This window comes from Rhinolophus ferrumequinum, chromosome 23 (genome assembly GCF_004115265.2).
Source record: "Rhinolophus ferrumequinum isolate MPI-CBG mRhiFer1 chromosome 23, mRhiFer1_v1.p, whole genome shotgun sequence".
In the NCBI taxonomy this organism is placed as follows: Eukaryota; Metazoa; Chordata; class Mammalia; order Chiroptera; family Rhinolophidae; genus Rhinolophus; species Rhinolophus ferrumequinum.
The window spans coordinates 753,223-1,028,868 of record NC_046306.1 but is presented as its reverse complement, the minus strand read 5'-3'; the positions used below and the strand labels follow the sequence as shown (position 1 = coordinate 1,028,868).

At 57.5% G+C, this 275,646-nt stretch overlaps 10 protein-coding genes across 17 annotated transcripts; 7 read left to right on the top strand and 3 right to left on the bottom strand.

The window, feature by feature from the left end:
- Positions 1 to 15,827: 15,827 nt before the first annotated feature.
- SLCO4A1 (solute carrier organic anion transporter family member 4A1) lies at positions 15,828 to 37,959 on the top strand. Of its 2 annotated transcripts, none has more exons than XM_033094254.1 (12): positions 15,828 to 16,123; positions 24,188 to 25,065; positions 25,977 to 26,067; positions 27,276 to 27,397; positions 27,765 to 27,876; positions 30,970 to 31,124; positions 32,409 to 32,604; positions 33,572 to 33,737; positions 33,839 to 34,011; positions 34,271 to 34,335; positions 34,756 to 34,904; positions 36,827 to 37,959. In XM_033094254.1, exons 1-12 carry the CDS (start codon positions 16,050 to 16,052, stop codon positions 36,989 to 36,991), a joined length of 2,346 nt encoding a protein of 781 aa, XP_032950145.1. In that variant the 5' UTR covers positions 15,828 to 16,049; the 3' UTR covers positions 36,992 to 37,959. The 2 variants fall into 2 exon arrangements, with proteins under 2 accessions (XP_032950145.1, XP_032950146.1); XM_033094255.1 differs by lacking the exon at positions 15,828 to 16,123 and adding an exon at positions 16,514 to 16,913.
- Positions 37,960 to 53,625: 15,666 nt separating this feature from the next.
- NTSR1 (neurotensin receptor 1) lies at positions 53,626 to 83,159 on the top strand. Its single transcript, XM_033094416.1, has 4 exons — positions 53,626 to 54,330; positions 79,750 to 79,951; positions 81,410 to 81,500; positions 82,870 to 83,159. Exons 1-4 carry the CDS (start codon positions 53,626 to 53,628, stop codon positions 83,114 to 83,116), a joined length of 1,245 nt encoding a protein of 414 aa, XP_032950307.1. The 3' UTR covers positions 83,117 to 83,159.
- A 13,510-nt stretch (positions 83,160 to 96,669) lies between these two features.
- Positions 96,670 to 100,553, top strand: MRGBP (MRG domain binding protein). The gene is made up of 5 exons (XM_033094203.1): positions 96,670 to 96,885; positions 97,181 to 97,302; positions 98,656 to 98,737; positions 98,964 to 99,038; positions 99,596 to 100,553. The coding sequence occupies exons 1-5, from the start codon at positions 96,738 to 96,740 to the stop codon at positions 99,781 to 99,783; spliced, it is 615 nt and encodes a 204-aa protein (XP_032950094.1). The 5' UTR covers positions 96,670 to 96,737; the 3' UTR covers positions 99,784 to 100,553.
- Positions 100,554 to 104,213: 3,660 nt separating this feature from the next.
- Positions 104,214 to 111,990, top strand: OGFR (opioid growth factor receptor). Of its 2 annotated transcripts, none has more exons than XM_033094295.1 (7): positions 104,214 to 104,429; positions 107,016 to 107,084; positions 107,591 to 107,669; positions 108,586 to 108,664; positions 109,540 to 109,606; positions 110,117 to 110,265; positions 110,675 to 111,990. In XM_033094295.1, the coding sequence occupies exons 1-7, from the start codon at positions 104,271 to 104,273 to the stop codon at positions 111,702 to 111,704; spliced, it is 1,632 nt and encodes a 543-aa protein (XP_032950186.1). In that variant the 5' UTR covers positions 104,214 to 104,270; the 3' UTR covers positions 111,705 to 111,990. The 2 variants fall into 2 exon arrangements, with proteins under 2 accessions (XP_032950186.1, XP_032950187.1); XM_033094296.1 differs by having other exon boundaries at positions 104,306 to 104,429; positions 107,021 to 107,084.
- Positions 111,991 to 113,046: 1,056 nt separating this feature from the next.
- COL9A3 (collagen type IX alpha 3 chain) lies at positions 113,047 to 133,841 on the top strand. 3 transcript variants are annotated; one of them, XM_033094292.1, is made up of 34 exons: positions 113,047 to 113,338; positions 113,429 to 113,668; positions 114,103 to 114,280; positions 114,859 to 114,927; positions 116,115 to 116,150; positions 116,796 to 116,867; positions 117,557 to 117,610; positions 118,550 to 118,585; positions 118,847 to 118,870; positions 119,092 to 119,145; positions 119,520 to 119,573; positions 119,911 to 119,952; positions 121,034 to 121,090; positions 121,443 to 121,496; positions 122,101 to 122,154; positions 122,433 to 122,486; positions 122,895 to 122,948; positions 123,511 to 123,564; positions 124,350 to 124,403; positions 125,285 to 125,338; positions 125,430 to 125,483; positions 125,641 to 125,685; positions 125,771 to 125,824; positions 125,909 to 125,962; positions 126,454 to 126,507; positions 126,594 to 126,665; positions 127,836 to 127,871; positions 128,439 to 128,483; positions 129,428 to 129,460; positions 129,671 to 129,817; positions 129,921 to 129,975; positions 130,426 to 130,608; positions 132,477 to 132,554; positions 133,018 to 133,841. In XM_033094292.1, the coding sequence occupies exons 3-34, from the start codon at positions 114,209 to 114,211 to the stop codon at positions 133,206 to 133,208; spliced, it is 2,049 nt and encodes a 682-aa protein (XP_032950183.1). In that variant the 5' UTR covers positions 113,047 to 113,338; positions 113,429 to 113,668; positions 114,103 to 114,208; the 3' UTR covers positions 133,209 to 133,841. The 3 variants fall into 3 exon arrangements, with proteins under 3 accessions (XP_032950183.1, XP_032950184.1, XP_032950182.1); XM_033094293.1 differs by lacking the exon at positions 113,429 to 113,668 and having other exon boundaries at positions 113,047 to 113,428; XM_033094291.1 differs by lacking the exons at positions 113,047 to 113,338; positions 113,429 to 113,668 and having other exon boundaries at positions 113,699 to 114,280.
- A 6-nt stretch (positions 133,842 to 133,847) lies between these two features.
- Positions 133,848 to 145,255, bottom strand: TCFL5 (transcription factor like 5). Of its 3 annotated transcripts, XR_004421770.1 has the most exons (7): positions 144,600 to 145,255; positions 143,260 to 143,443; positions 142,821 to 142,983; positions 141,124 to 141,364; positions 138,922 to 139,063; positions 136,107 to 136,861; positions 133,848 to 134,629 (listed from the first exon to the last, which is right to left on the bottom strand). XR_004421770.1 is itself a non-coding variant. In XM_033094297.1 (6 exons), the coding sequence occupies exons 1-6, from the start codon at positions 145,253 to 145,255 to the stop codon at positions 134,507 to 134,509; spliced, it is 1,512 nt and encodes a 503-aa protein (XP_032950188.1). In that variant the 3' UTR covers positions 133,848 to 134,506. The 3 variants fall into 3 exon arrangements, 2 of the variants coding, with proteins under 2 accessions (XP_032950188.1, XP_032950189.1); XM_033094297.1 differs by lacking the exon at positions 136,107 to 136,861 and having other exon boundaries at positions 141,124 to 141,367; XM_033094298.1 differs by lacking the exon at positions 136,107 to 136,861.
- A 5,634-nt stretch (positions 145,256 to 150,889) lies between these two features.
- Positions 150,890 to 192,944, bottom strand: DIDO1 (death inducer-obliterator 1). Its single transcript, XM_033094547.1, has 17 exons — positions 192,811 to 192,944; positions 182,312 to 182,492; positions 181,215 to 181,327; positions 179,522 to 180,344; positions 178,530 to 178,860; positions 176,528 to 176,740; positions 175,327 to 175,540; positions 166,354 to 166,825; positions 166,096 to 166,255; positions 165,010 to 165,126; positions 164,782 to 164,886; positions 164,452 to 164,584; positions 163,667 to 164,192; positions 163,110 to 163,263; positions 162,281 to 162,370; positions 161,299 to 161,494; positions 150,890 to 154,282 (listed from the first exon to the last, which is right to left on the bottom strand). The coding sequence occupies exons 4-17, from the start codon at positions 180,340 to 180,342 to the stop codon at positions 151,128 to 151,130; spliced, it is 6,687 nt and encodes a 2,228-aa protein (XP_032950438.1). The 5' UTR covers positions 180,343 to 180,344; positions 181,215 to 181,327; positions 182,312 to 182,492; positions 192,811 to 192,944; the 3' UTR covers positions 150,890 to 151,127.
- A 7,370-nt stretch (positions 192,945 to 200,314) lies between these two features.
- Positions 200,315 to 206,549, top strand: GID8 (GID complex subunit 8 homolog). Its single transcript, XM_033094546.1, has 5 exons — positions 200,315 to 200,461; positions 203,066 to 203,195; positions 204,203 to 204,399; positions 204,628 to 204,825; positions 205,716 to 206,549. Exons 2-5 carry the CDS (start codon positions 203,078 to 203,080, stop codon positions 205,887 to 205,889), a joined length of 687 nt encoding a protein of 228 aa, XP_032950437.1. The 5' UTR covers positions 200,315 to 200,461; positions 203,066 to 203,077; the 3' UTR covers positions 205,890 to 206,549.
- Positions 206,550 to 213,325: 6,776 nt separating this feature from the next.
- Positions 213,326 to 226,869, top strand: SLC17A9 (solute carrier family 17 member 9). Of its 2 annotated transcripts, none has more exons than XM_033095567.1 (13): positions 213,326 to 213,533; positions 218,246 to 218,443; positions 218,834 to 218,973; positions 220,666 to 220,765; positions 222,026 to 222,156; positions 222,623 to 222,719; positions 222,894 to 222,990; positions 223,456 to 223,543; positions 224,334 to 224,368; positions 224,785 to 224,900; positions 225,275 to 225,330; positions 225,499 to 225,528; positions 226,066 to 226,869. In XM_033095567.1, the coding sequence occupies exons 1-13, from the start codon at positions 213,475 to 213,477 to the stop codon at positions 226,227 to 226,229; spliced, it is 1,311 nt and encodes a 436-aa protein (XP_032951458.1). In that variant the 5' UTR covers positions 213,326 to 213,474; the 3' UTR covers positions 226,230 to 226,869. The 2 variants fall into 2 exon arrangements, with proteins under 2 accessions (XP_032951458.1, XP_032951459.1); XM_033095568.1 differs by lacking the exon at positions 213,326 to 213,533 and adding an exon at positions 213,578 to 213,831.
- An 18,876-nt stretch (positions 226,870 to 245,745) lies between these two features.
- On the bottom strand, positions 245,746 to 246,587 carry BHLHE23 (basic helix-loop-helix family member e23). The gene has a single exon (XM_033094381.1). The coding sequence runs from the start codon at positions 246,483 to 246,485 to the stop codon at positions 245,772 to 245,774; it is 714 nt and encodes a 237-aa protein (XP_032950272.1). The 5' UTR covers positions 246,486 to 246,587; the 3' UTR covers positions 245,746 to 245,771.
- Positions 246,588 to 275,646: the final 29,059 nt, after the last annotated feature.

Below are 275,646 nucleotides of genomic sequence, written 5' to 3'. Positions count from 1 at the left end.
AAGGGGGAGAAAGAAATCAGGAGAAAAACGAAAGGAAGTGCCCTCACCGGCACTTTCACCCACTTGTCCCCCCACCCACTCAGCCCTCCTGTGGTCCCGGCTTGGGGAGAGTCCCGCACCCCCCCAGTGGCACTCACTGTAGCTCCTCCATGTCGTTCTGCCTCAGGCTGTGCTTTTCCGCTGTGGCCTCGCCTCTAGGGGAGGGGCTAGGAAATGGGGCGGATGCCCTGACATTTCCCGTCCAGCCTTTTTGGTCAGGCCTTGCGCCCTCCGTGCTGTGTACAGCCTGGGGGTGACGCGGCTCTGCGCCAGCCCTCCTTTCCCCCCACCCCCTCAGTCTCCATCAGCCCTTAGCCACCCAGGGAGCCGGAGGGAATGCTGGGTCCACTTCACAGATGGGCAGACAAAGGGCAGAGCACCCTCCACACCCCCACCTGCTGCCGAGAACCTCACGGCCCACACAAGACCAAGTTTCCGAAAGAAAGAATTATGTCTTGTCAAACATTTCCACTCAAGCCCCTGATGACGGGTCACTGTGAAACCCAGTGACACCCGCCTGACCTGACATTTCCTGAGCACGGAAGTGCAAGCTCTGAGTAATTCTGGGACACAGTTTCCCAGGAAGTGGCCTTGATGTGATAGTAATGAGACCAAGAGCAGTTTGGAGCCAGTGAAGCCTGGCCCCCACGAGGACCTCCGAGTCCCTTGGAAATGCCCCCGCTCGGCGGTCTGCCTCCTGCAGGCAGACGGCCCCTCACGCACACTGGCTCTCCTGCCCAACCCCTCAGGAACACACGGACACCCCCCTCACACTCAGATGCACACCCGCACACTTGCAAATATGTCCATCGAGCAGAGGCTCTCTCAGTAACTGAAGTGCAGGCAGAGCCACCCTTTCAAAGTTTCCACCAGGGGGTGAATTACAACTTCAGGTTTTGCTAAAGTTTTGTGTGTCTGGATAGCACCATCCAGTAAAAATATAATGGAGCTATGGAGGTACTTTTACATGAAACAGGTGAAATTAATTTTAATAATATCTTTTCATTTAATCCACTATTGCAAAAATGATCGTTTTAACATGTAAGGATATCAAGAACTATAAATGAAATATCTTTCCTTTTTTCTACTAAGTCTTCAAAATCCGTTGTGTATTTCATGCTTAAAGCACATCTCAATTCAGATACTAAATTTTTATCAGAAATTATTCATTGTACTTACATTTCATAAAAGTTATCGTCAAAGAAGGACTTTCATTTACCTAAGTTGTTCCAAACATGCTTGCTTTTCAATAACTGAATTGGGTTTCGTTTGAAATTTTCCACTTAACTTAAAGGGGCGTGAAAGTGCTGAATGGCTGCTGCATGCGCCTGGGGTTGCCAAGGCCATGTTGCCAGCGCCCCCTGCAGGCAGCGCACCTGGGTTAACAGCCACGGGGGGAGCTTATCAGCATTGCGAGGGACCAGCAAGGACTCTGAGGCTGGAAGGGCTGGGGCACCCGCGGGCAACCACCCTCAGAGATCCATACTAAAGGGGCAGCCAAAGGACTGAGAAGTCCTGCAGGGAGGCGCCTGGCTCCCCAAACTCACCTGTCCCCAAATCTCTCTTCCCAGGGAGCCCTAGTGATAGCTCAGGAAGCCGAAGTCCTGCTCTTCTTCCATCACCTCCTCTTCTATGTCTACCACAGAACCAGCTGTGAGGGCAACAGCCGGACTCCGCGTCTCCCAACCCCCAGGCCCAGGCTTAGACCCTCTGCCACTGGTGGGTCAGGCCCGTCCACGGCCTAGGGCGTTGGGGGAGGAGCAGGGGCGCCCTGCACACTGCAGGTCCGATCCCCTCTCCCACACTCCCCCTGCTCTAAGATAACAGCTGGGGCAGGGGGCTCTGTGTGCCCTGACCCTGGCACAGACCCCTCTCCTGGGTGCCAGCCTTCCCTCATTCCCAGCTCCTTCCAGCCACAAGGCTTTTGCACAGGCTACTGCTTACCTTCATCCTCAGACCCGGGTGCTCTAGATAAGTATTGGGAGGTCACTCAGAGCCGGGAGGCTCTGGAGGCAAAGGGAAAGTGACAGTCTAATCCGTGTTCCCTAAATATGAACACTTGGTGGGACGGCAGCCGGGGGCCAGCCCTTACTGACAGCTCACACTGCCTTGGGCACCTGTGACATTGTCTCTTTAACTCTCCCTCCTGCCCTGCGGGTTCCCTCATCTCAGAGATGGACAGCCTGAGGCCCAGAGTGGTGCCGAGAAGGCGGCAGCATGGGCGTCATGTTCGGCCACCTGGGGAGAAGGGGCACTAAGGGGACAGCTGTGTGGCATGGCTGAGCCTGGGCAGTGCCCCCTCCCAGTCTCCGCACTAATGGGTGGCAAGGACCAGGGCCTGTTTCCAGTCTTTGTGCTCTTAGGAATCCCTGATCTGATGAAACCAGAGGACCACCACGCCACATATTTCTATGCCTTTGTCAATGCCGTTTAGTATCAAACGTGGCCTTGAATCCCCCCCTTGGGAAGCCCAGTCAGGCTGCTAGGGTGTCCTTGGGTCCGTCAGTCAGCTTTACGTGGCCCGTCCAGAGCGGAGCCGTGTGGAACTGCCAAGTGCCTTCTCTGGAGCTCGGGGGCCTGCACTGGGACTGTCAGAGTTTAACTGTGTGTGCTGCTGTGACCCCACCAAGCAGGCACGACAAATGCCCCAACCAGCCACAGAGAGGAGGAGGGGAGAGACAGATGTTCAGATCAGTGCTGTCTACAGACTTGAGTGACTTACCTGCGCAGGTGGGGAGCTCAGTGAGTTCTGGGCCCGCCCCCCAGGCTGGCGGGCAATGTGTTTTCTGCTCTAATGATTTAACTGACACTTGGCCCATGCTCGGTATTTACCTGACTTCCAGGGGCATTGAAAAGGAGCTTACCTAAGGACGGCTGGGCGGTGACAGGGCACCTGTTCACATATTGGTCACTTCAGGCAGTTGAGGGGTCCCGTGCTTTCTGGAAGCAGCCCGTGTTTCTGAACACACAGCTTAAGGTCTGTACCTGTCACGAAGGGCTGTGCCCACAGGGACACTCTGGAACACAGCCCCCTGGCTGGCAGAGAGCAGGAAAGTGGTCTAATCAAGGTTACCGACCAGGAGCCAATGTCACTGGCTGAGACCCGCCCATGAAATGTCTCTCAGAACTGTCAAGGCCAGGAACTTCCCCTGCTTTCTGGCCTGGTGATTTTCCAGAGCAGAAACTTTCCTCTCAGGGCAGAAAGGACATTCAGCCACAAACAGTTCAACCAGAAACTGTTGTGCCTGACCAGAAGTCACAGTGCCGGAGCAGGATGGGATGTGACTCAGCAGGCAAGGGACACAGGCAGAGCCCAGCAGAGCGGTGACGGGTAGGAGCAGCACAGCTGCATCTGGAGCCAAGCTGGGGTGCTGAGTGGTCGGCCATCCCCCACCTTTCAGACCACATGCATCTCTGGCCACACACGAGTGGCGTTGCCCACAGAACATTAGGAGGAAGGAGGCCCTAGTGGGGGAGCACCAGGTCCTGGCCAAGGTGGGAGAGAGGGCTGCAGAGGTAACTTGAGGCTGGTTCCCATGCGGTGGGAACATCTGGGGAGAGAGAAGCCTCAGGTGGTGGCAGTCCGTCAGCCCTGAGATCTCCGGGCTCCGACTCACTGCACACGTGACAGTGGCTGTGCTGCTCAAGTCTGTCCAGCCTCCCCAAAATGACCCGAACAAAACGGGGCTCAAGTGTTATGCTGAGCCAATGTCACTAGACCTTCTCCACCCTCAGGGCCCACGGCAGGAAGTCACCTCCCTGCCTGAGGTCCCACGTGGAAAGTGACAGGAAATGACGTGTCTCCCATTCAGGTGGGAGCCGTCAGGGCCCGCTCCTTCCCCTGACCCGGCAGCTGACACCCTCAGGCTCCACCGGAAGCCCCAGGACCTGGACCTGCTCCTGACAGTGACAGGCTGTCTGTGTGACTGACACTCCTTGGGCCCAGGCTCAGCTCAGAAGTGACCATATCAGAGCGGAGCCCCCCGCCGTCTAAGTAACTTCCGGGCAATTCTATATTTAGCTATTTTTAAGGGAAGTTCTTTTTTATTATTACCCGAATATGTCACTGCCAAGAAGGGAAATGTCTACCTAAACCACAGTGCTACTGATCCCCAGACAGGGCGGTTCTGCAGAACCCAGAGCGTGAGGCACAGCACGGCCTGCAGTCCAGAGGGGAGGAGCGAGGTCCTGCGTCCCCAGGGGACAGCACGCTGCTGTCTCTGGCCACGAGTCTTTTGCAAGGGACACCAAAAATGGGGACAATGCAGATGTCCCCGCGTCCTCATGTCCCCGTGTCCCCAAGTCCCCAGTTCCAGCATCCCTACCAGCCACCGAAAGTTACAGATGGGTCTAAATAGAAGTTCACTGTGTCCACGCAGGTCAGCAGTGCTCAGCACGAGCTTCCAGAAGCTCCCTGCATAGGCCCTAGCCTTTGTTTTCCTCCCCAGAAATGAGGGTCACTTCAGACAGAGCCCCAGAGAGCAGTTTCCAGGCTCTCGGCCTCATGTGGGAAGGTGCTGGCTCGGGTAGTAGATGGCCGTCAGCTGTTACCGGTCAGCCATTAGCCACTGATGTCACTGCCGCGGCTACGCTAGCAAGAGGGGATTGCAGTTAGCAAGTGAGGTTGGTTGGTTGGCAGAAAAGTGGATGGCGGATTGCGGATCGTGTGGATCCTACTTCCTGTGTCTTGTCCGGCTGCCAGCGAGACTGGGGTGCAGGAAGACCCCCTGTTGGGGTACTGGCGGATGTTTGCTTTTGTGTCTTGACCAGCCGCCGGAGGGAATATAGTGGTATGACTCCCCTATCTATGGCTCCGTTGGTGTTTCTTTTTGGCCTCACCGTGTCCTGCGTTCTTGTACGGGGAGCAGGACCAGAGACCCTGCATGATAGAGGGACAAAGAAATGGACATGCTCATCCCTGTTTCCTGAGCTGGGTTCTCACTAAAGACTGTCTGTGTCCCCATTTCCTGGTGGTGAATTTGCCTGTGACCAGTGTCGCAGGCAGAGGTCAGAGCTTCAGCCACATGACCACAACAGAGGAGGCCGTGTCTGGGACGGGGAGGGACAGCAGGCCCATCCCTGCCCCCGTCCCATGGACCAGTGACCAGGATTGTCACCCTCATAGGAACTCCGCTCTCATAGGAACGCCACGCACACTGAAATCCCCAGTTTTTCATCCTTCGGTTTACATTAATGCCACCCCAAACCCCGACAGGACAAAGCACAGCATCGTGAAGCCCACCCAGACTCCCTCCGTTTGTGGCTGCAGCTGCAGGAATGCAATTCCTGGTGGGCCGGGTCCTGCCCAGAGTGTCCGCACTAGAAAGCAGGGCTGAGGAGGGAGGAGAGGCCCCGCCCGCCAAGGCCCTGGGTGGCCAGGGGCAGTTGGGCTTGAGACACCGGTTGTGACAGGGAAGTCAGGATGGGAAGGATGGGTCTTGTGAAGGGGCTTCGCGCAGGAAGCAGCTGAGCCAAATTTGGGACACGCGGGGGCTGCTCAGAGGTGGCCCCAGGGTATGCACTGTCTTCAGAGTGAGGAGCTGGGGGGAGGACGGCTGGCTGGCGGTGACGCAGTGAACAGCAGGGCGGCGCCTCCTCCCCCGCGGCCAGGCCCTTTCCGGGTTGGTGTCCTTCCTCATGGCCCACTGAGGCCTCAGACCAGGGTGGGGGTCCTGCAGAGCCGCAGGTGTATCTGGGGGGGTGGGAGCCAGCTGGCGGGTGAGGTAATGGCCCATCCCTGTGTCCTCCACAGCTACTCTGCCTGTCTGCCTTAATTCATTGAGGTTCCGCAAAAGAGTCCGGCTCTGTCGCTTTACAAATGGGGAAACTGAGGCTCTGAGGAGGCTTGTGAGCTGCCCAGGGCCTCTCAGGACTCCTGATGAAGAGCAGGGACTGGCACCCTCGCAGTCTGACCTTTAGGTGTCTTCCTAAGTGACCTGCCAGCTGGTGCCATCAGACCTGCTCCCAGACTCCAGCCTGGCCCCTGGCCCCAGTCCTGGTGCAGGGTACACCATGCCCCCTTTGCCCTCACGCGTCCTCCCAGGCTGCCCTCAGGCTTGATGGGACCCAGGGCTTCCTCCTGACTCTGGCATGAGCTGGCCTGTAGCTTAACCTCCCCGGTAGAAGGGCAGCCTTCCCTGGGGCTCCTCGGGTGCTACTGGCAGCTGCCAGAGTCTCGGGAAACGTGCTGACACTCCCTCCCCTCTCCATGTCCCAGCCACCCTCTCCTTCAGCCCCCACTCAGAGAGCCCCAGCCTTGGTCCCAGATAAATGCCACCTGATTGCCACAGGTGACATGCCACATCTCACCTCCAGGCCTGAATGTCCCTGAAACCCAGAGTTGTATGTCCAACTGCTGACTCACTGTCACCTCTGCGTGTCCAGCAGGCATCTCAGAGCTGCCTAACTGGGGAGATAGACTTCCCCCCAGATTTGCTGTCTCCGTCGTCCCCTCAGGGAGGACCCTCTGTCGCTCATGTCTGTCCCAAGAGCGAGTCCTGGCCCCCCCTCTCGTGTCTGCTGCCTTATCTCCACGACTCCAGCCCCGTCACCTCTTGCCTGACCTCCGTTCTCATGCTCTGTCCCCACCAGTCTCACGCCATACCACTACCTCTCCTAAGAACACACTTGGAGTCATGTCGCAATGCGTTAAAGCATCTCAGTGACTCTCCATCACGCCTCAGATAAAGTTCAAGCTCCTCGCCATGGGCTGGGAGGGGGGCTGGCATGAGGGAGACCTCCGTGTCACCATCACCACCATCACCATCACCATCACCATCATCATCATAGTTTGCCTACAAAGCAAGGGAATACTAGAAGTGGGACCCAGGAGGCAAGCACACCCCAGACAGTGCTTCTGTCACTGTGAGTGAGACCTGGACAAAAGGAAATGAACACCTCCCCGGCCATGGAGAAACAAAGAAGGTTATGAGGAAACGTTTATTAATACTCGGGGTTTTTCCATTTCCCTGATCTGAGGCAACTGGCTGAGTCACTCATCACTAGAAGTTGAGTTACCCCAGGCGGGGCAGCCCCCACTTCACTCAACCAAGTGTGAAGCCCTCCGTCTGGGACTCCTCCCTGCACAATGGCCCCACGCCGGCGACTCCAGGAGCCTGAATTGTATCCCACAGACACACACCTTCTACTTACCCATTCAACCCTCAGCGGGCATTCGGGTTCCTCTATCTCTTAGCTGTTGTGACTAATGCTGGTATGAACATGGGTGTGCAAATATCTTTTCAAGTATCTGCTTTCAATTTGAGGGGATAGAGACAGCAGTGGGACTGCTGGGTCCTAAGGCAGCTCTGGTGTTAGTTTTCTGCAGGACCTCCACACTGCTCTCCATAGCGGCTGCACGATTGGCATTCCCACCAACAGTGCATGCAGGCGTGCTTTTAAGAAGTCCCCAGAGGGCAGAGGAGGGTATGGGAGTCCCCGCTAAGCCTGGGCCTCCCCAGCCTCTCAGGCCCTCTCAGAAGCCTGATTCTCTGTTACCTGCTAACACGGACAGGATATTAGGCAAGGGTAGGAGGATCCCACCTGGGCGGGAGGGGGTCCAGGTGAAGGGCTGACTACTGGGCAGGGGACCACAGGGCACCCCTGGGCTCTCTTGCCTGACTTCCCCCAGCAGCCCTTCCAGTGGCCTCAGCCAGGCAGCTCCCTACGCACAGCCAGGGAGCTTGGAGAGGACCAGGCTGCTCACTCTGACCCAAGCGTGGCTCTTTGGGGACACACACCCCCTTGGGCAAAGTCCCAACGTCTCATACTGGACTCAGCCAGGAGAAGCCAAGCCCAGGAGGGTGTCCAGCCCAGGCCCGGGACATCTGGTGGGCAGCCTCTCTGTCCTCTCACCCTGAGAGATACAGCTCCTGGGGCATCAGATTGAGTCTGTCTCTCTCAAACTGCTCTCTGGGTTGCTTGGCTGGGCTGCCCCGTCTGCCTGGGGCACCCCCCCTCCTGGCAGTTGTACCCCCACCCATCCAGAAGCTGCCAGGGCCTCCCAGAGGGGATGGGGTAGGATGGGGGCACTTTCTCCGGGGTGTTCCAGGACTGGGACTCGGAGGGGATGGAACATCCTCCTGGGATAAGTGGAGCCTGGCTTGGAGCTGGGGAGAGGCAGGAGCATGTTGGAGGCTGTGGTCACAGGAAGTGAGGAGACCTGAACTAGGATGGGGGGGGGGGGCAGAGGGAGGGGAGGGAGCCAGACCACACCCCGTAGAGCCTCCATGACAGGCTGGATGGTGATACCACTGAGGAGGGTCGGGGTGAGGGAGGAAGTGGGGGAGACAGAACAGGGGGAGGGAGGGAGAGAGGGGCTGCAGGATTCAGGAGGAAGGGCTGGAAAGAGGGAGCCCAGCCCCTGCCCTGGGTGGGAGTGCTGACTGAGGGCCATGCTGGGAGATGGCCAGGGCCCGAGGCTGGCCTGGCTCAGGATGGTGATGAACGTGGGAGGTGATTGTGGGGCTAACTGCTGGGTGCAAGAGACCCCCCAGGGAGCTGGCACCTGTGGAGAAATAGCCCCCTGCCTCAGAACGGGAGCCCATTTCAGAACCGCCCTGTCCCGGGCCCAGGCTGGACACCCTCCTGGGCTCAGCGGTTCACAGAGAAGCTCCCTTCTCCTGGCTACTTCCAGTGTGCTAAGCTGGGGCACTTGGCTTCTGGGGGTGCCTAGGCCCCCTCTGAGGAGCCAGCCTTGCACCCCCAATGGATTGCTTCAGACAAAGAAATACATGCCAGGGAAGGAGGCAGGGTGTGGCTGAAGGCCTCGGTGTGGCAGGGCCTGCAGACGTGGCCACCCTCAGGCTCCCAAAGCCAGAGCCACACCACTTCCTGCGACAGCACCAGCCATCTGGGCTCCGGAAATTGCACCAGCTCCCAAATCCCCTCTGGGGCTCTATGTTCCTGGGGTTAGTAGAACATTCAGGCCTCCCGCTGACCCAGAAAGTCGCATTTGTCCCCTAGGGTGGAAATGAAAAAGTCTGCTAATTGGGAGAGCGCTCAGCAACCCTGCCGGGAATGGGAACAGGCTGCAGACCACGTGATGACAGCTTTGAAAAGGTTTCCGCACCCTGGAGTGCACTTAGTGCTGTCACTCACCGCTGAGGGCTCACCTGGCCTGCCTGACACACTGGGGCAGAATGTCCGGGTCAGAGCAACTTGGCACAAGCGGGACAGCGTCTTGGTGGCCATCAGGGCTTCTGGCCTTGCAGACAGCAGACATTTCTCAGAAGGAATTGCGGGGACCACAGGGCACCCCTGGGCTCTCTTGCCTGACTTCCCCCAGCAGCCCTTCCAGTGGCCTCAGCCAGGCAGCTCCCTACGCACAGCCAGGGAGCTTGGAGAGGGCCAGGCTGCTCACTCTGACCCAAGCGTGGCTCTTTGGGGACACACACCCCCTTGGGCAAAGTCCCAACGTCTCAGCTTGTCCCACGTGGGTGGCCCTGAGCCCTCAGGGTCTTCTCCCTGCCCGCAGTGTCGGCTGTCCGTGCGCGCGCCTGACAAGCTCCTCAGTCCTCCAGACTCAGCGGTCCCCCCAAGGAGACAGGACCCTGTTGTGTGCTTGCAGCCCCTTGTGGACAGCACCCACCGATTCTCACGACAGCTGCGTGGTGGTCAGCGGCCCAGCTCTCCTTTCCCGCGGCTGCAGCACCACCTCACAACTCAAGACCACAGACACACAGGACTTGTCCAGACCCTGGGGTAGTGGCCTCCCAGATGTGGCCCCCCCCACCCTCAACCTCCCAGCGCTTCCTGAGAACCGCAGGAGGGATGCCGGCCACTGCCTTGTGGAAGCTCTACCTCTGAGTTGGAAGCTCCCGGAAGTCGGTTCCCCGGGAATTTGTGTCTCATTTTCCAGGAAGGCAGGTGGCCTAGCAGCTTGCCTCAGGGGAGGGGGGCCCAGGCCCTGCAGCTCCTCAGGGATCAGGTGGAGCGGGATTGTCCAGGACACCTGCCAAGCCTGCTCCTCAAAGGTGGGGAGGCAGGTGGACCATCCAACCCGGCTCAGCCAGACTGGTGCCCTGCTGACTCGCCAGCAGGAGCAGCAGGGAGGGGCCGTCCCAGGTAGCAGTGCTGGGACAACGATAAGGCCATTCTGAGCAGAGTGGACACTGGGGGCTGACTCCAGGCTGTGGACGTCCAGGACGTTTCCCAGGACTGGGGAAACTGAGGTAGCCCCTTGAGATCATGTCTCGTGAGCGTGCTTCCGCTTCCTCCCACTCCTGGTGCTTTACCCAGGGATAGATGGACGAGCAGGTTCTCCATGCAGCGTGGCCCAGGCCAGGGAGAGCTCTACACCTGCGAGACAGTGAAGAGCTACAGAGAGCCCAGCTATTCGGCTTCCAGGAGTGCAGGAGACGAGAGAGGACACATGGTTCTGGAGGACTCCCCGAAGGAGGCAGGATTCAGATTTGCATAGTTGGCAAAGGAAGAAATTTTAAGAACATTGCAAGTGCAAAGGCACAGGGGTGGGGGAACAACTTATGGGGTGTTTGGGTGCAAGGAACATCCTGGCTGGAGTGGCAGGGCGCGCTTAGGCCTGCCAGACAAAGAGCCAGGCGGGGCAGGCAGGGGTTGAGCTCCAGTCCCAGGCCAGTGGGAGACCCAGGAAAAGGACACTGAACAAGGGTGGGTCAGGGCCAGAGGGGCATGGGGGACCTGGAGGGCGAGTGCAGGTCAGATCACACCGCTCCATGCTCCACGCTCCACACTCCACGGGAGAAGCAGAGGCCATGCCTCCCTGGGCCTCTGTCTGTCCCTGCCAGGGGCCTTGTGTTTGTTTGTATCGGTTGTCATGAGTAGCAGCTGGGGCATCTGGCTCCTGGGAGTTGGCAGCTTGGGGACAAAGGTGCCCGCAAAAGTTCCCACCAAAGTAAGACACGAAGAAATGCTTACAGTAACTGTGGATGACTTGAATGTTTGTGCTTAATGTTTTTAACACAAAACACTCTCAATGTAACATCACCTGACTAGTCACAAGGCAATTACAGGATTTACAAATTCCATTATGCATTGCAGGTGGGTGGGCCGGGCACGGGAGCCAGGAGGAAGGCCTGACCGGGCCTGTCTCTCGGCCTTGCCAGTGGGTCCTGCAGCTGGCCGTGCCTAACTGTGTTTGAAGCTACTGTAAGGACTCACCTGGTGGGAGGTCCTCCGGGAATGTGAGGTGGTGCCAAGTGGGCCTTCCGATCCCACGTCCACCCCAGACCGGCAGGGCAGGCCGGGGCAGTCTGGAAGCCCTCTGGCTGGAAGAGACATTTGCCTCTTTGTAGATGTGATGCACGGGACTGCATGAGAGGACCCATGGTGACGTTCAAATGCTGCTCACAGGGCAGAGCTGGGTCTGGACAGGGTGGGCTCTGCAGGCACTGGGCCAGGCACATGTCTTCCCGTAGCTCCTGGATGCCTGTGCCACGGGGCCACCTACACGGAGGGGGCCTTCTCCCCACTCTGCCAGGTCTGCCTTTCCTGGAACGTAGGGCGTCCCAGGTGTCCTTGGATGGTCCTCAGAGCTCAGAACTGTTCGTCCGGGCAGAGAAGTCCAGACTCCATCTTTATCTACCCCAAACCGAATGTGTAACACCAGGTTCTCCAAGCAATGACCAGTTTGTTGGTGGCCTCTAACACGTATCGCCTCTGCCTGTCCAGACCCTGAAGCCAGAGCCTTCCCCGGTGGAAGAAGCCCCAAATGCTTGTGAATGCGGCTGCTATCCCAGGCCCAAAACTCCATCACTGCCGCCGAGCAGGGCCGCCTGACATGGCGTGTCGAACGCGTGGTACCCCGTATGAGTTATCTTGGCACCTGTCACCCCAGGATAGTCTCCCCAGCCCACCAGCACATGGAAGAACGCCGGGACGCGTGCAGTGGAGTCAGATTCCCGGTAACTGCTTCTCAAGGCAGCAGACACTCTGAAAAAGACAAAAAGGGAATTGAAAGCCCGGTGCCCGAGAGCCACTTTGCTGCGGGAGACAAAGCAGGAACAGAAGGGACCTTTGTGGCCCAGAGGCAGCTCCTCACCCTTAGCAGTTCATTGTCACCCAGGCCTTTGTGCAGAGCTGGCCAGGGTCCCAGCCCAGGGAGGCCGCCGTCTCAGTTCACATCCCAGGTTAGCAAATCAGTGTGGCATGAACTACGATCGCTGCTGAGGATGATGATGGCTCACATGGCTTATGCATGTGTGTGCCCGGCATGGAGCTGTGTGCTGTGAGAAGGGGGAAACTGAGGCCCAGAGAAGCGAATGAAATGCCCCAGGCAACAGTCAGTGAGTGGCCATGGAGGGCTCCAGAGCCACACCCTACTCTAAAGGGGCTCTCCCCTCCGGGGCTGGAATTGTGACTTTGAGGACAAACATGCTTTTTACCATCTGTGGATTCTTGCTACCAAAGACCCTTCCAGTGGCCCAAGCCCTCCCCTGTCCTGACAATCTTAATTCCCCATGAAGCTCCACCTTCCAGGAAGTTTGGGCTCCCAGTTGAGTCTCTTCCTGGGACCACTCCGACCTCATGTTTCTCTTCTTTGTGAAGCCATGTACCTGCGGTCAGCCCACACCTGGACTGCAATGATAATAATTGCTTACCTGAATGTAGCATCTAATAGATGACAACAGCTCACACACCTTCTCTCTAACTGAGCATGGGAAGCTGTGTTTCGCCGTAAGCTCCATCCGTTGCTCATATCCTTCAGAAAAACCCTCTTTCTCATGCAAGACAGCAAGAGCCTAACTTTAAGGGTTTTGTTTGTTTTTGTTTTTAATGTCTCCAGAAATTCCACCGTGGTTGCAGCCTCGACTTTGCTCCCAACATGTGCTCCTCATTTCTGAGACTTGGTGTCAATTATCACTACGTTGAAACGGCCATCTTGAGGAGTCGAAAGGAAAAACATTGGCCGTTCCCAACAATTCAACTAACAGATTAAGCAAAACTCACCAAAATAGAAATGACCCCAGGACAGCACATCAACACAGGGTTAAGTGTTCTTCAAATACAGCCTTGCCAGCAGACAGGACATTTTTGGATGCCATGCCTGGTGTCCTGTTTGTCGTGCCAGACCCCCAGTCTAGGGCATAGGGTGTCGGGGGCACTTCTAGCTTGGCCATTGACTTGTCCCAGGAACGGGAAAAAGTTTCTCTCTCCACTTCTCTTCTGACCTTAGGAGGACACACACTTTGCCCCGAGGTGAGTTGTCCAAGAAGCCAGCCAGAGTCTGCAGAGAGAAGGGTGTGTCAGTACAGCTTGCACACTTCAGTTTATTGGGGTGCCTCCAAAGATAATGTCAGAGAACAGTGATGGACCGTGAAATGAAAGCACTGGTTCTGAGCCTCCCGGGGTGCCCTGACGGGCAGCAGTGTGTCCCCCAGAGGGCCACAGGGGAGCCACTGGAACTTGGGTTCTTTTCCTTCTAATTGTTCCTGTCCAGACAGCACTTATTGAGTTCAGAATGTTCCAGGGCACTTTATCAGGCTGCCTGATTCTCAAAGGCTGCCGCGGCTGTGGGTGACCTTTTAGGCCTCCTCCCTGGCCCTCCTAATTCCTCTACCACAAGAGGAAGAGTCAGCTGTGGAGAGAAGACCCAGCCTGACCCACAGTATCGGTCAGTGCCTGGAGTCATCCCCCTGGGTACCCCAAGTCTCAACCCTGCCCCTGCGGGCAGGCTGCACAGGGTGGGGTCTCCTGGCACAGGCACTCCCAGGGCTGGGATGTTGGCTTCCGATCTACCCTTCAGATTGTGCCTGTGGATGAGTCTCGCACGAGGATCCCAGGTGGGGTGACCCTTGAACGAGAGGACAGGTTTGGTGGAGCCAATGGGAAAGGGCCATGAGCCCAGGCTCCTTGGGTGGCCCGGGGCCAGTGTTTCCGAGAGGTTGAAAGCCCCCGTGACATGTGGGCAGGAGAGGCAATGTCCAAACAAGACTGCAAACAGCGATGAATCACAGAGCGAGAGCTGCTTCTTCCTCCCTTCTCATTCCACTGTGCTGACCACATCCAGGGGACGGCTCTGCTCCCCACAGCCACCCTCACACCTGGCTGGCACCAGCCACTGTCCTTTTCAACCGGGAGGAAGTGGGTCTGAGGCTCAGCACTCTAAGCAGGCTAGAATTTAAGACCGCTTTCTATTTTCTTTTATCTATTTTTATGGTAACCTCTCTATGGTCATGATACAGATTTACTTTTTTTAAAAATGAGCTTACCCTTTTAGTAAAATACATGAATTGTTCAAAGGAAAAGCATGGTGTAAATAACAGTTTCAAGGAATCAAATCTAAAACGAAGTTTGGAAACACTGAGTCCAATCCTGCTCTGACATTTGAAATGCTTTCAGAGCACCCCCATTAGAAGATTGGCTAGCCCCGTTCACACGCCTCCCCGATGGGGAGCTCACTCCCTATGGAAAGCATCTCCCGTGGGCTGGAAAATGCTGCTCCCAGCAGGTTCCACACCCGAGGCCAGGGCTGCAGAGTGTCTCAGTTCCCTTTCCTCGTGGGGGAGTTGGGGGGCAGCCTGTGCTCCTTCCACCCCCAGCAGGTCTTTATCCTCTCAGAGGCACCTTCTCTACCCCCAGTTACAGCTGGTTGTCTTTTTCTCTTAAAGGGCAGTTCCAGGAATGGAGGCCAGTACTCTAGGTGCAGCTGGACCTCGCCCCAGCTTCCAGGAGTAGACTCACATGGAGACAGCCTGGGGCTGGACATCAGCAGGCACTGCCCAGGACAGAGGGAATGGGCATAAGCCCCACCCTCTGAGTAACGGGAATGTGGACAGTTTCCATAAGGCCCAGCACCTCCTCCTCTCCTCTGACTCTCCTCCCCTCCCCCAGCCCCACAGGAAGAGGCCCGCCCCCTACACCTCCTCTGTGGTCTGAAGCGCCTAGCTCTGTGTGTTCCCTTACAAGCCTAAGGTCACACGTTGGTAATCTCCTCCTTACCCAATTTATCTCAGGATCCAAACACAGACACACACACACACACACACACACACACACACGGTTGACTTTTGCAGACTTCTTTTAAAATAAACTCATTTTACAGAAAGAAAAAATTGTGCAGTGCTATTGTGATCAGCTGTTAATACGTTTACTTGGCAAGCCCTGTGAGCTCCTCTATGCACGGACCTCAGCCCATTTTTCAATGGCCATTCAATGACGCACTATCAGTAGTGCCATTTTACAGATGAAGAAACTGAGGCTCAGAGAGATGCAGTGTGTTCAAGGTCACACAGCAAGAAAAGTGGTAGTTCAGCCTCCTGTTGCCGGCCCTGTGCCTAGTACTCCCTGTGGTCTGACATCAGCCTTGACGTCAAGAGGAGGATCGTTTTACCCAAAGGGCAACAGGCGGGGAAACACTGCATTCCCCAGGTGGCCCACGCCCACGCGTAGGCGTAGGCAAGCCTAAGGAGGCTCGCACCGGTGGGCATCCCAGGCTGGGCCTGGGAGCCAGACCAAAGCCCACAGTGACTGCGACCCCTGCGCCTCCGTCCCGGCCCCCTCCGTCTTTCCAAAGTGTTAGGGCGGGAAACTTCACTCCCTCCCACGGCCTCTCCCACCACCTAGGCCCCACAAGCCAGGGCTCAAAGTGAGAGTCAGTTCGGAATTGAGTCGCCGCGCGGCCTGGGGAGCAGGCTTCCCCTCTCGGCGTCCGGTTCCCAGCTTTACGCCGGGTTGCCCCATCTGTGGGGTTGCGGAGGGACTGGTCAGCGGAAGACGCGAGGGCGCCTTTGGTCGGTTCCGAGGTCGGTGGGCTCCTGGGCGATGGCTACCTGGGAATGGAGAGGCGTCGCCATCCGGGGCCCCGCTCCGGCCCCCGCCCCTCACTCCTCCAGTCTCCAGCTGCCCCCCCTCTGTGGCAGCCGGGGCCCCGTCCCGCGCCCCTCCTACTCAGCCCGCTCCGCACCCGCCGCGTGCTCCAGCAGCTGTCACTTCAGTGGGAGGGCCGGACCACCCCGCCAGGCGCAGCCATTGGAGGGAGTAGGTGAGCGCAGGAGGCCGCCTCTCCACGGCGGGGGCGGGCCCGAGAGCGGATGAATGAAGCGCGAGTGAGCTGCTGGCGGCCGCCAGAGCGTGGTGCGCAGAGCGGCGGCCAGGACCTGGGACGGTGAGTACTCGCGGGAGCGCAGGCAGTGCAGGGTTGGGGGGAGTGGAGGCGCCACCCAGGTGAGCCGGCCCCGGCCTGCTGACGTCAGGAGCGCGGCAGGTGCCCCCTGCCCTTGGGCTGGGGCTAGCGGGATGGAGGTGGCGCGGGCGCGGCGCGGGATCCGGGCGGGGCGAGGGCCCAGGGTCTGCAGTGCGCCCCGAGACCCTCCGCGGGCCGAAGGGTGGGACAGAGCGCGGACCAACACCCCACAACCCGGCTGCCTCCGCGGGATCCGATGGAAAATGCACGCCTTCTCGCCGCCAGCTCCCCAGGCGGGAAACCTTTGAGGAGGAGGGCGGAGGGGAAGGGGATGGGTGGATGGGTGGTGGGTGGTAGGGGCTCAGGCGCGGATGGATGGAGCGGCCAGGGCGGGTGGCCGGGCGCGCACGCAGGCGCAGGCCACGTGGGTCGGGCCAGGACAGATGCGCTTCCCGGAGCTGCCTGGTTGCGGCAGGCCCCCCACCTGCGGTGGATGCCGCCACTGCTGAGTCAAGGAGGAAACCGTCAAGGCACAGAACTTTCTCGCGGGCGGCCGGGCTTCGTTAGCGCCACCCGCGCTCCAGACACCTCCGCGAGCGGAGCGCGGGCGGAGGCGTCCCCCTGGGCCGGGCTGCCCGGCGGGCGTGGGGGTCTGGTCCCCAGCTACAGCGACGCCGGCCGCGCCCCTATTCCCGCCCCATCACGCGAGGTCCCACGCCGAGCCCAGAGCGGCCCGGGTGCAGGCGGAGAGCGGGGAAGGATGGAGACAATGGTGCGGACCCACCCTCGGGGCCGGGTGGGCGCACTGGGCCCCAGACGGGGAACCCAGACTCCGGTACCTGCACTCGGTGGAGGCAGCTTCGGCCGGACGGAACGGGGTGGGGGAGCCCGCTGGGGCAGTGGGGTCAGTGCGGGGGGGTGAGGGGAGAAGGGGGAAGGATTGGCGGGGGGAGGCCGGCTGGCCCTGGACCCCCAGGCTTCCCAACCCAGAGTGCCTGGCGCTCCCTCGTGCAGCGGTGGTACTTGGCGTCCTCGGAGCCTGTAGGACCCTCAGTAGTTTTCCACAGGCAAGAAGCCAGCTTCCAGTCTGGGCTCCTCCCCCCTGCTGTTTAGAACTTGGGTTTCCTCTGTCTAATCAGAAACTTACTGGGGAGCAGGCTGGGACACGGTGAACTGTGAGCGGTGGTGCTGTGGGTTTTACTCTGTGCAGGGCAGAGCAAGTGGACCTCAGGACAGAAAGCACCTGGTTTTAGCTAGCTCCTTCTATGAACCTACAACAGCAATAATAAGACAACAGCAGCTGTCTACTGAGCACTTAGAATGTGCCAGGCCCTGCGTTAAGGGCTTTGAGCAGCATCTAACAACCAACCGCCAGAGGCAGCCACCATGGCTCCCATTTTACAGATGAGTAAACTGAGGCATGAGTGGTTAAGTGACCTGCCCACAGTCACACTGCTAGTCCAAGGTGGAGAGGTTTGAATCCAGGTTTGTGTGACTCCATACGTTTACAGCTGTGTTCCTGGGGCGGTGTGGGAGCAGGCCTGACAAAGAAGTGTCCCAAAAGGTGGGCCCCAAGCTAAACAGACAAGAGCCTTTGGCCATTGGAAGCAGAGAGGACGCCTATCAGAGAGCGAGCCAGCACAGCCAGGCTTCCCATGTGCTGCTGGAGGGATGCAGGAGGGGCACTTTTGTCAGACCCCACACTCCTGCCCGCCCTGCATGGGGACCCTGTCCTGCTTTCCTGCTGGGCAGGGCCACAGGTGCTACCTGGAAATTCTTCATGGGGCTGCTTCTCTCCCAGGTGTCTATGATCTACTCTGTGGTTCCTTCAGTGTGGCTCCTGAAACAGGTGCCAGGCAGGTCCCAACCAAGTCCCTCCCTATTGCCACTGTGAGGGGCTGGGCACCTGGAGTCAGGCAGGATAATGGCGGGGGCGGGGGGGGGGGGGTCTTGGGGCTGACCTGTTCCTGTCAGAGCACCTGATCCGCAGGGACTCAACTCCCAGAGCCCGGCTCTCCTGGCCTTGGTGGATCCTGGACTCGACAAACCCACCGTGCAGGGTGGGTTCTCAGCTAGGCTGTGTACCTCTGGTTTGAAACAGCTAAGGTTTATTTTGCTCGTTGTGAAATCTAGTTCACTTATTGGGCTTAGCACGGTCTCTACAATGCTCTCCAGCTGGAAGTCTCCATGAGTGTCCATTCCCCAGGTCAGCATGGCTGAGCAGTCATGGCTTCATGGACGCATGTGCCCAGGAGGAGTAGCTGTTAGTGGTTGAGTCCCTCAGGCCCTCCTATGGGCGGACGAGAGCTTACTGCTGGCACATAGGAGGGACTGGGCCGGGCCAGCTGGCCCCTCTAGGGACCCAGGGACTCAGGGGCCATTCTCCTGCTTTCTCATTGCTTTGTCCCACTGAGATGTGGACAGAGACCATGAAAATGTCCCCTCTCTCCAGTCATGTGGCATGGCAAAGAGCCCAGTGCCTGCTTTTGGAAGGGGATGTTCAGTAATCCTTAGAACCTCGCGGCTGCTTTTGTTCTGGGACGTTCAGCTACTCATGTGGCCTGGTGCGGTCATGGTGGGTGTGAGGGCTGACTGGGACAGGACCCGGTCTCCACCATGGTAGGTGATCTGACAGGCCCGCAGGAATTCCACCGGGTATGAGGGCACCAGCTCAGGCCTCAGGTGAGCAGGGCCCTGCTGGAGGCGGCCAAGGAAACCGGCCTGGCTGCCTGCACACTGGACCCCTCGTGCGCTGGTGGTGAGGACTCTTCCTGCTGCTGGCCCTGGCTCCGCCCTCAGCCTGCTGTCCTCATTTCCCCTCTGCGGCCACGGTGCTGCCCTGTTCCCACCCTGTTCCCACCAGCATTACACAGAATTAGCCTCTTGGACCACCTTTCTGAGGGCAGGTGGGCGCTTTCACAAACCATGTGTCTTTTGTAAAAGCCACTCACGGTGTGGCCAGGCAAGGCCCACCAAAGACCAAGCATAGGGCGGGGCTTACTGACCAAGGTCCAGCTGGTTCTACTTATGGGTGTCCAGAGAGTCGTGGGCTCCTAGGGGGTGGGGCTTCAAACAGGTCTTCTCCTTCATGTGAGCCAGGCTCCATGTGAGACCCTCACCCAGGGGAGCTGCCTTTTCTGCGTGGCTTTCTTATGCAGCAAACCTTGGAGGTACCTCAAGCATCGCCGCTCGGCCTGACCCCCGGAGGGCTTGGGACCTGCTGGGCTGCAGGGAGCACCTATCCCCGCCCTGGGCTTGTCTGGGGTTTATGCGTTTTGTGTTGGCAGGTACTAGAGGCCTAGGAGGTCACCTGGAAATGCCCGAGCCCAGCCTGTGCCTGGGCAAGCCTGTTGTGTAGACAGAGCCTGCTTCCCCCAGCACCCCCAAATCCCATGAAGGCCTTCTGTAAGTCTGTGTTTCTCACGAGCTTCAAGTGGTGCCCGGACCCATTTTGAATAGAGGGGCCGGTTCTTCACCTCTGGGGCTCCTCCCCATGACATCACAACCATTCCAGTGGGGAAACTGAGGTCAGAGAGGCCAGAGGCCTGGCCGAAGTGGGAGTACCTGCCTGGCTCCAAGGTAGCCTCTCTGAATCCCCTCTCTGCCTCCCTGTTGTCCTGGAGTGGCACAGGACAGCTTGTTTGTTTTCACTTCCACGGATCAAACATTATGAGTGGGAAAGACAGTAAGCTGGCACAGGCCCCCCTCCCAGCTCATCCCCCCCCTCCGTCCTCCCCATGCTGGGAGGACAAGGGACAAGGGACAAGGGTGGGAGCAGGGCTGTCCTTGCTGAGACAGCAGGACACTCCCTGAGGGCCTTTCCGGCTGTCTCCCAGACAATCCTCTATTGTTGACCTCCATGCAAAGCAGCTCTGTGGTCACCAGGTATGCAGATTAGGGTGGACTGGGCACTGCTGTGGCAGCACCAGCTCCTGCCACACCATGTCACATCTGCTCTGTAAACAGCTTTGAGCCTCAACTTCAAGTGAAAACCCCTCCAGTCACCCACTCAGGAAGAGACACCAGGGTGGGTCTAGAAGGGGAGAGAAGACGGCCGCCTGGAGAGTCCCATGGGAATGGGGGTGGGGACAGCCAAGGAGAGCCAGGGGCAGGGGCTGCCGTGTCTGCGTGGGACATGTCACAGTGGTACAGATGGTGGCTGCCGCCAGCCTCAGAGCCACCAGGTGCAGCAAGGAGGGAATTTGCTAGTTGGTACTTAAAAAAAAAAGGAGAAACGAAACCTGTGTGTCTCCCCTGAAGCCAAGTTCCCAGCAGGGTTCAGGATGGAGCCTGGAGTACTGGTAAGTGAAGGGCACTGCTCGCCCCGCCCCAGACCCAGGCCTCCCGGGGAGGCTTAAAATAGCCCTCCCAGGAACCCTTGTTTCCTACCTGCTCCACTTTGCAGACAGCCTCCGACGAGGAGATGGAGTGATGCCCGCATTAGGGCCTGCACAAGCACCTAAGGAAATCAGTGAGGCTGTGAAAACCACTTCAGTCCTTTACTGAAGCTGAGAGCCCAGTTCTCACAGGCTGGGCTATGGCGAGCCACCCCCAGGGGCTACTGACTTCTCAGAGTGCAGCTGGGGGCCTTGTGAGGAGGAGGGTGGAGGAGGGGAAGGGGAAGTGTGGGGGAGGGGAGGAGTGCGGGCCTGGATTTCTTCACAGCAGGCCGCAGACCCCTCAAGGTGCAGCTGATGGGCCAGGGCAGTGTGTGGACTTCGGAAGAGATCTGTGGTCTCCTCCTAAGACAGCTTGCGTCCCTGAGCACATATGCACGCACACACAGCCTCGCCCACCCCACGAAGCCCCAGGTTCAGAGTCCACGTCACCCGCCCTGCTCACTGTCCTCACCTGGGAGACTGGCTTCCCGCCTGACACCTGATGCCTGAGTGGGATAGGACTGGCTGGGGGATGTGACTGACCCCCCAGTGGGCTCCCCAGCTTGCAGTGCTGCTCTCTGCAGCTGGAGGAGGGAGATCTCCCCTTCACAAAGGAGGGCATTCTGCTCGCTAAGCCAGCTGAGGCTTCATGAGGGCTTCCTCCACCTTCCGACTGCTGTCCTCCCTGGAGGATGAAGGCAGCAGAATGGCAAGGAGAGGATAGGCCGGTGCCCCTGGGGCACCAGGCGGAGCCACCAGCTCTGGGATCCCGTAGCCAGAGCCCCCGCAAACTTTGTCTCCACAGGGTTGTGGGGAGCATGCGTCCGGATGGGCCTATAAGGTGGGGGCAAAGGACCCCGTCCCCAGACGGTCTGTGTGTACGTGGGACAGGCTCAGCTGGTGCCCAAACGGGCCACGTGTGTGAGAGCAGGAATTTCCCCACGGTGCTCAGGAACGAGGGCCCCTCCTTGTGGCTGGAGATTCCTGGTCACACAGCCCTGCGCTCCACAGGATCCCATGGTTGGGCATGTTTCCTTCTGAGCACCCCTTGCACCTCAGCTCCTGAGTCACCGAGGGCCCCACGCCCCCTTTCTGATCCAGACACACTGATAAGGCCCCAAACCTTTTAGAGAAAGGACTCCACCTTCAGACGGGAACAGACCTCAGAGCACGGCAGCATAGCTGCAGGCTGAGGGAAGGCTGACTGGGTTGGGGGAAGCGGGGTCACAGATGAGGTGGGAGCCAAGGCACACCCCCGCTGCAGGGGGTCTTACTATTTAAAATAGGATCTTCAATTTGCTGGTTTACAGGTCTGTGATGTGTGTGATTTTAGGATGAGCTTTATCTGTGTATGTCAGAGACTCAGCTTTCAGTTCAGGTAAAGCTTTATGGCTGACTTGGAGCTGTTGGGTGCTGTATTGCTTTGCAGTGGCTTTGATTTCAAATAGAAAGTTCTGTTTCTTTGTGGCCATTCCTAATGATGAAAGCTAGCAATCTGGTGGCCTCCTGAGCCCAGTGGAAGGGCTGGTCCTCTGTAACCAGGCCTCTGTCCCTGTGCGAGCCACGCCCAGAGCTGTGAGGGTGTGCAGAGGGGGGTGTGTGCGGGTGTGTGCGGCTGTGGGCGGCCAGCATCTTGGTCCTGGGTTTGCAGATCACTTACTGGGGACGCCCCTGCCCCACCAATAATTCCTGAGGTCCCAGTACTGACCCCTAAACCCCACAGGCCACTGGGTGGCCCCTCTGAGTGCCCGCTGGCCTTCAGCCTGGCCGGGGCTCCTTCCCTGGGTACACTCCAGCGTCCTGTGGTTTGTGTGTGCACGTGTGGATGGTCATGTGTGTATGCACATGATTGATATATTGATGTGCGTGTGTGCATGTGTGTACACGCATTGAGGAAAAATTCTAGGGGGGAGCACACCTCCTCATTTCCACAGAGTGGCCTCTGGGCCTGGGAACTTCCAGTAGCGTCACACCCTCCGCGTATTTCTCCATGTTTCTGCTTCAGCAGCCCATCGAGTTTCGGGGCAGGGGCATGGCACCGTCGTCCTGTCCCAGGGCTCGAGCCTGTCACTTTCCATGCCGTCCACAGCCGTCCCAGTGCTTGCATCCAGTGTGTGTGCTGGATGTCGTCTGAGTGACAGCCAGTTTGGGCAGCTCTCTGCTGTGTGAGGACATGCAACAGCATCCCTCCAGGAAGCTTTGACTCCTCTCCTCGGGCCTGTCTTCCTAGCTCTCTCATAGCCCATCCTGGAGTGCCAGCTCACAGAGGCGGTGGCACTATAAATAAAATGCTGGCACCAGGAACAGGCCCTAGGGAATGGCTGGTGGTTTCTGCTGTCTACCCACAGCTTCCAGACACGGCTGCTGATAGCGGGGCAGTACGAGTTTCCAAAGTAAACAGCCAGCCCTGTGTGTAAATGCCACACCATGGGTCACGGTTCTGTCAATAAAATGACGGCAAGGACAGTTGTGATACACACACGGGTCTGAAGCCAGACTGTGTGGGCTGAGTCCTCTTTGCCACTGGCTGACAGTGTGGCCCTGGTCAAATTGCTGACCCCTCTAGGTCCACTTCCCTTACCTGGAAGATGGGCAATGTCCAGGTGTACACGAGTGACACGCACAGAGGGCCTGGGACTGTGTGATGTCACCGTAAGGACGGTGCCCAGACACAGCGGTGAAATGGGGTGCTCCCCGCCCACTGGCATTTACACCCACTGCCTGTCCCTGGGGAAGGCCAGAGAGGAGCCTGGGTGAGGCTTAACTTAGCTAAGAGGGCACAGTCGTCCAGTGCTCAGAGGAGCATGGTGGTGGCCACTTGCCTGATGCCTGTGGTCTCGGTGACATGACTGCTCGGGCAGGGCTGAAGAGCAGAGGAGGGTCATGATGGAAGGATCCGGAGCCCGGCCTCTGAGGCTCAGTCCACAGGGTGTGGTGGTCACTGTGCCACCTCAGGAGGGGGCCAGGGGCAGGCAGGGTCTCCAAATGCAACACTGACTCCTGGACCTGGGTGAGGTCCCACCTGGGCTTCTGCTCCCATTGCTGTTGGCGGGTTCCCAGTTTGTCTGCAAAGAACCCCACCAGGTCTGGTCCCAGAGCTGCTATGCTCCCGGGGAACAGGCCCTGCCACTTCCGCCCTTCCTCATTACCCACCCCCTCCAAGCTCGGGACTCAGACGAATTTCTTTTTCACACTGAAGGGCTCAGAAACCTAGCAGGTTGTGAGTTTGAGGGAGGAGTCAGGCAGAGCTGTGTGGACAGAGTGCCTGCACAGGGTCCTCTCTCAGGCACCGTCAGCTGCAATGGCAGAACGCACAGCTCAGCCAACAAGGCAGGGGTGGTGGGATTGGTGCCGTCAGGGTGATCCAGAGGCTCGCGTGGCCTCTGACCCCATCCTGCCACCTCTGCTCTGCTGTGAGGCCTCCTTCAGGAGAGGACGTGCCCAACCCCCGGCCAAGCTGTTGGCTGGGGATGTGCTTCCCTGAATGTGTGGGTCCAGGTGGGACCCTGGATTCGGGGAGAGGGCTGGTCAGGGAGGGTTCAACCCCACCAGACGGGGTACCAGGCAGCCAGAGCCATCGACTGCCCCTAAGGGACTGGGCGGGACTGCAGGCGTATTCTCGCTGAGATATTAATCCAAGTTCGCTCACCAGAAATTCTTCTTGCAGAACAAACCGGCCACTGGAATACCGTTTGGCAAATTCCGTTGCTGTCAGTGTCACGCCCTGGGTGGCCATGCCCCAGCACACGATGGGGGATAAGCCCCTTGCCTCGATGCCACAGCTGGTTTTCTCCAGCCCACCCTTGGCCCTGGAGGACGGATGTGGCCTTACCCCCCCCAGCAGGCGGGCGTCTCTGGGCTCGCCCCTGGGCCACCTGCATCCAGCAGCCCACAACCCCCTGGACTCCAGCAGCCAGCTTCTGTGTGAGCCACCGGCTGAGAAGCGCGGCCCCCGGGCAGCCCGCGAGGTGCGCTATGTGTCAGCAGGACCACAGAGCATGGAGTGTGGCTGGTGGACTTTCGCCCCCAAATGCCTGCAGGCCTTCAACACGCCGTGGGGCTTCCTGCTGTTCCTGAGCGCGGCCTCCTTCCTGCAGGGCATGACGGTGAATGGCTTCACCAACACAGTCATCACCTCCATCGAGCGACGGTTCGACCTGCACAGCTACCAGAGTGGCCTCATCGCCAGCAGCTACGACCTGGCCGCCTGCCTCTGCCTCACCTTCGTCAGCTACTTTGGGGGCAGTGGACACAAGCCCCGCTGGCTGGGCTGGGGCGTGCTGGTCATGGGGGCGGGCTCCTTGGTGTTCGCCTTGCCCCACTTCACCGCTGGCTCCTACCAGGTGGAGCTGGACCAGGGCATCGGGACATGCCCGTCCAACCGCAGTGTGGCGTGTGGGGACAGCACCTCGGGCCTGTCCAGCTACCGGCTGGTCTTCATGCTGGGCCAGTTCCTGCACGGTGTGGGTGCCACGCCGCTCTACACGCTGGGCGTCACCTACCTGGACGAGAACGTCAAGTCCAGCTACTCACCCGTCTACATCGGTGAGTGGGGCCGGCGGGACGGGGCAGCGTGATGATGGCCGACACTGGCCTGGCCCCGTCTGAGCCCTTATGGGTACTTCCCCATTGGCCACACATGGACACATGTGGCCCCAGGTGAGGTGGCAAGTGAGCGCTGGCCTGCGTTTGGCCTGGAGCATCTCAGGTGAGGGCGGTGGTGCTGGCTGACCTCAGCCCGACTCCCAGGTGCATCCTGAGGGTCCCTGAGTGCACGGAGTAACTAGTCACAAGGCCGCTCCTGCCATGTCAGCCTGGCTGCCCACAGCGGCTCATTCAGAGCCTTCTGCCTTCACCCCCAGGCCCGCATTGCTACCTGGGGACGAGATTTCCAAGGTTTTAGCCTCATGCTGCCCGCTTCCCCCGTCCGTCCGGTGAGGCCAGGCGAGGGTCTCGCTCAGGGACTGGCTGGTATCCCAGCGGCCCGGCCACACTGTTAGCTGACCTTTAGCTTCTTTACTTCCATCTCGTACTCTGTTCGTCTAAGTCACTTAGCAGTTGCCATCCTGGGACGAAGGGGGCATTGGGGCGACACGGCTCCAGTGAGGAGATGTCCCACCGGCCAGCCTCCCAGGGCCCTTGCCACACAGGCAGCCCCGTTTCCCTGGAGGCTGAGGGAGGTGGGTCCATGGTGCCCTCGTCCTGCACTGCGAGGGTCTCCGCACCTTTGCTCTTCCAAGGGCAGAGTTCCAATGGCACCTGCTGCTGGCTATAAGGGAAATTTTTTAAAATCCCCTTAAAAATTTGACACGAGTCGGATGTCAGATTCAGTGCACAGATGAAAACCCTGATTTAAAGGGGTCTCTCCCCAGTGAGGGGCAGACAGGTGCAGATTCTGAGTGTCCCACACAGGGAGCAGGCATGGCCCCCCCCCAACAGTTCTGCTTCCCTTCCAGCCATCTTTTACACAGCGGCCATCCTCGGCCCCGCGGCTGGCTACCTGATCGGAGGCGCCCTGCTGAACATTTACACGGAAATAGGCCGACGGTGAGTGACCTGGGCCCGGTCCTGCCCTCACAGAGAAGCTGCCACGCTATCCAGGCAGGAGGACCCCTGTGCCCACGGAGCGGGATCCTCAGCGGCCGAGGGCCGTGGCCCCAGCAGGAGGACATCCAGAGCTGACCTTGCTCTAGCAGACCTGCGGGGTCTGTGGGTGTCTTTGAGCGCAGGCTTAGGGAAGGGGACAATGTGGCTGGATGGCTTGAACTGAGAATGGATTTTCCTGCTGCCAATGTCAGATTCTTTTGTATGCATTTTTCCACACTAAGCAATTCCCCAGTTCTCCCTGGACACCAGCTGGTGTCCCAAATTCAATCCAGCATCAGCACAGACCCCACAGGATAAGGGCTCAGTCCCACTGACTGCCCCCACTAAAGATGCCAGCCACAAGTTGTGGGTCCCCAGTGCCAACCCCCGGAGACTTTCACCACCCAGAACCTCTCTGAATCCCTTTTATGGAGGCCTCATTCCATAGGTGTGATTAATTAAATCATTGGACATCAGTGGCCAACAACCTCCCTGGAGGCCCGGCAGTGGGGCTGAAAGTTCCAACTCGCTAATGTCACGGTCAGTCTTTCTGGCGGCATTAGAACAGAAGACGCTCCTATCACCCAGGAAATCGCAAGGAATTGCGGAGCTCTGTGCCAAGAACCGTGGCAGAGACCAAATCTGTATTTCTTATTCTGTCATGTTGTGTTTCTTCCATTTCCTTGTATCTCTTGTTTGTGATACTAGTTTTTGTAAATTTGAGCAGGAGAGAGAGACAGAGATAGAGACAGAGAGGCTGAGAGGGAGGGAAGAAGGAAGGAAGTGTGGCCTCCCGGCCGAGCGGGGCTCGGAGGCTGGCCCCTGCTCCACGGGCGTCACCCATCAGGGATGGTTTCCCTAAGGTCTGCTGAGACGCGTGGTGGGCACTGCTAGCTACACCTTGGACTCTCTCTGCAGATGGCCCGTCTCTCATCGAGGTTTCTAGTGCTCTCACCTGGTATAAATGCCACCTCTGGCCTCAGGTTGACTAAATTGGGTGTCAAATGTGCATGTTCTGTGCAAAGAGTGCAGGAGGTAGGTGGGGCTTGTGCCCTCACTCTCTACACCCTCCCCCGGGCCTGCCTGGGCCAGCAGGCAGAGGGACGCCCTGCTCATGTGTCCTGGATGTGTGTGATTAGGACACTGAATCTGGGCGCCTGTCCCCACAGGACGGAGCTGACCACCGAGAGCCCGCTGTGGGTTGGCGCCTGGTGGGTGGGCTTCCTGGGTGCTGGTGCTGCCGCCTCTCTCATCGCGGTCCCCATCCTCGGCTACCCACGGCAGCTGCCAGGTGAGTGCACCCCGCCCCAAGTGTGCCAAGCCCTCCTCCCCCTCCCTCCTTCCCAGTCATTTGGGACACTGAGGGACACAGGAGAGTCCAGGTCTCATCCAGCGGTGCAGCCCCACCCACTCAGGGGCCACAGAAGACGCCCATTTCAGCAGGGGGAGGGAAGCACCCCTTTCTTTTCCCTCTGGTCCCACGTTGTGCCACTGGCTCTGTCCCACCTCCTGTTCCCTGCCAGCCGGCCACCGTGGTGCATGCCCACTGGATATCTGCTCCACACCCTCTTCCCGCTGGACGTCTGCAGACCCGGGAAGGGCAGGGCCTTGGGGGCGCCTTTGGTCCCGGCCTCTCGCCGACACTTCTGTCCTTCCAGGCTCCCAGCGCTACGTGGTCATGAGAGCATCTGAAACACACCAGTTGAAGGACAGCAGCCACACAGCGGCCAGCAACCCCGACTTTGGGAAAACCATCAGAGACTTACCTCTGTAAGGACGTTGGGGGGTCGCGTGCCGTGTGCCTCTTATCTGCGCCTATGTGTCCTGTAGACCTTTCGGGGGCCCCACACATGCTGAGTCTTGGCCCCAAACGAGGAGCATCCACATGACCCTCCAGGGCCACAATGTGAACTCATGGCTCCTAAACCCCCTTCAAGACCCCCGGTTCCCAGGGACATGTGTCTGACCCCAGACCATTGCCCGAGCTGCCCCTACCCAGTCTCAGCCCCTCGCTCTGACCATTTCAGTAGGTGTCACCTGCTCACAGCCCTCTGGGCTCCAGGCGGTGCTGCCCTCCCTGCCTCGGGGTCTCTGAGGACCACGCGGGAGCAGGCCCATGCCCGGAGTCCACCCTCTGGGCACGTTCTTCCCTCCGTTTCCTCCTCCTTATTGTGGAGGACATGGCCTTGCATTGCTGTCCTCCTTCAGTGTCGGGACAAAAAGAGCCCTGGACTGCCGGGGTCTCAGAGGGACGTGGGGCCTGGGGCTCCTGGCTGCCCGGTGACCTCTTCACAGGACCGGGCCTTCCATGGGCTCTCCCTCCCGTCTAGTCCTCGGCGTTACGCAGTGTCCACCGGCCCCTGCGGCACCCTGAGCCGGCGAATGGCAGCGTCTAACCCTAACCCAGTAGGACCCTGTTTTTGAGTTGGGGACGTTTGGACACAGACACATACAGGGACAATGCCCTGTGAAGATGGGGGCAGAGACTGGACTGGAGCATCTACAAGCCAGGACACCACAGATCGCCAGCAGAGCCCCGGAACCCAGGGGACAGGCCTGGAGCCGGGTCAGGAAGTTTATGCCCAGGCTTCATTCCCCAAACCAGTTGCTGGTAATAAAAAAAAACTCCCGGAACACGTGTCCTCTGTTAAGGTCATGACTAGTTCTCTGAGCAAATTCAACAGAATTTCAGCCAAGCAACCTGCAGGCTGAGAAGAAGAAATGAGGAAGTTTGCATGCCACTGGGGAGAGTCACGTCCCTGTGTTGCCAAGGCTCCAACGCCTGGGCAGGTCTGGGCAGGGCCAGGAAGGGACCGGCCGCACCCAGGGCACCTGTCTTGACAGACACGCACACAGGACCCGAGAGCTGTGCCGGCCGGAGAAGATGCTGGAGAGTCCCGTTGCCTCAGCCCCGCAGCCACACCCACTCTCATTTCCTCCACGGCCGTCTTCTATCCTTCACGGGCGTGGGACCCAAGGAGTTGACCTGAAGAAGCCTTTCCAGCACTCAAGTTAGAAAGTCAGTTTTTCAGGACTCGACTCCCCCATTGGAATCAAGATGGGGAGCGAGGCCTTGTGAGCCCGCTCTGAAGTTAACCAGAAAGAGTCCCCTGTCTGAAAAGCCGAGAGGGCATGTCCCTCGCTAGTCACCTCGCGCCAGGCCTCCTGTTCTGAGGGACAGGCTCAGAGGCCGATATGGCTCCATGCCACGCTCCTCCTTCTTAGAATCCAATTTATTGTTGGCCTGTGTCCTCAAAACGAGGAGCTTTGAGTGTCACGGTGTTCGAAGTTGCCTTGACAAGTGCTGAGAGGTCCAGCACTGATCTCTGACCTAAGCGGGGGCCCCTTCTGGTGTGAGGGTGACGGACGGGTCTGTGGAAGCCGGGTCTCAAGGGAAGAGGCCAACGAGGACAGGTACAGCCCTCAGCTGCCACGGTGGCGACACCGAGACTGTAAGTTCAGCAGAGCCACATCAGAACTGCTCCGACCGTCTCCAGACGATAGTCATTTATTACGGGATCTGCTGTGTGGTGCTCAGAGCGAGGCTGTCCAGTACCCAACCCACGTCCCTCAGCACTTCTGGGCACAGGGACATAACCCCATCAGCAAATACCTGCGCGGGGCCTGGCACCTAACGCCTTGTGGCTGAGAGGGACGAGGACAGAGTAAAGCCGTGTGCGTGCTGGGCACCTGGCTGCCCTCGGAGGCCAAGCCTCTTATTTCCAGACCCCCAGGGGCCGTGACTTCTGTGTTTCCCATTTTGAGCTCTGCCTCCTGCACTGTCAGGAGGGCTTTGTCGGTTTTGTGTCACACATGACATCTTCGTACTCTAAGAGCATCTTCCACATTTAAACAGCGTGGTCAGGCACAAGCACGGCTCCAACGCCTAACAGAGGGCAGGCCCCCAGGCCCCCCGAGTGACTGGCCCTCAAGAGCCTTTGTGCTCATACCACAAGCTGACCGTGGCGTGGGGCCGAGCCTCGCCCTCTGTGACACTGATGGAGCAGTGTCAAGGCCACCTCCCCAGCGAAGCTGCAGGGTGTGACGTGGACACCTCCAGGCTCACAGCCCACATCCAGCCCTCCCGAAAACCATTCTGCAGAGTCGGCCATCTCTAGTGAACACCTTCTCTCTCTGGGCCCTGCAGCCAGACCCGAGGCCACATGCCCGGGCCGTCCAGGGCTCCGAGCCCACCCAGTCCTCAGAAGAGGGTCCAGGACGGTCCACCAAGGAATCAGCAGGCCAGGTCCAAGCGGCCAATGCCAAGACCCTTCCTCAGGCTGCTGGCATCAGCCCCACCCCCGTGCACAGCAAGCGAAGCTGGGGAGACAGCCATGCCCACCAGGGCTCCTGGGAGGCGCCTCTCAGTCCAAATCTGCAGGCTTCCTGTTCCCCTTCCCCAGGCTGTTGGTTGAGGAGGGGCTCACCCCTCAGTGCCCCATTCCCCTTTCCCAGGGGCCTGTCCAGTCTGGGACTTGGTGACAGCTGTCCCCAGAGGTGATTAAACAGTGTCACTGGTCACTCAAGTTCTCTCGTCATGCTGAAGCCAAAACTCTGGACAAGGTGGTTTTTCCATAATCAGTGACAGCAGTTTTTACAACAAGGCACAGCCTTGGAATCCTGGTGCCAGTTTTTTACCTGCCACGGCCCAGCCTTGCACACCCTCTTGGTTTCTGTGGAATGAATGTGGGGTGTCCCCCTCCCAGCTCACTGGCACCCCACTTAGCTCTTCTCTCGGAACCGGGGCTCCTTATACTCAGGTGGGAGGGGCGATGGCCTCAGGCACTGCGGCTCGCTCAGGCCCTGGCTCTGGTCCACTCTGACCCTCTGTCTCTTCTCTCTGGTCTCCTCGCCCCCATCCAGCTCCATCTGGCTCCTCCTGAAGAATCCCACCTTCGTCCTGCTCTGCCTGGCTGGGGCCACCGAGGCCACCCTCATCGCCGGCATGTCTACCTTTGGCCCCAAGTTCCTTGAGTCCCAGTTCAGCCTGAGTGCCTCAGAAGCGGCCACCTTGTTTGGTGAGAAAACTCCCGAGCCTGGGGGTCCTCTCTTCTTGTTAGTTCTCAGGCGAGAGGGGGTCCTTGAGGGTATCTTCTGGAAAGGCCTAGGCAGCACTGCTCCACGTGTGGTCCAGCCCAGGCGGGAGAGCGAATGTCGGCTTTTATACAAACGATGTCACTCGCGGACCTGATCGTGTTTACAAGAGTGGGCTGTCTTTTTCCTGCACGGCATGCTGACCGGTCTCTCTGAGGATCCTCCAAGTGGGATCCCGCTCTAGCTTGGTGGGGTGAGCCGGGGGTGGGCTCCAGCTCACCTGTGCCACCGGCTCACCACCGAGGGCCTCGGCCTGCGTCACCCCTGGCTTACTGCAGGAAGGGTTTGGGTGGCAGCACCCCAGTGGACACTCAGACCCTTCGGCCTGGCCGTCGCTGTGCGCCAGGGTCTCTCAGGACCATGAGGCTGGAGGCCCTGGACCTGCCTGGCTGCAGGCATTCTGTGGCGAGGAGGTTGGCCCTCCCAGAAGACTGAGGGCCCTCTCAGACCCTTCCATCTGCCACTGCTCACAGGGCAGCCATAGCCTCGCCGAGAACACGCCTGGCAAGAGGTGGGGGCGTCGTCACAGGGCAGGGGGTCAATGCCCTGTGTGGAAGATGGGGTGTGTCTGAGCAGCACCCAGGCCAATCCAGCTGTGCCCACCCCTCAGGGCTCCATTTCCTGCACAGGAGGCCCCACCCTCCTTCTCTGACAAATGGCCCTGGACACCCCCCCTTGCCTGGCCTCTCAGCTGACCCCACGTGCCCAGAACCCGACCCACAAACCTGCCTTCCCTCCCCTGCAGCAGCCCCTTCTCCCTGCAGCAATGCCCCCCTCCGGGAACAGCCACATCCCCTGGATTCCCCCCTCTTCTGCCCCCAAGGCTGGCTTTGGTCACTGCTGGGGAGATGGTCCCACTGCGCCTTGGAGCCTCTACTCCCGTCCTGGGATCCCTGTGCCAACTGGTCTCCACTTCATAGTACAATGGCCATGGCTGTCGGCTTCAGGTGTCCCCCCACAGCTGGGCTGGGCAGAGGCTGTGGGCCAGGCAGGGTGCGGGTGACCTCTGCTCCTCCTGGCCCTGCCCGGGCCCTGGGCCAAGGCTCTGCCGCAGCAGAGTGGTGGCTGAGAGCTCCGGTCAGGGCCTCGGGCAGGGACGGGGGTCGGGCTGTCTGTGCCTCAGTTTCCCATCTGTGAAGTGGGGATCATAAGACATGATGGGTTAAGACACTTCCGAGCCCTTCCCTGAGCCCCGCCCTCTCCCACAGGATACTTGGTGGTACCGGCGGGCGGCGGTGGCACCTTCCTGGGCGGCTTTTTTGTGAATAAGTTCAAGCTCCGTGGCTCGGGCATCATCAAGTTCTGCCTGCTCTGCACCCTGACCAGCCTGCTGGCCATTTTGGTCTTCTTCACACACTGCCCCAACGTGCCCATGGCGGGTGTGACAGCCAGCTACAGCGGGAGGTAAGGCCCCCAACACCCCTGTTGGGCACAGTGGTCCGTGGGGGTCGGGGAGGCCACTGTGTGCAGCAAGGATAGTACCCTCAGTGGGGCGCACATCACACCAATTAACAGTCACTCATAAAGGGCCCCTGGGCTGTGGCCTGGCTCTGAGCCTCAGTTTTCCACCTGTAAAATGGGATAACAATAGCCCAGCCTGTATGTATGTGTTAACCTGGAAAGTGGCTAAGGATCAGCCCCATGCGTCACTGTGTCCTGGGAATGTGAGAGGAACAGCCCGTCGGGTGTTGATTTGGGATAATCTGAAATGGAAGCAGGGGACCTGCCCCAGGGCCCAGCAGGTCCTCTCCCAGGAATTCCTGGTGGAGGTGATGGCGAGACTGCAGAACAGAGGTCGTGGTAACTGTCAGGGAACCACGGTCGGGAGAAGCTAAGTCGGCGGAGAGTGGACTGGCTGAACGGCCAGCGTCCCCACACGCAGGGCTCTGCCACCACCAAAGGGAGGACTGTGGTTCTTGGGCCACCTCCAAGACACAGTGTTGAGCGGGGAAAAGAAGGAGCAGGGCAGTGTGTACAGTGTGATCGGTCTGAGTAAAAAGAGAAAGCGTGTGTGTCTGTGATCACTGACGTGTGCACGGATCAGCGATCTGCACATGTGCGGCCGGGGCCAGTGTCGTGTGGGACTTCTTGTAGTCTCATTTTGAGCCGTGTGGATCTATTGCCTGTCCAAAAAACAAGCCAGCTGGGGTGTGCGTTGCACATGTGGTTGGAAAGCAATGCGGAGCTGGGTGCGCTCTGCTGTGAAAATTCCCAAGGATCCTGGGAGCAAGAGGCAATGTATGAGGCTCCACTCCCTGTAAACCCACAGACCTGGGCCGGTGGGGACGAGACCCGAGGCTGTCCCTGTGCCCATGGGCACCCCGCCTGGCTCTGGCCCGCGCCCCCACCGCCCAAATCTCCCCTTCTGCAGCCTCCTGCCCGAGGGCCACCTGGACCTGATGGCTCCCTGCAACGTCGCCTGTGGCTGCCGGCCAGAACACTACAGCCCCGTGTGTGGCTCCGATGGCCTCGTGTACTACTCACCCTGCCACGCGGGCTGCTCTGAGGCGGCCGTGGCTGGCCCGGGCGGCCAGAAGGTGAGTGCGGGCGCTGCCCACGTCCCGGCCATTGCGCCCCGGACCCTGGGAGGGCCCCTGCTTCTTCCTTCTGTAATCGGCACTGTTGTTGCGGTCCTCAGGTGTACCGAGACTGTAGCTGTGTCCCTCAGAATTTTTCCTCTGGTTTTGGCAGTGCTACTGCAGGGAAATGCACTTCAACTTGTCAAAGAAAGCCCCTCCTTCTGGTTTTCATATTCGTTGTAATTATCTTTACATTCCTCAGCAGCATTCCTGCGCTAACGGCAACTTTACGGTAAGCCTTGGGCCTGGGTTTCACTGTGGTCCAGAACCTTCCCTTGCAGCGTGCTAAGGTGGAGCTCTGCAGATCCTGCGGGGTGCCTGCCAGGCCCCCGACAGCAGTGGCAGGAAAGAACCGTGCCTCTGTGAGGTGCTTGCCACCTGGGGAGGCGGCGATGCAGCCTGGGGCTCATGAGGACGTGGCCTGTGGCTTGGGGGTGTGAGTTGGTGAGCAGCCACACTTCCCTGGGTGTGACACTGTTTCCCCATTTCAGGTGCGTCTGTGACCAGCAGAGATCCTTCGCGCTGGGAATCCAGTGGATTGTGGTTAGAACTCTAGGTACGGTGCAGTGTGAGGGAGTCCTGTATAGTTGTGCAGTGTGTTCACTGCACAAGGGCACCTGGCAGGTGTCTCCTCGCCAAACCAGTGTGCATCCCTGCACGAGGGAGGCTGTGCCCACCGGGGGAAGGATGCCATTCCCTAACAGTCCACTAGAGGGACCTGTGGCCGGTTCTTTGCCCAGAGGGTGCCTTTTTCTCATTAACACAAAGGCTCTGTGGGGGTCAGAGGTCATGGGGAATCACCCAGCCAGATGCCAAGTCCCCAGAGAAGGCACATTTAAGTCCCCCCTGCACCCCCAGAGAATGCCAATGGCCGAGATCACCTTTCTGAGAGCCCGGGCATTCCAGGTCTCTGGCACTGCCCGCCACACCCTTCTGCCCTGGGCTGCTGGGGTTCTGAGTGGGCTTCTCTCTGCAGGTGGCATCCCAGGGCCCATCGCCTTTGGCTGGGTGATCGACAAGGCGTGCCTGCTCTGGCAGGACCAGTGCGGCCGGCAAGGCTCCTGCTTCGTGTACCAGAACGCGGCCATGAGCTGGTATATGCTCGTCGCCGGGCTGGTGTATAAGGTGAGTGGAAGAGGTCCGCGGTCTCCTTCCACTGGCTGGGGGTCTGCGCGCTCCACCGGGACCTTCCAACAGTTAAGTCCCCCAATCCCAGGGGCCGAAGGCACCACTCCTGCTGCCTTGTGTGCAGAAGTGGCGTCCTTCCATGTTTAGAGCTGCTGTTGGGACCCTGGTGATGTGATGACAGCAGAGCGGGCAGGAGGAGAGCAGCCCAGGGTCATGAGTACCTACAGCTCGCAGCTCTGGGCCTGGGGAGCAGCCCCCTCCCCTGCCTGCCAGCCTGGTGGTTTGCCCAGTGGCTCTGGGCACCTAAGGCTTTGGAGAAATAACACGCGGTCCGCTGCATAGAGCAGCCTGGCAGCCCTGCACACATTGGGCCAGGTCAGCATGATGTGTCTGTGAACAACAGAACTCTAATGTGCCTTGGGCACCGTCCCGTTTCTAGCCTGAGCCTCTGTTTCAAGCTGTGTAGAGAAACTTCAAGTGTAACTCTTGGCAGATGCCCCTGGGCTGAGGCACAGAATTTGTTTTGAATTCTGCCCCCCCACTGGAAGAGAAGGAACAACACCTTCCAAATAAAATGAAATCCCAGGGCCAGAGTGTCTCCACTTTTTTCCTTGGGCGGAGGGCAGACTCAGGAATGGCCCCCTGGCAGGAGCCTTTTCATGAGGGGCCTCAGAGACAGGAGTCTCCGCTGAGCCGGGTTTATCTCCCTGCACGTCAGGTAAAAATAGCCGAGTGTGACAAGGGGTTGTGAGACTCTGCAGAGCAGCCCTGGGTCAGTTTTAAAGAGGCAGGCCTTCCTGGGAAGCTGGCCCTTGCTTTTCCTGTTTGTGTTGTATGGCCCCTGCCCAAAGCAGCAGGCTGGTGCCGGGGTGTCTGCCTGCCCAGGGAATCACCTGTGACCTCGGCACAGCTAACCAGGACCACAGTGGTTAGGATGGGCCGTACAGCGTGGGCTAATCCTAGTCGGGGGGCAGACAGGTGCACCCCTAAATACTGTCCCAGGAATTCGATCACTTTGCAGAGTGGAGACAGTCTCACCCATTAATGCAGCTTCAGGCCCGTCAGCCCCAAGATGCTCCAGGAAGCACAGTGGGTGTTTCTGCTAACACCAGCATTTACGTATTAAATGTGGCACATGGATACGGAGGCCAGCACGCGTGCTCCCATAATCCTTCGCAAGCCCGTATGTGATCCCCGTCATGACCAGTGACGCCGGAGCGATGGTGCCGACCACCTCTGAGCTAGGTTCCCGGGGCCACTGTGACAAAGGACCACAAACCAGGTGGCTTAAAACCAGGCATTGATTGTCTTAGTTCTGGAGGCAGGAGTCTCAGATCAACGTGTCACAGGGTTGCTTCCTTCTGGGAGGGACTCTCAGGGAGGACCCATCCCAAGCCTCTGCCCCGGCGTCAGGGCGCGGCTGGCAGCCCGTGGCTTGTAGACACATCGCCCCGTCTCTGCCGCCATGTACATGTGGCCCCCGCCGTCCGTATTTGTGTCAAATCGGTCTCTTCCGTGTAAGGACACCCGCCATGGGACTGGGGGCCCACCCTCGTCCAGTGACCTCATCTCGAGATCCTTAACTCAGTCTTATCTACAAAGACCCGACTTCCAAGTAAAGGTCCCGTTCACAGGTTCTGGGGGTCAGGACTCGGACATGTCGTTTAGGGGGACACTGTTCAGCCCACAACAAGCCCCCCCTTCAGTGCCTCTGGTTTTAGTCAAAAGGCTGATTTCCATTCCCTCATGAACAGTATCGGTGCCCAGACTGGGGCCTGGCTAAGCAGGGAAGGCGGGTCTTCTCGCCAGAGCAGGCGTCCTCAGGACCTCAAGAGGAGCCCAGGTCAGGTGGGGGCCCAGAGCTGCGAGTGTTGGGGCCTCCGGGTGGGCAGCTCCTCCAGCAGCTCCTTTCTCCCCAGGTGCTGGGTTTCCTTTTCTTTGCCATTGCCTGCTTCCTGTACAAGCGCCCCTCGGGGGCTTCCCACGGCCTGGAAGCTTCTCTGCCCAGCCAGTCCTCAGCTTCCGACAACCCCACAGACCTCCAGGATGCCTCCTCAGCCGTCCAGCTCCAGAGTGACGTCTGATGGCCCATCTGCCACTCCAGGTCTGGGCCAAAACACCGTCCAATTTCTCCCCAGAAGGGCTGAGCCCTCACCAATGGCTCGCCCAGCACTGAGGACCCCCTGAAAATCTCCCATTGAATTCTGGGAGACCCAACCCAGGGGTCACACATGTCTGAGCCTCAAAGGAAGCAAGGAGAAAGAATGCGAGACACATCCAAAATGCACACAGCAGGGAGCGGGCTGACCGACTGGCTCGGAAGGAGCAGGGCCAGCGGTGCCACCCGCCACTCGACCCCGTCCCTGAGGGACATGGCGCTGCCTCGCTACCCTCCCCTTCCTTCCCCTCCCCTCCTTCTTCCCAGCCATTTCACACTCTGGATTTTCCCCAGTGGACGTAGCCAAACAGCGTTGATGGAACTCAGGAGCCCTGGACACATGGGCCGAGCTTTTAAAAACCTGTGCAGTCTTGACTTAACTCCGTTGGAAGCTATAAAATGTGCACAGACCGAGCTGAGCCGCACCCCATCTCCCTCAACTCTTCGTAAATGGCTGCTGTGGGAGGCTGGCGGTGCCACAGTTTATCAGTTGTGCTATGAGGTTGGTGCACACCGGGCTTGCACACGTTCTCACTGATTGTGCAGACACTGGTGGTGCCACTCGGTGGAAAGTACAGAGCACTGTCGCCCACCGTGGGGTGCTGGTGGCCCGGTGCTGCCTCTGACGGAGCCCACAGCTTTGCAGCTGCGGCCCTTGACTTCCTGTGTTTGTCCTGATGGAGGGAAAGCTGGCGTGAGACCATTTCCTGTGATCCACATGGAGCCTTCAAAACCTGCTGTCACCGCCTGTCCTGGCATGGGAGCAACTTGCATAAGCATATCTTTATGGACCCATATTTTGCATAAATACTTATTTATAGAACTTGTTTTTTACCTGATCGTGTGGTGGGCAGAGGGCACGTGCAGCAGGCACCTGGAGGGCATCGGCGGGCTTTTCTGGGATGTTTGCTCCTGGATGTCCTCAGTTAAAATTGTGTGTAAATATATTTTAATATTTAAAGCATCTCCCAGTGTGCTTTATTCTATGCGTATGCAAACTTTGGTAGTTCTGCACATACTTCATGTGAGTTTTTGTGAGTGTACGTCAGGCTGCGTCAATAAGCCCTCGCTTGGCCCAGGGCCTCTTGATGGGTGTCCCCTCCCCCACTACTGACCCCCTCCCCGTTGTGACCAAGAGTCTCCTCCCTCCAGGGTCTAGCGCCCACCTGGGTCCTCAATGTGGGGTCCCATTTCCCTTTTGTAAATGACCTGGACTCCATCTGGGAGCATGGGACTTAGGACAGGGGGCCAAACACTGCCACTGGCACATGAAGAGTGTGTGTGTGTGTGTCTGTGTGTGTGCATGTGTTTCAAGAAACAGGACAAAAGGAGCCCGGTACTGGGTTACTCTTCGGACACGTCCAGTTCTGATGGTGCGATCACCAGGCGGGGCGATGACCGACCCCACGTCCACTGCGTCGATGTATGTGCTCGGGAGCTCGCTGTCAACACAATGTCACGTGGAGGAGTAGGGGCGGGGGTGGGTTCTGCCCCCAGGAGGCTCCTCACCGCCTCACCCCACCCAGGCAAGCAGGTGAGAGACTAATGGTGGAGTCCCCGGAGCTCCATCCTGGCCTCCCCTCCTGGCATCTCGTGTTCCCACCATCGCACACACACCTGTGGTTGGGCTGCCCCAGGGCCAGGGCATCTCACCCCAGCCTCTCCCAGGAGCACCTCCTCCCTCACGCCCTCTGCCTCCTCACCTGCTCCTTGTGACACCTCTGCCTTCGCCACGCTGGGTCCTTGTTCCCCTGTTTCACCCCAAAGCTCCTCTTAAATAGCTCCTCCCCCCAGCCCGGGGCACACACCACCGCAGGACCTGCCCAGTGGTCCAGCTGCCACACCCCTGGCTCCCATGTCACCATCTTGCTCCAACCAGGACATGCGTGGAGCCCTCAAGTGAGGCCACAGCCCCTGGGCTCCACACCTTCCCTCCCACCCACGAACCATCTGTCTGGACCACACCTTCTGTCCTCTGTCCCCCACACCCTCAGAGGCCCGGGTCAGAGTCAGTCTTTGGAGGTGTTTTCCTCCCCAGGCCCCAGGTCCCACTTGGCCCTGAGCAGGGCCCAGCTCTCCAGGGGGTCCTCTCTCCTATGGCTCCTTTGAGGGGAGTCTGTCAGCTTCTTCTCCTGGAGGGTAAGGATGTGACTGTGCTCAGCAGACCATTCTTAGAAGAAGCGAAATCTAAGCAAAACAAAAGACCTTGTTTGGGGCACCGCCAGCTGGAGGCATCTCAAGGCTTCGGCAACGCCTGGTACCCTTCACTACGATGGCAAAGGCAGGGGCCTCATTCCCCCGCCCCCCCCAGTGAGTTCGGGTGTCCAGGGCTGGTGTCCTGTGTGAATGGCCCCCTATTTCATTGCACCCCTGCCCCTTTGTCCTCTGGGGACAGTGAAAGCGGGGGACCATGGCCTCAGGGATCCAGGTGCACCCTGCCTTCCCCAGTGCAGGGCAGGGCAGAGTCGGCTGGTTGTGCTCTGATTCTGCCCCGGACCTGGGCTCCCCAGGCACCACCTCTGGTGGTGTGAGCTCTGAGCTCAGCACCTCAGCTCTGCCCTCTCCTCCGCGATGCCAGGAGGCTCAGAGGGCCTGCAGTTACAGCCACTCGGCACCAGGGGGCAGCATAGACAGGTCCTGGGTGTCAGGCTCCCCGGAAGCCGGAACCCAGCCCACTGTCCCTGTGGGCAGGGCCCAGGTCCCCACCCCCAGCTGTCCTCCCTCCTCCACGAACACAAGCCACAGCTGGCTCTCTTCTTTCCACTCCTCTGGGTGACACTTCTGTGACTGAGCTGCCCACGCCTCCTGATCCAGCCACCTCCATTTGACAGGAACTGGGCAGGGTGTGGGGTTGAGCAGAGATCCAGGAACTGACAGGCTCCCGGGCCTGTGGATGATATTCGAGAACTAATGGAGTGCCTGTCTGGGCCCAGAACTGAGACACAGGGAACCTGGGCCAGCGGGAGGGCGGCGGGGACCTGGGACAGAAACTCGGCAGGTCGCTGGGACTGACCCACAGACGGTGCCTGGGGACCCTCTTAGCTCCTGGATACCCTCTCCCTGATGGAAGACCCCCGGCCCCCTTCATGGTGTGGGACCCCAGAACCTGACAGAAGCCAGTGCTTCTGGATTTCTCCTCTCCTGGCGTTGCTGTTGAACAGGGTGCAGGCTGGGATGAGTGCTTATTTAAAGCTCACATTTTGTTCAAACTGCATTATTGCAACATAGCTCACACGCCGTGTACCTCACCTGGTAGTGTGTGCAGTCAGTGGGTTTGAGTGCCTTCAGAGTTGGGTGACGGCCACCACCGTCAGCTAGAGTGTTTTCATCACGGCAGAAAGAACACCCGCCCCTGCCCCCCACCCTGGCGACCACCTATCCACCTCCTGTCTCTGGATCTTTCCTATAAATGGGATCACACTCCACGTGGCCTTCGTCTCTGGCTGTGCTCGCTGAGCATCCTGTTCTGAGGCTCATTCACATGGTCGCAGGTGTGAGCACAGGTGAGGGTGAGCAGATGCGTCTGTGCAGAGCTCTGAGGACGCCTAGGAACCACGGTGCTGACTGCCGTCCTCGGGCTGTCCCAGGACCCCGAGGTGGCCCCTGTCTGGTCTGAGGCTGGAGGCCTGTGGTCCCTAACGGGTCAGCTGGGCTGGCGGGTGAGACTTCCGGGCTCGAGGCACTTCCTCTCTATACAGCTCCTTGGGGACACAGAGATGAACTGTGGGGAGCAATTGCTCCGAGTGATAATTGCTTAGATTTAGTCTAGTCGGCAGCACATTAGAAAGGCGCACGTGGTGACCGTTTAATGACTGTTGTGTGTATAATGCATTTGACTCTCAGCTGGCTCCCACAGTAATTACATTCCGTTGTGTTTAATTCATAACTTGATCATTTATTCCAAGTGGTGCTGGACACCGCAGGCTCTGGGGAGCTGCCGCTGCAGGGGCCCAGCCCTCCGCTCTGGCCGTACATGGAGGGCCCGGGCCCAGACTTCTCGTGGGGGCTCCCGGCAGGTGGTCCCTGACTCAGTGAGCACAGAAGCCAGCTGAGGAGGCTGCCGGGCGGTGAGAACAGTAACTAGCACTAGATGGGAAAGCAGAGACTGATACAATATCAGATACATTGTAGCTATCGTTTAATAAATCAGCGTGCGATGTGTGCCCACACCTGCAAGGCAGGGGACCAGCAGCGCAGCATGACTTTCAGGCCTGGGGCAGACCGTGTGGTCCTGGGCGTTTTACTTAAGCTTTCTGTGCCTCAGCTTCCCCGCCTCCAAAATGGGGAGGATACCACAGAGCGAACTTCACTGGGGTTTATGGACTCTGGATGAGTCCCTGGGCTACAGTCAATGCACTATAGGTGTTCCTTAAATTATTAAAATAATCATCATCCTTGCTTGATAGGTAAGGAAACTGAGGCACAGAGAGCTGAGTAACAAGCCTGTATCGACTGGGGTTGTCACACAGGGCGGCCTGCAGGGTCTCAGCTCCCACTCCCCACATAAGAACGCAGGACATGGTGAGGCCAAACAGGAACACCCACGGAGCCATAGGCAGGGGAGTCACACCACTATACTCTCACTGGCGGCTGGGTTGGAGACACAGGAACCAGGAGCCACACAGTTCTCACCCCTCACTGTGCCGCTTGCAGGCTCAGCCCCCATCTTCTTGCTAGCTCCCCATTTGCTGCTAGCCTAGCCACAGCAGTTATATTAGTGCCCAATGGCTCACTGGTTACAGCTGACGGCCAACTAGCCACAGCTGATGGCCATTTGATCACAGTTGATGGCCATTTACTACCTGAGCCAGCACCTTTCTATGTGAGGCCGAGAGCCTGGAAACTGCTTTTTGGGGCTCTGTCCCCTCAGGGGTTCTCCAGAGAAACAACCCATAGGGCGTGTGTGTCTGTGTGTGTGTGTCTGTGGGCACGTGTGTCCACGTGTGTGCAGCACCCTAACTGCCTCCGGCCTCCGCTGCTCACCCCAAAGGCCCAAAGAACTTGGTTTGCAGCTAACGACTGTGTCTTCGCACAGCAAGAATGACAACTGCTTTGTGTATTTACTCTCGCTTTCGCCAGAAAATGTCCGAGTGACCGGGTCAGCGGTGGTCAGGCCAGGCACACGAGGTCGGGCTGTGCATGACCATACTTGTGTCTAAGATCATCAAACGGGGGGTGGGAGTGTCGCCAAGGACGGACGTGTGGGGATGGTGGATCGTCTGAGGGAGAAAGAGAGCGAGCCCAGAAAGCCTGAGACTCAGCCTGTCCCCAGGGGAGGTCACCCAGGCCACGACGGTGTCCCGTGCCAACTCCAAGTCCACTTTCTCTGGAGGATGAACTGCCTGCCTTCTCCTCTGGAAAGGATAGCATGTGTTTCCGACACCCAACGTACAGAGGGGCCAGATACAGACAGTGACAGTGGAGGTTAAAGCTTCATCCTGGGGAACACCAGGCACATTTGTTTAACATCAGGTTTTATAAAACACGTGCCGATTAGCCTGTTCCATTATAAGAGGATAATGGCTTGGCCTTCCTTAGCCAACCTTGGCAGCTTAGCCGGGAAGGAGGGCTTGTGGGAGGGCTTCTCCAGGTTTCCTGCTCCTAGAAGCCTGTGCCCCCCCCCACACTCCCCTCCCCTGTGGGGGACGGAGTCCTTCTGGGCAGGTGGGTGTCATGCAGGGAGTCTCCTGTCCCGCTCCCCACATAAGAACGCAGGATAGGGTGAGGCCAAAAGGGAACCCCCACGGAGCCAAAGATAGGGCAGTCAGACCACTATATTCTCTCTGGTGGCTGGTTGGAGACACAGGAAGCAGGAGCCTCACTGTCCGCAACCCACGGTCCTAACTGCAATCCACACTTGCCAGCCACCATCTCCTTGCTAGCCCCCCATTTGCTGCTAGTGTAGCCACGGCAGTTATATTAGTGGCCAGTGGCTCACTGGTTATAGCTGACGGCCAACTAGCCACAGCTGATGGCCATCCAATCACAATTGATGGCCATTTACTACCGCAGTGAGCACCTTTCCACGTGAGGGCAAGAGCCTGGAAACTGCGCTCCTGGCTCTGTCCCCACAGTGGGCTTCCGGGCTTGAGAGTGGTGTGGTAATCCCAGTGATGTCTGCCTGGGCAGAGCGATTTGTGCGTGGGGAGAGAGTGCCTGCGTTGTTTCTGGGAAATGCACTGAGTGTCTCTGTGAATGAAGCCCCAGGAGGAGTTTCCCGGCTCGGGATGACAGAGCTGTCTAACGCTCTGCAAAGCACCAGCCTGAATGAGGCTTTTCTCCCACCCCCTCCAGCTGAGAAGTGCGGTTGCCGCCTCCTGCTGTCTACCGAGCACAACAGTGGAGGCGCGGAGTCTATTACTCGTCTCATGTCCCAGCTGTGACTGAATGTCATGTTCCACAGCTCAGGAACGAAGAAAACAGCTCCACCGCGGGTGGAGGCGAGAGGCGGTGGGAGACTCCGTGCAGCCTTCACAGCTGTAGGAGGGGCCGGCCACTCGCTGCCTGAAAAGGCAGCACCATTTCTGAGCCCTCAGGAGCTCTGGCCCCGACACACTGTCCCCACCAGCTGGCCACCATTCCACACTCACATTTTTCTATTCTATTATAATTTTTAAAAGAATCCTTTGTAGTCAGATATAAAGAAAAAGGCAGCAGTCATTGACCGTTTAGTCTGAACTAGTGTCACTATTTCACCAGGGGGATGATGTGGGGGAGGGGGCCCGAGTACACAGGGCCACAGAGAACAGGCAGCTGAACAGGGCACCACCTGCAAGAAAAGACCCCCAAACAGGTGCTAGGAACCTCTGAAGACAATGTCTTCATTTCACTTCCTAATTTGGAGCAGCCTCTGGCTCACCTCGCAGGGCCCCTGAGCTCCGAGGTCCCTGGAGGTGGCAGAAGGCCAGGTAGCCACATGAGACTACGGGCTTAGTGCACTTGGTCACTCAACAAACAGCTGCCGAGCGTCTTCGAGGCCAGGCCCTGTGCTGCTGCCAGGGACAGAGCCACCAGCAGAGGTCCCCACCTCAGTGGTCCACGACCTGCCCCAGGGTGTATGCCCACACCTACCAAGTGAGCGGGGCTGAGGAGGAGAAGCTCCGTGGGGGCAGTGCTGTGATGTGTGACACCTGACACCTGGGGAGGGGGCACAGGCAAAGGGGGAGCAAAGGAACGTTCAGGGCCAGGACCGTGAGGGACACTTAGGGAACTGCAGACAAAGGCCCGTGTGGTGGGCGGGAGGTGACAAGGGAGTACTTACTACGCCCCAGGAAGGGGCAGGTGAGGAGGCAGCCCCCAGAACCCGGGTGACCTTGGAGAAAGGAGGCCCCTCTCCCGCCCTCTGCCGAGGTGGGGGCCACAGGTCCCGAGACCCCCCTCCACTGTGCCCAGGCTCATCTCATCAGCCACCTCCCCGCCTGACCTCCCCTGTGTGCCCCCAGAGCTGCATGCACGTGACTCCCTGTCCCGAGACTGTTTGGGGGAGACCCCCAGAGACACAGATGGCAACAGCACGGCTCCCAGGGCGCCAGGCAGGTTGAGGATGGGCAGCAATGTCAGCTAGGTTCCCACAAGTCTTACTGGAAAGGAGATCCTCAGGAGAGCTGCCAGCCCCGCACACCTCCCAGTGCTGGGTGACAAGCCTGGGATCTGGGGATGGAGGGGCGGCTCTGAGCTCTGAGCTCCGAGCTCCGAGCTCCCAGGCACAGCCCAGCATGGGGCGGGGGGGGGGGGGGGCGGTTCTGCTGTGTTTCTAAGGAAGCAGCACTAGGGCCTGCAGTTGTTTTCTCAAACAATTGTTTTTGGAAGACACTTGGCTTATAGGCGAGTCAGCTGGAGCCTGCGATGTGCTGCAGAGAGGCTGATGGCTGGCTGTCACAGGAAGCAGCAAATCATCTCCACGCAGGTCCCACCAGACCCAAACACCTCAGGACCTACTGTCATCAGCATCGAACCTTGAAATTTCAAAGACAAGAACCTGTTCGTGTGTGACACCATTTCCGTTTTCCAGCTGGTTACAGAAAAATGGAACCATGGACTCACCCTCAATGCTTTTCTGCCATTTCTCCATCTACATATAAAGGACTTAGGGACCAAGCAGCATTAAACCTCACAGGTGATCATGGCACTTGGGTGCAGCCGATGGAAACTCAGATCAAAGCAGACTTCTGACGGAGAGCAGTGTGGCTGGTGGAAGCTTCAGGTACCAGGGGTTAAAGCCATGTCATCTGGGCTCTGTGCCTCTTCCCATCCTCACCTCTGCCTAGAACCAGCTTAGCAGCCAGTGGGAGGGGCTGGCCCTTCCCCACAAATAGGAAGGACTCTGAGTGTCCACCTTGGATGACACATATATCCTTGGACCCATCCCCAGGCTGTGGGAATGGTGGCTCTGATGACCGGGGGCAGGACAGGTGAGGCCAGCCTTCCCCGGGCCACGCAGGTTGGTCTCAGGAACAGAGACCCACGTGGCCCAGCAGAAGGGGCAGGCCTGGGGCGTGAGGGTGGGGGCACCTTTGACATGGACAAGCAAAACCAACAGATGTCCCCTCCAGGGTCTGCCAGCTGTCCCGGCAGACCCGTCGTGAAGACTAACGAAGGAGCCACAGATTTCCCAGCCAGAGGACAGGCTGTTAAACAAAAGTGGCATTTGGAAAAGATTGCAGAAGCCAGACTCTGAGATGAGCGGGCCGCTCAGGATATCGACAGCAAAATTATTCACTTGGCGACATCCAGCGGCCTCGGCTCTTTTAAAAAGAAAAGCAGAAAAACATACCATATCTCCTAGCCATCACACCCATTGTATGTGGGTGTGTATTTCACATGCAATCTGTGCCGGAGTGTACATGTGTGCATGTGTGTGCACATATGTGCACGGCTGTAGAGAGACAGAGGGAGCATGTGGATTCCAGGAGCCCCCGCGTGTAAGAGCACCCAGAACAAGGCCAGCACAGGGGCTCCTATGGTGACGGTAGGCAAGGGGCCGTGTGTTTACGTACACGGGCAGAGCGTGCGGTCTCCACAGACCCTGCTGGCAGGCTCGCATAACCTGATTATAACGCTCGTTTGTGCCAGAGCACATTTCCCCGAGCGTGCTAGTACTGCTCCTCCTTCCCCAGTGAAGATACGTTAACACCCGATTGCCGAGACGCTGCTCCCGCGTGTGGAGTGGGATTTCCGAGGAGAACACAACCAGACACCCTCCATGTACTGACGTCACGGTGCCCACGCTCACACCACGGGGTGGACTGTGTGTCTGCACAGCCCCCGGCCCTGCCCCAGGTGAGGGCTTTCCCAGGTCTGGGCCTGAAGCAAGGTCCACACTCATCCACACCAAGTGCCCTCAGGGCCACCCGTGACCAGGGACTGGCGTGGCTGTGTGGCACCTCTGCAGGGGTGTTGTGCCCCCAGAGCAAGAGGTAGCTTTACAAACACCTTGCATTCAGACTGAGAGGATGCGTCCCCTGGGCTCTGGTCACTGGTTCCGGCAGCCCCTGGGCACTCACAAGGCCGAAACCAGGAACTCTCCAAGAATCGGAAGGTCCAGAGCAGCCCCTCGGAGCCCTGCTGGGCCGGACGCTGGCTGGCTTTGCCCGCCCCACCCCTCCACGACTCTGAGTACATGGAAGGTATATGTCTGCTTTGGGGTCTGTCTCGGCTGGGGGTCCCGGCTCTTCAGACATTTTGATTCAGTCCAACCAACCAGTGAAGTCCCCCCACCCTATGTGACCATCCTGCTGTCACCCCAATGCCCAGAGTGCTCTTCACCCCCCCTGAGTGAGGCTGCAGACAACTTCCCATTGTGGCTGTCGAGCTCCCATCCCCCAGAAGCAGACCCCATATGCAAGTGGGGTGCCAGTGAGGGGCCACGCCCCTGAGCCCCCGGGGAGCTCAGTGTGCCCATCTTGGAGTTCCGCCACCATGAAGACCTGTCAGGCTGTGGCAGCCAGAGGAGGACCTGGGCCTTCTGGAGTGGGTGCCCCTTCTCTGCACACCTCCTGGCCAGGGCTCCCGTGCCGGCAGGGGAGGCCAGGAGATGGACTCTGGCTGTGTCAACATCTGAGACTCAGGTGAAAGTGAGAGAGGACCCAGGAGACCAGCTGAGCCCCCTCGGCCCGGCCATCACTCGCCAGAGTCCCAGACTTGCGGGGGGACGGGACAGCACCTGGATATTCACAGTCCACCTGGCCAACTGGGGCACCTCTGAGGGACCGTGCGTCCTGCTGCAGGGGTGCCCTGGTCTCCTGCCCTCGGCCCGTCTGGCGCCTGGCTTTGTTTCGCCTGTGGGTGTCGCCTAGAACAACAGAGCTCCAAGGCAAGAATGAGAAAAAAGGCACCGATTCAGGTTTTATTTTGGGGACTCATATGAAGTCACTATAAGATGAGAGACCTTTTTCTTATTTAAATATTTCTAGGCAACTAGAGCTTTTGATTGCAGGCAAAGGGGGCAGTGCTGGAACCGTCAGAAGTCACATTGTGCAAACTCCAGCTCCCTCCTTACCCTCCCCAGCAGGGGAGGGGTTGGAAGGGCAGAGGACAGATGCTGACACACAGCTGCCCCTTTCTGCCTGGCAAAGCAGCAAGGAAAAGGTCCCAGGTGGGGAGGGCCCCTCTCCTGGCCCTCACAGACCCACTCCGGCTGTTGGGACCTTCCCACCCTCCGCCCAGCTGTCGAACACGGCCATCCTATTGTCTGCATGGCTCCTGACAGTGCGCGGAAGAGGGATGTTAGCCAAATACGACCCTTTAGCTTTCCGAACCTAGTGTGTTCACGAGCATGCCTGGGAAATCTAATCGTCAATTGGTAAATTTATAAGAGGCAAAAACTGTCAGCTTCCCAGGGTGAGAGCTGACAAAATACTGCTTTTCTTCACAAACTGAACAGATGGACTTTTTGTCCTTCTGCGTTGCGTGTGCTGTTTGTGTGTTTGTCATTTGTTCAAGAGCAAATTTCCAAAAGCAAATGCCTTCCTCGGGGGCGGGCACTTCGGGATCCTCTTTCCAGCATGACCCGGGTGGGGGAACCAGAAGGCCATGGCCTGGGGGGGGCACTCTATCAGTTTCCAACGTGGTGCAGAGAAGTCCCTGTGCCACTTCAAAGGAAATTCTGACAAGCATCTTTGTGCTGATCAGCCAGAAATGAATGTCGCAGCACAACCTCCTCCAGAATAAGTGAGAGGAAAGGGGGCTGCACTGAAACATGTTTTGGAAGTCGGATTTTCTATTTCCTTAGGAAATGCCCTGTCTGGTTGCCCGTTTCCTCCAAGACACCATTCCCTTGCGTGTCTCTGCTGGATCTCCAGGGCCTCCGTGGAGGTCACCTGTGCAGGCTGCCCAGCCTGTCACCAGCCTCTTTCTGCTGCGAGTGCCAGTGGCTGCCATCTTACTATACTCAGAAGTGCTCTGCTCAACCAGTCTTCTGCAAAAGTGCTCGGCAAGATGGCTTCGATGGTTAGGAGAAAGGGTAGTGCTTCTGTGGGGGAAGCAAGGATGACTATGGCCATGGCGTCCCTGTGGTCTGTCCCTCCTCCCAGACACCTCACTAACTGCTTTGGAGAACAGCGGTCCCAGAGAGCCAGCCCTTCCCCTGCAGCCTGGAGCTCAGCCTGCTACACACGTCGTCCTCCGCACAGGCCCTGCGACACACGAGAATAAAACCCACGCCTTCACGCACCAGGGTCCCAAGGAGCTGAGCCCCTCTGGCCATCTGTGCTCTTCCCAGACTGCCCCCCGCCCCCATGTCTGCCGGGGCCCCCAGCCCTCCTCCTGCCACACCCGTGCTCTCCGTCCTGAAAGGAGCTCCACGTGGTGACTGTGAGCTCAGCAGGCAGAGCTGCAGCACCTGGCCCTGAGCACGCGCAGTGATGTTGGGCAGGGAGGACGCCCTGAGCAGGGGCAGGGCCTGCGTCCCTGGGTGTTCAGTGGGGGAGAGTAGTCTTCACTGCGGCTCACAGTCCAGGCTGGGGAGGGACCTGGAACCTCAGGGCACCTTTTCTCCCTCCTGCACCTCCTTCTCTCACCCCACGTCTCTGTTTAATGCCTCCAGGTGTCAAACAGCTGCAGCCACCAGGACCTCGGCCCTCTCGTCCGGTCCCAGGCTGGCCGGTCGCCCGAGACCTCCCTCTGGCCTCATTCCCACGGGAACCTCAGGACAAGAAGAGGGTGCTTCTCAGCCGCCCAGGGGACCCACTCGGAGCTCACCCACAGTTCTGGAGCTTTGCCCTGGAAACAAAGGTGGGATCCCTCTGCCTGCAGTGGACAGGGGGCTGGGTGGGCCTAAGCCTCTCACTGTGGCCTCCGCTCAGCCCAGAAGAGAGAGGTCTGCTGCTTGGCGACTCCGTAATGGCACACGCCACACACAGACTCCAGTGCTGCCCTCTCATCTTATCAGCCCTGCCCTGTGCCATCATTCATTCATTCATTCATTCATTCACTCAGCAAATACCCACTGAGCATTGTCTTGTTCCCCCACACAGCCGGCCAGGCCTTCTGACCCTACTTCTGAACAAAGAGCCTCCGGCCAATGGAAACTCAGTCTCTTCTTCAGTGTTTGTCCCCAGAGACGCAGGGGTGACCAGCCCTGGGAGCCTGGGCAGTGCCCCTTTGTGAAGGCACCCACAGTTGTTTTTTTTTTAAACTTTTATTTATTTAAGTGTATTTTTCCAGGACCCATCAGCTCCAAGTCAAGCAGTTGTTTCAATCTAGCTGTGGAGGGCGCAGTTCACACTGGCCCATGCGGGGATTGAACCGGCAACCCTGTTGCTCAGAGCACGTGCTCTAACCAACTGAGCCATCCAGCCGCCCCCACAGTTGTTCTAATGGACAGTTAGCGGAGAAGCAGCCCAGTTGGGAGCCCGCACACCTGTGCCGGGGCAGTGGGGAACACTGGACACGTGCACCTGCACTCCAGACCCCACGGTAGCAGGCTGCACTCTCAGCAGCCACGCCCTGTCCCTCTTCTGGTTCTTCCTTGGGACCAAGGGCCGAGGGGGTCCCTGGAAATGTGAGGGAGGGGGGCCGGGCCTCGGGGGCACCAACAGCCCAAGTTGCCGTGAGCCCAGGAGGACCCAGGCTAGAAGGAGGCCCTGCCACCTCCCTCCAGCCGCTGGTCCTCGCACTTTGCTTACATGTGTACGTGTGTTGTTCTATTTTTAAATCCTCCTGAGGATACTGCACATTCTGGGACACGGGCAATTTGCATTATGCGGGTGGGAAAATGTACAGCTAAATGCTACAAATTATGCGTATTACATCTCCTTACTGTCTGTAAATAGACCTACAGTGCCCTTTCCTACCTATAGCCTTGTAGGAAACAACATGGTGATAATAACAACGTCTGTCATTTTGACCGACTCAGTTTGGGGTATTTTGTTATGCAGCAATAGATAAATAGATGAGGGATACGGGCATTGTTGTGACATTTTTTTAAACTTAGGAAAAAGCCTTCTTGCTAGCAAGAGTTGCCCAACCGTGACACAGGGACCAGAGGAAAGAAAGGGACCTCCAAGGTGGAAGGGACCCGCTGGCACTGTGATTCCAAGGCCTGAATTCGCGTAGCCAGAGAAATAAAGTCCTCATCACAACCACTGCTCGTCGTCCTGGCCAGCCACGCCTCCCACAGCTGCGGGCCTGGGGGCAGCATGGGTGGCACGCGGCCACCTGTCTCAGGCCTCTCGGCACTACCTGTGGAAGCAGCGACCGAGGCATTGCACATTCCTGCCACACAATCCATTGTCTTCTCTCTTCTACTACCTCAGCAAACACCCACGCACTAGGCAGCATCCAGGGAACAAAGTAGCCAGCAAACAAGGACCCGGCGCTGGCTGTGGCCATCCAGGCATCTTTCCTTTGGCAGCTCTGGGACTTGATCTCCACCCCAGGACACAGGTGATTCCCCTGCTCAGCAGACAGGCCCCCACATGGCCTGCATCGCACAGGGACTCAAGGAAACCTGGAGCCATCCTGGCCATCCCCTGTGCCTGCTGCCCTCTCAGCCAAAACTCCTGCTTTGCCCCAAAACGCAGACATCTCAGCCCTCGCTGCACACGGGCCGGGCCAGCTCCTGTCACACGCAGCAGTTGGAGGGCTGGGCAGCAGATCCCCAAGACTCAGCAGCAGCCCTGGAGCAGCGCAGGCCACAGAGCTGCAGGGGGCAGACCCGCCTGAAGCCCTCCAAGTGCCAAGGGTATGCCAGTCACCAACAGACACACCCCATCTGGTGCCTGGCCCTCCCGAGTGACCACCAACTCTTTCTTTAAAGGGCCCCGGCTGTTTAGGAAACATTCATGTCGGGGGATCAGGAGAGAGAGGGCCAGCCCCCGAGGAGTTGGCAGCTGCCGCTGCAACGTCCAGACTCCTGGGCGCACAGAAGGGCAGTTTCCAGCCGGCTGCCAGGGAGCCGGACCAGGCCTGCCGCACACTTTGTAGGACAAGGCCTCCAAGTGACATTTCCCTGGTGGTTTTAAGCAAATGCCTTGTCATAATATTTGTTCTAGGTTGCCTTTTATGATTTCCCAAGCTTCCAGGCTGGCTCAAAGAGAAATCTTTGAAAAGAAGCCCAGCTTAGCAGAAAGGTCAGGGGTTTGAAAACCAAACAAGGAGCTTAAGCGGCCAGGTGGGACCACGTTGTCATTGCCATCGTCCTGAGCAGCTACGGCTACTGGCTGGCAAAGGGACAGGCCCCAGTGGCCACTGGCAGGTGCCTTTCCCTCAGGGGGCTCCCAACAGAGGTGGGCAGGGGGCACCATTCCTGGTCAGACCTAGCATTACCATGGGTGCTGAGACGTCCGTGAGCACACATGGGTCTGACACAGTCCGGCACCATCACTTCCTTTGGTGACATGGACAGAGGTCCCAATGCCAAGATGTGTTTACTTAACTGGTGGACGTATCGTCTCCCAGAGAACAAACCTGGTCTAATCTGGTAGGTTTGAAGCAACTTCTGTTGGCCTGGGCACTTCACCCTCCACCCTCGGAAGGTGCTGCCCAGAGCGTCCCACAGCGTTCACTGCACAGCTGCTCACTGAGGGCCTACTGTGTGCCAGCCCTGGCCACATCAGTAACAGCTTTGGCCCACAAGCATCCGTCTGTTCAGCCACTATTCCCACTCAACTGGGGACTAAGTGAGGCACCGAGAAGCTAACGCTCACACCCAGCTGCTAAGGAGCAATGCCTAGTGGAAGCCACGAGTTGCCCAGAGCCTGCTGTGCTGGTTTCCAGCAGAGCGGTGCTAGTGTTTGCTTTCAAGGCTAAATTTTTAAGCATGAAATTTCACACCGTAGGACTCCCTGGTGACAATAAAGTTTTGGTGGGACAGGCAAGCCCAAAGAAAGCTGACAACAGAGGAATAAATATGGACCCACGCTGGCCATCAGCTCATGAGCCTAAACTTCTCCCCCAGCTGGGTGGGGCTGGGCCCTGGGCTGAGCAGGTCTTCTTCAGCCTCACCCTCTTCCCTCAGCACCCCTCGGCCCCTCAGTCCTGCTCTGTCTAACTCCCAGCACAGCAGGTGCAGCCAGCCAGGTCCAGGCCCTGAGGTGTGACTCCAGGCTGCCCCTCCCAAACCTTGCTGGCACTGGCTCTGAGGGTGACTTCTGATGACCAAATCCAGGCTGCCCGCTTACACCCACAGCAGCACAAGTCCACCCCAGGGAGCTGGGTGCAGGTACCCAGCCTTCACAGAGAGGGGCTGCTTTGTTCCCTGCTTTCTGCCCCCCTCATTCACCTCAGCCACCTGTGCTAGAGCTCCTGGGGGCCCAGCTTCTGGCACCACGTGGGCACCCCAGGAGGGGCGGCTCAGCCATCCCAGCGGGAAGTCCCGCATTGCCCCCTCTCCCCCGCTGAGCGAGCTGGTGTAGCAGAGGGAGAGGAGAGGCAGCTCCCTTCCTGGGGGCGGGAAAGTTAAGAATACAAGGAAAAGAGGGCGTGCTGCCTGGGGAAGGGCGCCTGGAAAGGGCCAATATCCCGGGCGCACCTGCTGGAACTCCAGTTTCCTGGGGCGCTCACCCCAGCCCGGATTGCCTCGGAGCATGCGGGGGCGACCGCCAGCCCTGCACCCGGGCGGGGCGGGGACATTGGCTGGGGCCGCCTCCTCCCCCCTCCATCGCCCCCCACGGCTGGGCACGCCCGCCGCTAGCTCAGCATAGGCGCGGAGCCCCGGAGGGCGCGGGCGTGGGGGGAGGTGTGCCGGGCGGGAGTGCGCGGAGAGCGCGAGGGTGAGAGTGAGCGCGCCGGGCAGCTGTGCGTGCGCTCCGCTGGCGCCACAGGCTGGTCCGGTAGCCACAGCCGGCCGGAGGGGCCAGGAACCACGAGGTGTGGAGATCCGAGGAAGCCGGGGCCATCGCGGAGCCCAGAGCCCCGAGTCCGGAGCAGGAGGAAACCGCGAGCCCCAGACGAGCACAAGCCCGGAGCGCTCCCGGGTGGCGCGGTCTGGGTCGGGCCCTTCGTGCTGAAAGGCGCGCCCCCTCCCCTCGCTCTCTCGCGCCCTCCCCTCGGGTTCCTTCCACCGGGCTTCCTGCCTCAGAGGCGCTGGACAGACCGCGGACCTGCACAAGCGCGCTCACCATGAGCCTAAATAGCTCAGCGCGCGCTCCCCAGGGCGCCCACGTCGTCCCGCTACCCCCATCAGGGCTGGAGGCGGCTCTCCTGGCCCCCGGCTTCCGCAACGGCTCAGGCAACGCATCCGAGCCCGTCTCCACTGCGCCCAGCAGTGACCTGGACGTGAACACGGACATCTACTCCAAGGCGCTGGTGACAGCCATGTACCTGGCACTGTTCGTGGTGGGCACGGTGGGCAACGCGGTGACGGCGTTCACGCTAGCGCGCAAGAAGTCGCTGCAGCAGCTGCAGAGCACGGTGCACTACCACCTGGGCAGCCTGGCGCTGTCCGACCTGCTCATCCTGCTGCTCGCCATGCCGGTGGAGCTGTACAACTTCATCTGGGTGCATCACCCCTGGGCCTTCGGCGACGCCGCCTGCCGAGGCTACTACTTCCTCCGCGACGCCTGCACCTACGCCACCGCCCTCAACGTGGCCAGCCTGAGCGTGGAGCGCTACCTGGCCATCTGCCACCCCTTCAAGGCCAAGACCCTCATGTCTCGCAGCCGCACCAAGAAGTTCATCGGTGCCATTTGGCTCGCCGCCGGCCTGCTGGCGGTGCCCATGCTGTTCACCATGGGCCAGCAGAACCGCAGCGCCGACGGCCAGCATCCCGGCGGCCTGGTGTGCACACCCGTTGTGGGCACTGCCACCATCAAGATCGTCATCCAGGTGAGCAGCCGCAGCCGGGGCAGAGGGCTGCGGAGAAACGGGGGTCTCACCTGGGGGCAAGGTTGGCAGGCACACCCTCAGGAAAGCCCGAGCAAGTCTGTCTCCTTCACCCTAAAAGTGGTTCCCCATCTGTGTACCCTCGGGGTACAGGGAGCAGGAGAAACGCCAACAAGAAATTTTACTCCTGGGAAGCTGGGGAGAGGGTCGGGGGATGGGACGGAGCCTGGGGAGCAGCCTGACCCCCCCTCTTCCCACCTTGCCAGGTCTCAGCCCCCGTATCTCGTCCCCCCCTTCTATCAATGGGGGCGGGACCCTCAGATCATGACCTCCCTGGGGGCCATGGATGGGCCTCAGCTGTGTGTGTCCAGATTCCCTGAGACATCAGGTAACTTGCGTGCTGCTACTGGCCTCTTCCTAGAAAGAGTCCCTTTCATCAGCTTTTCAGAAAGCATTGTGTCCCCACAAGACCAGGTTTGCCTCCTCGGCAGCAGGTGCCCCCAGACTGCTCCCCAGTGCGTCCTGGCTGCCCTGCCCTCCCCCACACTTGGCAGATGGAGCTGAGTCCGATGCTTGGCTCAGCCTTGGTTTCCCCATCTGTGACATGGGGCAATCATAGCCCCGACCTCAACAGACAGAAGCTTCCAGAGAGAGCTGTGGGGAGCGCTGGCCTGGTTCCTGGTGCCGAGGAGAGCTCGGTGGCACTGTCATTGGTGGTGGTGACAGTGTTGTTTCTGCTGCAAGACCCTGCGATGTTGGGCGTGGTGGCAGCTGGGAGCCTGTGTGTGGTGGACGACACGGGCCGAATGGCCAGCTGCCTCTGCGGGTCTGAGTGAAGCACCAGGAGAGCCCAGGCAGGAGCCCACCCTGGGAGCTGGTTTGGAGGAGGCAGCCTGGCCGGGTGGAGAATCCGGCCCTGGGCAGAAGGCTTGTCAGGCAGGGGCCACCAGACAGGGGCATCCACAGGGGGAGTTCTGACAGAAATGTCATTTTTGTTGTTGTTATTTAAATTATTTCTTTTTCAGTTACAATTGACATTCAGTGTTATTTTATATTAGTTTCAGGTGTACAGCCTGGTGGTTAGTCTTATATAATGTATGCAGAAGTGCCACTTTGAATGGCATCGTGGCCCTAGGACGTGGGTAGCCATGGCAGGGCAGGGCGGCATAGGGAAGGCCAGGGACAGAGGGCCTGGGGGGTGGGAGGAGGGGCCAGAGCAGCCGCTGTCCCTGTCTGGCTGCCCCCTCACTGCCGAGCCACAGCAACCTGCCAGCAGAACCGTCCCCTATGGCTGCATCAGAAGCCCAGTGGGACAGTGTGCAGGGCAGGGAGTCCGCAGAGTATGGGTCTGCACGTGCATCCCTGGGCTGTGGCAATGTGGGCAGAATCAAGCTGTGGGCCCCCCTCACCTGCACTGAGCACTGTGGCTACAGGTGCCCCTGCGCGGAGAGCCACCCCTTTCCGAGCAGCCACACGTAGTGGGGAGATGCGTCACAGGCATGGCTGCCACCGCGGCCATCTGCCCTGAGCTAGAGGCAGACAGAGCCGTGAACAGCGGGAGTCACCTTTCCGCTTCCTTCTCTTCCCCAATTGCCTGTCTCCAACCAGCTCTGCCCAGGGGCCTCTCCTGGCCCACATTGGGGAGTTGGGAGGCAGCAGCCATGTCACCTGCCTTCAAAGGTATGACGTGGCAGGTTCAGGTCTGCAGCTCGCTGCCTACACAGGAGACGCCTCCACTCAGGCCCCCGAGGGCGTGGCCAGATGCCGTCTGGGTTTGCGATCAGCAAAAACAACAGAGCAGGGGGAGCGCAGCCTCGCCCCCCAAAGCGCCCTCTCTCAGTCCCGTGGCCCTCGGTTGGTCCCACGGAATGGACATGTGATCCTCATACCTCCACCTCCCAAAGAGCCGTTCCTCTGAGTCCTCATGCTGGAGGCTGTGGCACCCACAGCCTGGGGCGGTCCTGGCCGGCCGTCCACTCAGCGATGGTTAGTTGAATGTGGACTGCGGGCTGGTCCAGCCTCGGCACCTGTGTTTGCCACATACGTGCAGGCTGCCCGATGCCCTCAGAGAACGGAGCTTCCATTTTTCTGTGAAGGCCTCGTCTGTGTGCTTGGGAGCGAGTGATGGGCTGATTATAAGAGACGCTCGTCCATGTGGTGCCCCCAGGGGCCCCTGGGGTCCCACACAGCACATTCCTCACAGGGACATGGCCTTGGCCCGCCCCTTCCTGGCTTCTGCTCGGCCAGCTGCCATCGCAGGAGAGATTTCCCAGGGGTTATGCTCCCCACTCAGGCTTCCTGGCAACGTGGCAGGTCTGGGCAAATGTCCACTGTTTTTAAAGTGACATCTGGCCGGAGAGGGGCTAGAAGCCTGTGTCCCTGTGTCTCTGTCTTGTCCGCCGCGTTTGGAGGTGTTGGCCAATCAAAATGGCCCCTTTCCCCCACAGGCCCTCTCCCAGCCTCCACGTCTGTGAGAGCCCGTTCTGGGCACTTGCAGACAGTTCGTTCATGTTTAGAAATGAGGTGGTTTGGTGATAAGATTTCTGAGCAACTTTGATTACTCACTATGTATATAGGCAGGGGCCAGGGGGGCCAACAACAGGCTGAGCAGAGCTCTGGGGAGGGCAGGGTCGTCTCTAGGCCAGCAACGTCCCGGACCCTGGGCCGGTCTGTCCTCTAACCCCAGTCCTCCCAAACAGATAGTCGGTCACAGGGACGACTTCAGGAGTGGAAGACACAGGTAGGAGCCCCTCTGAGAAGCAGCATGCCTCCACCATCACTCAGGCGGCTCCCTGAGGTGGCAGCTGACCACACGTGACCCTGCCTGCGTGGGCTGACGTTGAGCCGTGCTTGGTCTCCTGCAGTTCAGGCCGTGCCCCTGTTCTTGGGTGTGAGGCGGGTCCTGCTGTCACAGGCTGGGCGTCGCTGGCTTCAGGTGGGGCAGGGCCTGTGTCTCAGTGACTGTCCACTGAGCGCTGCGTGCAGCAGGCAGCTGGGAGAGCAGGGAGCTGAGACCCACAGAGAAAGAGGCCTGGGGAGAGTTAGCATCCCCTCAGAACGGACTGGGCCAAGCGCTAGTCCAGGCTCCTTTCATCCCAGGGCGCCCCCCTCAGACCCCCCCAGGACTCAGCCCCAGACTGGCTGCCTGCCCCACCCTCATGAGACCCCGGCTGAGGGCTCTTTGTATCAGCACTTTGTTATTGCCATTTTTCAGGACAGGGGTTCTCACAGCAGGTCTCTCCTGGGGGCTCCCTGCCTCTTCGTTTGCTTTAGAAGAAAACCTCTTTCATGTTTAATGCAAACAGAAGTGCTCCTGGCTGCGGGGGGCCAGTGGGGTGGGGGTGCCCCCTCCCCGGGGCAGCTGCAGCCGCAGGAGGAGTACATGTCAGCCCAAGGCGGCATCGTGAACACCAGGCCGTCAAAGGCTGATGTGATTCCACAGAGACAGAGGCAGCCAAGACCTGTCTCCACAAAGTGGGAGAAAACTGGTTCCCATGAAAGCAGACCATCGATCTTTCTCTCAGCGTTTCTGTCCTGTGCCACTTGCTGTGGCCAGAGGCGCCCTCCCCGTCCCTGCATCCACTCCTTCACCTGCCCGTGACCCAGGGGCTCCAGAATCGCAGCCCCTGAGCCTCGGTGATGCTGTCCTTCATGGTGAAGTTTGACGAGTCACAGGGTCCCCACAGAAGTAACATGATATTGGGGATATGTGGCGACACCAAAGTGAACACCCCCAAACCGGTGCCGTCACTCCAGGCACTGAGAGCACAGCACCCCGCCCAGAACGTGGACCGTCTATCCCATCCCTTAGTCCCCTAATTGAGGGACGTTCTAAAATCAGCTGGCCTGCACTCACCACGTGCCCAGGCCAGGAGGGGCCGAGACAGGCTGTACTGAAGGGGACCAGGAGACGCGGCCACTGCTCACAGTGCCTGCTCACGATCGGTCCCTGGAGCGGAAGGGAATTGCTGTAAAGACTGTTGCTGCCACAGTCGCTGAACTCTGACGCGGTCCGTGGTGAGATGATGATGCTGGATCAGAGTTAAGTCTGGTTTCTGGGTTTTGAGAACTGCACTGGAGTTAGAGAAGAGCACGCCCTGTCCAAGGCTCGGGCGGCGCCCAGGGCAGTGAGTGGCCCAGCGACCCCGTGAGGGGTTCATTCCCAGGAGACGCTCATGAGCTCGGGGACAGCAGCCCAGAGCTGTTTTCATCACAGAGCTCAGTCTCAGCTCTGGGATAGGACTCCGGCTGATGGGTTGTGGCCGGCTCGGGAAGCCCAGGCCGGGTGGGGCCTGTGAGGGGACGTCAGACCCGTGCACACCTGGGGCGGGGCTCGTTCTCTCCACCAGAGAAAATGGAGCCAAACTTCCCCCCTGGTACCTAGTGGTTTGTGTTAGGAGGGGGAAAGGAGTCTCTACCTTTCTTTCTTCTATTGTGGCAAAATATGGTAACATGAAATTTACTGTCTTTAAGTGTGACCTGCACCACCATCCATCTCTAGGGCTTTCCATCATCACCAGAGGGGAGGCAGGGCGGAGCTGGAGTCGTCCGTTCTACGTCCTCAGTTCACTTTTCTCGACATGCCCCTTTGTGTTTGTTCTTGTAATGGCTACTCTCAGCTGTCAGCTTGTACCCTTACGTTATCGAAGTCCTGTGAGAGCTCGTGCAGTTCTTGGTCACACCTGAGTGAGAAGGCTTCCCGCTTCTCACTGTTCACTCAGATGTCTCTTCACTGACTGCTTTCTTCCTTATCAAGGGGTCCCATTTTCCTATTGCTTTGCATCTAGTAATCTTTTACTGGACATTGTACGTGACACATTGAAGAAACTGTGGATTCTGGTTACCTTCCTTCAAAGAGTGTTGACTCTTGTTTCAGCAGTTGCAGACTTGAACTTGTGCACACTCGCCTTTGTGCCTCATTAGTGCAGCTCTGTGGAAAGCCCGGCCCTTGTAACTTGGGAGGACTCCAATCCACACTCAGTCTCCTCGGCAGGTTTCATCAGTTTGTCCTGGGCTTACTTAGGGCGAGTCTAGAGTAAGCTTTCCCCCAGGGCATGGTCCTCATCCTAAGGTGTGGGCTTGCTGGCATCTCAGGGGGATCCTCGATGTGAATGGGGCCTCTTCCCCTCCAGCTCTGCCTGACTGCCAGCCACCCCCTCCATAAGCCTTTCAAGGGTTCGGTCTGTGCACACACCCCTGCCAGCCCAGAACCCATAGGAGAGCCCCTCACACGCTTCTGAAGACCCCCCACCATGCAGGCCTTACTCTGCAGATTCAAGCCCCTTCTGTAGCCCATTCTCTGGTTTCTACCTCCTCAGCTGGAATAGCCACGCTCTGCCAAGACCCCAGCTCTTACCATCACCATCAGGAAAATGTCCCCAAGAAGAGAAGTGGGGCTCACCTCATGAGTTTTCCCTGCTCTCAGGGACCACAGTCTTGCACTGCGACTTGTCCAGTGTCTATAAATAGTCACCTGATACACTCTGTACAATTTTATGGTTGTTCCTGACAGAAGAGCTAGTCCAGTACCCCCAGTGGAGGTCCTCCTCGGAGTTTAAACACTGCCTACTTTCAAAACTATCTGAGGCAGTTTATGATAGAAGACTTTGGTTCAAAGGAATTGTTAAAACAATGTTGCAAAAGAAAACATAACAAGAAACGTAGTCATCCCAGAAACAAAGTTGAAGGTAGCCATTGTATTTGAGTAAATCTTACAAAGGCTTATGAAAAAGAGCAACATTATTTGTACTTAAACATTTTTAGCTCATTGTCTGTTAAAAGGTGAACTTATTGTAAATTTCAATAACTCTCCCTTGACATATTTAAAGGTTAAGAGCATTCTTCAGAGTTTTGTGGTCTTACAACTCCTGAATGGTTCTTCTATTTAAAAAACACTCCACTTCCAGCCTCCTGGGTTTCGGGGCTGTGTGGGAATAATCCCAGTTTAGGAATTATTCAATTGTAACTGCTCACAGCAGGCGCGGGGTGCTGTTATCCGGGGCAGAATCTCCCAGTTGTTTGGCAGGACCGCGAAGCCTCCAGCTCCTGAGGGTCAGGAGGGAGTGAAAAGGCATCGGGGTTGTGTCATCTGGGAGCCCCAAGGGTCGGACCATCCAGCACATGCTGGTCTGGAGCCAAAATCAAGGTTGTGCTCGGTGTAAGTCAGTGCGCTCTGGCCCTTCGCCCAGCAGGATGTGTACAGTCGGAAGCGCCTGTCGAGGGTCACGATTTATTCCCCGGGATGAGGGAGAAGCAATCACATTGGCACTGACCCCAGACCTGGGCTCACCTGCCATTCCTGTGGCCACCGGCCGCTCCTGAGAACCCTTCCATGGAGGGAGCACCAAGTGGGGGCAGGGTCTTTCCAGCCCAGGGACCCTCTTGGACACACAGCCTGGAGACCTCCCTCTGGATTGTCCTCAGTGTGGGGAGCCCCGTGACATTGCCCCTTTATTTCCCCCTTCAGCAATGCACCTGGGGGAGTCAGGGCCAAGCCACGGAGAAGCCCTTGGACTTCTGAGGAACGTTCTCTGGTGGCCTCCAGGTGGCCTGTCCGTCTCCCCATGACAGCAGCTCAGGAGCACAGGCACCAGTGTCCAGGGCAAGAGGCAGGAAAGGAGAACCCGTGAGCAAAGGCTCAAGTCATTGTCCCCCCCACCCCCGCCCCTCAAACTCGCCTGCAGACCAGACGCAATGATTACACAGCTTGTTTAAAGACGCCCATCTAATGTATTAAAAATACCTGCATTTGTATCAGATCTGTGATCTCCTGAGAAGATTTCTTTCTGAGAAGACACTCAGAAAGCTTCTGTTTAAAACCACGGGGGCGAGTGCTCATGTTTTGAAAACGCTGGGACCTGAAACACCTTTTGTGCTTCTGCCTGTCATGAAGGCCACAGAAAGGCTACAGGTCTCCCGAGCCGGTGGATGTACAAGTGTCCTAGGGCCACCAGAACAAAGGGCCACACCGGCTGCGCCAAATAAGAGAAATCTATTCTTGCACAAATCTGAACACCAGAAGTCCAAGACAAAGGCTTCGCAGGGCTGCGCTCCCTTCAGAGGCTCCAGGGGAGGCTCCTTCCTGCCCCTTCCAGCTTCTGGTGGCCCCAGGCGTCTGTTGGCTTGTGGCTGCGTCACTCCAACCTCTCCCTCCGTCTTCACATGTTCTTCCTCTCTGTGTCTGAGTCCCTCCTCTTCTGTCTCTTCTAGGGACACCAGACATTGGATTTACACCCCCCCCCCGCCCCAATCCAGGATGATCTCATCGTGAGATCCTTAATTACATCCACAAACACTTCTGTCCAACTGAGAGGGCGCAGGGCAGCAAAGCCAGGCCAAGGATTGCCCGTGTGCTCAGCCCACCGTGGGGTTCCTGTGGGCTCAGCACCGGAGGGCGCCTGGTGGCTCTGCCCGGAGCCCTGAAATCCCTCTCCACCCACCGCCTGGCCCCAGCGCGTCCCAAAGGGCCCGAGATCTTCCGCCCTGTCCCAGGCCCAGGGCTTCACCTGAGGGGCCTCAGGGCCTCTGGCCTGGGACCTGCCGCATCCCACCCCCACCGAGACTTGCCAGGTCAGCCGCCCAGGAGCTGCAATCACAGGCAACCCGCCCCCAGCCCGAAGGGCAGTGTGCGCGGTTGGCGTTGAAAGCGTTTAGAGCCAGAACGATTCCACCCCTTGCCGAGTTTCGGTGGGATCCTCCCCCGACTTTTTAAACTAATTCAGAAAACAGATGGATCAACTCTCCCCCTCCCCATGTGCTCCCTGAAATGGCGTTCTGGGGTCACGCAGTGAGGGAGCCGCAATTAAACCCAAGCACCAACGTGCCAGGAATCAGACACAGACAGATCTCCAGGGAGGCTCCAGTTTCCAGTGACCAGAAGCTGGGGCCACAGCTGTCTGGGAACTTCCGCAGCCGCTGCCAATAAATTAAAGTCGCTGTCGTTTCTCCTGCCCTGGAGAGACGGCTGCTGTGAACGAGTGGAGCCCAGGAAACGAGCAGTGCCAGAAGACAGGCCCTGTGGGACCCCTCCCCCTCCCGGGGACCCGAACGCTCTGAATGGGGCTGGCGCACAGTCCAGTGCTTCACAGACAGGGATGGTTGTCTTCACCACTCTGCTGATCTGCGCTCAAGCTGTGCCATTGTCCACAAACAGCGGGCGCCTGAGGCACAAAACCAGGATGTCGGCTCGGCCCTCAAGGCTGACGGTGGCTGCAGGTGCGAGGAGCTGCTCCTGACCCACGTGTCCCTGCCAGCACTGGAATGTCACACGGTGCAGAGTGGGGCTGCTTGTAAGCCCCGTGGCTGTGCCTGCATTCGTCCCTCTGCGTCTGGACGGGGAACTGGCTACGCTGATGGGCTGGGGGTGGCTGTGGTGCTGGCAAGAGCAACTGCAAGAAGGAGAGGGCTGAGCCTCACCTGTGATCACTGATCCTACAGGCTCCAGGTGCTTCTGGAATCCGGAGACCATCTCATCCGAGCAGGAAACGTTCCCTCTGTGAAACCGGCTCAGTCACACCAGTGCCCAGTCAGGTGCAGGGCCTCTGCCTGCTCCCCATGGCCCCAGATTGTCACTGTGGGCAGCCAGTGCGTGTGGTGGGCTCTTTGCAGTGACCCTGCCTCTCCCCAGCCAGCTCGGCACAGCCCCCACCCCCATCCCCATACAGGGGGAGCAGCAGGGGAGGTGGGGAGACAGGGTCCTGTAAGGCCCAACACAGAGTTTGCCGGGGAACAGGTGGTCCAAGTGCTGGAGTGCAACGTGGCGTGAACAGCTTGTCTCTGCCATTGAAAATAAACAAGGCTGTCAGCGCCTTGAACCGCGTCTTCCCTTGGAGACAGAGCCCATCCAGCAGGCGAGTCTGGAGCCAACTTCTGTGCTCTGCGAGGCTGCTGACGTGCACAGAAGTGGCTCTGCTGAGTGTCCCTGAGATGGCCATTGGGCAGTGGCTCTAACCCCCCGGCGGGCAGCACAGACCGGACAGCTGGACGTGGGTGTCCACAGAACATGTGTCCAGGGTGGCTGGAGAGAGAGTCTCGGGTCGGAAGTAGTGGACCCTGGACCAGTCGTTGTCTCCGGCTCTGAAAGCTATTATGGCAAATGGCCCCTGGGCCTTGGGAATCCATGCAAACAGCCCAGGACGGGCAACGTCCTGGTCAGCCTGTGCCCCGCAGTCCGGGGCGGGACCTCAGTCTGCAGGAGGCTCCTGAGGGCCAGTGTGGAGCTGAGAGGCGCTGCCCAAAGGCAGGTGGGCGTGGGAGCCCAAGAAGCCACCCTGAGTGACTCCCATGGCACTGGAGCCTTCCCGGGGCTCAGAGGAGAGAGATGTCCTCTCAGACAGGCCAGGTCTGGCTATGGGTGAGGGCCAGCAAAATGGGCCAAGAGCCAGAGCAGCTATGTTCTGTGTGCCTGGCGGGGGGGCACGCTCACCTGGGGGTGGAGAATGGGCAGCCGTCACGAGTGCACAGAGCGCCTGTCTCCAGCACCACCCTCCCTCTTGTGGGTTTTTACTGCTTGGTTTCTAAAAATGGCAGAGAATTCATTTCTCAATATCCCCTCTGCAAAGCTCTGCCCATTTCAGTAAAAATTGAAGCCGTTTGTGGCTTTAACCACCCGCCTGCCCCAGGACCCCATTTCTTCTCGGGCTGGACAAGTGTCCTACAGAAGATAACGTGTGCACGATGCAAGTGTGTTTCTGTGTGTGGTCTTGCTCAGAAAGAGAAAGGAAAGGAAAGAATATCTGTGAATGGTGAGCTGATCTGAGAGGCTGTGCTTCATCTGCCGAGCAGATTGCAAGGCAGTTGCATCTGTGGGTCACACCTGCTCCGCGTTACACATGGAGGGGTGTCCACCAGGCCCTCTTGGACACACCGGCCAGGGGCTCGCCAGGACCCTCGGCATGGCCCTGACGCAGCCGCCATCCACACTGGGCTCTGGATGGAGGCGCCTCAGGCAGGAAACGGTCTTGGTGGTTTTTATTCCGGAGATGCTGAGTCAGAGAGGGACCCCAAAGCCATCTGCTGTCCCCACCCCGCCCCTTTTAACAACAGAGAAAGCGGGTTGCAGGAGCCCAGGAGAGGTGAATCCGGCCTCTGTCTGTCCACACCTGGGTGGCTCTTGGCCGGCCAGAAGTCAACACCGAGATGCAGTTGTGCCCAGACATACACTCACCGCTCCTCCTTGGCCCGTCCTCTGACCGAGTGGGGTTCTGTGCTGTGTCTGCAGCCCCAAGAGGAGCCCTGGCAGGAGACCCGGGGACGGGGCCGGGTCGGGGGCACAGTGGCTTCCTGCAGCAGTGGGGTAGCCAGTCAGGTTATTCATTGTTGATTCAATCGCTTTATTAGATATTGGCATGTTCAGATTATATATTTCTAGTTGTGTGAGTTTTGGTATGTGAGTTTTAGTATGTGTTTTTCAAGGAACTGGTCCATTTCAACTTGGTTATCAAATTTGTGGGCAGACAGTTGTTCTTTTATTGTCCTTTTAATGTCCACAGGACCTGTCATGATGGCCCCTCTTTCATTTCCAATGTTACTAATCTGTTCCCCCGAAAATAAGCCCTAGACGGACAATTGGCTCTAATGCGTCTTTTGGAGCAAAAATTAATATAAGACCCAGTATGATATGATATGATATTATAAAGACCCGGTATTATAGTGTAGTAAAATAAGACCAGGTCTTATATTAATTTTTGCTCCGAAAGACACATTAGAGCTGATGGTCTGACTAGGTCTTATTTTCGGGGAAACGCGGTCGTTTGTGTCTTCTCTCTTTTTTCTTGATTAGCCTGGCTAGAGGTGTATCGATTTTATTGATCTTTTGAAAGAACCTGCTTTTGGTTTCGTTGATTTTTCTCTTTTGATTTCCTGTTTCCAGTTTCAAGTTAACAAGCCATCCAGGTGGCCATAGATGGGGCAGGATGGGAAACAGCGCGGCTGCTGGCCCGCCCCTCACTGCAGTGACCACACTGTTCCAGAGGGACACGGCCTGGTCCCTGGATGCTCACCCTAGGGGACAAGACGGGGTCGTCCCTTGTTAAACAGGAGGTTGGGACGGTGGCACTTCCTGAGCAGGTGTGATGTGCTGGGCCCATCTGCCTCTGCCCCAGGGGTCCTGACCCAGGGCTGCCCGCAGGGCCTGGTCTTAAGTCCTGTTTCCCACAGGCCGTTTGGAGGACGCCTGGGTGCTGAATGTGGCCTGCCATCCACCAGAGGGAGTGCCCTCGTCACGTACGGACCACCCCCCCTCACCCCACTGCGGGCCTGGGGATTCTCCCAGGTGCCATTGCACCTGGCACCACGGGCTCTGGGGAATCAGGAGCAAGTGGCCGGGCCTGGGGCTGGTGTGTCAGCTGCGTCTTGTGAGCACGCATGGGCAGAGGGACAAGTGCTTCCCGGATCAGACGGCAGCCTGGCACCTTGGCGATCCCTGAGCAGAGACACTAATGAGGCTTGAGGAATAGCAGAGGGAGCCGAACTGCTCAGCCATCGCGGATGTAGGGACACAAGAGCGTCTTTCTCAGAAAGCCTTTTGCACTTTGAGCCGGCATGGGGAGGGGCCTCTTGGTGGCCGGGTCCCTGTGTCACAGGAGGACATGGGCCACGTGGAGTCCACTCCTGATCCAGTTCTGTCCTATGGGGGCACCTGGCCGAGGCCTCGGGGGGAGTCTCCTTGGGACCTGGCGACTGACCCCAGTCTGACCAGAGACTGAACGTGGGCCAGTGCCACGTGACAGGTGGCTGGAGTGGGGCGTCCTGTGGCTGCTTGCACTCATGGGGTCCGAGATGGGCCACACAGGCTAGTGCACATGGGAAGCTCAGCGGTTATGGGGTGGTTCTTGGGGTCTCCTCCCCACCCCACTCCAGCTCATAAAGGTGGCTGGTTAAGTGGCAGAGTGGGGCTGCCATGGGGCCCATCACAGGACGGGTCAGCTGAGGGTCAGCTGGGGGCTGGCCAGGCCATGCAGCTGTGGCAGAAAGTTAGGCGTTTCTCCCTCAGACTGCCCAGCACTCACAGACAGGCCGCCATGGCCACGGGCAGAGGACCCCTGCTGCTCCCCATCGTTCTGGGTGTGGTTTGTGGGTGTGGTGTGTCCTCAGGGAGCCCACAGCCTCATCTCCCTCCCAGGGGACGTCCCAGAGCCAGATAAGGGAGCCCTGGGGCTGTGTCTGAGCCCACTCAGCCACCTGGGGTTAAAACAAGCAGGCCGAGCAAAGGGAAGGTGTGAGTGGCCCACTCCCTCCTCCCCACGTCCACCCTGTGTTCCCTGACCCAGCTCCTCTCCTGCCCTTCCTCAGCCTCTGTCCTGGCCGGTTGAGGTCACAGTAGGGTGGCCCAGGCTGACATCTGGGTGACGGGCCTCTGGCAGCTGGCAGTTTTCAGGTTCCAGAAGGTTCCGTGAGAAGCTACCATGCACATTGGTCAGAACTGTCACATCACTGCCCAGAGGCCTGGCACCCCAGTCGGGCTGTGTGTGTCCTGGGAGCCACAGAAAGAGCCCCAGCTGAGTATCACGCACCATGAATATTCATGTTAGCATTGGACTTGCAAATTCAAGTGATTTAAATGTCGTAAACTCTGCGAAGGACTTTTTCAGGAGATTTGTCAGAGAAAATGAATCTTGATTACCAGTCCTAACACAGAAGCAGCCTCCTCAGTCCTGGCAAGGCCCTCCCGAGGCCCCAAGTCACAGCTCTGGGGGGACAAAAACTAGCACTAAGTGGGGGGGGGGCGTTGATCCCTCCTGAAGCAGTTGAGTGACCTGCACACCTTCCTCCTCTCTGGGCTGTAAGCACTTCCTGGTGCAGGGACCCTGCTGGTGGCCCCCCCACGTGGAGTCAGTCCCACATCTCTTCCAGCTTTCTAGGTCGAGAAGAGAAGTTCCAGAAAGCTCGGCTGCAATTGACTTGCTCAAAGCTGCCCCACCTGACATGCAGGGTGGACAGCCTCAAGGGGCAGGGTGTGCTGGTCTGGCTTCTGGGCACGGAGAGAGACGGCAGGGAGCGGGAGGACGTCACCCACACAAGGAGCCATTACAGTGAGGAGCTGTGCGATTAATATATTAACTCAGTGAAGCGTTGTGACAGCTGACGTGATTGCTCAGCCGCTGACTGTGACCCTCACAGCCCCCCTCTGGGCTCAGGTCCCCATTTATGGATGAGGAGACAAGGCTCTGAGGCTGCGGTTGGAGAGGCCCCTGCTCAGCCTGGGGGCCGTGGGACCCGGTCTGTGGACATCGAGTCTGTACCACCCCCTGCCCAGCCTCCTGTCCTGAGCCTCAGCTCCCTGGGTGACTCTGGTCCATTTTAGACGCTTGGCGGGTGATGGGGGCAAGAGAAGAGGGTGCCTTCCCTGGAGCGCGCGGAGGCCCTCGCACCCATGAAGCCTTCGGTTTACTCTGCTCACTCCCGCTCTGGTGCAGGTGGGTGCTTCACAGGGGCACAGAGAAGCCCAGGTGCAGTTTCTGGAAGGCATGGCCCCAGACGGAGGCTGTCCTGGGGGCCCCTGACGTCCTCACCACGTCCCCAGGGGGCCTTCCTGCCCCACCATTCTTACAGAGGGGCTCCATCTTCAACACAACTATTTTCTTGGGTTGTTTCAATTGAATAAGTCGTCCTTGACCTTGTGCAAATTCTGGGTGTGACCTGGGGGCCGGGAGCTGCCCCTCTCTCCTCTGCTGACCAGAGGTGGGACCAGGGGAGTGCCGGTGCCAATGTGCCCACCTAGTGCCACCCGCGTGGGGCCGTGGGGTGGACGCCACCTGGAAGCCGCCAGGACCACTCTGTCCAGGGCGGTGGCCAGCCTGAATCGTGAGAGGCTTTCGGGTGAAATGCCCGTGATGCCAGAGCGGCCATGTGAAAGGCAGAATGGGCAACATCTCGCTGAAACTTCCATACGGCTTGCATGTTGAAATGACGGTATTTTGAATATAGTGAGTTAAAGAAAATCTATTATTGAAATTATTATCACCGTTTTGGACTTTTGTAATGTAGCTGCTGGAAATCTTTAGATCCCGTGAACGGCTGGCGCGCTATTTCCATTGGGTTGTACTGGCCTGGACTCCGCCTCCAGGGGAAGAGGGTGGGTGCCCGTCTGACCCGTGGAATTCCATGCGTGCTTTGCGCCGTCTCCCAGAGCCTGTCCAGGCTTCGCCGGGTCGGGGCACCCCCATGTTGGGTCAGCCCAGCCTTCCCTTTGCCAGCTGTTGTGGTCTGAATGTCGGTGTCCCCCCAAATGCATATGTTGGAACCTAACCCCCACGTGATGCTGGTAGGAAGTGGGGCCTTTGGGAGGTGACGAGCTTAGGAGGGTGGAGTCCTGGGCCCTCTTTCAATCCTGTGAGGACCCAAGCAGGTGGCCGTGTGAAACGGGAAGAGGCCCCCCAGAATCTGTCCCCACAGGCACGCAGCCTCCAGAGCTGTGAGCATTGGTTTCCTGTTATTTGTAGTCCCCTCCAGCCATGGCACTTTGTTACATCAGCCCGAGGGAACACCGCAGCCATTCCTTCATTTGTTCACTCAGGCAGCATTTGAGTGACAGTGGGGTGCAGGCTCTGTCCCCAGACAGCGAACTGTGAGTGGGGGTGGGGGCAGCAACCAGGAGAACAAACGTACCTGTCCTAAACGGCCATGTGCCAACTGAAGGAAAAGTGGGGGCCCTGCTCCACCCTCTCCCTGGCGCTCAGCTGACACCTGGCCCGCTGGGCCCACACCTGGCCTGCTGGGCCCAGGCAGAGGGCAGCACTGGACACTCAGGGGGGCCGCATGCCTGCCTCATCTGCACCAGAGAGGTCAGCCAGTCCCCACGCAGTCCGTGTCCACCTATCCACCTGGTGCTCCCAACAGGCCCAGCTCCCCGGCCAGCCCCAGGCAGTTTTCAAATTGCCATAATTGCAGCAGACGGAAGAGGTGGGGCCCTGGCAGGGAGGGAATGAGTGCCTCATTTGCTTCCCTCAAAGGCGAGTGGCAGTTCAGCTAGATTACCGCTGTCATCAACAAAACCTCCACAAAACCCCAACGTTCTAGGCTTGAAGCACTCCGCGTCTAACAAACGAACCAATTATGTCTTTGTGACAAACTATTATTATGAGGGAGCTTAAATCCCTTCCGTGGGTGGGGGAATGGTGCAGACAATGTAGCCTGGGACAGGCGAAATGCCTGGCCTCGGGAAGCGGCCTCCACGCGCCATGGGGACATGGGGACGAGGCAACCCGCTCCCTCAGGCACAGTAGGGACAGAGTCCCAGAGAGCAGTGTCTAGGCTCTCGGCCTCATGTGGAAAGGTGCTGGCTCGGTTACTAGATGGCCGTCAGCTGTGACCAGTTAGCCATTAGCCACTAACATAACTGCTGTGGCTACGCTAGGGGCTGGGTTGGTGGGTTGGCAGAGAAGCAGATTGCGGCTAGCAAGTGCAGTTCGCAGGAGGATTATATTGCGGATCGTGTGGATCCTACTTCCTGTGTCTCACCTGGCCACCAGTGAGACTGGGGTGCAGGAAGACCCCTTGTTGGGATACTGGCGGATGTTTGCTTTTGTGTCTCCACCAGCTGCCGTCGAGAATGTAGCAGTATGACTCCCCTATCCATAGCTCTGTGGGTGTTCCTTTTTGGCTTCACCAGATCCTGCGTTCTTGTGCGAGGAGTGGGAGCTAGTTCCTGCATGACAGTGCACAGCCACTGGGAGCCACCTCTGTCCCTTGGCAGCTCTGACAACTCCAGACTGGGGCTCACAAACACTAGACAGGCCTTTCTCAGTTCCAGAGGCCGGACGGCCAAGAGCAGGGTACCAGCAGCTCCCTGGTCACTGCAGGCGTCTTCTCAGGTGGGCAATGGCGCAGGGCGCTCTCTGGGGTCTCTGTTAGGAGGACACTGATCCCATCAAGGGGGTCCATCCTCGTGACCTAATCACCTCCCAGAGGCCCTGCCTCCTGACGCTGTCACACGGGGAGTTAGGATTCAGCATAGAAATTCTGGGACCCAGACATTCAGTCCATAGCAGAATCACTCCCCTCCGTCTCATGTGAGGAGTGGCTGCCTCCTAAGGTAACACAGAAAATAAGCAGGTGAGAGAGAGCGTCCAGGGACATTGGCTGTTTTTCTCTGTCTCAGCCTGAGAGGGAGGGTGCAGCCCCCACCTGGAGACCAAGGCCTAGAGCAGCTTCAAGGGGCCGTTTCAAAGTCAGCAGACAAAGCCAGGTCACCATGAGTGGGGACAGTGGGTGGGCACAGCGGGAGGCCGCCCTCAGTGAGCCTGGGTGATGCAGCCAGGCTGCTCGCTCCTGCAACAGAGCTTCCAGGGGCTGCAGGGAGCCCTGGGCAACATGTGACAGCAACAGAGGACAAATGGGCCTCTGTGTGGCCTCAGCCTGTCAGGCGTGCAGCGCCCACCTCCATGGCAAATGGAGGCAGTGGGTTCTCGTGCTGTCCCCCCACGACGCCCACATCTGTGCGGAGAGATGGCACTTGTCCAGACGTGGCAGGGAGGACGCCCGCGCTGCAGTGCGCTCCAAAAGTCCAGGGAAGTGCAATGTGTCACTTTCCATTAACGCTGTGCCCTTAACCGTGAGTGCTTATGGGGGTGGGGGTGCCAGCTGGGGCAGCTCAGAGGAAATTGTGGAAATTAGGGTGCAGGTGCCTCCAAGGAGATGGACATGGACCATAGGGGAAAGCGTCTCTGCTCAGGACGTTTCCATGGGAAAGAGACCCACATTGTCGGAGGAAAGAGATAAGGAGGGACCTCAGACCTGGGGGGTCATTAGCTCATAAGCAGCAAAGACTCCTGTTGGAGGTTTATCTTAACAGGAGTTGGCGTCTCGGTGATGGGCTCACAGGGCACCAACCACCATGCACGGCTCCGGGGCCCTGCGAGCCTGGGAGCCAGCTGGGGTCGTCCTCGGGCGTCACTCTCGCCGCACGTCCACCGACCCCAGCTCTGCCCCAGCCCCCCACTCCCTCCTGACCCTCCACTGTGCCCACTCTGCCCGGCCCGTGGGCACCACCCTGATGCAGGCTGCCATCCCCTGCTTCACCCCGTCCTCCTGCTTCCACCACCTGGCCCTGCCTGGCCGGCCCCCACTCCTGAGGTGTCATGTGCTCCCCTCCTGTCTCCAGCCCATGGGGGCCTCTTCTACCTCGGCTCTCTGCCCAGAGGTCCGTCCTACAGAAGATGGCTCCTTGTCCCCACAGCCTGCGTCTCCTGCCCACCTCTGGATCGTACGTGTTTACGTGTCCTCCACACTCAGCTTGGTCTACGTGCGGAGGCCTCACATACAGCAGGTGCTCAATAAAGGCTTGTGAAGTTTCGACAAGGGGAGCCTGGGTGCATGGTGCATTCCGAGAATGGAGGATGGGCCCGCAGGCCCAGGACAGGTGGGAAGACAGAAGAGAGGCTGCAGCCAGTAAGAGCTGGGAACTTTCCAAGAAGAGATGCACAGTCTTCCTGCTCAATCCTGTGGCTCCCAGGCTGGGAAGAAGCCAGCTGCCCCTGGGCCATCTCCAGGGCCTGAATCCTGGGGACGGGGGTCGGGGTGGGAGGGGACGACAGCCTGGTTCCCTGAGTTCTAAGGGAACTAAGGGAACAAGAGCTAAGACGCGTTAGTGAGGCTCAGTGACTGGAGAAACGTCAAACATTTTGGCAGTCTCTGGGAGCCATCTCGAGAGGGCAGGCTCCCCTCAAAGCCAGTCAGCCCACTACTGGCTCCCACAGGCTCCAAATGTCAGCATTGCCAGGCACCCAGGCCCACACGGCCTGAGTCTGCCCAGGGTCCTGTGGCAAGAGGGGCAAAAACCAGAGCCAGGAGCACGTCCAGCCTGGTCCTCGTGCACAGAGGCTGCCTGCCTCCCGAGGGGCAGGGTCTTCAAGGTGGACCAGCTCACCCTTTACAGGCAGGAAACAGGCCCAGTGTGAGAAAGTGACGTGCTCTGGTCGCTTGGCAAGACCCAAATGCTGGCCTGCTTTGTCCTTCACTCCAGGTCTAGAAATCCAGGCCCTTCACCCACAGTGACTCGTCTGCCCCATGCATGTGTGTGCGTGGGCAACAGCGGCCTGCAGTCCACTGGGTCCATCGCAAAGAGGCGTCCTGTAAAGGAGAAAAGCCACGTGGAACCGGCCCCTCGGGAAGGAGAGAAGATTGATATGGTGGGGGGTGGGGGGACGTGTTTTGGGACAATGCCAGTCCCTCTTGCTTTGTTGATTGACTTTGTCCTAAGAGAGAACTGCCAGCCAGGCTCACATGCACAGTGGGAGCTGAGTCGGGGGAGGGGGGACACAGGGCACTGCATCGTTCCTATGGCTGAGCTTGCTTCTAATCACAGCCGTTGTGGGGAGGAAGTCCCAGGAGGGGACCTCGTTAAAGGAGCACAAAATGTCACTTCCTGGGGGTTAAGCCCAGAGCACAAGGTCCCCTCCAAGCCCAGGGGCTGGTCAGGTTAGGAAGAAACAGCCAAATGCTGGCTGAGCTGGGATGTGAGCCTCCATTGGGGCCCTGGGGGGCGTGGGGCTGCTCCCAGCCCTCCTCCCTCACGTCAGCCTCTGGGCTCTGGATCCATCATAATCAGGTTTCACCAAAAGCGGGGACAGAGCGCTAATTCTATTGAAGGGAGCCGAGACGCGGGCTGCAGAGCCAGACGTCCACGTCCCGGGAGCACGGGGACCAGCTCTGCCAGCGGATGGTAATTCGCCATAGGGAAGGAGCAGGACATTTGCTAAACTGCCCATGCAATTACATGGCAGGAAAACACTGAAATTGTGGGGCTGGAAATTCAGCTGCCAGCGATGGTGGGAACATGGAGGACACACACAGCAGCCTGCCAGGCCTAAGGAGAACCTGTGCCCAGGCCGAGCGTGGCTTTGGCTGCAGCTGGGAGCAGGGCTCTTTTCCAAACACGCTTTCTGAAACAGCATCAGTGCCTGCTTGGAACTCTCACCCACCAGCACAGTGTGTCCCAGACTTGCAAGAGTTCACCGTCCCACAGCTGAGGGATTTGCACAACTCCCCAGAAATCTGCTCCCAGCACCTGCGTGGCCCCTAAAGGTCCTGATCAGGACCAGGTCCTCAAGTTTTCCTGGCGTGGAGCAGAGAACGTTCTTTCATGGCTTGACTGCTCTCAAGGGCACATGTGAAGCCTCCGGAACACTCTGTGCTGAGTGAGTTGGCACCACTTTTAATCCCTCGGAGTCAAATTTGTGCCCTGCACCTTAGAAAAACGCAAACAAAAGGCTTAGCGAACGCGATCGAGTCGGCTCATTTGCGTAGTGGGGTGAGTAGCAGCCAGTTCTCACACACTGGGAGCCACCTGCGAGACAGACTTTGTCACGAGCAAGAAATGAGCACTGTCACAGTGTGAGGTGTGAGTGGGACCAGAGTTGGGACATCTCATGTGGGCTTGGGTCTCTGTAAGTTAGGTGACCACTAAGGCGTCTTCCTGCCCAAATCCTGTCGGGCACAGAGGTGGGGGCCGTGCCCCGGGGTCAGACCTCCACCCACATGCTCTCTGCTCTGCCACCTGTCCTTGTCAAGGGTTTTTAAAGCCCCGTTGGTTTCTACTTAGCATACGTCCCACTGATTTGAACATTCTCGTGGGCTTTTTAGCCAACAGATACTTGAAAACAGGCCTCAGCCCACACTCTGGCTGCCTGCTGCACGCTGCCGACGGTTTCGACGCAGTTTTGAGATGTGCAGCATGACCGAAAAGGAGCTCACCACCCGGCTGCTGAGCCTGGAGCAGCTAGCAAGACCCCCACCCAAACTCATGGTCAAGGCCAGGCCCCAGGGCCTGTCCTGTGTGCTGCCAAGGGGCGGGGTCCCCTCCAGCCCCTCCACAAGGATACTTCCCCCGGCTCAGGTGGAGGAGGCAGGCATGTTGGGAAGGCCATTTCCCTAATCTGATTGAGGGTCTCCCAGCAGCCTGGCTGGTGCCAGCCCTGCAGCACAGCCCGGAGTAGACAGGATGTGGCTCCAGAGGGGCTTCTGTTCCTCCAAGTGCACTCTGACTGTGGCCTCTGTGGCTCCAGGCCCCAGAAGGGAAAGGCTCCCTCATACAGGGCCTGGGTGGTGGTGGGGGGGTGGCTCCTGCACATGTTACAGGCTGTCCACCTGACCCTCATCAGAGGACAGGAAAAGTCTAGGGACGGGGTGGAGAGTTCCTGATGGCCCCTGCCCCTGAATGGCTTGGGGGGGCCCACCCCAGGTCCCTGCCCTCCTCAGGTTTGTCCTACCAGGTCCTTCCTCACTCGAGACCCACCCCACCAAGGCGCCCAGTCAGCTTCACTGGTCACTGTCCGTGGTGCTGAACCCCAAGACTGGTGGGGTCTGAGTACTCTACTGAGTTTCCTGAGACTGGTTCAGCCTCCCCCAGAGATCCAAACCAGAGGAACAGGGGTGCCAGGGCAGAACGGAGGAGAGAACAAAGCAAGGAGATAGACAGAGGTTCAGCCCTGAGAGGCCACCGAGGAGCCGTGGCTTCTGAACTAGAAGTTATTCTCAAAAATCGGCAGTTGCCCCCAAAAAGTGTTCCCTCTGGGAAGCTAGCGGTGGGCACGAGCCCCGAGAAGCTTTGCGGATGATGACAAGGTCCTTGCCCTTGTCTGGCTCTCGCCTGTGCTCTGTGCACACTCCTTTGTTCTTCTGCTTTCTGCCAGTAGACCGGCCCTGTGACATTTGAAATGAGCGCTCCGCTGTGGGTCAGACTGGGCCTGAGCTCCTGGCTGGGTCTGTGAGTTTTCTTATATGAAGTGAGGACGCCAACAGCTTCTACCTCGTAGAGTAAACGTGTGTATTCAATGAAGTGACACGCATGGCGTCTGGCTCACGGAAAGCACTCTGTTAACAGCTAGAGGCTGTGCACCAACTAGAAAGTGGGAGTTAGAGGCACTCAACTGTCCTTTTTTATAATTGAGCCAAAATCTGTGTATTAGAGCTGCCTGGTAGTGGGCCGGACTGTTGGTAAGGGCTGAGACCTGTGGCCAGGTGCAGCCCAGCTCAGCCCTGACCTGCACACCATCCATCGAGCGAGCACCCCCCCTCCGTGGTGGCCTTTCAGGCACTAAAGAAGCCCCACATGTCCCCTCCAGGTCACATACCTCGTCCTGTCTCCTGGTCCTCCGTGTGCAGCTCAGCAACACTGGCAGTTCTGGGGAGGTGTGCAGGTCCCCTCCGAGCCACACACTGGACTTCTCAGACATTCGGGTCTGTGGTCAGAGCTCACCCACAGAGCAGCATGCTGCTCAGAGCTGGTCTGTCCTGTTGTCCACACATTTGTCCACTGTGGACTGTGTGTGTTCTGCTGGGTGGCAGACCTGTGAATTCTGGGTCCCAGCAGCATCTAGTGCTGGTCATCTGCTGGGGGAATCCCTTGCCAGGCCAGCTGAGGGGCTCCCAGCAGTCGCTACACGGGAGGGTTTGTACCGGAAGCTGTTTATCTCAGATGCTGTTTTACGAAGCCACTGGGTTTTACAAACACCCTGAGTGGTATTTTGTACCTTCTCACTCACCGCGGGCGGGTTGTGGAGCTGGGAAGTTATGGGAGTCCGGGGGGTGTCTCTTTACCTAAACACAACGGGATTAATTAGAGAAGAATGGCCCGGGCACAAAACCAGCGATTGTTCTTCAGAAGAAAGGTAGAACGGGGCAGCAATCCCCTGGCTGGCTGGAGGCCCAGGGGCGCGGCCAGGCTGTGTCCCGAGGTCAGCCCGTCACCTGCCAGGCCCACCACACCTGTTTGCAGGCGTGGCGTAGTGTCCGGGCTCAGCCCTCCCTTTCAGGCAGAGCTGCTGCCCATCCAGCTGCCTCTAAACACTGTCTTATTATTTAATCATTTCATTTCGTCTTCTTCACAAGAGACCTGGGGGCGGGCGGGCGTGGTCATAGGGACATTTGGAGGGCAAGACAGGAATTTCTCCCAGGGCTGAAAGAATTTATTTTCCATCACTACATTTTATAGCAAAATTTTACAGCAATACCTGAACTACGTGTTTTTTTTTAAATCCCAACAGTGTAATACATACACTGAAAAGTCAAACTTCCGTGATTTCTTCTAGTAGTCTTTTCTTTTTCTTTTTTTAACTTATTTATTTTAAGTGTGTTTTTCCAGGACCCATCAGCTCCAAGTCAAGTAGTAGCTGTCTCAGTCTAGTTGTGGAGGGCGCAGCTCACAGCGGCCCATGTGGGGATCTAACCGGCGACCCTGCTGTTACGAGCATCGCGCTCTAACCACTAAGCGAACCGGTCATCCTCTTCTAGTCGCCTTATGGCTTTTGTTTCTATGTTTTCATCTTTGTTCTATCTGAATATTTTTGGTGTGAGATCTCTGTGAGTTAGGGTACAAGTTCCAGGAATTAATTCAGGTTGTCGTAAGGAGAAAAAAGGAATATTTATTTTGCTCAAGAAAAACTAAGGTCAGGAGTGGTAGCTGCAGGCATAACTAGATCCAGGAGCCAAAACAATGTCATGGTACATTGGACGAACGCGATTGGTGCAGGATGACATGTGGGGCCTACGTTTGTCCAATGAGGGCCCACCCGGACCTTTTCAAATGTGCTGATTGGCCAGGTCTGGAGAGGAGATGGGTGGAGAGGTGGGCGGTTCCCAGGAGGCACAGGGGAGGTCTCTGGATGCTGGACAGCAGAGACAGAGGGTTGAGGGTCACCACCTTCTCCCCTGGTTTAGGTGCCATCTTTACCACTTATAAAGGCATTTCTGGACTCTCTCCCATCAAACTGCTCTCATTAAAGTCTCTCTTCAGGCACTCCAGTAGCTGCTAAGGCTGATGTCTCCTTGTCCCCATACTGGCCTGTCACTCTGCCTTTCCAGAACTTCCCTGGCTATTCCTGGATTAGTGTTTTTCCATTTGAATTTTAGAATCAGTCGGTCTATTCCCGAGTCGCTCCATGTTTTATTGGGACAAACGCATAGACCAGGCACAGCCTCTCCGAGTCTGGGCTCTCTGTCTCGGGGGCGCTGGCTTCCTCTCCACCAAGCCTCTTCCCTCCTGGGGTCACATTAGCAGGACTTCCCAGAAATGTTGCACATGGCTCATCGGATGTATTCCTTTTTGCTTGTTGCCAGCATGGAGGATGGGCTGCTTCCCTGTTCCTAGAGTCAGGGGGTAGAGTACAGGAAAAGGGGTGCAGGCTGAGCTGTGAGCCTTGTCAAGAGAAGGTGACCCCGAGAGTCAGCCGGGCACCCCCAGGACCCACCCAATCCAGGCTGTGTCTCGGTCTCCAGGCTGGGGGGCTGGGGGGAGTCGGGGGGAGGCACCTCCCCCTCTGGAAGCCAGCACTGGCCGGAGCCTTGTCTCTAGGCCCAGGGTTCCAGTGTCTGGGCAGGCAGGCCTGCAGGGCTGGGGCCCCCTCTGCCTGCACCCAGGACCTCAGGATCAAGGATCTGGATTTTTTCTAGCTGGGGGAGCCACTGGGGTCCTTGGGCAGACCTCACAGCCCCGCAGGCCGGGCTCTGGCCCATGGCTTGCGGCCCCTGCCCGGCCCCCAGAAGTAGCTATTTTTGCTGCCTGCACTCAGCGAGGTGTGGTATTTTAAATGTTTTGACATTTAAAATCTGTGTTGGATACATTCGTTCTGTTTAAATAATACCTGGTTGTGGTGACTCACAGGGAATCAGTTTGTGTTCTGGGTCCAGGCCCGGTGTCCCCCGGCGCCCCCACCCAGCCCCCAGTCTGGCGGGAGCCCCAGGAACCTTCCCAGGCCTGCCCCTCAGCCACACCAGCACCTCACTGTCCTGCGGAAGGGGGACTCCGATGGAAGCAAAGAAGGGGGACGGCCCCCAGCCTCTGGACCTGTACCCTAGCCTGGCAGGCGCAGGATATAGGGTGCCTGGCAGGGGTGGCTCCCAGGAACCACGAGGGTGGGCAATGAGAGATGGGCCCTGGGGCCAGCCAGCGAGCAAAAGCCCATCCTCCCAAGGGACTGGGTGGCCCTCTCTGGTGTTTCTCCTCTAGTTTATCAGAACCTTGTTCTAATGGAGCTAGAGACGAGCTGAAGCCGTGCCTCCTGGAAGGACTCGAGTCCTCCCGAGTGGGGCCGGGTGCACCATGGCAGTGGGCAGGACACACGCTCCACTGGGAACAGGCCCTGGAGTGACCCCACCGTTCCAGAAGCTTTGGCACTGCTGGGTGGCTGTCTGGTGTCGGTGGCCACTGCCCGCATTCACAGCACAGAGCTATGGTTGTCCTCACCTGGTGACAGCGTCACGGCCACGGCCTCAACACAGGACCCTCGGCTTTGCTCTCGGGGCTGTGGGAAAATCCGGAAGAGGAGGCAGCAGGAGGGGTGGCCTGGAGCCCGGGAGACCCCAAGTGCAGACACCCTGGGACGGCCCAGGCTGTAGGCAGTGCAGACAATCTCTCCAGGTGCGACCAAAAGCTGCCCCGAATCTGAAGTTCAAAATGAGCATTAAGAGCAGCTGAGCGGGGACCAGGCGGACCAGCGGCCCCATCCCCATCCCTGGGGCGAGAGCTGCAGGTGCTGACAAGCGAGGGCGCCAGCACACGCCTTGATGAGGAGAGCGGTTAAGAAAGAATGAACAATCACTGTGTCTGTGACCCACTCAAGGTGGTTGTTCCACAGCCCAAGACGTGATGCTGGTCGTACGAGCAGCCACGTGGGAGTTGGATCAGGGCCACGTGCAACCTGGCTGGTTCCCGCGGGCCCATGTCTGCTCACCACTCAGCCATCCACCGACGCAGTTCTGTTCCCGTCATGAGCCGTGCCGTCCCCAGGACGAGGCCTGGCCGCCCCTTCCAGAAGCACACTCAGCTGCTGGGCTGAGCAGGAGCAAAGGCTGGTGTCAGCCTGGTGCCATCGGAGCTCAAGTCCAGCTGCAGCCACTTCTGAGCTGGTGACTTCGGCAAGCCCCTCGGCCTCTCCGAGACTCGGTTTCCCCAGATGCAGAATAATGTGGAATGAGAGGGGCAAATACGAAACACCTTTCAATGCTTCAAGACACAATTGGGGGGGGGGCGAGGGGGAATGGTCTTCCGTTTGTTTCCAAATGTGAACTCACTGCAAACAGAGTGAGGGATGCAGGGCTCAGCCATCCTAGAGAGAGGTCGTGGGGGTGGCCATGCGTTCAAGGGCCGCATCCATGGACGCTCTGTATCCAGGCCTGGGAACAGAGAGCCTGGCTGCCAGCCACAGGCAGTCACCTCAGACTCTGCTGCCTACACAGCGTCTACAGGCTGGACCCTGTGCAGACGGCTCCCCAAGGTGCCGGAGAGTCTTCCAACCTCATCCGAGCAGGGCCAGGGCAGCAGATGTTGATTCAAGTCTGGAGATGGGGGCCTGTGTCTGCCGGCCACCGCTATAGACCGAGCGCCTCCTGCACTCTGGGCCCTGGGCCCCCAGCCAGCGGGGCAGGAGCCCGACGGTGTCCCCTGCACACGGGGCTGATTAGCGGCCCTTCTCCGTGTCTCCACAGATCAATACCTTCATGTCGTTCGTGTTTCCCATGGTGGTCATCTCCATCCTGAACACCATCATCGCCAACAAGCTGACCGTCATGGTCCGCCAGGCGGCCGAGCAGGGCCAGGTGTGCACCGTTGGGGACCAGCACAGCTCGTTCAGTATGTCCATCGAGCCTGGCAGGGTCCAGGCCCTGCGTCACGGAGTCCGGGTTTTACGTACGTAACTGCTGGGCCCTCTGAGGGGAGGAGGGCGGCCAGGGGCCAGCAAAGCAGAGAGCCCTGCTGCATTCATTCCTCCATTCCTTCATTCACCCATCCATCCTCGCATGCGCTCACTCGTTCACTCATCTATTCCTTCACTTACTCGCTCATCCATACACTCACCCACCCCACTAGTCTCCTGAGCACCGGCTCTGGCTCAGACAGCTTGCTCGCAGCGCCAGAAGCAGCAGAGCTAGGATCACCCCGACCTCCCACTGGGAGCATAGGCTCCACCAAAGGGAGCAAACGCACATCACACACATTCAGACATGGATGCGCATGAAGAAGAACATAAAGCCATGTGACTAGATCTGGCAACGGCCATACTGTTTTCCACAGCGGCTGCACCACTTTACGTTCCCACCCACAGTGTAAAAAGGTGCTGATTTCTCCCCATCCTCGTCGGGTGCTTGTTGTTTGTTTCTCTGGATAGCAGCCGTCCTGGTGGGTGTGAGGTGGGAACTTTGTAGTTTTGATCTGCATTTCCCTGGTGATCAGTGATGGTGAACGTCTTTTCATGGGTTTAACGGCCATTCGTGTGTCTTCTTTGGTGAAATGTCTATTCGAGTCCTTTGTTGCCTGTGTTTGAAGTGGGATTTTTGTTTTGTTGTTGAGTTTTAGTTCTCCATATATTCTGGATATTAATCCATTAGCTGGTATGTGATTTTCAAATATTTTCTCCCATTCTGTGCGTTGCCTTTTTATTCTGGTGAGTGTGTTATTGATGCACAAATTTTAAAAATTTTCATAAAGTCCTGTTTGTCTGATTTTTTCTTTTATTGCCTGTGCCTTTGGTAACATATCTAAGAGGTGATTGCCAAATCCAGTGACATGAAGCTGTTGTCCTGTTTTCTTCTAAGTTTATAGTATTAGATCTTACATTTAGGTGCTTGATCGATTTTAGTTAATTTTGGCATATTTTTTATAATTTTTGTATACCGGAAGGGTCCAACTTCATTTGCATGTGGATGTCCAGTTGTCCCTGCACCATTTGTTGAAAAGACTGTCCTTTCCCCATTGAATGGTCTTGGCACCTGGTCAAAACCATCTGACTGTGTATGAGAGGGTAGATTTTTGCGTCCTCTATTCTGTTCCATTGATCTGTGTGACTGTCTTTCTGCCAGCATCATGCTGTTTTGATTAGCTTTGTAGTAAGTTTTGAAATCAGGAAGTTGAGTCCTCCAGCTTTGTTCTTCTTTCTCAAGATTGTTTTGGCTATTCCAGGTCTCTTGAGGTTCCATACGAATTTTAGGATGGGGTTTTTTACCAAAAAATGCCATCGGGATTCTGATAGGAAGTGCATTGAATGTGTGGGTCCCGTTGGGTGGAACCGACATCTTAACAGCGTTAAGTCTTCCAGTCACGGCCACGGGACGTCTCCCCTCCCTCCTGAGACCTGTGTCTCTGTGCCAGGCGCTGTGGTGATTGCCTTCGTGGTGTGCTGGCTGCCCTACCACGTGCGGCGCCTCATGTTCTGCTACATTTCAGACGAGCAATGGACCCCGTGAGTACTGGGGGGCTGGCATGGAGGGCGCGAGGCTCCTACGGTGCTGGGGCTGCTCCTCAAAACAGGTGGGCGTGGGAGGCGGGAGCCCGGAGAGGGGCAGCCCAGGGCAGGGCTGTGTGCAGGTCAGGTGTCCCCCAGAGGGCCCTCAGGGGCAGCTGTGACTGGCCTGGGAAACCAGGAGTCCCTGTAGGAGCAGACACTGGAAAGCCGCTCGGCAGGGGACAGGTGGCGGCAGGAAAGGAAAGCAGGGCCTAGGAGAGCCCATGCTGACACAGGTTAGAGACGTCCAGAGATCAACGAGGAAGGCCTGGCTCTGCTGGATATGGGAGGAGAGGTGGCAGCTGGAGGGTCCCCTAGACCACCCTGGGCTGGAGGAGTAGCTAGGAGGACGCCCAGGACTTAGAGAGAGTCACACCCATGCGGTGACGATTGCACTGAAAGGACACACCCCAAAATCCTAAAAGGGAGAAGCGTGCAGAGGAGTCCGGGAGACCAGGCGCGAGCTTCCTGAACCCTCCCCGCTAACTCCCCCAGAACGCTGCACCCCGGGAAGCTTGCCTGAGACCCGGCACCCAGGCTTTTTCTCCTGGGGGCCAGTCACGTGGGCGCCCCTCCCTGGCAGGCACCCAGTTCCAGACTCCTACAGGGAAGCAGGCACTCAGCACAAACCACGTTGTTTGTAGGCAGTTTAGGCCCAGGGAGCCCCTCCTCCCAGGGGGTGGTGGGGACCCCCGAAATCCACGTTCCCAGATGGGTGAGGCAGCCTCAGGCCCACCGTGTGAGCTCTTCCTCACTTCAGGGCTGCCAGCTCCAAGGGTCACGGGTTCTCAAAGTGATGAGGAAAGTTGAGGACAAATCTAGGACAGATGAGAAGTTATAGAGAGCCGAGCACAGCCCCAGATACAGGGTTGCTGAGACTCTGGGCTGCCTGGTGCTGATGTGAGCTGCCTGAGAGGGGTGAGATCCCTGTGGGTGGCGGCAAACAAGCCAGGGCAAGATGCACAGCTGTCCTGCATGCTTGGTGGGGGACCTGGCTGTTCAGTTGAGGCCAGGGACTAGCCAAGCCCTGCAGCCCTGGGGGCTGGGATTCTGCTCACGGAAGGGCAAGCCGCGTGCTTCAGGGAGACGTGAGGATGGGGGAGGGGGCAGGGGGGCCATGCCCTGCCAGGAGGGCGGCCCCTTGTAACTCAGCCCTGCTGACCGGAGCCAGACAGGATTCCCAACTTCTCAAGAGAAGCCAGAACCTGGCATTTGTGACGAAATGTCTTTGGGTCCAAAATGTATGAGTAGTTTGTAAAGTGTTGTCCCAAGCCAGCATGTGTGCTGGCGGCTGTGGGCACGGTCTGAGCGCCCTGTCCTGCCCCAGGTTCCTCTACGACTTCTACCACTACTTCTACATGCTGACCAACGCCCTCTTCTACGTGAGTTCCACCATCAACCCCATTCTGTACAACCTCGTGTCTGCCAATTTCCGCCAGGTCTTCCTGTCCACCCTGGCCTGTCTCTGTCCCCTGTGGGGGCGCAGGAGGCACAGGCCCGCCTTGTCGAGGAAAAGCAACAGCATGTCCAGCAACCACACCTCCAGCAATGTCACCAAAGAGACACTGTATTAGGGCTGGGCTGGGCAGGGGACTGCAGTGCCAGGGAGGGGGCCAGAGGGGGAGGAGGATGGGTGGAGGCTGGGAGGGGGCAGGGGGAGCTGGGAGGGATAAGGGGAGGCTGGGAGGGGCAGGGGGAGGCTGAGAGAGGCAGGGAGAAGGCTGGGAGGGGCAGGGAGGGGCTGGGAGGGGGCAGGGGGAGGCTGGGAGGGGCAGGGAGGAGGCTGGGAGGGGCAGGGAGGAGGCTGGGAGGGTCAGGGGGAGGCTGGGAGGGGCAGGGAGGAGGCTGGCCTGCTGCTTGGCCTCCATCCCCCCTCCCCACTACCTGGGAGCTGGAATGGGGGTCAGTTGGAGGCCTGCACTGGGACATCTGAGGCCTAGGACGTGGCACCTACACCCTAGAGGCCCCATTTCTTTCTGCTCCTCCTCCTTCACCCTTCCCCTCCCTTCCCCTCCCCTCCATCCCCATCCCTCTCTATCCCTCCCTTCTCTTCTCTTTGAAAGTCAGAGAGAGTATTCTTCTCCCAGACCCAAAAAGGGCCTTTAATGAGGAACAGTTAGCATTGGGTGAAAGGCAGCCTCATTCCTAGACTAATGGATGTTCAGAGAGAGGAGAAATGAAAGGTTCGGGTCGGAGCTGGGCCCTTGGGAGGAGACTCCCGGGATGGGTGCTGGGAGGATCCAGGCTGGAGGACACCAAGCAAAGGAGAAGACCTGTGTCGCTGCTGCCTCTGGCCCCGCTCAGGAGCGAGACCCCCCTGTGCATCAGGCACTGGGAGCCCCACCTCTCCGAGGGTCAGTCCTGCAAAGCTTGGACGAGCCCTGAGGACAATGACGGTCAGCCTGGCATCCCGGGGACCGAGCCCCCCTGGCCAAGACAGCCAGGCTCTGCGGGGACACTGAGGGCTCGGCCTCCAGTCCTGCATCCTGGCCTCTCAGGCTCCATCCACAGGGCCTGGCCTCCCCGTGCCCAGGTGGCCCAGGCTGGCATCAGGCCGTGCTCTCACTCCCGCTGTGCAGGTGAGCTCCCAGTCTCGGGACTCAGTCGGCCACAGGTGAGGAGGAGCAGCTGTGGGTCCAGACCGCCCGCTGGCCGGCAGCCAGGGTGATTCCCAGACTAGTTTGTCACCATCTGGCAGACAGCGGCCCCAGCCCCAGGCTCCAGGCTCTCAGAAAGGCAGGCGCCTCCTTGGTCTGTAGGAGGCGGTTTCCAAACAGGACAGGACAGCCTGGCCCCAAGAAGGTCCCCAGAGCCAGGGAGAGGTGGGTCCCGAGGGAGCTACCCTGGACCAGCTGGGGCCTCAAGGGGTAGAAAGGGCCCAGAAAGCATGATGCAGGCCTGTGCAGTAGGTTCTCCCGGGGAATGGGGTTCCCGTGCACAGAAGGGAGACAGCCTGATGGGCAGCCAGGACTCAGTGCTCAGGCCCCCGTCGTAGCCCGGGGCCCAGACTCAGTCTCCCCTCCGTAAACACAGTGAGTCGGATGCTACAGAGTCCTCTGTCACTTCGGATCTGGCCACTCTGCTGGCATTGTGTCACCTGAACCCCACCATGTCCTTCTCTGAGCCACAGCACCATTCCGTCCACCGAGAACGGGGCCTGTGGAGTCAGGTCCCCGAGCCGGTCCTCGGCCAGAGCTGGATGTGACTGTCCTGGAGGATCCCGAGGCGGGGCAGAGTGGACGCAGGATGGAGACGCCCCACCTCCCCAGACCCTGCTGGACGCAGCCGGGGTGCGTCGATAGCTGCACCCCAAGTCCACTTCACTGTTGTCATCGCACATAGGGACGCATGTCCGTGTGCCGTGTCCACCCCTCCTTGTGCCACCTCAGCTCCTGGCCTCGTCACATTGTTGCTCCAGAAGCCAGCTCTGCATGCTGTGTGCACGGGTCCGGTGTTGGAGTCCAGTGTCCTGTGTGACTGGTCACTAGGATGGCTAAACGCCATCATGCTGTTTCCCACGTTGCTTCCCACCCCACCACGATGTACGGCTAGGACAACGACGAACCTCCTGAATCTCTCCATAAAGGAGACTCTGGACCCCCATGGCTGGACTCTTGTGTTGAGGGGCCAGCGGGCCTGTGTGTACCCACTCTTCACTCCCCCAGCCTTTCGCACACCCCGCCATTCACTCGCCTCCCATTCAACACAATTCACTGGCACTGTAGACAGCCCTCCACTGGGGCCCTGGAACCAAAAGCACATGGGCTTAGGTTACGTCCCCCAGAGCTGGTGAGCTGGGGGCCATGACGCCCCCACTCAGGTCCTGTCCACCCCTCCAGAGCTTCAAGCAGCAGCAGAGGAGGGAGCAGCTTGTGCAGGACCCTGTGAACCAGGGGTTCCCTTCAAGGCCTGGAGCTGGGGAGCTCTGGGCCCACACTGGGCCTTCCTGAGACAGTTTCCTCATCTGTGGTCTGGGCACAGAGGAGAGCTGATGAACCGGGGTGTGGGATCCCATGACCATTGACTCTGGTCTCCACCAACCCAGGGAACTGAGGGAACAAAGCTGGCTTTCCCTACGGGTCAGCAGGTGGGGGCCTGGGGACGGATGGAGCACTAACCCTGTCCCCTCACACAGCCGCCCGCCAGCACACCCTCACAGGAAGTGCCTTCTGAATAGGGGTGTCCCCACCTCCTCTCCTTTCCCACTCCCCCTGCTCCGAGGCCCTGACCTGGGGGAACCTGACCTGGGGGAACAAAAAGAAAAGCATCTTTCCAGACTACAGGGCCCCAGGAGAGCCCTCTGACTTCCCCCTCAAGACTCCTGGCAGCCTGGGCTCTGCTGGGGGCTGGCAGGCACCAGAACCACCAGCAGAGCTGGTACAGACGGGCTTTCCACGCCTCCGCCTGCCCTGCGTGAGCAGAAGCTTCGGTGGCCCTGGAACCTGCACCCTTGACAATGTGTGCGGCAACTTGCAGGCCCGGTGAAGTGCAGGAACCCCCACCCCATACCCTCTCACCTTCCCCTCCACCCAGCTGTTCACCTGTCAGGAGCTCCTCAGGGTCTGGCTTCCTCAAATCTGACACGGGCCCCACTCTGATTGGCACAGGGAGGAGGCGCAAGGGTCCACATGCTCCCAACCTCTGTTCTTTTGAGTCACCACCCCCGCCTCCACCCCATCAGCAGGGAAATCTCAGGACTCGCATTCACTCCAAAGTGTAAGGGAGTCACTGCAAGCTCCAATAGGTGCACTGACATTTTACAAAAATATCCAAAGGAATGAAGCTCTAATGGTGGAATTTTAAGCCAGTCATGAAGAAAGACATTTGGGGACAGTGATAAGGCAGTTCTGAACACTAGCCACAGCTCAATGCCACGGTGCCATGAGGCCAGAGACCCTTCACTCCTCCTGCAGGTTTTCTGAGGTCAGGAGAGGAATCACCGCTCAAAAGGGAGGGCACCTCTGATTCCATTGCTGTCGCTAGGCAACAGGAGGAGGACTTGGAGGACAATTCTATACATTTGACAATACATTTGAAGGAATAAAAGGAAAAACAGCTTTTGGCTGGCTGCAGGATCCTGAGTACAGGAAAAGCTCCCTCCCCACCTCCTCCCTTCCCCCACTCCCTTTCTCCCACTCCCCCTCCTCCTACCTCCTCCCTGCTCCCACTGCCCCACTCTACTCCCCACAATTATGATTTGAATTCCAATTTTTATCAAAACACCATGGGAGCCATGTCCAGGCTGAATTTATGAAAGGAATGGAGTCTGCATGGAGAGAATGGAGCCGCAAGCCTGGGCAGCTCTGGCACGCACGCGTGCGCACACACACCCAGCCTGCTCTGGCCTCCCACCCCAATGGGCCTCATGGCTGGGCTCTGAGAGGTTGCTGGTTCTCATCCTGTGGTCCAGCTCAGGAGGTGGTCAACAGATCACTGGTGCCTGGACACCACCCTCCTGACTGTCCGGGGCTCTCCAGTCTCACCTCCCTGGTCCTTTTGGGATGAAGGGAGACATGGGGGGCTGGGAACCCCCAGCTGGACCCAGAACCAAGGCCAGTCCCCAGGGCCTGGAGCATGCTCCCCAGCTCAGTCTCTGCCCCCCTCAGGGGGCCAGGCCTCACTCAGCACGCACAAGGTCCCTGGGGGTCAGTGGCTGGCTCTAGAACCTGCTGGATGGAGGCCGCCAGTGCCAGCCACAAGGCATCCCATCCAGTTCCCCAGACAGGGCTCTCGCTCCCATGGCTCAGGCGGGTGTTGAACAGGAGACATTGGGGACATCTTCATGGGGTCAGTGTGTCAGGGGACATGTGAAAATGCAAGTCCCCATCCGAACAGAGGGAGAGCAGATGTCAGAGCCAGAGTCCCCTGGAGGCAGGTGACCATGCATGGAACCTTTTGGTGAGCATTCCTGGGAGGAGCCGAGGCTGTCACAGGAACGCCCTGGTGCCCGGCCCCCGCACTGGGCTTTCCAGCAGGGCAGAGACTATGTCGTCTCAGTGCTGCGCTGGACGACGAGCTTCTTGCCAGGTGCACCCCCTGCTGCACGCCCACTGGTCCACACACCTCCCTGCCTGCTCTTTACTCTTCCAGGAACGTGAGCTCAGGCTCTGGGTCGCGGAGCAGAATGTGAGAGGGGGTGACTGTGGCCAGGCAGCAGGGGGCCTGGATCTGGCCCCCGCCCGCTGCCCCGGCCTGTTCAAAACACTGTGCGCACATCACCTTTCAAGATGCAACTCCTTTTCCTTTTATTATAAAAGCGATTCATTCTCTAGTGAAGTTTTAAATAACGTGAAAGAGCGTAGGTACAGAGTGAAGTCCCCACGTAGCCCCGCCAGAGACGATCATGCCGGCAGATGGATGGGCATCCAGCCTGGCGCTGTGGGCTCTGCCCGCTGCTGCTGTACAGAGACACCCATCCCCCCCACACACACAGAGACACACATGTTCACAGACACACACAGACACATGCACAGAGAAACACAGAGACATAGAGACACACACACATATGCACATAAGCACAGAGACAAAGACACACAGAGATACATATTCACAGACACACAAATAGACACATGCAAAGAGAAACAGACACACAGACACGCACACATGTGCACACACGTGCACACACGTACACACGTACATGCACACGCATGCACGTGCGCACAGTACACATGCACACGCGCACACGTACACACATGCACACACATGCGCATATGGTGCTCCTCCATCCTTTATGTGCGCACTCCCAAAGCCATTTTTTTAGACAAAAAATTAAATAAATTCCTGACATTCAGATGTTTCCTAAAGCAAAATGGCCTGTCCTGTGCAGTCTCAAGGCCTCCATCCCTGGAGTGTCCACGCAGAAGACATGCCATGTCTGCACAGGCCTCAGCTGACCCCCTGGGAGCTCAGGGATGGGACAGCCCTTCAGGGGGGTTTTGGGGGCCTCGGATGGGGGGCCAGGCATTTATGCCCCTCCCCCATTTCCCTATCAAGCCATCACTAGAGGCTGCCCAGGTGAGCCTGACAGGCCCAGCAGGGAGGGGACAGGAACAGAGCAGGGGGAGAGTGACGTGGGAACAGCTAGAAAAGGGTGAGGACATCAGGGAAGGCACATGCTAACCTCTGCTGCCCTCTTGTGAGTTTTGTGACCTCCAATAGTCAGTGGGCCCTCCATGCCTCAGTTTCCTTGTGTGTTAGAAAGGGAAGGGGATGGTTTCTTTCACGGATAAAGAAACTGCGACATGGAGGGGAGGCCCTGCCCGTGTCCTCGAGGTCAGTGGCAGAGCAGAAAGCACTCTGGGTCTCCCAACTCCCGTGCAGGCTCTCTACCAGGGCCCCCATGCAGGGATCACCTTACTGTCCCTTATTCCTCCCGATAAGCTTTTCCCTGGACTACTAATGAACACATGCATTTCCAGCTCTCGTGCCCGAAATCATGGAGGAGCCTGGTGGAGACATGAAAACCCTCTTTCAAAATTGGTTGCATCACATTTGGCGCCTCATAGGGAGCAGAGAAGGGGAGGGAAGCCCGAGAAAGCATCAAATCCCCACCCCACTGCCCCGTCATGGCCTTCTGCCCACACCCCCCCCCCCAAAGTGGGCCCCTACAGGGGATGGAGCCTCCAGCTCCGTTAGGAAGCAGACCCTCCACTCACCCCCAGGGCAGCGGTGCCTCGAATCCCGGGAGGCTGCTTGGAGGAGGCAAGGAGGGGTGGACTCAGCCTCCTTCCCCCAGAGCCTGTAGAGCAGGTGGATTCTGACGGTCAGATTTCCCTGAGTCCCTGTGAGTGCCGGACCCTGTTGTGTGGGGACCGTGGGGAGCAGGGCAGAGCCCTGGGGCTCCCATGGCTGCGGAGAGGGGGTGGGGGGAGGAAGGGGAATCAGGAGAAAAGACAAGGAGATGAGGCAGTCATGGGTGAGAGATCAGAGCAGAGGGAGCGGCTGGGAGGGGCATGGTTCCGTCAGCAGTGGCTGCAGTGGGATAGCGAGGGCAGTGGGGGGACAGGTGGACCCAGCTGGACCAGGGGGCCTGGCAGGATGACGCGGTTGTGGTCTCACGCCGAGCTCCTTGGGGATACGGTGTTGACATTGCAGGCCCCCAAGAGCCACTGCACCCCAGGGGCGGCCCAGCCCTGGGGACGGGACGCTGGCACCCGACAGCTGGCTCAGCATGGCGGCCGTGCTGGGACTCTGTTTGGCCACATCAATCACCTCTCTTGGGCCCAAATTACCCTTAATCACTTAGTTCCTTCTAGTTCCTTCCCCTGGCAGCAGGCAGGCTCTTCTGCGCAGCCCCATCATTCGTCTACATTAGCGAGTGACGCCTACAATGGCCTCAGAGAGGACACTGACCAGTAATGCCCCCACAGCATGAGCTCCCTGACAGCAGGGCAGAGTCCCCCGTCCTGTCCTACAGGCTGGACCCCAGAGCTGAAGCAGGCCGGGCGCCACCCTCCAGGTCCCCTGCACCCACAAAGTGCCCCCATATCTGACTGCAGTCCCCTGGGGTCTCCACAACTGTCCCCATCTAGTGTGTGTGCCAAGCCAGGGAGGGAGCAACATGGGGTGGGGGGGGCCTTGGCGGCCTCAGTTCAGCACCCCCGCCCCCATCCGCCCAGAAAGCCAGCCCCACACACTCAGGGAACAGCTCCGACAGCCTCACTGCCGGCGTCCTGCAAACACCAGGCTGAGCTCGAGGTTCTTCAAAGTCAAGTGCCCGTGAGTGACTGTAAACAACTCTCTATTAATTACTTGCCAAGGAGCCCAAAACAGCTGCCCAGTCCACAGCTGTGTGTGAGCCCAGACTTGATTCTAAATCTTGTCTTTTCATTTTCTGTGCTTTGAAAACATATCATTTTCAAATATATGTACCCATAATTTCCAAATGGATAATGTATGCACATGGCACAACACAAAAGAGGTACAAAGCTGATGCGGAGAAATGTCACCGTCCCTGCTCTACCCCTCAGGTCCTCCCACAGGCAGCCCCAGGAGGCCATCTCTTGTCCTGGGCAGGGACATGGGTGAGTAGCACCGAGCCCTCCGCCTCCAAGGGCAGCTCTGGGTCCTTCCAGGCAGGTTCACAGGGCCACCGCCCCGTTCTCAGGAAGGTGGCAGACGTCCACACCCCAACTCCCAGGGCCTGGAATATGTGTCGTGTTATGTGACAGGGCAAAGGGACTTTGCAGATGTGATTAAGGCCACAAACACTGTGGGGCAGAGTGTCCTGGGTTACCAGGTGGCCCCACGGAGTCACATGAACCATTTCCCAGGCATCTCTGGAGCAGGAGGTAAAGTCAGGGAGACTCAGAGTGTAAGAAGGACCCCACCTGCCTTCACTGGCTTCCCTGGGCCGGAGAAGAAGGGGACAGCTGGGGGCCACAGCCAGCCAGGACAGACCCTCAGTCCTATAGCTGCAAGGAACTGGATCCTGCGCATAGCTGGGGTGAGCGGGCAGCGGCTTCTTCCAGAAATGCCCAATAGGCACTCACCTGTGACACCTCGATTTCAGCGTGTGAGACTCTGAGCGGAGACCCAACCACACCAGCATGAGACAGTGAGCCGGTGCGCTTCGGCACTGCTACATTTGTGGTCATTTGTTGCAGCGGCTATAGGAAATCGATCCAGTGTCTGCTGGACTGACGACTTCGCCACAGCTTGGTACCCGTGGGCTTTTCAGTCTTTTGATAGCTTTGTGCTACTATCCCTGCACATTTTTCTGTGTGCAGAGGACAATCCACACGTGAGCCCTGAGCTCGGCCTCTCCTGTGGCCCAGTGAGTGACACACGGTCACCACCCACAGGACAGGGGAGCTGGCTCATCCAGCGCTAGGAACACGCAGGACCCATTCTGCAGATGCCATCGGATGCTGGGAGTTCTGTGGCTGTCCCCTGTGTCGTCCTGAGAAGCCTGCGTCCTGGATCTGAGTTGGGGGCCACGGGTGAGGCAGGGTGGGGCCACTGGTCACCTCTCTGCAAGGAGTGGACAGCTCCGAGCGCCTGCATCAGCTGTCCCCACTCCTCATGGTGTTCCAAGCGCTGCTCACGAGGAAAAAGATGCCGTGGGCAGGACTGGCCTGGGCCAGCGTGGCCAGCAGTGAGGGGACACAAGAGGCAGGACACAGGGACACACACTCCAGTGCAGTGTGGCCCCCAGCCGGGACCCGTGCCTTGCCAGCCCCTTCCTTCTGCTGCTGTGAGCTGTGAGTGCTGCCCACTAGTGCTCACCTCCTCTGGTGACCAGCCCTGCCAAGCATTTGGCTTTCCCAGGAAGGACCTTATAAGCCCCAGGGCCCGGCTGGGACACAGGCCCAGGTTTGTGCTCAGATGGGCTGAAATGTTCTGGGTCCATGTCTTACTCAAGCTCGAGAGAAAGCATTTGCTTTGCAGGAAGACGTTCCAGGCACTTTCTCAATACACAGAGCCTCCTCTGGCGGATACGCGGGGACCCCAAGTTCTGAAATGGAGCAGCTGGTGTCAAAGGGCAAACGAAGTAGCCCGGGGGTCCACTACAACATGAGGTCAGAGTCCTCCCTCCTCAGTCAAGGTTTCCTGGGCTTGCTGCACAGAGACCTGCCCAATTTGGCTGTTGGTGGAGCCCCAGACCCCACAGAGGCGCACGGGCCCAACTCCACAAGCCAGCGGCAGTAGGAAAGAAAGGACTGTGGGAAACTCAAGCGTCGGTTTTTACAGGAAACAGAGTTCTCAATGGCCGAGAGTCGGGTGGTTGAGGAAACCACGGCACACAGATGGGGGATCCTTAGCACCATTTGTGTGACTGCGGTGAGGTGGGCAGACCGGGTCGACCTAGACGGTACAGTTCTAAGGGAGAGAAGCAGCCCTCTCCCTCATGCAGAAAGACGAGTGCGGCAACAGACTAAAGAAAACGGCAGGTGAGCACCTGTGGCCTCTAGGCAACCGACCCCACCCGCCTTGGCCCTGTCTGCTTTCCTCCACTATCAGAGCAGTAGCTGTGCTCTTCTCATCTGTCTCCCTTGTCTCCAACACAGCAGCCGTGCTGTGTTCCCACGTCGGTGCCTGGCACATAGCTAGTGGGTGCCCGGCAAACGTCTGTAGGATGCATGGATAGATGGATGGATGACGGATGGAGAAGGAGACGTACAGCACACTGCACATGGTACAGAGCCTGGCTCAGGAGAAGTGCAGGGCAAAAGGAATTTTATTTCAGAATGACTTTTCCTGCCTATAAGAAAAATACTCCCTTTCACAAAGAGAGCATTAGCCATTCTCCACACTGACCCAAAGAACCATTTCCTTTTGTTGCATGTGCACAAGAAAGCAGAACTGGCCTTTGGAAGCTGAATTAATGGGGAAAGATTCCATCTTTTTAAAATAAGTTCAGCCCCTTGTTGGTGCCCTTGAAACTGACTTGAGAGCTGACATGGATGAATAACCCAGGCACAACTGCTGTGGCATGTGGCAACTGTCACATCACCGTCCTGCAGCATTTTGAAGTCATAATTGTCCCAGGTTTCTAAGAGACCCAAGGAGATGAGAATAACAGTGGGAAATGACGCATGGCACCCGCCATCATGTGACCGCGTAAAAGGCTTCATCTTAAAATAAATAGAACGGGGCAGGGGACGGGGTGAGGGGAGCGGGTCTATGGGGCAGGGGCATTGCTGGAGTTGCCTTTGAGTCATCTTGGGGACAGGGGTCTTCAAAGCCAAGTTCAATAAAACACTAGCCTCTGGAGATCAAGGGTCCCCTCCTTGCCGTGCGGGACGGGGCTGCATTGAGCCAAGAAGCTGAGATTGTCTCCCGATTGTCCCCATCGCCCCCATCGTCCCCATGGCCCACGTGCTCTCTCTTGCTGCAGCAGGGCCCCTCATTGGGTGGGTTCCCGCACTTCACCCAGCTCTACACCGGCCTCAGCATTGACACCCCTCCTAAAGAAGGGGCTTCCTGCAAACTGGGGGCCACAGGAGGGGAGGGAGGAAGGGCTGGAACAGTCAGTCCCAGCAAGGAAAAACGAGTGGTGACCCACGGGACCCCATTCTCAGAAAAGGCAAAAGAGTGGGGGTTGGTGCTCTGGGGTCACACGGGCAGAGTGCAAAGCTTGGCCCCTATCTGGCATAGTGGACCTGTTACCCAGCATTCCCGTGCCTCAGTTTTCCCAACACAAAGAGGATAATAACAGCCAGTGGCACAGAATAAGCAGGAGACCCTCTTATTTCCTGATAGCTTGGTCCCTGCAGGTGAAGATGAGGCCATAAGCTTTCACAGCCACCATTTGCCAGCTGGACAAAGGTCCTTCCTGCAGGGCCTGGCTCTAATGACAAAAAGGCTGTGACCAAGGATTTGGAGGACCACACGTCCCACAGCAGGCTGGGATCCCCCCAAGGAACTGGAAAATGAAAAGACGATAAAAAGCAGCTCAGCCTGGCCTCCCTGCCCGTTGCAAGGCAACGTGGGAAAGCGTTGGAGGTAGTTGGGCGGCCCCTCCCTCCGTGGGCTGTACCTCGAGACCCCTGGAGGACTGCTGCCCGCCCCCAAACTGACTCAGCAGAGCGGTGCTGTGTGTGCGTGCTGACATGTGCATGCACACACGTGCAGATGTGTGCCTGGGAGAACGTGCAGTTCTGACCCACGCCCGACTGGTGTGTGAGAGCTGGCCACACTCAGGCGGAGAGGCCCAGGCCTAGCAGAGCTTGCACCCTTCTCCTCCACCTGGCCCATCCCACCCCCCGGCACCGGAGGCACACGTGACGACAGGCTTCCAGCACAAATGCACAAACACTGTCCATCAAGGCAGGGGGTGGTGAAGTCAAGGCACCCTGACCTGGGGTCCTTGACACCCACAAAACCAGCCCTGGGGAGCCAGGGCCTGGGGTCTCCCCTCGGCCATCACAGCCGAGCTGCTCACTCCCTCTACAAATCCCGATAGTGCCAAGCAGTGACAGGGCCACCCTGTCCCTCACTCACACAGCTCACCCCACTGAGGTAAGTGGGGTACTATGGACCTGGTGGCCCCCACGCTTTGGGACAAATCCAGCTGCCGACCAGAAGGCACTTCAGGCAAATTCAGGAGTACGACTATCAGATAAAATACAAGATGCCCGGTTCAATCCTAACTTTACATAATGAATACTTTTTTTATATAAGTGTATCCCATGTAATTTGGGGGACATACTTATATTGCAAAATTATTCACTGTTTATCTGAAATTCAAATTTAACTGACCATCCTCTATTTTTATATGTTAACTCTGGCAACCCCCCAAAATAAGCCACCCCCCAAAAAAAACACCAGTCAGGAATGACCAGCAACTGAGCCTGGCATCCCAGGGCTCCCCACAGCCCCTGGGCCCAGCTTAGCTCTACAGGTGACGTGGTGGGGACAGTAATACCTAGTACCAGGACAGAGTGCTGTGAGGATAAAGGGAGCTGACCACAGATCTGATGCCCCATCCCCACCCCCACCCCCAGGGCGGGACACACATCCTGGGGGTCATCACAGGGATTCCTCATATGCCCCTCCGGAAGAATTGGACTTCCTTTTCAACATGCTGTGACTGGCGACCTCTGGGTGGGCCAGGTGCCAGGAGAACAAGCCTTCACTTGGTTCCTGCCTGCACATGTTTGACTCAGAAGCTCTGGTTTGGGTCCCAACAGTGGGTGGGAGGCGCCCCCTAGAGGTGAGATGTGTGGGCTACAAGCCCTGGCTAGTGCTGGAGCACAAATCTCACCACCCAAGCTGGCAGTGCTTGGTGGGTCCCCAGGAACCTGGGGGGAAGAGGCTCTCCACTGGGAGAAGGCAGGGATGGGGTGGGGGAGAGCAGAGAGTGAGCCTGGCAGACGAACTGGGCCCCCGAGGTGTCCAGGGCACAGTAAGGAGATTAATAATGAGGAGGCCCTCCCCTTGAGCTTTTACTGCGGGAGCAGCCTGTGTCAAGTGGCTGTGGGCCGAGCTTCCTCCCCGCCACCTCGCGGCTCACATGACAGCTAGTGGCCCTGGGCCATTGCAGAATCCTCCCTGGGCCACGTCTCCCACCTGGCACTGTGGAGACTAGCGTTGCCAGCAGCCTCCTGCACAGATGGAAAGCCGAGATTCAGGCCCCGACCAGTTGACCCAGCTTTGAGTCCACCAGGCTGTCCCGGGCGATGAGGCTGCACCGCCAAGGGACAGCGCCCAGCAGCGTGCCTCCAGCTCTTTACGACGAAGCCTGAGCTGTGTCGGGCCACACAGCAGACGGCTGGCAGGGTGGCCCACCCTCATCAATAATACACCTGGGAACTGCGCCCTTGTGGGTCCCATCGCACGCAGGAGGAAGCTGAGACCTAAAGAAGCCCAGCGCGCTGCTCGACTCGCAAGCTGGCAGGCCCCAGAGGAAGGGACCCGGAAGCCCCAGCGAGAGTCTACACCACTGGCAGGCGAAGAGCGCCCTGCGCAGCAGCGTTCTCCGCCGGGGCACGGCGGGGGCGTGGCTTTGCGGGCCCGGGGCTGGGACAGGAGGGCTGGGGGCGGAGCCGGGGGCCCCGGCGGGCCTTGATTGGGTGCTGCCTTGAATTCGTCACTGGGCTGCCCCAAGTTAGCGGCACGGTCCCGGCCCCGCCCCCGGTGCCGACCAGCCATTAACACGCACTCGGGCCCCACCCCTGCCCCCGCCCAAACCGCTCCGCCGCCCGGGGTAACCCCAGTCATTCAGCCCGGAGGCCGGCGGTCACAGCGGCGGGGCCCTTTCGGCCCCTGCCCCGGTGCGCAGGAGCCCGTCCGTGCAGCGCTCAGGCCAGAGGCCAGACAGACGCAGTCGAAGCCCTTTTAACTCGCAGAACTGACAGTTGCCTGTTCTTTTTTTTCTTTCCCGCTTTATGGGGTATAATTTGCAATTCCGCCATTTACAGTCAGTGGGCTTTACCCAGACTTGTGCAGCCCGAGCGCCACAGCCTAAGATAGAGCGTTTCCATCCCTCACCTCAAATCCACTCCATTTCCGGAGGTCCGCGGGGTCGGACGGTACTGCGCTTCAGGGTCGGGCCGCCAGGGGGCGCCGCGCCGCAAGGGGACACGGCGGGCGCCCGCCGGGACCGAGCCTCCGCTGCGCCTGCGCCGGCGCCGGCGCCGCGGGCGAGCCCGAGCGCGAGCCCGCCGAGCGCGCTCCCCCCGCGAGTGCGCCTGCGCGGAGCCCGTGGCCGCGCCCGCTCCCACCCGGGGCTCGTCGCTGGGCTGCCGGGCTATGGGGGAGGCTGAGGTGGGCGGCGGCGGCGCGGCGGGCGACAAGGGTCCGGGGGAGGCGGCCACCAGCCCAGCCGAGGAGACGGTGGTGTGGAGCCCCGAGGTGGAGGTGTGCCTCTTCCACGCCATGCTGGGCCACAAGCCCGTCGGTGAGCGGAGCGCCGCGGACCTGCGTGGGGGCGGGGCGGGCAGGGCAACGGCCGGGGGCGCGCGCAGGGCGGGGCCCTCCCACCCCCTCGCCCCCTCCCCCCGCTGACCCTGCGCCTTCCTGCACCTCCCACTGTGCACCCGTGGGCCCAGGCCCCTCCCACACCCCCGTGACGCCTCTCCCCTTCTGCACCCACCCAGCACCCCCTGCTCCACCCCCCGCCCCCTGCCCCCCCCTCTCTCCTCACTCCCACCCCGTCGCCTCCCCCACGCTGACCCCTGCCTCCTCTCCCGTAGGTGTGAACCGCCACTTCCACATGATCTGTATCAGGGACAAGTTCAGCCAGAACATCGGCCGGCAGGTGCCGTCCAAGGTCATCTGGGACCACCTGAGCACCATGTACGACATGCAGGCGCTGGTGAGCTGGCCCCCGCCCCCCCAGTTCCCGAGGCCAGAGACCCGCCTTCCCTCAGACGCAGCGGCGGCGGGGTCCCCCCCAGGCCCTGTCCTCAGAGAACCTGCCATGCCGCTGGGGACGTGTCATTAAACGAGGTGGTTCCAAGGGTCCTACAAGCAGCACAGACCCCAGTGATGGAAGCTGGGCCCCCGGACACAGCCCCTTTTAGGTGGGGGGTCAGTGGAGGGCTCTTCAGGAAGAGAGCCGGGAGCCCCGGCCACCGTGGCTCTTACGGGCGGCCCCCGAGTGCTCTGGGCCGGAAGGTGACCGGATTCCAGCCAGGCTCAGATGAGCACCAGGCAGGCAGGGTCCCAGGCCCCATGGAATTCCCAGCTCGCCCGGTTACCTAGTGACCAGGACGGTCAGCAGGGACAGGTGGGTGTTCCTGGCAGAGAAACAGCAGGTGTCAGGCCGGGCGGCAGCACTTGGGGGCCGAGGAGCGGGCCTGGGCTGGGTTAGGGACGGCTCTGCCTCCCTGCTGGGCTCTGGGCCACGCCAGCCGTCCATCCTAGACGTGCGTGCGCATCACAGATGGAGAGCGTCCGGATCCCGTGCGCCCCTCGCTTCCTGTTGGCCTTGGACAAGTCGTTTGAGTCATTTGGGTCTCCTTGCCGTAGGCAGATGGGATAAAGGTGATGCTGTGCCCTGGACCCCACCCGCAGGGCGACCAGCGGGGCACCCAGCATCCTGTGGGGTTTCGCAGCTCCCAGAGCTGGCTGCCTGGTTTAACACGGCCGCTGAGAGTGGCAGGGTGGCATCGCCTCCCACCAGCTCACCTGCCTTCCTCGGGCGCTCCCTGTGTCCGAGGCGCTCCGCCTTCTGGCATGCGTGCCCTGCAGGACAGGTGGAACCTGACAGGCTGGCTGTGGTGCCCGGCGCCCTCTGCTCTCCTTACCTGCTGTCTGCAGGTGGCTTTCCCGGCCGACACCCTCAGTGTCTTCAGACTGCTCCCACATAGACAACCTCAGGGCTGTCCCTGCCTTCTGAAGGCGACAGCTGCTGCCCGCTTCTGCTCCTGAGGGCCTGTGTCCCTGAGGGCCTGAGTGTCGTCTCAGGTGACACTAAACCGTCTTTCGTCCCCCTCCTGACTCCTGCCAGTGTTGGCAATGTACTTGCGTCTTCTCTGGGCCCATCGATTGTGCCAGCAGAAGAACGAGCGGTCTTCACCCCTTCATGCGTACCTCAGCAGCCCCCCAAGATGGCTCTGTGCGTCCCCGGGGTGCTCCTGAATTGGCTCATACGCAGTTTTACTCACTTGCCAAAATCATCTTTTCTTTTTTGTTTCTAAAAATAAAATGCCTTATTTGCCACCAGCATGAGTCTGAGATTCTTCCATTCCCGAACCCAGAGAGGAACTTCGTCCTCCCAGAAGAAATCATCCAGGAAGTCCGGGAAGGTGAGACTCAGGCGAGGTCAGCTTTGGGAGCTCGAAAGGCAGGCTGTGGTATCAGGGTGAAGGTCACGAGCCTTGGGGAGGAGTTAGGGTGACTGGCATTGAGGCTCGGCCCGCCACGGTGGAGGAGGATTTCTTCAAGAGCCGTCGGCTTCTCTAGAAGGGGCCGGGCAGCCTGAGCCCCCCACCAGTGTGGGCCTTTGGGAAATGGCAGCCATCTCCCTCACAGGAAAGGTGATCATTGAAGAGGAAATGAAGGAGGAAATGAAGGAAGATGTGGACCCCCACAACGGGGCCGACGATGGTAAGTACGGAACACACCCCGTCCCTTCCCTGGGGTCCCCGAGGGACATGGCACCCCACCCCTGGCCGGGCCTCCCCACAGAATGTAGCCACAGATCCTGGCCTGGATTTCTGGTCCCTGGCAGCCAGAGCTGCTCTGCCTGGTCCCACAGTTGAGAAGTACTTTCCATGTACTCAGGCAGGAGCCTGGCCCTGTGGACAGCACGTGTGTGGCCGACACCATGAATGCACCGCGGCGGCCTCGGGCACTGAGGCCCAGTCAGGCAGACCCAGTATGCAGGGCAGGCGGTCCACGTGAAAGTGTGTGGGTCGTCTCAGTACAGGGCAGACCGAGTGTCAGCCGGTTCCCCCGGGCGGGACAGGGTCCTACAGCCTGAGCCAGTGCTGCCCAAGGCACGTCCTCAGGAGGACCGGGCCCTTGTCAGGACCGCCCGCAGCTCAGGAGAGGCTTGTGGGTTCAGAGTGTTGAGTTTGTGGATATAGAATGTTTTAACTGAACAGGAAGATGAAATAAAATTCTGGATATTCTGTTTTCAGCTAAATGATTTTGTCTCCCAGTTTTCTCATCTTCAGGAAGCTTGGGGAAAGCAACCGAAAGGTCTGGCAAAGACAAAGAGAAGAACGCCTCCGACTTGGGGGCCAAGGAAGGGGCGGACAAGCGCAAGCGCAGCCGGGTCACCGACAAGGTCCTGACCGCCAACAGCAACCCCTCCAGCCCCAGTGCCGCTAAGCGGCGCCGAACGTAGACACTTGCACGGGTGCAGGCGGGCGGTCACAGCCGTGGTCACCCCCCTGGGGGCCAATGCTCTGGCCTCTGCTGCCTGCCCTGGGGCCCGGGGGCTCCACTCACCATCTGGGGCTCAGGTGGACCCCAAAGACCAGGACCTCCCCGCCCAGGCCTCAAGAGCTTTGTGACCCAGGCTCATCTGCGTAGCTCGTCTGCACGTCCCAGAGGCCACACACGGGCTGAGGGTCCAGGGTGTGGGCAGCAGAGAAGGCCTAGAACAGCAAGCAATAAAACCCCACCTCCCAGGGCTGCGAGTCTTCCCAGGGTCCGTCTCTCCGTCTGTGCGCCGCTCTTGCTCAACTGACTGCGACCTCAGGAGAAAGTCAGGCCATCGAGCCACACACGGCGGCCTCTCCGTCACCGCCAGAGAAACTGGGGACTGGATGTGTTGGCTCATTCACTTGTACTGTAATGATGTATATAATTTGGTTGCTATTTCACTATTTAATTTTTAAGAAGCCTATTTTACTAGTGTTTTATATGAAAAACATACTGCAGAAGTGAAAAACCTGTGTTGTATTTTTTTGAGATGTTTTCTTTTAAGGTAACGACCACTGAGATCCTTTTGCTCAGTTTTTATATGCCAGATACAGAGAATTTGTAGTGGTTATTTTTGTATCACCGAGTAACTTGCACACCGAGCAGTGAGTGAGTGGAGGGAGGGCCAGGCACCTGCTGGGCTGACAGGAATACACTCCGATTGCCGAACATTAAAGCAACAGAAAGTAACCCAGAGTCGTGTGATTGTGGTGCCAAAATCAGTCACTTTGCCTCCAGTAAGGGGATTTTTTTTTTCCGAGATTTTATAACTGACGCGTACACTTAGATTAACTGCCTGACTCACTTGATACAAAGCAGACACAGCAAGTCACAGCTGCGGATGTGACAGGCCCTCGAATAAGAACCGGTGAGGAGCACCGAGCCAGGGCTGGCACCACCTTCCGGTGGGCCGTCCCCATGGGCCCGGAGCCCAGGCCCAGCTGTGCCCAGTGAGCCAAGAAGTGGGCGCACTCCCTCCTGGCCGGTCACCACACCCGCTCTCTTCATCTGGACAAACCCTGAGAACAGTGAGTTCCTGTCCGCCTGGGAGCAGCAGTGGGACGTCCCTCGTCGCAGTCAGGCAGCAAATCTTCAAGGGAAGAGAACGGAGGGTCGCAGACAGGCAGCAAATCTTCAAGGGAAGAGAGCAGAGGTTTGCCTAATAGAGATTTCTAGAACAAACTGGGCGGGAGGGGTACATATCCTTTCACTGCCAGTGTCCACCAGGCCTCACGCAGCGCCCACTCTTTGCCAGGTCCTGTTGCTGGAGTTGTGATATATGAGAGAAACCTGGGGAGTCCACCAGACTGGCAGAGAAATGGGCAGAGAGCACTAAGCTAGCACCTGGAGTCGGAACGGGGCAGAACGGGGCTCACTGGTAAACCCCCTCTGAAAGTGTCTTCAGGGACCTCAGAGCATGCTGGAAAGCCTCGTCAATAACACAAGCCTGCCTACTTTCAATTAACACTTTACTGCACTTCGAGGAGAAGGGCAGCCAGGTGAGCAGGTGGCCCCAGCCCTGGGCATCTCCGGCGTCCTGGTCAGCCCGTCTCCCATGCCCTGGTACCCTCGGGGCTTCAGTCCTCAGCAGGGGCGAGGCCGACTGAGCATCCCTGCCTGGGAGAACACAGACGCCCACGGCCTCCCCGGCTCCTCAACCTGACCGGCTTATAGGATCTCCGCTTCCCTTCGGGTGGGTCCAGCTCCCACCTGTGTTGGTCTGTGCAGGCCAAGTTCACAGGCACTTGTGGCATGTAACCGCTCCTGGTGGCGTAGGGATCCAACCTGTGACGAGGGGGTCTTATGTGCACCCACCACATAACATAGAAGGCGCCAGTGGAAACCACCCGAATGAGAAAACAGCTTGGATGGGACTGGAAGGGTGGAGATGGAGACTCAAAGGCCTGCAGCTGCAGAACAAGAAGAAACGTGGTCCTATGCAGTTCAGACTGTTGCTATAAGACTAGAAACCCCTGCAGAGGCTCTTTATGCCAAGGGCACTGAAACCCGAGCCCCTGTGCTGCATCGCTGCACGTGGGAACCAGGTCACCAGGTGGCTGTGGCCTCAGCACTCCCTGCTTCACATGGGGGAGGCAGAGTGGGCTCCTCAGTATTACCAAGCAGCAACAGGCCCCCCACGTGGCTGGCTGAGCGGGGGTGGGCAGACTGTGTGCAAATAACGTCACCACAACTATTTTTGCCCGAGGAGAGTGTTCAGGCGGGTCTAACCGGAGCCCGCCTCAGCCAGGCTCCTACCAGACCCTGGCAGGACAACGCTGCCGCTGGGCGCACCAGTGACTGCTGGGCAGGAGGAAGGCCCTTCCCTGCGTGGCCACGCATGCATGGCGGTGTGTGCGAGGGTCGGCGCTGCGTTCCTGGCCCCCTGGCCCAGCCTAGGCAGCAAGCCCCTCAAATGCTGAGTTCACAGTGGCCATCCCAGCACTCAAGCTTATTCCCGCTGCAGAATCTGGGATCCCTGGGTTAACACCCCTTCTGAGATGAGCTCTGTGCAAACTGTGCACAAAAGCAACTAAAGGTGCGGTTGGGTGTGACTATCACTTGTAAGGCAGAAGTTGGGCAGTGTCTTAAGGACAACGCCGGGGAGAGCCGTCTGCAGCCCCGGCCCTGGCAGGACGGTCACAGATGGGCTGGGTGGTGAAGCCGGGAGACTCCCCCCCCCACAACATGATGTCTCCTGAGAGAAGGGGTGGAGCCTGCCAACAACCCTAGTGCTCTCAGATCAGCCGAACCCTGAAGACCCCATCAACGCCTCCATCTACCTGGATATCACAGCCAGGGGCTCCAGGCAAGTGCCAATCACCTAATGAGAAGGTCAGGCTGTGGCTGCCGTGGGTTGGCCTCACCAGGTGCCCAGCAGCTGCTCCCGGGAAGTCTCCTGTGGCCATTGGTGACAGACGACTTGCAGAAATGCCTAAAGGGAGTCACCACTGTGCTTTTAGAAAGGGAGATAGCATGTACGCAGGTTCCAGCCAGGTCACACCGAGCCCTGATTAATGAAGATCTGCCCCAGCACCCAGGGAAGCCGTGCGCTGTGCTAAGGGCCAAGACTGGAAGACTGTCCAGCTGTCACCAACGGCACAATGCAAGCCATGTCGCCATCCCCAGGCACAGGCTGGCGGGGCAGGAGGAGTGAGCGCCCGTCAGGGCTGGGCTGTGGCCTCCTGTTTGACCCCTCACCCCATAGGCCACCCTCCCAGAGCTCTCCTCATAGCCGAGTGGAAAACCCAGACTTGGGTTTTAGCTAATTGCTTTGAAATGATAAATGGTATAGTAGCTACAAAAGATGAATTTTACCTGGGTGGCCACCCCCAACCTCCATGTCAAGAGTGAGTCACCAACTTTGCCGGAGGTCCTGTGTCGCCCAGCAAATGTCAGAGGCAGAGGTTAAGGAGGGGACCCACAGGCACCGGGAAATGTGAAGCTGCTGCTGATTTTCAGCTGTCTGGAATCTGCCAATGCGTGTAAAGGGACAGCCACCACCATCCCTTCCCAGCCCCCAGAGAGGCCCCTAAGGGGGGCGTAACTGATGTGGGCCTGTGGGAACAGCCCCCAGGGTGACCCCCTGGCGCCCAGGCCTTTGTGCAGTCGGCACCTCCTCAGGGCTGCTGGCTCCTGTGTTGGCCTCATCATCCTCAGAATTCAGCAAAAGTGATGGGAGGTCAGGCCCAAGGGGGTGACCATCAGCACGCTGGAGAGAGTCTCCTGCTGGTCTTGAAGAAGCAAAATGCCCAGTGTGAGCGGCCTGTGGAGGGGACACAGGGGTCTTTGTCTTGGAGCCCCAAGATGAATTCTGCCAACAATCTGACGGAGCTTGGAGACAGATCGCTCCTCACACAAGCCTCTCTGATGAGACTGCAGTCCGGGTGACACTGGGAAGTCTCCCAAAGGAGGTGTCCTGGGGGAACTTCCTGGGAGGGTCACCTTCTGGGGGACAGTCACCTGGGGCACAGCTTCCAGGCAGTACCCTCCTTGGGGTATCCTCCAAGGAAATTCTCAGGGGAGAGGGGGAGGGACGTTTTCAAGGGGTCACCATCCTCTGGGGAGAGCATCCGCCAGGGTGGGGGATCCTCGGAGGGAAGGACCTTGAGGGAAATCCACGGGGTTGGGGGGTGACCTGGGAGAGGTTCTGGGGCAGATACTCTTTGGACAACCTCCAAGGGCATCCTTGAGGGGAATTCTCCCTGACCAGCATTTTTGGGTGGGCGCATCCTCTAGCGGGGACCTTCTTCCACGAGAAGGGATCCTGTGGGTGTCCGCAGCTCGGGGACGCCGGGCGGCCGCCCCCAGGCCCGCCCCCAGGCCCGCCCCCTGGCCCGCCCCCGCGCTTCCTTCCTCTTTCACTTTCGCTTCCGCCGCCGGAGCGCGGTTCCTCGCCGCCGCCCGAGCATGGACGACCCGGACTGCGACTCGACCTGGGAGGAGGACGAGGAGGAGGACGACGAGGTCCCGAGCGCCAGGGGCGATGAAAATGGCGAGGCCGACGCCCCGGGGGACGCGGACGCGGCCGCGGAGGACGAGGAGGAGGCGCGGCCCAGCGCGCTGCAGGTGCAGCCCCCGCGCGCCCTCCGCGCCCCTGGGGAGGCCTGCCCGGCCGCCGCGGAATGGGTGAAGCAGCCCCACTCCGGGGAACACTGTCCCCTTCACTGTACCCCCAGCCCTCGGGACCGGGGGCGGAGGCACCTCTTGGAGACTCGGCCCAACTCTCCCTGTCCAGCTCTTGCCCTTTTCCCGACCCCCGTCCTTCTCGTGCTCCCCTCATGAACCCCTGGACACCCCAAGATCTGCCCCTACTTGGGCTCAGCCAGGGGACCTTGCATGGAGATCCAGGGCCACCCTAAGACCGGTGGCCCCAGGACTGAATTTGCGTAATGACATTTCCTCCAGAGGATGCCCGGCACATCCTAGACCTCCCTCTCTCTGTCATCCTCCTCCAGGCCTGTGCCTCTGTCCTCTTCGCTGGCCACCTCCACTGCCTCTGCCAGCCTCTCAGCCTCCCCATGCCCCTCAGGGAGCTCCTTGCCCTGCTCCCCGCCCACTCGAGACTCCCCTGCACGCTCAGGCCCCAGCCCCCAGTCTGCCCCACCCCTGATGTTCCTCACTGGGTGCAGCACCCACCTTCTTGGGCTGGGGCTGACGACCTGCCCTCTTGGAGGTGGCCTTGGAAGCTGCATTTCCGAGCCATGCCCAGTGGTTACTTGTGATTACCAGTGGTTACCATTGGTTTTTCATCATTACCATCACTTTCATTACCACTGGTTACTTTTGTTTTCACCAGTTACTTTTGTTGCCACCAGTTACTTATGGGTACCAGTGGTTACTTTTGTTGCCACTGGTTACTTGTCCTTAGCAGCAAAGCCGATCCTTGTTCACAGGGACTGGGGTGTGCGTGCCTTTGTTCCAGCTGGGGTTCCAGGAGTCATGGAGGGCCCAGAATGGTAGCACTGCCCTGTGTCACAGTTGTTTTTGGATGAAGGCATCTTGGCACTGTGTGTGGAGAGTCTCAAACCCCAGTCTGTGGTCTCTGGGTTGGATTCTCCTGGTAGCAGATGAGAGCGCTGGTTTGCAGGTTTCTCTCGCTCTGTCTTGAGGGGTCAGTGGGAGGGAGCCCGAGAGGCTCCTGTGCTTGCCTGCAACAGCAGCGGCCTCTGCACATCCAGTGTGTGGGGTGGGTGCCAGTGCCCTGGGCAGTGGGCAGGGTCGGGGGCTTGGAGTCACAGGTCAGGAATCTGGTTCTGTCTCCCAGCAGATACCCACAGCTGTGGCAAGGATTAGGTGAGAGGACAGTTGTCCCGTAGTTCCACAGGCCACGCTCCTGGAGGTGTACTCTGCTGCCTTGACCACCCTGTGAGATGCACACGATCATTTGACCTCCCCCTACCCCGTATCCCCCATCTCCCTCCTGCCGCGGTTTCTGTCCCTCCACAAAGTCCCAACCCTCCCCCCAAAGATCCCCATGACACTCCCCAGCTGCCCTGCCCTGGGTCCTGGCACAGTTGTTGCCATGTCCTGGGCTGTCATGTGTGTACCTGTGGGGCTGAGCCAGTGTCTAGTCAGGCCCCATGCTTAGGAGGAGCAGATGGGAGGCCTCCGGCTGGGATGGCCCAGTGAGCAGAAATAGAAACTGGGGCAGACCTCTGCTGAGTTTCAGTTTTGTTTACTGGCCCTTGGCTGACAGGCGAGAACCTCAGCAGCTGGCCCTGGTTTAGGAGTCAGGCAGAAAGGCAGCTCCAGACCCTGGCTGGGCTCAGAACCATGGAAGGGTCTTGGGGGTTCGGGATGGGATCTCGCCAGGGTACACAGTGGCAGGCCTGGCCTTCACTCCTCGGATCCTAGGACCCAGGTGTTTCCCCAGGATGAGTTGTTCCCTCCTGTCATGCCCAGGGTCTGTGTCTGCCCTGCTTCCCCCCCACCCCCCCGCCCATCACCCAGCCTCAGTCAGACAGCTGGGCTCAGCTACCCTTGTAAGAAGGTGGGGCAGTCTGTGTCTACCTAGCATCCTGGTCACCAGTTACCTCCCGTCCTTCCAGGCCTGTGGAGAGAGGGCTGCAGGGGTCAGGAGGGCAGCAAGGAGCCTCTGACTTCTTGCCGAGAAACCCTCCACCTCCACCCTCGATGGGGTTGGTGGCCAGGAGATAAGGGGTCTGGTCAATGAGCAGTGGGGTTGGGCGGGATGGAACTGGTCATTCTTTCCTTCATCAGACTGCGACAGGTGTTTGGGGCCCCTCCTAGTGCTGTAGGTGGCAGGCCACTGCCCTTGGGGATACGTGCCTGGTGACAACTTAGAGCACAGTGCAAGGAGAGAGCACTAGGGAAGGTGGAGTTTCCTTGGGGGGAGGTAACAGCTGTGGCCCAAATAGGGGCAGCCAGCAAACATGGGAAGAGGAAGTGAAGCTGGAGCTTGGAGGGCTGCACCCCAAGAATGTGCATGTTGGCCTGTGGGTGGCAGGGGCTGAGAAGGGGGCAGGCCTGGCTCCTGCCACTCCAGGCCCCTCTGGTTTTGTTGACATCTGACCCAGGTCCTTGCTGCCCTCACCAGGATGGGGGCTCCTGGGGGTGGGTCCTGCCTGCTAGGGGGCTTCAGGGAGTGGGGAGGGGCTCCCATGGGGGTCTCATCCTGTTGTCTCTTCCCAGTCTAGGATGACAGAGTCCCGAAACTGGCGAGCCATGCGGGACACACGCCGGTACCGGCACCACTACCCGGTAAGTAGCTGCCAACAGCGCCCTCCACCCTCAGCAGCCCTGGGTCCAAACCCTCCACCTTCCACCTGGAGGAGGCCAGCGGGACGATGTGGCCCTCGGCCCCCGCCTCCTGGAGCCTCAGTGCCGTGTCTGTATAACGTGGTCACGGTGCATGCACGTGAGGCCCTGCCCCGCTGGCCACTGTGTCGGTCTCACCCTCAGCCCCTGCCCTCTGCACCACGAGTCTCAGGCAACCCTTAGGCCGCCTTGGGGTACAGATGAAGGGGGTGTCCCAGCCCTGGCCCACACTGGTGAGGAGGCGAAGGACGTGGTCGGAAGCGGGTGCTGACCCCGCTGTGGGTGAGGGGCCCAGGCTGGGTGCTAGGGGTCTTTTCCGGCCTCCAGGATATCTGGAGGGTTTCTGGCCCACAGCAGACACCCCCTCCTCCAGGAACACCGGTCTGAGGGACCCTGGGGGGCAGCCTGTTTCAGTGATGTCCTCACTGGCACTTCCTGTGGCCCTTCAGGGTTTGGTGGAAGGAGATAGCAACGGTGACATGCTAAACCTGAATTTCTACAGAAACAAGATCCGGTTCCTGCCTAACGGTGCGTGCCCACTCATTGCAGGCAGTTCCATCCTGCTGGCGTGTCCCCTCTGCCATCTGCTGGGACCTGGTTTGGGAGGGCTGCGTGTTGGGCCCTTGGCTTTCAGGTAGCCCCACAGTGCCCCCTGGAGGCTGCTGAGGGGACACCAGGGCCCCAACCTGTGGCTTGGAGCCGGGCAGCAAACTTGCTGTGTAAGGGGCTGGACAGTAAATATTGGTGGCATTGCAGGACCCAAGGTCTCTGTCACATCTACTTGGCTCTTCTGCCACAGTGGGAAAGCTGTTTATGTCAACTAACGAGTAAGGGGGGATCTTTACATTTTTAAATGGTTGGGAAATTTTAAGGTACAATTATATTTTGTGACGTGAAAATTATATGAAATTCAAATTTCAGTGTCCATGAGTGACGTTTTATTGGAACCCCCACGCCCGTCCGTTTGTGCATGGTCTGTGGCTGCCTTCCCCGCGACACAGCATAACTGCAGCCGAGGCCGTGGGGCCACAGAGCCTTCAATATTCAGTGTCCGGCCCTTTGCAGAAACAGTGGCCGCCCTCCTGTGGGAGACCAGGCGATGAGTGGGGTTCAGCTGCAGGTTCTGTGTGGGGACAGAGTGCCGGCTAACCGGCTGTCGTTTTGGGAGGCAGTGAGGCCCCCCTTCTGCAAAGACAGGTGCAAGCCTGGGACCACTTGTCCTTTTGCTGGGGCCTCTGGGCCCTCTCAGGGGTGGGGTCTTCTCTCTCCTGTGTGTCTTCAATCAGCAATGGGGTTCTCCTTTTCAGATGGCAAAGGGGCTGAGAAATTTGGGGGGTTAAAATCACATGAGATGTACAGAAGCTGCAGAGCCCCAAGGTCCTCAAGCAAGAGGGGGTGGGGCTTTGAATGAGTCCACGCTGACTCCTCCCCATGGGGCTCCTAGGCTGTTGCATTGAGGACTTGCTTCAGAACTGGAGGGAAGACTACGACCTCCTGGAGGACAATCATTCCTACATCCAGTGGTGAGTGGGAGGGCCTGGAGGCCGCTGGGGCTCTGGGAGGAGGGGCTTGGAAAGGGGCGGGGTTAGGGCTGCAGCGGGGAGGGGCTCCAGGCAGAGCGGGCAGGGCTGGGACAAGGGCATGCAGGGACTCCCGGGAGGTTCTCCAGAGCAGGGGCAGGCGGAGCCCGGGCCTCTTTCTCCAGTCCGTGCTTAGGGAGCAGGCACACTGGGTCCTTTCCCAAGCTGCCCTTTGCTCTCACTGCTGGGCACTGCAGGCTGGTGGCCACTGAGGGAAGACCCCGCTGTCCCGCAGTCTGTGGGTTCTTTAGCTGTAACGGCCTCTGTGGCTGGCTGGGAGCTGACGCTGGACGTCGGGGGCAGGAAGAGCAGCAGACACACTGGCTTTCTAGGGGACCGTGTGGGCCGAGGGTGCCTGGTGCTGGCCTCTCCCACGGAGCCACTCTGACACATGTGGTGGCAGGGTTCTGATGGGCTTGAGGTGACCCTTGACGTATTTACACAGCGTGTCTTTGAGGACGCTTGCAAAGTCCTCTCCTTGGCACAGGGTATCGCGGGAATAGTTCTGCGGCATCAGTGACGGGAGGGAAAGAAGAAGAAAGAATAAAAAGGAGAGCCGGCAGCCCTGGGTGGCGTGGCTGACTGGTCCACCCTTGCTGCTGAGCACGCACACGCCCGCTCTCTGCCCTGGCCTGTGACACCCTCCCTGGAGCTCTCCTAACCTCATCCCTTAGCTTTATTGTGACAGCCTGTGGCGTGTGTTGGTCTTTGGGTTGAATGGTGAGCCCAAAGAGGGCAGTGAGCCACCCCAGGCTGCCCAGCTGGCTGGGGGACTGAGTCTGCCACTGATGGGAACTGTGTCATGCCTTCTCCCACAGGCTGTTTCCCCTCCGGGAGCCAGGAGTGAACTGGAATGCCAAGCCACTCACAAAGCGGGAGATCGAGGTGAGCTCTTGGGCTTCCCCTGGCCAGGGAGGGGCCACGTCTGGCCACAGGCATTTGTGTGCCCTTAGGGAGCCACTTGGAGTGCAGGAGCCAGAAGACCCCCTCCTAATTATCTTCCCTCTACAGGGGTCCTCACCTCTTCCCCCGGCGCTCCTCACAGGCCTCTAGAGAAATCAGACTGCAGCAGGGTGTGCAGGGTGGGGCTAGCCTTTGTGCCCCCTGGTTGGGGCTGGAGCTGGTGAAACAGGTGCTCTGATGAGATGGTGGGCCTTTCCTGCCACACGCCCAGCTCTGGGAACCTCATGGGCTCCTCCCAGCAGCTCAAGGGATTCCCCTCAGGGCTGAAGCACACGCAGCAGCCAGGTGTGTGTTCGGCTCCTTCACCTGTCACTTCGCCTTCAGTCTGAGTCCAGGCCTCTAGATGAATCGGGCTGAGGGGGCACCAGGCAGCCCAACATCTGTGCCAGCGATGTCCCCTGAGCTCCCTGCTCTCCTCCGGGTGCTTCCCAGGCATTTAAAAGCTGCAAGGAGGTCGGGGAGCGGTTTGTTCAGGCCTACGAGCTCATGCTGGGGTTCTACGGGATCCAGCTTGAGAACCGAGACACCGGCAAGGTGTGCCGAGCACCGAACTATGAGAAGCGCTTCCAGAACCTCAACCGGTGAGGGCTGCCCCACCCCAGTAGCTAGCACAGCTTGGTCTCTGGTTGAGGGGAAGGGGCTGTGCTAGGTTTCAGGCAGGTGTCGGGGGAGCATTTCTGGGAAGGAAGGACAAGTGACTAAGGCTCTGAGCACCCTCCTTTCTGCTGGCAGGGTGGGGGTTGCCCCTGCCTGGGAGGCTGAGGACCTAAAGGAAGTCCTGCCCCACCAAGCCGCCTCCAGCCATAGTGGGGGAGCGGGGTTCCACGGGACCAAGGGGTAGTAACCCTTCTAGAGGATGGAGGATGCATCACAACCCCCCCACACCAGGCTCCTGGAGGTGGGGGCGGAGCCGGGTGGGAGGAGGAGGGCAGGCCTTGGTTGAGAGCCGCCCACCAGCGTCCCCTCTCCTCTCTGTTCACCTGCCCTCAGTCACAGCCACAACAACCTGCGCATTACTCGCATCCTGAAGTCGCTGGGCGAGCTGGGCCTGGAGCACTACCAGGCGCCGCTGGTCCGCTTCTTCCTGGAGGAGACGCTGGTGCACCAGGAGCTGCCGAATGTGCGGCAGAGCGTCCTGGACTACTTCGTGTTCACCGTGCGCTGCCGGCGCCAGCGCCGCGCACTGCTGCGCTACGCCTGGGAGCACTTCCGGCCCCGCAGCAAGTTTGTCTGGGGGCCCCACGACAAGCTGCGGAGGCTCCGGCTGCAGTCTCCGCCCCGCCCGCCCCTGCCGGCGGGCCCCAAGCTGACCGAGGGCCAGGACAGTCCTGAGGACCCCCTCGAGGCCGAGGCCGGTGCCCAGGGACGGACCTGCGGACTGGGGAGGGAGGGGGGCGGGGACACTGTGGCTGAGGGTCCCCAGCCGTCTAGCGCGGAGACCCAGGAGGTGGGAGCCCTGGAGAGGGACCCGGGAGAGGTGGCCGCTGGGATCCAGGGAGAGGAGAGCCCAGAGCCTTCCAGTCCCAAGGAGAGCAAGAAGAGGAAGCTGGAGGTGAACCGGCGGGAGCAGGCCCCCCCGGAGCCTGGTCCCCAGAGTCCCTCGGAGGTGGAGAAGATTGCCCTGAACCTGGAGGGCTGCGCTCTCAGCCAGGGGAGCCTCAGTGCGGAGACCCAGGAAATGGGCAGCCAGGAACATGGGGAAACTGAGGAGCCCTGTCCCCCGGCCCCAGGGGCCAAGGTGGCCAACGACGACGAGGTGAGGAAGCGAAGGAAGGTGGACCCCTGTTCGGGCGAGGACGCAGTTGTGGCAGATGGTGGTGGGAACCAGACAGCCCCCACCGCGCCCCCTGCCCCCTCAGGGTGCTCTGAGGACGGAGCAGGCGAGAATGGGGTCGAGGAGGAGGCAGGAGGCGAAGGGGGGCCGGAGCAGGGGGCGCCCAGGAGTCCAGCCCCTGCTGGACCCGAGGAGAGGGCGGAGTCTGTGGAGGCGGGGCCACCTGCCAGACCCCAAACGCCTTAGGCAATAGGCAGTGGGTGCCAGGGGATAGCCTGGTGGGGCAACAAGGCTGCCAGCTGTCTTGGCGCCCTGCGGGCTGGCCTCTCCCTGGTGGCCACTACAGCTGCTGTGAGCACAGGCTCCACCCTGGGAAGGCCAAGGACTCCAGACCCTAACCTGACCTCATTTCCTGCCTCCCTCCTCCCTGCTACCGCCCCATCTTTGTAAATTGGCCCTTAAGGGTGTGGGTGGGAGTGGAGGCTCACTTTCTTAGTCTGGCCTTTTTCAGAATAAACTCACTTGACTTTGAGTGTTGGAGTGTGGACGCTGGTCCTGCCGTGGTTGGGTGGGGGTGGGGCTGGTTTCCTGATGCTGCCCTCTGGACTCTGGCCGGGCCTTGGCACCACTTTGCCCAAGTAACGAGTGGGCATGCAGTGGGGCTGCAGCCCTTCTGGGCACACTCCCCGTCCAACACACCCTGACCACATGGCTTCCCAGAGCCTTGGTCCCTTGGCTGCGTTTTGTCACCGTTTTAAGAGTAGGCCTGGGGACTCATGCACAGTTCCCTCAAGTGAACTGAGGGGTGCAGTGCCAGGGAGCAGACCATGCCTTTGCCTGCCCTGGTTCTGGGTAGAGTGATGTGTCTTGGGGAGCGAATGCAGCTGTCCGTGCCCTGCCAGCCACAGCCCCCCACCCTTCACCCTCCCACACCAACGCGCACCTTCCCCAGGACCCCTGGGCAGGGCCAACGTGGGCTGGGCACAGTGTGCTTCCAGCCTATGCATAGGCCTGGCTTCCTGACCATGGCAGAGGGGACTTTGCACAAGAGAAGTGATGAGGTCACAGCTCCAGGGGGAGGAGCTGGGAGCAGAGTGGATTCTGAGAGCTGCCTTGTTTCCTGGAAAGTAAGACCTAGCCGGACAACCAGCTCTAATGTGTCTTTTATTTTTGGGGAAACATGGTAACAGCGTGGCCTGGGTTCCTTTCCGTGAAAAGCTCACTCCTGGTCTGTTGGGGGGTGGCAGACAAACTGGAAGTCATTTGGGAGGGAGAGACCCTGAGTTAACACCCACACTGTCCTTTGCGTTTCCATCCTGAAGGAACCTAGCACTGAGGTGAGTGTCGTCACAACGGCGTTGTAATGGTCAAACCCCCGAGTGTCTTCAGCAGTTCGGAGCATTACGGGGCTCAACGCGAGAAGGAAACCCCATTGGAGTTGCCCTGGGTTGGGACGGGGGGTCTGTGCCCAGCAGTGGGGACCTAGCAACGGGCAGAGCTTCCTCTGAGGGGCGCAGGAATTGAGCCATGGGGCCAGGCAGGAGGCACTGAGGAGAGCTGGTGGGGGGACCAGGGTGGCTGCCCCTGCCCCTGCCCCCTGCCCCTGTGGACGTCCTAGGATTGCTCAGACTGCTGGAGGGCAGGAGCTTCCAGCTTCTCTTGGCCCTTCCGTATTTAATTCACGGGCCCTCCCATTTGAGGTGTGGCCGGGCCTGTAGGAGCAGACTTGGTCTGACCAATAGTGAAGCGAGGCTCTTAAGGGCGCCCGGTGCTTCTTGTGGCTCCTCCCCGGCGCTTCCACCCCTCCCGTGAGAACCCACGCCATCTCAGAAATCCTGACTCCCCGCCACCTGCGGAAATGGAGCCTGCACAGCGCACTGGTACCCCTAAGGGTTCAGCTCCCTAGGTGTGGCCCCGGGGTTTGAGAGGCCCCAGGTGCTGCCTCAGCCCTGCACTCCCTGCCCTCCCAGGTGACGCAGAGTCTCCCAAATCCGGAGACCTTGAGGTGCCCCAGGCCAGTGAGAACCGGGAAAGGCTGACACAAGCCTGACAGCTCCTGTTCATCCGTCACAGTTGCACTCAGGCCCCAGGACCCTCTCTGCCAGGGCCACCCCTTGGCCCTCTGGGGTGGGGAGGGGAGTGTGGGTGAGGCTGGCCTTTGCCAGTCCTGGCTGCTGGCGACAGACCACTCAGGATAGTTAAAGTTTGGGGTAAGGGTCCTGGGGGTGGGAGGTGCTCACGGGGCCCCATAGCAGGAACCAGGGCTGTGCGGAGGCCCCTCTGGGCCCTAGTACAGGGCATTCACCCTCTTGGGGGTCTTCCTGGTTCCCACTGGGCCTGGGGAGGGGGAGGTGGCCTCTGCACTTCGGTTCTCAGAGGAGGACTGCCCGCTCCCCAGGGGACCCCTTTAGTGTGGACGCCACACCCAGGGTGAGGAGAAAGGGGAGGAAAGCGTGTCTTTCTTTTCTGCTAAAAGGTGTATGTGTGTAACTCACTGGTCCAGGATAATTTTAACTCAGAGGCTGGCCAAAATTGCCACTGTGCTGCTTTTTTGCCCCTGGCTGGCTGGGCAGGGACAGGCGGGCAATGCGGAAGCCCCCGCCTGCCCAGGTGGGCCCCTGCTGAATGGGGGGCTTGTGCGCAGCCAGCGGCGGGGCGGGAACTGGCAACCTGCCCACCCCCTGCCCCGCCCGCCGAGCCCCGAGCCCCAGCCCCGCGCCACCAGCGACACTCAGAGCGAGAGTGCAGCCATGGCTGGAGCCCCCACCCTGGCCCTGCTCCTGCTCGGGCAGCTGCTGGTCGTGACCGTGACCGAGGCTCAGGTGAGCACGGCCGCAGGCGAGCTCTGCTCCCACCGGCAAATGGAGGACCTGAGGGTGGAGTGGGGTGGGGGATTCAGGGCTCCGATGTTTGACCTCGAGGAGCAGCGTAGCCAGGAGACCAGGGGACAACCCCACACCCCACACCCCACACCCTGGGCTTATGAGCAAGCCTGGGACTTGGACAGCCGGCGTAGCCTTGCCACAGCCATGGGGGCTGAGCCCCCATGGACACCGGGACTTCTTGATGAGCCCAGGGGGCCGCCTCGTCCTCCCCAGGCCCTGGTCCAGCCACTGCCAGGGCTGCCACGGCCACCAGAGAGACACAATGTCGCCTTTGTTCCCTGAGGCTCCCTGTGGAGCTGGGCAAAGCCTCTCCTGGCTGAAGGAATGAAGCAGCGGATATTGGGGGTCTCTGAAGCTGGCCAGGATCATGTGACAGCCCCCCCTGCCCCCGTGCTGCTTCAGACCCGGGAAGAGGGATCTCTCCGTCAGGCTGACCCGAGGGCCCACCAGGGGACCCCCCAATGCAGGAGAGGGGTGGAAGTTCTCAGCTGCCTAATAACATTTCTCCATTTCAGAAAGTGGGACCTCGAGGCCCCCCTGGCCCCCAAGGGTCACCTGGGAAGCCGGGCAAGGATGGCATTGATGTGAGTTTGGGGTGTGGGAAGGGCAGGGGAGTGTTCTGGGGGGCTCTAGCTTGGGCCCCACCTGCACCGAAACCCCAGGCTTTATGGAGAGAAAACTGAGTTTCACTTGCCAGGGCTGGGTGAAGTCGGGGTGATAAGCCAGCACCCCGCACGTGATGTGAAATGGGACAGAGATGATCCTCTTCCCTGTATGGGGCACACCGCTCGGGGGTTGCATCTCCACAGCAAACGGTGGGGGCTGCATGGCAGTCTCTGGACTGGAAATGTGGGCACTGAGGTGTGTGTGTCTGGGTCCCTGGAAGGGCTGTATTCCTGTATTCTGGGGGTGCAGGGCAGGGCCTGACCCTCTGGGTGAGTCTTGTTGGGCTGCTGGGGGCTGGAGCCAGCCTTGGGGGGGATTGGGGGCCTGCTCTGCCCCAGAGATGGCATCCCCAGGCCAGCAATATGGGAAGGCAGCTGAAATCCTGCGGCCTGCCCCCACCCAGGGCCGACTGTGGTGAGTCTCCTGCCATCCAGCCATCCCATGAAAGGCGGGGGCCCCTCCAGGGCCTCTCCTCACCCATTCGATCCCCAGGTGGTCAGTCCTCAGCCTACCTCTGAATCCCCAAGGCCCTGCCTGACCCTAAGACCCTGAGCCTCCCCCTGAACCCTGACCCCTGCAGGGCGCAGCCTCCCCACACTCGTCCCACTGGGCTTGCACACCTGGCGCCAGGGCTCCCAGGCCAAGCCAATCTTTCGTCTGGGATGCTTCCACCTAAGACCTGGCCTAGAAGCCTCAGATACAGGGTTTTAGGCCCAGTGGTCGTGGGCATGAGTGAGCCCTGGGCTGCCTTCCTGGGCCTCTAGTGTCTGGGGGCTGCCCGCTCTGGCCAGGTGGAGGCGGGGTGCCTCTCAGCTGTCTGTAGCCCACTTTCTGAAGGGATAGGGCTTCATGACATTTCCTGCGTTTCTGGGGGTCCTGTCCCCAGCTCACAAAGTGGTCCCCAAAACTGTGTGGGCCATGCAGTGGCTGAGTCCGTGTGTCCAGCTCACCCTTCTCCCCAGGGCCTGCCTTTGTGTCTGGCCCTACAGGGAAGGTGCCTCTAGGTGTGGACGAGTGGGTGAGGGGCTCTGGGGCCCAGCTCTACTCCCCTGGGGCAGGGTTTTCAGGGGACCTTGGTCACATATGGGTGTGTTCTCCTCTGCAGGGAGAAGCTGGTCCTCCAGGTCTGCCTGGGCCCCCGGTGAGTGACCTGCTGTGGTGGGGGGGGATGACCCTTCCCAATCTGAAGGGGAGGATGAGCCCAGAAGAGAGGGGGCATTGACACCCCTCCCACCACCCTGGGCCTGGGTCACCTAAGAGGAGGCCTCAGAGTGCTCAGAGCAGAGGCTAAGCCAGGAAGGGGGTGGGAGGGAGTGTGTGGGATCCCCGTGTGCCTGCCCAGGCTCTGGCTTTGAAGCTTTCTTTGGACCAGTGCCCAGGCAGGCATGGAGGTGGGGGCTGGGAGTCAATACAGCCCTGCAGTGTAGCTGGTCACGGGTCTGACAAATACGACCTCACAGAGCTGCTCAGGCCCAGGGCTCACTGAGGGTCCCACAGCAGGAGCTGCGGCCCTTGCTGGGCAGGCTGAAGTGTCCAGGGGACTGTCGTACAGATATGACTAAGTAAGGGGGCAGCTGGAGAGGGCGGCCCTCCTGGGGTGAGCGAAGGCTGGGCAGGTGCGCTACCCCAGCTGGGGCGGGTGTGCAGGACTGCAGGCGGGCTGGGCCTCGGTGGAGAGGGGCCATCTTGGATTGCTGGGCCGTGCCCCTGCCTGGAAAACACTTTTCTTTTTGGTGAAGGCCAGCACTCCCAGCTGGCCCTTCCCTCATGCCTCTGCCCACCACAGGGACCAAAAGGGGCTGCAGGAAAGCCAGGGAAACCAGGAGAAGCCGGGCTGCCGGGACTGCCTGGCGTGGACGTGAGTGTGCCCTCGCCTCCCCATGGCTCCTCCTTGCCCCATCCCGTGAGCCCCCCTCCCCTCCAGGCCTGGAGGGGCTCTTTCCGAGTACCAGGAGACAGGGTTAGTAGCTGCTCTCCAGCTGGGCCTTCTCAAGCAGGAAAGCCAGTCTGATGTCCCCAGCGGGTGTCCCTTGGCCTTTATCCCAGAGCCAGGGTCCTTAGTCTGGCCAAGGCAGGGGGGTGGGCAGGCGGCAGAGGACAGAGCCAGCCCACTGAAAAGGTGAAAGTCCCACCAGCTCTTGCTTATCTGGGAACAAAGGTCTACTACCCAGAACCCTCCAAGCCGCAGGCCAGTACGTCAGTCTTCAGGGGCTCGAGGCCTGGCCCCAGAATCGCTGGAGGGGTGAGGAGGGGGTCTGAGAAGTGGACTCTCCTGCCTGCTGGGCTCACCAGATCCAGCACGAGCTCCAGGCGCTGGCTTCCCACTGGCCCCCACCTCCCCCAAGAGCCTCTGGACACAGCAGGTGGGCAGTGGACGGGCCGGGAGAGGAAGGTACCAGGCCCAAGGGTCTTCTTGGCCTCTCGGGACTCGGTCTAGTTAGGGAAGGGCCCAGGGCCCATGGCTTGTTCTCCTGCTACACACGGGGGTGGGGAGTAAGGCAGCTCCTTTCCATGTGACACTCAAGCCTTCCTCCGCCCCCTCCCTAGGGTCTGACCGGGAGGGATGGACCCCCTGGGCCCAAGGGCGCCCCTGGAGAACGGGTAAGTGCCTGTAGCGCTTGGAGCAGCTTCAGTTCAGCAGCGAGGACGGAGCCAGGGTGGCTGGGCCGTGCACCCTCCATGCACAGGGCTGCGGGGCTGGCAGCTCGGAGGGCAGCTGCCATTACTGGGATGGTTGGGCTCCACCCTGCAGGGGGGTGGAGGGGGCAGGTCAGGTGGGCACAGGGTAGCGAGTGGCGCCCCGTGGTGCCCGCCCGTCCCACACCCACCTTGGTCAGAGTTGTCTTGGCAACAGCCATGTTGAGGAGGTTGGTATGGTTGGGGGGTGACAGGCCCCACATGCCCCCATCCTCCCCTGGGAAGCCACCACTCACTCCTCTGTCTGCGCCCACTCACGAGGCCCACGGTCACCTAGACAGTGCCCTGAGACTGACCATCATCCACTGAAACCCGCTTCCTGACTGACCAGTGGCTCCCCAGGGTGCAAAGGGCGGAGAGGCCGTGGGGGACACAAGCACACAGCACTGCCTTTGGGGACAGCTGTAGGAGTGCTCGGACTCAGAGATAAGGGAGTGGCTGCTGTGGCCAGGCCAGCGGGTCCTTGGTGCCCTGGATGGTGGAGGGCGGGAGTAGACAAACCCCAGCTTTCTTCAGGGAGCCTTGGGCAGATGTGGCTGGAGCCCTCTGCGCGGTTCAGGTGGTGCCCACCTTCCTGGTGGCCCATCCGGCCTTCACAGCCCTTCTTTCCGAGTCTATTTCCAGCGACCTCTGGCTAATCCTGCCATGTTGGCTGGCAAAGGACTGGTTTCACGCCACTGGGGCATCAGAGGCTCCCCCCACTGCTGGGGCGTCGGGCTGCTGTAAAATGGGTCCTTCCTCGGAGGAACTGTAGGATGGACTGGGGCGGGAGGAGAACGGGTTTGCAAACAGAGGTGGGTACCTTGGCCCAGCCCACCGCTGACACCTAGTTTCCTTCTGCAGGGAAGTCTGGGACCCGCGGGGCCACCTGGGCTGGGGGTGAGTACCATCTCTCCTGGTGGAAGTTTGAGGTGCCAGAGCGTCTGCCCAGGGTGGGGTCCTGCAGGAGCCCCAAGAGGCTACCAGCCCTGTGCAGCCTCTCCTGGGACCTGGGTCTCTCTGGGGGTGGCTGTCCTGCAGCAGACGCTCGTACTCTGGGGTGCTCTTCCGTACACGCACCTGACCAACTAAGGAAGGGGAGGGCTGGTGGGCATCCCCGTGTTGTTCCAAGCAGGCTCTAACCCACACTTGGCTTTGCAGGGCAAAGGCCTCCCCGGACCCCCTGTGAGTACCGACAGCCCTCATGCTCCCACCACACCCAGAGCCAACCTGGCTGCTAGGTCCCAACCAGGGCTGGGGGCGGGGCTTCTGGGGAGGACAGAGACCTGACCCGCTACCTGGAGTCTGCCCCTTCGGAGAGGGCAAGCTGGCCCTGCATGGGGGTCCAGGAGGCCAGGGGAGCTCCTTGGGTGCAGACCCCCATCTCTCACGTCTTTACCCCCCAGGGAGAGCCAGGAGTGAGTGGACTCCCAGGTGGATTCGGCCTCCGGGGCCCCCCGGTGAGTAGCTGCCCCAGAAGTTCCCCCCACAGCTGGAAGCGGGCGCCCTGCCTGCCAGGAGCTCTGAATTCAACTGCAGGAGCTGCTTCACCTTCTCTCTTCCCAGTCTCTCCCCGCCCCCTCTTCCACTCCCCCTTTCCTTTCTTGGTGGGCTTTGATGGAAGCCCTGGCTGACATCCAGGGAGAGGGACAGACAGACCAAACCTCATGACCACAGAGGCCATGAGCACAGGCCAGGCTGGGGGAGGTGGGTGGAGCTGGGAGCATCCCCATCAGGGCGCAGTGGAGTGAGGCTTCTCTCTGGAAGTAGCTGGTCACCTCACGTCAGCTGGGGGCTGGTTCTGCTCCATCTAAATCATAACCCAACCCCCCAGGGACCCTCTGGACTCCCCGGCCTACCTGGACCCCCAGGACCTCCTGGACCCCCTGTAAGTACTGGGCAGGGGGCTGCAGGATGGGTGAGCCCCCACGCTGGGGTCCATGCCCACGTGGGCTCCCGGCCACTCCCCAAACACAGCCGGCTGAGTCCAGGGCTGAAGCAGTGACCCACGGATAGTCAGGGCTCAGGCCTGGTGGCCACCCCCAACCCCAGGGCAGGTGGTTTTTGTCATTGTCACATGCCCTGCTGGTGGAACAGCAGTACCCAGCATAGACCCTGTGGGGGATAAAGGGCTGCTGTCCCCAGGGGGTCTCCCAGTGGTGGGTGTGGGGCAGGAGGGGAAGGGCTGCTGGGTGGTGTCACATTCAGCCTTCTCTGTGTTCTAGGGTCACCCAGGGGTCCTCCCCGAAGGCGCTGCTGACCTTCAGGTGGGCACCGGCAGCCATTCGTGAAGGGGGCTGGGGGTGCCTGTCGTGGTGGGAGAAGCTGTGGCCTGATCCACCACCTGGGGTACTGTCTGGAGAGCCGCTGGCTCCCTCCCTGCAGGAAAGCTCAGTGCAGGCCCACCAGCTGTGACACAGTTTCCCGTGCTCTCCCAGACTGCACTGGCCACGTGCAGCCATGGGAATCCAAATTAAGCAAAGTCAGATTAAACAGGCCAGCACCCCTGGGCTCAGCCACACTTCAAGTGCTCTCGGCCACATGTGGCCAGGGTTGGCTGTCCTGGGCAGTGCAGACAGAATATTCCCCATCGCAGAAGGTTCCAGACTAAAGTCTGGGACTCGCTTTGAGCTTTGCACTCATGTGGAAAGGAAAGCCGTGGTTTGGTACCTGGACCTGTTTCTCTACACTGTGCAGCTGGTCTGGGCATCCGGCCTCCCCTCCACGGAGGGGCTGCATTGTTGAAAGAAGAGCGGCTGGTCTGGCTCCAGCTGGTGCTGCCTGCCCGCTCTGCTCAACCCACGCCTGTCCCAGAGGGGGGTTTAGGGATCATCCAGAATGGGGACAACGGCTGGGCCCCTGATAGGCAGGCGAGCGGCTGATGGCACCGGCTGTGTGCCAGATCAGCCGTGGAATGATCTAGAATCCTCATGCCCTCCCCCTGACCCCCCCACCCCCCCATATGGAGCATCCAGTCTGTGCCTGAGGGACACACGTTTCTTCCTGAAGCACGTCTGTGCACTGAGAGCCCAGCCTGAAGTTCACTGCAGGGAGCCGGGCCTGATGAAGGCCGCTTTGTGAAGCTGGCAGACGCTGGCTGAATAGCTGCCTTGAGCGGCTGTGCACTGAGGCTGAGACACTGGAGCCGGCGGGAGGGGGCGGCCGGGGGGGCCTGGCAGCCATCTGGCTCCCACAACCTCACCACACCCTGCAATCCGCACTGAATGAGGCCCTGTCTGGGCTCCCCGGGAAGCCCGGTGGGCCCCAGGTCCCTTTCACCCGTGCGGAATGGCCCATCTCAGGGCCTCTGTTGTCTGGGAGGGGTCTGACCACTCAGTTTTCCAACAGTGCCCGGCCATCTGCCCGCCAGGTCCCCCTGGGCCCCCGGGAATGCCAGGGTTCAAGGTGAGTGGTGGCTGCGTGGTGACTCAGACCTGAGCCCACCTCCATGCCCTGCAGGAGGCAGCCTGGTCCCATGGGGGCTGAGGTGGGAGGGAGCAATGGGGGTGCAGAAAGGCGTCTGGCCTCCCACCCCACCTGGGGTTCTTGCTCTGTCCCTTCCCCACTTCAACCCTGCTCATCTGCTGCAGGCTGGTGTGGCCGCAGGGAGAGCTGGCTTCAGGCTCCCAACCCCTTCGGCCCAGCCATTCCCCTCCCACTGAGCCTGTCTCCCCACCTGGCTGGGGGGCCTTGGGGCCCCGGTTCAGGGCTGCTTGGGGGGTCAGGCTGTGACTTGTCACCCACCACTGGCTTTCAGGGACCCACCGGCTACAAAGGGGATCAAGGAGAAGTTGGCAAAGACGGGGAGAAGGTACTGAGGGTGCCAGCGGGGCTGGCGGGGCTGGCGGGGCTGGCGGGGCTGCCAGCTCAGGCGGTGGAAGCTGCAGGGAGGGCACTGGGGTGTGGCTAGGACTCCGGCCAGTGGCAGTGAGTGAGCAGGTGCTGGCTGTATGGTGACACACCCCTACTGAGTGGCTGCTGTGCCACCTCCCCAGCAGCTTGGCTGGTCAGAGACCCCTGATCTCTGGGCAAACCCCCACCCCAACCAGCTCAGGTGGGCCCCCCTGATGACCAGAGGTTGGCTTCAGCTCGAAGTGTCCCCCAGGAGTCCTGCCACCTTCCCCCCATAGCCGCTGCCCGTGGAGTGTGTCTTCCGTCCTCACCACAGGCTGGGGGTGAGGCTGGGTGCCCTACGAAAGGGTGAGAGTGGCCAGACTGCCATGTGGGTGGCAGAGGACCCCACCCCCTGGGAGGAAGCATGGGGAATGGCTGGGGACCTCTCTGGAGGACCAGTGCCCCCTTGGCCTTGGAGATTCCGCTGTGAAGTGGGGGCAGGGGACTGGCGGGCATGGAAAGGTGCTGACAGAGCTCGGGGCCGACCCTGCTCACGACCATTTTCTCTGCCTCCGTTGCAGGGTGAGCCCGGCCCCCCCGGGTCTGCTGGCATCCCAGGCACCGTGGGGCTGCAGGTAGGTGGGGGGAGGGGCTGGACAGGGGTGAAGATGCAGGATGGGGGCCCTTTGGACGGCTCGGGGATGCAGGGGTGCTCTACAACACCCACAGCGGGAATCGGGCTGGGTCCTGCCTCTGCCACGCTGCTGATCCCAGGGCACTGGCCCTGCCCCCTCCCGGGCCTGAGTGAGGTGGAGGGCTTCAGGGAAGAACCGGGCCCCTCAGTGGCTCCCAGGGGTGTGCAGGCCTGGGTGCTGTGAGCCCAGACCCTGCATCTCCAGCTCTCTCCCCACAGGGCCCTCGGGGGCTCCGAGGACTACCAGGGCCGCTTGGGCCCCCAGGGGACCGGGTAAGTCTGCCCGCCCCTACCCGCCCGCACCTTGGGGGGCTGTGACCTGCCCTGGGTCAGTCCAGATGGCTAGGGGTCACCTCCAGATGTCAGATGGGCCCTGTGAGCACTGGTCCTCACAGCAGCCCTCGATGGGCCGTGTGACTTGGCAAAGCTGTCTCTGGACCTCCCTTCCCTCGTACGCCCCTTAGCTGGGGGCTCTGGAAGCTTCTGTGCTCAGGGCCAAGAATGGGGAGAGGAGGGGAGGCCTTGGCAAATGTGGGAGGGGGGCTTGGGGACCACTAGGAAGGGCCTGCTGGGGGCGCTCGGGTGGGGATGCTCTGGCCTCTCCAGACGGTACGGGGTTCTCTGGGGATACTGGCCAGGCTTCAGAAGAGGTAGCCCCAGATGCACCCCTCTCTTCCACAGGGTCCCATTGGGTTCCGAGGGCCCCCTGGTGTTCCAGGACCCCCTGGGAAAGCGGTACGTGTGAGTCTGGGGGTGGAGGGCAGCCCTCGCTGGCCCAGGCTTTCTGTTCCCTTCCCTCGTCCTCACTCAGATGTCTCCCCCAGCCCTACTGGGCTGCGCTGAGCCATCCCATAGGCACGCCTAGGCAGGAACCCGTGGGCACACCTGGGCAGGTACCCGTGGGCACATCTGGGCAGGTACCCGTGGGCACACCTAGGCAGGAACCTGTGGGCGGGCACACCTGGGCAGGTACCCGTGGGCACACCTGGGCAGGTACCCGTGGACACACCTGGGCAGGTACCTGTGGGCGGGCACACCTGGGCAGGTACCTGTGGCACACCTGGAGGGTGAGTTTCCCAAAGGAGTCTGTCTGTCCTCCATGGGAGATGTGTGTTCTTTCTCTTTCTGGACGTGAAGTGAGGTGTGATTAGCGTCCCTCTGGCTTCTGCCGCCCTCAGCAGCATCAGCGCTGCCACCTCTGACCACTTCTGGGGCTGACCCCGGCCAGTCACACCTGTCTGGCTCTCCCACCTTCTTAAGTTGTTAACTCTGTCCATGTCCCCTCTTGTCATTTCAGGGTGACAGAGGCGAGAGGGGCCCAGAGGGATTCCGTGGCCCCAAGGGTGACCTTGTAAGTGAGAGAACCTTGCTTCTCTAGGTCCTTCCTTGGAAGAACCCGCTCTACGGGGATGGGAAGACACACGGTCCCAACTGCAGTGGCTTGCACATGCGGGGGGACGTGGAATGGCTGCCCTTTCCTGCGGGTGGGTGGGGGTGAGCCACTGGACATGTGTGGGACCTGGCCAGGAGGGCCCATCGCACGTTCCTGGCCTCAGGCAGTTCTCCCAGCCTGAGTGGGGACCCTCCGCCCCCATTTCCCCAGTGGCTCCTTGTCATCTGACATGCTCCCCTCTGGAGCAGCCAGGCAGGGGCCATAGGACCAGACTCCTGGGTGCAAATTCTGGCCACTGAGGCACACTTGTCTGTTGAGAGGCCCTGGGCGGTAGTGCCTGACCTTGGTCCAAGGTCGCCCAGCTGTGCACTGAATAACAGAGACAATGACTCCAGTTAAGCAAGCGAACACAAGTAAAGCTGAGAGGTGACTAAGCAACTGCAATGATTGTCCTCAAACTGGCATTTACCTGCGGACGCCTCCAAACCAACCAGTCCTTCCCCTGAACTGAGCCCAGTGGCCAGAGGCCCACGCGGTGGCCACGCAGTCCACCGGATCTGAAGATAAGGTCCCCGGCGGTTGGGATCGGGCGACGCAGCTGTCACCCCTCCTGAGCACAACACCTGGTGTCCAGAAGGGTGGGCACGGTGTGCCTAGGCCCCTGGCCTGAGCCTGCCCGGGCTAGTGAAGTAGTCTGGAACATTCCTCACCATCACAGCTGCAGTGGCTTGCGTGTCTTTTAGGGCAAACCTGGTCCCAAAGGAGTCCCCGGAGTAGCTGGGCCAGATGGAGAACCGGTGAGTCTCTGGGGCAGATGCTGGGGTGGCAGCTGCTGGGGTGGCCGACCCACTGCGGCCTGCATCCCCCGGAGAGCTGCTCTCCTCCCAGGGTCCCGGGATTCAAAGCTGGTGGTCCTCACTCATGTAACCTCTGCAGCCCCTGCATTTGCACTTTCATGGGGCCACAACTTCTGTGGCCCTCACAACCAACTGTGTAAGGTTGGGGGTCTTTGGTTGAGCTCACCTGTATTCTGGGGGCACGAGAGCCATGGGGTGGGCAGGACTGGTGGGCACAGGTGTGGGGCACCCACCCTGTGCCCCCTTGTCCCTGCTATGTGCCAGGCTCAGCCCCGACCCTCTGACCCTCCCACCTTGGTCCTAGAGGACAAGGTGTCCCCTGGGAGTGGGGAGGCAGGGCTGAAGGCAGGGAAGAGGGGAGGCTCTGCTGTCCTGCCCCCCCTGCCCCCCCCAGGACTCAGCAGTGTCCTCAGTTCCAAATTAGCTTTGAGAGTGGGGTTAGATGAGCCTGTGCCCAAATCCTGGTTCCCAAGCATCAGCTTCCGCTCCTGTAAAACAGAAGTCCCATGGGGAACAGTCTGGGCAGAGGGGGGGGCCATGTGTGGTCCCACAGAGCAGTCCTCACACCCCTTGCCCTGTGTCCATGCCCCCTCACCTGCCCACATCTTCTCACCTGCGTGGTCTGAGGGCATCATAGGTTACCCTGTGGCTACTGAGCTGTGAGGCCAGTTCAGCCTCTGCTGACTCTGGAGGCCCCGAGCAGTGAGGGACGATGGGGAAGGGAGCTGCTCAGAGTGGGTGGTCTAGACGGTGACAGGACTGGGAAGAAAGGGGAGTGGGGGCACGTTGCCCTCGGGCCTCACACAGCCCCCTGTCCCCAGGGCATGCCGGGCAAGGACGGCATGGACGGTGTGCCAGGATTCGATGGCGAGAAGGTTTGTACACGGCTGGTAGCCTGCAGGGGAGGGGTCCGTGGGGAGTTCAGCCTCCCGCGCCTCAAACCCTATCACCCTGAATCTCCTGCAGGGAGAGCCTGGTCGCAATGGTGCCCCAGGAGAGAAGGGACCCAATGGGCCACCGGTGAGTGCATGGGGCATCCCACGGTGGTCCCAGGGACTGAGCCAGGGCAGGGTCGTCTCCTGGGGTCCCTGAGTGGGGCCCTGTACATCGAGGCCAGGGAAGCTGTCAGAGCCCCTGGCCCTTTCACGTGCTCTGACCCCTGACCTCTGTCCTGTAGGGTCTCCCAGGACGAGCAGGGTCCAAGGGCGAGAAGGGAGAACTGGTAGGTGGCTTCTTTGCCATGGGGGAGGGGAGACCAGCGCCAGGTCCTGGATGGGCAGGCGCTCAGGACTCTCCCTTCTGTGTAGGGCAGAGCTGGAGAGCTGGGCGAAGCCGGCCCCTCAGGAGAGCCGGGTGTCCCCGTGAGTACCCACAGCCCTTACCCCCACCACCCGAGTGCACAGAACCTGCTGACACCCTCCCTCTCTCCCTTGCCCTGTGTGTAGGGAGATGTTGGCATGCCCGGGGAGCGTGGCGAGGCTGGCCAGAGGGGCTCAGCGGTGAGTGGGGGACGCGTGTGGGGCGGGTACAGGCCTGGCGCCACCACCATGTGACCCAGTTTCTGTGTGGGTGGGGGTGGTGTTTTGGACGCAGCAGTGGGCCGAGCCCGTGAAAGCCGGGAGGTGGTGAGGGCCGGGCCTGAGCTATCCTGCCCTTGAGATGTTTGTGCTCAGGGAACAGAGCCACGGCCCCTGGCGGAGGGAGCGGCCCGGCCCTGGGCCCCGGGAGGCACTCTGGAAGCTCCCCAAGCCCGGGGTCCCCACAGATGGAGATAATGACAAAGCCAGCCACAGTGCCTAGACGCCCTGGGCACTGGTTCCTGCCACCTAGTCTGGCTGATGCATGAGGTGTCAGGGTATGCCTGACCTCACCTTTGGGACCACCCCACTACCCCCTAGGACACCCTCCCACCTCCGTCTGGGCCAGCTCCTGTGTCCACCTGCCCCTGGTGCTGGCAGAGCTGGGCTCAAACTTTCCTTCTGACTTTCAGGGGGCTCTGGGCCCTCAAGGCCCTCCCGGGGCTCCTGGCGTCCGAGGCTTCCAGGTGGGTTTGCACCCAGTGAGCCGGGGTGGAGGAGGGGTCCCTGCTGTGTTCTGTGGTGGGCGTTGACCAGCTGCTCCTGTCTGCAGGGCCGGAAAGGCAGCATAGGGGAGCCTGGCCTGCCAGGCCCCCAAGGTCTCCGAGGCGTCATGGGCGACCGGGTAAGTGGCTGTCCCAGCAGGTTCCTGCCCCTGCACCTGCCTGTCTGCAGCCCCATGGGACACACAGACAGAGGCCCCGCAGAGTTGGTGCCCAGCTGCTGGGCTCCGGGCTCTGCTGGGGCCCGTGGTCCGAGAAGAGAGGCAGCGGCTTTAGCTGTTGGGTTTCTGGGCATAGGGTCATGTTGCTTTAAAATAAGGGTAGAAACCATCGCTCTCAACTTCTGTAACTGTCACGGTGTCTAACTTTTCGAGACTTTCCTAGTGGTCTTGTGAGAGCTGGTAGGTTTGCTGTGGGGGTCCCTGTCATCCTGTGACAGTCAGGGCGCAGAGGGCCCCAGGCTGGGTGATGGTTAGCAGGTGACCAGGCGCCCAGGGGCCTCTGGCTATGCCACACCAGGTCCTTGGGGACGTTGAGAGCCTTCCTTGGCTGTCTGTGCCCGCCTCGCCCTGCCCTGCTGGGCAGCGACAGAGAACCTCTTCAGATGTGCACACATGATGGGTGGTCCTGCCAAGGCCACAGACATCCCACAGGCGGGGCGGCCCGAGAGCAGGCATTCCAGACGCTCCTTCTTCCTGGCCCAGGGAGGTGACCATGGAAGACACTGGCCTGTGGCAGGACAGTGGACCCTTCATTGGTCTCCAGGCAGGAAATTGAGGGGTCAGTCGGGACATGCCAACAACGCCAGGGTCTCCGAAAGGATGGAGAGAGAGGCCATTGTCCCTGGGGTGATGGGGTGGTCACTGAACTTCCCGTGCCCTCTCCTGCAGTTCCAGTCAGGCAGTGTCACACTGTGTGCCCTTTGGGCAGGTTCTCACGCATGCTGCTACTGGATCAAACGACATTTGTATTTTAATGTCTTAGGGGTGAGCCCAGCAACTCCCCGACAGGTCCGTAATCTCACGTCTGTGGCATGATGACAAACAGGAGCTTCTGGCTCCTTGATTCAGCAACCCCACCTGTGGAATTGTCCTAGGATTGCATGTGTGAAGGTCTCCCCAATTCCTGGTGTTAGAAACAAGAGCAAATTTAGAGACGACTGTTAAACAGCCTGGTGACGTGGGCGGTGCCATGGGACACGCACGGAGGGGTTGGGAGCTGAGTGTCTGGGGGGAGCATGCAGCTTCGGGGTTCCAGAAATCCTTCTAATGCTGACCCTTCTCTCCACGCAGGGCCCGGGAGGAGCCACAGGGCCGAAGGGAGAGCCGGTGAGTGGGCTGGTTGCCAGGCCAAGTGTGGGGCTGCCCCGCTTGCTGGGCTGTCACCTCATTTCTCATCTCTCATCACTCGCTCGCTCCCTCCTTCCTTCCCTCCCTCCCAGCGGTGACAACAGCTCTGGTCACTCAGCCCCACAGCCGGGACTGGGGACAGGGCAGCCAGCCCCATGTCATCGCCACTGGCTCCTGGGGAACAGTAGCTAGCTCTGGCCTGGGCAGCTCCTGTGGGACCCTCCCAAGGGAGGGCGTGCTCCCTGCTGACGTTTTGGGACAGTGACCATGGGAAGGGGCGGAGTCTCACTTTTCTCTGGAGGCTGGGGTGGGCGGGGCCTGTGTCCCAGCGACTCTGCCTCTGACCTCTAGGCAGCACAGGCCTTTTATGTTGGTTGAGGACCCAGGACGATGTAAACCCACCTGAGGGTCTGCTTGGAAGAAAAGCCTCATCATGCCACCACTGCTGATGGCCGGGGCCTGGCTCTCGGGGCCCAGCTCCCCGGAGGTTTGGGGGCAGCCTCAGGCGTGAACAGGTCTTTTAACTCTGGGGTGTTTTGTTTTCAGGGTATCGCGGGTTCCGATGGCCTTCCTGGGGATAAAGGTGAACTGGTAAGTGTGAGTATGTCACCCTCACTGTCATTGACAATGGGGAACGGACTGGCCAGTGTGGGGACCCACCAGTGGAGAAGGTCAGCACCCTTAGGTGGAAGGGCGGGCCTGCGCTGTCCTGTGGGAGGAGCGGACATAGGCCTGGCTGTGGGGTGCTGTCTTCTCTTCCTGCAAAGTCATTCCATCTGTGGCCTTTGGTGTGAATTAGTCACAGCTAAGTTTTAACTCAAGAAAAACCGCTTCTGCAGTCCTAAGACACAGGTTAAGTCTAAAACAAAACCCTTGATTGAGTTGGACAGATTCACGTTTCTCTTGGAGGTAACTGAACTGGAGCAGTCGTGCAGTTTGCGGGGAGGGTCTCCCTGGCTCCGGAGTGGCCAGTTCTGTCAGCCTTTCTTCGTGTCTGGGGCAGATGGAAGTGTCTCGGCCACAAGCAGACTAGGCTCCGGCAGACCTTGTAGCCTGGAGCCTCACTGTGGCCTCGACGGGGCAGTCGGCTCTTGGGCCTGAGCAGAGCGTGTGTCCAGGCTGTCACCCAGACAGCCACACAGACGCGTCGATCCTGGCCCATTCGCTGTCTGGTTAGAACCATGTCCCTGAGGACACAGCTGGAGAAGGAGAACTTGAGGCACAGAGCCCTGAACAGTATGGGTGACAATAAAAACAGTGGAAACGAATAAGCACATATGTGAAAAAGTACCACATAGCTACTAAAAAACCTTTAGGGAAAATAAGTTCAGAAACATCAGTAGCTACAACAGGCTCAGTGATATGAAAACTGTGCCTAGAAGAATGAGAGTGACACTTCGTTATACTCAACAGCGGTTTCGAGCATGACCTGACTTATTTCATCTCCAACTAATAATGTGCGAGGTTGGTTCCATAGCAACTGTTTCCCACTCACCTAACAACACGTGTCATGAAAATGCACTTCTCTTTTGCAGGGTCCCAGTGGCCCCGTTGGACCCAAAGGAGAGGTGGGTGGCAGGCAGAGGTCCAATGACCATCTCTGAAGGAGCCCACTGGTATCTCGGGCCACCGCTGGGCCACCAGGCCGGCCTGCAGATCCTAAGTGCTCAGTCCGTTGCCAGCCGTGAGGCAGCCGCGTGGGGTGGCAGCCGCGTGGGGTGGCAGCTGCAGGATGTGGCTGGCCTCCCACCCACCCTCATCCTGCTCTCTCCCCACAGTCTGGCATTCGAGGGGAGCTGGGCCCGAAAGGCATCCAGGGGCCCAACGGCACCAGCGGTGTGGAGGGCGTCCCGGGCCCCCCTGGGCCCGTGGGCTTGCAGGGTGTACAAGGCATGCCTGGCATCACAGGGAAACCCGGGATCCCGGTATGTACCCCCTGCCCTGCTGCAGGCCAGTGCGCGCCAGTGTGACAGTGGGGGTGCCAGGGTGACCCCAAGCATGCTGACTGACTTTTGGGGTAAATTTCAGGGGAAAGAAGCCACTGAGCAGCACATCAGAGAGCTGTGTGGGGGGATGGTCAGCGGTAAGTGCTCGCTTCCCGCGGGGCCTGCACCTGTGGTCTCTGGGGGTCGGTGTCTGAGCTGGAAGAGGCCCCTCCACAGGGTCTAACAGTGCCTGGCACACGGGCCGTGTTCCAAGTATCCACTGAATGAAACAGTGACAAGGGACAAAGAATTGGGCGCTTTCGGCTTTGATAGACCAAGTGGAATCTTGTGGCCACACCAATTCCCGGGGTTTTTACGGAGGACCCAAAACACGAGGCCCCTTTCTGTGCTAGTTCAGTGCACACGAGGTTTCACTCGTTGGCGGCGGAGGGCATCTGACCACATTTACCACGTAGCCCAGAGCAGCTCAAGGCAGTCTCAGTCGATAAACGACACTTCCTCTGAAACGCAGTATATCCTTGATGCTCCACATGAAAGCCTTCGATAATCCTCTTTGAGTGACTGCTGGCATCTTTGTTTCCCAAAAGAACAAATTGCACAGTTAGCTGCTCACCTGAGGAAGCCTTTAACACCGGGATCCATTGGTCGGCCCGGACCAGCTGGCCCCCCCGGTCCTCCGGGGCCCCCAGGCTCCACTGGTCACCCCGGTGCTCGAGGGCCCCCTGGATACCGTGGTCCCACTGGAGAGCTGGGCGATCCCGGACCCAGAGGTGAGTGCAGCCGGCCCTACCACAGCCTCTCGGCCACGTGCTGGAACCCCAGGCATTCCCGTCATGAAGCCTGCTCCCCTCTACGCGGAGATGTCCCCACTGTGGGGACGAGGGAGGGAAGGGAACTGAGGGAAAAGTAGGACCCAAAGTCACCCGGACGTGAGCCAGTGGGCACGCTGGCCTTGCCTGGCCTCATGCAGCTCCGCAGCAGACACCCCACCCGTCCCCTTCCTCTCGCTCCGCACGGCTGCCCGATGCGGTGAAAGGCGGAGCCCGCCAGACGTGGCCTCGGGAAGAGGCCAGCTGGGCGCTCTGTGCTTTCGGGGCTCTTTCGGAGCCCAGCACAGTAAGCTCCTTGTTCCACCTGCAGGGACCATGACATTTTCCAAAAATCTCACAGTCCACCACCGCGGGTGGCCTGCCTCCGTCAGGTCGCCTTGTGGCCCCAAATCAAGGATTTGAAGCTCACGATTCCAATTCGTTCCAATTTGTGGACCAAATGATTTCATTTCTGAAAGACAGTTTAAGGAAAATGTTTCCAAGGGAAACTGAACTCTGTCTTTCTCCGTCCGTGAGGTTAAATTGAAATACTTTAGCCGGTGGAAGTATTCATCGGCAGTGGTCCTGTTTCACTTCTTTTTTTAAGATACTCAGAATTCTGTTGAACAATCTCAACACTAGAGGGCAAACGTGTAGGGTTCATCTCATCCCCAACAGGAGAATGGGCCCCGGCTTAAGCACCCAACAGCTCCGTGTTTTGGGGAGACTTAGTCTGGGGCGTCTGTGCTAGTTCAGTGCACATTAGGTACTGTCTTCAAAAAAGACCAAACGGGGCTTTCTTCACACAGGGATCTGAATGCCTGGGATCTGAATGCCTTTAAGAATTTTGAAAATAAGATTCAAAAATAGCATTAGTCGCCTTTCCTGGTTCTCTCAGCACGACAATGTTGACCGGAAGGCCACCACACAGACGTGTGGGTCACCGGCTGCTCTTTGGGATCTGTGTCCTGTGGCCTCCTGCCTGAGGACGGATGGCCTCACCTCCTAGCGCCCAGTCCCTGGGGAAAGCAGGATGGGGATTAACTGAGAATATGCCCTGTAGGTCCTCAGGCAGAAGCCACTGTCCCCGGGGACACAACAGGCCAGGGACAGCGCATCGGATCCAACATGCCCACGGAAGGATGTCCCGCCAGTGGCCGTGTGTAGTGACGGTCCAGCACTGACCGCCCCAGGGCCTTGTGCCGCTCCCCAGGGTGCTGGTCAGCTGTGGAGGTGACAGGACCGACAGACAGACTGACAAACACCCACCGAGAATGCGGGCGTCGGTCCTGTCAGCGTGACGGGCAGACGGACTGCCTCACACGCCGTCTACTGACGAGTGGCACCGTCTCGACAAAAGGTTCCATTTAGGGAACCTAATTCCAGAATAACTTGTATGTGTCCAATGTCACACAAAGCACAGGCTGACCCACAGGACACACACACCTCTGAGTGTGTCTTCACAGGCTAGAGACCAAACCAGCGGCAGGCGGAAGACAGGAACACAATTACAGGAGCACTTCCAAGCACCTTTAGATAACTCGTGGGCCAAAAACCACGTGCAAAACAGGAACACAAATTAAACTCAGCTGTTGAACAGGCAGCGGTATGTCTGAACAAAACTAAAACACCAACAAAAGTGGCTGCCGACCAGTGGGTCACACGGCCAGCTCTCTGTCAGATCCCACGAGCCCTGTGCATGTGCTGTGTCCTCGTCCGAACGCATCCCGCTTCACTGAAAAGTGGGCTCCCCGTGCCATGTGGCCATGACGCTGCACCACAAGTTTTTCATAGTCTAAACACGCACTTATATCAAATCCCTCTGACAGGAAACCAGGGGGACCGAGGAGACAAAGGCTCGACTGGCGTGGGCCTGGACGGGCCTGACGGAGACCAGGGGCTCCGAGGTACGAGCATATTGTCACTAGCAGCTTGTGTTCCTTGGCTCTTTCCCAAAATTCCAAACCTTCATGACTTTGTGCGGGGCAGTGTTGGGGTACGAACACGTCTCATTTCTAAAGGAACGCTTCCTTTCTCTTGACAAAGCATCTTAGAGGCAAGGTTAGGAATTGTTTTAATAACCACTTCAATATGTAAACATTTCATCAGTAAAAACGCCGTCCTATTTTAGTTAAGTGGATTCGGTTAAATTCTATGTAACGAAAGCCATCCGGTGTCTATTTGGGTTTAATTCTAACAGAATTTTCTCTTAGTTGACCCACATGTATCCTGAACGTTTACATTTTTAATGCCGAATATAAGTGCTTTGTCAAGAGCTATCCCCAGCAAGGCCAGCCCCGCCGTGTCCCATGTGGACTCCCACAATGCTGTCCTATGGCTTCTGCACTCACCTTCCTGTTCTGTCTCCAGGACCGCAGGGCGTGCCTGGCGTTGGCAAGGACGGCCAAGACGGGGCCCACGGCGAGCCCGGCCTCCCCGGCGACCCTGGCCTTCCTGGGACTGTTGGTGCTCAGGGGACCCCGGGCATCTGCGACACGTCGGCCTGCCAAGGAGCCGTGATGGAAGGAGGCGGGGAAAAGTCAGGTGCTAGAAGCTCCTAAAACACAACTTAAGGAGATGAGAAAGTGACGCCAATTTAAGCAGTGGGCTCCGGAGGGACACGCCAGGGATTGGCCACGTTCTGTTCTAAGGACAGGACTCCACGCCACACTGTGACGTCCAGCCAGGCTTTCCTGGCCTGCCCCTCCGCGTCCTCAGTGGCAGCAACTGGATACTGGGCCCCTGAGCGCAGACTCCATTGAGCTGCTGTCACTACGTGTATTGACAACAGTCCATCCAGCTGTCACGTCGTCCCTCAGACCCAGGCCCTGGTGGAAGAGCTGTCACCCCACCATCTGCGAGGGACACAGGGTGTACATACACAAAGTTTTGTACAATTCCATGAGCTGCAAAACATTCAGCAACTTGTTTACATAGCACTTGTGTAAAGACTAAGGTATAATCCCAATAAAACGATAGATTGAATCTTCAGATTAATGACTGGCCACAGCGAAACAAAAAAATAAAGAACTTAATGCATGGTACCCCTGCCCACTAAGGTCTAGTCTGACTCACCTGCTTCTTTCGTGTACAAACTTTTAACTGTCGGACGAACAGTATTTATTGAAGGTGACTTTGTACTGCACTAAAGTCTATCGGTATTATCTGTTGTAATAAATAAAGCCACTCATGTGAAAAACTCTGTTCCAAACACTACAGTTTATTCCACAAAAGGTAATGACTCTCAATATGGAAGCGAGGGCACCAAGCAACTACTGTGACAATATTTCATTTATGGACAAAAGTAGGGACATCCCAGAAAGGACATCGCTGGCAAATTTCTAGCAAAAAGGTTTGAGCAGGACTGCATTTTGCAATACAGGACTACGCGACCGGAAGTCGTTACAAGGGGAGTTGATAAACGAATGAAACAAATTTCCAAACTGCTTCTAGTGAAGAACAATTTAACTTGTTCCAGTTGCTAAGGGGCATATTTAAAATGTAAATAGAATAAGTACAAAGTAATGTACCTTGTATGACTAAAGCAATTACAAGGGATGTTAATTTTTTAAGTTATCATGTTAAGAAAACATGATGGAATCAGACAGATAATTGAAAAATTACTTACTAATTGTCAAGATGTCTTCATCCTCAATGGTCTAAGAGGACATTAATGGATAAGTATTTTGTTCTAAATGTTTTTACAAAATGTGCTTTCAAAGTCCCCAATGGAGTCCCATCAACTTGAGTCATGTCCCTTTAGAGTGAGACTGTCAGAGCAGAGCCCCAGGGCTGTGGAAATGTTTCTGGGCTGGAAGGAATGACCATCTGCTTCCCAGGAATCAGGATTCAGTTCTGGTCACTTCATCTCCATGGCTGGGCTGCTCTGTAGACTCTCCTGTGTGGGGCACGTCACCAAGGAGTCTGGTCTGGTCAACTTTAGACGTCTGCCAGTTTTACCGCAAAATACACTCTCAAATTCCTAAAGTCGAGAAATGATCATTAATGTCGAATTCAGACACAAAAACTGCTGTCTTCAAAAACACAAAAGGTGGAAATTAAGAGCTGAACTACTTCCAGAATATATAGCAAAATCAGGGGCCATTCACATACTTATGTCACATCTTTTAAGGGGATATATATATATATACACACATACATATACATAATATATATATATATATATGATAAAAATAGGGATTCAAACATTTTTTCATAGTTACATTTGCACATATTTTTATTCACTTTTCTAACAGATTGTCCAAATGCCTGATTATATGGTAAAGCTGTCTTACATTTTAAAAAGCAGCCATATTTACATTTGTTACTTTTATTGTGGTAAAATATACATCCCATTTGTGAGTGTGAAATTCAGACACATTAGGCAGTCACTGTGGACACCCATCAGCACTGTCCATCTCCAGAACGTTCCACCACTCCACAGACTCTGTAGCCATTACGTGCCCCACAGTGGACATTTGCTTTCCACGCACACTGGTGAGTGCTGTGGCAGGCGTGGCCCAGGGGCTGGGCTCTGACCCCAGGCGCTCTGCTGGCGGCTCCCTGTTCGCGCTGGTCCGCCTCCATCCACGTTTTAAAAGGCCTCAATTTTAACGGCTAAGTGCTCGGTCAGCCTTGGCCTCCCAGAAGGAGAAGCCAGTGGAAGTAGACAACCCGATTCTCGGCAGCCTCTAGGAGACGAAGGTCACGGGCATGCAGGATGCAGAGGGTGAGGGACCCCCCTCCCGGACAACGTCCTCCGACTCATCATTAAATAAATGGCAAGGAGGAACGGAAGGGGGCACATTCCAGACTCAACGGTACGTAAGAGCTACTAACCAAATGCAGTGCTTGGGTCCTGGCTCAGGTGGGTCAGCTGGGAGCCACCTGGAGAGGCTGGCCCCTCCATGCCCACCCAGGTCTCTGCCTTGCGGCTCCCCAGACCTGGGCTCTGCTCCCCTCGGCACAGGAATGGGTGGCGGGCAGTGACGCTGGGCCTGTGGTCAGGCTTCTCAACAGCCCTTTTCTTCTCAGGACACATTCGGGAAGGAAGAGCTGAGCGGTCCAGGTCCACCCTGCTCTGAAAGAACTCAGCGAGGGTGGGGGCTGGGGTGGTGTGACGGAACAGAAGTGTGCCTGACGCCGTGACAGGGACATGGGAGGTCACTGTGACAGTCTGTCCATTTTGTGCACCTAAATTTCCATGCTTTTTTGGTAAAACATAGCATTCTTATACAATCAAATCTAGGCTCATATATTTTTTATTATGGTAAAATACTTATTAACATAAAATTTGCCATGTGAACTGTTTGTGAGTTAATTCACTGGCATTAGGCACATTCACTGCTGCGTAGCCATCACCACTCTCTACTTGCGAAGCTTTTTCATCTTGTAAAACTGACACTCTGTCCACATTAAACACTAAGTCCCCATGCCTCTCCCCAGCCCCTGGCACCTACCATCTACTTTGTCTCTACGAGTCTGACGACTCTAAGGACCTCACATGAGTGGGTCGCACAGGATTTGTCCTTTGTGACGGGTCTCTTTCCCTTAGCAGTGTCCTCCAGGACGTCTGTACTGGAGCGCGTGCCGGAACACCACTTGTTTCTCAGGCTGCGTACTGTGTGCCCTTGTCTGTATGTCCGTTTTGCTTGTCCATCGTCTGTCAATGCACACGGGTCGCTTCCACCTCGGGCTGTCGTGAATCATACTGCTGGAACATTCTGGTACAAGGATCCATTGGTTTTCAATTCTCTGGCTAAGTACCCAGAAGTGGAAAAGCAGGATCATGTGGCAGTTCTGTGCTGAACTTTCTGAGGAGCCCAGACTGTTTTCCATGTGGCCGCACCATTTTCCACCCCCACCAGCAGTCCCAAGGGTTCCAATTTCTGTGCATCCTCCCAACACCTGTTTTTCTGGTTTTCGTAGCCACAACTAATGGGTGTGGGGTGGCATCACTGTGGATTTCATCTGCATCTCCCTGCTGATCAGCATCTTTTCATGGGCTTGTGGGCCATTCGCCTATCTTCTCTGGAGAAATGTCTATTCGAGTCCTTTGCCCAGTTTTGAATCAGGTTGTTTGCTTTTTTGTTGCTGAGCTGTAGCAGGTTTATATTTAATTCATGTCCAGGAAGGTCAGTGTAAGTACTCTGCTGTCACTGGTCTAACTCCTGAATCGTCTGGGGTAGTGGGAGCACTCCACCCGTCCACGGAACTTTAAAAAATTGACCACATAAGAAGTCACAATGGAAGCCTCAATAAACTTTTAAAAACTGCTTTTTTATACAGATAGACCATCTTCACTGATCACAATGCAATAAATAAATGTGAGAAACAGACAAAAAGCTGTCCTTAAAAGGACACAAAGAAGCCCCCACATCTGTGGAAAATTAAGAACCGACTTCCACAGAATTCCTATGTTGAAGAGGCAACAAAGGCGATTAAAGACATTTCGAGACAATGAAGCTTTACATCCCAACCTGTGGGATGTTTTCAAAGGAGCACCAAGACAGCCATCAGCTTTAAATGCACTGACCAGAAAACAAGAAAGACTGAAAATAAGTACGTAAACTTCCAACTCAAGACACCAGAAAAACCCTAAGACGCCGCTCTGCAGGCAGGGACCGCATAGCAGCGTCTCCTTCTCCAGATGCCGCCCGCAGGCCACCCGTGTCTCTGGCTTATTCAAAGTACCCCCACATCCTGAATGAGCAGAAGCCTGGTGAGAGTAGGAAAGACTTGTGGAATAAAATGTGTCCTAAAATAACAGGAAAAGCACTTCAGACTCTCGTGTACTGTAGCTTAAGAACAAAAATATTCATGCAAGTAAGAGGAGGAAAAGTTGCTAAGGAAAACTGCAGAGTATACACATGTTTAAGCTGTTTACTTTATAATTCCCCCAAACAAATGGCTAGTTGGTATCACTTCAGCCTGTTTCTTGGTGGGTCCTAAAATCTGACATAGAAACAATCTACAAATTCAATGTAATTAAATTTCAGAAATATCCAGGGAGCATAATATACATAAAATATAATATCCATAAGTTTTTAATCTATTTCATCTTTGCATATACATATATATAGTTACCAAGGTGTTTTTGTTCTTGTAATGTCTTCATTGTAGTTAAATGAATTACATCAATAATTGACTAATAGGTACACGGAGCCAAACACTCAATCGTTTAAAAAATATAAAAGCTTTATTTTATTAAAATAACCCAATAGTCTACCTCTAACAAATAGAGTTAAAGAGTAACTATATTATAAATAACTATAAATGATCCAATTATAACAAATCTGGCATAAGTATTGCTTGAAAATGCAATTCAAATACAAGGAAAGTAATGAGATTATGTAACTCACAAGATGTAACTGTCATGTGACACAGACAGGGGAAAAGGACAAACTCTAAGCACACAGCCCGAGAATCGGCCGACGGGGGACAAGTTCTCTCAGCCATCCAGGATCGAGACACAGGAGGCTCTTTTAAAAAAGGTCCCACATTTATCAGGCCAACCTCCGCTCAGTTCTCTAATCAGACTCGTGCTGTAGGCGCACAAGAGCTGAGACAAAAAACACCGTCCAGCGCTCAGGCCTCCCTCACTGAGGCCTCATGGCATGAGCACGAGTTCTGAGGCCAGTACCTGGGACTGAGGCCCCCCGCCAGAGCGCAGAAGCCAGCGCAACCGCCACCAAAGGGGCGGACGGGACTGTCACCCTGAGCTCTCGGCCCTGCGGAAGGAAGAGCACTCGTTGGGCACAGGTCAGACAGGGTCCAAGCCATGTGGCTGCAGAGGAACTGAGGTGCTCGGGCCCCAAGCCCCGGGTTGTCCCCAATCAGCCAGCCCATGCAAGCGTCTCTCTTCTCTGCCTTCTGAGTACGCTGAAGCCCAGACTACTGGAAATTTATCTGCCTATTTTTATTTTTTGCTATTCTTGCTTCATCTCTTTCACAAAGTTTTCTGAGGGCAAAAAAAAATCACATCACATCCTCTGAGACCCCTTCAAACCCCAGTATAACCCACTGCATACAGCAGGCGCTCAATCTGTTATGACACTGGGTACTCGAGTCATGTCTATGCTGTAGTTTAGTGAATAAATCCAGGCTATGTTTGACACTCTTTTAATAAGTGTCAATTACACCATTAATGAGTAGAGAGCTTTGTTCATACTGGACCAGTGAGTGACATCAGATTTCATGAAACAAAGGACAATTTGGTATATCTTTGGGAAAAAAATGACATATGAGAACACTGAGAAGTTGATAAATACTAACCTTCTTAAGAGAGTCTCCGTGTCTTTCCTGAATGTATTTCAGGAATGCTGTGGTCCACTGGAGAGTTGTCGCCTTATCAGTCTCGGCATTGCAGAACGGGACTAAAAGGTTCAGCTCATCACAACAAATGCGGATTCTGCGCCTACAGTCAAAATCCAAAGCAATGACATGGAGAAGCTGAAGCAAGGCAGGAGCAGAGCAAGAGTTCGTGCCACTCGAAGGATCAGAACTCGGGTCTGGCCACCAAGTGCCTGCGAAGGGCCCCCCTCCTCTCAGAACCTCTGTGTCCAGTCCTGCCACCCTCCCTGGGGAGTGTTCCCTAGTTTCTTCTCATGGGCCAGGAGCAAGGCCAGGGTCACGTGTCCAGGGCAAGGATGGATCCAAGACCCTGAAATCAGAAGCCCAATTCGATGTGTGTGCTTTTTCTGGGCAGGTCCTTGTTTCAGTCAACAGTTATAAACCTGCCCTCCGTGTGCCCAGGACTCAGTCACCGCTAGGATTCCCAGCTTTGATTCTCCCAGGGGCCCTGGTTCAAAGGGAATCACAGTCTACCAGCCTGATGCTATCCGGAAACCTGGTCTTGTTCAGTATCATTTAAAACACACCTGGAGTCTTATGATTTGACCATTTTAACTTCCACACACTACACCCAGTAGCACGCAAAGTCCTGTGCAGCTGACACTGGACACCTTACACAAGGTGGTCCTTGCCCCTCATCTTCCCCAGTGAACACTCGGAATTCTTTGGGGACTTGGTTTAGGAAATAGCTGGCATTACCAGATGCTCTCTACCGTCCAGGCCTGGCGCCATATCAGCGCGTCTAATTCTACTCCAGTCTACATGGTAGAGAATATCTCTATTTTATAGACAGAAACTTGAGGCGAGATGGGAAGAATTTGCAGAAGTTTGTTAAACCAGGAAATGGCAGAGTAAGAAGTGAAACTTTTACTGTAAACATACAGGATAGGGTTTTCACGTAGCAGGTATTCAGTAAATATTTATTACTGTGTTTCCCCAAAAATGAGACTGGGTGTTATTAGATTAAGTTTTGCTCCAAAAGACTCATTAGGGCTTATGTTCAGGGGATGTCCTCCGGAAAAATCATGCTGGGGCTTATTTTCCAGTTAGGTCTTATTTTCAGGGAAACACAGTAAATAAATGTCAGTAGAAACAACACCCTCTGAAACTCCCACTGCGTTCAGGGAGGCCCTTCAGTTAGATCAAGTGTGTGGATCACATATTTAATGGTATCCCGCTGGCTACCAACTTTAATGTATCCCTTTAACAAGAAATAAACTGCCTTAGCTCAACACTGGGGCTTCAGAGTGGAATGACTTGTTTTGCTCCACGTTGTACTTCCTGAGCCTATAACAGAAACTGGTACAAAGTACTCAATAAATGACTAAGTTAATTCATTGTACATTAGGGAAAATCATATAAAAACCCAGTTGTAAGAGAAAAATCAAACACCTTTTAGCTCTACATAGAGTAGCACCAATAAAATCTACAGATGAAACGACTTAACTAACAGTTTTAACCTCCTCCTTCCCCAACATTCTTAAAAGAACCAAGCGAGTGACCTGGGGTGCAGGGCACGTAGCCCGGCAAGTGCATCCTCTTCCCAGGAAGGCCTGCTGAGAGGCTGGCCCGACTGGCATCTGGGAATGTGCATTTCTGGAGGGCTCCCCCACCATTGGCTAAGAGGGGCTCCCTGGGCCCAAACTGTGCAAATAGTGTTAAACACCAGCTTTCCGTCTGGGGTCCGGAACTGGCTGCGTGCCCACACGATCAGCCCCAACAAACTCTTGGGACACTGAGTCTGTGCCAGCAGTGTTTCTGTGGCTCAGAACTCAGAGCGGGGAGTTAGATGCTCCCGCGTCACCTCCAGGAGGCCAGTGTGGGCCTGCACCTGGTCGCCCTGGCTTCTCCCCACACACCTTTCAGATTTTGCCGTGTGCTTTCTCTGTAATAAACCAAAGACCGAGTTCTCCTAATGAGCCAGCAAACCTGGGGGCTCGGGGATCCCGATCCACCTAGCAAAACACAGTCAGTGTTTATGCTTACCACTTTTCCTCTCTCTGAACACAGAAACGATCCACGACTGTTTTAGACAACAACCCGCCCGGCACCACTGACACCTGAACAGACCTGCGTGCCCGAGAGCACCGTCTGCAGGGGCCTGGACAGTGTGCCGCACGTTACCTTCTGTCTCTCTCCATGCGGTTGTGCCTCTCCCTGCGCTGAGACCTGCCCCCAGGGGGCCCACTCTGAGCCTGCTCCCCGAGGTGTGCCGGCGCAGACTCCGAGGGCTGCCAGGTGCCCTGGGCGGCGGTGCCCTCGCCCACATTCTGAATCTCTCCCAGGGCTCTTCGCTCTCCACTCGTGTCCAATGGACGCATTCTGCCCCGATTCCTCTTATTTATCGCTTGCTTGCAGAGCGCTTCTTCTTTGCAAAAGAAGAAAACAGCAGTATTTCAACTTTTTATTCTTCTTATCCCCATTAATGCTGAATATATTTTATGGCATCTTCAACACAAGATACAAACACGGGCGGGTCAGGAGCACAGAGCACGGAAGAGGAAGAGCTGTCCACCACAGCAATTCCGTGAGCGCGGTTAGCACAGCTCCAAGTGTCACGACAAACTAGACACAAATCCCTAACTCAATTAAAACACTGAAGGTTAGGTAATCAGTACACCCGTCATGCCCTTTCATTAACCAACAGGCATTAACTGTCATCTACGAACAGACAGACCCAAAAGTTGTTTGATTTTTCTGATACTCAGACTGCAAAAAAACCCTGAAAAATATTCTACTACGACAACTGATGTTTTAACCGCAATTCTCAGAAGAGGACAAAACCTAAGTGGTTTAGGACTGAAAATGCCCTCACTTTCCAAGTGATTCTCCCCACAGAAGGAGTAATCACATCATAGCTTCTGTTGATGCTACAGAAATAAGTCAAATTTCCACCAAATACAGAACAGCAGGCACCTAACTGGCATGTGTGGTGGCGTGCATCCCCAAGAAGCCACACAAAGCCAAGTTCTCTAGAGCCAAAGAATCACCCAGCACATTTCAGAATGGTGATAACTTTTCAAGGGAGACACAGAGGGGAGTTCACAAGCATTGGTAGTACTTTATTCCTCAAGCTGAGTGCTCAGTACAGTGACTATTTTAATATTAACCTTTATACCTGACAAATATTAACATATGCTTTTGCATAAAATGTCACAAAAACAAGGAGAAAATGAATTATTGCCACAGGAGAAAGCAGCAGCCCCCGCCCATCCTGTGGCTCATTAGCTCTGGAAAAGCTCCGGGAGCTGTTATTTTGTTGGACTACTTGAAAAATACTTTGCTTCCAGGGAGGGAGGGACTGCGAGTTAACTTTCAAGGTAAGCAAAGCTTGCCTTCAGCAGTTTCTTTATTTCTAAAACTTTCTGAATCACATTACAGCTTCGTGCCCCCAACTCAATCCTTCGCCCGTCTGCAGATTGTCTCCTAAAGCTTCTAGCAGATTTCAGACTCCTGCCTTGCTCACAAAATATAAAAAGATAAATAAACAAAAAAAACTACGTGCTTTGGTAAGTTGAAGATAGCTGGAAATTTATGTAAGTTCATCATTTTTCTGTTTACGGAATTTACAATTTTATAAAGCAGCCCCTGAACTCAATGTCCCACTACCAAGTGTAAGTAGACGTTTGAAATTCAGAAGAATGTTTAAAATGAGAAGACTGGGGAAGGAAGGGTGGAAGGGGCCGACATATAAAGACACTTTCAAGACCTGTTCAGGTCTATAAACCACCTCCTCACTCCCGGGCCTAAGGACACAATGACAGACGGGCAAAGGTCAGGCAGGAGCAGAAGTACCTGTTCCCTTCCGCTTGGTGGCTTACCTCCCACTTTAATCCACACCTGCTCAGGCAAAGCTCTGTTTCTACTGCCTAAAGTCTGCTTAGTGGATTCAATTTCTTGCTGATAACAGAAAGAAAACGCTCTAGGCAATCCGATATCCTGGTGCTTGGCAGCGTCGAGGATAGAACATGAGTTACTAGAACTCTGGAAAAGATGAGGCAGAAAAGGAATTTTATCAACATGCATCTTGCTCTCCTCTTTACTGCACAAACAAAATGCACTGGAAAGAAGTGACGTCGCTGCTATTACTCTGCCACGTGAAGAACTGTAGGTGCACTGAGGTCTTTTCAATATTCCCAAACCACATAAATACCTCGATTTTAAAAGGTTATTACGCTCCATGAAAAAACAAATCCTTGGGACCTAGTAAGTTCAATTCATTGAACACCAAAGAGCGAGGCCACGCGCATCCCCCAATACCTGTGTCTGTGCGAGACTGGTGCCCGAGCCGCTGGTACAGGCGTTGGTGGTAAACAACGGGTAGGTGAACTGCAGGGCGGTGGTGGCAGCTGCAGTCTTATTCTTCACTAAGGTCGTACATTTGTTTTGTTGCTGAAGAGGCACGTTCATCAATTCAGATGGATGTCGAATAAGAGTCACCAAACTGCCGAGACAAAAGCAAACCCAGAACCGTGAATGACATGCGGCAGATAGCCTCCTTGTACAGAGCATTCATTATGAACACGGAATGGACACTAATAATTCCGACAGCTATCAGTCACAAAGTGACGGTCATGCCACAGCACCCCCTGCACGGCGTACCCAGTGAACGCTCTAACCAGGTAACTCCAGACACAGGCTGGAGTGTGACCATCTGATGGCTTTCTGGGACTGCAGATGGGGGCACCGCACCCAGTCTCGAGTGTTAAGATCACAGTTCTCCGATGGCTCATGGCTCAGGCGGAGGAGCTGACAGCCGCACCTGTACTCGTCCCAGACGGAGTGCTTGAAGCCTCGCCTCCCCGGCTCACCAGCCCAGCCTGACACCCGACGCTAAGCACCCCAGCGCCAAAGGGACTCTCGCTGGACAGCGGAGTCTCTCATCCTTCTTTCCTAAGACTGTTCACCTTGCCTAACCTTATTGCTTGCAAATCTGTGTGACTCTCCTGTGTGAAACTGCTCTCCCTCGACTATTGGAGGCTATGCTCTGGCTGGAGCCCTGGTTAATGGCCGTGGGAAACCGAGGGAGTAGGACTGGATCGATGGCTTCATTCTAATGAAGTCTGACACTGTGGGAAGACACATGTGTGAGACCGCTCCTTGGATAGCCACGTCCCGCTCACGACACTCCCGAAACACTGCAACCATTTAGCAAGGCACTGTAATCGTTAACATCCCATCTTCTAGGGAGGGGCTCAAATCTGTCCCGCTGAACGCCCCGTTGGGGCGACGTCTATAACCAGTGGTCGGCTAGCGCCACGGTGGACAAGCTGCATCCTTCCTCAGAGAGGAAGGTGCCGCTGTCAGTTATCCCCCCCTGCCCATAACACCCCTGACACCAATCTCTTTTGAGGGGCCAACCTCCGAAATCTGATGACTATGAGTAAAACGGGGAAAACCACAGGGTGGGGACAGACAGCTGAAGAGGCACCGTAGCGGACGGGCTCCTGCTCTTGGACCCTCCCCACCCGGGCCGGCAATGCCCGACACGGTGAAGCCGCGTCTTACACTCGAAGCTTCACGACGCGAGCCGCCTCCGCCCCGACCCGGCGGGAGGGAGGCCGGGCCGCACCGTGCGCCCCCCCTCCGTGGGCACCCACTTGTTGAGCGCCACGCCTGGCTCGGAGGGCTCGGCGCCGCGCGGCGCGGGCTGGGGCTCGGCGGGGATGCTGTTGAAGCGGTCCTCCAGGCGGACGCGCACGGCCGACTTGGCCCGCGCCTCCGGCGCGCCCTCCCCGGCCGCCGCGTTCTCCTTGCCGGCGCCGTCGGACGCCTTGGGCCTCGGTGCGCCCGGGCCAGGACCGTCGGCGCCCGGCGTCTTCTCGGCGGCGCTGGCGGGGGGCGCGCCCGCCTCGCTCAGCAGCATCATGCGCAGCTCCTGGAAGTCGATGTGGCCCAGGCACGGACTGGCGCCCGCGAAGCCGCCGTCGGCCAGCGCGGGCGGGCACAGCACCGGGTACACGGGCGGCGCGCCCCCGGACGCCGCGAAGCCCCCCGCCGCCGCGCCCGGCGCCGCCGCCGCCAGGAAGGCCGAGTTGAGGCGCGTCTCGAGCTCGCCGTCGGCCGCCGCCGCCTCCATGTGCGAGTACAGGATGTGCTGCAGCTGCGTGTACTCGATCTCCGTCATCTCCACCAGGCTCAGGTCGGTGGTCGTGAAGCTCAGCCCCGCCTCGCCCAGCGCCGCGTCCGCGCCCTCGGGGCCCGCCGGCCCGCCCGCCTGCGCCTGCGGCGGCTCCCGCGGCCCGGGGCCCGACATGCCGGCGCCAACGGCGGGGGTCGCGCGGCGGCGGGCGGGCCGGCGACTGACGTGCTCCGGCGAGCGGCGCGCCGGAAACCGCCGACCCAGTGCGCCTGCGCCGCCCCGCCCCCAACGACAGCTCCTCCCCCTGCGCTCCCGCCCACCCCGCGGGCCCCGCCCTTCAACCGCCCACCGCCCCGCCCCGCCCCCGCCCGTGGCGGCCTGACCCAGCCTGCGCGTGCGTGGAGGGGTGGGGAGGTCCCGGGCCGCCCCGGCCCACTGTCCGCGGCGCGGGAAGCCACCCGAGCCTGGCGGGTGGCCGGGCGCAAACATGAGGTGCTTATCCGAGTCGCGTTCCAGCACGAGTTCACGGAGCCAGGGTGTGCTGTGGGGTCACGACGTCTCCCTGCGACCTAACAGTAGACAGGTGAAAAGTGTCCGGAACACAGTAGTTCACTGCCCTGAAAGTGCCCTGTGCTCCCCTGTCCATCCCTCGCCCCCCGACACCCCCTTCTCCTGGAACCCACTCATCTTTCGCTGTCTCCTTGGTTTTGTCTTTTCCAGAAGGTCGTGTAGTTGGAATCACACAGGGTGCAGCCTTTTCAGATTGGCTTCTCTCGCTTAGTCACGTGCGTTTAAGGTTCCTCCGTGTCTTTTCATGGCCCGGCGGCTCATTTCTTGTTAGTGCTGAGTAACATTCCACTGTCTGGATGGACAGTTCGTTTATCCATCACCCACCGGAGGACATCCCGGTGGCTTCCAACTTCTGGCGATTGTGCATAGAGCTGCTGTCAACGTCCGTGTGCAGGTTTCGTGCGGACAAGCTTCCAGCTCCTTTGGGTAAATACCAAGGAGCGTGATTGCTGGATCCTAGGAGTATGTTTAGCTCTGTAAGAAACCGCCAAACTGTCCTCCAAAGCGGCTGCACCGTTTGCTTTCCCCACAGTGACTGAGGGTTCCCGTGGCTCCACGTCCCCGCCGGCGTGTGGTGTCGGTGCTCTGGGTCGTGGCCGTCCTGATGGATGGGTTTGATGGCCTGCTGTAGGCTCAGTTACAGCTCCAGCTGGATGGCACCATCATGCAGGGCCTGGCATGTCTTCCAGGACGCATTTGCTGAGTCAGCAACTGACATATGCGGCTCTCACTCCAAAGCCAGGATTCAGGAACCAGGGAATCAAAGGGGAAAGAGGGTGGCTCCTCTCACTATAATGTCTGCTGGTCCACCAGCAAAATCTGTGCTTCCTGTTCCTGCAGCTTTGGGTTCCAGAGGGCTCAATCCCAGGGCAGGGGCGCTTCCTCCAGAGGACTCAGGGACCACTCACGGGGATTGGGCAGGTGGCTGAGACTCCGCTCGGCCACTTTGCAGTCTTCACACCAGTGAATCTCAGGGCAAAGACAGAGGCTGTACTGGCTGGGGAGATGGGGCCTAACTGTCGAGGGGAAGCGAGCTGCTACTGCCCAGTGAAGGGGAGGCGAAGCGGGGCGCTCCGCGTGCTGTAACTACAGTCAGTGGAGAACGATGACAACACTGTGATTCAGGCAGGACGACTGATAGCGCAGACCAGCAGGAAGGGAGTTTGGTGTCCCACCAGGCACGGAACCCGCCCAGCACAGGGGCTGGTTGACGGCCAGAGGAGCATGGCGTGGGTAGTGGAAGGAGGATTTCGTAAACACTAGAGGTGACCGGATGATCGACTGCAAAAATGACTGTCTTTCTACTTTGGTATGAATATGCTTGTCTGCTTATTAACCACATACTTTGGTTTTCGTTTCTTATTTCCTGTGTCAAGAGTGGTTGGCCTTATTCCCAGAGTTTGCGGGACAGGGCAGCATGCGGAAGTGTGAATCTCAGAAGAAGATTAAACGTGGCTGGAGGCAGAGAGGGACTGTGTCCTGGGGACGGTGTGTCATGTTGGGTGGGAGCATGACTGCTACTGTCTTTGTTTGGAAATTATGGCTTAAAGGATGCTGCAAGCAAGGCCTGTGGAGGTGCTGGGCCCACGGTGGTGGCGGTGGTGTGGCTGTGTGACAGCTGGGCCACTGTTCTTGGAATCCTGTGTGTTCCTGGTTGAGGGGACCTTTGTGCATGAAATCTGGAGGCCAGCAAAGAAGCACAGACACACTGCCAGTTATGCCCCGAGGGTTGAGGTGGCTCACACCCCTGGTGACTCAGCTGGTTCACCCCTCGAATCCTGGGCCAGGTGTGCATCTGCTTTTCTGCCAGCTTCTCAGGTCGGACGCCCCATCATCAAGATTGGAGGTAGAGAGTTTTGCCTTATCGGCATGTCACGTGACAGGATCCTTGGCTGGTGGCCTTTGGTGTGGCGCCTTTCCCTTTCTCCATGTGTCTGAGACTCACTGTCCTTGCATTCACTTCCTTTCCGTCACCCCATTTGTGGCGGGGCCACCGTTTATCTTCATTGATCAAAGGGCTTGTAGGTGGTTTCCTGTTTGGGCAATTTTGAATAAATCACTGTAAAGATTTGCTTACAGACTTGTGTGAAACTAAGTTTTCATTTGTTTAGAGCAGTGTCTCAATCTTTTAAAAATTACAGCGCCCTAAGAAGCCAGTCTAGACTATTTTCCTTAAGTGCCGTCTCCCTCACGACGTTCCGATCCTACAGGGGTGCTTTGGGGCTGTGGCCCCGTGCAATACCCAAGATGTGCCCCCAGAACCAATCTCTGGCCTCTGGGAGATGTTATCCCACAATAATGTATGGTCTGGGGAAGATGTCTTGCTGGGGGATCGCTGGGCTGTGGGGTTGAACTCGACAAGCCCCCTCCCCCTCCTCCCTGCAGTGAGGGACGTACCAGTCACCCCGCGTCCTCACCAGCACAGGTTACTGTCAGTTTTCTGACACGCAGTGCCTGACATACACGGTGGTGGCCCTCCCTGCGGCTTCATAACTCCTCTTTTTTACTAAGACCCTGATTAGCTCTCTTACAGGAGGGGCGGCCGTGTGACACGGCCTGGCGGACCGGACAAGGTACAACCAGAGATTTTTGAAGGGGGAGCCAATGTGGCAGGCATGTCCGCAGGCTGTGTTCTGGGGCTCAGGCCCCTTGGAGAGCGCAGTCCCCCTGCTGTGCGGGGACACTGCCTCCCTGTGTTCCTGGATGCTGGGGGTGGTGGGGAGAGGGGCAGCACCCCGCCCCTTTGGTGTCCCTCTGTGGGAGGCCCCGGAGTTCCCTACAGCTCCCTGCGTCCCCCCAGCTGCCTCTGCCGAGGCGGCTGAAGCGCTGAAGCGCAGGGACTCGTTCCATACAACCGCGTGGCAGCCCCAGCCCCGGGGATTCCCAACCGGAACACGGCCACTGGGGCCTGGCCTGTGTCCTCGGCCGGCCAGACCGAGGTCATGTTCCTAGAGCCAAGCCCTGCACAGCACGCCTTGTACCATGTGTGCCTGATGCTGGCGAAGTGGGGTCACAGGATGGAGGAAAGTAGGGTGACGGGTGTCGTGGAGCATGTGAAGGGCAGGCTTTGGGCTGAAGGCAGGTGAGAGCCAGTCCAAGGAGTCACGCAGGACTGAGGGTTTGTCAATGGAGCATATTCGTCATGTTCTGGGGGATCTGTTCTGGTGGGTGGGGCTACCAGCACCCTCAGCATCCAGCCTACAGAATCCGCTTTACTGCTTAGCAGTACTTCAGCCACCGGGGGCTTGGCAGCGCTGTCTCCAAGAGTAAAGCAGCGGCATGCCCTCGTCGGCCTTGGCGGGTCGTCAGGCATGCTCAGCTCGAGGACAGTGGTCTGCAGGAGGCAGGGACTGCCCATGGCGGGGCCCCTGTGAAATGCACTTGGGCTCAGGGCCTCGGCCCTGGTTTGCTGTGCACTCAGCTGGGAAACCAGGCAGCAGTTGGTACTGACTCTTCACCCAACAGGGCAACAGGGGCTACGTGTCCTGCCCGGGACATCTCCTAGGTGTTCCTGCTCCCAGCAGTGCTGGGTGCTCATTGCCCCCTGCTCCACTCAAGGGACCACCCTGAGCCACCAATGCTGCCTCACCAGGCGCTTCCCAACCAGCCCGGTGCTCCTTTAAACCCGGAGTCAGGCTGAGGCTTGGTCCACTGCGTGCCTGCTGACCCTGGGGACCTGCGTTGACCACATCACTGGTCATCGTCTAACCACACACTTGTCTCTTCTTCCTGTACCAGCTTCAGGCTTCCTGCTCTGATAGAACAAGACCCGAAGACAACAGCGGTAGGTGTGGGTCACCCACCTCCAGGTCGGACTGGGAGTCCCTGAAAGTAGATGCATCCAGTCATCAGCCGGTCATGAGCTGGGTTCACCCAAGCTTGGGTGTGAAGGGGTCCCCAGCTTCCCCACATGGAAGAGATGTGATGACACACAAGACAGAAAACCTGTAGATGTTTATTCTACTTCAAGTAACAAAACCTATGAAGTTCCATGTTTTAATGTACAGTGATATAATACTTTGCAATATAAAATACAATTTACAGAAATTTCTATCAAGTAAACCTAAAGAAACACACTTGATTTTTACACTTGTGTATTTAAATTAGAAAAATTTGTTTTACATGTAAAAAAACCTTCACATCGTATTAGATGTTGGAACTTGACACCACTTGAATGTAATTTAGCCCACGACACTTGGTTTATTACACCAATCATCCCAACTGCTGAGTTCTCGATCCTTTCAAATTTAAACATTTGTGCTAGAAAGTGAAAAATCTGTAGTGACGTACAAGGGAATAACAGACTCCAAAGAACAAATGAAACTCTAATTTTACATTTGCAAAAGTAAGTTTATGAAAATATAAAAAAATTACCAAAGTGTATTTGTACAGTCAAATAAATTAGCAAGGTTTTCTCGTCAAACTTCAGAACTCAAAAAATACATGACAAGAAGCAATACACTGTCTTTCACAGTGAACGCTTTCTAGTTTGTAGTTCTTGAACTAAAATCACTATTTGTCATCTCAGACTTTATACAAATATTGTTCCATTTTCAAAGACAAACTTTAAAATTTATCACCTCACAAACATAACAGTTGAGAGCTAGTGCACTTTGCCTGGGATACAGGAAGAACCGCTCAGATGATGAAGTTCAACAAACAAAATGTTCCTGATTATTCAAACCAAAGAAACCCACCCACCCCCCTTTAAAGTACACTTAATTGGTTTATTTTCTCACTTTGTTTAGGCTGCTAAAATTTAAACCTTTTTCAATAAGTTGTTATTCAAAATGTAACAATTTCTACTCAGATGTTGCTTTTAATCATGTTTTCAAAAAAAAAGTATAAGGTGACATATAAAAACTGAGCAAAACTAAGAAATGTGTTTTGTTTCCCAGTTGAAATTTCTAATTCCAATTTCTTTGACGAAAGGAAAACGCATTGGTAAGCTTTGTTTCTCAGCATTCCAGAGGCAGCTGACACTGCTCCCCCTTACGCCCCGTCACCTTTGGGAGAGCCTGTTAACCTGTAAAAACAGCTTGGGAAGCCTAGAAATAGAGATGAGATGTCAGCAAAGCTATGGCTCAAAGGTCCACTGAACTCCCTTAAAATTTACCATAGTCAAGTTATTGGAAAAGATAACTTTATAATCTGAAAAAAAGCAATATGCTTTTGTAGACATTTTCCCATTTCAGTAATTTTAAATGGAAATATTAAGAGTTCTTAGGTTTTTTTTTAAAAAAGCATCAGAATTGTAAAGATGTGAAATTTTGTAAGAAACCATTATACACAAAATTACAGTAATTTTTGAAGTCCAGAATATTCTACTCTATTCTGCATCTAAGTTCATAGCTATTTGAAAAACTATTTGTTCGACACATTTTATGAACTTGTCTTTTAAAAAGGATCGTTGCCAAGCTGAGACCACGCCAGCCAGGGCTGACACCAAGCCTTTAACACAGGCCTGGGCCGGCCACTAGGTCTGGGCGGTGGGCTCGGCGGCCCGTGGGGTCTCGGCCTTTGGGTCCCGCGTGCTCTCCTTGCTTTTGCTGCGGTCCTTGCGGTCTCGGCCCCGCTCACGCTCTCGCGCCTTTTCGCGGTCCCGGTCTCTGCTTCGAGACCTCTCCCGGTCCCGCCTCCGGTCCCGGTTCCTGCTCCGTTCCCGCTCTCTGTCCCTGTTTGTGCTCCGCTCTTTGCTTTTGTCCCACTCTCGGCAGGAGTCTTTCTCGCGGTGTCTGTCCCACTCGCGGCCCCGGTCCCAGTCCCGCTCGCGGCCCCAGTTCCTGCTCCGCTCGCGATCCCAGGGCTTCCCATGCTCCCGGTCCCGTCTCCTCTCCTCAAAGGCGCGACCCTGCCGGCCCTCGGGCTGCCCTTCAGGCTCGTCCAGTGCTTTCTCTTTGGGCCCGGCTTCAAACCGCTCCCTCTGTCGCCCTTCCAAAGTCTGGTTTCTGTACTCGTGGCCTTTGCCCTCTCGGAAGTCCGGCGAGGCCCACTGCGTGTCGGCCTCGGGGCCTGGTCCAGGTGCCCCAGAAGGCGGGCCAGCCTCGTCCCAGCGGTCCTTGCGGTGCTGGGGGGGGTGGCTGGGCAGCTCCAGCAGTGGCCTGGGCACCGGCTTCATCACTGGGGTGGGCTGGCCCTGAAAGTGGAAGCGGGAAGGCGCCTGCTCGTTTTTCTCAGGAAAAGGAGCAGAAGACCCCCTTGGTCCACCAAACTGCAGGGGTGCTGGCGCCCTTTGATTTGCAAATCTTGGCGGTGAATTTACCCTTTGCTCTTCAAACTGCTGAGGCTGAATTCCCCTGGGTCCTGGCATGAAATTTGGTGCTTGGCCTCTGGGTCCTTCAAACTGACTAGGATGCGGCCCCCTTGGGCCCACGAAATGGCCAGGCGCTGGTCCTCTCTGACCCCCAAACTGAGCGGGAGGAGGCCCTCCTCGGGGCCCTTTAAACTGAGACAGCAGAGGCCTCCTTGGGCCCCCAAACTGGAAAGGTGCCACGCCCCTGTTTCCCATGAACTGGCCTTGTTCTGGTCCTTCGAACTGAGACGGAGGGCCGGCCATCTCGTTGTATGCGGTGTCCTGGAACTCTCTTTTTTCCCCGTGGGGATCCTTGCGTTCTTCGAATTGGGGCGGTGCTGCTGCTCTCGGCCCCCCAGGGTGAGAGGGGGAGGGGCCCCTGCTGTCCCCGTAGGGAGGTGGCCCATGTGGCCCTGAGAATAAGGAAGGAATGGGACCCTTCTGGGCCGCGAACCTGGCCGGTGGAGGCCCCCTCGGCCCGTCATTGTTGGAGATGACATTCTCTTCCGGAAATGGAGGGACTGGGCCCCTGGGTCCTGGGAAATTGGGGCCATGAAGCCCCGACATCCCGAAGGTGCGTGGTGTGGGCTCACGCTGCCCCTGAAACTGGGGCAGAGGGGCCCCTTTCTGTCCAGGTGGGGGTAACGGGGCGGCCCCCTCGCCAGGTCTGGACTGTGGGGCTCTGTCTCCTTCAGTTTCAACTGCTAAACGGTCACTTTTTTCAGCAAACAGAGCATTTCTTGGGTCCTCATACTGGGACGAGCCAAAGGATTTCTCCTGAGATGTGAACCCCGGGCTTGAGAAGAGATCCCTCCCCGCAGAACTGAAATTCTGGCTGGCGTTCTGCAAAGGGAAGGTGGACGGGAAAGCAGCGCCCGGGGGCGTGGGCAGCAGCACCTTCCGAGCAGGTCTGGCCGTGGGGGGGCCGCTCTCAGGGGGCGGCTGGGCCGGACTCTCCGAGGGCTCCCCCGCGGGGCTGTCCTGCGGGGCCGGCACCGCAGCCTCCTCGCGGGGAGCCCACGACTCCTTTTCTTCCGGGGCTGGCGCAGGCCCCTGAGCGGCAGCGGCCCCTCCGGGCGGGGCGCTGGGCATGCAGTTGGCCTTGGAGGCCTCGCTCTCGCTGCTCTCGGCTAGTCGCCGCGCCTGCCGAGGGTCCCGGCTCTGGCTCTGGCTCTGTCTCGGGTCGGAGCCTGGGCCTGGCCCCTGACTGGCGGGGGGTGCCACTGCCCGGCCTGCAGCCGGCTGTTCATGTGGAAACAGCTCGGCCTTAGGCAGCGCCGCCTTTGGGGGCGGCGACATCAGCGCATCAGACACAGAGAAGTGAGCCATGGAGGCCCCCACAGCGGCCCTCTGCAGCCGGAGCGCCTCCTCCTGCTCCTGCACTTGTCGCTTCTGCTCCTCGATCTGCTTGTTGAGTTCTTCTATCATCTTCTGCTGCTCGACCAAAGACGGGGTGGAGCTGTCGGCAGCATACGCGGCCGGCCTCTCCGTGGAAGCGCCTTTGACATCTGCACACATCCTGTTGGGCAGGTCGTCCACGGTCACTTTGGCTTCTTCTAAGATCGTCTCGTCCTCTGGGTCATAGGCCACCTCCTCGCGCTCGGCGCTCTCGGGGGCCTTCTCGCCGTCTGGCCGTTTCCCCAGGTCGCTGAGCTGCGTGTCAAAGGCTCTGTCAGGACCGTACTCTTCCTCAGGATCATATGGCCTGTCATCCTCCTCCTCCTCCAGAGCCTTCTCTTTTGACAGCTGACCAAACTGCTGGACAATTGGATCCAGCAAGGGCGCTGCCGGCAGCCCACACTCAGCCTTGGCCTTGACGTCTTGCTGGGCGGCAGGGGCGGATTCCACAGGCTCCTTGGCAGGAGGGTCAAATGACTTTTTCTTCCCAAACAGAGTCTGCAGGATATGCTCCAGGGGCGAAGCTGTTTTCAAAGCAGAGGAAGCGGCCGCTGTGACTGTGGCTGAAGCAGTGGGTGCCTCGGCGGTGCTGGCGGTGCTCGTGGCTCCCGGTTTGAGGGACGACAGTATTTTTAACACCGACGATGATGACGAAGCCGGCACAACAGGAGGCTCTGGAAGAGGGGGCGGGGGCGGGGGCGACCCCGGGGGCGTGGTGCCGACAGCTGAGTCCCCAGAGCAGAGCTGATATTTGGGGGGCTTCTTCTCGGGCTGCGAGGCTGGAGGCACTCTGGGGTAGGCCGAAACATCCACTTCTTCCTGGGTCTGCAGTCGGGACCGCTTCTCCTCTACCTTGTCGAATTCTCCAGCATTTGAAGGCCGTTTTATTTTTTGACAGATTACTAACCCCAGGATGATGTTTGGACGAGGTGACTCGAGACCTGCAAAACAAAGCACTGTGTGAATTTTAGACTCCAAATTCAGCTTCCATCCTTCAGCGGTGAACTTGATCCAGGGAAGCAGTGGGGAATGTTTTAACAGGTAGAAGGAAGAAATTCTGTGGCAAAATAAAACCAAGTGTTTGGAGAGCTTATTGCAAAAGATCGTGAACACACCCATGTGCCTGTCCAGGCCGACGGGCCGTTGGACAGGAAGCAATTAATCCCCGGCTCATAAACCACGAAACCAAGGCCCTGATTCGTGAGTACATTCGCCCCCGTCATCAGTTGACATTACAGACTTCAAAACGGTACGTAATACTTAAGCAACATGGGGGGAGAGGCGGCGAGGCAGGCAGGCCACTATGCACGTGGCCAGCGTTCTTACCCTACAGGGAACAAAGCATGAACGTACTAGGACACTTAGCTGTGCTTTTATTTGCCTCTGGCTGCACATCATGAAGGTAACAGCCCTTCTGGTCTTGAACTTGTGAGTTGCAACACCTGAATTAAGCTAAATAAGCTAATATTAGAGCTTTGATTACAACCTAATTCTACAACTCAACTGCAACGATCAATACAATTTCAATGACCAGTATAACGCATGCCATTAGCTAAGTAAGTCCATTAGCCGCTGGTGTCAAAATTACAATTCACGGGAAAAGTGATGCTGACTGAAACGGCTAAAGTGAATATTGTCAGGTTTACAAGAAGAACTCCCTGCGAGTTCACTTATCAAGAGCCACCTAATGCTCACTCTTTGTAAACACAGGACCTGGTGCGTCAATCAAGCATTGAAGTTTCGGAATGCTGGCGGCAAAGAAAATACACTGGGGTTTTAGGGCACAGTAGTTCTTAAAGGTTATTTCTTAAAAAGGACAGTGTTCCCAACGGTGGCGTACTGTACAGGAGTGCTGGTATTTCGGTAATGCTCTCCCACCCCCACACTCCTAATAAATCTGGAATGCCAAAGGGAACAAAAAAAATCCAAGTCACCAAACAGTAATGTAGGGAGAAATGCTACACAAAGGACAGAAAGTTCGCAATGAAATTGTATAAATTCAACTTATAGTTTAACATTACTGTGGTATACATTCATGTTCCTTTTTTTACTTACTAAAAAAGAAAATCAGTGTTTTTTTTCCTATTCTGTGATTTCAGCGATGTGAATCTCCCTAAATCCCAACAGACAAGGGCTGACAGGCTGAGCTCCAGGGTGTTGGACGTCCCAGCCACCTGAGGACCAGAGGTGACCCAGCACCACACGGACTGCCAAGGCACTGGACCTGCTCCACAGGCTGGCGTGCGAGCTGAGATGCCCACTGAAGACCTGCACTCCTAATGCCCCAGGACCTCACCACCTTCATTAGAGAATGGCTTCCAGAATGTCCTCTCCCTACCCTGCTGCTAACAGCCGTGTCCAAGGAGAGGAGCAGCTGGGCAGAGGGCCCAGGGACTGGCAGCCTGGAGTTTCACGCCCAAGTGTCCCTGCTCAGATATGCGGGGTAGCCACGTCCATTTTCTAATTAACATGAATTACGGGTATTTTAACTTGAAACAGTACTTCTCTCAGTGTTCCAGCTCTTTCCTGAGTGTTTTACGGCATAGTCACACCGTGTTTGTGTCTGGTCAGTTGTTAAATTGGCTCTGATGGCCTGTCTGGACCAAACTGTTGATAGGAGCCCTAGAGCCTGCAGGACAGCTTCTCCCAGGCCTCCGCTCCCTAAAGCACCCAACTTCAGAAGGGGAATGTGCGCAGCCACATGGGTGGCTGGGAGCCTTGGTGTGGGGAGGTCCCCCGGAACTTGACCTCAACGCAGAGGGGCTATGCCACATGAAAACCAGCCCAACTTCTAAAGCACAAGGCTTGAGGCAGGAATCAAGCATCAGGTCACTAAGCTGTGTGTGATGGGAAGTGACTGTTAAACCCAGGAGGACACGGTCTCCGGCCCTTGTGAAGGGTACCACGCCAACTCCAACTTTTAATGGCTTAACATGCTTACTCAAACAAGACTATTATCCCAGCCTCGGCAGAACCCTTCAGACTTTAACCTTTGTCATCATATTCATGGTGGGGAAGGTCATGGTGAAATTACTTGATCGTCTAGTAGAACTTCCAGCTGGGTGGGGGTTAGTTTTGAATTTCCCCCCTGATCTCCCCCAAGATTTTAAATTTAAAAGGGGCTCTCAAAAATGCACATCCCTATTTTGAAGCAGTCAAATCTTATCATCCGACTGATATGTTGGTGTTATGGCTGCATGTTTGAATGGTAACCTACATTCACAGGAGAAAAAGTTAAGTCCACTGAGCTATGCTGGGTCTTGGACACAATCCTTACTGAGATGAGAGAGGAGGGAATGCTGCAGAGTACAAAGGGGTGTCTGCATGGGGAAGTCTCTCCCTCCCAAAGCCCCCGCAACCTGGCCCCCGAGAAGGGGCAGCGCAGGGACCAGGCTGGCTGCAGGGCAGAGACCAAGGGCTCCAACCCAAGGCTGCGTCTCCAGTTCGCAAATTCCTCCCTTTCTCCATTGTTACAAGCAGGGCGCTCACTTACCCACCTCCCTTTTGAGGGTTGTAGAGGCTTGTGATTGGCACATCAGATGAAAACAAGCACGAGGTGAGTGGGACTGGTGTCAGCGGTCCCCTGCTCCATCCCAGACAAGAAGGGTCGGACAGACTGAGAACAAGGATGTGGGCACTCCCACCCGACGCCCTAGGCAACGCGGGAGCAAATGTTTACCCTCGGAAAGGACTGTGGGTGAAAACAAGCCTTTAGCTGCATGGATCCTTTCTGAGTGGTCACGGGGGAGGGGAGCCTTAGCTCAGTGTTCTCATTAAACCACACACAGGGGAGGCACGGGAAGCCCAGGGTCAGGGTCATCTGAAGAGGCTGTGCCACCTGGTTTCCTGAGACAAGACCAAAGCAGGATGCGTGTCCAGGTGTGTCTGCCACAGGGACACACCTGTGAGGGAAGGTGAATTGCCAGGAAGAGGAGGGAGTCCTGGGCCCCCCACGTATCTCAAACCTGACACATGGGACAAAGCTTTTTAATAAACCATCTGAAAGCTGACTCCTTAACCCCCAAACTATCAAAACATTGCTTTCACCTCTAAATCTGTCTGGCATGCTCCACTACCCATTATTTAAAATGAAAACCCTCTTATGGTCTGTCTGTGCAAACAAAATTTTCCCACCTGCTGGAACAGAAAAGGTGTGGGAGTTACTAGGTGACAGTCTTTAAGTGTGACTGGGCAGGAAAGACTTGCAAACACGGGCAGCGGTGTGCCCGCCCAGCCCTCCACATGCAGGCACGCGCGCGCACACACACACACACACACCTCTCCCGCTTCCCCATTTTGAACCATACGACCTGACAAAGCCACAGGGCTCGGTGCTCCAGCAGGAACGAGTGTCATCTTGGTCCAGGTGGCCTGCAGCCCTCGGCTGGGTGGCACGACTGGACGGGAGGAGTGCTGGCTATGACAAGCACCGGGGGACACTGGGACAGGTACTGAGAGCCACTAACGGTTCAATTCAAACAAACAATGAGTGGTTTCCACGGAAAACTTTTATTGGTTTTGGAGGAGGAAGGTACAGTCGGCAGCAGGCGCTGCGATCAGTCTGCAGCTATCGGTACACTTGGAGACCAGAGTCCTTACCTGACAGCATTTCAGGCACAGAACTTCCCAGCTAAGTTAAAAAGGGAACACAGAAAGAGGACACTATGCACGTGAACAACCTTGTAAGAAGATGGCCCTCCCCGTCGGCTGGAACACCTCCGAAGGCACCTGCCCGAGGTCTCAGAACCTCTGAGCACCTGAGCCTGCAGCCCCTCGGGAGGTGTGGACCTGCCACGTTCAGTGCTAGAGGGCCCACACAGGGACGCACACGAGCAAGCGTCAGTCGGCCTGGTTTTCCACGCTGAGCCCCACGTCCCCAGTGGGGACGCCATCCATGTCGGCGGCACTGAGCTGAGCTAACCTCTGTAGTGGGAAAGGTGCCCAGCTGGATTAGAGAGACCCAGGTTTTGCAGTTGTCCTTGGAAATACTGCTGCCATGTTATCACAAGGCCACTGTGTGACCCCAGACGGCCTGGCACGTCTGTGGACAAGTCCCGCTCTGGCGGGTTTCTGAGAGGAGACGTGGATGGGCAAAGGCAAAGCGGGCCGAGGAGGGATGTGCAGACCCAGGGCCCGGCGTTCACTGTCCCGAGCGAGCACTGACCAGGGCTGGCCACGCCGCTTTCACAGGTGAGAAGACGGTTTCAGCACCGTTGGCGTCCTCACCTGCTTCTCAAGTGCGACCAGCAAGAGCTCAGGGGGACACCATCTGGTCCAAATCTACTGGTGCCCCAGCTCGCAGCTCGTGTTGTCGCCGTAAGCTAAGGTGTGTGTGTCGGTCACTGCCCCCTGCGACGACCTTTCCCACATAACCTTCTCACACTCCCACAGCGGTCTCCAAAGCCCCCACATGGGCTGGCAGCTCCCAAGCTGGAGCTCTGTGTTCCCAGAGGCCTGTGCTTTGAGCAAGGCCTATGGATGGAGAGGGGGTGCGGCCAACCCTGGCTCAGCCATTTACTGGGTATGTGACCTCAGGAGTGACAGCTGTGGGCAGCACACGTCACCCCCTCGGAGAACAAATGCTCTGACCTGCGGTGGGGCCAGTGTTGAAGCCTGCTTGGGACCTGCTGAGGGACGTCACTGTTCCCCTCTGACTGGGCCTGAGCCTTCACAGGATGCCGTGCCGAGACCAGCCCTCTGAGGGCAGGGACCCTGGGTCAGGAGCAGCGCGCCCACTCCCAGCCTCCCAAATGCACACACACACACGCACACACACGACACCAGGACAGGTGGAGATGGTTATCTGGGGTGTGCTAAGCCACGCGATAAACACGTGCTGCAGGTCAGGTAGACAGCCCGGCCTGGAATCCAGGTGGTTCCGCCGACGTGGACATGTATACAACATACACAGGCATTAGTGTACGTGAAAACACTGACAACGGAATGAAAACTAGTATACTGAATGAAACAGGCTTAGATTTAGAAGCCCTTAAATTAAAAAAATCTTTTAAGAGCTCATGCATGAAAAATCACTGATTACGTATCTACAATCCTTCTTAGTGTTTTAACAACACACATTTGTTGTTTATTGTGGAGGAAAACCTGCCAGTCTTTAGGGTGTCCCCCTCAGGTGGTGTCAGAGCCTCAGGAACGCGGACGGACCAGAGTGTGACGTCCATTCAGCCATTACCGAGTGCCTGGTGCTCAGCGCCCATCACGCTTAGTGGGTAAGGCGAGAGCCCCGCCCGCAGCCCAGCCCAGCCCTCCTGGCCATGTCACCTTGGAAGCACCCAGTGTGGTCCTCGCCTCGCCTCTGCAGGGCTGCACACGACCCCAGCTCCCACCACAGCCCAATGGAGGGGCTGCTCTGTGGCTTCCCTTGACCCCTCCTGTCCCCGGCCAAATCCTGAAGCTGTACCTTTTCCCTCTGGCCTGGTCACCACCCCTGAGGACCCCGCAACCTGACAAGATGTAGCCGCTGGGCTCAGGGAGGCAGATGGAGCAGCGAGATGGGCTCACACCAGGAAGCAAGTGTTTTCATTGTTCGAAAGGGATGACTCCAGGACCCACTGACTCACGTCTCCACAAAGTGCTCTACGCGCGGAGAAGAGTGTGTCTGTCTGACCAGAATCCCCCGCTCACTAAGACCCCACACGGTGTCTACACTCGTGACTAACCGGAGGCTTTTCACAGGTGTCTGAGGAGTCAGCTTCTTCATCTCACCTTCAGGGACACGGACGTTTCCCTTCACGGTCATCCAGGGAGCTGGCCAGCCGCTTCACCAGCTGCGCCCTCACCAGGACCCCCACCCGCCAGGTGGTACTTCTTCACCCCCAAGAGTATGACAGGGCACCCTGAAGCATCCAGATGATTGGATGCATCGTGCCAGTGACAACAACCCTGCAATTACGGGCACGCCGATCCCTCTTTGGGCACAATTTTGAAAACGGGCACCGGGCCCCCCTGCAAGGCCAAGCATGGGCTCCAGTCAGGCTCAGGGCCGGGCGAGGGCGCCCCACTGGGTCCCGGCCGTTTAGGGGCAGTGTGAGCACAGCATGTGGCTGCAGGACAGGGCCAAGGCCACAGAGGTGCCAGGGTCTGGGCAGCAGCAGCGATGGCCCGAGGCGTTTGGCCACCGCCTCTAGAACAACATTCGGGAGCACGAGCGGGTGCTAGACCCATCATCTGCTAGGATTTGTAGCCCTCGGGACTTTGTGGGCACAGATGTGCTCCAGCTTAGGCATCTTTCGCCAACCTCTTCTCGGGACAAAGAGCCAGGCACTCACAGACCACGCCCCCAGGACTCACCCTCAATCCCTTGACGAGTCTGGTTTTTTTAAGGTTAATTGGTAAGTAATCCTTAAAAAGCAGCACTTTATCAAGAAAGAGCAAACACAAAGTATTTCGCAAAAGAGAAAAGAGCTTATGAAAATCTGAGCAGTCGACTTAAAAGTCATTATTTCTGGAACTCTTTAGTTGCCCCTGCACTGCCGTGGCCTGTGTGCTGGGAGTCGGCGTTAGAGCGAGCAGTCTGCCTGCCTCTGCGCTGCGGGCTGAGCGTTACTAGAAAGCCGAGTGCTGGCGCTGGCCGATGAGGGTGGCATTACCTTTCCTCCCAGGCTCCTGTGCAAGCTCCTGGCACTGACTGACCCAGGCCACCGACTCAGGCTGTGACAGGCGGGCTGGGTGCCGTGGGTCCCTTCGCTTCATCAAGCTCTTCTGGGCAATTATGCCGATGCAGGGGTACTCCTACTGCCCCCAACCCCTACCCCGTGTCCTGGAAGCCGTGCCCTCGAGCTAAATGCTGCTCTGTGTGGCTCCTACCCCTGGTCCTCCAGTCACGTGTGCCGAGGCAGCATGAGTGCCTGGCCACCACCAGCTAAGTAGGACACGTGTGGGGAGGGGGTGTGTGTGGGATCAGAGGCACCTACTCACCACCCAGAAAGCTGGGGCTTACCTGGTCCCTCAAAGGGCAGGAGCTTGGGCGGGATAGGGTCCTCGGCGCTGAGCGGGATCAGGTAGAGGTCCTTGACGTGCCTGCTGTTATTAGCGACCACGCCAAAGCGGCCGCGGCTGCTAAAATAGGAGTACAGAGAGATATAGGCCACCTCCTCCTCCTCCGTCGCGGGGTGAAAGCGGATCAGACACAGCTCCTACGGTGAGAGCACAGGGGACAGACACATGGACCTGTGGCCGTTCTGGAGAGGCGCCTGCTCTCACTGTGGGCCTCAGCCCCAGAAGCACTCTGAAGCCAGACCGAGTGGCTGTCGGCTTCTCATCCTGCTGTCCAGCACGTCCACGTCATGGGGTGCAGGGGGGCACAGGCTCCCGTGCACCTCGACCTAAGTCTCCTCAGTCCCGGGGGCCTCCACACATACCCCGCCCTCCAGCTCAGTGCTGATGAGTCGAGCCACGTGGGCGCCAGCCTGGTACCATGTCGGGGACACTGGCCTCTGCTAAATGCAGTGACTGTGGTCATGACTGACCGGCTGTGTGATCTACAAAAGCCGCCTGTGTTAGGAGAAACTGGGAGAGCTACACCAGACGACAGTCTCTAACCCTTCTGTGAACCTGACACAAACTGAGCCCCTGCCCAAGGGCACGACCCACAGCCGCAGCCAAGATGAGGTCCTCAGCGAGCGACCCGACCACCTCGCAGCTCCACCCTTTCACTCACAAAGACAACAGGAAATGAAGCCTTTCTCACGAACAGAGAACTGCATGTGCACTATTATAATAAATCAGCAATGGAGCGCGTCGCTGTATTATGCTAACACTCTCAGTTATCTAGCCACAAACTTCATTTTAAACATTCACCTGGAAATATCTAAGAAGCAACAGGCTGACATTTCGAATATTAACCCAGAGAGATGAGAAGTGAGAGAAAGGACCAGACAGACACCTTCCGTGGGTGTGCAGATTAGACTGTAAGCAGGTACCTTAGACACAGAAGATTTGAGTTTGCCGACATAATCCCAAACCGTCCTCGGTGCGATCCTTCCACCAATGTGAATCGTGTCGGGCAGGTCCTAAACAAAACGCATGTGCGTGAACGACCGGTGGGTGGGACGCGTTCAGAGAATGATGCAGTCACTTCAGGGCACTGGCTACCCGACATTCAAGAAAACCACACGATTCCAGAGAAAATGGTCATTAACTGTACCGAATGCTGCTTGGCTAACACTCAGGGCTGCGAGCTACCAAACCACCAAACCCAAGGCTGGTGTGGTGACAAGCTTCTGCCAGACAGGCTGACATCTGGCAAAAGGCTTGTGCCGTCTCCTGTGAACACCATACACAGTATTGCCTCAGTATTATCCAGAAAGGACTGGCTGACTGCTCCTTGCTTTGTTCTCAGTGCTAGCAGTTTTCATTAATCGTGAAAAATAAAGGATCTGTTTTGTGTGTCACTCCACACCAAGGTGGGTCACACAGGCCGGCCCCACCCCTGGCTGGGTGCACGCAAGCACTGGGTAAATGCCCGAGCTGAACAGAGAAAGCAAGAAGATGAACTTCAGCTTTTTCACAAAAGCTGGGATGCCCCGTTTCTCATCGGGATTTCTGCCAGCTGTCCAAACTGGTCCCCTGCACACTCATGAGCGCCATGCCAACCAACCTCCTTGCGTATACGGACTCTTGGTTGGAAGGCTATCCCACAGTGGACTCTGGTACAGGACCAGAACCCCGTGACAGATGCACATGTGCACACACAGACATTCTCTCTCTCTCTCTCTCTCTCTCTCTCTCTCTCTCTCTCTCGGTTCTAACCTCACTGAGATAATCAAAACATCCAGAGACAGGATATGCCTTAGTGACAAATTTTGCTACGCTTTGCATGTTAATAAATCCTTTCCAAATGGTGCTGAGTCGAGACAAAAATTGGGTTGTATCTCCTTCTGGAGGGGACCGCGACTCTGTGATGCTGTAAAACAGAACCATGGAAAAGTCAGTCAGTCTCTGCACAAAGAATTTCCCACGTATGAAGATTTTACATATCGACGAAAGTAAAAGTGAATTCCTGCAAGTTTCGGTAGCTTACTTTTGCAAATTAACTACTTCAATCATAATGACATACACAGGTGCTCTAGTCAAAGAGAAAGAAACGGAACAGGCAAGGACGTGAGACAGCCATGGACTTGGGTGTCTGTTTTCTGGTCGGTATTTGGAGGTGGTGCCAGGCGTCCTAAGCCGGGGGCCTCTAAACGCCTCCACCGGCTGCAGAGCAGCAGTTTCTGGGTACCTGCAGGGCTGAGCTGCTGGATCGCTCACTACTGCTCCTGCATCTACAGTAACGAGCGGTGATGTGCTCCACGCGGATACCGTACCTGATGCTCGGTGATGGTGGGGCCGCCAGGACATATCTGGGCTCAGGGGATGAGGACGGCTTAGCCAGGATGGACTTGGGCACCAGCACAGAGGCCACAGCAGGCTTCAGGACGTCTGGTCGTGGTTCTGCTGGGTGGATGCTGTCCGGGTGGGCTGCTGCAGGGGTCGTGACTGCGCTCGACCCGCTCTGTGCAGTCCTGGGGTCTCGGCCAGACATGGTGACCGTGCTGAGCACCGCGGCCCCACAGGAGGCCGGGCAGGAGGGCCCTTCCAGAGCAGAGGGCTCGGGGTGGCTGTCCCCTGGAGGCCCGGGGAAGCCCTTCCGCTCCGAGTGTGCCCGAGAGTTGCTCTCTGGGTCTGGCTCAGAGGCATTCTCAGGCAGAGCTGGCATGACTTCATCAGCTGAGCTAAGAACTGGCTCAGAGGGAGAGCTGTCGTGCTTGGGTTTTGACTCTTCCTTCTTAGCAGAAACTGACACTTTCTGTTTTTTTGGAGCTGGTTCATCTTCTGATGATGGAACTTGACCTGAAGAAAAGAGGAAGGCCTTCGTGAGAAATCTGACACTTGTGAGGGCACAGCCTGTCCACGAGTAGGTCATGATTTCTTGCAAGAATAAAAAAGAACTCTCTAAAACTCGGAGCTAACTTTACATACTCCAGAAGACCATCCTAGCCTTTGAATTTCTTAAACTTGGCTCAATCCCATTGCCATTAGAAGGATCAGCGACTTTAAACGAAAGCAAGTCAAGTGTCCCTTCCAAAGTTTCAGCCCCAAACCTGCTCACCTGTACAAATTTTACAGTTCAGATCAAAGAGATGTGCCCGGTGCTGGCTGGTGGTGTCCTTCAGCATGCTGCTGAAGACGTCCAGGAGGGGCGCGGCACTGCTCTCAGGGACAGCTCGCACCGACTCCTGTTCCTGCCGGTGAAGAGAGAAAACACCAAGGTCAGTTCCTCCCGGCCCAGCACACGTAAGAAACACCTCATGGTTAAGTGCCACCCAAAGGACCACCGAATGCACGTTCCCGAGGACTGTGCACATGCATAAACTGGCAGAGTCATGTCTGCCCCAACCATCCAGTGGCTTCTTGTCAACAGCGGCAGCCAAGTGCTTACGTCCGAGTCTGACACAGGTGGCGAGTCTTCCATGTCGGGAATCGCTTCCTGCTTAATGGCAGTCCTCTTACTTTCATTATGCAGTCTAGCTCTGGACTCCATCACCTAAGGTGTGAACGACACACACAGAGCCTTACAACACCTTTTCTAGGCGGGCGCCCTCCTGCCAACAGCCTGGGCTTCTGGAGAAGCCCAGCGCCCCCAGCAGCCACGCCCACCAGCACTCACAGGTTTCGTGGGCCGCTCTTTCCACACGGAAAGCTCTTTAGATACAAGTTCTTCTGGCTTCATTCTCACAAGTTTTGCCAAAGAAATTTCTTCACGCAGAACACGATGGAAGAGTCCCTGTGAACAAACATCTTTCGTTCACTGGTTCGAAAACACCTGAGTAACTGTTTCTAAGATCCTAGAAAGGATCTGGAGACAACACAGCAGCAGGGGCCTGCCTTGTGGCTTCCAGACAACAGCCCCCCGGGAGTAAACATTGGGCTGCCCCTGCCATACAGCAAATGCGCCCAGAAAACATGGGCACTAAGGTCACACAGCTGACCTCAAGGCCCATGTTGCACCAACTGCTGAAAAGACCTCAGAGAAATCAACAATCAACTCCAAAAGGCAGTGTTGGGAACAAAGGTAGGAAAAGACCTCTTCTGCCTGGGGTTAATGTGGAGAGACGGAAGCGGAGCTTTCCGTGGGCCCGTGTCTAACACCGCTAAGCATCCACAAGGCCGGCCGGAAGCTGGGAGAACCGTGAGCTCAGGCTAGCAGCCAACCCGTTTGGTCCTGTGGGGACAGCACTGCCCACCCAGTGCTGCAAAAACAGGTGTGCGCAGCACCTGTGCAGACGGTGAGCACGGCAGTTTATTGATCTAAGGAAACCCAAATGGACAGGCTCGCTCAGCTGATGGGGAATGCCAATCAGGCAGAAAAGGCCGGCAGAAGCAGCCCACTTAGATATGGAGATGCCCACATACTAGGACAGAGGATTTGAACTTGACTCTGAAGTCGATGGGATGACGAGGACGCAATTATACAGCCATGTTTACGAGACATGAAGCTGGCAGGATAAAGATGGACTCCAGGGAGCGGGTGAGACCCCCCAGGTCTCCATGAAGGTAAGGAACAGAGGATGAGTGACGATCCCACACCAATGGCCTATGGCAAGCGTCCAAGGGGATAAAAAGTGCCTTTTAGCTGCCACGAAAAGGGTAACGATGGTTCAGAATGCTGTGTTTAATGTGCCTCAGCTAACGAAACCAGAGAGTAGGTTTCCTTCTGTGGCAGGGCCACGAGCCCAAACCCCGAGGTGCACACCTGGTTTTTGGGGTCCTTGAGGTTGAACATGAGGCTGCGGTATTTACTCTTGTAGCGATTGTCTGTGACGTGGAACAGGCCGAACATCTCCTTCTCGATCCGGAGGGCTATCTTCCCGACGTCATTCTCCGTCATGACCAGGTCATCGCTGTCGCTGACCCTAGGAGGCACAAAGGAGCTGCTGTGTAAACCACTGCACCTGCACGTTCCATTCCACTTGAAATGGAGAAAAGGTAGAAATGAAGCGCAACAGCCCACCTTTTCCACAAAATCTCCTTCAAGGAGCGTCGTATATTTTGCCGAATCTGTGAATTTGGCTGTGATGGGGCAGCGATGGAGGTCCCCAGGCGTCCCGGGGCAGGAGAGACCAAGGGCACAGAGGCGGCCACAGGCTTCCTGGTGGCCCCCAGCAAGGCAGCAGAGCTCGGTAACCTTTTGGAAGCAGATGTGGTGGCGCCAGGCACCAGCCCTGCCTGCTTGGTGGCCGGAGCACTGCCCGAGACGGAGGCCGAGAGCCAGGGCCTCTTGGGTATGGTGCCCTTGAAACCCGAAGGCGCCTTTCTGACGGCCGGCTTGGCCGCTGCCACATTTCCGGAAGGAGGCTTGTTTGGAAGGAGCCTTCTGGCTGGCGGCTGCTTGCCGCCCCCCGACGAACCTGGAGGGACCGCTCTCTTGGGCACCGCAGATGCCGCTGCTGGGCTCTCCTCCACTTGTCTTTCCTCCTTCACGGCTGCAAAGGAGACACACGCTTAGTGGGGCAGGACGACACCCAGGCGTGCTGTCACGTGTCCTGAAAAGCTTGCTCACGCTTAAACTAGCGAACACTTTCCAGGCCTTATCGCGTGAGATACTGATTTAGAGAAAAGGGTTTTTTAATACTGAATTCAGAAAAGGAATGTAATTAAGGCCTCCATCAGTATTTACGATCACAGCCATGCTTCGTTTCAGAAAGAAACGCTCTACTGTATTATTACTGAAACCTGTTACTTCAACCAACAAACTCTACTTATCAAAGGCTTGATATAAATCGTTAGCTAAGCTTGAAAATGGAAGGACAAATTTACATTATCAAGAAAAGGCAGATTTTAGAAAAACACCTCATTAAAAATTTAAGTGTAATCTTTTTGTAAACATGAGTTTAAAAGATCTTTTCAGGAGGGGTCAAACACAAATTCCCTTCACATTTTAAATGCATATGCACCCCCAGGCATTAGAGGACTACCCCGAGTCCATTCGGGGGGGTGGGGGCAGTTCCTCATAGGTGTTCATCATTCTTTTGGACAAAAGTCAAGTGAGTAAGACGACTAATAAAACACAGGCAGTTCTCCAGCATGTGAAAGACCCATTGTTTTTTGTACTAAGACATGACAAGATATAGTATTCAACAGTTATGTAAATGTTCCCATTTACAGCCCTCTAGTTGTATTTGATCATTGAGTAAGACAGTGAATTAGCAAGTATTGTTGACAACAGCTAAAAGATATTATCAAACACCTCAATGTGCACAAAAATCTGTTGCCAGTAACCTTTTCTTTGGGGTACGCCAAAGGATTACACTGAACCCTGTGTCAGACTGTCAGAATTAAAGTCTCAGGAAAGCAAAACAATTCAGGGACATGATTCAGGGACCTGCTGCCAACCAGGGCCAGGTCGGAGCTGTGACGGCGGAGCAGGTGGCACTCTCTCCGTGGTCCGTGTTCTGCACACCAAGCAGAATGGCAGGGACCAGGGGGCCCCGTGGGCGAGCCAAGACACCATGGGGATGCCCCCTAGGGCAGGCGGTCGAGTCACACAGGGAGAAGGTACCTCCCCGGGGCAGGTTTTTCTCAAACTACTCCTGAGGTAGTGAACCACCCCCAACCCCAACTTAACCCAGGGATTAAAAGTCAATCACCAGCCAGCCAGCCAGCCCTGCTCCTTTTAACTGTTGCAGTGAACAAGGGAGAGAGTCTGAGAGCTGGGCAAAGAGGTGAGATTCCACCTACAGGCCCAGCCCTCCCTGCAGGTGAGCTCCAGGGCCCCAGTGCAGCCACCACCAGCAGCCACGGACATCTTGGCAGAGAGCCAGAGCCGTCACCATTGCCCTCAAGGCCTTCCCTCCTCCAGCGGTGGGTGCTAAAAGCCCATGGGGACCTCACATTTTCCCCACTTTGCAGTGTAAGTGCAGTCATCTAATTTGCAAAGTTTGCAACAGCACTTCATGGACCCAAAAGCTAGGACAGTGTGAGAAGTGCTTTGTCACCAAGCATCAATTCTGACTTTAAATCACTTCATCTCCAAGCCCAACCTCACGTCCCCTGCCCACCTCTGCCTAAGGTGGCCTGTCCACCAGACCCCATGCGCTGGCATGCCCAGGCCTCAGCTGTCCAGGTTTCCAAAGCCCACTGCACATACCACCCGGCCTGCTGGTCCCACCGGTGTCCAACACCATCAAGTCACCTCACGGCTTCACTCCTTCAGGAGCTGGGTTTCTAAGTAAAGTCCACTATAAAGTCCGACAAAGTAAAAATAGGGACATACGACAACCGACAGAAACTACACTTCTCCATGATTATTTCATCAGGTCTTCAGATACCTAAGGAGTTAGTGGACTTCAGGACTTGGAAACGTTACCGCCTCACATGTGGCTACCGAGGTCTGCAGGACGGCTGGAGCTCAGGTCAGTAAATGAGACGGACAGACGGAAGGGTGAATGGAAGGACCTCTTTGCAGGGAAGTGGGAGGGGGCAGGGAGTGTGGCCGCACTTGTCTACAGCCCTGTAACCCTGAGCAGAGAGCGGTAACACCGCCAGGCAGGGAGGCCACCCACTGGCAATCATGGAGGCATGAACCGCTGAGGAGCGGGTTCAGTCAGCTTTTTACAAACACCAACTTTAGGACAGCATTTTGGTAGCGCACGTCAGTAACTCTCAAAGCTGGCCTAGGGTGCTTCCAGAAACCTCACAAAGAGGCCTGATTGTAAGCTACAGGACATCTGTGTGATGTGGCCTAAAACAGATTGTCACTTGTGGCTTTCATTGTTTCAAGTGACACATTTGTTAATTGATCAATACTTCTGCTGGTCTGACTGGTACATTTTCTGAGACTGTACTTAGGATATTCCCAATACCTGTGAGTACAATGACCCATTATCCATGGTAACAGTAAATAACAGTAAACACGTGTAATCGATTTAAAAAGCAGGGAGGGGATGGCTTTCTTAACTAGGACATTTCATAAAATGAGCTGCTGCTGCCTTTTAAAGCCAACCTCCATTTTCCCTTACCTGCTCCCCAGAGTATAGAAACAGGTCTAATGAAGCAAACAAATTCTTAGTAAAATGCTGAAGGGGCCTGACTTGGCACTCCAAAGCTGGAAACATGCAGAAAGTGCTTTCCAGCAAGGGCCACATTGGTCCCTTTGACCCCACTGTAAGCTGCACGTGGCACGTGCTGAACAGTGACCTCGGTGCAGTGCTGGAATGTTCTGACAGAGAAACGCTACCATTTTTAAGCACAGCTACATCAAGTCTGCAAACCCTTCATCCAAACTCAGTTCTAACTGTATTAGCTTGTGGATAAATTTACAGAAGGGCAAGGACTAACTTTGTAACCAGCCAGAAAAAACCCATTCTAGAAGAGCAGTGGCCCACCCCATGCCAGGGTGGCTTCAGGGGACAGCTGACGCCCCCAAATGCTGCCGAACTCTGCTGGCAGCACTAAGCAGACTGCGGTGTGGGCAGAGGCGGCCCCGCAGGGGTGTGTGCCAGGCCTGGGCTGTTGGCAGCAAAGCAGCCTGTAGGTAGCTTCCACCCGCCGTGTGGGGGGAAAGCGTTGCCAGGTTCCGGGCCAGGTCTTGACCCAGGGAGCCAGGGAAAACCTGTCGCTCTAGGAGGCCAAGCTGCCTGTGCGCCTGCTTCTGCCCGACGACCACGCTGGTGCAGGAGATGAATTGTTGGGGTGAAGCCAAGCAGAGAGCAAAGCAGGCTGGTGTCCACGGGGATCAGCGAGCAGCAACACTCCAATTGGCTCATTTCCAACAAGCATAAAACTGAGGGCCTCGCCACATGGCAAGGTGGCTGTGGCATCGCTGGCCACTGGGTGGCACTGGTGGGCCTCAGTGGAGCTTGGGAGGACACAGGTCTCCTCCAGCAGCTGTGCTGCGCTGCTCCCCCGGGGAGAAGCTGTGCAGATGCCCAAAGGAAGCTACAGCGGGTGGGCAGTAGTGACGGTCTGCCCAACAGCCACGTGTAGCGAGGGCCTCACGGGACAGCTCGGCACAGGCACAGGACCTGGGAGAAGCCCCTCAGCACCTGGAAATTGCTTTCTACCTCTTGTGCTACTCACACTATGCGTGTTTACCCCAGAAAGGAGCCCTTCAGTCACCGACGCCTGCGCAGGCCTATTGAATGACTGGCTGTAAAAGCCAAGTGAGCTTCTGCTGACAATGAGCAAGTGAAAGCACATGGTGCAGGCAAGGGACAGCAGGCCTCGGCAGGGGTGTCCCCTGCCTGGAACTGCCTGCTGCCACCACACGACCTCCATGCACCACCCACCCCACTGGGTCCCAAGTCCACTCAGCAGGAAGAGCGAGGCAGCTACCGCTGTGGGGACTGTCTCTGTAACTGGGACCCACCCGAGGGCTTGGGGGGGCAACACAGTGGAGAAGCAGTGCGTTTTGTTCAGTGACATCAGTTCTGCGGGACACGTGTAGTTTCCCATTTCAACTTGGTTTCCTGACAAGAGCTTTCCATGTGTGGAAAATCAAGGTAGTAAATAGCAAGAAACCATTTTGCTTTTGCTTCTTTTCTCTAGAAGTAAAGTACTGATTTGCTTGTGCGTCAGAAAACACGAATTCCCAAGTAACACTCAAGCAAGCATGAGTGGGCTGGGTCACGCAGCTTTTCTAGGTGGCTTGTTCCTGATGTGGTATTTGAGTGGCTAACACCCTAAACGGAGAGGTGCATAGAACTCTCCACAGGAAACTAGCAAGAAGCAAGTGGACATCAGCAGGTCAATTACCCTTTATTTTCAGTCTCATGTAGTGTTTTGAAATCTAAACCCAAAGCTGATTCATGTTGGGTTAGTAACATGGAAAAGAACTTTTCCAATTATACTTCAACATGCTCCACTAGAATGAGATGTGACCAAGGCTGTCACCAACTGGACTGGCAGCAGGCACCCGGGCAGTGAGCCGCCGCTTCCCCACCGTCTCCCCCGTCTCGGAACCAGGCCCCAGGCACTCATGTCACTTTAATAAGGTTACGTTTTAAGCAACATCATTCGTTTGTGCCCAAATTGTTTACTACTTCAACCAACATGACGGGTTAGGGGCACGTCAGATGAGTCCATCTGCCCACCCTGTAAGCTCCTGGTCACAAAGGGTCCCATCAGTGGACCCCCAGGCTGGTGGCCGAGCAGCGTTCGGGATATGCAGTTACCTTTACGTTCTTCTTGCTGACGTCCTCCAGGCTTGCGGCAGACAGTTGCCCCAACCTTCATTTAAATAAATGAAAGTGGCAAAACTTCTTATCCATCTTCTAAGTTTACTTCTTTAATTCTCAGAAGCCAAGAACATAACTACGTGCCATGGTTTTGTGCAACACACAAAAATCAAGATTAAGCATTTTACAACTTGATACCAACAGGGCAGACTTGTGGACCATGCTGGAGGCATGGAGCAGCATCTTCAGAGCGGCCCTGCGGACTCGGGGGGACGCCCCCAGGGCACTTCCCTCCTCTGTTCATCTTCCACCAGTATCCGAGTGGAGCCGTGGCTGCCTTGGCCACATCAAGTTCACCAACAGGCAGGTGAAGTGGGCAGGACCCACCCTGCAGGACCTGGCAGCCCATTTCCCCCCTCCCGGGGAGGCACACGCTGCTGCCAAGGGTTTCATCTCAAGTGTTAGTTTATGTTCATGTGAAACTACGCCCAATCTAATTTTCTCAACAGATGGCTTTTGTAAGCTTGTAAAAAGTAAAACAAAGAAAATATAAAAGAACGTCACTGAGAGCCGAGGAAACAGCTGCATGGACAGCGTTAAAAACAACCGTCAAGCCAAGTCCCATATCTGGACAGTGCTTCTTCCCTCGAATTGGGGAAGAAACCAATTCGTAGGTAGTCTGGTTTGTCGCCAACCATATTTTATTGCCAGACAATCTGGAAGGGACAGATAAAAATGGCTCACGCAGCTGATCGAGACATCCCCTAGCCAGCCCGCTTTAAATTTCTACAAAATATGCTTGGGTTCCAGAATCCCGCCTCAACCCCGGCATTTATTACAGGGTACTTGTTTCCTCTTATGATTGGTGAAATGTGCTTCTGGAGTCCACACCACTAGTTATCCTCGTGCAAATCTGCGTCCTCCTTCAGCCAGCTCACCACAGTGCTTAGACAGTCTATGTGGCACACACGTGACTTGTATCTGGCAAAAGGCTTAACCAACCACCTGGATTTGGGTGGACAGGTTCTGTTAGGGTTTTCCACTGTAAGTCTCTGAGCTAGATGACACTGTAGAAACCTCATTTTCCAGTCGGACTCTGTTCAGTGTTTTAAGTCACCTAACGAGCTATTTGAGTCCAAAATACTAGAACCTGTGCCTCTGCCTATCAGAATTCCACTGTCAAGTTGTAATAAACCAGGGAAATTTTAGGAAAATATTTTCAGCTCTCTTCATACCTTGACAGTAATGGAAGGTAAACCAATAGAGAAAAAAGAAGGCTATAAAAATATAAAGACTACTGATTTTGGGGAGAAATAAAATGGCAATTGTTTCTGTAAGTTAAAGAAACTACACAGACGCCCTCAAAAACAATTTAAAAATTACTCAGGAGACTGTGTTACTGGCATCACCCAGAGAAAAAGGGCCTCCTGACACTTGTGTGGAAGAGGAAAGAGCCTCCACGCACAGCGACGCCATGCCCGCTTCACAGGTCCCCTCCATGTTCACTGAAAAGTTGTCCCTATCCCCACAATCCAACCCCCTGGTACCCAAAAACCAGTGGACCGGGGGGCGGGGGCGCCTGGAGCACCTCCAGCAGCGCATGGCTCTCTGGGCTCAGTGAGGATCCTCGTCTCCAGGTCAGTGCAGACAACGCCCTGTCTTAAGAGTCACCACCCCCCACCAGGAAAAGCAGCACACTCTGCAGCCAGCCAGGGAGGCAGGTGGGGTCCTCGTGGGGCGTAGCCTTCTGTGTGCACTGTGCTCTGTTACCATCCCGCTATCGCAACTGTGAAGTGACCGTCTGGGGACAGCGGTGGAGACACAGCTGCTACTCACCACGGCCGAAGTCGTATTTGCTACTAACCTTTAACTGTCCTCCCAATCACTTTTGGGAAGATGACATTTCTGGGATAACAAGATCAAATGCAACTAGCTCAAAAATATGTCCCTTATGCATGCAATTCATTTTGGATATCCACCAAGTTTAATTCTGAAGCGTGGATGTGCTAGGAAAGGTAATCAGGCATTAATTTGTTTCACGTTTCTGTCAACCGAAGCACTGGGAGCTTCAGTGAAGAGCTGGCATAGAAAGAGGAGGTGGAGAAGAAAACCGTCTGAGCAGAAACTGGCCTCCTCGGGGAGCGCAAGCCCCCCCACCCCTCCTTTTCCCTCAAGAACAGTGAGCCGTTAAGAGCCCAGGGAGAGCCATGCTGTCCCACCCTCCCACCGACACCCCTACTCCGCTCTGCACCCCACAACTCAGCTCATGGAGCCTCAGGGCAGCTGTCCAATTCTAGTCAACAGAGATGGTGAGACTGATTTGAAATCAACTGCCAGGGCTTTGGAGGCTGGGCGTTGGTGCTCCTTACTCTGTCCCAGGCCTATAACCACTTAGGACACCAGCAATCGTAAGTGACGTGGATTTTTAGGTACGTTCATGACCTCTGTGAAAGTGCTACTTTGCGGAGATTATAATTTGATGAAGATTTGAGATATGATGTTAGCATGAAATTCTCAGTTCAAACAACCTAAGGTGCATCAGACTTATTTTAATACAACTGGTTATTTCTATATTTAATAACTTATTCCTAAAATAAAATAAGAAAATCTAGTATTGCTTTGCAATTTACTTGCAACTCCATTTCTTAGGTCTTGGACCCTTTACATTCTATCATGAGCATCTAGACACAGGTTTTCTAACTATACTAACCTGGCATCTGCCTACACGAGTGCTCTCCCTCAGGTGATTGCTAAGAGGCTGACTAACAGAACACCGCACACGTCTATAGTCGTGCGATTTAGGGCTATTTAACCTTTTGCTGCTGTAAAGAGAGGCACAAAATGGTCTAAAAGACAGCATAAAAACCAAATTAACAATAATCTTAATAGAGTAAAATGTGCCCAATGGTTCTATTTAAATTTCCAAATTTTAATTTTGGAGAGGGGCTGAAATGCAAGAAGAAACTAAATTTACTGCATAACTGAAGCCAGGACTTCCAAGATCTATGGGCACTTACAGGCTGGGGCAGATTCCCTTCAGGGAGCACATCACGTCACTTACCGTGGAACACAGAGCCGCGGGGAAGGGCCTTCCAAACGTGAGCGTGTGTCTATGTGGGTGTGTCGTGTGTGGACTGGACATGAAAAAAGTTCTGCCCTGTCAAACATACTCTGCTGAAAACCGTCTTTTACATCAGATCAACGGTGATCCGCAGTATAGATTCCCACAGTGTACAAAAGAAGTGATGACTGCATGTGCTAAAAGCAGACAACGTGGAGAAATGAGCGAGCTAACAGGGTTGTCACAAAATGGCAGCAGACGCTGGGACGTTGACACGTTTGAGCGCTGGGCAGCGTGTCTGCTCCGTCGGACCTCGCTGAGCATCATACAGATACTTACCAGAGCCTGACAACCGAAGAGATTGGACACACAGCAGCCGCGAGGGGGTTTGTACAGCTTTGTGGGGACCGGCTAGGGGCGGGGTTGCGGGCAGCGCCACACGGGGCCACAGCTCCTGGCCGTGGCCAGGCCTGAGCGCAGGGCCGGGCCGAGCCCGGGAGGCCCGACGCCGCCCCTCGGCGATACGTACATTTACACCACAGGGCCGGCCAGGGGGCGGAGCCGGCCAGGGGGCGGGGCCGGCCAGGGGGCGGGGCCGGGAGAGCCCGGGAGGCCCGACGCCGCCCCTCGGGATACGTACATTTACACCACAGGGCTGGCCAGGGGGCGGGGCCGGCCAGGGGGCGGGGCCGGGAGAGCCCGGGAGGCCCGACGCCGCCCCTCGGCGATGCCCCTCGGCGATACGTACATTTGCACCACAGGGCCGGCCAGGGGGCGGGGCTGGGCTCCGGCTTCACTGCATTGTAGTTGTGGTCGCTGGCCCAGGACGGCGTGCCGCTGTCACACGTCGTTCCCTTAATAGGAACCTCGCTCCTAGCAGGGGCCGCCAGGGCCTTCCTCATGGTGCTTTCCTTCTGGTCTGGTGCTGCTCTCTTGTGCATGGAGGAGACTCTGACGCCTGCCTGGATAAGCAGGAAAACCCCCATCATTAAGGTCAGAGCTAACCTTGGCTCAGCTCACTCTCAACGAAGGGCGGACGCACGCGGGGTCACTTCAGGCCCCCCCACTGCCCTGCACGGACACACCAGCCGACCCTCACAACCCACCGCCACAGCCAGGACTCCAGGGTCTGAGTGCTGAGAAGGCCCGGCATGAAATGACCTGTAATGCGGCTGGGCTCCGAGCGTGGTGGGGCCACAAGGTGAGAGCAGGGGGGAAGGACCTCGGGGGGCACGTGCTGGGCGCGGGGAGCTCCCGGGCTACCCCAGGCACGCTGCACGACACCCTTACTGCACACAACTGCTTCTTCGGCAGTTCTGGTTAAAAACGACCAGCCTTAAAAACAAAGCCATCTAAGGGATAAACAGCACTGTCAAGGTCAAGAAAACTGCCCCAATAGCACTCAGGCCTCGCTTGTCACAGACGTAGCGGGGGCCGCAGTACAGCCGCGCCCACTAGAGCCAACTCCCCAGGAAGGGTCTTCAAGTGTCAGGAAAGGGCCTGCGTTCTGAAGCACCCTCAAGCCTTCCCAAATCACACGGGGCACAAACTTGGGGCCACGGGGGTGCTAGGTGGACCACAGCCCCTGCCCACCCCGCTGGCTGCCTGCCAACTCCTCTCCATGTGACTCTCCTGTCACTGCTGTTTCGTGGACAGAGAGAGGGCTCAGCTTCCCCGCAGCAGCCGCAGGCTGGGTTTGCTCTGCTGCGTCTGTATCTGTTACTCCCTCAGCTAGAGGGCGGTAGAAAGAAACCGTCAGGACTTGCTTCTCCGTTGCTGACAACAGAGCCGGTGGAAAGATGGAAAGATGGAAAGATGGAGGACCAAGGGAAAGGGGCCGGCGCGTGCCTCTCGCCTCGGCCGCTGCCCCGCACCCTACAACCAGCCAAGTCTGCGACAGGGACACTTTCCGCTTCGACTGCTCAAATGGCTGCCCTTGCTCAGCTTACCTGAACGCTACACTTCGGAAGAATGAGCTTTTCTGGCTTCGGCTTGGTCTTTTCTTTCAGTTTGGGTTTTGCTTCTTTCCCTGAACTCAGAAACTTCATGGTGGCGGCAGCGTGCTTGAGAATGCAGTCGTTGCTGCAGTAGACGGAGTCCGGCTGCGCCACGCTCGCGCACCCAGGGCCGATACACTTGGCAGCGCCCGGCGCCTCTGAGACCTGCAGAACGAAACGTGCCGCAGACAACACTCACCACCGTAGCGTCACGGTACTTTGCAAAATCACTGTTTACAGCACTGAGGTTACTGTTTCTAATCAGGAGACACTAACAGTACTTGAAAGTGAATAAAAACTCATCTTTGTTCCTTCCCAGCACACAGACCTACCGCCCCGGGCGAAGGCCTGCACACTCTTCATGCCACTCGTGGCAGGCACAACTCCAAGAGGACCCTAGGACCCCCGCCCCCAGGACACATGCTGTGTCCTTTCGGACACAATGTGATGTCACACCCACAATTACGTTCTGATAGGGTAAATGGACAGGGGTATCTGCAGATGTAATGAAGGCCCCAAATGAGATGACTCTGAATTAATCCAAAGGGTCTGACTCAATTAGGCGAAAACCCTTAAAAGAGGGCTTGGCCTTCCAAAGACATGAAGCCACCACTACTGATGGTGAAGAAAGCAGCCCTGCTGTGAGGCCCCCACGGCTATGCTCTGGGGTGAGGGCGACACCCAATTTAACCCGAATCTGACGCACAGCAAATGCCCTTCAGTATCAACAGGCCACAAAAGCTGCACGGGACACAGCCACATACCGAACCGTGTCAGAGCTTTAGGAGGTGGCTATTCCCTAGCCGGGCCTCTGATGAGACCCCAGGCCCTGGCATGCAGCCCTCTCCTCTCAGACCCTGAGAGGGGCGCAGCAAGACCAGGCCCAGGCTTCTGACCCTGCAAACCGAGCTAAGAAATGTGTGTGGTTTTGAGCTAAGTCTGGTAACTGGGCACGCAGCTTAGGAACTGACGCACTACAAGCGTGGCTGGCTGCTTGTTCTTAGTCACCAAGGTGTTTCGCAGGCCAACACCAAGTACACGTGACCATGTCCTGGCCAACGAAATTATACTTGAGCAAAATCTTACTTCTCACGTTAAGTGTTTAAGAGAACGGTTTTTCCTCCATAGAATCCAACAGAATTTAAACTCATGTAATCCAAACACATGGACATTAAAGACGAGAAATTAGGACGATTTTCCCGCTGACATTTCCGTTCATTTTCCTAATGACTAAGTGTGTTAACAGTTAATACACGTGCACTGTGCGCCTCCGAACACCTCAGGACAGACAGTGAAATGGCCCAGCCTCAGAGCATGCTCACCTCGCAGCTAACACAGCTCCAGGCTGTCGGGCACACGCTTCTGACCCAGCCACCCCAAAGCCTTGTGCCGCCCGCCTCACACCCGCCCCGGCCGGGGCTGCCCCATTCGAGGCTGGCTGGTCGGGACTCAGGAAGGCCGAGCGGGGCACTTGTCAGAGCCCGACACAGCTCACTCAGCCAAAGCTGACGACTCGTGGAGAATGTGGCCCTCAAGGGGCCTGAAAATCAGCCAGGGAGGAGAAGTGAGTCAGCTCAGGCACAATGAGTGCCCAGGACCACCAGAGGGTCGCACGCTGTATCAGCCGGTGTGAGGGCTGCCCCTGGCCGAGGTCGCCTCATCACCCCACGGAGCCAGGCGACAGCTGCCACCCCCACCCTCGGCATCTCTAGTGAGGCGGGTATAAGACCCCTCGTTCTCAAGATGGTGCCAGGTGAGACAGGTGCACACTCACTTCAGTAACACAAAGATAACTGGAAAATGATCCGCCCACAGTAACAGTATAGGAGGCAGACAGTTGTCACGAGGAGCGGGAGGCCCGAGAGCCAAGTGCAGGACGGTCTTTCTCCCCGAGCCCCGTGGGTAGAAGGCAGCCCGAGGCCCCGTCAGGCCGCCCCCCGGAGCTGGCACTTACAGGCTGGAAGATCTTGAGCTTCTTCTTGCCACTTGGGTTTGCAGCCTTCTCGATCCTACCCTTGATGCCCTGGTCCTCGCTGCACTTCTGCTCCACAGTCCCTATACTCGTGCAGTCCGTGCCGTCGGCGTCCGCCGGTCGGAGTCTTGCTGCCTGCTGGGTTGCGCTTTCTGAGTTAGGCTCGTTAGGCTCGTCCTGCACCTGCAGGATGGTGCAGTTGGGGCAGATGTAATCCTCCCCGTTCCTTTCCAGGAGCCGCCCTCGAGCCTCAGAAATGCCTACACAATCGCCATGAAACCACTCTTCACACCGGTCACAGCAAATCATAAACCTGAAATTAGAAAATAACCAGGGATGGAAAACGAAGAGGTAAAACACTCGATTTAGACACATTATTAATGTACAGTTGGTTTCAACAACACGCTGCTATGAAAAAAACACAAAGGGACAGAAAGTGAAGAGAACAGAGGCATATCCTAGGCCCCTTCTCGATGTTAACATTTGCCCAGATGACTTTATTTTTCGTGAGTGGAGCTTTCGGAGTGAACTGCTGGCTCCACAGCACCTGGCGACCGCAGTGCCCGTCTGCACGAAGGGACAACAGTGCCTTTATTGCCCTAACAGCACCGGAGGCTCGGAGCTGCCCTCAACATCCATACTGGGGGCCAACCAGCCTCTGTGTCCCTCAGGGACAGCCTAAAGCAGTGCGACCCGAGAAGGACCTCTGGGGTGACAAGAATGAGTAATGTGTGCCCCTTGCACTGGCTGCTGGCTGCACGTGCTCACGTGACCAAGGCAGTGAAGAGCCCCACGCGGCCAGCAGCCCCCACAGGCACGTGTGGCTCCAGCAGCCCCCTTCTTTTCAGTGACCTGCTCATGGTTTTCAGCTACCCCACTTCCTCCCGTGCCCAGCTTTGTGACTGATCGAAGTGGATGGCAAGCTGGCCGACCCCGAGCAAGAGTTGGCAGCTACAGCTCCTCCCGAGACCCACCTGTTGTTATGCGGCTGACGACATATACAGTACAGAGCGTTGGGGTCGTAAACCTCACACTCAGGCTTGTGTCTGACTGAGCCTCCGGGCTCTTCGTCTGGGGGTCCCTCGGCCGCTGGCCCTTCCGACGTCCTCTCCCGGTCATCTTTCGCTGCCTGGGCAGCCGTGGGCTCCTGCTTGCTGGGCGGGGAACTCTCCACAGTGTTGCCCGCCTCTGCGTCCACAGCTTCTGCAGGGTCCTCCTCCCGCCGCTTCTTCCTCAGGCGGTTCTGGGCACCTTTCAGGGACCGGTCGGCTGGCTCCTGTTCTCGCTTCCTTCGTAGGCGATTCTGAAGCTCCTTCAAAGTCAAGCCATCGCTGTCACTATCGGAAGTGTCATCCTCGTCGTTACCCCCTGTGGCCTTGGCAGAGGAGGCGGCTCGTTCCTTACCCCCCGCGGAGCTGGCCCTGGGCCCACTTTTCATCTCAGAGGCACTCTCCACGCTCCCCTCAGAAGCAGTCTCGGCATCTGTTGCTGGGCACGAGGCCGGCTCGCTGGGGTCCTCCAGGGAGGTGGGCGCAATCCTCCGGCCGCGGCGCCGGACTCGCGTGAGGAACTCCTCCACGCGCTCAGTCCGCTTGGGCTGCCTCCCGCTGCGCCGTAAGGACGGGCTCTGCTGCTGCGGCGGGGCCCGCTCCACGCAGTCCAGCTCCGCGTCCCCAGCGCCCTCGCGCTTGGCAATGGTGGTTCTTCGGAAGCCCCATGTTTTCCTGAACTCTTTACTGGTGGGTTTGATGACCTTGGGAGCTTCGTCATTGCTGGGGTCACCTTTGTCATCCATACCTAATGGTGAAATGCAACCAAACCACAACCAACGTTAGTGAGGCCACATGTCCTGGCGAAGGAGCCATTCGCCAGAGCTAGAAGAGCCAGCGGGTGCAGACCGCCATGAATACACAGCGGGAGCTCCCACGGGGGCACCACCCCTCGTGAGCGCAGGAGGCATGAACACGGTAGATGGAACAGTGTTCCACCTACAGAAAGTGGGTGTCTATTAAAGCAAGTGATCTTGACCAGTGTTTCCTCAAGTATGGTCCGTGACATAATTCAAGGCGATTCTTGAAGAAAACGTTCCTAGTTACGTATGTAATGTTCAGAAGAAAAACACAGCTCCCAACCTGGAATTCCACCAGCGAGGTGCTCAGCCCACCACTTAACACGGGCAGCGGGGAATGCCAAATGCACCACAGCACCGTCCGCGGCAGCGGAGCAGAGGCAGCCGCGGGCTCGCTGGCATTCTCGCATAGACAGAACGCCGTGCCAGGCCCGGGCCTAGGAGCCCCGAGCTGCCGTGTGACAACTCTGACCACTCTGCCTTGATGCCACGTGCAGAGGGGTGTTGGGCTCTGCACGTGGCCCTGCTGCGGGCCGAGTGCACAGTGACCCCGTGGACGCCTCATGGAGAAGCCTCGCCTGGCTGAGTCCTGCCCACTCACTGAGCTATGACTCGGGAGACACGAAAGGGCACTGTGGGGTCTGCCGAGCTCTGGGGCAGTAGTTACGCAGCAACAGGTAATCGCGACACTGAGGAACTCCTGACCCAGGCAAGAGTCTGAATGTGCATTTCTTCTCCCGTCTTTCTTCCTATAGATCAGTAAAGGAAACTTTATGTTTATGATCTTTATGTTTGCGAAAACTTTACTCAGTTTATACCTTGAGAATTCTTTTTCAAGCCGTCCAGCTTCAATCACACTGAAATGCTAGTGACGCCTCAGCTCTTATGCCGTGCTCCATCCTCAGAGAGGGACTGGGACAGAATGAAAAACCTTCAAAACAGCAAATATACAAAACTGAAAATCACATGCAACCCAGTTCTTTCTTTGCTTCCCACTAAGTATTGTCACCTCCCGTTTCCTGGCCAGCTCTATATCCTTCACCATGTAACTTGGCCCGCACGGTCTCAGGCCACTCAAACTTGCCAGAGTGGCTGTGACATGAGCCCATGTGCCACTGAGGACCACACCACCTCTCTGGTCACCTGAAGTGATGGGAACTAAGTTGGGGTGTAAATGGTGATTCCCGCTCAAGAGTGCTCTGGCTAGTGGCACGGAACCACTCTCCGCGAGGCAATGCTGACCCCCACTGGCTGGGAATTTGAAATGTGAAGAACAACATGGACCCTCGATGACAGCTGTGCTCCCTCCACACATACATAGGAGAGCTGTTGTTACTAAACCAGTCATCACAACCGTTCCCCCATCCCAAGTGTTTCTATTCGTGCTAACCAACTTGCAGCAAATTTGACAGTCATCTTGAGCGAGGGGAAGTCTGCATTTCACACAACATTTGGCATGGGCACTAAAGATGCGGCCTGAGGGGCCTGAGCCAGCCTGTGCCAGAAAGTACAGGGGGTGCAGCCCCTCCAGTTCAGACGGTCGGGTCTGGACCCCATAAAGCTCACTCAGGGCTGGGAAAGAAGCCTGATCCCCACCGCAGGATGGTTTTCTGCCAGAAGAACTCTCCTCGGCAAAGCACAGTTCACCACAGAGAGAATATACAATGTCAAGGTCTACGTACTAACAAAACCACCAACATAAAACGACATGCTGTGAACCAAATTCTTAACACATTACCCAACATTCATCTAAGAACCTTATGGGTGAAGTTGAGACTATTTCAAACAAATATGACTGTTACCTTGTATCACTGTCTTCACATACAATGAATGCCCTTTTAGAAATAGGTTAAGAAACTCCAAACCTATTAAGTTAAAATTTTGCTGTTGGCATGTAACACTACTGATACGTTACCTGCCCCAACACCGAAAGCTTGGACCCTTTATGGACGGACGTCCTAAGTACAACAGAAAACCTGGCTGGCGCAATCACCTGGTCCAGGTAAACAGCCAGGCCCCAAAACACTGCTGCGACCAGTCGCTGCTCACCAGTAACGACTCAGATTATCTTGAAACTGCTCCCACGGAGTGAGCTCCTAAAAGAAACGAAGACAACAGTTTATAGATCTTGAGTAACTATAACTGAAACCACATTAGAACAAACTTCAATGCAAGTAATCTGTACTTTACGTGACCTACAAAGACACTTGGGGAGAAAACCTGAAAAACACGCAACACAGTTCCCTTCCCTAGAAGACTTTTAAAGAAGAGAAAATACTGACGACATGGGGACTACGACTGGCCACTGGACTGGCCACTGGAGGCAGAGCAAGCTGGCGGGAAGAGGGCAGAGATCTTGGAGGGACAGAGGGTTTCAAAACCAGCATCAGCTGTCAGCTGCTTTCCAGTTGTAACCCCATTTTGGAGATGGACCCAGCTCGACAAAACCCAACACACAAACGTGAAAAGGCTGAACAACAAAATTAATAATGAACGTAATTATGTAAAAATTCTTAATACTGTAGCTATGCCATCAGTTAAAAACCTAAGGAAGATTTTAGATGACTGTTTATGATTACTCCACACCGACGTGGTACAGTCCACTTATGTGTATTTAAAACTCACTTCTCCGACATCGCTTTCAATAGCCATGCCTAGTTCAAGCCTCACTAATTGCGGCTCTGTTCCGAGGTGAGCCCTGAATCCTGATCTTTTAACACATTTCAGACTCTAGCCCCGAGTAGCCCCGCGCCCAGCGGACCTGCACCTCACCTCTCCCAAGTCTCACTCCAACTGCCTTCTGTGTAACTGTGGTATCCTTAGTGACCTCAGAACAGACAAACATTCTGTCACACCTCCTTTTAAAGAGACAGTGACTGTTTCACCCTGATTAGCTAAATTCATCACCACCACCACCAAAACCTCTTAAATGTGGTAAACCCATCTCAAAATGAGGCTTCAACAGTTCACAAACTTTCCTTTTCAGAAGAAACTGGATAAAAACAAACAAAACCAAACAAAAAAAACTGGAAACAAACCTTACTTTATTTCACAACACTCAGCGAAGAAATTAAGATACTCTCAGAAATGAAAGCAATATTTATGTTATTCTGAAAAATAAGCATGTGTTTAGATTTGATTTACGTTCTAATTAATCGGAAAAGAAAAATCTAGTTATGTCTGTTGAGTGGAACGAGATAAAGTACATATGCAGAACAGATCAGATCATTTTAGATAATTTGGTTCATTTATCTCGACTTTTATATTTGGCAAAATTGATTTCTTTTCATAATTTCAACACAGAAATTCTAATACAAAACTGTAGCTCATGAAACAAATGTATGTGTATAAAGACAAAAGAGAAACAAAACCTCTGCAGTCCAGTGGTAAGTTCCTAACACCACGTATGCGTAAGCCCACACACTACTGCACATTTCATGAGGAGTATGGTCAGGAGACCGCACTCACATTGTATTAATAACTGTTTGTGAAGAAAAAGAGAAAGGTGGGCATCCCTGAAACTGAGAAAGTGAAAAAACCGGAGGTGAACATTGAATGCACTGGAATATTTAAAATTACATTTCTACATTTCTAAGTGCAAATTTTTTTTCTCAGCTGCAAACTGCTGCATTTCTCACTAAGCAGACATAGGAATAATGCTATGAAATCTTAGGTTTAAAATCTGTTAACAGGCTCTGTTACCAAACGGCTGAACAGGACCCCGCCCACCTTCAAAGTTGCTGAACAGCAACTCTCCAACCTTTTGGTCTCGGGGGCCTCTTGACACCCTTAAACAATGAGGACCCCGAGAGCTTTCATTTATGTGGAACATGCTGGTATTTCCAAAATTGAAACTGAGAAAGGTTTCCGGGTAACTGTGGACGTCCTGTGACATCACATCGAACCCCCGACACTGCGACACGGGAACACCGTGCCCCCCCTACGCGGGCTGCCTGGCGCCCGCCCTGCACACCTGGTCCCCCCTGCACACCTGGTCCCCGCGGCCTCACTGGAAAACCCTCTTGGCTGACTCATGCTGAGTCCAGACCATGCACGTTCCATCAGACAACACAGAAGACAGCGCCCATGTCCACCCACGGCTTTAATTACTGGCAAGCCATCAAGCTCACAATGGCAGCTACAAGCTTTTCAAAACTCTAAGGCCCATGTGAAAGCGCAGATATTACTGTGACAACAGATACTGCAGGCTGCTTTCCTTGACACTCACATCCTTCATCTGCAAGAAAGTGCCTGCCAAAACACTGTGGGAAAACTGCAGCCGATCAGTTGTCCTTTCAAGTGCAAATGACGTTACTCAGCTCACAACTGACCCCCAGGGGCTCTTCCTGAGGACAGCCACCCTGCCTCTGGGTGCAGAGGAAGTGCTGATGTGTCCCTGCCACTTCACCACAGGGAGTGTTAAAAAGATGTACTTGGAGGCTGAGATTCAGTACAAGTCAGTCTTCAGCGCTGCATCAAGGACGTCCTTAAGTGGAGCCGGCACATTTGAGGCGCTGGTGCAGAGGCGGAGAGCACGCCATCCGCTCACCGGTGTCCATGGCAACTCCGCAGAGGCTGACAACGCCCACTGTCAGGCGGACAGAGTTCTGACCTCTCAGCCCCAGGAAGGGTTTGGGGGACCACCAGGGTCCCAGGGAAAGCCAGAGCGTCTGTAACAAGCCATTTCTATCAGTGGACAAACACTGCATACACACCAACTGCTAGAACAAACATTTCCTACCACAAAACCATTCCAAAGCAACCGTTCAACCTGTACTCAGTGTCTCCAACTCTTCAAGATGTTAAGCTGCCAGGGTGAATTTCTTTAAAACAAAACCCAAAACACCCTCCCCAGTACTGTGTGTTCCTTAAAAACCACCGTAAAGGTCAGTGCTGCAATATGAGCACCAGGGGCCACCCGAAGGTGCCACTTCCACAAAGCGTCTCAAGGACACTACCTGCAACCTGCCCATTTCAAGTGGCCCCATCTCTCTGAGACACTCTAAAATACATCGAGTGTCTTCCAACCACATCAAGGCTCCTGATTTCACAACACGACAACCAAGAAACGGCACGTACCAGCCCCACCTGTGTGCAAAACCTTGTGTTTCTCCAAACCTCATACGCCCTTGGGACAATATGCAAAACTAACGATTTCGACTTTGAAACAATTCGGACCTGCCAGTCAGAAGTTACAGTCTGATGCTGTAACACACCTCATGATTTTGGACTCTGGCTAACTCGGGATTTTTAACTGACACACCAGGCTGAAGTCTACAGTGATTTATATTTGGCACGAAGGGTCTCTCATCTGACCACTGATCCTTTGCTGTGTATGAGGAGGGAGTGAGAAGAGGAGAAAAGCTCTCGCTCCCCTCCCCGACCCCACGGGTCTGCAGCAGCAAACACATCGCTTGACCACTGAACACAGACAGGAGAGGTTTGGGCCCGTGAAGTAAACTAAGAAATGCAGTTTCCTCTGTTGGAATATCTCACAGAACCTGAATCAACTGTACAAATTGCATTTAAGCCCTTCAGATGGCTCCTTCAAAGTTTTGCAGCGGAGCAAATAACACTGTCATTGTTAAATCTATTCTGAGGACGCAAAGATGGCCCACAACCCAGCCTGTTTCTCCAGAGGTGCAGAGAGAAATCTAGAAACAACACTGTGGCTGACAGCGTCTTGGGCATTTTTGCTTTACAGATACATGGAGGCGAAAAGCAAACTTTGTCCCTCAGAACCGTCTGAGGGACTGACTGGCTGTCACCTTAGGCAGGCTCTGGTGGGGACGGGCGTCCAACTCCCTGGCCGTGGGTGCAGTGGGTACTCTGGTTTCTCTCTATATCCACTTTCTGGCTGTGAGCTCAGCAGGCAACTCGCAGAATGAGTCAGGAACCGGAGCAGCCATGTGCACTTGTCCGAGTTCAGAACAGGGAAAAGAACCGAGGTTTCACCGCTGTGCATTTCATGGTGTGGACAGTCTCCCAAGCTGCTGCCACCCTGGATAGGCAGCTGTGGGCTGTGTGTCTTTGTCCCTCCAAATTCATGTGGAAACCTAGGGCCTAAGGCCATGGGACTAGGAGGCAGGGCTATTGGGAGGTGCTCAGGTGCCGAGGGTGGACGCCCACAAATGGGATCAGTGCCCTTATAAAAGGGACCCCCAGAGAGCTCGGCATCTGTGGTGGCCTAGAAGAGGCCTCCCCAGGCCCCACCTGTACAGGCCCACAGCCTGATCTCGGGCCTCCAGGGCCCTGAGAAACAGACGTCTGCTGTGGGTGAGCCCCAGTCTGCAGCACTGTGTTACGGCAGCTAAGCGGACGAGCCAGTCTTCTCTTATTGCTCAGTAAACAAGAAAACACGGCTCCAAACTCTGTGACAGGGACCATCCGAATCCTACAGCCCAGGGGACTGCTCCTAAGACGAGGCCACCACCTGGGTCCCAGTAACCCTCTGACCGGCGCAGTTTCTTAAGAAATCTGCCATGCGGGACAGTTTGGCTCCTGTGAGGACAGCACTGGGACATGTCTCCAGACCGGAGCCCCGTCTCCTCCTCAGGCAGGCGGCTCATAGTGCTCTCAGGGAACCCAGGCACTGAGTGCCACCTCCCAGGACAGTGGGCCCTAAAGTGCTGGGCACTTCGGGGGCTGCTTCCCGAGTCTCCAGGTCCTGAAGCTGTTAATTTACAACGCTGTTGCCCCGTAACCCCTCCCCCCCCACACACACAATGGCCACCCTATTGCTTTCATACCCACGCTGCTCTGTTCGGGCCAAGTGCACGTGTACTGGCTACTCCCTTACGGCACGTGCGGGGATGTCTGCGCCCTGCTGTTGTCTCCTGGGGTCACAACCCGAGACCTGCATTATTCCACAGTCCCCAATACAGGCCGCTTACTCCCATATTCATTGTGGCAAGAATGGTTTCAGAGCCGGGAGGGCTGTGTGTTATCAAAAGACACCCTGTAAGTGCAGTGTCATTCGACACAAAATCACGGTTCCGGTTCCGCTCCCGCTCCCATTCAGGCACCTCCCCTCCAGGGCTGAAAGTTTGGAAGCTAAAAGCGGTCTGGCCCCCTCCCACCAGTGACGCTCAGGCTTCGGGTCAGGCGGTCCTCTCTGAGGGAGACGGTGGCCCACTGTCACCTGTGACCACAAACCAGCCTGTCCCCAAAAAGCAGCACATGGTCGAGCCAATTAAAAAAGGCAGGGTCTGTCTTCCAAAGTGCCCCATTTCCTGGTGCTAAAGTTCAGAGTCCACTGTTTTTAAAACTCGAACTTCTAAACATTAAGAGCATTTCTAACTATTGTCTACAGCAGAGGTTCTCAGACCCCTTTTAAGGTTCCCTGCCCCTCTCCCCCATCAAGATACTTATACACAACACTAAGACATTATGTGCCCTTTTCACTGGTCACTCTCTCGGGAGTATATGGTAGTTGTTCAGAAACAGACGTGAGAACCCAGCTGCTGTCAGTTAAGCCAGACATTAAAGAGATTTGCAGAAAACGTAAAACACGACCACCTCTCTCATGAAGTCGTCTTTGCCTTGGAGAAGTTTCCAAAATGTTATTCGTGTTAATATGCAAGGGTTTATTATCATAAATACATAAAGGTCTCCTGGTAAATACCCAATATGCTAAGAACCAACAGACATAACCTTAGCGAATGTACGCAAGATCCCTGGGGTCCTGGGTCACTGCAGGTGTGCAGGGCTTTGGCTTCTGACACCGTGCGAAGGGCGACACAGCACTGACTTTACACTCAGGGCGACTTGAAGGGGCCGTTGCTTAAAGGACCACAAGCAACGCCAGTGACCTTCCCAGGAAGGTCCCAGGAAGACGAGAGGACCGCGACAGCTCTGCTTCAGTACTGGTCTTCAGAAGCCACCTCCGCCTTTCCTCCCAGTTCCAGGTGACCACTGAGAAGGCGCTCCTTCCATCTATGAGTCTGCAGCACTCACACGGGCTGCCATCCAAGTTCAAAGAGAACGTGGCTGGAGAAAAACCAAAGCCCGCTCACACATGGAGCTGCACCTTAGAAAGGTCTCAGGGCGTCAAGCACAGGCCAAGGGGCAGAAACAAGGCAAGTCAAGAATTAACTGCATTTCGGTTGGAATCTTCCCTTCCTCCCCCGAGATTAGCAGAGGCCACCGCAGTTTTGTTTTGGGGGGTTGTGGGAACAGCCCACGCCTAAATAAAGGAGTTAAAAAATAACTACTAGGCTTTTCTGTGTCACGTGTCACAGACCCATGCAGAGCTGAATCCACAGACGACGACGTCACACTCATGGCCCTGCTGCACAAGCGTGGAGATGCAGAGGAAGGCTATCTTCCAACAAGGGGGAAACTGCCCACGTTTCAATCTAACAAACCCAGAGGCCAAGGCTGGCGCATCTACCTAGCCTAGCCCCGTGTCTCCATGGGGCGCAGGGGGCACCTCAGGGGGGACCACTCAGCCTCCTTGGTCCTGACAGCAGCAGCCAGCAGCGCCGCCCCCCCACTACAGCAGACATGCCCCCAATCAATGGCTTTTACGTCACATGTCCCTGGCTTCAACCCGATGCCAACCTAACAGCGGGGCGTGCTGGACAAGTGTCTCTCTCTCGGGGCCTGCCTGGGAAATGGAGACAACAGTGACCTCAGTTTCCTAAAAGGATATCTGAAATGACAACGTGTCACGTGTCAGTCAGCGTTCACAGGCGGCAAGCGTGCAATAAATGGTAGATGTCATCTATCAAAACGGCAGCGTCCATGTCGGTGAGCTTTTGGGAAAACAGGCCCTCGTAGGAGAGTCTATTTGACAAGTATTTACCAAGAGCCTCTCACGTGCTGGGCAGAGCAGGCCACACACCCCTGTTCCCAGGGGCCAGGTGAGCGCGCTTCATTTTCACCTGGCAAATCAGTGGAAATGCAGGTGTGTCTATAAGGGGCTCCCAGCCATGTTTATTTACAAAGGGACACAAACTGATGTCCACCATCAGAAGATGGGTTTGAAAAAAAAAAAAAAAAATCAAGAAACATCCTATATAACAGGATTAAGATTGCAAAAAAGAGAACGAACTCTCCGCCTGCAAAGGGTCCCCCCGCGTCCCCCTGCCCACACACACAGCACGAAGAGAGCAGGTCAGAGTCAGCCCTCAGCGACCACACTCCCTAAACACACCCGCCACACACAGACATCTATGCTCACCAACACACGAACAGCTGTGGCGTGGGCTTCTGGACGGTGCCATCTCTGGTGTTTCTGCTTTATTTTTTGATATTATTTTAATGTTTTCCAATATGTATGTATCTTTGTAACCCAAAACATAGGAAAGCTATAATGGCTCCCATTTAAGGTCTTATAAAAGGGTATTAAATACCACCTAAGTGTCTGTATAAAAAAATAAAACCACAGCGTCTAAGTTTGATGCCCACAGAGAAATACCTGCTCCACAAATTACACATAAGACCAAGATGAAGTATGTTTTACAGTCCAGGCTACGAGAATTCTTATTAAAATATGTACAATTAACCTATTCAACTTCATGTAACAACTTACCCTCAAAACTACTACTCAAAAAATAAACTGAGGCCTAAGACAGACTATTCTCCAGGTCAGTGTGGGCAGAGACCATGTGAGCTGGACTCAGGCCGTGTCCCACCTCCTTTCCTGATTAGTGCATTTCCACTGTCAATCACAGAGCCTTAACTAGCACACATCATTTGATACTGACCATGAAAAGGGTAATACCTGACATCCACTGTAAGTGACCCCACCATTTAAATAAGAAGAAAAGCAAACGGGAGGCTGTTTTAGGAAAGCTTTCTGAATGACTTCCTGAGTGTACCAGGCACACGACAAATCAGGCCTCCGTGGGACACAGTGCCACACTGCAGGGACCCAAGGCCACCAGTGAGCTGCCTGGGAACATATTCAATCCCTGCCCTGCGAAAGCCACTCGGAAGTCACCGGGTATCCTGGGAGCAATGTTAACAGGAAGTGTAACACAAGCGGGGCTCCGAACATTCTGCAGAGACTACAAAGAAGCAGGCCCTGGGCTGCTCTGAACAGAATCCTAGCGAAGGGGGCGCCCTGTGGCCACAGGAGGTCTTACAGAGCCAAGTGCAGGACCTGCAGACTCCACCCAAATGCCCACCCCAGCCCCCCTCCCCACATAGCGACAACCCCATTGGCCCGAGGCCCACCTGAAGCATGAGCGGCCGGTCTCCAAGCCCCAGTGACACATGTCCTCAACAAGCCATTGCGAGGCTCATACCTGCACACATGCTGTGAGTGCCATCGTTTGCCAGGAAAGAAATTGGAAACCATGGGTACTAGCAGACAGTAAGGAGCACAGGGAGGCAGCCAATTACTTCTTATTTGTGCCTTTCTTATGAGAACAGAATTCAACTCACTCTACTTAAAATAGCCTGAATTTAATCAAACACTAGTAAGGACCGGCTCTTGGAAAATCAGAAGTAAATGAAAGCTACACATTACTCCTCATCACGTGGTTAAAATAAGTCTGCAAGAACACAGGCAAGTAGGAAGGAAACAATGCTGAGAAAATGCATCAGACAGAAAGTTTGTCAGCAGGGCCGGGGGCTGTCTTTCTGAAATGTCTATGCTGTGTTTAAAACAGGAAAATAGTGGACTAGGCCATACAGACGTATATACGTATATGCCAACCCAAAGAGCCACTAAGGGCACTAGGATCCAGGACACTTGGTTGGCAACACTGGACCAATGAAGGAGCTGGGATGAACTCACGAGTGCCTGCGACACTTGTCTCCAGGGCTGCGAAGACCACCTTTCTAGTCACTGCTTCAGCCCTGGTGCTGGGCACACAGGAAGCAATGAATATTCGTCAAAGAAATCAAGGAACCGTTCTAAAGGTCACAGATCTTATTTCCTTAAAATGCACAGTTAGAAGCACCTTTCCAGAAGCGTATTTCACTCAGGGCCAAGTGGCTCTGGGAAAACCATGGAACATTTGTCGGGAGTGGGCCCACAGCCCCAATTAGAACCCAGCTCTGTGATCCTGTACTTGAGCTTCGTACAAAAAGCACCCCACTCATAAAGGAGACAGCACTTGTGGAAACTGTTCACAATAGGGTCCACTTTGGTGGAGTGCCACTGTGAGCAGTTACTGGTGCCACTCAGAGACTCAGCTCCCCCCCGGCACCAACCTACAGGCACAACCGGTACCTGGATATACTGCAAACACCTTGAAATCAAAATCCACCTTTTCCTCCTACAAAACGCTCCTGACTATACATTAGGCTCAAATCTCATTCCATCAGTGTGCAAATGATAAAGATATCATTATCTACAGTCCAGGCAAGAATTAAAGTATCTTCAAACAGCTACAACTTAACTCACCACCCTGTGTTACCTAAAGCCCCATTTCTAAGCTCATTTAACGGGGTGCTAGATTCAAAGCAGAAACACTTCCCTTGAACTGCAGTGTCTCACAACCTGGCTGGGGAGCAAGGTACAGAAACAGAGGGAGGAGAAAGCGAACGGAGATCAGAGGGTCCAAGGCGTGAGACAGAACAGGGGTGGCCACAGGCACACGCCCGGGGGAAGGCAAAAGTTTGGACAGTAAAACGTGACACAAATACGGCTGGTGTTAACATCAAATCGACAAGTCAGGCAACAAACAAAACTAAACCCCAGTACTTTATGACTAGGCACATAGCCAGCAAGAAAGCGAAAGCGGTTTTCCGAACGCCCCTCTGCTTCCTGCAGCACCAACCACCACTGCCCTCCTGTTAGCCTTCACCAGAGCAGTCGGCCACCAATGCAAACCATCGTGAAATGAAAGCGCACAAACCCACACTTATAAAAAGATCTAGAACCAAACCTCACGATCCTTCAAAACGTCTAGGGGAACGAACTGGGTTTTGTTTTGTTTTAAAAAGGAATTCAATCCTACCCGTTAGTTACTTGAAACAGTCATCGTTTCGACGTATAAACCAACCAGACCGCAACTTGGAGGAAAAAGCATTCTCCCTGCCTCGGACTATTCGGCCTCCTGTTACTGCTGCTTCGGAGCAAAGGGCAGCATCTTGCTCAGTCCTTTCAGTCCGTCCAGACAGGGACCAACCACCGAGCCAACAGCTCCCGGGGGCTCGCCCCAGGCCGGCGCCGAGCGCGGAGGGGCCGAGGAGCCCGCGGCCGCACAGCCCCTCCGTGCCCGCCGCCCCCGAAGCCCCCGCCCGCGGCGCCGCCGGCCCGGCGCGGCCCTGCTCCCTCCTCCCTCCGCCGTCCCCGGGCCGCCATCTTCTCTTTCCGGCGGGAGCGCGGCCTGGCGCAGACGCCGCGGCTCTGGGCGGGCCGGACTCGGGAGCCGCCGCCGCCCCTGCCGCCCGCCCGCCGCCGAACGCGCCCCCGCGGCGGCCAGCCCCTCTACCCGGCGACCAGACGCCACTCACCTCGGGTCCCAGGCCTCTAGGGTCTCGCGGCCATTTCCTCCGAGCGCCGCGGAGCGAGCGGGCGGGCGGGGTCGACGCCGGCCACTGAGACGCGGGGCCTAGAGGGCCCGCCCGCGCTGCCAAAGCTGGGAGGACGCCGACCATCGAGATGCCTCGGCTAGAAAGGCCGCCCGCGCCCTGAGTGGCGCCCCCGAGTGGCAAGCGGAAGGAGGCCAAGTCCAGGCCCCGCCCTGTGCGCACGCGCCGTGGCACGCCTCTCACGGCCCAAAGCTGGGGGCGGAAGTGGCGGGGACCCCGGGCTGCGAGCCGTGGTGGACTGGCTACCCCAAGGAAGCGCACCAAGGCCCGGTTCCCGTCGGCCGGCGGCCCCGAGGATAAAGGAGCACGGCGCAACGCCCCTTTCCCCCCGTGCTGCGCTGTCAGTTTCTCCTGGACTGGATGGAGCGCGCAGCCCGCGAGGCCAAGGAGCACAGCGAGCCAGCTCCGGCCTCCCCACGGGCACGCAACGGGGACACGCGTGCCCTGGGGGCTGGAGGGAAAGGCGAGAGAGTAACTGTCCAGAAAGAGAAAGGGCTCTGGCAGAGGCATATCCCTCCACGTGTATTTTTTTTAGGGAGGGCGCAGCTCAGTGGCCCACGCGGGGATGGAACCGGCAACCTTGGTGTTGTGAGCACCAGCTCTAACCGACGGGGCTAACCGGCAGCCCCGCTCCACGTGTATTTTCTTCACTTAGTGCTGACTAGTGGACACCCCAGCACTTGCCTGGCCCCAAATACTCAGCCGATCTCAGACAGGTGCTGCCTCGGGGCACCGTGGACACTGGACATCTGCCCTGAAGGCAATAACTCCTGGGCCTCTGCCCTCCCCCCCTTACGTGCCTCCGTGGTCCTTAGAAGCAGGACCGCCCGGGCCGAAGGCGGAAGGGGGCCCTGTGTGCAGTCAAGCTGGGCCGCTGACCCTAGAGATAGCCCAGAAGCTTCCATGCGCTGAGAACCGGGGGCCTGGGGCAGGGGGCTTTTTAATCAACATCTCTCAAGACAAGGCCCGCCAGTTTCTGAGGAGACGGGCAGTTCTCTTCAAAAGAATACAACATTGCTGGCGTGGTTCCCTTAGGACCACCTCATTGAAACCTCCAGGGAAGGGCTCTACTCTTCCATCTTGATTACCTTTTGCTCCCAGGCAGGCGTAGTGGGAAGTTTAGGGACCAGACAGATCGAGTTGAAACTGCCTTGAACAAGCAGTGTGATCTCAGGAGACTTGTAAAGTGGGGCTGGTCTGCTGGGGCAGGTCACATGAGGCCGACCTACAAAGGGCTCCCTAAGTGGGGGCTGGAATGGGGGAACCTGCCTGCCCAGCCTGTTAGCTGAGGATCCTTAAATGAAGCAAGAGCAGCCGCAGTGTCTTTCTGCAAGGTGAGGCCTTAACTCAGGTGCAGTGTCAGGCCAGGTGCTTGGAGGGATGAAAGGCACTATGGATGGGGGGGGGGGGGGGTAAGAAAGCCCAGAGTGGAAAACCAAGCAGAGGGAAGTGGAGAAGCCACAGGAAGCCCCCACCGATTGCCACTGCAGGATGGGGTGACCCTCAGAGGCCTCTTGTGCAGTAGCAGGAAATAGAACCCCTAGGGCCCCTGACTGCGCCTGCCCTTCTACAGGCTCCCAGCGGGAGCTGGCTCTGACTGGGTTCTGTGGCTGAGGCTCTCCCCTCTGACCTCTTCAGGTAATTCCAGTTCCCATCACTCCTGGGAGCTGCTTCTCACTGGTGAAAAAGGCATTTCTGGAATTTAGATTGTTTTTTTCAGTTGAACCCTACCAGCTAAGGGATACTTCCTCCTAACACTTATTTTAATAGCTAACCCAAATTTTAAAAAGGAATCTCCAGTTGTCTCAATTTCTTCCCTAAACACCCACAATGCACAAAAATCCCAAAGCCCTGTGGACTGACAACAGGGGTGTCTCACAGGCTGGAGGGGCAGGAAGCTTAATAGGCCTCAAGTGGGTTTGAGTCCATGAAAAAATAAGATAGAATAAGATCACCAGCACACGTGGACACTGGTCCTGCACCCCCGACCCCCACCTGACGGAAGAGGCTCTGGAACTCACCAATCCTTTAAAAAACTGCTTCCTGGCGTTCAGACTCTTCTCACCCGTATGTTAAAGCCTGTTGGGAAGCAGGGTCCTGAGCAGAAGACCCCGATCCTAAATGAAATCCTAAAGCAGAGCACCGCTCTCGAGGTCAACTGCAGCCATGAGAGGCCAGGCACAAAGTGTCCCGGCTTTTTCCGAGGATAATTTAAAACCAGGAGAGACAGCCTCAAGTTGTTTTATTGTTACTCTCATTTGAAATTCAAAGACCCAGAGCAGCCCAGCACCCTCCCTGAGGCCCAGAGGATCCCCACCCGGCCTGGCCTAAGGCGGGGGTGGGGGGGTGGGGGGGAGGGGAAAGGGCAAGGTCGGATCCCTTCGGCTCCTCCTCCCTGGCCTCCGTCAGCAGTTTGGGACAACCCAAAGGATTCTTCCAGAACGGACACCGCCACCGGTGCCCTGTGACCCAGGGTCATGGGCTACAGGGCTCAGGCCTCACTCTCCCAGGCCCCGGGCTTGGTGGACAGACAGCAGGAGGCACTTTGTGGCCGGAGATCGACACACTACCTGCGTGTTTCCCCGTCATCCACTGGCCGCCCCCAGGCTGGACCACGGAAGGAAGGGGCGCAGATGTGGGCCCACCTCTCACTCACAGCGGGTACCCTAGTCCAGGGCCCCAGGGTGCTGGCGCCCAGAGGCTGTGTTCTTAACCGTTTGTGGAATTAAATACACGAATGAAAAGGTTGTTACAAAATATATCTCTGCCATTCCTTGGGGATAGAATATAAATTCCCAGAAACAGATAAATCTAGTCATTTACAGCTAACAAAAGCTTCAACCACTGTTTGGGGTTTTTTTTTGAGAAACACTAATTTTCACCACTTTTACTCTGTGTGAGGCCAGCTAACTTGAACAGTTGAGTTTAGGTAAATCCCACTTGCACAGTCCTACCATCTCACCAATGCTGTGACAAGGAAAACTTTCTGAGACGTTCTAAATTAAAATTACAGCAGCCAGAGAGTGAGAGACAGAACAGTTAGCCTGTGAATAGCTTGGACCAGCTCTGACTAAACACTGCTCACTGGGTGTCTGCTGGCATTTAGGGTTAATTTCCAGGTGACTGCTTCCGTGATTTTGCAAAAGAGTAGCCAGAGGCCATGGCACCCCAGGAGCCTCAGCCCCTGATGGGCACAGGAACTTGCAGATCTGCTGCTGCCCACGGCTAATCCACAAGAGCGGACACTTACATCCCAGGACTGGCCCCGCTTCTCCTTCCCTCACCCTTTATCTACAGCCAATGTGAATCCTTCCAGAAGGTATCACCTCCTTCTCCCACAACCTGATGTATAAAAAACGCTTGCAAAACTCCGGATGACGATGGCATGTGTGCCCTTTCCACCTAGCCATGCTGCTGGTGGTTTAGACTCCGTGCCCCAATACCGGTCTTCTTTTCTTTTTGGCTAGCAATGGCCTGACAAACCCTTTTTCAAAACAGACTTTCAGCTGTGGAGGTGAACACACTGGGGGTTTCAGGCAGCACGATGCTGGGGGCAGTCTGTTACAACCTCAGCAAGAGTTCAAAGAAGCGAGGAGAAGACGAATCCTGCTTTTACCCACCCAGAGGAACGAAGGCTGTGGCCAGTGCTTTTGGATTTAGTGGCATAATCCTTAACGGGAAATCCATTAAGGTAAAGATGGGGGGTAAACAGGCTTCATGGGGTCTCCATTCAGCTAAGCCACATGACATCTCAATGTGCAGAACAAGTAATAGATTCTTCCTTATCCTCCAACGTCTTCACGAAGAAACTGAAATACTGGTACAGCCCGGGCATGGAAAGGGCTCTCCTGGTGTTTGCTGCCTACCTGTGCTAATGACTGGGCGACAGCGACCCAGGTTATCCCGATGCCTCAGGTTTTGCTTTTGGCAAGTGGCTTTAAGAGCAGGGCTCCAGCCTGTAGGAGTTTGATTTTAGACTTTTGGATTTTGAGAGTAAGACAAAGACATCCACAGAGACACTGTGAAACCGGCCAATATCCTGGACAGCTGTTAAGACTAAAAGGCCTTCAGCACTTCTCCTTACAGAAGCGCTGGTCTGCCCACGTGGGGCTCAACACCTGGGCTGGCAGAACACCTGGCGGCTCCCCTTCCACAGGCCCGCCCAGCTCTCCTACGGAGAAGCTCACCCAGTTCGTGATCCCACCAGGCTGAAATCTTGGTCAACCTGGTCAGCTGCCGCAGAATAAGCGAAGTGGCCCTGCACCTTGCTGTCCCCCAAGTCCCCGGACAGCTTGTCTTTGGCGCTCTGGCCCGGGCCTCTATCATCAGTCCCCTCCCCACGGGGCCTCGTGCACACCTGGCTGCGCTTACCTTTCCCTGGCGTCCACTCACCTGCTGCCCTCACATCACTTGATGCCTCCAACGCACCTCAGAACCTCACACACGCAACATGAGCTCCTGACTTCCGAGCCTCTGCAGCAGTCCACACCGCCCCTCGGGTCCCTATTCGGCAGAGGTCCCACCCTATAAAGCTGGCGTCTCCCGCAATGCTTGCCTCGCCCTCGCCCTCGCCACGTTAGTGGTCACTGCTGTCAGCTCCGCCTGCCCACCCCCCCCCCCCCCCGCACCTGCTGCAGGGCCGCTTCACTTCGGAAAGTGCAAACACACAGCCACACACAGCCTCTCCGCCTCCCCCACAACTCATGGCGCTCTCCTGCTTTCTGTTCCCACCATGTCACTGAACTTGCTCCGGCGCCAGGAATTGCCAAATGGACACTGTTTGGTGACTGTCACACTGGAGCTCCCCACTGCACTTGACACTGCTAATCCATCTAGACACTATGCCGTCTCGGGGAGCCCGCTAACGGCTGGATCCTTCTCAAACTCTCCGGCTGTTTCTTCTCTGCTGCCTTAATGGGCACCTCCTTTGGCTAATGGCCACGTGTCGCTGCCCCCTGGATTCAGGGCTGCACTCTCTCCTCCTCCCTATGGCCTTTCTCTGAATATGGAGACCAGCTCTCACACGGTGTCGCCACAGCGCGCTTCTCTCTCCCTTAGGCTCTGGGCACCTCGAAGTCAACGAGACCCACACGGAACTCATCATCTTCCTTCCCCTCCTTCTCTCTCGCTCCACATCACGAGGGTTCTCTCAGGTGCTGCCACCACCATCAACCAGGCTACACAGCTGAGTGGCACTCTTGACTCTCTCTTGGAGCTCTACAAACTGTCCATCACCAAGAACTCATTTCCTGCCTCACTGATGGCCTCCCTTTGTCCATTTCTGTGGAAACTGCTTCTACAAAGGTCTTTCTCAAGGTCCATCACTCACTCATTGATCCCTTCACATTCTCAACAAGTATCTATGGGGCCGCCGGATGGCTCAGTTGGTTAGAGCGCGAGCTCTGAACAACGGGGTTGCCGGTTCGACTCCGCATGGGATGGTGGGCTGCGCCCCCCACAACTAGATTGAAAAAACAACAACAACAACAACAAAAAAAATGGCAACTGGACTTGGAGCTGAGCTGTGCCCTCCACAACTAAGACTGAAAGGGCAATGACTTGACTTGGAGCTCATCGGTCCTGGAGAAACACGCTGTTCCCCAATAAAGTCCTGGAAATACACACTGTTCCCCAATACAATCCTGTTCCCCTTCCCCAATAAAAAAAATCTTTAAAAAAAGAAAACAAGTATCTATGGAACTCCCACGATGTACTGGACACTTCAGCTCAGGTTTGTGGCAAATCATGACTTACTGTCAGGCCTGAGGGACACAGAGGTCTGCTAAAAGCCACCTAGGTTGACTTTAGGGTACCGTGTGAGCACAGAGCCACTCCATCAGCTGTGTTCAGGGAAGTTCTCCCATCGCCCAGGAGCTGGCCGAGGCCCAGGCCTGAGAGCTCAGAGGTACCAGCCTGCTGAGCCCAGAGCCTCCAGTAGGGAGGCAGGGCTGGAGCGGAGGAAAAGGGCAGGGGCTGGGAGGCTTTTCGGCTGTGCTCACTTTGCATAGGCCACCGGGGAACCTCCAGAGGGTGTGAAAAGGGCGGGGACCAGGAGAGATCACCCCGCCTGCAGTCTGGGTTTCAGGAAGGAGCCCCCAGGACCCCTGGGAGGGACAATCTAAGGAGCAGAGGCAGACAATAGGGGGCAGCCAGTCCCTAGATGGACTTAAGAAGCTGGAATCTGTAACTGGTTGGCTGCGGGGGAGGGGCCATTAACCTTTTACCCGGGAACATTCTATGTCCTTAGGGCACTGGCGGTCCCGCTTTTTGCTTGGGTACCCTAGAAAACAATTTTTAAAATCTGCACCCCCTCCCACACTATTAAGTTGACGCCTAAAATTGTCGACAGGGTCAAGTAGCTTCAAAGGAGTCATGACGGACATGTGATGGAACCACGTTTTCAACAGATTTGTGTCAAATCTTGGCACTTGCAGACTCGCTCCTTGGACTAACGGAAACTATCCGCAACCAGTCGTCACTGTCAAATCTCTTTGCACCTTGGAATCACTTTCTGCGAGGGGCCGACAGCACTCCCGCGTTATTCAGTTCCCTGCTGAGCAACCCACCCATCCAACCCCGGACTTCTAATTCAGGACGACGCCCGACTTCACAGGGTGGAGACCGGGGGCTGCCCTCTCCTGCCTCCCCGAAGCGCTCACGATCTTTCCACTTGAGTCTCCGGCAATGGGGAAACGAGGCCCCGCTCTGACGTCTGCATTCTTCTCGAGCAGACGAGCTTTACTAAGCAAACGATCGCGCAAAGGTGTCTCTGCTCCTTCGCGTCCCCCAGGTCCGGGCCGCGCGGCACCTCGGGACCCCGCCGCACACGCCTGCAGCCCCCGCCCGGCCTGGGCGCGGCGGACGGACCCCCGGTCCTCGAGGTCCCCGTGGGCAGGCCCTGTCTGTTCACTCATCTGGCAGCGCGCTCACCGACACGGACACGGTCGGGTAACCCCGGGGGCCCGCCTCAACCGACGGAACGGAGAACTCCTGCGGGCCGCGCCGGGCGGCTCCTCCGGGCCTGTGCGAGGGCAGGCGACCGGTCGGGAGGGACCCTGGCTCGGGGCAGCGCGGCGCGCCGGCGCCTGTTTCCCGCCCCCGCCCCGCGCCCTCCGGGCTCACACAAACGACGGAAGGGACGCTGGACCTTCGCCTCGGACTCAGTCTCGCTGTCGCCATCCCGGTGCGAAGTTCCCCCACAGCGGTGCCTCGGCGGCGGCCATCTTGCCCAGAGGACGACGCCTTTTGACTCTCGCGCCAACCCGTAGAGCGAGCGCGCCGCGAAGGGCATTCCGCGCAAGGACGGAAGCCGCGCCGCCGCGCTTCCGGGCGGCCGCCGCGCTCCGCCCCCTCGAGGGAGCCCTTGATTGGCTGCCCGCTCGCGATCTCGCGGGAAGAGGCTGAGGGGGCGGCCGCCGGTGCGTCTGCCCTCCCGTTCCCCGCCCCCGCCCCCGCCTCTGCCGCGGCCCCCGCCTCCGCCTCCCCCTCCCCGGCGCCGCCGCCCCCTCCCCGCCCGGCCCGGCCCCCCGAGCGGCCGCGGAGACCGCGCAGCGCGGGAGGCGGGATCCGCACGGTAAGATGGCCGCGGCTGGCCCAGGCGGTCGGGCCGAGCGTCCCCACGGGAGCGCGGCGGGGCGGGAAGGAGGCCGGCGTGGGCGCCGCGGCCCCCGGTGGGGTTCGCGGCCGGGTGGGGGCCGAGTCCGGGTTACCGTGCGGCCGAGGTGCGCCCGGCCGGACCCGCGCCGCGGGCCGTAGGGCGTCGAAGGTCCGAGCAGGTGTCAGGATCCGAGCGAGCTCCCGGGCGGAGGCGGCGCCTTCTGGATTTGCAAGTCAAACGGCCCCCTTTGCTCCCCGCCAAAGTGGACGGCGCGGCGTGGCGGTGCCGGGCGCCGTGACTCGGGGTGGACTCTCACTGGGTGGACACGGCAGGGAGGCTCCGGCCGTCGGCGTGTCGTTGACTAGACGAGGGAGACGTAGCACATGTGTCTGGCGGGAGCGATCTTTGTAACAACTGCTTCCGAGCAGAAACACCTGGCGAGGACGCGGGTGGCCGCTCGGAAGCGAGGGCTCCTCGTCGTCAGAATTGGGGTGTCGATGATGTCGGTTGAATGCTCAGCTGCGGAGTTCCTCCCGCACACAACAGAACCGGCCGGCTCTCCCGAGTTGTTGCTGTCCGACATCGCTCTCGCCGCCAGGGAGTGGTACTGGCGTGGTTGCTAATTACCGAGCGGAAACGCAGAGAAAAGCGCCTTATTTGACCTCGAATTGTCGAGGAATCAGAATTCAACCGAGTGACTTCAGCAGCCGGGACACATGGGCATTTGTACGAGATGCATGTCGTCTTTCGGCCCCTTCCAAGGACCTGAGGACTTTAGCTTGTGCCCCTTTGCTTCCTCACCCATGCTCTCGCTCCCTGATCTTTGCCAGACTCTGGGCTTTCCATATTTGTTGGCGGATGTCTCCCTGATGACTGTTTCCAGCGCCGAGGCCGGGACCTGTAATCAGGTGTCTGCTTGACTTCTCCAGCGGGCGGGCTGTCTCCTCGTCAGCCCGGACTCGCCCTGCTCCTCCAACCTGTTCCTCCCCCAGTCCCTCCTCATTTGTGGCCCCATCCTTCCAGGTCTCAAGCTCGCAACCTCCAGTCCTCGGTGTCCTCTTGGATCCGCCCACGTTGGGCTCAGCAGGAGGCTTGTCACAGAATCTCGATCAGCTGTGTCTCCAGCTCTCCTGCTGTCTGTCGTCTTGTTGGGGTGGCTCCTTATTGGTCTTCCTGCTCAACTCTCACCACCCACTTTTGCTGTCTTTTAAGTTTTTTTAGTTTATTGAAGCAATTTGGCACATGCTTTGCTACGTATAAAGTAGTGTCCATAACGTGTATGCCAGTGACGAAGTGGACAGCGGTGGACTCACCACCCATCTCAAGAGCCCCACTGGCATTCCCAGGGCCGGCACCTCTCTGCCCCTGTTCCCATCATAACCGCCTTCTACGTTTCATGTTTTCTAAGTACTTACTGCCCAAGCACACTTTATGTAGTTTCTCTTGTTTTTGTTCTCTACAAAAGTGTCTGCCACATCTGGGCTATCGTTGCAACTTGCTTTATTCACCCGGCTGGTTTCTAAGACTCATTCCCGTGGTGGTCATTTATCTTAACTACTTTAGTAAGTTCCCTTACGTGAATACGTGACCACCGTCCCTTCTCAGCAATCCTAAAATCCAAATCGCTCTGAAGACCAAAACTGTTTGTTTTTGTTTTTCACTTATTTGGTAGCAAAGCCCGACCTGGCCAAGGCTGTATCATAGCCTCTATGCCACTCAGCACAAAAACTCACATTTCACAGGGGAAATAACATGTGGTTATGGGTTCTGCCCCAGACCTGGGGAGGGTGTCATATACGCATGATATACTGTAAATTGTGCTGTATGTAGTCTTTGTGCAATCTGAAACATTCTGGATTCTAAAACATCTGCCCAAGGGTGTGGGGCCTAGGAACCACAGCTCTTTGTCCATGCTGCTGTTGACACCGGGGCGGTGGCTGCCACATTTCTGCCATTTTGAACACTTTCTGTGAACAGTCTTGTGTTTGGTGCCCGGATGTGAGTTTTCGAGGGGGTCAGTCTAGCAGGAGAATTGCTGGGCGGTGCAGAGCGCACGTGTTCAGCTGTACAGAGAATGCCAAATGTTTTTGCAGTGCCCGTGTATTCTGACAGCGGTGTGACAGTTTTGGAGAACTCCGTGTCTTTGTTACACTGGTCGCGTCAGGCTCCTCCGTTTTTGTCCGTGTGGTGGATGGGCAATTGCGAGCGCCTTCTGAGCGTGAACATCATAGCACGTAATTCTTCGGCTTACATCTCTGCGGCTGCCCTTTGCACGTAGGGGAGGAGGCATCTAAGTCCGTTCCCCAGCCAGTAGGGCCTTCCTCAGTCCGACCGCAGCCAACCTCTTGACCTCTTCATTCTAAGACCCTTGGCTCTTTCTTGCGTCATCCTCCTCCTTCCTGGTCCCCAGCCCTAGCCCTGCGTTCAGGTCTCAGGCCCTTTGCACTCACTGTACTTCAGATTTAAAGCGTCTTCCTACTCACTCCATCTTACTTCTCATTACGTCTCTGTGTTTATTTCTGAAACGACTATAATTGTGACAGAATTATTCACCAATTGTTAAATTTTTTTTTCCTGTAGAAATAAATCAGGATGAGTTATGCAGAAAAACCCGATGAAATCACGAAAGATGAGTGGATGGAAAAACTCAATAACTTACATGTCCAGCGAGCAGACATGAATCGTCTCATCATGAACTACTTGGTCACAGGTAACGGCTTGCAACAAGGATGCTACCTACTTCTGCCTTTGTGCACGTGGTCAGAACTATATGCTGAGGTCCCCTGGCAACTTATGCGCTGTTCAGGCTTTATAAAAACGCAGTGCTAAGAGCGTCATATGTTATCATGTTAAAGATATCCTCTTCTGGAGGGAAAATCATTGTTCCAGGTCTCTGAGACCGAAGGCAAAAACCGTTTCTTGGCTTCTTGACACTTGGAGTTAATCGGGGTAATTAAGAAAGTTCTAAGTCCATTTAGAGTCCAAGTCGTCAGTCTCCTCTGGCCAGTCTGGTAAATTATTCTGGACTGTTTCTAGAAGGTACCCAACTCAGGAGAGGACAGGGGGAAGGGCAAAGCATGCGGGAGACGAAAGTGGCCTGTCGCTAACACTCTGTCCTCCCGGGTATTGGAAATGAAAAGGGTGACTCTACGTGATAAGAAAGCACAGATGTTTCCCAAGGGGTATGTCTCCTTCCCTAGTTCTCAGTACCTTCCCCACCCCCCCCCCCCTTAGTCTCTGTTGAGATGGTTTTTGAAAAGTGAGGAGGAAATGTCAGTGTGTGCACATGTGTGCATGCACGTGCGTGTGCCTGAGTGTGTGGAGAGGCCCACGCCACTTTCATGTGGAGGCTGCAGCCTCCCTGAGGTGGGTGTGGCCGGGTCCCTGCCGCCTAGACGGTGGTGCTGCGTGTTACGTCGCCGGGACCTGGGAGTGCAGTGTCTTCGGGGAGCCCACAGCAGTACATTGGCTTCCGAGCGTTCGCTGTCCCCTCTGGCTGGGGGCTGAGGTTTGGGAGCAGGTGGAAAGGAAGGGGTACACTCCCCTCTTGCACGTGACTGGGCGTAACTGGGAAATGGCAGCGGTAGTAATACAAACTCCTGAGGAAGTTGCACGTCGGGGTTATTTACTTGAGGGGAACGGGCCTACAGGCGACGAAGAGGTTTTGTGTCAGCGTCTTGCTGACTTTCCGAGCAGTGAGGACGGTTGTCATTTCAGAGGGCTTCAAGGAAGCCGCGGAGAAGTTTCGAATGGAGTCCGGGATCGAGCCTAGTGTGGACCTGGAAACCCTTGACGAGCGAATCAAAATCCGTGAGATGCTCCTGAAAGGCCAGATTCAAGAGGCCATCGCCCTGATCAACAGCCTGCACCCCGAGCTGCTGGACACTAACCGGTACCTGTACTTCCACCTGCAGGTGAGTGGGCTGGCGGGCACGGCCACGTCAGGGACTGCCCGTGGCTCAGCTCACGGCACGAGTCGGGCTGGGACCTGTGTGGGCAAGGGGTCGAGCTAGCTGTCGTGTGTATTCAGAGGCACTCGTGCTTTACGCGTGCAAACGTAACAACTCAGATGTGTGGCGCGTGCCCTGGGATGCCCTTGGGCTTGGCTGCGCCTGTGACCCGTCCGTCTTGGCCCCGACCAGCAACAGCACTTGATCGAGCTGATCCGGCAGCGGGAGACGGAGGCAGCGCTGGAGTTCGCGCAGACCCAGCTGGCAGAGCAGGGGGAGGAGAGCCGCGAGTGCCTGACGGAGATGGAGCGCACGCTGGCTCTGCTGGCCTTCGACAACCCCGAGGAGTCCCCCTTCGGGGACCTTCTGAACATGATGCAGAGGCAGAAGGTACGGCGGCGGGACCCTGCCCACCCACCTGCACGGGGCTCCGACAGGTGACAGTGCTGAGCGACATGCGTGGGACGGCGTCAGCCCTCTGGTCTTGAGCAACGCCGGGTGCAGGGGCGCTGGCCCCACACAGTCGAAAAACCCCAAAGACTGAAGTACTATACAGTCATCCTGGGTCCCACGGGGACTTGGTTCCAGGACCCCCACGTATGCTCACGTCCCGTATCACGCGTGTAGAACAGAGCATGTAGTCGGCCCTCTGCATCGCAGGTCCCACTGCTGGTGTGAAACCCGGGCATTTGGAGGGCCGGCTGTGTCCTTGCTGAAAAATCGCACACCAGGGTGACTCCTGCAGTTCCAACCCGCGTTGTTCGAGGGTCCCCTGTATCAGGTCTCTGCCAATTTTCTCCTGTATCTTATCTTCTTGTTTTTTGAAGACTCTTAGTATTTTTTACTGAAAACCCCATACTTGCTTTTGAGACGTTCTCACTGCTGCTTCTGTGTGCCAGCCAGTGGGGCTCGTCACTTCCCCAGACGCAGCTCCCGTCCCCCATCGCCCTGGTGCTGAAGGTGTGCCGTCCTTCAGGTCCTTGGCGGGTGTTCTTCCTGCTCCGGTCTTCCTCACACGCAGCCCTCTCCAGTCTGCTGGTGGCACTTAACTGCCATCCAGGCCAGATATGACACTGGCGGCCCTGACCGTGAGCTCCTGGGTGGGAACATGCGTCCGCGTCCTCCAGGGTGCTTTGGGTTACAGGCTCCACGTTGATTTAGATGAGTTACAAGCTGCGTGTGTCAGATTGGTCTCTAAGAGGTTCAAAGTGCACGCTCTGACCAATTCTTGGCTGGTGCCCTGCGCGTGGTGGTTGTCACTGGATGTGTTTCTTTTCTAGGTGTGGAGCGAAGTGAACCAAGCTGTCCTAGACTATGAAAATCGTGAGTCCACACCCAAGCTGGCGAAATTACTGAAACTACTCCTTTGGGCTCAGAATGAGCTGGACCAGAAGAAAGTGAAATATCCCAAAATGACAGACCTCAGCAAAGGTGTGATCGAGGAGCCCAAGTAGGCCTGGGAGCGGGCCCCGCACTGCGCCCGCTAGGGCCTGCTGGCCTGTCGCTGTGACTGACAGATTTTTACTGCAGTAGAGAACTCTTCCCCCCTTTACTTTTTTTTTTTTGACCCAGCATCTTTTTAATGGGCAAACTGGCCCTTGTAAGCGCTGGAAAGCTCGCGGTGAGAGACGGCGTCCATCTGTTTGGAAGCCTGGCGGCCAACTGCACCACGGCGTGTCCTGAGGTGTTGGCATGGCAGTGTCACCCAGCGCTCGCTCGTGGGGCCCTGCTCCCGAAGGGTTTGGTGGCCGCCTCGCGCTGTGCTGTTAGGGAATCCGGTCCATGTTCAGGCCTCCCAGCCAGAGGTGACGAGAAGCACTGACCATTGTTTCGCTTTCTGTTAGCTTGTAGGCAACAGCATTTCCTTGATTCTCCGAAGCCTCATCAGGCCTTGGTCTAGAAGTTGGTCCTTACCCCTTGGTCTTTTGTTTGTTCTGTTTTTTCATAGGAAAGACTATAAATTTGTAAATCCTAACTCAAAGCCTTGTTTCGTGTCAGGGTATCGAGTTTGATTTCTTTCCCCTTTCCGTCTGGGCTGTGCGGCTTTAGGGGATGTGTGTGAGGGGGTGGGCTGTGTGTTTTTTAATTTTTCAAATATATATTTTGGTGCTGTATGTGGTGAGAGATTCTTTCCTGGTAAATCAACAAGCCATCTCTTCTAGGCAGTTTTATTGAAAATAAAGGTTTCTCTTTGATTTCAAGAATGACCAAAGTGGCCTCTGGGAAGTTTCAGTCATCTCACACAAACTTTCGTTTTTGGGGCTTCCTTCCCCATGGTGATGGCAGTGGCATCACCTCCCTGGTACCCCAGCTGGAGGCCACGGTGCCCGGCCCATGTGCTTGGGAGCGGGCAGCAGGGCAGATGCCCAGGTGCCTGGGCGTGCGCTCAGCCTCGGGGAACCAGCCCTTCGGCCTGATATGCTTTCTCATCAGCTCGCATTGTCAGCCACTTCTGTAGCTGTCCTCATTCTGTGCGCTCACATTTGTTCCCTGCCCAGGGGTGGGCAGCTTGGAAGTGACAACAGTATAGTTGGTGAGACACGAGTGCCCGTGTAACTCAGAGTGCTAACAGCCTCCCCTGGGCGCTGGTGCGAGAAGTCAATTTTGTGGATCGTTACAGAGCTCCTGACCACTCAGTGCCAGTGTCGTGGAGGTGGTGACAAAGCTGCCCCAGAGCTCGGCACACCTGCCCGAGTGGCTGGGACTCAGTCAGCCCTGGCAGATTGCTTGTTCTGTTTCCCGGGGCTCGATGGAGAGAAGTGCCAGTAGCAGCTGAATCTGGGTCCTGTGTTTGTCTTGACAAGCAAGGCCAGGCAGGTGGTCCGCCCCTGAGGGCTAGGGCCAGCTTCCTCCCGAGCCCGTCCATCATCCTGAGCACTTACCATCAAGCGTGTGTGGTGCCAGCGGCTCTCCACCTGACGCTCGCTCTCGCTGCCACTTGGAGGCTGGGAGACCCTGGTCGCGGGTAGAGCTCTGGCAGCATTCCCTTTCCCAGGGGGGTTGGTTGGTGCAACTCAGTCACCATTGGCTGGTGAGACCTGCGGTCCTCCTAGGCCCTCCCGGCCTCTCACTGGCCCTCGTGCTGCCCCTTCGATTTTGTGAACGTGAAGGGGGGTCCTTTCCTTACCCCCTAGAAGTGATGTTTCAACTCTGACTGCCTCAATAGTCATGTCAGGTGTGACCTTCCTGTGGGATTTCTTCTGGGTTTGAGGATAAAAATAAGTGAGAGGAAAAGGGGATTTTAATCTTCAAATAATTAATATTTAAATACAACAGAAGGTGGAAGACAAATATTAAGAGAGAGGTGGAGATGAAACTGCATTTTTGGAAAAACACCAGATAATTCAGCATATTCCTGATCTTTTGTCACTAACATATATGATTGTTTACATGCATAATTAATATGTAATCAATTTGACATAGTCTTCAAATGAGAGGGTCTGAGGTGTGGTAATGGGAGTCCTGACGCAGGAGTTACCCACAGACCTTTGGGGCCTGAACGGGCTTTGTCACGTGCTTGATGTGTTAGTAAGTGGTTACAAGACTGAGTGTTGGTATTTGATTTACCACTTCAGTCAGTGTGTGGCTTAATAAGCCATTGCCAGACCAATGTGAGCCAGGTGCTGGCGAGACAGAATTCAGATGTTATTCTTGCTTTCTTTTGCTCTAGTTAAGAGGTTGAGTTACTGTTCCCACGGCCTCCCTGTTAGCAGCAGGCTGGACCTCCTTCAAGGAGGGGAGGGAGGGGGCTTTGTAGTCTTTTCCCGTTTGTCACTTTTTTGGAGCAAACTAAACTTTAAAGACCATGAATGTTAAGAATAATTTGTTCTGTTTTGTCTCATTTGGATCTCGCTGTTTATTAAAACGTAATGTTTTACAGAGGTAGTTATTTCTTGTCTTTATGCTTTCTTGTGACAAGTGCCTTGAAATCAATAAAACTTGAGAGTATTCTGGTTCTCTGTGTTCCTGATAGCAGAGTCACGTGAGGAGTAGCCCGTAGTTTGGAACCTTTCCAGAGCATAGGGATTATTGCCAAGCCAGTGAGAACTGGTACTTTCTGGCTTTTGAATGACGGTTTCCAGGTTCTGGAAGAGGCACGTGCTTGTCAGCGCTGGCACTTGAGATGGAGGTCTCCGGACATGTGACCTGTGTTGTGGGGACTCTTAGAGAAAAGATGTGGAGGACACATTGTTTTGTTGTTGTTGTTTATTTTTAAATTTTATTTATTTTAAGTGTGTTTTTCCAGGACCCATCAGCTCCAAGTCAGGTAGTTGTTTCCATCCAGTTGTGCAGGGCGCAGCTCACAGTGGCCCATGCAGGGATCGCACCGGTGACCCTGGTGTTACAAGCATCACGCTCTAACCAACTGAGCTAACCGGCTTAAGGCGCTTTGATGTCTCTTCTTATTTCTGTGCACTCTTAGTTCTGGGGAGTGACAGACCCAGAGGGTTCAGAAAGAATTGTACACATTTTATGTTAGAGACATTGCCGGTCGGGCTAGCAAGCAGGACCACCTTCCGGTCTGTCATGTCCCTGTGTGAAGAAGAACCAGAGTAAGGGCGCAGGTGCCTCAGTGGTCTGTGTGCGCACCTGCGGACCTCACACCTTGAGTCAGACGTAGGACATCACGTGGTGTCAGCCAGGACCCAGGGTAGGTTTTCATGGGTGTTACTCTGACACCATGTGTGTTGTTTTTTGCAGTGTGTACGTTTTTGTTTCACAAATGTGTGTTGCTTTTTCGGATTTATGGGCAATTGTGTTGTGGACATGCGTCATGTAAACTCCATCACCATGGCCTACGTCGTGCTTGGCACACGCTTGGATGCTGTAGTTCGTGCCAGGCCTGTGGGCCATGCCTGCCCCTCCTGCACCTTGAAAAATTTGGAGCAGGCTGCTTTTGTTGCCTGTTCTTAACTTCACAGTAGAAGTTTGCATGCTTCCCTCAGAGTGGTTCTGAAGGCTTCTTTTTTCCTCCTGTAAAGATATTTTAATAAGAATGAGAGTTAAGCACCACACCACCACATTTCTGTTGAGAGCTTCAGGCTGCAAGGGAGCTTGGCTTTCACGGCCCTTACGCTTCGCTTTGTCTGGGCTCTCTGCAAACAGCACTGTTGGGTCTCGTTCATGCGTGTCTGAGCATGTGTGTGGTTTGAAATCTGCCGTGTGTTTGGAGCTCTGGCACTTAGGCTTCACTCTGGTGCAGGAAGAGCTCCCTGGGCCAGCCACCGCATGACTGGGAGCTGACCTGGAAACGTCCAGTCCAGGGACGGCCGCAGCAAGCGCAGGTCCTGCTCGCCGGGGTGTTCGTACCCGTGTGCCTCCGGCCCGTGCCTCCCACGCTGTCGGGGCGTCAGTGCCCTCCTGCACGGAGGCAGTTGTAGGACACTTGACACACACCTGCAGTGACAGCTTCCAGTGCCTTCTAGTGAAGGGCCCTCGTGCGGGCGGGAGCAGGGCACTGTGGAATGCAGACGTTAGGACGCACGGGCCTTTTGGGATTAGCACACAGGACAGGAGAGCCTCCCGTCACTGTCCCCATGTGGCAGTGCCGTCTTGGCGTCCTTCCCGCGGCACGCTCTACCGGTGGTTCTCGGTGGTGCTGTGCACGGGCAGGGGGAGCCTGGACACCACGAGGGGTTTCCCTTCCTCATGGTGAGGTCACTTACGTGGGCCTGGGACGCAGGCTGTGGCAGACATTTCCGCCCTCAGTGGACTGTCCTGTCCTGAGCTGGTTTGCCCTTGAAGGAGGCCGGCCACGGCTCAGCGGTCAGCAGGCTGCACCCCAGCCCCAGCCCCAGCCCTGTGAGGTCCTGGGGGGGTCGTCTGGGTTTATTGTTCCTGACACCAGTCGTCTGCGGCGGTGGGGAGTGTGTGGAGGTAAATAGAAACGCGGGGCCTGGCTCCATCTGCAGTGTTTGTACGTCTCCCGGCTGGAAGGCCAGGTTCATGGGGGTCCAGTCTGAGCATGGTTCAGAAGAAAGTCTGCCAGACTCGTGTACCCTGCTGTACCCAAAGGACCAGCAGAAGGAATCAACTGGACACGTGGGTTGTGTCCACACACACCTCTGAGTGCTGCCATGTGTACAGCAGCAAGTCCCACAGAGCCCTCCTGCCCACTGTGGGCGCTGAGCGAGCAGGCTCACTGCCCTGCGTGGGGCAAGATTCCACTCGCATGGCCGCTCGGGGCAGGGAGACGACAAGGTGCCACTGCTGGGCTGCTGCATGTGCCTGCCGGGTTCGGAGGGGTCCCGGGTCTGGTGGGCGCGGGAGCTGTGCCAGAGTGAGGAGCCTCTGGCGGCCGCCGGTCTGCGCGCCTCCCCCTGCCTGGTACTGCTCACTCTGCAGACCACAAGCAAGGCTTCCTGTCTCAGAGACTAGTGTCTGACTGGGGTAACTTGCCCAGCTGGCTTCTGGAAGTGAAGCGCACGGCCCAGCCACCAAGGAGTCCAGCAGGGCTGGAGGGGCCCGGGAGGGACGTGGGCGGGCGCCGGCCACACTGACAGGGTGAGAGACTGTTGCTGCTTTCTCGGCCACAGGCCACAGACTCGGGGGCAGGCGAGTCCTAATCGCTGGGCATTCCGACTGTATTCTTAGCACGAAACAGAAACGTTGTAACAGCAGTTTGTAAGATTCAGGGAATGAGCTCATCAGCACCTGAGAAGAGTTGAGCTGTTGCAGAACCTTCCAGAATTCCACATGTAGAACCGGGATCGCTCTGAGTCTGTTTGTTATCATCATAAAGTTCGTCTCTGGTTCTAGTAAAATTGCATGGTTTTCTGTCCTTGCTCCCCCTGCCATTTAAAAGATTGGTTCAACTGGAAAGGGGGCACCTCCCTCCATTGGTCTATAAGGTGTGCCCAGGGCCGAGACCCTGAGTCTTCCTTACCTGTCAGCAGTGGGCCACGGGCCTTTGTACTGTTGCTTCAGACTCGTCGTCTCGGGGAAAAACTGTGCTTGGCAGGCTGCAAAGGGGGCAGAGTGACGGGGGCACCGGGGAGACCCAGGCCCTGGTCTGCTTGGTCTGCAGTTTACAGAAGGTGGCACTGGTGGGCGGCAGGGCCTGCATGGTGGGCATAGCTCTGGAGGCTGCAGAAGGAACCAGACGACAGGAGCAATCGGCGTGAGTTCGTGTTAAAACTTGGTGGCATGTCTGCACAGCAGCACCTGGAAGACAATGGAGAGCCGCAAGCAAGAAGGGAGCTGGGCACAGGTCTGTCACCAGCAGCGGCCCTCCTTTTGAACACCAGGTGTTAAACCGTCTGCTGTAGTCTCCATACACGGCCCCCAGTCATTTTCCACCCTGAACCTCAAGGGCGGTTGGTTGGGTAGGGTTGGCCCACAGAATCAGCTAGAAGCCTAGAGAGCATGTGCCCCAGGCCACTGCCAACACCAGGTGTTCGTAGTCTCCCTTTGGAATGTGATACTTCGTGCAGCAGCTCTGGCTGCCACCAAACCTTCCTCCTCAGGACTGGAAGCCCTGCCAGGCTCAGGGTCTCAGGAAGGTGTCTAATGCTCACCCTTGATCTTTCTCAGGCCTCCCCCCCTGAACCCTCATTCACCGGCCCGTGCACTCAGCCCATGGGGCCCCCCTCGCCTCACCTCCGGCCTGGAGTATTGTAGTGGCCATGGCCACCCTACCTCCACCCTGGGTACCCTGAGCTGTGCACACAGCAGCCAGGTGATTGTGACACCCCGATGGCTCCCACCCTCAGAGCCCTGCTGCTCTCCACCTGGCCACCCTGCTTTCACCTGCCTTCTCTCCCCTCCTCAACCCCACCAGCCCCCTGTGGCCCAGGGCCCTGCCCCTCCTGTCCTAACCTACCTGCTTCCTCCTTCGCTTGAACAGACTTCATCTTGGGGACAGTGCCTGGCCCAGCCTATTTGCAGAAACAACCCTTCCCTGCCCTCCTTTACTCTGTTTTGTACCCTGTGCAGGACAGCAGCTCCAGGAGGAAAGGGACTTCGGGCAGTCAGGTGACCATGACTGTGCTTCTGGGTCTTTGTAGAAAGTTACCATCAGAGCCGGGTGCAGTGGACAGAAGTGAAGTCCTAGACAGTGGCATGTTTTGGTTGCAAGTTTAGCAGCAGTTCCCCAGCTTTCCTCTCATGGGGACGGTGAGGGTGAGGCCGTCCTGAGTGAGAGGACGCCTCGAGGGGGCTCGGGGGGGTGGCCCAGTCGCTAGGCCGCTTGGGAGGACGGGTTGAGGTGGGGAGGGTATGTGAGCTGGCGGCAGCTGGAGACAGCACAGCGACTGGAAACAGCCATTGCCATTGTGTCCCAGTGGTCCCAACGTTCACATGCTGGCTGTGCCCATCACATGGGCATGAAGCCCCCTGGGGCAGTCTTCTCAAGTAAGGGCGCTGGGGACCCAGCTTGGGCCTGGCGGCGGTCCAAGCCCAGATCACTTTTGTGAGGAGCTCAGGCCCCTACAGCCAGCACCTGCTGCGTGGACACGGATGGCGCTGAGCCGCCGGCAGGGGCACCTGGGTCAGGGTCAGCGGAGCCCACCTCCAAAGGCGTGTTGGAAAAGTTGGTTATCCTGAGTCTTACTGTGCTGGCAGTGGGTTAAAACGATCCCTCATGTTCATCGCACCCAGCCCTGTGCGGTGGGGACCACCGCCGCCCCTATTACATGGGCACACAGGCTGCCCCGCTCTGCAACGCGTCCAAGGCTGCCCGGGGTCCAGGATCACCCCCCGGACCCGCCCCTCTAAGCCTCACCAGTCTTCGCGCTGCAGGGGCGCCCCGTACCACCGCTGGCGAGGAAGCAGCGGGAGGCTCCAGACCTAGCGGCTGACCCGGGGGCGCGGCCTGGCCTCCCCGACGGACGTCTGCTGGGCGGGGACCAAGAGGCACGCCCCGCCTGCCGCCCGCACTGCGCCCGCCGTGGCCGTCCGGGGGCGACACGTCCTGGGAGCGCCGGACGGAAGCGCCGCTGGGACTGACACGTGGACTTGGGCGGCGCTGCCCGCGTGAGCCGTGAGCCGGCTGGGCGGGAGCCGGGCTCGGGACTCGCTGCGCCGCGGCAGTGCTGCCCGATGCAGCAGTCCCCGGAGGAAGCCCGCAGGGACGCGGCCGAGGACGCCCAGTGGTCCAGGTGGGGCCGTGCGGTTTCGCTGGCGGCAGTCAGGGGAGGGGGCGGCGCGTCCTGTGTGGAGACGTCCCTCCGGGCCTCCTCTGCTCCCCCTGGGAGGCAGCCCCTGCCCTGGGGGGAGGCACAAGTACCTTGAAGCGGCCTGGACACTCCTCCCTGCCGTGTAGTCCCAGGGCCCACGAGTGTCCCCGGCGCCCTCTCCAGGCCTCGGGGTCTTTGGAGGCCTTTAGACAGGGCAGCGTCGGGGACAGGAGGGGTCACTCACAAGCTGGGCCTCACGTCCTGGAACTGACCCTGCCAGGTAGGACCACACTGAGGGCACCGAGGGGCAGTTCAGCTCACCTGATGGGGCAGTCAGGAGCCGTCAGGGGCTCATGCTGGAGCCTGTGGCCAGTGGCTGAGTCCGGCCACCACGTGCCATGTGATGTGGATAAGGCCCAGCAGGGGAGTCATGGGGGGGAGGAAGGGCCCAGGCAAGTCACCCACTGCTTTTCATGTCTGTCTCCACTGTCCAGTGCCATGTGCAGACCAAATCAGGAATGAGAGGGGTCCCCCAGAGGAACCCCCAAGCCGCTGTGGCTCGGCCCCTCACTCTGGTTCTGTGGTCTGAGGCCAAGCCAGCCAGCCCCCAGCCCCAAAGTCAGGCCCTGTGGTTCCACGGCCCGTCCGCCTCCAGCTTTGAGTCCCCAGGGAAGCTGCTGTGTGGGGGGGCCGGGGGGGGGGGAGGCGCTGCCTGCAGTATGATTGCACCTTCCTGTCCCTGGTCCCCAGCACAGGGCTGCAGGAGGGCCCTCGAGGACAGTCCTCCAATGCTGGGGTTGAGATGGAGGCAAAGCTAGCAGGGAAGGTGAGAGAGGCTGACGTTCAGAAGTCCTCAGCAGCCAGCGCTTCCCTGGGGACAGGGCGCGGTGGGCAGGGAGAAGGGCTGGCCGCAGTGAGAGTGAGCCCCCGGCAGCCTGGCCATCTCCCCCAGGTTAGTTAGCCTGTGAGCCCTGAGGGCTGGACTCTGCCTGCCCTTGCGCCTGCCTCTAGCTCACTTCCTCCCTTCGCACCCTGCTGGTGATCAAGGTGGGGCCTCGCTGTCACCTTGCCCCAGGTAGCAGGCCAGGCTTCGCAGGCAGCTGGGCAGAGGGTCGCTGTCACCTTGCCCCAGGTAGCAGGCCAGGCTTCGCAGGCAGCTGGGCAGAGGGTCGTGGCCCAGGGCTACAGAACACGCTGCAAGCTCTGCTCTCGGGTGATGGTTTAAGCTTAGGCTGGCTCTGCCTTGCCTGCGTCCCTCCACGGGTGTAGGAAGGAGCATTTGCCACTTCCCGGGATGGGTCCCGGAGGGGGCTGTGGGGTCCTGGGTGGGTCAGGTCGTTCAACGCCCTGAGTGCACGATAAGAATCATCGGAATAAGTGCCCACAGGCTCGGCCTGCCTTGTGCACGAGCTGCCAGGTGTGTGGCCACAGCGGCTCTCCAGCTGCATCCCAGGTGTAGGGCCACCAGCAGCCTCGGGCCCACCTGTCCAGCCCGGCTTGCTGCCCTCCTGGCCTATGGCACCCGCACAGTTCCCGTTTCTGAATGGAGGGGCCACGTGACCATGTGTCTGTTCAGCCATTAAGGTCTGTCATGCAGCAGGGCCGTTTGCAGGAAGCAGAAGGTCCTAGGAGCTACACAGGAAGCATCTTGTGAGCTGGAGGCACAGACCTGATGCTCAGAGCCAGTCCAAAAGGGCGGGATGAGCTCTCCAGCCTTTCCTGTCCAAGCCTGCCATAGCCTCTGCTCCTAAGTAGCCCGTCGCAGGACGGAAGGTTCTGGGTCGGGCGGCTAACTCAGCTGACCACATCTGGGTCCCTCCTCCAGCCAGACTTCCTTATTCTGTGTCCCCAGCAGCTGAGGAGGGCATCCCTTTGGCCACCTAGCTGGCATTGCCCGCTAGCTCATGGACGGTGCCGTGGGGGCCTCCAGGGCCCAGGAGGAAGCAGATAGAACCTCCCCACGCGGGTCCCATGGGACTGTCCATGCCAGACGGTGGCCCAGAGCCGACGGTGGCCTGGAAGCTTATGGGCCTTTCTTGACCTCCTGTGGCCATAAGGAGGCCAGGGGTCCGTACCTTGTTCTCGGTGCCCTGCCAACCTTCCAGAGCCCATCAGTCTCTGCTGTTTGTAACTGGACTTCCCACTCAGAGAGCAATCAGGCTCCCAGGGCCGCTGCCAAGGTGTGCCTGCCGGGGGGGGGGGGGGGCGGGCATGCTGGGGGTGCAGGCCCATCTGGATGCAGCAGACTCTTCCCTGCTTTGACCACGTACAGGAATAAAGCTCCCTTTTGAAGGCACCTTTGCACCGTGCTGTTTCTGGGGAGTGGGGCCTCACTCCCACGCCCTGCCGCTCCTGACACACGTGCATGCAGAGACTCACCTGCGGGGGCACAGGAAAGCCGTTGGCCTGCGTGCGCCCCCAGGATGGGCACCTGGAGACCACGGCAGTGCTGTGGAACAGGCACGCCCACGGGGCATTCTGGTGGCTCCATCCTGGGCGCTCAGGCCGCCAGCCGGACTAACGGGGATGCAGTTTGGATGGTGTGGCTCTGCTTCTCTGGCGAGCACAGGGGGTGTTTGCGCAAAAGCAGGCATGTCCCCCACACGCCTGCAGCCCTGGGGGTGAAGCCTGTGGGGGGTGCTCGGTGGGTGAGCTTTGTCAAGTCCCAGGGGTGAGCCTCACCCGGGAAGTCAGGTGTCACCCCCATGGTCATTCGGAACCCCAGAGGAGCCCACAGCAGCCTCAAGCTCCTGAGTCCCCTGTCAGAGATGCAGACGGCACCGAGCGAACTCCGCCTGGGGGCTCATGGGCCTTGCAGGTGCCTGGCCCGCCCCCACCACCTCACCACCTGTGGTTCTATAAGAACCAGAGGGAGAGCCAGTGAGCCAGCTGGCGGGTGCACCCCTCCACCTTGCCGTCTCAGGCCCGGGGGCGGGGTGGGGGCAGACGGCAAGGACACCTGTCCTACCTGCCACTGTGCTACTGTTCCCGTTGTCCTGGCTTCTGATTCATTCCTGTAACGTTTTCAGAACCAGTAGGTGGGCTGGGGGCATGATGGCCAGGGTCCCTTCCCTAGCAGTCAGTGAAGGGCCACCAAGCAGTTTGCAAGGCAGCGCCTCCCTGCCTCAGCAGAGGCACGGCCAGCAGCTGGCCCCTGGAATTACAGAGCTGTGGGTATTTTCAGCACAGGACCCCGTTCCCCACTGGACTCGTACAGGAAGATCCAATATGTAAACCGATAGCCCCCTCGTAGCACCCCTCTGAGCACCCAAATCCACGGTCCAGTGCAGCCTCTGCACTGTACACATGGGACACAGGCCCAGGACAGCGCGGGCTTCCCTGCGTCACCGCAGGGTCCCGGTGGCACTCCAGCCTCTCGTCCTGCAGGCTCAGTGAGACCAGTCCTGGCACCTATTTGGGGACAGCAGACTAGCCCTCCAGAACTTGAACTCTTTTACTCCAAAACCCTTGAGGGGTGGTCTCGAACCTTGAATCAGCTGTCAGTGCTTTTGGGGTGCAGGAGCCCCCAGGGGGACGGAGTGCACCCAGGACGAGGCTCCTCACAGTCCTGAAGCCTGGGGACGGCTGCGTCCTCCTGTGTCGCTGCCTGGCTGCGGAAAAGTACCCTGTGGTTTGCAAAGGGCGTGGACCCCTGTGGACATGCGGCCGGAGGAGGTGGACACGCTGCCATGCCTCCCTCCCAGCCGGTCACAATGGCTCCTTGTCGGGGAGCTGGTGGGTCAACCTGCTGTTCACTGGCCCCAGCGAGGCCGCTTCCAGGCCTGTCCACTGTTCTGACCATCCGCCCCCATCACCACCCCCACTCTCAGAGGGTGACTCCCAAGGCACAGAGACGCAAGTTAGCAGTGCCCCCCGCCCCCCAGGCTGTCTCCCGCTGGGACTTCCCGCCACCCCCACTCCCACCCACATAACCAGGGCTCCAGGCTCGCCTGCGCTCTCATTTTAGGAGTAAGCTTTGTCTTTAGAACAGTTGTAGATGTCAAGTCATTGTGAGGGCAGCACGTCCTGTCTGCTCCACACCCACCTCCCGTCGTCACACCTGAGATTACTGTCATGTGCTGGTCACTTGGCTGGAAGCCGATAGTGACAGTGTGTTCAGGTTTCTGATGTCCCAGGACCCACTTAGGCTCCCACAAGCAGGCGCTGAGTCCTCATGTCCCCTGGGTCCCTCCTGGCTGTGGCACTTGCTGACGGCCCTTGGTTCTGGTGACTGACAGCCGAGGAGCGCTGGCCAGGAGTGCAGTGGACCATCCCTCCGAGAACAGTATTCTGGCGACTTTCCCAGCAGCCAGGGCTGCCTCGCCCCCGCTCAGGTTCCTCCAAGGGGCCCCACAGCACCACCTGCCCTAGGGCCTGTGCTGGGCAGACCCAGCTTTCCCTGCGGGTCCCACTGTCCTCCCCCCACCCCTTGGATAGTCCCACCCCAGCCAAGGGACCCTCCCCGCTGCCTTATCTTGCCTAGCCTGCTGCCCTTCAGTGGGTCATGAGCTGTCAGCTCCCACCTGGCTGCCTTCCTGGGCCCCTCGGTCCCTGGCTGTGGGTCCTGGAGAGCACAGCACCCACCACGGATTCTTTAACCCGTCCCGCGCCTGGCCTGTGTTCTGGGGGTCAGCAGAGGGCCGTTTCAACGTGTGAGAGGAGGGCTCCGCCTCACCGGGCCTCATCTCCCACAGGCCCGAGTGCCAGGCCTGGACGGGGACACTGCTCCTGGGCACGTGCCTGCTGTACTGCGCCCGCGTCACCATGCCCATCTGCGCCGTCTCCATGAGCCAAGACTTCGGCTGGGACAAGAAGGAGGCCGGCATTGTGCTCAGCAGCTTCTTCTGGGGCTACTGCCTGACACAGATCGTGGGCGGCCACCTGGGGGACCGGTAACCGCCCCCTCCCCAGGCTGGGCCGCTGGGGCTGCTCTTGGAGGAGGGCTGCACAGGGGAGGGGCTCCTGGGAACCGAGTGGGGAGAGGCCCTGCCCAAGAAGAGGGAGCTGGGAGACCCGAGGTCCACACGGCGGGGAGCGGGTGGCACCTGGCTCTCCCTGGGGTCCCACTGAGGGCTCTGGGGGCTCGTGGGGACAGAGACCAGGCTGGACCCTGCACTCTCACCCTCAGCCTCTGCAGAGCGGGACACGGCAGCAGTGCCACCGCAGAGGGTTGAGCGAAGAGGGATGGCCAGCCCCCCGGCCACGTGTCTCCCTGGCAGGATCTTCTGGTCTGGCTGCCCAGCTCCCCCATCGCCATCACTGTCCTCTTGTCACCCCTCCAGGATCGGGGGTGAGAAGGTCATCCTGCTGTCAGCTTCTGCCTGGGGCTTCATCACCGCTGCCACCCCGCTGCTTGCCCACCTGGGCAGTGCCCAGCTGGTTTTCATGACCTTCTCACGCATCCTCACAGGCTTGCTCCAAGGTAGGGGCACTGCTGCCAGCGTTCAACTTTCTGCCCTAGGCGTGTTAGCACACGCGTGTGTTTGCACAGACGCATGCGTGTTCGTGCAGGTGGGGCACTGGCACATATGTGTGCTCGTGTGTGCTCCATGAGTGGCATACCTTAAATCAGAGCAGGCATGTGAACGCCTCAGGGCTGTCACTAAGGGGACTCTCCAGCCTGGCGGGTGGGCAGCTTGGTCTGGGCAAGGTAGCGAGAGGACAGTCCCCCCTGCCAGCTGCCAGCTCTCGCTGCTCGTCCCTAGGACGGCCAGTTTGTGCTGCAATGCCTTGATAGCTGGGCACTGAAGTGTTTCTAGAAACACTTCACAGTCTGGCACGTCCTAATGTCACATGTCCTCCATGCCGAAAGTCTGCGCCAGGGACCCGGGTGGCAGCCAGGTTGCTGTGTGCTAACCATCAGCACCTCATGGCGGACGGGCACGCTGGCGATGCCAGGTTTCCCAGCACCTCTGGCTCCCGTACTCTGGGAATGTTGGACTTGTGGAGAGTCCCCAGGGAGCCCAGTGGCACACAACCCCCCTCGAGGGAAAAGCCTCCTGTGCTCTTGTCTGCACCGGCCTGGCATCCAACAGTGTATGCTTCTTGGATGCGATCCAAGTGCCTGGGGTCTGGGCCCTTCCTCACCACATTGCCCCACCTGCTATGGAACCCTGGCTGCCCCTCTGGTCCCAGGGCAGGGCATGGACCCGGGGCCCCAGGCCTCCCGGAATTTGCCTGTACCCCTTTCCTGGCCGGCCCACAGGTGGTCCTGGCAGACAGGCTCCTGCGGATCCCCCCCCATGCTCCCCACGTGACCGATGGCTGCTGTTTTCTGTCCTGTGGACGAGCTGGCTGAAGGGCGCCCATCTGGGTAGCCCTCAGCTCGAGCTTTCTCCCCGTCTTCCTGCGAGGCAGACGCAGTTCTCTGGGCAGCTGGTCTGTGGCTGTTATGGGAGCCAGACCAGGGCTCAGGCACTCTCCCTTCACAGGGGCCAGGCCCCTGATGGGCAGGCAGCGACCAGGTCCTGTCCAGCCCCCGGCTTCTTAGCCCCACTGGGGGCTTTTGGAGAAAAACACAGTGTAACTGCAATCCCCAATGCAGTTTTTTTCAAACTAGATTTTGAAATAATCTAGGATTCATAGGAAGTTGCAAAGAAATAAGCAGGAAGGTCCACTGCCCTCCCTCGCCGTTCCCTACCCCCACCTGTGGTGACATACTGAGTAGCCGCAGGGCAGCATTACCCAGGGCCCAACGTTGTGGTTCCACAGGGCCAACAGGTCTCACCAGTTGAGTGTGCACGGTGTGTGTGCATGTGCTGGTGTGACAGCGTGTGTGACAGTGTGTGCTGATGTGATAACGTGCTGGTGTGACAGTGTGCATGTGTGTAGCTCTGGAACCCAGTGTGCCAGTGGTGGGAATGCCAGCTTGGACCCAGAAGTCTTTCCCGCCATGGCTCTGGTGGCATAACCTCAAGCAAGCCTGTCACAAAAGCTGAGTGTCCCCTTAGCCGAGTGTTGCTGCTGGTCCCTTGGGGCTGAGGTGGGCATGAAGGGTACCCCAAGCTTGAAGAATCACCGATGGGACTGGGAGCTTCCCAGCCGGGCTCTCACCCCTTGCTGGCCGTTTGGGGACCCAGCACCCGTGAGCCTCTGTGTTCTCTGCTTGTTGCAGGGGTTTACTTCCCTGCGCTGACCAGCCTGCTCTCACAGAAGGTTCGGGAGAGTGAGCGTGCCTTCACATACAGCACCGTGGGGGCTGGCTCCCAGTTTGGGTGAGTCCCCAGCCTTGGGTACATTCACAGGGGGACAAAGTGCCCCTGGCAGGGCCCCATAGGTGGGTGGGGAGGGGACAGGCCACGTGCGTGCGCCTGTGGCTCGGGGACATGGTTCTGGCAGGTTTTGTGTTCTGGGGTTGCTGGCTCCCCATCTCTGCAGAGCGCTTCTCTTTGTGCGTGTCCTGTCCCCTGGAGCTGGTGCCAGATGACGTGGCCTTTGGGGCTCTGGCACAGGGGCTAGGGCAGCGGCTGCTTCATCAAACTTCCTTTCGTCTGTGCTGGTGGAGTCAGCGTGGGGAGGGCACCATACTGATGGAGGAGGCGGCCTGAGCTCGGCCTGGAGGGCATAGGTCACTTTCTAGACATGAAAATCCTGTACCCTCCTCCCTGCACCACCCCAAAGGACGGAAGAACATCTCGCTGTCCTAATGGGCTTCACGACCCCTGAGCTCAGGGCCCTCACTTATCTGTTCCAAGGTGTAGGCAAGAATCAGAGAGGTGAGGGGTGCCTGTGGTGGGCCAGGAGCAGCCCCAGTGAAAACCAGGGTGCCCAGTGCACTGTGGGACGTGCACAAACAAAGATTCCTTGTTTATCTGAAATCCCATTTCACCTGGGCATCCTGGGCCCGTGTGTGTAGGGGGAAACACAAGGAGAGACTGCCCTCCGCAGATGGGGAAATGGAGGCTCAGAGAGGAAGGCGACCCCCACAGGCCCTCTGGCCTCAATCTGGGGCCCAGCATTTTTTCTCTTTTTCTCCTTAACGTCTCCTGGCCGAACCTCAGCAGGTGGGGGCGGTCCCTGAACAGGCCAGCCAATGTGCAGGGAGGGGGTCCTGAGACAATAGGATCAGCAGGACATGGGGAGGGGGTTGGCTGCTGTCGTTTTTGCATTTAAATCTTTTTAGAATTTCACCCTCTGTGAGGGGTGGAGCTAAAAACAGCGTGGAGGTTTTAGTTCTGCGTATTCTCCTGACCATTTTCTTCTTTTTTAGCTTAAAAAGATCCATACCACAATGTAGGCCCACTTGAAGGCCCAGAAGCAGGAAATTCAGGCCACACAGGGTCCCTGAGCCACATTGCAGCCGCGTGGCCGTGCCCGTGTCCTCCATGGCTGCGTGGTGTCCGGAAGTCTCTCCTCAGAGCTGCAGTCCTTGACAAACACCCTGGGCCCACTGGTTTTCTAGGGTCTCAGCTCACGCCGGCTGGGACTCGCAGGCTAGGTCACCACCATGGCCGTTTTCCTTTCTGTTGTTCCAGGACGCTGGTGACAGGAGCCGTGGGCTCCCTGCTCCTGGATTGGTATGGCTGGCAAAGTGTCTTCTACCTGTCCGGCGGCCTCACCCTGCTGTGGGTGTATTACGTGTACAGGTACCTGCTGAGTGAACAAGGTAACCGCAGCTGGGTGGGCGAGTGCAGCAAACACAGCTGCCAGGGGGTCAACCAGGTGCCTGGATGTCCGCAGGGCGGCGCCAGCTCAGGGGACCTGGGGCTGGAGCTTGGCCCCAGGAAACATTCGTGCTGAGCTCCCGGCTGTGGTTTCGCTACGTTCGGTGTGCAGAGTTCTGCCGGGGCCAAAGCAGACCCGTTTGGTGTGCAGAGTTCCGCTGGGGCCAAAGCAGACACAGGGGAGTTACCCACCAAGCAGAGGCAGCCCACAGGAGCAGCTGCGTCTTCAGACGGCGGGAGGGGAGCTGGGTGGACTTGGGGGTAGGGATGGGACTGGGGAAGGGTCCAGAAAGTTTGTTCAAACTCAAGACAAACACGGACCCTCAGAGGCCCCAGACACAGCGGGGAGGATCAGCCCTCGGGAGCAGCCATCCAGAGCGTTCACGTGGGAACACTTGCTCCCTCCAGATCTCATCCTGGCCTTGGGCGTTTTGGCGCAAGGCCTGCCCGTGGCCCGGCACAGTAGGGTGCCCTGGAGACAGCTCTTCAGGAAGCCTTCCATCTGGTGAGCCAGACCCCTGGGGGTCACCATAAGGAGCACGGGCGTCTGGGGGGGACCCTGTGTGTCTGGCACTGACTGACCATAGAGCTAGCACACCTGGCTCTCCCAGGGTCTCTGGCCATCGTGCGGTTTGGGGGCTGGGGCAGTGGCCCTGAGCCTATACCTGTCCCCCTGCAGGGCAGCCATCTTCTCCCAGCTGTCGGCGGCCTGTTCCTTCTTCATCCTGCTGTCCTGGTTGCCGACCTTCTTTAAGGAGACATTCCCCAGCTCCAAGGTGGGTGGGCCGCCCCGGCTCCCTGGCCCCATGCTCAGGGCTGGCATCCTGGTCTGTACCTGCCAGGAAGGCACAACCCCGCACTCCACTGCCTAAGACTGTGACCCGGGCAGAGTCCCTGGCTTAGGCCTGGCTGGCCATCTATGGACGGCCATTCTTGAAGGGGGGGGGGGGTGCAGGGGCCTGATGTGGACCCCTGAGCTGCACATTCCCACGCTGAGGGCGTGACCCCAGCTCTACCTGGGCGTGGTTTGGGGAGCCACTAGGGAGCTGGTGCTGGGGCCTGGCTTAGCCAGGGTGGGGTGGCTTAGGGTTAGGGAGGCAGACAACGGGAGGCCCAGCCTGTGGGTGAGGAGAGCCGTGATGGGCAGTGCTTGGGGTGGGTGGGCCTGCCCACGCGTTCTCTCCCGGGGGACTGCTGCGGCCCCAGCCACCTCTGAGGTTGTACCCACACCTTCTGTGCAGGGCTGGGTCTTCAACGTGGTGCCCTGGCTGGTAGCAATTCCAGCCAGTGTGTTGAGCGGGTTTCTCTCTGACCATCTCATCAGTCAGGGTGAGTCCTGGGGGCGGGGATGGGCCGGGGGCCATGGCCAGGCTTTACCTCACTTTGGGAAGCAGGGAGGGAGCCCTCCTGGGGGTGCAGCTACAGTGATGGGAAGAAACCACGCCCCTGAGAGTAGGACCCCCAGCTCTTCAGAGCCAGCCAGAGGTGTACCTGTGGGAGCCTGGCTCCTGGCCTGACTCAGCCCGCGACTCCCCCAGTCTCAGTTTCCCCATTGAGGGTGGGGTTGGGGCACAGTGAGAGGACCTGAGTCCTGTGTGGAGTTAGCCCTGAGGGCTGGACACAGCCCCCAATCTCCCTCAGAGGTGGAAAGGGCACCTGGTGGGGTCAGAGGTCCCCTCAGGTGCGAGCCTAGGACCCAGACGCACGCACCCCAGGGACAGTGATCCCACAGACACACGCCCCCACTCTGCACCCATCTGCTCGTTTGTAAATGTTGGTGGTTACTTTTCCTAGTTACAATACTGCACACTCATTGTGGAAAATTAGGAAGTTTGGAGAAGCAACAAGAAGTGCATTTGTGTTCGTTGCGTGGCCTTCTTCCCGTGCTCTGCCTGACCTTGGCCTGGGTCGTCAGTGCACTGGCACTGCAGAGGACATGCATTCATACACGCTCACACGCGTGTGCGCACGCCTCGCCCAGGGCCCAGCTGAGCCCGGGGCCCAGCCCTCCTCTCCCCTGCTCCCTCTCTGAAGCCGTGTGGGGGGCCCACTCTGGGTGCCGGCGGAGGGGCGGGGTGCAAACGGGCCAGTGGGAACGTGTCGTGTCCCCTCTGTGCAGGTTACAGAACCATCACCGTGCGGAAGTTCATGCAGGTAGGGAGGTCGTGGGATGGCTCTGGACGTCCTCTTTCTTCCTAGGACCCAAAGGCTGTGTCCCCAAATCACCTCGCCTAGAAGGCAACCCGTGTAGCATGGCGGGTGGAGGGTGCCCTGGGAAGTGCTAGGGGCCGGTGTGGCCCACCTGAGGCCCTTCTCGGAGCTGTGCATGTGGCTCTCTGTGTCGCTCGGTGCCCTGAGCCAGGGTTTGCTCACATGTAAAGCGGCCTCCCCACTTTAGCTCCAACCAGCAGGGCTCATCTTGGAGCCCATCCCATGCGTCCACTGGGCAGGCTCTGGCCCGGGAGGGGTTTTCCCCAACTGCCTTGTTCAGTGCACCCCAGGCCACCCCAGGAAGGGGCCCCTGTTGGCTGACATGGCCACTGCCCTGTCACCAGTCGTCTCTCCTACAGGTGATGGGCCTGGGCTTGTCCAGTGTTTTTGCCCTGTGTTTGGGCCACACCTCGAGCTTTTGTAAGTCTGTGTTCTTCGCGTCAGCCTCCATTGGCCTCCAGACCTTCAACCACAGGTAAGGGCCGGGCGTCTTGTCCACCAGAGACACCCCGTCTGCCCTCAGGCACCCTGGTATCACACATCCTGGGCGCTGGGGAGAAACTGCCTGGCTGGGGGCACGTGGAAGGTGGGCGTGTGGCTGGTCCCCACAAGTGAGCCGCGGAGGCAAAGGGTTGTCTGAGTATCAGCATGTGGACCTGGGCCATTTGGGGAAAAAATATGGTGCCAGGGGAGGGGCTGAGCACCCCAGCGGGCCAAGCACCCCGGCAGGGCTGGGCTGGGTCGTCAGTGCCCCCAGAGGGTGTCTGGTCCCCAGGTGCTCAGAGGACTGACCACTGATTTACTGGGGAGGTGGCTGCCCCATCACCTGTCACATCCTCTTTCCCACAGCGGCGTTTCCGTTAACATCCAGGACCTGGCGCCATCCTGCGCTGGCGTTCTCTTTGGTGAGGACCGTGGCACCTGGTGACCACCCCCAGCCCTGCGTTGCTCACTCAGCTTGGCCCCCTCCCTGGGCCCCCGGGGGCTCCTCCTGGGGGGAGGTGGCTATGGGTGTCACAGTGGGACTCCCCTGACCCGTCCTCCTCCTCTCTCTCTCTCCGCCCTGTTCATAGGTGTGGCCAACACAGCTGGGGCCTTGGCAGGTGAGAGGCGGGCTGGGGTCACCTACCTGAGGGGTTCAAGCCACAGGCCCTTGGGTGCCTCCTGGCTGCCCCACTCCTGTGTCCTCCCACCCCCTCTGGCTACTCCAGCCCTGCAGAGTATGTGGCACCCTCCGGGGTGGGGGTCCGACAGTGTCAGACCACTGTGTGTGTGTGCGTGTGTGTTCAGGGGAGAGCTGGCACAGGGAGAGAACAGTGTTCACCGTCCTGGTGGAGCGTAACCCAGATGTGAGTCAAGCCCAAGAGCCCAGATGACAGTGACAGGCTCATTCCCCAGCCCGTGCTCTGGGCCCCAGTGGCGGGTACAGGGAGTCAGGGCAGGTGGGCGATTTCCTGGGTGGCCTGGCGATCTCCGCCCTTCCAAAACCCCAGCTCGGCTTTTGCCCTCAGGCCCCCACCAGGTGTCTCCTCCAATCACCCCACCACAGCTCCTCTCCCTGGCACTACCCTGGGAAGTGGCAGGATGCAGGGACCAGGTCTACCTGTCACTCATCCTGCTGTCCTTTCTCTTGGGTGCAGGTGTTGTGGGCGTGGGCCTGGGGGGTTACCTGATCGAAACCACGGGCTCTTGGACATCCATGTTCAATCTGGTGGCCGCCGTCAGCAGCCTGGGGCTGTGTACCTTCCTGATGTTCGGAAAGGCCCAGCGGGTGGACCTGAGCCCCGCCCGTGAGGACCTCTAGTGGCCCGGCCCTCGGCCGCCTGAGGACCTGGCACCAGCAGCCTCCGGACGACGGGCTCTCTTGATGAGCTGTTGCTCTTGCCCCAAATGTGTGCAAGAGGAGAGAGTGAGCCTCAGCTGAGTGTGTGTGTGTGTGTGTGTGTGTGTGTGTGTGTATGGAGGGACGGGGCCGGGGCCAGGCCGCCGCCCAGCCTCAGGTGCCCCCGCTGTTGGGCACAGTGCCCTCCTCTCAGGGTTGGTGGGACTGTCGGCTGAGTGGAGTCAGTGTTTTCAGTGGCAGCAGTTTCGTGACATACACGGTCTGTTCCATGTGGTCAGATGTGTCCCTGCTGTCGGCCTGCCTCTGCATCGCTGAGGGGCTGGATTGCATTCGCCCCCCAAACCTGCTTCGCTTTGTTTCTTGATGACCCTCCCCCCCGGCCATGACCATCAACACCGTCTCCTGACATCACCAGTGCCCCCCCAGGGACTCCCTCCCAGTGAGGACCACGGCTCTACATGAAGTCTGTTGGATGGGTGGGCTATGGGCACCAGCCCTTTGGCCATCATTTGGGGACACCCTACCCCAGCATCCCCCTCCCATGGATCCCTGGGCACTAACAATGTGTTCTGCTTCTCTGGCACCTGGTGACCAGCTGTGAGAGGAGTGTGGGTACCCTTTCTTGTCCAAGATACTCCCCAAAACCAGGGAAACCACCTTTCCCTGTTTATAAAAGAGGAGCCATCTCATGAATTAATAATAGATTTTGTCAGATGTATGTGTGGGGAAAAGAAACTACAAAATTGTGGACAATCATAGCAAAGCCTTATTTAAATGATGACTATTAAACTATTTAAAAGACTGTTACTTTGCTAACACATATTTTAAGAATAAATACATGTTAAAGATTTGTTGAACTCATTCATGAGGAAACCAGCAAAGGGTTACAATAGGTCAAAGGCAAACCCCAAGAACAGATGCGTTATAGACCGTGACACAGATGGACTCGGTGCCCTGCGTCCCCCACTGGGCGGCCCCCTCATGGCTGCAGATAAGAGTGGGTGGCACTGCTATCAGCTCTTCACAGAGCCAAGCAGTCCCCCGGCCAGAGTCACACAGCCCGGCGTGTTCTGCAGGGACAACTCGTAATTTCCACGTAAGCACAGACTTTCCCTGTGGTCTCCCCACTTTAGGTCTGAAAGATTCATGATTACAGAGTGAGTCTGGCCTCAGTAGGTTTGGCCTGTTTACAGAGGTGCAGCAGGTATAGTCATGTCCCATAGGTCTTTGCGTTTGCTTGGCGGGGGTTTCCAGGGACAGCTGCCGGTGGCATGACAGTGACATGCTGTCTGAGTGGGAGCCCAGCCCAGGAAGCTCCCAGGACACACGACAGGAAAGCTGCCATTGCAGCCGTGTGTAAATGTGCGGCTCGGTGAGTGCTTCCTCACTGTGTGCACGTCACCACCGTCTCCAGAACTTTCCACTGTCCAAAATGGAAACTGTCCCCATTAAACACTGTCATCCCTCCCAGCCCCTGGTACCACCGTCGACTCTCTGTCTCTATGAACCTGATGACTCTAGGGACTCACATAAGTGGAGTTATACAGGATTTGTCCATTTGTGTCTGGCATGTGTCACCGAGAACAATGTCCTCCAGGCCCCTCCATGTGGCATGTGTGAGGACTCCGTTTTTAAGGCTGAGAGATACCCAGCCTGGATGGGCCCCACTGTCCCTGTTGGCTCATCCGACGACGGACACGGGTTGTTTCCACCTCCTAGCTGTTGTTACGATGTGCCCCTGAACCTGGGTGTTTGATTGACACCTTTGTTTTAATCCACCGCAAGCTGTAAACTCTTGGAGAGTGTGAGAGAGGAGGCTGGCGTTTGGGGGTTTGGGGGTTCAGGCCCAGTACAGCAGACGGACCCAGCCTCCTCCCCTCAACACCATTCCTGGTCCAGGACGTCATCTGGAGGTGGGTGGGTCTCCCTAACCCTTCCCAAAGCTGGTGTTGGACCCTGGGACAGGGCTGCGTGGAGTCTGGGGGAGATGTTTGCTAGTGGGGAGGGTGCTGGTAACAGGAGGGGTGTCCCAGGAGCTGGGAGGGCGGCTCTGACCCACCGGGGTGCTAGCTGGTGCAGTCAGGCTCAGACACCTCCCACCTCCAACAGCCCTGGCGGGATCCCAGCAGCGCACAGGTACCCTGAGTGTGGGCGGAGCCTGCGTCTGGAGGCCCACCTGTCTCGTTCACCCACCACCAAACCCAAACCATGCTTGTCCCTTCCCTCCAGAAGAAGGTGCTCTGGCCGCCTGGGGCTGCGTGTGCGTGCCTGCACAGCGCACCACCAGGAGGCCCCCCAGGAGGGCAAAGTCGCTGTCACTCCACAGCTGGCAGACAGAGGGCGCCGTCCGACAGGGTGGTGTGCGCTCCCGCCCCGCAGCTGCCCCAGGCTCCGCCCAGCACGTCACGTGGGAGCTGCCCGCGGCTTAGCTCCGCAGGAAGCGCCCGGGTTGGAAGGGCGTTCCAGGCTCAGGGAGCCTCGCGGTGGTCGTGGGGAGTCACGGCCAGGTCGTGGTGGGGAGGGAGGGCGCGAGGCTGGACACCCTCGAAGAGGAGTGGGACACGGAGAGGGGCTGGACTTGGGGCGCACGCCTGTTAGGGTGACTCTCGACGTGAGAAGGGCAGGGACCCACACCCACTCACCCCTCCGCGGGCCGAGTCACCGCCGCGGGTCCTTCCCGCTGGCCACCGGGCTGCACATACGGGGTTTTCTGTCTCCACCTCTAACGAGAGGGCTGCAGACGAGACTTTGTCGTTGGAGGGCTTCATCACAACTGGCCACGGCGTGGGACTCCAAGGACCGTCCCATCTGCTCCCTCCCCAGGGCTTGAGGGCGTCCTCAGGGGGCGGGCTGTCCCCCCACCTGGGCAGGTAGGCAGCCAGAATGGGTGGCTGTGCTTCCAGCTGGTCCTGGCAATGTCCCTCCTGTGCCAGGGCTGTGCCTGTGCGGTCCTGTCCCCAGACCCCCGACAGCCCCAAGCAGGCCTCCCCAGGGGGCCTCCCCCCACTCCCAATCACAAAGAGGTTTATCCCCTCCTGGGCACCGTCAGTGACACTTTTCTGTCCTTACTTTAATGCACGATCTTTAATGACCACTTACTATTCGTAATTAGCATGTTAATTGTCCCTCTACCTTTCTAGGTTACCCTCCCTGCCCCACCCCCATTTCTGGCTTTGTCCTTCAGCTGTAGGACTGCAGTGCCCTGGGGGTCCCCACTTGTCCCCTGCGTCTCCCGCTCATCTGTCTCCTGGGCGGGTCATCCTTCATAGCTGGTAGGATGCACGGGGCCCGCCACCCCCCAGGGTGGGGCACCTCCCAGGACCATGGGCGATGGTCTCCCCACTGTCTGCAGTGGAGCCCTAGCCCCCCACTGGTTCCTGCGACAGGAGAGGTGGACTGACGTTCAATAAACTCTGGACCAGGATTCACTTTAGTCTGTTTAATTGAAAAGCACTGAAGTCAGAGCATGAATATTCAGCCAGGTGGCTGCTGGCGCCATTGCGGGACGCACCCCAGCACGGGGCCTGACAAAGGGGGAGCATGGCGGGGAAGCCATTAATTGAAATAGCTTCATTAATTAGTAATTAACAGCAGGCAAATGACTATGCCATGCGTTGTAGTTCAGTGGGTGCCCTTCAGGTGTTACGGGGCCTTTAATTAAAGGACGTGCATTTTAATTAAAAGCAAGCTTGGCCCTTTGGCCTTTGGAATTCAAAAGACCTCCCAACTTTCAGAGAAGCTGGTGAGGAGGCTGGTGCAGGTGGCAGGGGAACACGGCTCCCAGGCATACTGGGCCGGCCATGATGCCCAGGCTGAGCCCAGAGGCCATGTGGGGACAGATGGGGTCACAGGCCAGCATAGGAGGGGCCCAGTGCAGAGCCACAGCAGTTGCTGGTCCTGACTGGGAGCCATGATGCCCAACAGCCCTGCCGGCCGCGTCCTGCTGGGTGCAGAAGCTGGGTGCAGCTGGAAGCTGGCAGAAGACCCCTGGGGCCAGCGGTGTCCCTGAGCCCTCTCTCCCCACTGGGGGTCTCTGCCCTGTGCTGAGGGGCAGCTGCTTTCCCACAGCCTTCCCCAACAATGGGGGCAGGACGCTTGCTCTGCTTCTAACACTCTGGGTGTGACTGGGTCCTCTCCTCATCTCACCTTCCTGATGGGGGGCTCAGGGACAGTTGACAGTGGCTGAAGCCCGGCAGGCAGCCCCCGACCCCACAAGCAGCTGTGCCATCTCTTGAAGAGATATCAGGGTCCCCTCACCTGCCAAAGAAGTAAAACAGCCCTCTTGGGTCCCACACCCCTTTCCGACTCTCACGCTCTCTGTCACTCCCCAGAGGGGTCTTTTCCCCAACCATCTATTGGAATGGCTCTTGCTGAGGTCCCAGAGACCGAATCCAGCTGTGCTGCCAGCTTTACTGGGCTGGACGCCGAGAGGCTCCTGAGTCAGCCTCTGAGACCCGTGGCCCATGTCCCCGGAGCCCTCACACCCTGGGCAGCGCATGGGCGCTGGGATACGCTCTTCTCTGCCCTGCCCAGATTTTCCCACCTGGATACCTAGGCATCACCTCTGTGTCTGCCGGGATCACCTGACTTCATTGAGCACACACATATACATGCACACACGTGTACACTCGTGTACACACATGCACGCACATGCACGCACAGGCACACATGGTACTGGTGTGGCAGGGAGGGGTCCCCACTAGACAGGGGCTCCCCAGGACAGGGCTCGTGAACACTGTTCCTTGGTGCCCCCAGCCCAGGTGCTCCTTCTTGGAGGGACACTCTGTTCCCACCCCACTACTCTGCCTGGCAGAAATACTAGCAAAAGGGTCTGGAACGTCTGTGCCCCACACTGGGTGGCAGAAATCCTGGGATCCACTGGTGTCAGCATCTGTCAAGCACCTTTTTGTGCCCATGTTGGGCACAGGCAGGCACAGGAGAGGGAGACCCACCCTCCCCGAGAAGCCCACAAGGGAGGAAAGGACATTGGGGCCCTGGCCCACAAATTCTTTCCCTCGACAGGTGGAGCCTGACTCTGCACTTGAATCTGGGTGGGTCTGTGACTGCTCATGAGGCCTGAACGTGACTTCTAGAGTGAGTTAGCCTCCACCTGGCTCTATGGGACCCTGACAGCCAGGCTGAGGAAGCCCAGTCAGGAGCACCAGGGGTGGGGCTGAGCTTGGGGAGGGGCAGCTGGCTCCGTGCATGGGAGACCCCCAGACAGAATGGCCCAGATGAGCCCTCCCAAATGCCTGGAGTATGATGGACAGAAAAGAACACAGGCTTTGGGGCGAAACAGGTGAGAAGATTTCTTCAGGATTGACGGGACACTAGATGAGAGGGCGGCTGACCTCGGCGGGGTGCTGAAGCCGGTGTTCAAGGCGGGTCTGGAACAGGCTGGTGGGAGAAGGGGGCTATTCACTTGGGGAGACCCCTCAGTGTCAGGGGTGCTTGGCGCGTACTGCCAGGTGGTGGGCACACCAGCCATACGGCCTGAACACCCAGCTCTGGTCAGCGCCACCTTCCGGAGAGTCCCTCAGCGCTCTGCAGCTGTCCAGTCTTGGCTCACGGTTGTGGCTCAGAGATCATTTGACCGAAGCCGACTTCCTGCCTGTGCCCAGCTGGGCAGTGGCCTGGGAGCTGCTTTAGGAAACAGCCAGGAGAGCATCAGCGTCAAGGAAAGACCGATGGCAAGGCCATTAAAAATGCCAGGGACACGCAGCGTGAGAACAGCCTGTCCAATGATGTCATTTCATGTGACAGCACTAATTGCCGTCCTGCAAACCTATGAGTGGTTGCTTTCCTCTCCGTCCTCTGGCTTGGAGAACCCTCAACCAGCACTGAGTCTGGGAACTGTCTGGGGCAGGATCCCCACGTGTGAGCTGCATGCTGCCCCAGCCAACACCTGCCACACCCAGTATTTAATGAGAGCGCTGTTTATTTGCAGAAAAATGGAGAGTGGACCCAATAAAGGTGCGGATGGGTGTCTGGTGGAGCCCTGTCTGCCCAGCTGCACCCCCAGGCGGGGACTGCGGGCTCCTCGTCTGGCTCCTTGAGGGGTGCTTCTCCCGCCTCATTCTGTCTGTGAGTCACCACCCTCTTCACAAAGTCACATCTTTGTTCCGAGCAGAGCAGCTAGCTCTGTGTCGAGATTCAAAGCTGTTTAAAGAGTAAATGTTTTCCAAAGTTTTAGCTGACATTCAATTTTAATGACTTTTTGAACAAAGTAACTATTAAACGTGTATATTTTATGGTCTCCTGATGTCTGACAGGTGTTTTTGCCCACGTGGGAAGCAGATGCTAAGAGCTTCTCCCTAATAGCTCATAAATAACCAGCCCGTGGCATTTCCCTTTGTCTGTGGCACTGCCAATGGCCAATTTGTTCTTCAGAAGTGGCCACGTTGGCCTGTCAATCAGCTCTTGCCGCAGGCACTTTTTGGTGATTAGAAGCCCCTTAGAGAGTGAGAACTCCAAATTAGTTTTAAATAAAAAATAAGAATATTCATGCTGTTGAATATCTAAAGGTAAGAGAAACAACAGAATCCAGGCCATCCCGCTTGGGTGCCAACGTTGCTGCGGAGGGTGCGGCGGGGCCCAGACCCACGGGGGTCCCCTGGGATGGGACGCAGGCACAGAGGTGGGGGCAACGCAAGTGACTGGGGTGAGCCTGAGACGCACAGCCACACGCAAGCGGGAAGACGCGCACCTTTCATGCCGTCTCTGCAGGCACATGAAAGCACATTGGGAGGACGGGGAGGAGAGTCAGTCTCCTTGAGACGAGAACAACTGTTCCTTTGAAGAGGCTGATGAGGACACAGCATCTCCGTGGGCGGCGTGGACATGCCTGGCTGTGACAGCCGCTCTCAGCGCCGGCCTCCCTGTCTCTCCCTCTGGCCTGGCTGAGCCCATCCAGCCCCTGCTGCCACCCTCCTCCGTGGGAGGGTGAGTCACATCTGGCTGTCAACCCCACCGGGAGTTGGGGTGACAACCTATGAACCCCTCCAGCATCCTTGCTGGCACCGGTGGCCCCAGGCCCTGTCCGAGGTGCTGACTCCAGGTGTCCAGGCCACGGCCCTCGGGACCATCTTCCCGGGATGTAACTCTTGTCCTCCCAGGGTTTCCAGATGACGCGTCCTTAATAGGCAAAGGTCAATCAATTTTATGGCCGCTTCATCCTGGAGTTGGCTTCCAGGACTCTCTCTGACCTTCCAGATGCTTCAGGGTATAACGGCCCAGGGCCAGGAGGCCGCCAGCCAGGTCTGAGGTTGAGGCCTTCCCTCGTTGCACACACAGGAAGGCTGAGGCTGTGGAACCTGGTGGTGGCCTCTTAGGTGGCCCAGGAGAGTTTGTGGGATAGACGTGTGTCCTCACGAAGGACAAAGGACGGAGTACCCTGCCCGATACTGTGGCCCTCGGCCTCCAGCTCGGCTACAGCACTGCAGCCTTCAGGCCAGTTTCTCAGGACATCTCAGGAACCTCGGTTCCCCAGGGTCCTCACTGCGCTGACAGGCCACTGCCTCCCTCTGCTGCCACTCGGAAGGGGCTCACTGCAGCCGGGACGGGAGCTTGGGACCAGGCTTGGGCTGGAGGCCCCGCCTGGAAGCTGCATGTCCTTTGCCAGTGACCCCCTGTCTGAGCCTCAGCGTCCCCACCTGAGAAGTGTGGGGCCGCGTCAGGCAGGCATGGGTTGTAAGGCTAAAATAAGGCCATTGGGAAGGACTCCACCAGGCCTGGCACATCCAGGCCCTCAGGAATGGGTTTGATAACAGCCATGGGAGCTGCCCGCCAATTCACCTTCTTTCCGCAGCGATGACCCACTGCTCTCAGGGCAGAGACGAGACTCTCCCGCTGCTGGTCCTCAGCCCCTGACTTTCCTCAGTGAGGGCACCTGGCGCCACCCTCTCCACCTCTGGTTCCCCAGGTCATCCTCTCATCCCCAGGCTGCCCTGCTGCCTCAGGGTCTCTGCGCCTGCTGAACCCCTTTCCATTCTCCCCAGCTCAGCTCCCCGTCACCTCCTCCAAGAAGCTTTCCTCCATCTCAAGCTAACTTACCTGGTTACCGTCTGCGCCTGCTCTCCACCGCGGTCCTGCCTGGGTTGAGGCCAGCTGTGCTCGCTCCTCGATGTGTTCTCAGCACACAGCCATACCAGGCACACAGGGGACCCTGGACCATTAAAGACCTTCCATAACCAGTCCAGGTGAAGGCTATTACATCCGTGCCAGCAGCAGCCCATCTTTGTGACTCTTACAAATTTACCATTTTAACCATTTTAATATTGCGCATCTCCACTGCCTAGTTCCAGAACTTTCTCATCACTCCAAAAAGACGCCTGAGCCCATGAGCAGTCACCCCCACCCTCTTTCCCCAGCTCCTGGGCACCACTAATCTCTCTGTGTCCCTGGCTTTGCCTGTTCTGGACGTTCCATGCACGTGAACCACACACTGTGGTCTTCTGAGAGGCTTCTCACTGCCCCGTGTCAGATCCATCCCACTTGTCCATCCCACGTGTCAGGGCTTCACTGCTTTTCCTGGCCAAGCAACACTCCAGGGTGTGGGTGGGCCATGCTGTGTTCATCCTTCATCAGCTGACGGACGTCTGGGTTGGTTCTGCCTTTTGGCCGCTTTCTAGAGTTGAATAAACAGCACTGAGTGGCGTGTTGAACATGCTGCTACAAACATACGTGCACAGGTGTGGCTGAGCCACTGTTTTCCACGGACCATCTTTGGAGCTCGCAGATCCTGCCTTGGCCTTGGTTGCTCGCGGTAGAGGGAGGGTGACAGCAGTGTGTTCACCGGGCCCCGAGAGGCGCAGATTCTAACTTCTCAGCCAGGGGAGAGCTGCTCCTGCCAGGACAGCACCTGGCAATCGATCGTGGCTGCCCGAGCAGCCTTTGCGGCAGCGGCGGGTGTCCACATATGTGTGGATACCCAAGTCTCCAGCAAAACCCCTGCCACACTGGTAAATATTTTAGCAAACAAAAATTGTTTAAATGTGCAGCCAGATGTCCAAGTTGAAAAAGTGCTTAAGGCGTTTGACTGATAAAAAGCCCACGCTCTGGGTGACAGGACTGAGAACTCGCCCCAGGCAAGTGTAAAATATGAAAACCATCCTGGGCTCCCTGTGCCCGACTCGGGCCACAGAGGTTTGCAGGCACATCCATCTGTCGCTACTGAGTCCTGACACTCAACAAAGCCGGACGCGTCTCTGAACCACTGCTTCTCTGCAGCGGCCCTGAGCAGAGGCCCCTCACAAAGGAGGTGCCATCAATATTGATGACTAGGCCTGCTGGTGGCCGGCCGAGCGCCGGAGCTTAGGCTGGGCCAGCGGCCACTGGCTCTTTGCTTTGGCTGCTGTGGAGTGACAGCTTCCTGACAAACTCTGCCTCCCATGGCTGTGGATGCATCCGAGAGACAGACGGGGACCCACAGAGGCCACTCTCCTGGATAGAGGGACAGGTCAGCCCAGGCCCCACATGAAGGCAGACGTCTGTCCTCTGGGCCACATCTGTCCCCTTAGCCCCATCTGGGCCGGGCCGGATGTGAGAGGCTCTCAGTAAGAAGATGGGACTGCCCTTTCCGGCGTTCAGCAGGACGTCCCACCCTAGACCCCAACAGGGTCCCCAGCCATGGCCGCTGAGTCCCCCGTCCCCCAGTGCCCTGCCCAAGCACTCCGGAGGGGCCGTGCAGGTACACCGGCTCTACCCCCCATTACTACCTCTTACCGGCAGTGATAAATGCTCGTACTAATTAACGGGATGGGTGTGACCAGTAATGCCTTTGTAGCACAGCCATTCTGGATCCCACATAAAACTGCACTAATAAAATTTCCTCTGCGCCATTTCCATTGTTCTGAAATGAAGCAGAAGTTGTGCAAGAACATTCTGAGGGGGTGCTGGCGCCTCACGCCCGTGCTGCCCTTGAAAACTGGAAGGACACTCAGACCCCAGACCCGGAACCTGGCCTCAGCCTGTCTCGCCACCGCTCCAGCTTGGCTTGTGGGTGAGGGCTGTGCATGGCAGGTTGGAGCGGCCGTGACCAGGCAGGGGCCAGAGGCCTGGACAAGCTGCCAGCCGCCTTGAGCCTCTGTGTCCTGGTCTGTGGAATGGGTGTTAAGACTCTGTCCCTGGGGCACGCGTATACCTGCTCCCCTTGGGCTCACACACACCCAGTGGGCATAGCACCTTCTCTAAGTGACCTTCTTGGGGCACCTTGACAACACGTGAAGGGTCAGCTTCCCAGAAACCAGCGTGTGCTACTGTCCAAATGGGAATGCTGCTCGGGGAGCAAGACCCCTGGGGCACGCGTATACCTGCTCCCCTTGGGCTCACACACACCCAGTGGGCATAGCACCTTCTCTAAGTGACCTGCTTGGGGCACCTTGACAACACGTGAAGGGTCAGCTTCCCAGAAACCAGCGTGTGCTACTGTCCAAATGGGAATGCTGCTCGGGGAGCAAGACCCACTCCCCACCACGTGGACTTGCTCCCGAGATGCAGCTGAGACCCTCACTGGTTGCCAGACCCCAGGGCTAACTGCACTGAATTCCTGCAGCCCCCAGGGAGGACAGGGGGGCGGCTGCACTTCTCAGATGCTGGAACAGGAACACCAAGGGCAGTGCCAGGTAGCTAGAACCAGGACCCCCAGGCGGGCCTGAAAGCACAACCCACTGCCCAGGGCCTGCACCTGGTCTCTGTAAGGGGAAGACCTTCTTCTTTGTTCCTCTGGGAGAATCAAGCCAAAGAGAAGACTTGAACATGCCCAGAGGGGAAACGGGCTCTGCCAGGAGAGGCAGGTGGGTGTACTGGGACCCTTTGTGTCCACTTTGGGTCTGGCCAGGTACACAGGGAAGGCCCATAGTTTCCAGGTGGGGTTTGTCAGTGGGCGCTGCCAGGCCCCAGCCCCGGACGGCTTTGGCTGCAGCAGACCCAGGGAGTGGCTGCTTCCACATGGAGCAGGCAGGAGAGGTCGTCTTGTCCACCCCAGCAGACTCAGTCCAGAAGCATCTGGGGCGAGTGTCTGTAGACCTTGCCATCCCTGGAATTTTGGTGGCTTTAATATGTGTAATGGGCATAGAAACGGGTCAAGTTTTCAGATTAGTGCCTGTCACAGAATGAGGGCAGCGGCCGTCCATCTGGACCACGCTTGGGGATGTCCAGTCTGCAGTTCAGCCCACAGGCCTCACCCACTGATGTCTGCTGGTCTCCATTTAATGAGTGATTTTGGATTAAAATAGGAGCCAGCAACAGGGCACGAATCTGTATTAAATCTGTGAAATGAAAATTGCAAAGATTTACTCAGGGTCATTACACGAGGAAATGTAATCACAGCCTCACGCATGGTGGCCCTCACCACCGAGCGGGTCATCGAGCTGCCATGGGGGGTGACGAACATCTCCCACTTCCGTCTGCGGCCTGGACGTGGGGCCCGACTGATGGGTTGAGCATCAGGCCCACGGGTCCCACACTCTTGGCCGTCTACCCACAATATCGGTGGTTTCCCCAGCCTTTAGACTCACTTCGTTTGTTAGAGTCTTCTCTCTATCAGAAAAGTACCATAGGAGCCGAAAGTTGAGACAAGATTTGAGGAGGAAATAGCTTCTCTCATATCTCAGTTGTATGGAGACGGTGACCGAGCTGAAAGGTCTCCTCCTGGCCCCGTTTCTCTCAGCAGCTTCGATCTGATTACGTCGCCCAGTCTGGGTCCTTTCTCATTCGCAGTAAGCGTTTCCTGTGTGGGTATGAGGTTGAGGTTGCCGTGTGGTTTCTCACGACTGGTTTCTAGTCTGTGCTCTGCAGCCTGAATTCCCAGGTTAACGCTAACTGACAAGCCACTTAGTGGCAGCCCGGGTGCTGAGCTCATGGAAAAGGGACACCATGGGGCACCTCCCTGCCTGGCCCTGCCGGTCCCCTTGCTGACCACTAGTGCCATCTTAGGTTAATCAGTGCCTAAAGCCGCACGCTGCCCGCCTACCCTGTCCCAGGCCCTTCACAGGGAGGCCAGACGTGCCCGCTGCCCCTTCACTGTCCAGTGTGTGACTCGTGCAGTGATGGCTCCTTGCCCACACCCTTGCCATGTCTCACCTGCCAGAGAAACCAACACCCACACGCAGGTGTCCTCCGCAGCAGTTTTAATCCAGGGGACGCATTTCCAGGACGGGAAGAAAGGTGGGAGACAGGTGGGCTGGTTCACAGCGTTTCCCATTGTGGGGTCTCGGTGTCTCCTCGCCCAGCAGCCTGTCCGGCCGGGAGAACAGCCAATGTGCGTGAGGCACCTGCCAGGCCCTGGAGCTTGTGTGGGGCCGCCCTCTGCATCCTCAGGCGCCAAGTTACTGCCAAGGAGGAACCGGGGCCAGAGCCACGTGCCCCCCACGGCCAGCCGACCGCTCAGAGCCACTCTCTGCCGTCCTGGTCCCGGGCACTCAGTGGAAGGCCTGCGGCAGCCTGCAGGTACCTCTGACCTTGTCTGCTCATTTGTAATTATTTTGGGAACACTCTCTATTCACCTACATGGTGGGTGGAGAGGAGGAAGGGAGCAGTTGAAAGCTGAGGACCCTTTTAAGTGACACGTTTCGCAGCGGTGCCTGCTGTCATGCGGTTGCTCAGTGACGTCAGGATCCTTGAAAGTTCACCCATGTCCCTCACCTGTCAGCACACCTGCTTCCCGACACGATATTAATTAGCCATCATGTATGTGCCCTGCAGTGGAGGAGGGAGGTCTGTCATGACAACGAACAGGTTTGGGGAGGCACGTCCCCTCAGATTACTTTTTAAACCAGCCTCATGAAGCAGAAAATGAGAGTGAAATCAGTGAAATCACCTGACAGTGTGCTGCTTATTACGGGCTGGGGGGGGGGGGGGCGGTCCCTATCGGCCCCCGTTGTTCCTACAATGTTGTCAGCAGCCCGCGCCGTTCTCCTCCACTGCCAGCTCCTGCAGGGAGGGGCTCCCCTCTGCCCCTCCTAAATTCCAGATGGGCTACGGGCTATGGGCTCCTAGTGCTGCCATCCACGCTGGGGAAGCATCACGGGGGAGAAATCAGGATCCAGGAAGTGACCGCAGCTCAGGAAATGGACTCCCCTCATCGGCCAGCTCTTGTCCCTTCTCTGAAGAGTTGCCTCTGACTGGAACCACACTGGCTGTCCTTGCTCCCTGTTGCTCTCATGGTGATGACAACCCCAAGACCGAGAGGCACCCCTCTGTCGGAGGCTGCCTGCTGTCTGCCTAGAGGGGTCTCACCACCTTCCGGAGCAGCCACAGGGACAGCAGTGAGCCCCCATGCTCATGGTCACGGTTTGGCCTTGGGCTGAGGTGCAGGGAGTCCCTGGGGAGACCAGGACATTTGCAGGAGGTCGGGGGAGCAGAGAGGAGGCCCCCACTGCCACCGGTGTCTTATTTATTTTATTTCTACTGCTTACCCCATCTGCTGTTTTTTGAAAGGGCTCAAGACCTCACCCCTGTGACCACTCAGCCATTTGCTGAGGACGTTCCAGGTTCTACACAAAGCCTGTGTCCCAGCAAAGGCTAGATGGTCGACAGAGGGGAGGGGGTTTCAGAGACCTCTCAGATCGAGGGGTGAGGAGGGCTCTAACAGGGCCCCTGATGATGTCCCCACTATGGCCAAGGACCCAGGAACCCGCTCGCGGGTGAGACTTACCCAGTGCAACACGCACACATTCACATACACGTGTGCTCACACACACGCATGTGCATCCAGGTGACAATCTTGGGCAGAGATAACGGTTGCCCCAGCTGTTCTCGCCTAGTGCCCCCTCGCTCCAGGCTGGGCTGGTGTTCAGGGGTCAGTTTTCCCTTTGCAGACCGGCCAGGCCTTCTCTAAGCCAGATGCAATGAGCACCACACTGGGAGCAGTCACCAGCATCTTGGGCCCCCACATTTGCGATGTTTAAAGGAGCATGTGCAATGGTTAGGGGAGGAGGGCTCCCCAGAGGCAGCGGAAGGACTGCAGACCCTTCTTTTCTTCCCAGAGAGGCTCAGGAGAGGGACAGGGAGGGAGAGGAGACAGAACAAGCTGGGATGGGTGCGGGAGGTCCCATCGAGTCCCCAAAGTTGCTGAGATGGAGAGAAACAGCTGATAGAAAGGTCTGGAGGGACCTGTGCAGCAGAACCTCGCTGCACAGGTGTCCACAGGGGCCATGAAGGAGGGCTGTGCCCCGTGCGTGACAGGGGACCCGCTGTCCTCAGGGCCTCTGCCACCGTGGTGCTGTCTGTGGTCAAACAGCAGGGAAGCGCGGAGAGGACAGGGGACACACAGCTCTGCTGGGCGCAGAGACTAGCAGTGATGCCTGTGGCCTCCTGAGAGCGTCGCGGGTCCCATTCGTGTCTCAGGGTTTGGAACCGAGTTCCTAGACTGTCCGTGGTCTCATTTGGGCAGCAAGGGCCACCCACGTGGGCCTGGGGAGGTGGGGCTCCTGTCACGCCGAATCAGGGTCCCTGGAGAGCAACTGACTGTGGGCTCAACTCTTCAGACAAGACGGGGCTTGGAGGCGAAACTAGGCTGGCTGTGCCTACCGCGCCGGCAGGCTGTCTGTGAGAGCCTCCAGCTAGGACCCAGTATGTTGGTGGGCACCCCAGGAGGCCCTGAGTGCTGTAGGGGACAGAGGCCACTGGCCAGGTCCCACACAGCTGGCTCTGTGTTGTATTCTGATGGCTGTGCCTCCCGGAAATGCAGATGGGGGCCGCTAGAGCCGCAAAGCAGCTCCCTTTGCATCCTGACGAGGCAGCAGCTGGGTGATTCCATGAACCGAGAAGGGAAACCTCGGTGTATTCAGAGACCTCTTCCACGCGTGCTTTCACAAGGCTACCCCTTCACATTAACCTCCAGAGCAATCCCGACTGTCCTCCTACACAGAGAGCTGCACTTCAAAACAGTTTTCATCTGTTTATATGAATACATATGCCTTGGGCACTGCATGGGAAAACACCAGCATAAACCACTTCTTAAAACAGGGAGAATACTGGAATCAAAGGTAACTTTGCTAATTAGTTGAGCCTTTCTGCATTTATGGGAAAACGGGTTTCTCCCCTTTGGGGTTAAGTTTGCAAATGTGTATCAACTATCTAATTTTAAGAGCAGACTTTTGTTGGGGAATTGTAACATAATATCCAGAGTTACCAGTCCATAGAGGTAATTGCTGAAGAAATGATTTAATACATTGTAAATCCCTCTATTCCCATCCCTTCAAATGGGATGCCAAAAGCGATTAAAGACTAAAAACAGACCACAAGCAAATTCACAGGAGAAATTGCTGTAATCACTCTGCCGGATTAACCAGGGCTCGGGGGCCTCTGCTCTGCTGCTCCAGCCAGAGTTCCCTCAGCAGGCCAAGGTGAGACGAGGCTGGTTGTGCATCTCACCCACCCTTTTAGGAAAACAGCATTTGTCCTTTATCAGGAGGTGCCTCTTCTTTTAATGTCCCCACTCTGCAGGGGAAGGAGACGTGTGTGTTGGGACAAGCAGGTGTGTGCACTGACGGGGACCCTCATTAGCTTCCTCATAAGGCAAAACAAAGCTCCAAGGATTCTAAAGCTATCTGTGTCAGTGAAGAGAAATCCTTGTCTTGGGGATGAAATCCACAAGATAAAACAGTGGGAAGCAACATGGCTGGTCCATGAGTCTGCTGAAGACCTATGTGGGCAGGCTACACGGGGTCATGGTGCTAGGGAACCCCTACCCCTTGGGGGAGGGGCAGAGCTAGGTTTGGGTAGAGTTCTGCATTAGGAGTTTGGATGCCAAACTCTATTACAGAAAATCAGGGATACTGTTTTGGAGAAGCGTATTTCCTAACCGGGGGAAACAAAGATCCCTGGGTGTTGAGTATTTGGGTACCATGTGCCTCAGCAAGCAGATGGGAAAACTTTAGCAAACAGTTTGGTTTTGACTAGACAGGGCAGCAAGTTAAGGGGCTGCCGTGCTTTAGTTACTGTCACAGGGCATCAAGACCCCCAGAGGTGTGGGAAAGATACGTCTGCAGTGGGTTGTTTTAAAGAAAGGAAGAAAGGGCAGCCGTGTCTGTCCTGGGGTGCTTAATCGTTACCTTAACCACAGACGCCCCACCTTGTTTAGTAATCTGTGAATCCCCTATTTCCACTTGGCAAGCTCTCCCCAGGGGTGTGACCTGGGGAAAGCAGGCGTGTGAGCACCTGGTCAGTGAGTGGAGACAGGATGCAGGACCCTGGCCAGGCTACTGGCCTCTCCTGACTCAGCAAGGGACCCCTTGAAGCTGGGCTTCATGGTCTTATAACCTGGGCTTGAGTGAGACTTAGTCTGCAAGTTGCTCAAGCGGCAGCCAAGGTGCCTGGACCCTTCATTCGTGTGGTTAATAGAGGGAAAAGGCTGTGTTGGCTTCTAGACAACCCCTTGGCCAGGATGGGAAGGACCCAGGGTTGTCCTACGCTGGCCGCCCAGGTTTGGGAGTGGCTGGCCAGCACGTGGCACTGGCGACATACAGGGAGACAGACAGCCACCACTGCTTGGACGATGGCTCTTCTGCCTGCCCTGGCCCCGGCTAGATTGGTGAGCCAGGATTTAAAGAGTAACAGGCACAGGACATTTCCTGCTTTTCTAGCTCTAGAATTTATTCTATAATCAATTCTTATTAAAACAAAGGAAACAAAGGCACTTCATATGTTTTGCATTTTCACAGTCTAGAGCTGTGATGCCCACTGTGGTGACCACAGGGCACATGTGACCGCTGAGCACCGGCAACAGGCTGCTCCAAGTGCAAGACACGTGGGATTTGGGAGACTTAGTACAAAAAATGTAAAAGGTCTTCCTAATAACTTAAAAATGCTGATTACATGATGAAACGATAATATTTTGCATAGTATTTGGGATAAATAAAAGTTATCATGAAAATTAATTTCACCTGTCACTCGGAAATGTAAAATCCCACACATGGCCGGCACTCTTTTTGTAGGGGAGGGTAGCTCTGGTTTAAAGGGCTGTTGTCAATATCTCTGTCCCGGTCCTGGGATCACGTCCCGAACTTCAGCACAGCAGATGTCTGCCTTACCTAAGACAGATCTGCACAATGAGTGCCTTGGAAAGGCTTTTCAAATCCCACAAAGCTCTTTCCTGTCATTCCTCCTGCATTGTTGGAGCCATTTGAGCTCGGGTGGGCGGTGTGTGGTGCTTCCTTTCACACTGACCCCACGGCAAATCCTGCCAGCCTGCTGGAGCGCAACCCTCGAGCGGAGCGCGCAGGCAGCAGCCAGAGCCCCCAGCAGAGGTTCCAGAGCCTGGGCTTGAAACAGGCACCTCTGGGGGGTGGTATTCTGGGTACACCGGAGGTGGAGGGTCAGGCCTTCTTGCTGGGGAAGCTCTCCTGTGTCTGGGCTGCTTAGAATGGGGAGCCTGCTGTGCAGACTTGTGAGGCCAAGTGCGTTTATTTTGATGGACCAGCTTGCTTGATTAGTGGCACCTGATTGTTGAGACCTGCCTAATTTCACTTTGAATAACTATCCACGCAACCCCAGTGCAAAGCACACTGCCATTGGGGGAACAGGAGATAAACAGCTTTGCAATTAAAAAAAATTTAATTTAACTTTTACTTAGAGGAAGTTATTAAAATGGTTTATGATTAGTTAAATCGTTCTTTTAAAATTTATTTTTCACCCAAGAAGAGGCAGGGAGATTTTTTTCCTTCACCTTTTTCTGATTATTTCATATATTTGCTGACTGGCTGTTTACAGATCGCAGAGACGTTTTAAACACTGACTTAGGGGCGTGTGGCCCAAGCTGACACAACGATCTGAAAACGGAAATTAGGAGTCAGTCACAAGTGAACACTATTTCATTTGATATTAAAATTTAATCATATTATTTAAATAAATAAGTTGAAAACAAATACTTTATTCTGAATACAAACGACGCACTGAACAGGTGTGGTTTTAACCAGAAGTAACTCGGTTACTTCGGATTATAAGTAATTTGCAAAGTTGATTAGCATCCCTTTGAAATGACCCCCAAGGTGAATGACCTTTGAGGTTGTCCTGTCCTCAATTAAGAGGATATTTGAAACGCAGTTTCCAACACTCAGCTCTTTGAATGTGCAAAACTGATAAACTAGACTGTTAGGGGAAAAAAACAATGACAAAACGAAAATGGAAATTAGCAGAAACCAGTATTAAGCATATGTCTTTATGAATAAGACTTAATCACACACTTCATTTTGCAAATACAAAAGGGCCTTTTGAAATGTATTAATTAAAGTTAAACGCTATAGACAGGCCGCTTTGTAGGGCGGCGGTCCTCTCCCCATTAGCATAGCATTAAAGACAGCCGAGGAAATTGGGTTAATAAAGCCGGATATTGTAGCAGAGCTGCTGGGGAGCGAAGTGGCGCGGACCCCGGCTGTGGGCGGCGCGTGGACCCCGGATGGTGGCAGAATTCTGAGCCGGGCGCCAACACAAAAGAGACAGACCCCATCGCCATTCGCACGGGTCAGGGCACCCAGCGCCCAGCAGCGTACTCACCCGTGGCTCGGCCTCCACCCCGGAAACGTGCGCGGGGTGGGGAGGGGCTTTGCCGTCACCAGGGCTAGACCGGGCCTTCCCTTGACACCCCAGAGCCAAGTGGGGGCGCAGGCTGTGGGGACCCCTCCTCCATGCAGCCGCCTTTAAGGAGAGGGCGTGCGAGTGTCTCCCACCAACTCCACCAGGGCCCCGCCTAGGCGGGACGTTCCGGCGGGGGCGGTGATGGCTGGGGAGTCCAGGTTTGTTTAGGGACAAATTCCTCAGACTTGGAGCCAGCCAGCGTCTTCGTCCACTCACCCCTAGGGGTTAGCACCTCTAGTCAGGCAAGAAAATAAACATAAATTCAGACTTGGGAAAGCCGAAAAGCCACGCCCGTGGACTTCCGGAGTCCTCAGTCCAGCTCCTTTGCAAACGACAGTTGCGGGGCCAAGCGGGGGGCGCACGGGGCGGATCAGTTGCTGGGCGCAGAGTCGTGGAGCCGGCAGAGGCGGGGGTGCCGGGAGCCTCCTATCCTCGGAATCACGCCCGCCCAGAGCGTGGCCTTGCAGTTTGGCAAGAGCGGCAGACAGCGGCGGGGGGCGGGGCGGGGCGGGGGGGCAGCAGAGAGGCATCCCAGCGCGAAGAAGACCACAACCTGCTAAGCCGCATACTCTGTCCCTGTGCTCCGCGAGCCCGGGGCTGGTGCCAGGCAGGGTCGCGCCAGTCCTCGCTCCCGCTGGTTTTGAGGGTGAGCAGCGGTGCCCAGACGAGCACTGTTGGTCACCCCGTCCCCGTCCCCAGGCTCGATGGCTGGGGCGTTGGGAGGGTGCCCAATGGGAGCTTCGGACTCCCGGGTGTGGGTTCCAGGACCCGCTCTCTGGCTCAACCTCGTGCTCAGACCGCCCCAAGCTGTTCCGCAGGGGCTGGAAGCGCGGTCGGGCCACCTTCTCCCCGTGGGCGGGATGACACAGTCGTGGGGACAATGGTAAATGGAGGGCGCGTTCGGAAGGAGGGAGCGGCCTGGGGCCCCTACGGCTTCTCGTTACAGTGTTTGCAAAGCGCTGAGGGCGTCCCGGAGAAGGCGGCGCACTTGTCAGGGCAGGGCAGCGCGGCGCCAGCAGAGAAGGGGTACACCGCGGCCTGACTGAAGGGCGTCAAGGGCGCGGCGGCCACGGGCGCGGCCAGGCCCTGGCCCTGGTTCAGGTAGGCCACCAGGCGCCGCATCTCGTCCAGGGCCTGCGCCTGCATTAGGATGTAGTTCTTGGCGAGCAGCAGCGTGGCAATCTTGGAGAGCTTGCGCACCGACGGGCTGTGCGCGTAGGGAATGACGGCGCGCAGCCCGTCCAGCGCGTCGTTCAGGTCGTGCATGCGCCGCCGCTCGCGCGCGTTGATACTCAGCCGCAGCGAGCGCTGCTCCCGGGGCCGCCGCCGCCCGTCCGCCGCGCTCCCCGGCCCGCGCCGGCGCCGCTGCTCGAAGGCGTCGTCCTCATCGCCGCTCTGCTCGCCGCTGCTCTCGGCCGCCGCGGCCGGGGTGCGGGGCGCGGGCGCCGCGGGGAGATCGCCGCCCAGGTCCGGCGCGCCGTAGCCGCGGGCCGCCTCGGGCCCCCGTGCCGCCCCGAAGGCGAGGCCCGCCGCCGCGTAACGGTGGCTCAGCGCCAGGTACGCGTCCCCAGACAGTGACTTGAGCTCGGCCATGGCTGCGCCGCCGTGGCCCGAGGGCTCGCCGGGCGGGCGCGCGGTCATGCGTCCGGGCCCACGCCGCCCCCGAGGCCCGCCGAGCCCCCCGCTGGCGCCGCCTCGGTGCTGCTCCCGGCTCCTCGCGTCGGGCTGGCAGTCTGTCGGTCCCTGAGCCTCCCTACGCCGGCCTCTCAGGCCCGCCTCGGCCCCGCCTCCCGATCGCCTCCTCTCCTTCCCCTCTTCCCCCCACCTCCCTGCGGCGCACGGGGCTGGGCCCGGGGCGGGCTCCAGCGCCTGCCCGCCTCGCCACTGTTTTAAGGTGCGGAGACGCCGCTGGGCCTTCGCGTTGTCCAATCAGAGCGGACCTGGTGACCGACTGTTCCCGGAGCTGGACTCCACCGGATGCGTAGACCGACGGCCAGAGGTAGGGGGAGCGCAGGGATGGAGCGAGCTGGAAATGCGGATGGAGATGGTGTTGGGGCTTTTGGACCCAGGGGCGCTTTACCTGCTTCTCGGTAACGCCCCTGCTGCCCCCTGCCAAGCCCCGCACCTCCCCCCACCCCGGTTGTTACCACAAAAGCTATCGGCCCACGTGGACACCCGCCTCTGTCGGTCTGGACCTGGGTCCTTCTCGCAGGAGCCGCCTCCAGCGTCGCTCAGGAGTCCGGGCAGGCAACGCGCAACACACCACGTACACTGACCCGCGGAGGCCAGCGCAGATGCGGAACGCACGCCCCAGGCCCACCTCCCGGGTCTTGGGCCTGCAGCCCCTGGTGGGCGCCCTCACCAATCCGCTACACAGCCGGTAGCTGGAGGGGCAAACGGCACGCCCCTGGCACTCTGTGGACAGAGGCGCTGAACCTCTTCTCCAGGTTCACCAGGGAGAGGAAGAACAGACCACCCGTGTGTTGTCGGGTGGGTGCTTGGGGAGGGTGAGTGGTTGCCCTCACTTTTGTGGAGTGAATGGCTAGGAGTCCAGCGCTCTCCCGAAAGTTCTGGATATCCAGCTGTGATTGGGATGCTGGCTCTCCAGGGCTTCCATGCTGGTGTGAGTGTTGGAGGAAACAGGCACAAACGCGTGAGACAGGTGCCACCCCGGGAAACACCAGATCCTCCTTGCTCCTGGCCCTGAGCAGACCCCAGCGAGCGGGCGGGAAGAACCGCGGGCTAGCTCGGCTGCCTGCGCTGGTGGCCTCGTGGACAGCCGTTTGCACCCTCAGGAGGGCAGTCCTCACCCACCTGGCCCCGAGTGCAGGTGGGCTCATCTTTGGCAAAGATGAGAAGGGTCTGGGTGAAGCTGTCTCCAGGAGGGGCCCCTGGACTGCCTCCTGGGATGGCACAGGCAGAGTGACCGGGAAAGCCTGGAGTATTCTCCAGGGTGAGAAGGGATCAAGGTAAGGGGCTGAGGTGGGGAGCACTTTGGGGGCCGGGACCTACAGGCTGTCAGAACGGGGGTGGCACACTGTAGGGGCAGCAAGGGCCCAGACGTGGTGGGCTGCCGGGACGAGTTGATGGAAAAGCAGCTGCACTCCCTGAATGCTCGGGGAAGCGCTGTCCAGGCTGTGGACAGGGGCTTGGGGGCACTTCCCCTTGGGCGTCCCTATAGGCCTAGCCGAGCTGGGGTGGGGGGAGTTGTGAAAGGGAACATGGGGAGAGATGGGCCAACTCCACAGGTGCCCTGAGGATGAATGAGCAGTGGGGGCTAGCGGGGGGGGGGGGGGCTTGGAGTGGGGTGCTGGGTCGGATGACCTTCTGCGGAGGGGCGGGGCTCCTGGGGGGGCTAGGGTTGAGGAGGAGGGCACGCTGGGGACTAATCGTGGGGGCATTTGAACCTCCCAGGGATGCCTCCCAGTCCCGCAGGCCTCTGTGGGGAAGTGGAAACGTTAGGTGGGGCCGAGTTGAAACCACAGACTCGATAAGGTTGGCTTTCAAGACAAGGCCTGGAGCAGAGCGCTGACCATGGCCGCAGGTCAGCATCACCTGCGGAGATTAAATTACAGCCGATGTGTGGGTTCCAGCCCAGGGATCCTTGCGTCGTCGATCTCGGGTGAACCTGGGCCTTGGATGTCTAAACCCCTGGCCAAGGAGCGAAGGCTCTGGGCCGGTTTCCAAATGGCCAGGTAACCAAAAACCTTCAACAGCCCAGGGAAGGGCTGGAGGCAGGGGTGGGTGTGGGGGCTGGCCTGCGTCTGGAGTGGGGGATCATGAAACAGCCTCCCTGGAAGGCCCACCTGCAGGTGGGGGCCGCGGTCCAGTGTAGGAGAACCAGTACAAATCGTTTTTGGTCAGACGTCGCCACCTGCTGGCCGTCTGGGAGATTACGTTCCACGGGCGGACCTGCTGTTGGTTGTAGAGCTGCCTACTTAAAATGCACATTCTCAGGCCCTCCGGGTCCTGATCAGCAGCGGGCATAGGGGCGGGGGCGCTTCTCAGGTGCCCGGTGTCTGCCTGGTCGGGGAGTGGAGGAACCTGCCATGCCAATCATTGAATTTCCTGTCCTGGGGTTCTGTTCTCCTCCGTATGCGTGACCTTTGGGACCCAGCCTGGAGGTCCAGCTGATAAAGCAGATAACCGCCTTGGTGCAGGTTTCGCCGCCTCTGGCCCCCTTAACTGTTTCGCGCAGGGCAGCTCTGTATGACTTTGGGTCAGCCTCCCTGAGCCTCAGTTTCTGAACCTGTAAATGAGATGTCTTGGTAACCCATGCGGTCTGACAACAGCCCCCACGGGTGGGACTCCCACCAAGGGCTCACCCTCGGACGTGGTTCTTCCCCAAGGGTTCTCTTGTAGCCTCCCTGGAAGCTACTCTGCCGTGCACCGTGGTTCCTGCGTGTGGCCCACCCTTCTGCTGCGGTCTGGCCTGCGACAGTCAGATGCCATGGCCCACACGAGGGCCCAGTGGGCACATTGATTCCGTGAGCTGCTAGCACTCTCTTCACCCCCAAGGCTCTCCTTTCCATCTCCCTCTGTGAGGTCAGAGCAGGACCTCTCTCTGGTGCTCGCCAGGGTTTGCGCGGGCCTGCAGCTCCTGTAACTTCCGGTCTCCAGCGCCTGGCACTACCCCCTCGCTGCGCCTCCTTGGGGACGGGGTTGGGCTGAGCCCCAGGACTCAACGCCACTCCCTTTAGCCCCAGTCCAGCCCGCCCGCGGGACGTTTCCGTTATGACTGCCTCTTCCCCAGGTCCCTCCTGGTGAAAGGGGCAGCGTGAACTAGACAAACGCTTTTACTGTCCACCCAAGTTCTGCTGAGTTAGGAGGGAAAGGACAGCCGCGACTGAGAAAACCAGGGCGTTCGTGTGCACTAGACGCCCGAAAACTTCCTCGGGGTAGATGGTAGAGCCCGCCCTCTTGGGTGCCCAGGCCAGGGCAGCTCACCGCGGTGGCGCCACCTGGAGGTCATAGAAGACACTTACAGCCGAGTTTTTAAAGTTTCAAAATTAGGCCAATCTGCGTTTTAAAAACGGGGGGGGGGGGGGGGGGGATGGATGGATGGAAAAGAAAAGAAAAAAGAAGACAAACAAAAAACAGCGTGGGCGATCAGAATTATTTCACATTTTCCGCATAAGATGTGCTCCAGAACGATGTGAAAGTTAGTGCAGCATAGAGATGTTAATTAGTGCAAAGGCTGCCACTTCACACACACACACACACACAGCCTCTCCCGACAGGACAGACATGGTTGTGGGGCTGCTGACCCACAGGGGCTCTGGTGTCCCTCGCTGCTGGGACGCTGTCATCACGTGTCATTAGTGGGCAGAGCCCCTCTGGGCGTCCCATGGGAAGAAAGCCCCCATTTGCCTGTAGCTAGAAGTTCAGCCAGTGAGAGATTTAACGCTGCCATTAGTAAGAGCACGGGCCCCAGAAAGCTGGCAGTGAGCCTGGCCTTAGTCACCCCAACGGGGGAGGAAGGACAGTCTCAGAATTTGCGGGGCCCAGTGCAAAATATAAATGCAGGCCCCTTGTGCAAAAACGAAGCATGAAGCCAGGAAGCCTCAGAGCACACAGGTCATGGAGTGCCGGCCCAGTCCCCTGCCACGGTGCTGGCTTTGCAGGTTCCGGCTGGAACTGGACTCTCCAGGGTCCGGAAGCCTGGGCGTTGCAGTCCGCTCCAAAGGGCGTTCCAAGGGGCCTGCTTCAGGTTTGGGCACGGACAGGTCTTTGTTGGCGCTTCCTGGTCAGCTGCCTTCCAAGCGGTAATGTCTATGGAATCTTTCACAGAATGGGAAAAAAATCCAGCCACCCACGCAGGCTTCAGTCCAGGTGGAGCACAGACGCCCACGAGTCCACTTGGTGGGACGATGCCGTGGGGAGCCCTTGCCTTCAGGCCACTGCACCGCGTGGTGTGTGTGTACTGCCAGCTTTACTGAGATATCATTCAGATATGGTGCAGTCACCCCCTTTAAAGCACACAATCAGCCCCGTTTAGCACGTCCACACACTGTGCAGCCATCACCTGTCTATTCCAGAATGTTCTCATGGCCCCAAAGGAGACGCACTTCCGTTAGCAGTCACTCCCCGTCCCCAGCCCCTGGCACACACCAGTCCACTTTCTGTATCTGGATTGGCCTGGTTGGGACCTTTCGTGTAAGTGGGACGCACAACACGTGTGTGGACAGCATGCCTTTTGAGCAGTCTCAACATTTTCACCTAAAATCAAACCCACAGACTCAGTCAGGCCCCGATCTCCACCCAGGGATGAAGAATCCAGGGCTGGTCCTCCTGAGAGTCAGCTTATTAATATGGTAATTTATGCAGTCAGCTTATTAAGATGGTAATTTATGCAGCTACTGCCTGGCAGGCTAATTGACACCGTCATCAATCCTGCCTTTCCCTTTGAGGCAGAAGGGTCATTTCTGTGGGGAGCACGTCATGTTCTTCCGCTAATTTCATGATTCGCCCCAGGAGCGTGCCACTCCCCACTGGGGTCCCCCTTTCCCTTTCAGGAAAGAAGCATGTGGAGGTTGGGGAGGCACGATGTTTGGTTGTTGGTAAGGCACTGGCTGTAGCAGTTGCCCCACAGCCCCACGTGCACCCACTTTCCAGGGCTCCACCCACCTGGTTGCCCCAACATGGCATGAAATTCAAGTGCAACGTTACTGACAGCAGAATTTTCATTTTTCTTCTCCTTCCTCTTCTTGTAACAAAGTCCTCTGATGGGGAAGGAGTCAGGTGGCCCCTGCACTCTCCTTCCTCCCAACTCTGGAAACCCCTTGCCCGGCCTGGCTGAGCCACGGCCACCGTCCTTTCCCTGGCCCATGTCATGGCCCACACCACAGCGTGTGGGGGTCAGGACAGAGACATCAACATGCAGCTCGCACCCCACACCTCCCGAAGCTTCTCCCCCAGGGGCTCCACTCAGGGTGCCCCTCTTCCAAGGGCCTCCGCTGCCCGCTGGGTGCGGGGTTAGGCAGCAGAGCTTGGTATCCAGGTGCAGGGGCCAGGCAGGGCTGGCCAGGCCTGAGCTGACTCCTTCCAGCCTTGTCCTGGGCTGGGGGAGGGTGGGGTGGGGCCCGCCGAAGAAATGACACCTGCCCTGTTCCCAGGGCATCGGATGCCCTCCTCTTAAAGGTGACGTCTGCATTTTTAAGAAGCTCAATTCCCAGAATAAATTCAACAGAAGAGTGTCTCTTTACTATGAACAGAGGGAGACGCTGAGCGGGAGCCCCATGTCTGGGTCTCTTTGCCTGTGACAATTCCCATCAGTTCTGGTGGAAACTGTATGTGCCCCCAACCTTTTGAGTCTCGCTCTGCAGGCCCAGGCTTGCACACCTGCCCACACGTGCACCTGCCCTGCCCCTGGCCGCCTGGGCTGGACCACAGGGCCACAGGATGTGGTCAGATTCCATCCATCACATGCCTGCTGGACATGGCACCCCAAAGGGCCGCATTCCATGAGCTCTTCATGCGTGGGGCTGACTGGATGGCACAAACTTGCCACAGAAGCTCTCTCTTGTCCCTTTTTGAGCTTATTGACGGTTTCCTCTGTGGTCCTGTGGGGAGCTGGTCAGAGGCTGCTTCAACGCAGAGGCGCAATGAGGAAAAAACTATTTCATGGTCCGGACCAGTGAGGGGAGAAAATAAACCGCCATGCCTCAGTGAAGTGCAGGCGTCCCAGCAAAGGGACAGCTCCACCTTCCATTCCTCGCTCCCTTTGTCCTTTTAAGGCGAAACCTCCAAGTGTCCAGCAAGCAGCTGTGCTGGGGGCAGCCCAGGTCACAGCTGAATCAGGGCTGCAGACGGAAATGCAGGTGCCCTGCGTGGGCCTGTCGGAGGCTTGGGGGGCTGCGTGGTGCATGGAAGGAGCACTGGACTGGGGGTCTGGGCTGTGGCCCCAATCTGCCATCCAGCCCTGGCCTAGGAAAGCCAAGGGGGAGGTGGCAGCGATTACCTGGGCTCTGGCCCCACAGCTGCAGGACACCTGCTGACATTTAATCCTCCGGATGGGGAGGGCAGTGGGCGGATGGGACACAGAGGGAACAGGCCAGGATGTGCCTGCTCACCATGGTGCACCCCTCCCTCCCTCCACGTCCCTCAGCCCCAGCCGTCTACTCTGGCAGCCTCTCCTGAGTTAAGCACCTTGAGCCAGGCATGTCCCCCTCCAGGAGCCCCTGCCCATGGGACTATTGGGTCTGAGAAGCCGAGAGGTCACCTGGAGTAGGCTCGTTCATCATTGGGCCCATTTTCCTGGCCCTCAGCCCTCGGGGGCCTGGCTTCCTGTGGCTCCCCCCTCCTGCTTTGCTTTGCTTTGCTTTGCAGCTCTTCTAACTCCTCTGATACTGGTGCCCTGGATTAAACACTCAGGCGTGGGCTCTGTTCTCCCAACTGGGCCCGGCCGATGCCAGTGTCACCACGATTGTGGCCACAAGCCTCACCTGCCCCCCACATGTCCAAAGGGGCATTTGTGGCTTCCTTTTGGGGTGGATTAGGAGGCCTGGGTATCTCTTTATCATCTGAGAATTCCTGGGGAGGCGTCTCCTCTGTTCTCCTAGACTTCCCACAGTCCTCTCCTCGTCTCCTCTGTGGGTTTTCCTGGTGGATTTTCATTGTCTAAAAGTTCACGAACAGTTGTTTTTGCTTCCAGGACAGAGAAGGGACCACCAGAGACTGGCTGTGCAGGAAAACACAGACAGACAGAGAGGGTCAGAGAGACGCAGAGGCCAGGCGTTGTACAGCCTTTCAGTCCGAGCTCTGGGAAGGGCTGTCACAGCAGGCTGAGGGGTCATTGCAGGATGAGAAGGGAGGAGGAGTGCAGCTTGGTCCTCGTCCCCGGCCCCGTCATGGCAACGGCTAACCCCATGGGCACATTTTGTCCGCCAGCTCTGGGAGACTCAGGACCGTGCACGCCCAGGGCCCCTTCTCAGGCAAGGGGAGGGTGAGCTGGTTTCTGGAGCTGGCCCAGCACTGGTGCCCCCAAGGTCACTTAATGAATAATGATACTGCCTCTCTCATTGCCAAGATGGAAGGCTGAGCTTCAGACCACGCAACTCACCTTTGGGCCAGGTCTTGGGCCAGTCACAGCTCACTGAGTGAGGGACCTGGGCTGCCTGCCTGGTCTACCTGGAGCCATTTGCCTGCCAGGACGTCAAGCGCTGGCTCCCACCTGGGCTCAGGACACTGTGGTGGCAGGAGGCCTGCCACTAGCTATGAGCCAAGCCTAGGGACTGTCTGACACCAAGAATAAGGGCAATTTCTCCTAATCGAGGGTCAACCCCATCCCTGGAGGACGGTCACAGCTGACTCAGGCTCAGCTAGGATGAGTTGTGGTCTCTCATATGCTGTCCGTGGTGCTGACGGCTGCTGGGCGAGGCCTGGCCTTTCGCCACCTCACAGAGGAGCTCTCGCCTTCTCAAACGCGGGGTGTTGAACACGTCTTGGGTAAAGATGCACACATTTAAGCAAGGGGCCCTAAGTGGACACAAAGCTCAGCTGTGGTCCCCTAAGCCTGGTGGGCACACCCACAGCAGATCAGGGTCCCACGCTTGCGGCTGCACAAGTGAGCCCATACACCAACACCCACGCCCTGGAATAAAAAGAAACAGTATCACGCTCAACACTGTCCTGGTGGGAATTCCCCTGGGGAGAAATGAGGCCACCGATGGTGTAGGCGCTCTATAAATACTGCTCGCTTGAACATTCAGTTCCTAAATATTTCTGTGTGCCATGTTAACCTAGAAACCGAACGCCGCCTCCGATAGCCACAGACTCCAGAGGCACCACACACATGTGTAATTGGTGCTCAGAGCCATTGAATTTTGGGGGACAAGGGGTGAGGAGGAGGAATAACATCAGACCTGCGGACGCAGGCATCCCCTCGTCTCACACCTAAACTGCTCCTGGGTTCTGTCCCATCTGAGCCACCGTGGGGGCAAATGCGTTTGCTTTGCCCGTGGAAGCTCTGTAGAGGCAGGTGTCCAATTTGAACACCAGTCACCCCACTTCTCTCCCAGCAGCGATGCAGCAGTGAGGGTGCTGGAAGCTCAGTTCCTGTCAGGCTCTGCTTTTCCTGTGCTGGGCATAGCACTGCCAGGCCCTGATGCCAACACAAGGGCCTGATCCCAAGACAAGTGCGATGACGAGGACCATCGATCCGGAGGGAAGGACAGCGGCTGGGCCAGGCCACTGGGGCGCGTCTCGTGGTGCAGGCATGTGGTGTGGCACGTGCTTGCTCTCTGGCATTTTCCATGCAGGTGACACCGACTGGGCATGTCAGAGGAGCAGGAGATGTTGCCAGCTTGTCATCTTACAGGTAATTATTTAATTGCCCTAAAGTTTTACTAAATTTAGCATCAAAACATAAAAATCTGTGATTGCAGTGTCAGAAAGTAACAAAATAATTAACTATTGAGGGGTAACATATTAACTCAGTTGGTTGCAAGGCTTGGATCCCGGAGGGAAACTGCTAGGGATGCGTGTGGCCCATGAGAGGTCCCCGGGCCTGGCGGCAGGCAGACGACCCCAGCTCCCCGGTGCTGCTCTGAGGCCATGCTCACTGGCGATACCTCACCCACCAGGAGCAGAGCTTAGGATGGGATTTCTCTGAGCTGCGAGTCCTTCTCCAATCTCTTCTATTCCAATCTCATCTGCAAACTTAATTCCCATGCCCCGTTCATGTCTCCATTCTCTGCCGAGTCAGTACCTCTCTCTTCCCTTCTTCCTCTTCCTGCTGTGCGTCTCCAGGAGGTCTCCTTGTGGATCTGTATGATCCCTCCCAGGAGTGGTGTTTGAACACACACCTGTGTGGCTGACAGGGGAGCTCCCGAGTGAGCCTGGTGTCCGGGGTTCTGTGGGGCGCGGTGGTGTTGGCATGAAGCCCATGTGGCTGACCTTACTCAGCCTCCAGCCCTTCCAGCCTCGAGCTGCTACAACACGACACAGAGCATTTGAACGGCCCCTGATTGAGGGTGTCACTGCCATCACCACCATCACCTTCACCTTCATCACCACCACCTTCATCATCACCATCACCTTCATCACCACCATCACCATCACCTTCTTCATCACCATCATCTTCATCACCATCATCACCATCACAGACCAGGGCACAAAACAAAGTGCTCTAAGAGCACTAATCTTACTGCCCCTGTTTTAAGATGAAGAAACCACCCAATGATTGTTTCTCATAACTACCCTGAGGTCACCTGGTTCAAGCTGCAGAGGCCAGAACTCTAGCCCAGGCCCTGGGCCCACAGTTTGTGCTCCTGACCATGGACGCCTCCCATCAGGAGCCCCACCAGGGCTGCGGTGGAGCGGTGCAGGCAGGGCGAGGCCATCTGCAATGGGGGTCTGGCTGATGTGAGAGTCCCTGGGAGGTGGAACATTGAGGGGACAGCTGCAGGGCAATGTCCTAGGACGGGGAGGGCCACGAGATCCAGTGTCCAGGTTGGAGATGCACACCTCAGTCAAGAGGTCCTACCTGGGAGGGGTTATAGAACCCGTGAACTGAGAGTGGTGTGGTGTACACGTGTGTCTGTATGTGAGTGTGCCTGCACATGACACGTGTGTGCAGGCAGGAAGCCCTTGTGTCACAAAGGTGTTTGGCCCACGGCTGATTGGCATGGGGACGGGGAGGGCTGTGGGTTGGCACTCATGTCCTTCTCTTTAACTGTTGGAGAAATTTAAGAGCCTTTCATAATCCAGCCAGGTTGACAGAGGTTGTGGAAACCATCCGGGTTTCTGATAGGCGTCATCTTTGACACAACTACAGGTTGGCTTGGAAGGCAACAACTGTGCAAGCCTGCGTGGGCCTGGGAGCCACAGCAGAGAAGAGACACTCACATCCCTTGAGCGCTGGGGACACTAGGACATTCGGTGCCAGACTGCCTGCCGAATTAGATTTCCATCAACCCAGGGGTACGTGCTGAGGCAGCATCTCATCCAAAGCAGCCTCGGCCGAGCTGTGAGATTCCTGGGATGGGCTCCAGGAGGCCATGCCCTGCCTGTCTGTCCACCTGCAGGTCACTCTCCTCCCTGACCCCGGACTCACCTGGGCTTTTTCTCCACCATCCTCCCAAGGGGCAGAGGAAAGACAAACCTCCAGAGTTGGGACAGGACGATTCTGACGATCAGGCCTCCCTCACCCACGTGGATGATTTGGTGTGACACCTCCTGATAACATGCTGCTTAAAACACTGCTCAGCTGAGGAAACTGAGCGTTGTCTTTTCCAAATAATGGCTTTCATTGCTCCAAATGGATAACTATGAAGAGGAGTCTGGAAGGGGAAAGTGTGTAGACGTGCCATCTCTCTGTTCTTGGGAACCTGCAGGTGGCGAGGTCCCACTCCCAGTGTGCCCTGTTCTGGGCATTTAATGTGTTCATAGGACTTCAGCGTCCCCAGACGGGGCCTGGTGCAAAGCAGGCACAAGGCAGGAGGACAGACAGGTGGTGGGGTGGCTGGGTGTGGGAGGGAGGTGGGAGCAGGAGTCAGGGACGTGGGGTTCGAGTTGGGGAGGTGCTCGGTGGGAGTCTCGGGGTGTGAGCAGGAGATGGTCGGGGTGCACAGTGATTGAAATTGGGTCGGGCAGCCCCCAGCCAGCCCTGTAATGATGCTGGTGGGTGTCGAGGGTTGTACTATCACCTCCCAACATGTGGGGCTGGAGCAGGGGGCTGGGGGCCTTTGGCCCCAGCATTACAGACGCTGCATATTTTCTTGGCCCCTTGAAAGGCCTCTTCCTGCACTTCTGCGTCTTGTGTGCAGGCGCCATGGTGTGGCACGTGCTTGCTCTCTGGCATTTTCCATGCAGGTGACACCGACTGGGCATGTCAGAGGAGAGGGAGATGTTGCCAGCTTGTCATCTTACAGCTAATAATTTAATTACCAGAGTCCAGAAAGATCTCAAAGCCAGGGTCTGTGACACCACCCAGCACGAGGCTCTAGAACCCAGGATGCCACGTGGGCCAGCGTCCCCTTCCCATGGAGACCTACTTGCCTTCCCTTCCATGGACAGAAGCCTCCCTGGACTTTGCGTCTCTCTGGACTTCCCCCCCTTCCCTGGTCCGAGGCTGCACAGGGCTTGCGACTTCCCGTCTCATCTCGGGACTTGCACTCCCTCCTGAGGACACCTGCCTCGGTCAGCCTTGCTCCGCGGCTCTGCGGCCAGGACAGTGCAGCGATGGGTCAGTGCATTGAGGCCAGTTGGGGCAGAGGGCGCAGTGGCCCCCACCGCCCTTCCCTCACCTGCCACCAGCACCCCCTTACCACTTCCCTGCAAAACGAAGGGGGATCTATTTTGTTTGTAAAAAGCTGATTATCATAGGTAAGTGTATCTAATTAGTCTCATTTGCTGACACACAAGCCTTTAATTGCGAATTTGAATAATTAGACATATCTGCATATGCAAATGACACAGTTATATCCTACGTTGCCTCTAACACGATCCCTCCAGAGACAAATCATTCTATTCTATGAATATTAATTTACACAAATACCTTTAGTTAGAACCAGCAACTCTTGTTTGTTTACGTAATGTGACAAGTGGAGAGCTACTAGACACCATCTCCTGGTGAAGAAACATCTGGGGCTGCTGACACTGAGTCCCCTGCGAGCCTCCCTCTGGGTGGCACCCGAGGTCAGGGGCTTCCTGGGCCCCCTGGATGCCAGCCTCAAGCTCAGCTGCTCCCCCGGCGCCAGGCGATGGTGGATTTGGTGCTGGCGATGCCCAAGAGGCTGCCAGCCTGGGCCAGTGCACGCTCGTGACATCCCTCCCCGGGGCTGTGAGCTGCGTACTAATGGGGCTGCGTGGCCTGGTGCTGGGCTCCTGGCTCCAAACACTGCAGCCCACTCACTTCTGTCCAGGCCCAATCACTGTCACTTTCCCCAGTGGTGTTGTGTGCAAGCAGCTTCAGGAAGAGGTTGGGTGCCCAGCTTGGGGTGTGGCCTCGAGGCCCCGCTCCCTGTCGGCCTCCAGCCTCCCAGCCTCAGCTTTTGGCTGAGTCCACCGACCTCTCTGTGACCGGACAGGGGACCCCAGGTGGCGGCCCGCATCCTCCAGGTCCATCTGGAGGGGTGTGGTCTGTGGAAGTGGTCAGGGAGCACCGCCCTCCAGCAGCAGGAGCAGGAGCATTCTGCTGACCGTCCCACACTGGGCTCTGGGGTGGGGGCCGCCCTGGGCATCAGGGACCCAGCCCCTCCTGCTCTTCTGCTGCACCTCCAGGCCTGGGTGGTCACATGGCTGTGCGGGGAGGCAGAGCGTGAGGAATTTGGTTCCAGCAGGAGGACAGCACATTTTCTGCTTTCCAGAAGGCTCTCGCAGCAGCCCCTCCACCCCCACCCTCCCGTCACCATGGCAACTGGCTCGGTGATGCTGACTGGAGTTTGACACCCGTCCCAAATGGCCCACAGTCCCTTCCCTTTCCCCGCCCCCGGCCGGGAGCGCAGTGGGCTTGCATGGCCAGCAGAGGGCAGCAGCGGGCTGGCCTCTCAGCTGGGCCACCGAGGGTGGACCTCGCTGTAAGTAGGCCCTGCAGATCGGGGTCTCCATGTACCCCCCCAAAGGCTGGAAGACGGCGCTCTGTGGAGTGCAGCGGGCGGGGGACAGTCATTAGCTGGTGTGTCCACAGGGCGGGTCCACCGTTATGCCCCGGCCCCTTGTGGCCCTCAGCCTGTCTGGGACCCTGCGGGCAGCAGTACCTGGCTGTTGGTCAAGCCTGGCCATTGCCACGGTAGCTCCTGTGTCTGCTCAGGTGGGGACACTTTGGGCCTAACCTCCTTGCCATTTCTTTTTAGAAGTCGCCCCCTTCGCAGTTAACCTGACATCTTAACGATTAGGAAGACAAAGTATTCCTGTGACCTTCTTTCCAATTCAAGGATTCGTGGGTGAGAAAGGAGGAGGCGCCGCCCCTTGTCACCATGGGTTCCCTCCAGCTGGGGGGGGGTGCACAAGCCCATCCGAGGCACCGGCCTGGGGACAAAGGGCTATCAGCCCTCTCTCCTTGGGGGACTGTGGTCAGAGGACACCCCTGGGCCTTGCCCTGGGGGTCTGGGGAACAGAGGGAAGCAGGCCGGAGATGGAGGGTGCCAGGTGTTACCACCTGCCGTCCCACTCCTCTCCCAGGTGGAGCCCCACCCTCCCCTCAGCACCCCTGGGTGGGCCGGCCGGCGGGAGGGGGGCCGGCGGGATGGGCCACTCTGAGTATGCGCATGCGTCTGTCAGGGGCGTGGGAAAGCCCCTGGCTCCTCTGCGGTGGGGGCAGGAGGATGTTGCAAACATGGGTCTTTCTCCCTTGTGGGGTCCTGGCTGTCAGCAGTGCTGATGCCAGTATGTCCTACCCTGACCTGGTGCTTGGTGCCGGGTTTTAAGGCAGATTAGCAGCCAGGGTGGCATGCATGCTGGATGGGCAGGGCCTCTGGATGTCCTTGACTTGACAGTGGCAGTCCACAGTAGCACAGACCAGCCAAGCAGGCAGTGACTGCCCGGGAGGCACCTGGTCTTGTTCCTCACCTGCAGGCTCACTTGGCAGAGCTTTGGCTCAGACCGAGTTGTTGGCTGGAACGCAGGTGATGCCTGCAGGCTCCCAAGGAGGGTGGGGATGTGTGGGGGCCTCCAGGCAGTGCCTGCAGCCTTCTGGGAATGGCTGGACCCCAGGCAGTGACTGCAGGCTCCGAGGAAGCCTGGGGGTCTGTGGAGACCCCCAGGTGCCTGCCACTGTCATGGGTTTGTGAGGTCTTCAGCTCCTACATGGCCCCGCATCTCCTGCCCGGCCAGGGTCCTCATTTGTTACCATGCCCTCGGCGGGGGGGGCCAACTCCATTCAGCAGCGGTGTCCTGTGAGGGGGTCCTGGCTCTAAGAAGCCCTCCGTGAGGTCACCTGAGGTCACAGAAGGTCCTGGGCAGGTGGTGCAAAGAGGGCTGCCTTCCTGATGGCACCTGGTGGTGGGGGTGAAGCTTAGAAAGGCTTGGCCAGGAAGTGACTCCTGAAGTGGGAGAATTGATATCTGGATATAAAACAGCTGCGCTGACCAGGCCCATTGATGGGCAGCTGACCCGCGCCCTGAACACTGAGCGGCTCTCTGAGTAGTTCTGCTTCCTGCGGGAGGGGATTATTCCCGCCAAGATGCCCGCACTGTCTGCCACTCCCCTCTGGACCCCTGGGAACTCGGTTCAGAACACAGGACACCCTTCTGGCTGGCCTCAGGGACTCTACACAACATCCTGTGTCTGTCCAGCAGCATCCAGGCCCCAGCCCCTCCCCCCAGGGGAAGTGAGGGGATTTCCCCCACCTGCCCCCTCTTTCTCACTCCCAGGCTCTGACCAGAGAGAGTAAACAAGTAACCCTGGTAGGCGGGTGGGGCCTGATGGGCACAGAGGCCGCACGCCTGGGGGGCTCGGCTGGGAGGGCATGCTCTGAGAGCTGTGGAACAGAGCCCCAAAAAGCAGTTTCCAGGCTCTCGGCCTCACATAGAAGGGTGCTGGCTCAGGTAGTAAATGGCCATCGACTGTGATCAAATGGCCAGCAGCTGTGGCTAGTTGGCCGTCAGCTGTAACCAGTGAGCCATTAGCCATGAATATAACTGCCGTGGCTAGGCTAGGAGAAGAGGCTAGCAGAGAAGAAAAAGAGAAAGGGGGAGCTAGCAAGAAGATGGTGGCTGAGTCTGCAAGCGGCACAGTGAGGGTTGAGAATTGTGTTGCTCCTGGTTCCTGTGTCTCCAACCCAGTCACCAGTGAGAGTATAGTGGTATGACTCCCTACCTATGGCTCCATGGGTGTTCCTTTTTGGCCTCACCATGTCCTGCGTTCTTATGTGGGGAGTGGGACCAGAGACCCCACCTGGTGTCCCGCACGACACTTGGCGTAGTCGGCAGGATCCCCTGAACTACAGAGCTGAAGGCTGTGCCCAGGGCCTTGGCGTCCTGACCTGTAGGGCCAGAGTCCCACGAGGGACACCGCCCCTTTTGCACCGGAGCGGCAAGCATGGTTTGGACACAGACGGGACTGGGCATTCATTCACTAGGTCCCGTCCTGCAAGGGGGCCCCAGGGCTGCAGGAAGATGCTGATTTTCAGTGTCTGTGCTTCGTGCCTAATGGGCCTTGTCCATCTGCTTCTGTGACATGAATGTGACGGCTAGCCTGCGAGCCAGTGGCCTGGGATGGTGCAGCCCTGAAGAGCTGAGAGGACAGGCTTGTGCGGGCAGGGCTGGGGGTCACCGTGGCCACGGCCTGGTTATCCCTGCAGCCACATTCTGCATGGTGGGGCCCGGGCAGGAAGCTTCTGGAAGAAGCTTGGCCACAATTCCTGGGCGGGCCTCACATCCCTGATGAGGAGATACTTCTGTCACATTTTCCATGCAGATTTCCTGCGGAGAGGCTGACACCACCCACATGCTGTTTATCTCGTAAACTCACTCGCGCATGCCCTCAGCTCCCGTTTTGGTCTTGCTCACAGGGATTATGAGAAAAGGTTAGTGGAGACAAAGCCAGCAGTGCAGTTTCCAGGCTCTCGGCCTCACGTGCAAAGGTGCTGGCTCGGGTAGTAAATGGCCATCAACTGTGATTGGATGGCCATCAGCTGTGGCTAGTTGGCCGTCAGCTGTAACCAGTGAGCCATTGGCCACTAATATAACTGCCGTGGCTAGGTTAGCAGCAAATGGGGGACTAGCAAGAAGATGGTGGCTGAGCCTGCAAGAGCGGTTTGCAGTTAGCAAGTGGGGTTGGTTGGTTGGCAGAGAAGCGGACGGCAGGTTGCAGATCATGTGGCTCCTGCTTCCTGTGTCTCCAACCCCGCCGCCAGCGAGACTATAGTGGTGTGACTCCCCTACCAATGGCTCCGTGGGTGTTCCTTTTTGGCCTCACCATATCCTGTGTTCTTATGCGGGGAGCGGGACCAGAGACCCCGCATGTCACCCTGCATGACACATGCGCAGCGAGCAGGGTACGGTGCCGGCCAAAGCTCTCCAGGGGGCGGTGGAGCAGTTTGTGCGTATGAACACTCAGTCTCAGGAAGACCAGGAGGAGCAGCTGCCTGAGAGCTGGACCCCGTGGAGGGGTGGGAAGACGTGGACGGCTCTCCAACCAGCAGAGGCCGGAGAAAGCGAAGGACTTGGAGCCCTTGCCCTGTGTAGAGGGCACACATTGTGGGGCCAACGCACAGCCCTGGCCAATGACTGTGGACTATGTGGAATGGGCTCCATCCCTAATTTAATGGACCGCTTGACTGTTTGCTTGGGAACATACCACCATGCAGTGGAACTGGCGGATGTTTGCTTCCTCTGTCTCGCCCGGCCGCCGTCGAGAATATGTGAGAAACCCTTGCGGTGCCCTGAGACCCTGGCTGTGCCCAGAAAGACTGGTGGTGCCCTAAGAAGCCCAGGAAGTCTGGCTGTGCCCAAAAAGACTGGTGGTACCCTGAGAAACCCTGGCTGTGCCCTTGGAACTCTGGCTGTGCCAGAAAGACTGGCGGTGCCCTGAGAACCCTGGCTGTGCCCAGAAAGACTGGCGGTGCCCTGAGAACACTGGCTGTGCCCAGAAAGACTGGCGGTGCCCTGAGAACACTGGCTGTGCCCAGAAAGACTGGCGGTGCCCTGAGAACACTGGCTGTGCCCAGAAAGACTGGCGGTGCCCTGAGAACCCTGGCTGTTGCCCAGAAAGAATGGTTGTGCCCTGAGAACCCTGGCTAGGCCCAGAAGAGACTGGTGGTGCCCTGAGAGGCCTGGCTGTGCCCAGAAAGACTGGTGGTGCCCTGAGAATCCTGGCTGTGCCAAAAGAGCCTGGCTGTGTCCAGGATATTGCATCCACCTCCAGGCTCCTCGCACAGGGCCCCTGCGGAAGATGATTGTCGCTTAGATTGTGAGGGCGAGATCCTGGATGGGTGGAGTGTGGGGACAGAGCAGGAGTGCAGTTTCCAGGCTCTCGCCTCACATGGAAAGGTGCTGGCTCGGGTAGTAAATGGCCATCAGCTGTGATTGGATGGCCATCAGCTGTGGCTAGTTGGCCGTCAGCTGTAACCAGTAAGCCACTGTCCACTAATATAACTTCCGTGGCTACGCTAGCAGAGAATGGGGGGCTAGCAAGAAGATGGTGGCTGAGCTAGCAAGCGCGGATTGCAGTTAGCAAGTGGGGTTGGCTGGTTGGCAGAGAAGCGGACGGCAGGTTGCAGATTGTGTGGCTCCTGCTTCCTGTGTCTCCAACCCAGCCGCCAGTGAGAGTAGAGTATAGTGGTGTGACTCCCCTACCTATGGCTCCGTGGGTGTTCCTTTTTGGCTTCACCATGTCCTGCGTTCTTATGCGGGGAGCGGGACCAGAGGCCTCACGTGACACTGCATGACAGGTTCCAATACTTTCATGTTTTGCCCCAAATGTGGGTGGGGCCTGAGGCATTTCCTCATCAGAAAGAGTTCTCTCCAGAAAGTTTCTGGCTCAGATTTGATCTCACATGTGAAGCCACAGCCTTCCATCTATGGCACAGATCTGTGACGTCCACCCTAATGCAGCAGGACCGTCTGTCACCAGGGGAGGCGCAAACAGCTTGTGAGAATTCAGTCATTTAGACAGATCACTTCAGGGGCGTGCGACGAAGCTGATTTGGTGGGAAGTGAAGCTGCCAGCGGGGATATGAGTCCACATCAGCTCCCAGGCACGGAGGGTTTGCCGGAGCAGGACGGGGCCCTCGCACGGCCCGCTCTGTAGGACCCGAGAGGCTGGCAAAAGCTGTCTGGCAAGCGCTTTGGTCTATCTTTGGCGTAGATGTGGTCTCTTCCTGCTGTCTGGAGGCGTGTCCACCACGTCCCCAGGAGGGACAGGTCATTCTGGTGCACTGCCTCCACTCATGTGCTCAGCTCAGTCTGTGGGAGGGGACCTGGCCGGCCTGGCCCCGGCTGCGGCCACCGTGAGCTGTGGGTGTCTCCGGGGTGATCAGCTGAGGCTGGCACCACCTTGCAGCAGAGATGGGAAGGTGAGAATCTGTGTGCTCACCAGGGCGTCAGTTCCTCCCCAAACTGTCAGAACGGAAATAATTTTAGAAGCTATTGTTCATCGCAAGCTCTGCTTTTCATGGTTAGAAACGAGTCCTAAACAGTCATCAGAGGATGCTAAAATAAGTCCGCCAGCCGGGTCGGCTGGGGATGGACAGAAATAGAGGCCTGGAACCGAACCCAGCAGAGCTTCCTCCGCAGTGCCGGCCGAGGCACAGGCCGGGATCACTGCAGTGGCTCCCACGCTTTCCCCAGCAGCTGCTCCAGCCTCTCTGCACATCCTTTGTGGGTTTTGGGGGGCTTCTTCGGGTCTGATGAGCAGAGACACTTGCAAGCCCATTGAGCTCCTCGGAGGTGGGCCTGGTGGCCGTTGTCTTAACCACACAGCCAGGGACACGTTGAGAGCGTGCCTTCACCAGCATGTAGCACAGGCTGGTGGACCTTTGGCCCGGTCCTTTGACTGTCGGGATGCACGGCCCTTCCTTGCTTCTGGTCCACCACCGTCAAGCCTCTTCTTTCTGGCTGGAATTTTGTCTGGGGTTGGACATGTGCCGTGCTCCTCTGGGGTTGGGACAGGGGAGGGTTCCCCCAGGCCTCCGTCTGTTGTAGGCTGTGGCCGGGCAAGGTTTGCCTGAAGTCTCCCCCACTCCTCGTGAGAGGGGCCACACACTCTGCCTTGCTGGGCAGCATTCTCTCATCCCTGTGACGAATGCCTGAGATGGGTTTTTTCCCCTCAAACATCCCTTGCGTCCCTTCCTCTCTTGCTAACATGTTTCGGGAGAATCACTGCTCTCGAGATTAAAGACGCTGTGCTGTCATGGGTCTCGCCCTCGGCTGGCAACTCGTGCCCCGGGGAAAGGGCTGGGAGGCAGGCACAGCCAGGATGGGTGGCATTCACACTGCTGTGCCCTCCCTGGCTGTCCTCTGAGGCGGCTGCCCCTGCACGGGCCCTGGACCCAGCCTGTCTCAGACCTCATGGGCTGATGTGTGAGTGTGTGTCGGATGAGAGGACAGCCACCTCTCTGGCTTTCTACTGCTCGTGGGCAGTTAGGTTCTCTGGGGGAGGGGCACCAGCCCAGATCCTCCCAGGGACCCCCACTCTGCAGCTGTAAGGCTCTCACAGCCTTTAGGTCACTGTGTGCGGAAACAGCTCTGCTGGGGACTGCACATGACGAGCCACACACACGCTAAGTGGCAGGTGCAGCACCTGGCATTGCTGAGAGGAGGCTGAGGGAGGGCGGGGGAGCCCCCCCCCCACCCGGCAGCTTGGAGTGGACACAGGAGGAGCCGGGCGTGTGCACACAACTCCCTTTCTGGGGAGAGGTGGTGTTTGAGCCGATTTCTTTTAAGGTGAGTCAGGGAGGGAAGGCCAGTCCAGGCAGAGGTCCTCGGGCTCCTGTGGGCTGGACGCCAGCCAGCTGGTCCCCTTGCACCATTCTCACTGCACGGGAGCAGTGGTGAGGGAGAAGCTCACCAGGTGACAGGAGGAGCAGGTGAGGTGTGTTCCCAGGTCCCCAGCACGGAGCCTGGGCTTGGCCGGCTTACATGTAGCTGTGGAGGCCTCAGCTGTCCTGTGGGGCGGACAGCAGGGCAGAGACCACAGCGGTAGGACGTGGAGGAAGCCTCTGCCCTCGGCCACATCCACATGGCTCACAGAGTGGACACCCTCCAAGGAGGCCCGTGTGGGAGTGAGATGGAACGCCAGGCCCCCTGCCCCCAATTCAGCGGCCCAATACTGCAGCTCTGGGGTGCAGGGAGCCCCCCTCCCGCCTCCACACCCAGCTCCTAAGGGCAGTTGGGTCGGCTCCCGTTCAGAAGGTCTAGGCTTTTAAAAACTGCTGGTTAGAGGCCAATTAAAATGCTTGGCCCAGACAGGCCCCTGCTCTCCCCAAGGGATCTGGGCTGTCATCACTCATCAGGGGCCCGTGTCAGAAGCCCCGTGGAGGACAGCCAGCTCGCAGGAGGCACAGGCACGGCCTTGCCTGGCTGTTGGCAAAGCCCATTGCAGCAGTCCCGCCTCACCTCCGCCTGGAGAGGGCTGGGCCCTGCATTCCGGGGTTGCGGAGCCGGCCAGACTCACGCTGGGCCTGAGGCGCCCTCCAAGGTGCTGAAGATACAAAGTTCCAGCCCAGGAGAGCTTCCGCGGCTTTAACAAAAGTCAGCTCAGCGGGGCCTCCCTTGAACACATCCTGAGTTATGGTTCTGCCCACGTGTCTTTGGGGACATAAGTCACTTTGTTAACCTCGGTGAGACCTTGTGGCTTCTTGCTGAATTCCTGATCTGATCCCTCTCTCCCTCCCACCCCTTCCCCTTCTCTTCTCTCCCTCCTCCCCTTACTCCCTCCTCACAGCAATTTCCCAAAGGGACAGAGAAGGATACCCTTCCTCTGTTTGGTCCTGAGAAAAAGATTTGGAAATGTCGGGCCGGCCAGTGGCTCAGGTGGTTAGAGCGCGGTGCTCCTAACGCCGAGGTCGCCGGGTCAATTGCCACCTGGGCCAGTGAGCTGCGCCTTCTACAGCTAAGATAGTGAACAACAGCTCTCCTTGGAGCTGAGCCCAGCTGGAGGTTGGCATGAGCTGGCGTGAGCTGCCGTGGGCTACCGTGTGCTGCCACGAGTGGCCGGCAGCGGCAATAGCTGCCGTGAGCTGCTGTGAGCGGCTGACGGATGACTGGAGACCGACTGCCTCAGCCGGGGGAGCGCACGGCTCTTAATACTAGCAGGGGCCAGGGAGCTGTGTCCTACACAGCTAGACTGAGAAACAACGGCTTGAACCGGAGTGGGGGGGAGGTAGTAGAAGGGGGGAAAAATAAGGTTTGGAAATGTTTCTCCCACTCCTGACAGTTGGGGTTCAGGCAGGTGGGCAGAAAGATGCACCCCGGGTACCTCTCAGTGTGATCCCAAACTCCTCTACAGACTTGAAGAGGAGGCTTGTGTTCGTGGCTGATCAGTGTTACACTGACTGTAGCCACCCCCTGCCTCCCACCCCCGGAAGGAAACAGAGTATTTAGCTGAATAACCATATGCATATTTTCTCAAACGAATGCAAGACCGTTTGCATCTACCTGGAACTTCTCCTGCTGCCAGGGAGCAGAGGTACGAGCCCACGCTGGTTGCAATGGTTCTACTACGTGGCATTTAGTGCCATGTTTGATGAGCAAGTGCCCGGTACCTAGCACTCAGGTGTCTCGTCATTGCTCCAAGGTCCTTGTCATTGAGGGGGCACAGAGGCAGTGCGGGGAGGTGGAGAGTGAGCTGCTTGGGTTTGAGTGGCCTGGGCATGGAGGCAACTTAAAGTGGGGCATGCTGCTCGATATGGGGAGCTGCCAGCCCAGACAGGGGAGCTGGATGAGGGCAAACAGCGCACGGCTGAGGAGTGTGTCCTGGCCATGGGGGCGGCTGCCTCTTGCTGTGAACTCTGGGCCACCTCAGCGGGCAGCATGCCTCAAGAGCCCAGTGATGCCAGCTTTTCCAGGGCAGGGTCTGCTGACACTGCCCTCCGCTCTCTGCAGCTCAGCCAATGAATTCTCACCACGGATCTCAGCTGTCTTCTCAAGAAGGCATCCCGCAGTCCCTCCCCCTGCAGGACTCAAGTGCAGGGAAGGGGGTGGGAGCCACAGCTTCCTTTTGGGGGAAGGCTGACATTCCACCAGGAAATAGGGCTCGGCCTCTCTGTCACCTCAGAGGCAGTTGGGGAAACTCGTGGATGAGAGAGGGATGGGGTGGAGGGGACCTAGTGGCATTTCCTGAGGCTGGGCGGCAGGGGTGGCATAGCATCTAGAAGTCCTTGGCTTATCCCTGGGCCAGAAAGTCATTGATGAGCCCCAGAATTGGGACCAGGCTGTTGTGTCAGTCCTGATGGAGGCGACAATGAAAAAACACAGGGCAAGGAGCAAGTTCTCTCCCTGTGAGTGCCAGCTCAGTTCCTGGCCCGTGTCAGCTCCCTCGTGCTAGGAGTTGGAAATGTCACCAGGACCTAGGGACCCCCAGCATGTGGCAGAATGGGGAATGGCTCTGACGTAGGGTGCCTCGCTTGTTGGCTGGAGGGAGCTGAGGGGGACGAGGTCGCAGTGACCATGAGGTTGGTTTGAGGGAAACGATGTTGTTCCTGGTTACCCCCTGCTCAGGGTGGGGACATGCAGAAGCTGGGGTTAGCCCTGTCCCCCTGAAGTGCACTGCTAGTCAGCAGAGAGTGGTGTGGGCACCACAGCTCCCCACAGAGGGAGGGAGGCCCTGCCCAGGAGCCTGTGACAGGTGGAGACCCCCACAGGGGGCAGGGCCCTGAGGGTCACCAGAGGGGGGCAGCTGACCCACTATCCTTTCTACAAACTTATAAAACCGAGAGGATTAATTCAGACGCTCCGATTTCTCTGATAAACGTCAAAATATGTAAATATCAAAGCCTTTTCCTTCAGCCACTAAACAAATGGAAACACACTTATTAGCATAGAGATGAGTTTAATCAAATCAGCCGGAGCACAAATTAGCCACAGGAAAATGCAATGAGCTGGGAAATTAATTAGCAGCATAATGATAATAACGCTGCCGCTGGTTACCTCAGGCCACCACCGCTGTCCCCAAGGCCACCGCGGGGCTCCCCCTGCAGCTCATCTTTTCCTTTGCAAGAGGCTCTGAGCAGGGACTACTGAGGGCCCCTGGGATCCTAGGAGCTGGGAGGCCAGGCTGCTGCAAGGACTGGGGTGCAAGTGCCCCCTATGAGATCTAGGAGAGACAAGCTTCTCTCCTGGCTGCTCAGAGGGTCCTTCTGGGGACCCAGGGACGGGGGCTGGGGAGCACCCCCAGAGTGGGTTGGGGAGGCAGCCAGATGTCATGGAGGGGCCCTGGCAGCTCTGGTCCCACTGAGTGTGGGACTTGGTGGGGTGGGTTCCCACCTGAACTGCGGGGCATCGTAGGGCCCCAAAAGACCCTGTGTGAACTGAAAGTCTGGTGGGACAGCTCGGACCCCGGTTTGCTGCAGGGAGGCCCCAGAGCTGGATACATCAATTCCGGCCAGCTGGAGCGGTGACACCTTGGGGCGACTGGCCAGTGGGGTCGAGGCTGGTGTTTGAGAATACCCAGCTCAAACCCGGATTAGAACGGCTCCAAAGCAAGCTTGGCAGTTTAAGTCAGAGGAACTGAAAGGCCCAAGAAGGCCTCGTCCATTTTTGCTCTTTTCCATTTTAGACAAAGAAATGACAGACGAGGAGAAAAACCCAACAACATGGGCCCTGTGGTAATCCAAACCAGGATTCCTGTACTGTGGTTTCTAAGAAAGCACACCACCACCTTGAGGACACAACAAACGAATCCTAAAGCCAGAGGGCGGGCCTTTGTTCTTAGACCTTCGACCGTGTTCGGTTTGGGAGCCCAGGGAGTTAGAACATGATGTGGGCCCAGGGCTCTCTGGAAGTTGCTCCTTTCTGCTAAGCCAGCTTCTTCAGTGCTGCTACTGACAATGAGATGAGTAAACGCAGCGCTGGCATTCTCTGAACACCAGGGGTGCCAGCCACTGTCCTGTGCTCTGTCCTGTACGTGTCTCATTACCTTCTGCTGACTAACAGACCCACCCCACACGCGGTGGCTTTGAAGATGAGCCTTAGTCGTGATAAGGAGTCTGAAGTCTGGGTGAGGCTTGAAGGGGTCAGCTTCTCTCTGCTCCACGGTTTTAGCTGGGCAACTGGACCCACTTCCAAGCAGGCATGCCCACATGGCTGGGGAGGTGGTGCTGGCTGTCGGCGTCTCCACGGGGAGAACATGGGGACTGGGTTCCCAGGGTGAGTGTCCTCAATACAAGAAGTGAAGCTGCCGGTTTCTGAAGGCCTGGCTGGGCCTTGCCAGTGGACAGTGTCCTTCCGCCAACCTCTGCTGATCGAGCAGCCAAGAGCCCAGATTCAATAGCAGTAGAGACACACTCTGCCTAGGCCTTGATGGGAGGACTTTCAGATAATTTAGGGGCACATGTTTAAACCCAGCCAGGAGCTGTTTACATTTCTCCCACATGCCAAATCCTCTGGGTGTCCCAAGACACCCCAAGAGGTCATGCCATCACGGCATCAGGCTCGGGCCGGGGGCAGGGCTCTTGCCATCCAGGTCCAGTTCGCGTTCAGATGAGGCTCGGATACAGGCCCCCAGGGGAGGGCTGCGTGCTCATCCCTCCTTTGAAGGTGGGACAGACAAGGTAAAGCTGAGGGCGCCACCGCTGCGTACCAAGGGCGGTGGGCAGCCTGCCAGCAGTTCTGAAACCCGGCGGCACACGTGGCCAGCCCCTCCCCTGGGGCTCCAGCCTGTTGCCTGCGAACTGGCCCTTCTCCGTGAGCGACAGTCTGTGCTCGTAGCTGATCAGTTCTCTCAGCCTGACTCCCGCCACTTTTCACTTTGTACACTTTCTGCCCTTTTTAATCCAAGCCAGCAATGCTCCCACCAGAACAATTTTTATAAAACGTGAGTTTTCTATAGCTGTTATTCGGGTTCACTCCAGTAGACAAAGCTACACCCACAGGTCCGTCTGAGACAGGCCCCTCTGTCTGGTTCCCCTGGGAGGGGCCCTTCGGATTCTCCCAAGTCCCACTTGGTGGGACAAAGCATCTTTGCTCCTGGCCTCCCTGTGGTTTAAACCTTCCTAGTCCCCCCTATTGCCCCGCCCACCGGCTGGGGGAAAGTTCATTGTCCAGGGAGACGGTTCTGCAGCCTCTCGCACCAGAACAAGGCATTGGCTCAGCTACAGTGTCCCCCACTCTGACGGCCACAAAGGGCCCAAGTGTCACCGGGGGTCCATCCGTGTGCTTCCTGAGGGTCCAGGGCTGCCAAGGAAGAGGCTGAGCGTCTCCAGGTGGAGGTATCCACGAGCATGCGGCAAATAAGTGTTACCAAGTGGGTTCTGTTCAGCCCCAGTCAGCAGAAATGGGGACACCTGAGCTTCCAGGACCAAATTTTGCAGCGTTTGTGGGTTCTCTGGGGGCCAGGGAAGGAGGCCCTCAGCTGCTCCATTTCCTGGAGATGCTAACGCGTGTAAACGCCTTCCCCAGCCAGACAGCCAGACAGGGGATCCATGTGGGAAGGAGGGGTGTAACCACTGTCCCTCAGTCTGTGGGGAGAGGGAACACGGCCGGGCTCTGCCAGTTTCAATGAGCTTGTGTCCAATCTCTGCTATTTCACCAGAGGGCAGAAGAGGAAGCCTTCTAATTAAAGATGTAAGACGTGTGCTTACGGGGACCTGAAATTCGAGCTCATGCCGCATGTCTCTGCACCTGTGTCCTGCTGACATCCGCCGACACGTCCCGTCTTCGGGGCTGTCCAGTTAGCAATGGGCACTACCCAGCAGCTCCCTGCCATGGCCGATTCCCCTGGGGGCCCTTTCTCCAAGGGCTTCATCTGGAGGGTGAGCAAGAGGCTGACAGATGTGTGAGAGCACCAAACAGCAGTTGGTGGGTGGACGAGGAAAGCCCACGCCTGCAAGTGTCCAGACCAGAGCCAGGAACAGGGGCGTCCTTCCCATGCATGGGACCAGCTGGGCCGCCCAGCAGACCACAGATGTCTGTTCCATGTTCACAGCCTCACAGCGCCTGTGTCAAATTTTCTCAGTTTACAAGTCTGAACAGGACTTTTTAAAGTGTCAGCACTGCCATGTGATTGGGCTGCTGGACACCAAAATGTGCTCTGTCACCTGCTTGGGACTTCCCAAGGGAGAGGCGCAGGGGCTGCCCTTGGGTTCCGGCCCCGTGCTCTGTGATAAAGGACGTGCACATCACACTTCCATTTGGAACCTTGTTTCTAAGGCCACGTGTCACAGCATGGAATGAGGGATGGCTGGCCCTCACCCTTTGGGGGCCCTCTGAGGGAGGAGGGCCCATGGGATTCGGGAGGCTGGTGGCTCTCCTAGGGTCACACCCTCCCTGAGGAGGCCCTGAGGCTGCAGCAGAGTGTCCCCCAGCCCTGCTCTCTCCCCTGCATCCCACTGCCCCGAAATCTAAGAGCTCTCAAGATGGGCACAAACCCTTGCCCAGAAATCAGGGAAGAGAGATGCGAAGTGGAGGAGGGTCCGTGGCCAGAACCGCTGTCCATGTAGAGAGGGACCCTTCACATCCAAAGTTCCAGTTTCCATGAAAACGTATTCAAACTTCAGCTCAGCTACTGTCCCTTTGCTTTGCAGAGCGAGAGCCCAGTATGTTTGCTGAGAGGACCCTTACCTGGGGTGGGTTGGGGCAAGTCTCTGCCTGTCAGTGGCCTGCCCAAGCCTGGCACTCTCCCTCAGAGCCCAGCACTTCCCGGAGGCTCGGCCACCTGAGCCAGCCAGCCTCTGGACCAACAGAGGGAGGGCAGCCCAAGGTGGGTGCTGGGATGCGGCCGTCAAGTCAGCGGTAGGACGGCAGACCAGCTCACTTGTTGGCAGTGTCCGCAGTTTCGTGGACTGATTTCTGGGCCTCTGAGAAGCAAAGGATCTGGGGCCTGTGCTAAACAAGGGCAGGATGTCTCTCCCCCACCTGGCAGAATGTACCCGGCTAGCCCTGCTCGCTGCTGGCCTTGGCACCCTCAAGACCGCCAGCAAATGGAGCCAGGCCAGTGTCCTTTTTCCCACGTAGGCATGTGGCCCTCGTGCCATGCCCACGGATGCTGCAATCAGCCGTGTGCCCTCGAGAGGGAGAGGACCCCTGTGGTGGCACCCTGTGTCCTGCCTCACAAGCCCTGCAGCTCTGCACAGCTGCAGACACATAGCAGGACCCGTAGGGGCTACCACTGTTCCAGAATCCTGGGCCAGGTGTGCGTGAACAGGTGGGAGGGGCAGGAGGCCGCTGTGCCCTCCACCATTGGAGGGGCCAAGGGAGTGCCCCTCGGGTGCAGCCTGGGGCAGCGCCAGTCAGCCGGGCATCCCGAGAGCAGTGCAGGGGACAGGCCCATGGGCATCAGCCAGTCTGTAAACATCACAAACTGTGCAAGTAATTGATTAGGGACTATCGTGTAATTGCAGGGTGATCACATGGTTACTTTTGCTTTGCAAATTAAAGTGTTACTGGGAGATTGGACAATTATGCAGGGTAATTATACACCAATTCACATGGTAACTCTGGGTAAGGTACCCCGGTCGTCCACAGGACGCGCAGTTACTGTACGAATTTGGAGCCGTTATTACCAGGTAACTATGCATTACCGAGGCAGTCAGCATGCGTCCTGTAGCTGCCACAGCTTTCCCGGGCACGACCAGCCCTGTGAGCAACGCCACTGGGAACCAGCGGAAAGAGCCAGGAGCCTTCACACCCAGGACTTGGCTTGATGGGGCCATTTTTCCATGAAAGTCGTTGTTTTCCTAATCCCCTGGGACTATGGTAGAGCTGGCTGCCAGGGGAGGGCATGGCACACAAAGGCAAGAATGCAGCTTTGCTGTCACCTAGACGAGAAGCCAGCCCACCTCTACTCACCTGGTGGCCCAGCAGGTAACCACCCCACTCCAAGTCCTGACACCCTGGGCACATAGCAGGCGGGCGTTCACAGTCACCCACTCATGTTCTTCCGCATGGGCTCCCGCCTCCCCTGAGGTCTGCGGGCACACCCGTGCTGTCAGCCAGAGGCTCTGCACACACTGAGTGCTTGTCCCCGAGTCGTGGTCAGTTATGGCATCCCGAGCTGACTGAGCTGGGTGACTGAGTGACATTCGCCCAGAGCTGCAGTTGCAACATGACGAAACACTGTCAAGCCCCAGCTCTTGTCACCTTCTCTCCCTGGACTCAGGAGTCTGGACCAGTGATCTTTCGGGCACGCAGTTCTCTGCTGAGGGGCTGTCCTGCATTGTGGGACATTTAGCAGCGTCTCTGGCCTCCACCCCTTAGAACACAGTACTGCCCTCTCCACAATGTTAAAACAATGACTAATACTCCAGACATTGCCAAGTGTCCTCCGGCAAATGTCGCCTGGGTGAGAACCACTGGTCCAGACCAGGGGTTGTGAATGTCCCCCTCAGGCTGCAGCCGGCCCACCGCTGTCTTTTATCAGTAAGGTTTCATCGGCACACAGGCATCCTGTCATTGACACATGTGCAGCAGGTGGCTTTCCTCCTGCAAGGGCAGAGTTGGGGAGTTACTGCAGAGACCGTGTAAGATGAGTGTGGTCTGGCCCTGACAGAACCAGCTGCAGACTCCGCTCAACGTGGGGTGTTGTTGGCTGAAACCACCAGCTTCAGGGAACTGAAAAGTGGGTTGGGAGTGACCAGGGTTTGATATGCTACCTAAGCGATCTCTGATACACAGTGGGCACTTTAAATTCATTTACTATAGCAAATGCTAAGACCGGAAGTGCTCATCTCCCCCTCTGGGAGCTGACAGGGCGCATGGCCACCAGGGAGCCCCAAAGGCTTGCGTGTGCCGGTATCTGGTCCGATGGCCCTGCACAGCCGGTGCCGAGCGCGAGCCCGGCACACAGGCATGAGCTGCCTTCCGGCTGGGTTTTCACCTGGCTCCGCGCTGAGCTGGTTGGGGGACTCCCCTCTTCATGTCCCCCGGCAAGGACACCTTTAAGGCCAGTTCCCCAGTCCTTTGTCATAATCCCCTCTGTGTCCTTCTCACGGCTCTCCAGCTCTCTGTACTACCTGGGGAAACCCTGGTTTCCTCAGAGAGTCCCTGGTGTCTGTCCCTGGAGAGCGCCTGGCCAGCCCTGGGGACTGCTGCCCCTCCAGCACCACAGCTAGGTCACCGTGTGGCTTGGGTCCTGCTCTCTTGGAACACACACACACCTGTCTCCCCTGCCTGGAATCTGCTGACAGGTGAGGACTGTCTGGCTGGCCTAGTGTTACCCCTTGGAGGGCCCGTGGGTGTGCCCCCAAGCCTGGGCATGCAGGGGT

Bases quoted from the DNA above. Each gene is read 5' to 3' on its own strand.
- DIDO1 (XM_033094547.1), bottom strand. From the start codon at position 180,342: ATGGATGACAAAGGTGACCCCAGCAATGACGAAGCTCCCAAGGTCATC. The intron at 166,826-175,326 runs GTACGTATCGCC...TCTCCTTTGCAG, and splicing joins GCCGGCCCTGTGGTGCAAAT to CCGTGAAGGAGGAAAGACAA. The intron at 163,264-163,666 runs GTACGGTATCCG...TCTGTTTTACAG, and splicing joins CCACCATCACCGAGCATCAG to CATCACAGAGTCGCGGTCCC.
- GID8 (XM_033094546.1), top strand. From the start codon at position 203,078: ATGAGTTATGCAGAAAAACCCGATGAAATCACGAAAGATGAGTGGATG. The intron at 203,196-204,202 runs GTAACGGCTTGC...TTGTCATTTCAG, and splicing joins CATGAACTACTTGGTCACAG to AGGGCTTCAAGGAAGCCGCG. The intron at 204,400-204,627 runs GTGAGTGGGCTG...GGCCCCGACCAG, and splicing joins ACCTGTACTTCCACCTGCAG to CAACAGCACTTGATCGAGCT.
- SLC17A9 (XM_033095567.1), top strand. From the start codon at position 213,475: ATGCAGCAGTCCCCGGAGGAAGCCCGCAGGGACGCGGCCGAGGACGCC. The intron at 218,974-220,665 runs GTAGGGGCACTG...TGCTTGTTGCAG, and splicing joins CCTCACAGGCTTGCTCCAAG to GGGTTTACTTCCCTGCGCTG. The intron at 225,529-226,065 runs GTGAGAGGCGGG...TCTTGGGTGCAG, and splicing joins CACAGCTGGGGCCTTGGCAG to GTGTTGTGGGCGTGGGCCTG.
- OGFR (XM_033094295.1), top strand. From the start codon at position 104,271: ATGGACGACCCGGACTGCGACTCGACCTGGGAGGAGGACGAGGAGGAG. The intron at 108,665-109,539 runs GTGAGTGGGAGG...CTTCTCCCACAG, and splicing joins AATCATTCCTACATCCAGTG to GCTGTTTCCCCTCCGGGAGC. The intron at 110,266-110,674 runs GTGAGGGCTGCC...ACCTGCCCTCAG, and splicing joins CGCTTCCAGAACCTCAACCG to TCACAGCCACAACAACCTGC.
- TCFL5 (XM_033094297.1), bottom strand. From the start codon at position 145,255: ATGTCGGGCCCCGGGCCGCGGGAGCCGCCGCAGGCGCAGGCGGGCGGG. The intron at 142,984-143,259 runs GTATTGGGGGAT...CATCTTTTCCAG, and splicing joins CCAGTCTCGCACAGACACAG to AGTTCTAGTAACTCATGTTC. The intron at 141,368-142,820 runs GTAAGCCACCAA...TCTTTTGCAAAG, and splicing joins GGTGTGGATTAAAGTGGGAG to AAGAAGCGCTCTGCAAGCAA.
- NTSR1 (XM_033094416.1), top strand. From the start codon at position 53,626: ATGAGCCTAAATAGCTCAGCGCGCGCTCCCCAGGGCGCCCACGTCGTC. The intron at 54,331-79,749 runs GTGAGCAGCCGC...GTGTCTCCACAG, and splicing joins CCATCAAGATCGTCATCCAG to ATCAATACCTTCATGTCGTT. The intron at 79,952-81,409 runs GTACGTAACTGC...TCTCTGTGCCAG, and splicing joins TCACGGAGTCCGGGTTTTAC to GCGCTGTGGTGATTGCCTTC.
- BHLHE23 (XM_033094381.1), bottom strand. From the start codon at position 246,485: ATGACCGCGCGCCCGCCCGGCGAGCCCTCGGGCCACGGCGGCGCAGCC.
- SLCO4A1 (XM_033094254.1), top strand. From the start codon at position 16,050: ATGAATGAAGCGCGAGTGAGCTGCTGGCGGCCGCCAGAGCGTGGTGCG. The intron at 26,068-27,275 runs GTGAGTGACCTG...CTGTCCCCACAG, and splicing joins TACACGGAAATAGGCCGACG to GACGGAGCTGACCACCGAGA. The intron at 27,877-30,969 runs GTAAGGACGTTG...GCCCCCATCCAG, and splicing joins ACCATCAGAGACTTACCTCT to CTCCATCTGGCTCCTCCTGA.
- MRGBP (XM_033094203.1), top strand. From the start codon at position 96,738: ATGGGGGAGGCTGAGGTGGGCGGCGGCGGCGCGGCGGGCGACAAGGGT. The intron at 98,738-98,963 runs GTGAGACTCAGG...TCTCCCTCACAG, and splicing joins CATCCAGGAAGTCCGGGAAG to GAAAGGTGATCATTGAAGAG. The intron at 99,039-99,595 runs GTAAGTACGGAA...TTTGTCTCCCAG, and splicing joins CCACAACGGGGCCGACGATG to TTTTCTCATCTTCAGGAAGC.
- COL9A3 (XM_033094291.1), top strand. From the start codon at position 113,939: ATGTGTGTAACTCACTGGTCCAGGATAATTTTAACTCAGAGGCTGGCC. The intron at 118,586-118,846 runs GTGAGTACCATC...TTGGCTTTGCAG, and splicing joins CGGGGCCACCTGGGCTGGGG to GGCAAAGGCCTCCCCGGACC. The intron at 125,484-125,640 runs GTGAGTGCATGG...TCTGTCCTGTAG, and splicing joins AGGGACCCAATGGGCCACCG to GGTCTCCCAGGACGAGCAGG.